At 40.2% G+C, this 261143-nt stretch overlaps 1 protein-coding gene across 1 annotated transcript; it reads right to left on the bottom strand.

Moving 5' to 3' along the window:
* Window positions 1–69463: 69463 nt before the first annotated feature.
* LOC126100191 (ataxin-2-like) lies at window positions 69464–193796 on the bottom strand. The gene is made up of 13 exons (XM_049910750.1): window positions 193562–193796; window positions 193181–193283; window positions 166939–167146; window positions 166346–166470; window positions 166110–166234; window positions 165319–165893; window positions 153615–153892; window positions 134823–134955; window positions 132543–132979; window positions 124939–125089; window positions 106432–106595; window positions 91185–91839; window positions 69464–72733 (listed from the first exon to the last, which is right to left on the bottom strand). Exons 1-13 carry the CDS (start codon window positions 193597–193599, stop codon window positions 72681–72683), a joined length of 3045 nt encoding a protein of 1014 aa, XP_049766707.1. The 5' UTR covers window positions 193600–193796; the 3' UTR covers window positions 69464–72680.
* Window positions 193797–261143: the final 67347 nt, after the last annotated feature.

Genomic DNA, 261143 nt, shown 5'->3' with positions numbered 1-261143 from the left:
CAGATGATATAGATTTCTCTACTACTTCAAGTTTGCTATTCCTCTCAAATTGAAACATATTAAATGAAAAGGATCTAAAAGAAAGCCATGGGTAACAACTGGCATAAAGATTTTCTCCAAAAGGAATAGAGGTCTTAAAAAAATAACAATCCTAGCCCCCCTCTCAAGTGAGACACATTAACAGTATGTCACAATCCTTAGAAAAGTTATAGCACAAGCCAAGTGAATGGCCATTGATGACTACATGGCAACAAGAGCTAAGACAGTGAAGCAAATCAGCTGCCTCATGAATATGGACACCCAACTCTGACTCTTAATCCACGAGAAGATGCAAATATATTCAGAGACTAATATGAAAGCATCAACAAACCCATACCCAGTAGACAAAATTAAATAAAAACTTCCATAGTCCTTATATTCTTCTGTGAAGCTGTTGCTGAGAAAATTATATTAAGCACAAAGAAACTTAAAAACAAACTATAATGTGGAATTGATGACAGGTACAGTTCCTGATTGTATGAAAGTAACAGAAGTTATCTGATCCTTAACAAATCTGAGAAAAATAATGTGGAAAAATACAAACCTATGCGATTATTAGCCATGTCTTGTGAATTTCAGAAGAGATTAATTTATCAAAAAATAATTTATTTTCTGGAAAGGAACAAACTCTGTTTTAATGCTCGGTGTGATTTCAGAAAGAATAAATCCATGACTGCTGTTGTATACAAGCACATACATTCCACCCTAGGTGCTCTACACGAAAAACAAGAAGCAGTTGGGATCTTCCAACGTTTATCAAAAGCAATTGATTTCATTGACCACAAAATTCTTGTAAGCAAACTGCAGTCCTATGACATTAGAGGTATCCCTCTGGACTGATTCAGCTCATACCTCTCAAACAGGAAGTAACAATAAAACGTAAGGACACATCGAAAATTACTACTCTGATTGAGGAACTATTGCACGATGTGCCCCAAGGTTCAATATTTGGACTAATTCTGTTCCTTCTTCACATAAGCCAACTTACCATTAAACATAATTCCACTACCAGTACACTCTTTGCAAATGGTACCAGTGCCCTGCTTAACAGTGGAAATGACCATGAGCTCCAGGAGGCCATAAGTGAAGATAGAGATGAGTTGGATGATTGGTTTGACAGAAATAACCTGATAATTAACACAAATACAACCACCTTCCCTGACTTTTATCTGAGAATCAAGAAATATGTACAATGTGAAAATACATGGCTCTGAAATATCTCCCACATCAGGAACAAGATTTGTATCTTGGACAACTGAAACCATCACACACACAGCAGGAAAACTAATAGAACGCTGAATAAAGTGTGCTAGTGCATACACTTATTTGCATATTGCACAAGCACAGAGACTGTTGACATTGTTTACCATGAAGAATTTCATTGTGTAATACAGTATTGTATCATATTGTTGGGAGAAGCTCCACATGCTTAGATATTTCTCTCACGCAGAAGAGCTGTGAGAGTAATTAACAGTCCAAAGCCAACTGACAGCTGCAGACGGTTCTTCCAAAAATCATTCATTTCATCCCTTGGCAGTTTCTGCATATTAGAAATGTGTAAATTTGTAAAAGGTAACACTATAAATAGTGGTACGAGGCAGCAAATGAAACTCCATGTTCAAAGAATGCACAATTTAATTCGCCATTTAACCAAGGCATTCAACTTAAGAAGTCTACCAACAGAAATGAAAAATACATGAAGTCTCTGTCTGTTGAATAGTTACCTGTTTGATCATCACTTTTATGCTGTGCCTGGATTTTTGCTCCATACATGTGCAATGAAATATGAAATCAATTTCAGGAATGATTTTTGTAAAGTAATACACTAATGTAAAATATGCATAAAATTGTGTTTGTACCCTCAGTAACTATGCAAATCATGTGCTTTATTTTAGGTGTGTGTGTGTGTGTGTGAGAGAGAGAGAGAGAGAGAGAGATGATCAACTCTAATAGCCTTGTAGTAAGTTGTAATTTGTAACTGAGTCAACAAAGTACTTATTTAGTACATGTATGAGTGAGATATGAAAGTATAATAACATCATAATAAATAGTAATTATGTAAAATCATGCATTGTAATTTCTCATAGCATCACCTCATGTCATCAACCACATCATACTGTGACTCGTCCAATATCATAATGTGTGTTTAGTGCATTGCCATGCGCATGTCTTGTACAAGAATTATTCAAAGGACAAATGAATAAATAAATGAACAGGTGCTTTTTAATCTCTGTTTGTAAGTATGTAATGTAAATGACATGCATGTAATAAAAATACATGTGACCAGGACCACATCCTTGTATTTATGCCATTAATGAACTTATGGAATAGGTTCGAAAATAAAATACCAAAAATAATGGTCATCTAGTACTAGGAACAGAAAGCTGGCTGAAACTAAAAGTGAATGGAAATGAAATTTACCTGATAAATAGAATACATACTGAAACTATAGGATAACACACATTGTGGCAAGCAGATACAGTTAATAAACAAGTATGTTGGCGCTCCAAATATCTCCAGTATTTCTGTAAAGTCAATGAGAAATCAGATCGGCCAGAACAAATGAAAGGGCATTCATGTGGCTGGAATATAGCTAGTTAATATATCCAGTTAACTGGCAAGTAAATCAGAGGTTCTGACTAATGTGCTACCTCAGGTATGTCTACAGTGCTACCATAGGAGGCAATGAGTATATGGATGAGGCGATCGTTTGGTGAAAGACTGTGAACACACATTGACACAGTATGTCCTATTAAACTTTACATACAAGCAAGATGGTGCAGTTGTTAGCACAATGGACTTGTATTTTGGAGGATGACAGCTCAAATCCACATATGACCATCCCGATCAAGGTTTTCCAGGAGTTCCCCAAACTGTTTCAAGCAAATGGCAGCATTTCTAAAGGGGCACAGCAAATTTTCTTACTCACCTTCCCTTAATTGGAACTTGTGATACATATCTAATGACCTCATTGTCAATGGGATGTCAAACTCTGTACTTACTTACTTCCTTATACTTTACATATCTAAATCTACAAACTTAGTCTGCAAGCCACCAAGTGGTGTATGGATGAGGGGACCTTGTACCACTACTAGTCATTTCCTTTCCTGTTCCACTCATAAATGAAACAAAGGAAAAATGACTGTCTATATGCCTTTGTATGAGCCCTAATTTCTCTCGTCTTGGCTTCACAGTGTTCATGTGAAATGCTCATAGGCGGTGGTAGAATCTTCCTGCAGTCAGCTGCAAATGCTTGTTCTCTAAATTTTCACAATTGTATTTTGCAAAAAGAACATGATCTTCCATCCAGGGTTTCCCATTTGAGATCATCAAGTATCTACATAGTACTCGTGTGTTGATCGAACATACCCATAACAAATCTACTAGTGCACCATTGAATCACTTCAATTTCTTCTTTTAATCTGACCTGGTGGGGATTGTAAGCTCACAAGCAGTATGCAAGAATAAGTCACATTAGTGTTTTATACACAGTCTCCTTCATAGGTGAGCTATGCTTTCCTAAAATTCTCCCAACAAACAAGTCGACCATTTGCCATCCCTACTACCATCCTTACTTGTCCATTCCATTTCATACTGCTTTGAAAAACTCCTAGATATTTAATCAGTATGACTGTGTCAAGCAACACATTAGTAATACTCTATTAGATCATTACAGGATTGTTTTTTCCACTCACCTGTGTTAACGTACATACAGAGACAGGAAGTTTGTTTAGATTCGCAGATTCTTCTTGAAAAAGTTCATTATTTGAGAATATTATATGTATTTATAACTGGAAAACTCCTCCTCTCCCCATGAATTATGTAACTTGTTGAGGTGGGGAGACTGGTGTGTCTCCATGATACAGGCAACTGTAGGTGCAATGACAACAGAGGCCAGACCAGTCTGTGGTTTCTGAAGAGGGGCAACAATGTGGATGATTAACTGATGTGGTCTTTTAACATTAACCAATGTGGCCTTCCTATGCTGCAAACCCTGGGCATACACCTCAGCTGTATGGCTTACTGGTGATAGCATCCTCTTGGGAAGATATTCTGGAGATAAAAAATTCAACAATTCAGATGTGTGGGTGGGGCTGCTCAGGAGCATTGTCATCAGGAAAGGAAAAAAACAAAAAAACACTGGCTGTCTTGCATGGGTTGGAATATTAGATCTTCTAATCATGTAGGTAGGTTAGACAATTTAAAAAGGGAAATGGATAGGTTGAAGTTACAATGGGAATTTGTGAAGTGTGGGATTTCTGGTCAATTCAGTAACGGGTTTTCAACACGAAGTCAAATAGGTATACAGCAGTAAGCCTAATAATAAATAAGCAAATAGGAATGTGGGAAAGCTACTATGAACAGTATAGTGAATGAATTGTAGCTAAGATACATACCTAGCCAACACCCACATTGGTAGTAGGAGTCTGCATGCCAATTAGTACCACTGAGTATGAAGAGACTGAAAGAATATATAACAGAAATTATTTGGATATTTAAGGGAGACAAAAGTTAAATTGTGATAGATGGAGCTGGAATTTGAGAGTAAGAAAACAGTAGGAGAAAATGGACTGGGGGAAAGGAATGAAAGTGGAAGCTGCGTCACAGACTTCTGAAAAGGACATAATTCTGTGGCTTGGTTCTAAAAGGGCCAATGTCAAGAATATTAGTTTTAAGTTATAAGCTTCTGAATATTTTCTGACATCTATTAACAATATATTTGGAGCTATTTGTTAATGTAATTATAGTAAATCAACTTAACTAAAGCTTATTTTTAAATAATAAATTTCTAGAATTTTCAACTTCCAAATTAAAGGACTTACGATGACATTGGCCATTTTTAACATAATTAACTCTCTTAAATTATTTGACATTGGATCTTTGGACGTCAGGGTCAGGTACACTGAATAACCAGAAAAACCAGAAACAGATAATTGTAAGATAAATATTTCCTTGTACTCATTAATTAAACACTTTATTCATTCCTCAAGAACTTAATAACTGATAGCAACTGTTACGTGTTCCAGATTCACTTTTTATCACCATAAATAATGAAAACATTGTTTGATCTCGCAATCGGGGGGGGGGGGGGGGGGGGGGGGGACTGTTCATTCACATTTCTTAATATCAGACAAATAATTTTAATTTGCATACACTATGGTTTATACTGTAAAAGGGGAGACAAAAAAATACATCACTCATTTCCCTCATCATCACCATCCTCATCCTCCCCTTCGTAAAATATCTGTTTATATCTTTCATCTGACTGTGTATTAGCTCTCAGGTGATTGATGAACTGCATGTAGAATGGATGACTGCTTACACTGATGTATGGAAGGAGATCCCTTAAGTCCTTTAATTTATTTTCTGAAATGGGTATGATGGCATCAGAAATAGATGCAAGTTTTGGCATAGACTAGTGCCAAGTTTTCTTTCTGTTCAGATCTATCATCTTGAATGGTTCTTCTGAGGAGTAACTGTGTTTATAGGAGATAATTCCTAGCATACCTGACTGATACTTAATCCATTTTATCTTGTTCCTAACAACAGGATTCCCTTCTGTGTTAATTTTCTTGTGCAGATAATGACTTCTCATCAAGTCTTTAAAAGTTGTAGAAGTCCTTTTGTTCCAGCTCTATTGTAGTTATTGGTGGTTTTCGGGGAACCATGCATATTAATTTTGCCCAGTCTCTTGGCTGTTCTATTTCAACAGTTGTTGTTTTCTTTGTCTTCTCAATGTCCAACTTCAAGAAACTTGTGGTTGATTTCCAAATGTCTTCCCTGAATAATAAATTCTTCCTCTACTCTCAGAGACACAATGGCAATAAAAATATTTCTGTTTTGTCCAGTGCACGAATAACTGTACAGGTGTACCTCAACAATTTCATCGGCCAGTTTCATCAAATAACCATACAGACAAGAAACTATTTCTGGGCCACCTCTTCCTGCCACTGTTTCAGTCCAAATGTAACGTACTGGAAAACATTTTTTATGTCTCTTTACATAGATGGTCATGTTGAAGGTCCAAAGTTGTCTTTTGTAAAATGCCACACTACAGCATAGAAAAGGAGTGGGTAGACATTTCTGCAAATCAAAGGCCAGGGTTATTACAATGGAATTCTGTCAGCTTTCTTTTTATCACTGTCTTTCTGATCGTAAGTAGCCTGGGCTAAATCCAAATGTTGCTGTCATTCCAAACCTTCCAATATTCAGCACCATCAGTACAATTCTTGAGTAACATTATGTATTTGTCACATTTTGCACAAGTGTCAGTCTTCAGTTTGTGGAAGCAGGTCACAAAAACTCTTCAATAACGTGCTTCACTTCTTGGCTTCATACCTTGGTTTGTCAAAATTCTTGATAGAGCCGGTATATTGCTGAAATACTCAAGTCTGGAGATAAATATTTTTTAGAAGAATGAGATCGAGAATAATGGCTGTCGTAGGAAGGAAACTTGTTATCGTGTTCCTTTATTAAACCAATGTCATCAGATGGAACTTTTGCATGATTAGAATGTTTACCACATCCATCTTCAGAACATACTCCTCCTTCAGAGCCCTTTCTTTTCTCCACAATTATTCTTACCTTCTTTTGTGTTAAAGAAAATGTACTAAGGAACATATTTTGACGTGCTTCTATCTTAGTCTCCAATATAAAGAAAGTACTTCCTGGAATATTTTTGCCTGCTTGCAGTTCCTTCATGGTTTGTTCCTTAAATGCTCCACATGTTTCTTTTCCTGAGACACATGATTCGCTATGAATTGATATTGAGCTTCTCGGGACAATTTGTAATATTCTATGATCATTTTCTCTCTCTCTCATCGTCATTTACTTTTCCTCTGCAATTTTTCCTGCACTTGCTTGATGATTTCAGAACTTTAGCAGGTATAACTTTCCCTTTCGACATCATTTACTTGTTTTCTTCAGTTTTCAATTCTTTCCTCCAATTTTTCTCCCATAATTTTTCGTTTCTTTTTTCTTTTCTGGATGAATCCTGTGGATAACATTTCTTCCTCCCCCTTCCACTGAACTTTGTTGTTTCATTGCCAGACTGCTTTTGAATTAGACCAATTTCTTCAATCCTTGAAGATCTTTTAACTGTCTTTTGTACAAGTATATTCCCTCCGTCATTGCTTTCATCACTACTTTCGCCACCACTTGGAACATATTCATCAGAATCATCAAATACATGTTCATCAGAACTCAAAATCACGTCTGCCACTAATGATGAACATGCATTTCCTTCTGGACTGGTACTGGAATGACCTTAAAAAAAATAAAAATGAAATAAATTTAATAGGGGGTTGATAATATTTTAGAATGGCATTAAGTAGAGATACCAGCCAATGTATGGTCCTGTGTTGGAAAAATTAGGGCTAAATGCTCCCGATGCCACTTTGATTTAATAAACTTACCTTCAAGGCAAAGTGACAACTTCAGCATTGATATTTCAGGCACATTTTGTTCCTCAGGCTCTTCCTTATCGCCTCTGTGAAACATGATGTTTGTACCTACCAAGACTGTCTAGACTCTTCACTAACAATGTGCTGAATGGTTAGGGGAATTGTTAAAGGAACAACTCTTATTATTGCGTATTGCTGCCAGATTTAAGTCCAATGTCATAGCACAGTTTCAGTTGTTGAAACTGTCAGCAAAAAAGGCCAATGTTGACATTGGCCCTTCTTACAACAAATGTGAAGTAAGAGGGAAGGCCAATGTCAAGATTGGCCCTTTTATGCTGGTTGGAGACTTGATAAAACACTTTGGGGCTTATATCTTAAAACCCCAGTATCTCCCATCGTACGTGGCTTAGACATTGGCCGTTTTTAACATTGTGAAGAGCAGCAATAAAACCAGTTTGACAAATATTGACATTGGCCCTTTTAGAGCCAAGCCACAGAATTATTGCTAACACTTGATTTAGGAATCAAGAAAGAAGGTTGCGTAAGTGAAAGATGCCTGAGGAGACTGAAATGTTTCAGATTAATTATATAGTAGTAAGACAATGATTTGAAAACCAGATTTTAAACTCATTTTCAGGTGCAGGTGTAGACTTTGACCATAATTTACTGGTTATGAATGGCAGACTAAAACAGAAGAAACTACAAAAAGATAGGAAAATAAGGAGTTGAGATGTGGATGAAATGACTAAACCAGAGGTTATTGGCAGTTTCATAGGGAGCATGAGGTAACATTAGATTGGAACAGGGGATGGAGAGAGGAGCATGGGGAAGGGGGGGGGGGGTGGAAGGAACATTAAAAAGTTCAAAATAAAATTATGTAACTCACTAACAGAAAAGTCATCTTTCAATATAACACAGTTCTGTCAAATGGACAATGTTGATTTTAATATCTAAGATTATAGCTGTATCATTTAATTTTCCCACACAGCTGTATCTGCATATGATGAAGCCTGTTTCATTTTAAAAAATCCATTGTGAATTAACAAATAAAGATTGAAGATAGAAAATGAATGAGTAGTGGTAACACCAGTTCCTGTCAGATCACCAAAGTTGAGCACTGTCTGGACTGGCTAGCCTTAGGATGGGTTACCATCTGGGTCTGCTGAGTGTTGTTGGCAAATTGAGTGCATTCAGCCCTTGTGAGGCCAGTTGAGGAGCTACTTGATTGAGAAGTAGCAGCTCCAATTATGAAAACTGACAAAGGCTATGGGAGTGGTGAGCTGACTACATGCACCTCCATATTCACATCCAGTGGCACCAGTGGGCTGAGGATGATCAGTGACTGGTCATTACCATTGGGCCTTCAAGGTCTGTTAGGGTGGAGCTTTGGGAAATGAAACAGGGAATGCAGCAGAGCATCACATGAGTAAAAAGACAAGGCCTATTATAAATTTTGGATAACTCAGGAGATATTTAATTTAACTGACCAAAGGAGAAAATATAAAAATGTAGCAAATGAAGAAGGGTATAGGAAAGAAAAATGTCTAAAGAATGAGATTAACAGAAAGTGCAAAATGGTTAAAAGGAATGGCTAGGGGACAAATGCAAGTTTATAAAAACAAGCATAACTATGGGAAAGGTAGATGCTGCCTACTGGAAAATAAAATAGACCTTTTGGAGAAAAGAGAAGCAACTGCGTGAATATCATGAGGTCACATAGCAAGCCAATACTAAGCAAAGAATGGAAAGGTAGAAGAAATGTATAGAGTGTCTATACAAGGGGAACAAACTTGAAGACAATATTACACAAAAAAGAAGTAAGTAAAAATGAGATGAAAGAAGTAAGTAAAGATGAGATGAGACATAAGGTACAGCGAAACGAATTTGACAGAGCACTGAGAGATCTAAACATATAGAGATCTGTAGATTTTATGCAGCACTGTAAAGATAATTTTATGTTTGTGTGAAAATTATGTTCATTAAAAAGTTTTTAGAGGATGAAGAATTGTCATGGGGAAACCAAAATTTTTGTACTGAGAAGTCATTTGAAGCTTTTGAAAAGAAATTTTTAGAGAAATTTTGGTCAGGAACAGAGCAGTTGCAAATCAAAAGTGAATTTTTGAATGGACCAAGGTACAGGGAAGGAAGAGACAGTATAGAGCAATTTAGAAGGAACTGATGTGCAAATTAGCACATATTGGTAAACCTTGTGATGAACTCACAATGACTGATGCTTTAAGACATAGATTACCAGCTGAAATTCAGTGGGATCTGCTTTATGAACCAGATGACCAGATGACACACTTGAACAGTTTTTAAAGTATGTTGACAAGTTGGATAGCACCTTGGAAAGAATAAGAAAACAGCACCATAGGTACCACAATTTTGCACACAAAAATGGGTATCAAAATTGGGAGAATAATAATTAAAGAACTACAGCAACTTTCCACCAAAGAATCACTGTAGTTATGGTGAAAACAATCAGTATCAGCAGAATGGTTATTTCAATTTCAATTTGTTCGTAACATGTAATTTTACACGCATGTGCGTTTTCAACTAAGTATAAAATTTTTACAATTACAATATTTTAGTTTACATTATTTCTTATTACATTGTAATGAATGATAAATTCGAGTTATAAGGGCATATTTGGACAAGCCACCACTTGACCCGCTTTATAAAAGTATCCCCCGTCAATATCTTAACTTCATTTGGTAACAAGTTATTAAAAATAGCCCCTTTGACATAGGGACTTTTCGCTGTTAAAATTAATCTTCCGTAAACCATATGAAAATCTTTTCTATGCCTTGTACCATAGTTGTGAATATCCATGTTTCTTTTTGTGATCTTAGAGTCTTCTTTCACTAGCATTATACACATATCAAAAAAAGTCTTCCATCACCCTGGTTCCCAGAACTCCTGAAGATAGACGATGACTCTGGATATTGTATCACAGACACAGTCCCTTTGACTGTTCAGAGATGACACTAAACTCACCCAAAGGTGTAAACAACCATGCACGAGCAGTGCCTATTAGATGGAGGGGGTCAGACAGGTGATCAGTTCCAGTCATTCCACCGGGAAGGAGGCACACAGCTCGTGTTGTCTGCAGTTCAACGACACCTAGACAGTCAATACCATGGTTCAATCATGTCCACATTGTTACTTTCTTTCAGGAAGGGCTCTCAATAAGGCAAGTGTCCAGGTGTCTTGGAGTGAACAAAAGTGATGTAGTTCAGACATTAAGGAGATACAGAGAGACAGGAACTATTGATGACATTCCTCTCTCAGGCCACCCAAGGGCTACTACTGCAGTGGATGACCACTACTTATGGATTATGGCTCGGAGGAACCCTGACAGCAATACCACCACATTGAATAATGCTTTTCGTGCAGCCACATGACATTGTGTTATGACTCAGACTGTGCACAATAGGCTGCATGATGCGCAACTTCACTCTGATGTCCATGGTGAGGTCCATCTATGCAACCACGATACCATGCAGCGCGGTACTGATGGGCCCAACAACAAGCTGAATGGACTGCTCAGGATTAGCATCACGTTTTCTTCACTGATGAGTGTCACATATGCCTTCAACCAGACAATCATCGGAGATGTGTTTGGAGGCAACCCAGTTAGGCTGAACACCTTAGACACACTGTCCAGCGAGTGCAGCAAGGTGAAGGTTCCCTGCTGTTTTGGGGTGACATTATGTGGGGCCAATGTATGCCACTGGTGGTCATGGAAAGCACCGTAACAACTGTACTATACGTGAATGCCATCCTCCAACAAATAGTGCAACCATATCGGCAGCATGTTGGCAAGGCATTCGTCTTCATGGATGACAATTCACGCCCCCAACATGCACATCTTGTGAATAACGTCCTTCAGGATAACGACATCGCTCGACTAGAGTTCTCCAGACATGAATCATACCAAACATGCCTGGGATAGATTAAAAAGGGCTGTATATGGATGATGTGACCCACCAACCACTCTGAGGGATCTACGTAGAATTGCCATTGAGGAGTGGGACAATCTGGACCAACAGTGGCTTGATGAACTTGTGGATACTATGCCACAACGAATACAGGCATGCATCAATGCAAGAGAACGTGCTACTGGGTATTATAGGAACCGGCGTGTACAGCAATCTGGACCACCACCACTGAAGGCCTCACTTTATGGTGGTACAACATGCAATGTGTGGTATTCATGAGCAATAAAAGGGGTGGAAATGATGTTTATGTTCATCTCTATTCCAATTTTCTGTACAGGTTCCGGACCTTTTGGAACCGAGGTGATGCAAAACTTTTTTTGATGTGTGTAGTTACTAGTATATACACGGCATACACTGTGGGAATATTGTGTATAATGAATAAGGGTTTGCAAGAAGTTCCTGGCCTTACTTTTGCTATGATCCTCAAGGCTCTCTTTTGCAGTATGAAGACTCTTTTCATATTAGTTTGGCATGTCTCACCCCACAGTATTAGTCCATAAGACAAGAAAGGATACACACATTCATAATATACAGTCTTTAGGGTTTCAGAATTAAGATATGGTGACAATCTTCTTAATACATGTAGACTGGGTGGTTTTTTTTCATCCATAGCCACCTTCCTAGAATTTCATCACTCACAGTATTTTGTTTGTTTGGACCACTTAGTTTAAAATGAATAATATTAGTTTTTTCTATGTTTATTTTAATATTGCTGACTAGAAGAGAATCAGAATCTTCATTATTCACAGTTAACTGAAAATTATTAATTTTAGTTTCTGTTTCATTGTACCATATCTGATTTTATTTACAATTGACCAGCAAGTCTTTGAAATGTTATCTGAATGTCACATCTTTCTTATTTTAATCTCCTGACTTCTTTGTGGTATTTGTGCTGTTTGTAGAGTTCTTTATGTAACTCTGAGTTAGTCAGTCTGTGTAAGCTATACATGTTTTCCGTTTTTTCTTTCAGATCTTTTGTTTTAAAATATAATGGCAGAGGTTTAAAGTTTAAAGGCTGGTTTTTCTGGATACTCACTTTTTTTCAATGGCATGGCTCTATTTAAGTGCTCAGTTTGGCAAAGGAATGAAAATAAAAATTTCAAATACAGTAACAGGAATACCTAGGTGCAACTGTACATTAAGTAAAAGAAGAAGAAGAAAAATTAAGTAGGGCTCCATTGTCAGTCCACAAGTTAGGAGCAGAGAAATGTAATAATAAATACACCAACCGACCAACCTAATTATCCGCAGCATACAAAGTTATCTGATACAATAAATAATTAGTTTAAGGAAGTGTATTATACACTATGCACCATTTCTGTAGAGAAGAATGAATGTCACACACCAAAACAAAAAGACACAATTGACACAACATATGATAACATTGAAAAAAAAACACTTTATCAGAACAGGTAACTGAAGTATGTAATGATTTTGGACTCAGTCAATTTGCGGAGGAACCAGTTAAGTCAAAAGCGCACACTGTGTTGCATGAAAGTGACTCTCATGAATCTGGATATGAAAATAATGCTGTGTTAAAGAGTAATTTGAAAGGTAATAATTTTTGTAATTATGTTTGTGTTAGTAACTGTAAAGATGATGATGAATTTGTGGGGAAAAGTGAGGAAGAGAAGTATTTTGTATGTTTTAAGAAAGAAGTTGAGGTGTGTTATGATAAGGAGGAGAATGATGTTCATGATAGTGTTGTAGAAATATCCAAAGATTTAGTTGAGAAAATGAGTAATTCTAATGATATTGTTAAATTACTGAGTTCCTGAGTTTAATTTCTAGTAAAATGTTATGTCCCAATGGTGAAGATACTTCACTTAACAGTTGTGAGAGTAATGATAAATTTTTGGCTGAGATGGCTAAAGATGAAATGTTGTTTTATAGCTTGTGGTTAAATTGTAAGGCAGTACAGAATGATGAAAATTTTTGAAAAATGTTAATCAATGTACGTTCAACTTTATGTCAAAACTGGTGGCACAAAGTTAAATATGATATCTGTAAACAATTAGAAGATAAATCCATGAGTGAAGATCAATGTCAACTGAGTGAGTGACATTCTAGATGTGGATAGTACAAGTAACAATTTTTCTGTTAGTGTGCTGAAACTTTGTAATCCAGATAAGACAAGTACAAGTAAGATACAAACCATAGGTGACAGTTTCAAAGAAACTGAAGATGATTTGTTATACAAAAATGTTAACCACAATGATTATGATGAAATCTGTAGTCCCTTCATTAAGTTAAGATAGGATCATGGAAAATCAGGTGCCTTATCAACACATGGAGCCAGATGTCAGGGGTTTCTGAAGATAATAAAGGAAGGAAGGGATTATGCTGAATTACCAGTGATTGGAGTTAAAATCAGAGGTTCTAAAGATAGACATAATAAAACAGTGAAGAATCACTTGTAGTATTGAAGGAGAACAATTTACTCAAGGATGTCTTATAACTGCAGAACTTTCAGAGGATTTTATACTGGGGATAAATTGGATAGGAAAAGTCAGTGTAGGTTTTGATTGGGGAGGACAGAAACTTTGTATTCCAAGACCAGATGGAAGCTGTGTTGTAACCAATTTTCTCAAGTCAGATTCCAACAATAATAACAAAGTTAATAGTATACAGTTTTTGAAAGAAAGAGGAGGTATAGACACAAATGAGACATAATTTGAAGAACTTGTTAACACTAAAGTAGGAGAAGCTGGTGGGCTCAGTGGAAATCAAAACAGGAATAAGATTTTTACTTTGGGAGTACAGTGATGTCTTTAGTAATGTGCCAGGAAGAGTAAAAGGTTACCAGAGTACTTTACTCTTGAAACCTCACAAACTGTTTTTTGCAAGACCTTGTAATGTACCAATTGCCAGAAGAACAGCAGTATAAAGAGAATTACACAAACTGGAAGTATGTAATGTTATTAAAAGAAGTACTAATCCTTACAAAACCAATTTGTTATGAAGAGAGATGGAAGTGTCAGATTGGTGCTGGATTCCATACAGATAAACAAATTTTTATACAGAGAAACAGGCAACCCTGAAAACATTGATGAGGTTTTACACAAATTTAAGAACATACAATTAATGTCAATCCTTGATTTGACCTCAGGATTTCACAAGGTACATTTAGCAAAAGATTCAAGGAAGTATACTGCCTTTTTATTTATGGTCATTGTTAACAATATTGTGTGCTACCACTTGGTTCAAATTCATCTGTTGCTGCATTTATCAGAGTTTTGGACCATATGCTTAGTACAGAACTTATAACACCACTAACAAACTGTGTATATGACATTTTGGTAACTGGACAAGATTGGAATGAACACTTTCAACTTTTGAAACAAGTATACAATAAACTTAGACAAGGGAAATGACACTTAAAGTGGAGAAATGTAAATTAGCTGTACCAGAACTTAAATTTTTAGAGTTTGTTATTACTAAAGATGGGATTCTTTGTGACACTGAAAAATTGAAGCATTTTCCAAATTTCCACCACCATGTAAAAGAAAGCAATTAAACTCATTTTCTTGGTTTATGTGGATTCTAACAAAAATTCATTAGTAATAAAAGTTTGAATGCACCCTGTTTGAGAAATTTACTTAAGAAGAATACTGTGTGGATTTGGAGTGATGAATGCCGGAAAGCTCTTGAATGTATTAAGAAAGAATTGAACAACCAACACTTATTACACAGACCTGATTTCAGTTTGCCTTTTTGCTTACACACTGACAGCAGTAATTATGGACAAGGTGCTGAGTTATTTCAGGAAAAAGAAATTGATGGTAAAATTACATACGGTCCATTTGCTTTTCATCACAGAACATTATTCAAACATGGAAAATCTTAAACTGTTACTGAAAACGAGTTACTGACTATTCACTGGGCACTTGACAAGTTTTGAAATTATTTTTTAGGTCCTAAAATCAAAGTATGTTCATATCACAAAGTGCTATGCTACCTTCAAGAGTGCAAATTACACCATGAAAGATTCACAAGATGGGTATTTTTTACAGCAATTGGATTATGAAGCAGTGTACTGATAGCATTGTTGCACATGCTTTTTCTGGGTTACTCTTAGGTGGAATTAATGAATTACATGATCGGGAGGAGGAAAATGAGTTTAAGATGAGATATATGAAGGGTGTTGTGATGAGAAAATCATTAGAGCCATGTGTAACAGAATCAGGGGAAATCAAAATCATGATTCAAGCTGGAGATTAGTCAAAAGCTGCTTAGGTAAGAAAGGGTATGAAGAAATGGATAAATTTTTCGAAGTGCACAAAAGTTCACTATTTAGGAGGACAGAATCTGACTGATAACTGGAGGTTATGTTGACCAGAGGAGGAAGCTGAAAAATTAAACATGTATACTTGTGAATCTTATGGACACCGTGGCATTCAGAATTGCATTCAAAAGTTGCATGAGATTGTTTGTTTTTAGTGTGGTTAAAAAGGTAAAGAAATAATTTTTGTCCTGTGGTAGATGTCAACAAGTAATGCTAAGTAATAGGACATGTCGAAGTGAAATGCAGAACACATTCCTGAAAAATTTATGGATTTGGTAGCCATCGACTTCTATGGATCTTTGTCAAATGGTAGAGGTGATCACAGTTACATTTTTGTTGTGACTGACATGCGTTCCAAATTTATAAAATTGTGCCCTGTCAGTAATGCCACAAGTGAACAGATTATTTCTAAGATTGAGAGGGATTACTTTAAAAATGTAGGAAAACCAGAAGCCATTCTGTCTGATAATGGATCACAGTTCATATCTAAAAATTGGAAAGCATTTGTTGAAAGAATAGCAATTAAACACATTTAGATTCCATTGTATAGCCCATCACCAGACGCTGCAAAAATATATGTGACAGAGAATGGTTGCTTTGTCACACATATTGTGGTCATAAGCATTCTACTTGGTTTGAATACGTTACAGACTTTGAAGACATTGTGAATAGCTTACAACGCAGTTCAGCTGGATTTACACATTTTGAGATTGTGTTTCATAAGAAATCTGCAAACATTCTGTCATAGTTTATTAAATACTGACTATACACAATTTTGTCTGCACAGTAAAGAGCGGAGTTGTAGTACAGTTTCCTGCCAGTTTTCTGTACTACAGCTTCTTCTGCTATCTTTGAGCTTATCAGTGTTACATATTTACCTGGAAAAGTTTCAGATATAAAATGCTGTGTATTGATTTAACACTACATAGTTTCCCTACTGTGATACAAACTTCTACTCTATACTGCTCCATAAAATTTTGGGCATGCAGCTGCATAAATTCAGCTTCTTCTTCTTCTAATATTTCAGCTGAATACCGTCCAGCCATCTTCAGAGTGAGCTGAAGTGACTAACGTTCCAGCACTTGCTCCACCCTTTTAAACTCGAAGACCAAATCACTACTGAATTTATGCGGCTGCATGCCCAAAATTTTATGGAACAGTCTTTACGCTGCAAGACGTGAAGATGCACTTACAATCTATATTTTGAAGTGTGACATGTGCCATACTTATAAATTATTCTTTTGCAAAATGAAATTTTGGACATTTCTCCACTAGGATGACAAAGTAGCTCTTTTCAGATTGAAATGCTGAGAAACTATCTTTAAATTGCCGAAGATGAGATTAATTTGTTAATGACAATTCTTATGAACTTATATTGGTTTTCTACGTGCAATATCACCTTAGAAGTCTCAGATATTGTTTGTCATAAGAGCAATCTTACTGGCTAGTGCCACCAACCAAAAAGTCTCAGAAGTGTCCTCTGGGCAAATTCTGTTTTTCAATCCTTACTGACTGATTTTGCTGGTCTGTACTAGAATTGGGGAGAAGAGGAATTTGTGGCACAACTTGACTAGAAGAGGGGATCAGTTAGTAGGATACATTCTGAGGCATCAAGAGATCACCAATTTAGTACTGGAGGGAAACGTGGAGGGTAAAAATCACAGAGGGAGACCAAGAGATTAATACACAGCAGATTCAGAAGGATGTAGGTTGTAGTAGTAATTCAGAGATAAACAGGCTTGCACAGGATAGAGTAGCACGAGGAGCTGCATCAAACCAGTCTCTGGACTGAAGACCACAACAACAACAACTAAAAGAAACCTTTAAAGCCACAAAATTATTCTGTGAGTACATGTTATTCTAATTTATGTCACTACTTCTAAGAAGCCTCAGAACTGAGTTCTCAGCAAGTCTTTTCCATTTATGCATCTGACCTTAAAACAGGTCACTGTACGCTATACACTGCAAACCATGTACTTGTATATATATTTACCCCTCTGAAGGGATTTGCACTATTTAGTATTACAATTACTCGTTAGTGAAAAAATTTATTTTTTGCTGTATCAATTTTTTTCTCATGTATATTAGAAAATAATGAAGAATGAACAGTTTGAATATCTGAAAAATTCTCAGAGCTATGTAGCTAGCTATGAAATTTGTCTTCACTACTGCTCTTTTGGTGGGTTATTAATGAAAAGCTATTTCTTTAATATTTATCTTACTACAGTGTTTTAATATTTTATTGCAATTTTTTCTCTTAGTTAACTAATGAACAATTAATTAGTGTAAAGCATGTCATTTGCAGCCGTATTAAACATGTTATGTTGTACATAATGAGACAAATAATGTACTTTTCATTACTTTTGAATAAAGTAAATGTGTTTTGTTGGAACATGTTTTACAAAAAATGGTTCAAATGGCTCTGAGCACTATGGGACTTAACATCTATGGTCATCAGTCCCCTAGAACTTAGAACTACTTAAACCTAACTAACCTAAGAGTGTTGTGTGCTGTCCTTAAGTTAGTTAGGTTTAAGTAGTTTTAAGTTCTAGGGGACTGATGACCATAGATGTTAAGTCCCATAGTGCTCAGAGCCATTTGAACCATTTTTTGTAAAACATGTTCCAACAAAACACATTTACTTTATTCATAAGTAATGAAAAGTACATTATTTGTCTCATTATGTACAACATAACATGTTTAATACTGCTGCAAATGACATGCATAAGTAATGAAAAGTACATTATGTGTCTCATTATGTACAACAACACATTTAATATTGCTGCAAATGACATACATTTATTTAAAGTACTCAAGTAAAGCAAATTAAATTTCTGTTCTCTAAGAGGATCCACAAGGAATAAAAGGTACTGATATATTATGTTTTAGTGAACATCATATGAGAGCTGTTGAAATATTGTAGGTGAGTGGTTACTGTATAGCAATACGTTACTCTATATCTCTAGATCGGAAAAAGGTGGTGTTGTAATTTAAATTAAAAAATAACATATCTTACAAAGCATTGGATTTAAAGAGTCACTGTATAGAGCAAGATATTGAAATATGTGGAACAGAGATGGGGGGCCTACTACACAGGACTTGCCAGTTGCAGTATTAGCACTTTACAGAGCTCCTGTAGGGAAGATTGACGTGTTCCTGTGGCAGCCAGAGTCTCTTTTATCCCAGCTGCATGAGTCCCAGAATTTAATAATTGTAGGAGATTTTAATATCAATTTTCTAAATCAGAGCAACAGCAAAGAAGATTTACAACATCTAGTAAAGCTTTTTAACCTGATGATAGTAGCAGATTTTCCAACTAGGATTATTAATAACTGTCAAACTCTGATTGACAATAAATTAGTAGATAAGTCAAGAATAAACAATACAAGTGTATGTCCAATTGTTTATGGCCTTTCTGACTATGATGGTCAGTTGCTTACATTCACTGACATCAATCTGTGCAACAGGTTTGACCATTCTTGGAAATCTTTTAGGATAATAAATGATGAACTTCTTAAATATTTCAAATGCAGCCTCCAGGAGATAGACTGGAGTCCAGTTTTCAGTGAAACAGATGTGAATAAAAAGTATAATATATTTTTTAATGAATTTATGTCTCACTTTAAGGCTAGCCTTCCCAAAACAATAATTAGAAAAAAACCATGTAGGCATTGATAAAAAACATGTAGCTCACTGTAGGAATAAAAACACCCTGCAGAACAAAAAGGATGCTATATAGTTATCTCAAAACTTGTAATAACCCAAGGAAATGGCAAGATGACAACTTAACTGTAGCATTCTAAAGAAGGTTATAAATAAATCTAAGAGTATGTAACTGAAATTGAGATATTAGAAAACAAAATAAAAACAATTTTGAATGAGATGAAGAGAGAAACTAGCAGAAAAAACAAGAAACAGGACACAGATCTAAATTAAGGAAGGTGACAATACAATGAAGAAACCCAAAATAGTTGCAGAAATATTAAACAAGCATTTTCTGTAAAAAGCAGAGAAGGCAGACTGTAAAGAATCTGTGGACAAAGCAACAGCTCTTCCGAGAAAGCTATCTACAACAGAACACCACAGATATACTTACCTCTGGTTACATTAAATGATACTGAAAGAATAATCAAGTCATTAAAAAAAGTCTTTTGGTGTGGACAATATTTCCAGTAAAATATTGAACTATTGTTATAAATATAAAGTCCAGTCTTGTACAACATATTCAATCCATCTTTGCAAGAAGGAATTGTCCCTGACAGACTAAAACTGGCTGTAGTTATACCCCTCTTTTAAAAAGGTGACAAAAAGCAGTGTCACAAACTATTGCCCAATTTCCATTTTAAATATCTTATCAAAAATGTTGGAAAAACTTGTGCACAGATTGATCATCAACCATCTCAGCTTCCACAATATCCTCAACAACACTCAGTATGGATTCCGTGCTAGTCTTTGTACTGAACAAGCGATATTCTCCTTTAATAATTATGTCTTGGAAACAATTAAAAAAATGCCTCCAGTAGGTATTTTTTGTGACCTTTCAAAAGCCTTCGATTGTGTAAACCACCAAATTCTTTTGAAAAAGACAGAATATTATGATCTAGGTGGTACTGTTGGTTAGTGGCTTCAGTCATACCCAAAGGACTGAAATCAGAACATAATGCTGAATGGCTCTTCCAGAAAATCTTCCTCATCGGAGTGGGGTACAGTAAGTTTTAGTATGCCCCAGCACTCAATAGTAAATCTGCTGCTGCTTCTTACTTTCACTATTGAGCTCCATCTTTATTCCAAAACAAAGAGTAAATTTATCCTTTTTGTAGATGATACATCAATTTCTATTGATGAACTGCCTGATGATAATCTTGAGCAAACTACAAAGTTTTCTCCAAAGTTTTACGTTGGTTTTCTGCAACAGGGCCTCTTACTCAACACAGTTAAAACTCATTCTATGAGGTTCCATGTGCCAGAAAGTAATCCTGAAGAAATTAACATAAAGTATAGAGATCAATCACTACAAAAAGTTGACGATACAAAATTCCTGGGTGCCTACATAGACAGTAAATGTAATTGTTCTACCCACATCCTTCAGCTTGTGACTAATAAATTTTTCTAATGATTTCACAGTCAATTTTGTGCTAGGATTGATGTAATTTACTTGTTTCACACTTCTCCTTCTCTTATACTTTTTGTTGCGAATTATGTTGTATTATGCAGTTGACTCATTGAGTGTGATAAACAGGCATCCATTTTATACTAGTAGCTACACTGCATTAAGATGACTTGATGTTTTAAGGACTCTACAATGTTTGATATTATGAAAGGAAATGAGCGGAACTCTTTTGTTCTCTTTAAGGTTACATGATACTTGATGTTCTTATAATTTTCAGGGCTTATATTGCACAAGCCCTCAGAGGGACTACACTCTTTCTATGTCATTTGCTTGGTGAACACAGGGTCTCGAACAATGTACAAGGGTGCCAATTCCATGGGTGCTCTGGTGCTCATGCACCTTCACCCCTCCCCAACCAATATGTAACATGTTTTGAGAGAAGAAAACTAAAACAGAATGAATCAAACAATGGAAACTCCAGGTAGGAGTACCAACAATGTAGGAAAAGATAGACTACTAATTACTGGAAAGAAAACACATCAAGTTGCAGACAGGCACAATAAAAAGACACTCATGTGTGGCTTTTGGCCACAGCCTTCATCAGTAAACACACACACACACACACACACACACACGCGCACACATACACACACACACACACACACACACACACACACACACACACACACACACAGGGGGGGGGGGGGGGGCACGCACACCTCATGCACACACAACAGCTAACTACAGCATCTCGGGCCGTAATGTGAAAATAATAGAATAAATAAATAAAAAAACACAAAAATTGGAGAAAAATTTAAAGCTGTCAATTATGCTAATTCTGACATTGTGCTCTCACATTGGCTCATGCAGCTGTGGCCAAGAATCTCTCTGCCCTCCCAAAACAACTGACAAGTACTCAGTGCACTCTTTTGCAGAAATACTAAGAAAGTTTCTGAATGTTCTGTCAAGCAAGCAACAGCATGCAGAGAGTTAAACCACCTGCTTTGCATTGATAAATATTCATTCACTCACTGCCATTCTTCATAGAGCAGTAAATTTTAGTTTACATTTTTTATTGTGTAACACAATATCATTTACAATTACAATTTACTTCATTTATTTTTTTGTTGTAGTTGGTTGTTGTAAAGGATAAAGTCACTATTCACTCATTAATCTTGAAAAGTGATTAGGCTGCAACATATATAGATACTGCTTCAGGTGGTTCCAATCCAATTTCTGTATCAAATGAAACAAAGAAAACTGGTCATGTTGGTGGTGGCCACACTTTACAAAAACAGAGGAAAGGCAAATGCCAGGTGAGTATAATTAAACTGATGTCGTTTAAAGTGTTGCAGAGCAGGCTTTATACATCACAGGATGTTGAAACATTGTAAATATGTTCATTAATTGGTGCACTCATAGCGCATTCTGAAAAAATAATAGTTCCACTTTCGGCCACCAGCTGAAAATGTGGCACTGTAAGCAGTCAGAATGTGGTGTCTTTGCAGGAACAGGAGAGGAACGATCAAACACATGATAATGGTGATACTGCCATTTTTATTAAGATATAGTACAAGTTACAACATGTTTTCAATATGGTCTTCCGACTCAGCAACATGCTGAATCTGTAACATGGCATGGCCAACAGTTGCCCACAGCATATCCAGTGTAGTCATAATGATATGTCATTGTATGCTATTCTTTAGATCAGGAAAAGTCTGGATACATCCCTGATAGACATGATCTTTCAGATCTCCCCACAACCAGAAGTCGCATAGATTTAGGTCAGAGCATCTGTAAGGCCAGACACCTTGAAATTGCCTAGAGATGATGCAGTCATTACATAAGGTTTCTCGAAGCAAATCTCTCACCTGGCAAGTGACATGTGGCGTCATCCCATCCTGCATACAAATTGTGGTACTGTCACAGTTATGTTCATGCAAAGCTGGAGTCATGTGTTGTACAAGGAGGTCCTTATAATGTGCAGATGTCAGTGAATGTCTAACACAGGCACAAGAGTAAAGTGTGCCTCATCCATCCAAAGAAAATTTTCCAGTCATATGTCATCCATTTCCATGTGTGCCAAAGAGTGAAGGGTGAAGTCACAATGTAGCCTATCTCTGGGACTTCATTTGGTACACATTCTGAATCTTGTAGTGATAGGTGTAAAATGCACCACAAAATCTTTTGAACAGTTGTCTAGGGGATAGCCAATTCCCATGACACAGCTCGAGCACTGGATGCAAAACCTGAGGCATGTGCTGCATAGTCAGCTATAGCTACAGCTACTTCATCAACTGCCTGGGAATGAGCTGCCTCCCTCTTCCTGCTGCAGTACCTAATTCACCTGTTTCTTCAGGTTTCTTATTCATATTCTTTAGCCAATTTATTGATATGGGCCCCCTTTGTAACTGTTTCTATTGGCAAAATTCCAACAATGCAGCACTGCTATAGCTGCCATTCGGGTAACACAGCTTTACCAGCAGTGCATGGTCTTTCTTCTTAATAGCCATTGTATTATGTATGGAAAACTTCAACCTTCTTAACCCTTTACACCAACAGTCACTTCACAGAAGAAATCAACATGCATCACCAGGCAACAAACAGCATACTGACACCAAAACAGGAAACATTTCACATTCTGACAGCTTACAGCACCTTATTTCACTTTAAAAAAACAAAAGTAGAACTATAATTTTTTTTCAACTTTCTCCAAGAGTGCAGTGGTTAATGAGCATACCTATGACGTGTATCACCCTACAATGTGTACAGCCCATACTGTACTACTCACAACAGAATCAGTTTAATTGCAACCACCTAGTATACGTGGATAACATAGGAAAAGATAGATTGCTACTTGAAACTTCCTGGCCGGTTACAACTGTGCGCTGGACCGAGACTCAAACTCAGGACTTTTCCTTTCACAGGCAAATGTTCTACCATCTAAGCTACCCAAGCACAACTCATGCCCCATCCTCACAGCTTTACATCTGCCAGTACCTTGTCTACTATCTTCCAAACTTCACAGAAGCTCTCCTGCGAATCTTGCAGAACTACACTCCTGCAAGAAAGAATATTGCAGAGACATGGCTTATCCACATCCTGGGGGGATGTTTCCAGAATGAGATTTTCAACTCTGCAGTGGAGTGTGCGCTGATACAAAACTTCCTGGCATGATAAAAAATCTATTAAATCCGAGTACAGGAGGGTAATAAGTAAGTAAAAAATTGAGAAATTCAGGAAATTGCTCAAAGATATGAACTGGATAGATGTTTACAATACTTCTGACTCAAATTAAAAACATGAAGCATTCATTAATAAAGTTACCTCCTCTTTTGAAGATTGTTTTCCCTTAAAGGTAACTCAAATCACACAGAAGTCAAAATGTAAACTGGATTACACAAGGAATAAAGATATCATGTGGGACAAAAAGGAGACTGTATCTAACATCCAGGAACAACTCTCATGGTAGAATTGCAATGTATTACAAAGAATACTGAAAAATATTGAAGCAAGTAATTCAGAAATTGAAGCAGCTTTATTACATCAGGTAACAAAATAAAAACTGTTCGGGATATAGTGAAAACAGAGATAGGAGGGGCCAAACAGAAAGAGGAACAGATAGCTCTAAAAATAAGTGAGACTTTGGTAACAAAAGCATGTAGTGTTGCAAAACTTTTAAACAGATACTTCATTTCCATTACCGACAGCTTGGGGTTATCAGGTTTGGTGAACAGTGCAATGGAGTATCTAAAACCAGTCTTTAAAAATAACTTCAGTAAAATGGAAATGACACTCACATCTCCCAAAGAAGTGGCATCCATCATAACATCCTTAAAATCTAAGAATTCCAGTGGGTATGACATCATATCAACAAAGTTAATCAAAGAGTGTTCATGCGAGTTGAGTTCTATCTTAAGTTATTTGTGTAATCAATCTCTTATCAGTGGAACATTTCCAGACTGGTTAAAATATGCTGAAGTTAAGCCTCTTCACAAGAAGGGGGATAAAGACATACCATCAAACAACTGACCAATTTCACTTTTGCCGGCTTTCTCAAAAGTATTTGGAAAGGTTCTGTTCAAGTGTCTCCTTAAGCATTTGACTGCAAATAATACATTGTCCAAGTCACAGTTTGGATTTCTTTAGGGTTCCGATATAGGGACAGCTATTTATACTTACAGTGAGAATGTACTTAATTCGTTATATAATAAATTAGAGGCTACTGGCATTTTATGTGACCTGTCAAAAGTCTTTGACTGTGTGAACCACAGTATTCTGTTAAGTGAATTAGAATATCTACATCTACATCAACATTTATACTCTGCAAGCCACCAAACGGTGTGTGGTGGAGGGCACTTTACATGCCACTGTCATTACCTCCCTTTTTTGTTCCAGTCGGTTCGCGGGAAGAACGACTGCCGGAAAGCCTCCATGCACGCTCGAATCTCTCTAATTTTATGTTCATGATCTCCTCAGAAGGTATAACTAGGGGGAAGCAATATATTCGATACCTCATCCAGAAACGCACCCTCTCGAAACCTGGACAGCAAGCTACACCGCGATGCAGAGCGCCTCTCTTCCAGAGTCTGCTATCACGGTTACCAAATAACCCTGTGACGAGACGCGCCTCTCTTCTTTGGATCTTCTCTATCTCCTCCGTCAACCCGATCTGGTACGGAACCCACACTGATGAGCAATACGCAAGTATAGGTCGAACGAGTGTTTTGTAAGCCACCTCCTTTGTTGATGGTCTACATTTTCTAAGAACTCTCCCAATGAATCTCAACCTGGTACCCACCTTGCCAACAATTAATTTTATATGATCGTTCCACTTTGAATCATTCCGCACGCATACTCCCAGATATTTTATAGAAGTAACTGTTACCAGTGTTTGTTCCGCTATCACATAATCATACAATAAAGGATCCTTCTTCCTATGTATTCGCAATATATTACATTTGTCTATGTTAAGGGTCAATTGCCACTCCCTGCACCAAGTGCCTATCTGCTGCAGATCTTCCTGCATTTCACTACAATTTTCTAATGCTGCAACTTCTCTGTATACTACAGCATCATCCGCGAAAAGCCGAATGGAACTTCTGACACTATCTACTATGTCATTTATATATACACTCCTGGAAATGGAAAAAAGAACACATTGACACCGGTGTGTCAGACCCACCATACTTGCTCCGGACACTGCGAGAGGGCTGTACAAGCAATGATCACACGCACGGCACAGCGGACACACCAGGAACCGCGGTGTTGGCCGTCGAATGGCGCTAGCTGCGCATTATTTTTGCACCGCCGCCGTCAGTGTCAGCCAGTTTGCCGTGGCATACGGAGCTCCATCGCAGTCTTTAACACTGGTAGCATGCCGCGACAGCATGGACGTGAACCGTATGTGCAGTTGACGGACTTTGAGCGAGGGCGTATAGTGGGCATGCGGGAGGCCGGGTGGACGTACCGCCGAATTGCTCAACACGTGGGGCGTGAGGTCTCTACAGTATATCGATGTTGTCGCCAGTGGTCAGCGGAAGGTGCACGTGCCCATCGACCTGGGACCGGACCGCAGCGACACACGGATGCACGCCAAGACCGTAGGATCCTACGCAGTGCCGTAGGGGACCGCACCGCCACTTCCCAGCAAATTAGGGACACTGTTGCTCCTGGGGTATCGGCGAGTACCATTCGCAACCGTCTCCATGAAGCTGGGCTACGGTCCCGCACACCGTTAGGCCGTCTTCCGCTCACGGCCCAACATCGTGCAGCCCGCCTCCAGTGGTGTCGCGACAGGCGTGAATGGAGGGACGAATGGAGACGTGTCGTCTTCAGCGATGAGAGTCGCTTCTGCCTTGGTGCCAATGATGGTCGTATGCGTGTTTGGCGCCGTGCAGGTGAGCGCCACAATCAGGACTGCATACGACCGAGGCACACAGGGCCAACACCTGGCATCATGGTGTGGGGAGCGATCTCCTCCACTGGCCGTACACCACTGGTGATCGTCGAGGGGACACTGAATAGTGCACGGTACATCCAAACCGTCATCGAAGCCATCGTTCTAACATTCCTAGACCGGCAAGGGAACTTGCTGTTCCAACAGGACAATGCATGTCCGCATGTATCCCGTGCCACCCAACGTGCTCTAGAAGGTGTAAGTCAACTACCCTGGCCAGCAAGATCTCCGGATCTGTCCCCCATTGAGCATGTTTGGGACTGGATGAAGCGTCGTCTCATGCGGTCTGCACGTCCAGCACGAACGCTGGTCCAACTGAGGCGCTAGGTGGAAATGGCATGGCAAGCCATTCCACAGGACTACATCCAGCATCTCTATGATCGTCTCCATGGGAGAATAGCAGCCTGCATTGCTGCGAAAGGTGGATATACACTGTACTAGTGCCGACATTGTGCATGCTCTGTTGCCTGTGTCTATGTGCCTGTGGTTCTGTCAGTGTGATCATGAGATGTGTCTGACCCCAGGAATGTGTCAATAAAGTTTCCCCTTCCTGGGACAATGAATTCACGGTGTTCTTATTTCAATTTCCAGGAGTGTATTGTGAAACGCAATGGTCCCATAACACTCCCCTGTGGCATGCCAGAGGTTACTTTAACGTCTGTAGACATCTCTCCATTGAGAACAACATGCTGTGTTCTGTTTGTTAAAAACTCTTCAATCCAGCCACACAGCTGGTCTGATATTCAATAGGCTCTTACTTTGTTTATCAGGCGACAGTGTGGAACTGTATCAAATGCCTTCCGGAAGTCAAGGAAAATAGCATCTACCTGGGAGCTCGTATCTAATATTTTCTGGGTCTCATGAACAAATAAATTGAGTTGGGTCTCACATGATTGCTGTTTCCAGAATCCATTTTGATTCCTACAGAGTAGATTCTGGGTTTCCAGAAACGACATGATACGCGAACAAAAAACATGTTCTAAAATTCGACAACAGATTGACATCAGAGATATAGGTTTATAGATTTGTGCATCTGCTTGATGACCCTTCTTGAACACTCGGACTACCTGTGCTCTTTTCCAGTCATTTGGAACCTTCTGTTCCTCTAGAGACTTGCGGTACACAGCTGTTAGAAGGGGGGCAAGTTCTTTCGTGTACTCTGTGTAGAATCGAATTGATATCCCGTCAGGTCCAGTGGACTTTCCTCTGTTGAGTGATTTCAGTTGCTTTTCTATTCCTTGGACACTTATTTCCATGTCAGCCATTTTTTCGTTTGTGTGAGGATTTAGAGAAGGAATTGCAGTGCAGTCTTCCTCTGTGAAACAGCTTTGGAAAAAGGTGTTTAGTATTTCAGCTTTACTTGTGTCATCCTCTGTTTCAATGTCATCATCATCCCGAAGTATCTGGATATGCTGTTTCAAGCCACTTACTGATTTAACATAAGACCAGAAATTCCTAGGATTTTCTGTCAAGTCGGTACATAGAATTTTACTTTTGAATTCACTGAACGCTTCACACATAGCCCTCCTTACACTAACTTTAACATCATTTAGCTTCTGTTTGTCTGAGAGGTTTTGGCTGCGTTTAAACTTGCAGTGAAACTCTCTTTGCTTTCGCAGTAGTTTCCTAACTTTGTTGTTGAACCACGATGGGTTTTTCCCATCCCACACAGTTTTACTCGGCACGTACCTGTCAAAAACGCATTTTACGAATGCCTTGAACTTTTTCCATAAACACTCAACATTGTCAGTGTTGGGACAGAAATTTTCATTTTGATCTGTTAGGTAGTCTGAAATCTGCCTTCTATTACTCTTGCTAAATAGATAAACCTTCCTCCCTTTCTTTATATCCCTTTTTACTTCCATATTAAGGGATGCTGCAACAGCCTTATGATCACTGATTCCCTGTTCTGCGCTTACAGAGTCAAAAAGTTTGGGTCTGTTTGTTATCAGTAGGTCCAAGATGTTATTTCCATGAGTCAGTTCTCTGTTTAATTGCCCGAGGTAATTTTCGGATAGTGCACTCACTATAATGTCACTCGATGCTCTGTCCCTATCACCCATCCTAAACATCTGGTAAATTGAAATCTCCACCTAAGACTATAACATGCTGAGAAGATTTATGTCAAATGTATTCCAGATTTTCTCTCAGTTGTTCTGCCACTAATGCCGCTGAGTCAGGAGGTCGGTAAAATGAGCCAATTATTAACCTAGCTCGGTTGTTGAGTGTAACCTCCACCCATAATAATTCACAGGAACTATCCACTTCTACTTCACTACAGGATAAACTACTACTAACAGCAACAAACATGCCACCACCGGTTGCATGCAATCTATCCTTTCTAAACACCGTCTGTGCCTTTGTAAAAATTTTGGCTGAATTTATCTCTGGCTTCAGCCAGTTTTCCGTACCTACAACGATTTCAGCTTCGGTGATTTATATCAGCGCTTGAAGTTCTGGTACTTTACCAATGCAGCTACAACAGTTTACAATTACAATACCGATTGCTGCTTGGTCCCCGCATGTCCTGACTTTGCCCTGCACCCTTTGAGGTTGTTGCCCTTTCTGTACTTGCCCAAGGCCATCTAACCTAAAAAACTGCCCAGTCCACGCCACACAACCTCTGCTACCCATGTAGCCGCCTGCTGCGTGTAGTGGACTCCTGACCTATCCAGCGGAACCTGAAACCCCACCACCCTATGGCGCAAGTCGAGAAATCTGCAGCCCACATGGTCGCAGAACCATCTCAGCCTCTGATTCAGACCCTCCACTCGGCTCTGTACCAAAAGTCCGCAGTCAGTCCTGTCAACAATGCTGCAGATGGTGAGCTCTTCTTTCATCCCACTAGCGAGACTAGCAGTCTTCACCAAATCAGATAGCCGCCGGAAGCCAGACAGGATTTCCTCCGATCCATAGCAACACACATCATTGGAGCCGACATGAGCGACCACCTGCAGACGGTTGCACCCTGTACCCTTCATGGCATCTGGAAGGACCCTTTCCACATCTGGAATGACTCCCCCCAGTATGCACACGGAGTGCACATTGGTTTTCTTCCCCTCTCTTGCTGCCATATCCCTAAGGGGCCCCATTACGTGCCTGACGTTGGAGCTCCCAACTACCAGTAAGCCCACCCTCTGTGACCGCCCGGATCTTGCAGACTGAGGGGCAACCTCTGGAACAGGGCAAGCAGCCATGTCCGGCCGGAGACAGAGCCTGAAACCGGTTCGTCAGACAACCTGGAGAGGCCTTCCGTTCAGCCCTCCGGAATGTCTTTTGCCCCCTGCCACACCTCGAGACAACCTCCCACTCCACCACAGGTGAGTGGTCAGCCTCAATGTGGGCAGTATCCCGGGCAGCCACAGCCGTAGTCCGATCGGGGGATGCATGGGACGAGCTGGCCGTCCCCGACAAACGCCCATCCGGACCCCCACAGTGATGCCCATTGGCAACAGCCTCAAGCTGTGTGACCGAAGCCAACACTGTCTGAAGCTGCAAGCGAAGGGATGCCAACTCAGCCCGCATCCGAACACAGCAGTTGCAGTCCCTATCCATGTTAAAAACTGTTGTGCAAAGAACGTCTGAACTAATCTACAGAGAGCACAACAATTCGACACAAAATTTGAACGGTTATTAAAATACAAGATTGCCTAGTAAATGCAGTACTGCTCCTACTTGCGCACTGCTGACACACTGCTTGGCGATGGAAGGAGACTACACGATTTTAAACTATTTAGGTACTAAAGCGCGATGCTACAACTCTCAAATACTATAATACGCCCGAAATTTATGAATTAAACAATGCAAGTACCCAAAAACACGCAAATAAATTAAGAATTAAACTATGTAACAAATAAGTGAGCTAAGAGTATACGACTTGCTGCTGGCAGATGCTTATCCAACAGCGGCAGGGAGCACACTGGCTGTGACCAACCGACACTGGCCGTTCAAAACATAAACAGAAGATAGATGACTACGCGAATTTAGACTATTCAGGTATTAAAGCGCGATGCTACAACTCACAAATACTATAATATGCCAAAATTTATGAATTAAACAATGCAAGAACCCAAAAACACGCAAAGAAATTAAGAAGTAAACTATGTAACAAATAAGTGAGCTAAGAGTATACGACTTGCTGCTGGCAGATGCTTATCCAACGGCAGCAGGGAGCACAATATCATGGTGTCAGCAGCAGTGCTGCAAAATGGTTTGAGTTTTATTTATCTAACAGGAAACAAAGGATGCTGTTGCAAAATACCTGTGCAGTAAGCAATCAGTTTTCATCTGATTGGGAATTGATTACATGTGGTGGTCCTTGAGGTTCCATCTTGGGTCCATTGCTTTTTCTTGTGTACATTAGTGACCTCTCGTGTGTTACATTGCTAAATGCTAAGATGGTTTTGTCTGCAGATGATACAAACATTGCAATAAGCAGCAAGTCAAGTACAGATTTAGAAATATCTGCTAATCAGAATTTCACTGACATTAATAAATTGTTTAAAGCTAATTCACTGTCATAAAAATTTTAGAAGATCCACTATATGCAGTTCAGAACCTGTAAGAGATTTCCTTCCAGCATGTGTATAACATAAGAAGACATGTAGATCAAAGGGGTTGACAGTGTTAAATTTCTGGGATTACAGCTCGATAATAAATTCAGTTGGGAAGGGCATACCACAGAATTGCTTAAGTGCCTAAACAAGTCTGTAGTTGCAGTGAGAATGATGTCAAATGTAGGAGATATAAAAAAAATTGTGTACTTTGCTTACTTTCATTCTGTTATGTCATATGAGATCATATTCTGGTGTAACTCATCAAACCAAGCAAAAGTTTTTAGGGTGCAAAAGCATGTGATAAGAATCATTTGTGGTGTAAATCCAAGAACATCATGTAGAAAACTGTTCAAGGAACTTTGTATTCTAACCACTATTTCTCAGTATATTTATTCCTTAATGAAATTTGTTGCAAGTAATATTTCTCTATTTTCAACCACTAGTTCAATACATAGTATCAATACTAGGAATAAGAGTAATCTACATAAAGACCTAAAGTCACTTACCTTGGTCCAAAATGGGGTCCAATATTGAGGAACACACATTTTCAATAAATTGCCAGCAACCATTAAAAGCTAGGTTTCAGATAAAGCACAGTTTAAACAGAGTTTAAAATACTTTTTGATAGGCAACTCCTTCTACCCTATAGATGAATATCTTAACAGAGACTGTTAAGCCAACTTAAGTAAAAATGTCTGTTAGATTTCAACTTAAGTAAAAATGTCTGTTAGATTTCAGTTTTGGCAGCACTTGACCACAACAGTCAAGATTAGGTATTTTGTGTATGATAAATTTATTAATAATGCATAACAATGTTTCATTCTGACAGTGTGTTAACTCTGTAACTATCAACTGTTCCAATTTACCACATTGTATTCAACTATTTCGACAATCTCCTGACAAATGATCAGGGTGGTAAGTGTTATATTAAATTGTTTTATGTTTTTATGTTATACTTACTGACATGTTCCATGCTCACAAGAATCATCTCATTTTTTGAGTCTATGGAACGAAAACTGTATCTAAGCTAAGCTAATCTTGAATTAAAACTGTGTGCCAGATCAAGACTCAAAATCGGGACCTTTGCCTTTCGCAGGCTGGTGCTCTACCACTTGCCCGCCAAAAGCAAAGGCCCCGAGTTTAGGTTTCAGTCTGGCACACAGTTTTAACCTGCTAGGAAGTTTCATATCAGCACACACTCCACTGCAGAGTGAAAATCTCATTCTGGATTGTTACTTACCGTAAAGAAGGCATGTCAAGTTGCAGGCAGGATGATTAAAACACACTCATATGTAGCTTTCATAGCCACACACTCATATGTAGCTTTCATTCATAGCCTTCACCAATAAAAACACACACACACACACACACACACACACACAAAGGCAAGCACACCTCACAGACTCACACCGCCAACTCCAGCTTCTCTGGCTTGAGATGCTGGAGTTGGCAGTTGTGTGTGTGGTTAGTTGGTTGGTTTGGGGAAGGCAGCGTGGTCATCGATCTCATCGGATTTGGGAAGGATTTGGAAGGAAGTCGGCAGTGCCCTTTCAGAGGAACCATCCCGGCAATTGCCTGGAGTGATTTAGGGAAATCACTTGTGTGTGTGTGTGTGTGTGTGTGTGTGTGTGTGTGTGTGTGTGTGTGTGTGCGCGCGCGTGCGTGGGTGTGTATGTGCGTGAGGTGTGCTTGCTTGCTTGTATGTGTGTGTGGGGGGGGGGGGGCGGGTTTATTGATGAAGGCTATGAATGACTGAAAGCTTGAGTGTCTTTTAATCATGCCTGTCTGCCACTTGATGTGTCTTCTTTACGGTAAGCAGCAATCTATCTTTTCCTACATTATTGATATTTCTACCTGGAATTTCCATTGTTTGAATCAGTATAAACGGATGTTATATGATGAGAAGTGTTGTAATATGTTTTGTTCTGGGTTCTGTAACTAAATGAGTTCCTCTAGTGAGCCTTTTGCAAAGAAAATTAAACAAGACGAAGATGTGATAAAAGCATGAATTGAAGTGGGTTTTCTTCTTGGAACAAAGCATTTCAAAGGTTTGCTTGTCATGGAAAATGAAATTATCATATGTCTTTCTATAGGAGGAAAAGGGCAATTGATAAAGATATTAACATGCAGTGTTTAATGTCTAAGAGTAAGTGCAGAGTCTTGAACCACAGGAAGCAAGGGAGAAGATGATGTTATGGGTGACTGGTATCATCTTTCTACAACACAATGCACATGTGCATTAACACAGTTCTTTATTTACATGAACTGTAAGTTTTTACTTAACTGAAATAGAGTCCACGTGTTATGATACAAGCTCATAAGTAATAGTCCTCTTGAAGACAATATTGGGAATCTTGCTATTACACTAATCTGATTGCTATGTACTGTCATAGCCTGAGTGAGTCAGCTCCCACTGCAACTAATTGACAGATGCCAAACTGGAGTGTGAGTCAGTGGGTCAGTGAGTGAGGCCCTCTGGTCAGTGGTGACAGTCTAAATACTTGCTGTTGAGGGGGCGTTGGCAGCATGTAGCTTGCAGTGCAACTCTGGCCTCTCTTGTGTTAGAAGTGCTTGATCCAGCTGTTACTACTGATCTTCACACTGCATCTTTGCCAACCAGTGTGCTGGTGACAACTTATGCCAGCCCATCCCCCCCCCCCCCCCCCCCCCCCCCCCCCCCCCGAAATGCTATGCTGCATTGTTGTTGTGTAGGGAAGATGTAAACATCAACGGAGAGGGAGGCAGGATGTTGTATGTAAAGATGAGCCAGGAACCATGACTGTGTAGGGCAGCGTACTCCCAACCATACACTGCCATCTGGCTTGAGAGGCAACAGGAACATCTTCCAGAAAATTGCTGCCATGACACACTTCCAGGCCTGAGGGCATGTCCTGGGGCAATGATGGTTGACAGCAATGATGACAGCGACACTGGGTCCACGTCCGTCGGGTCAGTGAGCAGGGAGGGCGGGTGCAGGAGCGCATTGTCCATGCGCTCCTCCTCGGGTGCCCCGGTGGCACCAGCAGGTGGCTGCGAAGGCCGCGTGGTCCCAAGAGGCCATGAATCTGGGGGAGAGCAGCAGAATCACGGGGCAAATGACATATGCTAATTTGATTCTGGTGGCGGCACTGCAAATATCAGGACCTGCAACCAAGTACATGAAAGAGCCTATGCATTCCTGGATCACACCTCTTTCCCTGCACCCACAGAGCCATAAACCCTGAAAATAACAAAATTGTGTGTCATAAAGCAATACTTGTGAACCATTGGTGGCACTGGATGCTTGATGGGTGTAGCAGCAAGTAGAGCAGCGTCGAATGGCAGCGGCCATGCAGAAGTTCCACCAGTGATGGTCCATCTTGTGGGTGGGAGTGATAGAAGGCGAGAAAGAGTTGCAGCACCTGTTCCCATGTGTGGGTGTTGCAAAGCATGTCCATCTGTTGTTTAAAAGTGCATACAAAGTGTTCTGCTTCTCCATTGGACTGGGCATGAAATGGAGTGCTTGTTAGATGACGAATGCCTTTCATTCACAAAACTGTTCAAAGTACTTCCGGCAAACCTTCTATGCAAAATATGAAGTACAATGCTTTAATGGTGTTATGTGATGTGGCAGAAGCCATAGGCACCACAAATGCAAACTTGCTAAAAGAGTCATCCACTATGAGCTGAGTGTTCCAAAATGGTCCTGCAAAGTCTATGTGCACTCATTGTCATGGCAATAGAGTGTTAGGTCAGGTGGAGAATGTCTGTGGCAGAGCAGATTGGTTTTCCATGCATGCACAACACTGTGATGTCATCTGTTCAACATGGGCATCCATGCCCTTCTGAGTACAGTGCCATCGCACTACGGTAACTGTTTAGTGCGAACAATTCACCAATGTCCTTGGTGGAGCAATTGCAACACATCATTTTGGAACACTTTGGGAATAAAGCACATGCGTTTGTCCATTGTCATTTTGAGTGAGAATCAAACCCTGTTGAACTGAAAGGTTATGTAAACATGCAAAATATCAGCGCAAAACTGAGTTCTGGATACTGTTTAATGAATGAGGCCAAGATGTGCAAATGGTAATGCAACAAAAACTTGAGATCTGGGTCTGCTTCTGTGGCCTGTGTAATTTTTCTGTAGTGCAAAGGAAAAGGTTCCAGCAATTCAGAGTTCTGCGCACTGATGCAACAGATGTATCAGAATCAGAGTCATGCAACAGATGCATCAGAATCGGAGTCTGGGCCAATCAGAAGACAAGGTAGGGTGTCTGAATTGCCATGCTTTGTTGTAGGACTGTACACAATATCATACTGATACTGCGAAAGCAACAAAGCCCAATGTCGCAATTTTTTAGCAGTGCATGTAGGAACCGGCTTTGACAAATGAAACAAGGATGCAAAGGCTTGTGATCTGTCACTAAGAAGAACTTGCAACCACACAAATAGTGATGGAATTTGGTCACACCATACACAATAATGAGAGTGTCTTTTTCTATTTGAGAATAATTGCACTGAGTTTGAGTTGACAACATCAAGGCAAAAGCAACAGATCTGTTTTGTGCACCAGTTCTGTGCAGGGTCAAAATGATCTAAAAGTCTGTCACTAAGCAAAGCAGTTTTGGGTTTCTAAAATGCATCTTGACAATCTTCAGTCCACACAAAAGGTACACTTTTGTGATTCAATGGAGCCATGATCTGAGTGGCGTTCAGTACGAACTGAATGTAGTATGTCGTCTTGCCTAGTACTGACTGCAGTTCAAGACACATTGCAAAGAACAGGCAGATCATGGATTGCAAGCAAATGAGATTGGAGGGGGTGTACACCCTGACTGTTTATCATATGACCTAAGTACTATAGTTCAGTTTGAAAAAAGCCACATTTTTCAAGATGGCACTTGAGTCCTGCTTCTGATAACACTCGAAAAAGAGTAGGCAAATTGGCAATGTGTTCCTCTGGTGTATGACCTGAGATGACAACATTGTCAAGATAGTTTGAACAAAATGGCACTTTTGCAGTCAGCTGTTCCAAGTAATGTTGAAATACGATGAGTGCGGAAGCACTGCCGAAGGACAAATGCAAATACTTGAACAGTCTTAAGTGTGTATTTACAATAAACACTTTCTGTGATTTCCAGAATGAAATTTTCACTCTGTAGTGGAGCGTGTGCTGATATGAAACTTCCTGGCAGATTAAAACTGTGTGCCGGACCGAGACTCAAACTCAGTCCCGAGTTCGAGTCTCGGTCCGGCACACAGTTTTAATCTGCTAGGAAGTTTCACTTTCTGTGATCCTTCATCCAATGGAATTTGCAAGTAAGCATCCTCCAAATCTATTTTAGAAAAGTAATGTTCTGCACCAAGCCTGTCGATGAGTTCCTCAGGGCAAGATAATGGCTAAGTGTCAACTACTATCTGCATGTTGATGGTAGACCAGACCAGAAGGCTTAGGCAACAAAATGAGAGGACTTGACTGTTGACTAGCTTGAATGGGAGCAATTACACCATTATCACTACAAAGTTGGTAGCTTTTCCCATTCCTTCTGAAAATAATTCAGAAAATTCTTTAAGCAAGCCAGCTACACTCTCTTTCAGATTAACAGCAGTCACTGAAGGTACATTGTCATGGATGCTAAGTCCAAACAAATCAAAGGCATCTAACCAAACATGTTCTCACTGTCTCTTGATTTCAACACAGTAAAATTCACTGTCCCAGTGTGAGATTTGTAAGTGGCAGGAAAACTACACTGTCCAAACCCTGGAATTTCCTGTCTGTTGTAAGCCATGAGGTGCTTGCTAGATTTAGAAAGGCGTGGTGAACCTAACTGTTTGTACATGCCATGATTAAGCAAAGTTACTGAGACACCTGTGTCTAACTGAAAGTTCACACAATGGCCAGCAATTCATAACAAGGCAAATAGTTTCTTAGAATTTCATTGCACAGCAGTAGAGTGAGAAGCAGGCACAACCTAAATCTTGGTTTTGTCAGAAACAATTGTTGGTTTTGAAAACACAGCATTCGCTGCATGTGCATGAGTCTGTTTTTTTCTGGGAGCAGTGGCATTTTTATGCCATTACAAACAAATTGCTTACACATGGCCTTTTTTTCCGCATGTGTAACAAGTTGGGTTATGTGATGAGCAATCCTGTCTTTTATGGCAAGTAAAATATCCAAGGCAAGACTTTTATAAATTCACAGGTCTGTTTACATATCTATGTTGCTTTGTATGTGCTCATTGTACTGACTACTTGGGGTGGTCATGAACAAGGGACGACTTGACCCGACAAATCAGGGCTGGTCAAATTCATTGGTCACTATGGCACCCAAATTGTATTGGTCTACGATTTGCAGTACTTGGGAAAGTGATGGATCAGAGTACTTTAAGATTGTCCCCATATTCTACTATTTGGGACATGGAGTGCTATTGTATCACAAATCATTAAATCGCTGTAAAAGTTGCCACAACTAATTCAGTATACCACTGGCAGTACATCCGTTCTGGCTTTTTCTGCAAGCAAAGGAACTGATACCTACACTGCAAGAGCCAAAGAAACTGGAACATTGTCCTGCTGGAATTGCCCAAATCCACCAGACTGCAGAATTGACATGAATGGATGCATGTGATTAGACAGGATGCTTGCGCATGTGTCACCTGTCAGACTCATATCTAGATGTATCAGGGGCCCCATGCGAAGTCCAAACAAATCAAAGGAATCCAACTGTACATGCCCCACACTATTACAGAGCCTCCACCAGCTTGAGCAGTCCCCTGCTGACATGCAGGGTCCATGCATTTATGAGGTTGTCTCCTTACCCATACTTATCCATCAACTCGAAACAATTTGAAATGAGATTCATCCGACCAGGCAACATTTTTCCAGTTATCAACAGTCCAATGTTGATGTTGACAGGCCCAGGTGAGGCCTAAAGTTTTGTGTCAGTCAGTCATCAGGGTACTAGAGTGGGCCTTCAGCTTCAAAAGTCCATATCAATGATGTTTCGTTGAATGGTTCACATGCTGACACTTGTTGATGGCCCAGCATTTAAATCTGCAGCAATTTGCAGAAGGGTTGTGCTTATATCACATTGAATGGTTCTCTCCAATCATCGTTGGTCCTGTTCTTGCAGGATCTTTTTCTGGCCACATCAATGTTGGAGATTTGGTGTTTTACTGGATTCCTGATATTCGTGGAACACTTGTGAAATGGTCGAACAGGGAAATCCCCACATCATAGCTACCTCAGATGTGTTGTGTCCCATCGCTTGTGTGCTAACTGTAACACCACATTCAGACTCACTTAAATCTTGATAACCTGCCACTGTAGCAAGAGCAACTGACCTAACAACTGTGCCAAACACTTATCTTATATAGGCGTTGCCAACCGCAGCGCCATGTTCTGCCTGTTTATATATCTCTGTATTTGAATAAGCATGCCTATACCAATTTCTTTGGTGCTTCACTGTAGCTGCAGTTACTTGGACTTGATGGTCATAGTACTGAGTTAATGCAGCTATTACTTGGTCATAGGTGAGTTCATCAGGAGAGACGGTTGGGAACAGTTTTTGTATTAACCTGAACACTGGGGACCCCACAATCGGAAGGAGGTATTGTAACTTTACAGTACCTTGAACACAATGAACTTGACAATGTGTTTGAAACTAAGTCAGATATTCGAGCTATTCCTCTTCTGTGTCCTGAAATTGCTGGAACTTTGATATACTGGTTGGTGGCACTTGCTGGGCTGTTTGTCTAGTCTGTTGTGCGGCTGATGCAGCTTGTGCAGTGAGTACTCGTTGTACCATCATCAGTAGGGTAGCAGTTCTTTGATTCTGAAACTGAAAAACTTGTGTTAGATCCATCACACTGATTGTCTGTAGCTGAGATGCAGTGGCAGGGGGGTGGGGAATTCATGGTTTACACAAATATCTTATAGCAAAAAGCAAGCAAAGCATCTGAAAAGAGAAATTTGATTAGTTTTGCAGCTCCCCTCCTGGAATACAAGCAAGAACACAACAACAAAGCATCAATTAGAAAAATGATCACTCCTGAAAGCTAAAACACAAGAGAAGCAAGCAAAATCTTTGGCCAAGTTGATTAATTTCAATCGCCACTGAATTATCCTCATTACTATGGCAGAGTCTTGTACCTTGGGAAGCAAAGGAAAGGATGTTATTATGGGTGTCCGGTATCCTCCTCCTAAAACTAAATGCACATGCTCACGTGAATTAATATGATTCTTTATTTACATGAACTGTAAGTTTTTACTGAATTGGAACAGAGTCTATGTGTAGTGGTAAACACTCATTAATAATAGTCCTCTTGAAGACAATATCAGGAATCTTGCCATTACAATAATGTGAACACTATGTACTGTCATGTCCTTAGTGAGTCAGTGACTGAGTCTGCACTGCAACTAACTCACAGAGGGGTCAAACTGGAGAGTGAGTCAGTGAGTGAGGCCCTCCAGTCAGCAGCGGCGGCCTAAATACTTGCTGTCGAGAGGGTGTTGGTAGCTTATTGCTTGCGGTGTGGCTCTGGCCTCTCTCGTGATAGGTGCACTTCATCCAGTGGCTACTGTCAGTCTTTGCACTACATCTTTGCTTACCTGTGTGCTGCCGACAGGTTACGCCAGCACAATACGGAGGAAGAAATTAAGTCTGCAAGAGAAGCTCTGCTGAGAATGTCATCTCTTCACTCCTGTATCTCATTGTGCAGAGTTATCAATCCATGGTCACACAGATGAAAATTCTAATTATAGTGGATTGTTAGAGTTAGTCATCAAAGATAACACTGATTTGTCCTCTTGACTTCGGCAGATAAATTACAGATGGATTTCACATGTCGTAACAAATGAAGTAGGTTCTATTGTGCCCAATGAAGTTTTACACAGTTTGATAATGTTTGTAAAATATTCTCAATACTATTCCATGTTAACGGATGAAACTAGCAACATACGTCAACATGAGCAAGTTTCAGTTTACTTTCAATGTGTCAGCCACGATAATTTTCAAATTAATTATTTTTAGATGTCTGTAATAATGAATCTACTACAGTTGTAGTACAAAACAATGGGTGTTCTCACTCATTTTTCTAGAGCTATCAGTTCCTGGAGAAGTATTGCTACTAGCAAGTGGTAAACATAACTGGTTGCTTTTTCTGGGTTGCAGGCAAAAATCGGAGAAATTAAGCCACGAATTCTGCAAAATGTGGCTATGGTGAGAGGCTACCTTTCAAATGTGAATCAAATGACCAATTTTGTATGCAGGTCTCACAAGCGGCTAGCAATATATGAGTCTCTGCAAGCTGCCCAAGGTGCTAGCTTTTTCTCATGCAGTAGCTCTTCAGCCCTTTGTCTTGTCATGTGGTGTTGGAGAATAAGTTTGTCGAAAATTATTTTCCAGAGTTGTGAACACAAGCTGAGCTCAAAAAAATATGATGCCAGTGCTGAAGCTAAAGGTTTCATAAATTTTCGGTTTCCTTTCAAATTTATTTTTGTCACTACACTTCTTACTAAAATTTTAGTGTTATCTGATTTTTGAATGCTTTTCTGCAAAATTCCTTTCTACTGCTCCAAAAAGCCATGAACAACATTAATAACATCTGAGATGTTGTGAAGTTATCTTGAACTGATGAAAGTTTCATGAAATATAGAGCTCTTCTTGGAACTGACCAAAAAATTTGATGCCGAAGATCCAATTCTCGAAAGCTTGATGATAGCACGGTATCCTATGCTTTTGCCAGCCCCTGTGATTACTACCAGAAAATTTATTTTGCAGTTTTAGTGGTTCAGTGTTTCAAGGATTGATTTTCTAAAGCTGCTATAACTCACTTCAAAGATACAGAAACATTATTTCTTTCCAAAATTAAAGGTTGCAGTTATGTAATAGAATTTTATAAGGATCACTTTGACCCAAAAAGATTAACTTTGCACAGAAATATGATATTAGATATGTGTAAATATAAAAATTATTTTTTTAGATATATGGAAGACGTAGTTGCTTCTTTTCCTCAAATATGCACATCGTCAAACTGATTCCAGAGATGATGAAACTGATAAAGATCACTTTGACATTAACAGTTTCTCCATGTACAGCAGAACATTCTTTCTCCACTCTTAGAAGATTAAAAACTTACCTGTGCAACACCAAGATTCAAGAGAAATTGAACGACAATGCTGTCATACATATTCATAAAAAAGAGGCAAAAATCTTGAACTTTGATTGTGGCAAACAGTATCAAAAGATCCTTGTTTGTAGGAGCACATTGTTTATGATTGGGAATTATGTTACACAAAGATCTGAAAAATAAGGTAATTCTATGTGGATTGTGAATTGCTTTTTGTATTAATTAATTAGTGTCGACAAAAACACAATAACCAATAGTCTGTTTACCTTTATCAGGCATTGCTCATTCAAAAATACCTGAAACTGGATTTTCTGGAGGGTTGGCCTTCAACCTCTGCGAACTGTGATTCAGAGCACCCACATCGGTCATCAAAAGCTGGCACCCCTAGCCAAGTAGCACTGTTTTTGTTTTCTGCATAGCATCTTCCTTCTTATGTCCTGTCAGTCTATCAAAACTATCTCTCACTGACATTTCCATCCACTCTGTTAGTTTGTAGTCACAAGTAAATTATGTTAAACTGATGCAATCAATTCTTTGTCATTATCCCATCCTGGATTTTCCATCGTTTGGAACCTATCCTTTTGAATATTAGATTAATTTCACAATTGTGTTTTCTTATTAGTTATATTTCTAACTGAAATGATACATAGTTTGCACTGTGACAGTGTTTTATATGGGTTGTTAGTGACTTTTGGTGGGTTATTTGGGTCACATTCAAATAATTATTACATTGTGGTTAAATAAGTTGTATTTATGGTAAAATTATTTAACAGGAAGACAAATGGGCTCATACTTGTTGTTTCTGCAATCATGTCATAATTGAATTTTATCCATAGTGGATGCAGTTGAACTCCATAACAGTTCTGTTACAGGGGCAGAATGATAACCACCACCAGTCACTATAGAAGGTGATCTCATATAACACACAACCAATTTAGGCTTGTGCTCATCATCAGGGGTTTACATTCATTTACAGGTTTTCACACTCAATGTTAGAGTTCACTGTTTAAATAAAAAGCAAGTAAAGTGATGATGACTAAGTAGACATGACTGAAGCAACTGGAATGTCTATTTAGTCATCATACATTATTTGCTTTTTATTTAAACAGTAAGCTCCAACAGTGGGTGTGGAAAAAGGTAAGAATGTAAACCACCTGAAATGGGCACAAGCCTGAAACTGGTCATGAGTTAAATAAAATCACCTTCTAAAGTGACTGATAGCAGTTATTATTTTACACTCTAGTAATGTCATGGATGTAAATCCTCTGGATAAATACGAGGGTTGGAACTTAAATAGTGGCAACTATTTATTCACAACCGATACAAAAGAGTTACATGTTTGCACCTGTTACTTTCCTTCAAAGCAGTCACCAGCATTGTGTAGAACCCATTGCTAGCGATGTGGAAGGTGTAGTATTCCATTAGCAGAGCCTCTTCTGTTGATGGTGCGAATGGAGCAGTGTAAAGTTATGGTGATTCTCACATATGACTGTGATGGTGTTATCCTAACGTTCCTCCACAGCAGACTGTCAATGCACAGTGTTACTGTTCATTTTTGGAGCATCACCTGCAACCAGCTTTGTGAAAGGAGCGGTGCGCAACCCACCCATCATTTTGCATGACAATGTGCGGGTACATACAGTGCAAGCTGTGGCTGCTCTGTTCAGTCAATGGGACTGGGAAGTACTGTACCATCCACCATAGTCCCCGGACTTAAGTCCTGGTGACTTTGATTTGATTCTGAAGATGAAGGAATCACTTTGTGGTATTCGCTTGAGATTTGACAGGCAGTAGACAGCTCCATTTGCACCATCATCAGAACAGGCTCTGCTAACGATATACTATGCCTTCCACATCCCTGGCAATGGGTTCTACACAATGCTGGTGACTACTGTGAAGGACAGTAACAGATGCAAACATGTAACTCTTTTTGTATCGGTTGTGAATAAATAGTTGCCACTATTTAAGTTCTAACCCTCGTATTTTGGTGCAGCAGATGCACTATTGAACTTTATATTGAAAATATAAATCCGTGTGGAATAATTTCATGTAGAACAGATTTTAAAAATTATTCCATTCATACTTTGAGATATTTGTTAACTACTAAAAGAGGAAAACATTATGTGTAAAGTTAAACCGTGTAAAGTAGTGGGAATTTAGATAGAAAGAAGTTAAGCACATTCTTATCACACTCAGGACACAGTAATTTCTTGCTGTACTCATGGGAGTGTATGTTTAGGTGTCTGTGTGTGTGTGAATGAGTATAGTTTTACAAGAAAAAAACAGCAATAGCTCAAAAGCTAGTGTGAACACCGTTTTCTGTTACATGTTTCTACACCCTACACAGCTATCCACCGAAGGTGAGTGGTTTCCTTTCCTTTATTTTACATAAAGTAATGTTGAATATGCATCATTAATAATTTGAGAATGTTTTGTCTATAGGGAAGTTTTGTTGAGACAGATAGTGATGCACTATTTCCATGATATATGTGACATGAAGTATTAGGATTTATTAAAAAATATTTAGAATTTATTATGATAGGATTATAATTCTTTGTAGATATCTCACGTTATGGTGCATTATGAAGTATTTATTGAAGTATTGGGTGGAATATGATGACGAGTTAGGATTACGGGTTAATTGTCATAAACTGTAGGAAATTTAGTTAACTAAGTCACGGGAGATGCATTTATGGTAAACTGCAAGTAATTTGTGAGAGTAATTAACAGTATGGTCAATGACAAGATGAAATGTAATATGATAACTGCAGATCTGTTGGTCTTGTGATGAGAAATAGTAATAACACTTGGTTTAAACTTAACTTTTTTGTGACCTGTAGGACGTGTGTCCCACATACAACATTGTTTACCTCAGTTAGCAGGGATATGAAAGTCTCACATCTGTGTGATGCTGTGGGCTAATTTGAATGTATCAACTGTCTGGAGGCAACAGGCTCATTGTATGGCAGCTAACGCATGAGACATTTCTTAATTATTTCAGTGGTAGATTCTGCGCCTTGTGTTTTTGCAGTTTTATGTAATTTTTTCCCATTCTGCAATAGATAAGCTCAGTAAAGGTATTTATTGTCTTTCTTACATTGTTTGCTAGAATTACAGATTTGTGTACATATTTATTGATAAAAAACTTTTAAATTGGTTTAGTGGCTTTGCCTCATGGCCAGCGTGTGTAGAGGACTTCTATTTGTGCCTTTTGTTCATATATGTGTCTTAATTTGTACGCTTATATTTTATTCAATGCTGTAATACTATTTTATTTCCCTTGGTTCGATACAAAATGGAAATCTCCACAAACTCCTCCTCATTTGTTATTTGCGATGGATGCTTGCCTTTCCCTTCTTTTTGTATTTCTCCCAGTTCAAAGTTGCCTTACAAAAGCAAGGTGAAAAGAAAGTTGATGACTTTCCTCCATTATTGCAATTTCACATGATGAAACTGTTTACTATAGCAACGTCCAAAAGAAAACAAGAAAGATGAATCCACCATTTGAGTGCCCTACTGCCAATAAATACCTTTCTCTCCACTAGTCGAACCTGTCAACAGCTCTCATTATAGCTAAGTACTCTGCTATGGAAGAAGGGCAGGTTGTACCATCTCTATTTTCTCTCATGGCAAATCTTATATTATGAGTGGTAATCAGTTGACAAAACTGTAACTGGCTTATCTTGGAATTTGCTTCGCATAATGATGGTACTATTTTTCTTCTTTTCACAGATCCTAATCCCTCATTAAAAAATTATTTTAAATCGGATTTACATGTCTCACTGGACTCAAGGAAGAATAAATTTAGGGAAGCATTTATTCCGCCCCAGTCCAGCGGGGCATAAACATAAGTATAGAACTATAAACAAAAGTTGAAATTTAGAAACAAGTCCTCACTCAGTGTCCATTCCAAAAGAAACCAACCAATTTTTTACTGTAATATGCAACATTTCAATTAATTCAGTCATGAAAGGGTTAATATTGATTGCCAAGTCTGTGGGATAAGGAATTAATAATAATTACTCACATATTTAATGATGATCAAATGAGATGCTTCTAGATGTACCTAGCTTAGCACCCGCTGCTTACCTTGCATAGACTGTATGGCCGGCAGAGATTGTTTTGATTTTTATTTAATCGAATTTTTATGTTGTTTACAAATTGAAACGCCTTTCCTGCTAATTAAGGACATACAAGCATGGTCTCTTCCAAATGTACTTTTAAGTAAAAAGCGATTCTGGTAACCTGAATCCGAAGTTTTTATTAATCATGCTTTTTGCATATTCTTCTGGAGATATTTCCATAGCAACTTTCATCCTCTAATAAATATTTCCTTATGTTTAACACAGAAGTGAAATATTAATTTTCATAAATTTAGCTTTAAATTTTTTAATGAAATGAAATATTTCCTTAAAAATTGTCATCCCTTATTGCATTACCTTAGAGGTTGAATTTCCAGAAACAGTAAAACACTTCTTTTTTTTATTTCTAACCAAAGAGTGAAGTACTAATTTTCATAGATGTAGCCTTAAAAATCCTTTAGTATTTCTTTAGTAATTATTTATTTTCAAAAAAATCTTTCACCCTTTATTTTACCTCCTTAGTGGTTGAATTTTCAACAACGCAGAAACACGTGTTTTTTATTTTCTGACTGAGAAACCAAATACCAATTTTTGCAGTCTAGCTTCAAAATTCCCTTAATAGCAACATACATTCAAAAAGCCTTTCATACCCTATTTCATACCCTTAGGAGTGGAGTTTCGGACAATCCCTTCTTAAATGATGCCTACAGTATAAGATCAACACCTTCTCAAAACTTCAAGTTTCTATCCTTAGCAGTTTGGGCTGGGCAATGGTGAGTCAGTGAATCAGTCTGATTCTATTTCACTCCCTTAAGGGTTGAATTTCCGAAAACAGTGAAATATGTATTTTTTCATCTCTAACTGAGAACCGAAACATCAATTATCAAAAACTTAGCTTTAAAAATATTATTGCAATCCCCTTAGGCATTGCATTTCCAAAAACAGTGACATGCAAATGTTTTATTTCTAACGCAAATTTTCATAAATTTAGCTTCAAAAATGCTTGCACAATGATTTCTATAAAAGCTTTCATCTCTCATTTCACCCCCATAGGGCCTGAATCCCCCCCTGTGCACAAAGAAAAAATTATAGAATAAAATACATATTTTTTTCATTTCTAACTGAGAAGCCAAATTTAAATTTTCATGGGTTTGTTTTAAAAATGCTGCAATAATAAAATATTTTCATAAAAAAATCTCATCCCCTATTTCACCCCCCTTAGGGGTTCAATTCCAAAAATACTGAAACACATTTTTTTTCTTATTTCTAATTCATAGATGTGAAATACCAATTTTTATAGATTTATCTTTTTCTCATAGATATATCTTTAAAAATACTTCAGTAGTTCTTTAATAATTGGTTTCTTGGTCAGAAATAAAGAACTCAGCATTTTTTGAAATTTGTCTCCTATGGGTATGAAATAGTAGGTGAAAGCTATTTTTGAAAATAAATCATTGTTAAATAAATGGTAAAGTATTTTTAAAGCTACATCTATCGAAATTGTCAGTTCCAAATAAAAAAAAGACATATTTCAGCCTTTTTTTTTTTTAAATTGACTCGTAAGGGGATGACATGTTTTACAAAAATATTTCATTATGAAAGCATTTTGAAAGCAGAATCTATTAAAATTTGACTTTGGCTTAGAGGTTAGAAATTAAAAAGTACTTGTTTCACTGTTTTTGGAAATCTAACCACTAAATTGTTGATTAAAATTTGTATGGAAATATTTTATTATGCAAGTATTTTTGAAACTAAATGTATGAACATTTGTATTTGGCTTCTCTGTTAGAAATAAAAAAAATACAAGTTTCACTGTTTTTGGAAATTCAATCCACAAGGGAGTGAAATAAGGGAAGAAAATTTTTACGAAAATATTTTTTGATGTTGAAAAAAAGATGAATCTATGAAAATTGGTATTTCACTTCTTGGTTAGATATGAAGAAATACGTGTTAGGGGATAAAAGTTTCTATGAAAATATTTTCACAAGAACGCGAAAGGCATAATTAAGGGAAACCTTGGACACCAGCCACCAAAATCACATTTTGCTCGGAAGCTCATTCGGAAAAGTCTGTGCTTCTACAGTCTTAATTAGCAAGAAAAGTTTAGAGCGTGTTGCAATTTGTGATCAACATAAAAATTTGATTTTAAAAAAAATATGCAGACAAAGCAGCAGGTGGTGAGTAGTATTTTATATATATCTAGGATTTACCTTGCATAAATTATCTTCAGTTAGTTCATACATACATTAAAAAGCAAACAAAATTTTGAGACTACATTTCAGTGTGTTATGTTCATCAAACTTGTTAAGAATTAACTTCTGTATGTGACAACAGATGAGGGAAAAATTCTCAATGAAAAATGTATAGAATATGAAGGGGTATCAACCAATTCAATGTCTAATGTGTAGAATAATTATCATTTCTCTTTCTATGTTATCAACAAACATGTTAATCAATTATTTTATTTCAGTATGTTGGTCTGTGTACATAGATGTTCAGTAATTTTTGTAGTACTTATGAACCTATTCCAACACCACAGTAAGAATGCTCGTATGTTACAGAGGTGCTGTCTAACTGAGTGATTCAGGTATCATCAAACTTTAAGATGTCTTGTAGATAGCATGCATATCATTCCTGAAAAATGTATTATTGCTCACATAAAAAGAATACAACAAAGGAAAAAGGACTTGAAAGACTGCTTATGTAAAATGTTGAGTTCATTTTTCCATCGCCATACTTACATTTGAGTCCATTCAATGACGCACGTATATAGATTTTTCTGCGAACACATATTCAATTACTAATTACCATATTACACAACTAGATGAAGTTTTATTTGAAATATCTGAATGTGTACATTGTCTTATATACCAACCCAATATTAACTGTATATTTTATGCCACGAGTTTGATGTCATACTAATTATGTCAAAGATTCATGTAAAGGAGCTGAAGATGGAAGACTGGTTTCACAAGACAAGAAACAAGAAGGAATATGAAACTATTGACAGGATAATCAATGTTGTTATATCACATACATTACTAACACATACACAGTTAGTTTCTTTTTTAATTTTTTTCTTCTAAATAAAACAAACAGATACTCTTTGCAGACAATAATTCAATTTGGCCAGTGTCAAAACAAATTCTGACATACATAAATCTTTTTGATTTGTTTTTTCCTCTTGTGTTACATTTATATACTGGCAGAATCTCATGAACAAATTTTATACATAAATTTCTTGGGGAGGGTTAATGTGACAGGCCATGACTCAAATTTGGTAGTATATGATATATCTGATTACAATACATTCCGGTACACTCTAAAATTTTTATGTGATTACATTTTCATGATCATGTCTTAACTTTCCACTTATATTAAATATTATGTAACAACATGTGAAACAATATACTACATTATATAATACTTTAACAGTATTTTTGTTCAAGCATAAAATGACATAATCAACTGTTCATAATGTAAACAGCTGTCAAACTACTAGCCTTCAGGGCAACACAGTACACTGTTTTATGCATTGCTTTGCCACTGGAGTTACCATGGTTGTGAGGAGTTGAAACAATTTATTTCTAATGGAAATTTACATAACTCAATATTACTTTTAAAGAGACTTATGCTACAAAACTTTGCATTCACAAAATAGTTGATTGAGAATATATTTCTATTTTCTGCTACACATATGAAAAGTTATGTACAAATTTTTCTCTGTGGTAAATCACGTGAAATATTACTTGTAATAATATGGAATATATTGTGCATTGTTAATACTCTAAGCCAATCTTAGGCCAAGGATTAGTAGTAGTTGTTTGCAAGAGTTGTTAAAGTGCAGTTGAAGTTTGTGGAGCAATGGTTGTTAAAAGTTACATAATGAAGATGCTGAAATGGAAATTCTAAAAATAAATCAAGAATGTTGTGAAATTTTGATGCAACAAGATTATTTAAAGACATCTGCTAAATAAAGGGTATGGGTACAGTGCAATATATGAGCTGAAACTCTCAATTAACATACATTACATATGTGATCAGGAATGTTTCAAGACCAATTATACACTTGATTGTTTCATGAGATCAGTAGCACCTAAAGCACCTTTACTGTGCCTTCGAGTTGCCCATGTGGCAGCACAAAGAATTTCTGTGAGTGATGCTCACAAATTTAAGAATTACTTTAGTCAAAATTCATTTATTCAAGGACAGCCACATTTTGTTCATCTCGGTTCACTGACTACAAATCTTCTATAAATTATTCTGCATGCCAGTGTCCACACTAACAAAGGATATTTGCACAAGTTGACACCTGGTTCCATTAATTTACTTCATGCAACACAAGTGATTCTCCACTGCACATCTTTTAATTAATTTTCATATAATAATAATATACCACATATTACTTATTCCCGACATACCTTCAGCTGAAACAATGACAAACACAGAAAAAAAGCATTTGTTTTGTCTATAGTTGGTTTTTTTTTTTTTTTTTTTTTTTTTTTTTTTTTTTTTTTTTTTTTTTTTTTTTTTTTTTGCCTACTGGCTACCGATTTTGATCACAGTAGCAACCTGACACCATCCCCTGGCATGCATTTCCTCACTCACTTCCCAAGTATGTGTGTCAAATACAAAAATATACCCTCTATACAGCAGCTTCCTGCATTTCTGGAACACCTTAACTCCCTCCATCCCAGCATTTGCTTCACTGTGGAAGTGGAGAAAAATTGAGACCTCCTGTTACTAGATGTCTTGGTCCAGAGAAAAAGAAGATGGTTCCTTGGGTCACAGTGTGTTTTGCAAACAGACGTGTGTAATGCATTTAAACCTGCATGCACTAAATCTCAAGAACACTCAGAAGAAACAGAGAAATCTGTGAGGATGGTTTTTCTACCATACGTTGGCAGCATTTCCTTTAATATTGGCAGGCTGTTCAAAAAACATCAAATAAAATGTATCTTCCACCCTACAGCACAAGTTCAAACTATGACGAGTCCTGTTAAAGAGAACCTAGGACTAAGGAGACCACAGGTATATCAAATCCCGTGCCAGTGTGGGAAATCGTACACTGGCCAGATGTGTCGCACTGTTAAGGACAGAAAAATTTGCTGTGGCCGAACACTATCTGGACTGGGACACAGCATGAACTACAGAAAGACAGAGATCCTTTCATCCGCTTCCACATACTGGGACTCCATTATTAAACAAGCAGTTGAAATTTGTATAAGTACTGACCTGATCAAAGACACACAGGCTTTCAACTCAGCAAGGCGTGGGAACCAGCATTGGTGGTGTAAGGCATCGTGTGTCACCGATGAACGGATCCGAGTCAACACAGACTGAGCATCAAAGTCCGCACACTTAAACTATTCACCAACACGCTGCCCACACATGTATTGGGCCACTATTTGCGGCGTGCTTTTCTTGCATCGCGAGTGCGAACACTATGTCCCGTTTCTCCAGCAGAGGGCACTGGATGTCACCGTGCTCTACGATTCATCTACAGAGATGTTACAGCCGCAGCTATCGGTGCCGGCACTTTTCTCGTAAGTCAGTATATACACTGGCAAGCAATTGCAGCAACATGTCAGTAAGTCCCTGAAGATGACAAGCAGTTGTCTCGTTGAAATATTGTACAGCTTCCACAACATTATCTGATGTGATGCCTGTGAACCAATAAAGCAGCTTAAATACTTCCCACCTCTTTCATGTGTCCATTTCCTGCCACACTATTCCCAGATGTTAATTTACCTCCTAACTCCCAAAACCATTGCTGACTGTGTATGCTAGGTACCGCAGCTGTTGTCAGCATCACACAATTCCCCATCTGCCAGAAAAAAAAGAAACAATAAAAAATACTAGAAGGAAATGGTCACAGGCTAGTACATGCTAAGTCAAAGGGTACAAGTGTATGAGATACTATGCTCTAACAATCTTCCCCACTCTGATGTGTATGTCATTATTATCCTTTAACACACTGAATGCAACAAGGCTGGTGACAGACACAGCAGTGCCTCATGCCTGATGCTGTGTGTCTGCCAGTGGCCACAAGCTCCACTATGTTTAGTACACTATATCTTCAGATGGTGTGTTAGTAATACAATCACAGTCACATGCGGCTTATTGTGAAACATTTACTGTGGATTAACATGACCTGTAAATGCAATCTTGGGTTGGGGAGGTATTGTCAGTTTAGGTTTGTTCGCAGTTGCAGCTTCTTATGGTTCTACTTGCTGTAGACTTCTTGCAGCCTCTTGTAATCAATATTACCAACACAATTATCAGTGTCATTGCTGTCACTATCAATTGTGGTTTTGTCATAAAATTTTGATAATGCTGGACCACCAACATCAAAATCTGATTCTTCCAACACCCTCAGCAATACTTTACCAGTAAACCAGTCATTTTTCAATATTTATAATGTTGTGCCACCCCACTGATTTGTGGTATGGAACACATTTCAGCTAAAGTCATTATTTATGCTTGTATCATACAATAAAGCAGTTCTCATTGTTTATAACAAAATAAATTAGCAGCAAATGTTATAATGAATGCAGAGTGGCGTTGAAATTTTGTAATGACTTAGTAATCAAAAATCAGTTGAAGTGGGGGGGGGGGATGGAGGGGGGCAGAAGAGCGTTGAACAAGGTATTGTACCTGATTACCTGTATACTGGTATCAACTCAATCAAAAGCACTCAGATTAATGCACAGAACTGCTCCATGTCCTGTAATAAATGGAGTGGAGCATGTAGCTGCTGGTGGACACAAGATGCCAGAAGTGGGGCTCTGCTGTGTCTGCCAGTGGCCTCAAGGCAGTCATCCTGTTAAAGTGCATTTTGTTTTTACCTGTACTAAGTTGGGTCTTCATTCTATGTAAATTTCATACAGAACTGCAGTCACTGCTGCAAACCTTACCCCTGGTATCTCTTCCCCTTGATTTCATCACTGTTCTGAATTTTTTGTTTCTTAAATGCTTCTTCAACATACAAGGGACATAAAAATGACAATAAGCTACAACCTTACTTACATGATTCTCATTTCTCAGAACAAAATTGTCTGATTAATTTTAAAAACAGCCACTTGCCTTTTAATAATTATGTGTCTTCTACTTTAATTAATCTTCAGATTATAACATTTTCTTCCTCTTTAAGTGTAAGACAATCATGTCCGAAAGAACAGATACCAATGGTGATCTTGCAGCTCTCGAAGAATGACAATACAGTGAATTCAGACCATTAGCTACTTACGGGAATCGGTAGATTGACTGCCACGAGTAATGAGTATAGTGGGTAGGGGCACTACCAACGTAGTGTGTGGATAGTAAGTTGGAAATGTGGGTCTCATGGGGAATATGCCAGAGGTAAGTCCCTGCAGTCGTACTATCCTCTATGTCAGGGGCGGGCAGGAATCCTGCACGTGTGCGGTGCACTTGCACGCGTGCAGTTAACAGTCGTTCTGCGTACACACAGGGGCAAGCTGGCCCCTCCCCACCATACATTCTGTCTGCTCCTTCCCCTGCAATGCGTTTTGTTTCCTAGCCTGCTTTATTGAATGAAGGAATAAGATTAGTAGGAGTGCTTGAAAGATATCGTGGTTTGAAAGAGTACCTATTACCTACGATGCGTTTTATTTAATTATCACAGGTGGAGTGGAACAAAATAAGGTTAGTAGGAGTGCTTGAAAGATGTCGTGTTTTGAAAGAGTACCTATTACCTACGATACGTTTTATTTAATTATCACAGGTGGAGTGGAACAAAATTTCTACATACAGACAAACGCAAACAGTTACTTAAATTTTCATCACTGATGTTTCCTCTTAACCGACACTTACTAATTCAGCAAATGGTTTTCCAGCTCTCGCTATATTAAGAGTAATCTTATAACTTGCACGTACCACTGGGCTATTATTGTTGTCGTCCTGAAAAATTGAAAGCAGTGCTCCATAAAATGTTAAATCAGTTAGATGAGAGACATGACGAAAGGAGGTCGCAGATCTCTCGTGACCACAGCAACTACGACAGATTCATCCAGTATCATCAGATCGCTCTTCTTAAGCCCAGTCAATTTCCCCATCTGCTCAGAATCCGACAATAAATTGTACTCGTCCTTGTGAAATTTGTTACAATGGCCTTCAATACTAAACTTCCGCTGACCAGCGAGAATACTGCCACATATTAAACATTTCGAATTTTCACGTTTTTGCACAAAGAAAAAATGATTCTCCCATTACTTTTTAAAAAGGTGGCAAATCTCCGCTTCTCCGTTTCCTTGTTTCACTCTGCATTTTCCGGTTCTTGAAATACGACATTCACTACGTAGTGGTCACTACGCATCGACGTCCGCAGCTTAGCCTGGTACTACACTGCCGCAACCTGCCGGCTGTCACCACTGCCCCATTCGACGATTGCACCCGAGCAGCACACGTGCAGCGCTGTGCGCTCATGAGCCGCGTGCAACGTTTGCCCGCCCCTGCTCTATGTCCTTGATGGCTCAGTCAGATAGAGCGTCTGCCATGTAAGCAGGAGATTCCAGGTGCGAGTCCCTGTCGGGACACACGTTTTCAACTGTTCCCATTGATATTTATCAATGCCTGTAAGCAGCTAATGGTACGAATTCATTTCAATCATGTAAGTGGTCAGCTGTTGGCATATTTTTCACCGAGAAAGTGTACTATAGTTGAAAACTGACTCATTCCACACCAAAGTGAGAACACGATCATGACCCATGGAGCAGATGAAAAATGTTACTTTGTTTAAGGCTCTCTACATGCAAGAATGCCACAACAGTATCCTAGTTGTTTCCCGTAACTTTCTATTATAAAAATGAGAGATAAAAATTGCTTTTCAGATACCCCCACTTCTCCTGAAGTTGACAGGATTTCAATAAGTAATGGACCACATTTTTTCCTCAGCCAATTCCAGAAGAAAAAGTTTGGAATTTGTTGTGGGATACCCTGGAAAATTCCTGCTTCAGCCCCTATAGTTTCAGGAAGTTCTGATAGGTCACAGCACTATATGGAGCCTCCAAAATGGTGCCTGTAGTGGAGGTGTGTTCCAAACAGAGAACTGTAATTGAGATTTTCAGATATTCATAGGAGCTTGCAGAATGTCTACAGAGACTTGGCAGTGAACAAAAGCACAGTGAACTGTTGGGAGAGGCATCTGTCATCAACACAACAAGGTTGTGCAAACTTGTCCAACCTCTTGCTTGCTGGCCAGCCATACACAGCTGTAACTCCTGCACTGTTGGGATTGTGTGGACATTCTCATTTGAGGTAATTTATGGATCACAATCAAACACCTAGCTGCACAACTGGACATCTGTGTTGGTAGTGCTGTCACACTAGTCCGCCAGTTGAGTGCTCATAGGTGTGCGCCCGGTGGGTTCCTTGCCACCTAACAGTACACCAGGAAAAGCAACAGAGGACTATCTGTGCAGAATTGCTTGCATGTTACAAGGCTGATAATGACAATTTTTGTCAAACATTGTCACAGGTGATGCAACATGGGTTAATCACTTCAAATGAAGTGGAGGGGGGGGGGGGGGGGGGTATGTTCACATCATTGTCAAAATGCTAATAAATTACTTCTCCTCCTTCATGATAACACAAGGCCTCAAACTAGTTTTCATTTCCAAGAGCAGCTTACAGAATTTCCTTGGACTGTTCTTAGTCATCCACCCTATAGCCCAGATCTTGAATCTTCCAACTTCCATTTATTCGGTCCAATGAAGGATGCACCCTGCAGGAAGCAGGGCGTGGTGAAGGGGAGGATGCTGGCACCACTGATTTCAACCAGTGGAGTGGTACCATGCAAGCATACAGGCCCTCCCAGTAAGGTGGCATAAGGCCATAGCATTGTAGAGAGATTTTGTTGGTAAAAATAGAGTTTTGCAGCCAATAGAGTTGGAAACAATATGGTGTATTGGATTCCTGAATAAAACCAACCTGCTTTTAGAAAAAAGGTGTTGTGATATTTACTTAACGTCCCTTGTACACATCTAAAGCTTTTTGTTTATCAAATAAAATACTACTTTCATCAGAGGTTTAGAAGTGTGGCACTTCCCACTCTGTTCTATCTTTAATCAAATGTAGTTTTTCTCTAATATGATGATTACGATGATAATGCTTCTCTGTAAATCTTATGGATGCACAATTACAGGCACTCTGAACCTCTATAAATTTTATTGATGCACGTTACAGACACTCTGGACACCAGAAGAAATAAGTTGTGAGTTCCTATATCTTCTAAGTTTAGTAGTACCGCATGTACCACAATTACTGCTGATCAGTTCCCTATCCCATTGTTCAGTGCCGAGAGAGTACAAAAGATATGACTGCAAGATGGCAGGGACACCTCATATTAGTTCCATGTCCATTCTTACTGTGACACACTGCATGCACAAGCAAAATTTTCTTGTTCGTCACCTTTCTTTTTGTTACTATTTTAATGGCTACACTGAAAATTCTGGAGAGAAAAATTGTTGCATGCTAGATGATTTTCTTTTCCAATTTCTTTGTAAATCTCTAGTTAATTTAAATATTTGTCTCTACACTTTCCCACTAAATTTCTCACCTACCTATATTATATATTTCTAACCTCATCTTCTGAAATATTTCCTTTTTGATCTGGTAAGAACCATTTCCAGAGTCTACCTCTGCTGCACCTATTGTCATCCTTTAAATTTACTCCTTTCCTACACTATTTTCATAACTCTTTTTACTAGTCTTACTTAAGTGTAGTCTATTAACCCAATTGTCACGACCTTAGAGAATTTAGAGTTTGCCTCTTCCCTAATGGGCTAGGTGAAAAGTTCATAGATTGGCATAAACATAATAATGTCAATTATTTTGTTATGTTGTGTTTCCATATTATTGTGCTACATATAGTATAATTTTCATCTATAAAACTTATTAATAGAGTTTTTTTTACACTCATACATGTCATTGGTGATTTTAGTAATTTTTGGACAGAATTTGTTTGATACAGTTAAAAGCAACTTCTGAACTAATTTCTTAACAATATCTGAATCATTTTTAAAAGAATTCAATGCTTTTTTCCTAATTCATGAATGTTGATATACCATGATGTGGGGGCAGGGGAAGATAGAAGTAAAGGGCATGGAGCTGATGGTACTGCACCTACAAATGGAAAGTTTATTTTGTGCACTAGAATGATGACAGCCACTACTTCCTGGGACACAAAAGGGATTTTCCTTGTTTTACACTTTGCTAAGATGAGAAGAGTTAATACTACACATTATTTCAGACCTAAGGATGGATAAAAAGTTCATAAGATGATGGGTTTGAAACCAAAATGTTTCAACACACAAAGATTCACACACAGACAACTCTCACACACATTATCAGTGCTCTGACTGCTGAGGCCAGACTATGTACAGCAACTGCACCTGATTTGAGAAGCAATCAGTGTGTGGTGGCAGTAAGGAGGAGGCTTGGTGGAGATGGGAAGCAGAGTACGGTAGGTGTGGGGTGAGAGAAAGTGTAGTGCCATCTGTGGGAGTGGGGAGAAGAGTGAGAGGAGTTGAAACGAGAAAACTAGAGGAGGGGTAAAAAAGACTAGTGAACGTATTGTTGGAATCTAAGAGTGGGTACTGTTGGACTGGGAGCAGGGAAGAGGGTAAGTAGATGAAGGATAGGGACTAGTGAAGATTGAGGGCAGGAGGGTTACGGGAACATCGTGTATATTGCAGCAAGATTTCCCACCTGCACAATTCAGTAAAGATGGTGTTGGTAGAAAGGATCCAAGTGGCACAGGCAGTAAAACAGTCATTGAAGTGAAGCGTGTTCAGCATCTGGGTGATTCCACTGTCCTGTGGCCAATGTTTGTTGGTGGGCATTCATGCGGGCAGACAGATTGTTGGGTGTCATGTCAATGTAGAAAACAGCTCAGCCCTGCCTTTGATGGGACAAGAGATGCCTGTGACCAAACAGATTAGGTGTAGGTGGTGGTGAGATGTATGGGACAAGTCTTGCAGCCAGGTCCACTGCAAGGATATGAACTATGAGGCAAACATTTGGGACCAGAGCTCGAGTATGGACGGATAACGATACTGCGTAGGTTCAATGGCCAGAGATATACCAATGTGGGAGGTATGGGAAGGATATTTCTCATTTCAAGGCACGATAGGAGATAGAAAAACCCTGACAGAGAATGTGATTCACTTTCTCCAGTCCTGGGTGGTACTGACTCATGAGGGGAGTGCTCCTTTATGGCCAGATGTTGGGTATGTGCGGTTGGTAGGTGACTGGAGACATGAGGCACGGGAGACCTGTTTCTGTACAAGGTTGGGAAGCTAATTTCAGTCTATGAAGGCTAAGTGAGGCCCCTGGTGCATTTGGAGAGGGGCTGTGTCACTACAAAAGCAATGGCCGTAGATGGCTGGGCTGTATGAAAGGGACTTCTAGGTATAGATGGATGGCAGATGTTAAAGCACAGATTTTGTTAATGGTTGGCAGGTTTGATATGTCACCTACATCTACATGCTTACTCCGTAAGCCACAGTAAAATACAGTAGGTGCAGAGTGTACCCTGTACCACTGTTAGTCATTTCATTTTCTGTCCCATTTGCAAACAGAGTGAGGGAAAAGCAACTGTGCCTCTGTATGAGTCTTAATTTCTCCTATCCTCATGACCCTTATGCAGCAGTAGACTCTTTCTGTAGTCACTTTCAAATGCTGTTTCTCTTAATTCCCTCAATAGTGTTCCTCGAAAAAAATGTCGCCTTCCCACCAGTGATTCCCATTTGATTTCCTGAAGCATCTCTCTAATACTTGCACATTGTTCGAACATATCTCTAACAAATCTAGCAGCCTGCCTTTGAATTGCATTGATCTCTTCCTTTAATCTGGCCTGGAGCAGTTCAAAAACATTCAAGCAGCATTCAATAATGGGTTGCACTAGAGACCTACATGTGGTCTCCTTCACAAATGGATAACACTTTTCTGATATTCACCCAATGAACTGAAGACGAGCATTTACCTTCCCTACAAACCTTACTTCCTTGTTCCCTTTCGTGTTGCTTTTCAATGTTATGCCCAGACATTTGATCAATGTGACTGTGTTAATCAGCCCACTGCTAATGCTGGATTCAGACATTACAGGTTTGTTTTTCCTACTCATCTGCATTAAATTACATTTTTCTACATTTAGACCTAACTGCCTTTCTACACACCAACTAAACATTTTTTCTAAGTCATCTTATAGTCACTCAACAATGACAGCTCCCCATACACCATAGCATCAGCACCAAACTGCTGCTCACCCTATCTGCCAAATCAATTATGTATATAGGAAATAACAGCAGTCCTATCTGCTCTCTGGAGCACTCCTTATGAACTCTCATCTCTGATGAGCAATCACTGTTGAAGATGGTGTATTGGGTTCTGTTACTAAAGAAGTCTTCGAGCCACTAATATCTGGAAACCTATTCCATCTTGCAGTGGAGCACCTTGTAAAATGCTTTTCAGAAATCTAGGAATATCAAATCTGCCTGTTGCGATTCAACCATAGTTCGCAGAATATCATGTGAAAAAAGGGCAAGCCAATTGTGCACAAGCATTGCTTTCTAAAACTATGCTGATTCATGGACAGAAAATTTTCTGTCTCACAGTAATTTATTGTATTTGAACTGACAATATGTTCAAGAATTTTGCAGCAAACCAGTGCTAAGGATACTGGCCTGAAACTTTGTGGGTCCATCTTTTTACCTTTCTTATATACAAGAATCAGCTGTGCTTTTTTCCAGTCACACACTTCACACTGGGTGAGAGATTCATGATAAATGCAAGCAAAGTAAGAGGCTAATGCCACAGAATACTTCTTGTAAAACCGAATTTAGATTCCATCCAGGCCTGGTGACTAATTTGTTTTAAACTTGCTCAGTTGTTTGTGCAATGGTCAAATGACAGTATGTTTGTACAATTCTCCTGCATGAACAATTTCTTAAGTATGAAATTTAAAACTTGGGCTTTCATTTTGCTATCTTCAACTGTCACATCACACTGTTCAATGAGTGAGTGGTCAGAAGCCTTTGACCCACTTAGAGATTTTATGTAGGACCAGAATTTTCTGTTTCTTGACAAAAATCTTCTGCTAAGGTATGACAGCTGTAGTTGTATGCTTTGTGCATTGATCTTTTTACAGACACTTCAATCTAAATTAATTTTCGTATGTTGTCACTTGTGTGTATCTTTTGAACTGAGAGTACAACAGCCTTTGCTTCCTGTTTTTAATTCTCCTATGGACGGAAGCACTGCTCTACCCATCCTTTAGGGGGGGGAGGGCGGGGGGGGGGGATCAACATCGACAAAGTTGAATTGAGAATATCTGGTGAAGTGAATGGGGAATGTTGAGGTTCTGGAGGTTTGTGAAAAGGTTGTCCTCAATCTCAGTCCATGTCGCCGAGATGCCTTCAATGAATCTGAACCACGTGAGGGGTTTGGGATTGTGGGTGATTAGCAAGGACGGGAGAGGTTATAGTTGGTCATGGTGACCAGGAAGGAGACTGTACATTTGAAATCAGTTGGGCTTTGGGAATGGTAGTATTCAATAGGGGCAAGGCCATGGGCATTAGGGATGTTAGTGTAGACAAACGTGGCATCAATAATAATGGGCACGATACTGCGTGGTAAAGGAAAAGGAACTGTGAAGAGTCTTTCCTTATTCCGGCATGCACATACTAACCTTACCTAATCCATTTACATCAGTTGTCCTCTCTTTTCACATAATATGTGAATATATATTATATCCACCCACTGTACTGCACCCCAGATTTTTGTCTTTTTATGAATTATTTAGGAATAAAGAGACAGCTCACCTAAAGGCGAAAGTGCTGCACCATCAACAGATTCACGAACAAAAGGTACAGAGTTTTGCTTTGCTAGCTTTCGGAATGAAATGCCTTTCTCAAGCTGTAGGAGAAAAATGCACGCACACGCCCTGTCTCCCTACATTGTGCTCATTCGAATGCCAGCTTGTTCCCACTCTTCCATCAGGCACTTCCCCCCAACCCCCTCACTGCCTATCTCTGTCCCTCACCCTGCACTCCTGGCACCTTGGGCCAGGAAAGAGCTAGCAGTCAAATGAGCACAATGTAGGAAGACAGACGTACGTGTGTGTGTGTGTGTGTGTGTGTGTGTGTGTGTACATGTTTCTCCTACAGTTTGAGAAAGGAATTTCATTCGAAAAGCTAGCAAAACAAAGCAATGCTGTGTACCTTTTGTTCATGTATCTGTCAATGGCACAGCACTTCTGCCTTTCGGTGAGTCGTCTATTACTAAATAATTCATTATTCTCAACCAAAACTTTCAGTGCATTATTATTGTCTTTTTACTAACTTTCTATTTGATTTTGCATTTTCAAATTTTAGTTAGTTTTCACCTCTCACTATTGACCCTATACCTTAAGGTTTCATCTTTATTTCACCCATATTCATCTATTCCATCCTTTTTGTGCCTTTTATGAGTCTTTTCTCACATATTTTAATGCTTTTATTATTCTCCATCATGGATTCTTGCTCCTTACAGGTGTGCCAAATCAGAAAAGTTTCCTGAGCCCTAGCCAGAACCAATTACCATATACTGTTCCTGTGTTGTTACCTAGCTTGTGGAACCCTGCCCCCCTTTCCAACACAAAGTTGCCTTGTCATCAAATTATCCATCTCTGGTTGCAATCCCTCCTTCCACAATGACCTGTTCAGTCAGTCCATAACCCTCACCAACCTAGTCTTGGAAAACCATGTAAATCAGTCCCAAAGCACCTTGAATGCCTCCTGTAAAATTATCCTGCTCTGCAGTCCCAAATTCCCGCATCGCATCTCTCACATGGAAACTCTTGCCCTCCAGGAACTAGATCAGCATGCACAACACAACCAAAAAGGAATTCTCCAACGTGTTCACCTCCTACTCCTGTCTCATCTGTCACTATCTACTATCTCTACAATAGCATTCAAACTGCCCCCACATCCCTTCATGGCTGGCAAACCCTGCCTTGCAGACCTAATATATTTGCTACACCCTCAGAAGCTCGCACCCTGGACTATACAGAATCCAGAACCTAGACAGATCCAAAACAAAGTCATGAACCTTGCCTCCAAAAGCCTTAGTCCCACAGAGGTATCAGTCCTTTCCAAAAGCCCTGCCTTTTCCTCCACTTCTAAACTCCATCATGCTGGACATGTTAATAATTCCAGACCTACGACACCCTTCCTACTCACCTCAATCAACATTATACTTACCAAAAACTACTTCACCTTTGAGAAGCAGACAAACCAACAGATCAGGGGTATGGCCATGGGAACCAGGATGTCTCCTTCCTGTGCCAACCTTTTCATGGGCCACTTGGAGGGGTCTTTCCTGGGATCCATAAGTCTTCAGTCCCCAGTTTGGTTCAGATACATCGATGACATTTTTACCATATGGACTCACGGTGAGGCAGGCCTGCTGAAATTCCTGGAATCTGAATACCTTCTCCCAATTAAATTTCACATAGTCCTTTTCTGAATCCCATGCCACTTCCCTTGTTGTTGATCTCGTCCTCACCGAAGGCCAGCTACACACTTCCATCCACATTAGACCTACCAACAAACAACAGTACTTACATTTTGACAGTTTCCATCCTTTCCATGTCACCGTTCCCTCCCATACAGCCTTGGAATCTGAGGCAAACATATTTGTTCACATGCAGACTCTTTACAGCAATACACCACTATTCTCACCTCAGCCTTCACTGCACATAATTACCCCACCAGCATGGGTAAAAAGCAGGTTTCCTGGACCATCATATCCAATCCTGGTACTGCCAATCCCTCCAGAAAAAAAAGAAAACTTCTAAGCACACCATTGATGACTCAGTATTATCCTGGACTGGAATGGGTTAATCAGCTACTTCACAGGGACAACAACTTTCTAAAATCATGCCCTGAAATGAGATCCATTGTGTCTGAAATTTTGCCCACCACACCTAGAATAGCATTCCATCACCCTCCCAATCTCTGCAGTATTCTTGTCAGACTCTATGCACCTTCTGCATCCATCTCTCTACCCTATGGCTCCTAACCCTGTCACCATCCCCACTGCAAGACTTGCCCTATGTACCCTCCTACCACCAACTATAACAGCCCTGTATGTGGCAAAGCATATACCATCAAAGGGATAGTCACCTGCGAAATGACATGTCATATAGCAGCTGTTACGTCAACAATGTTCGGCCTTCTACATCAGCAATGACTACCACTAAATTATCAATTAGGATGAATGGGCATAGGCAAAGGATATATACTGGCAACTCGCAATATCCTGATGCAGAGTATGCTCTACAACACGACATTCATGATCTCATCGCCTGTTTCACCATCTGGATTCTTCCCCCAGACATCAGTTTCTCAGAACTCCACAGATGGGAACTAGCACTACAACATGTCCTTGGTTCTTGCCACCCACCTGACATTAATTTCTTCCGTTGCAGTATTTCTTCACTGTCTCTACTCTCGGCTTCACTCTGTTTTAGTGTTCTACATCCTTCATTGTCTTTACCATCTATTTTTCATCGCCCCTCCTCCCACCTGTGTTACGTACAATGCACTTAGCTTTTCACTCTTATTAACTCATGCATTATCTTTAAGCAGTAATCTGTGTCTACAATTACCCTGTCTTCCACCTTTAGGCTCTCAAGTTTTCAAATCTCATCCAATGCAGTCCCCAACAGTCAGTCTTTCCTTCTCATCCTATATGGTAAATCTCCACAGACCCGCAGTTCTGGGCAACTTTCCTGAAATCCATCCTTTTTCCTAGACCTCTCCAGTTCTTTTCCTTCATCCCTCTTCCTTCCCGTTCAACCCTTCTGCCTGAAGGAGGAGTCACTGGCTCCAAAAGCTTGCCGATTGCAAGTCTTACGTGTGTGTTCTGCTCTCGCTTGACGAGTAGATTTTTTTTACCATCCAATTAAATATTTTTTTTCAATAACTGATTGTTTTCGTTGTTATAAAAACAATGTTGAGCAGCACCTGACACAGGTCACTCCTCCATCCAACCATGATCCACCCCTAAATCTCCTCAACAACATTTCAGAATTTCTCAGCCTCACACTTTGTCTCGTCATTCCCAAAATCCGTCAGCCTGGCAACTAGCATAACACCCACATGGCATCACCTAGAGGAATCCATCCTAACCTAACCACATACAATCTCAAACCTGACACCTGGTTTAGATTCAGTGATAAAATCTGCATGATATGGACATAGAGAGAGAGAGAGAGAGAGAGAGAGAGAGAGAGAGAGAGAGAGAGAGAGGACACCTTATCCTCATTCCTCCCAAAGCTAAATACTTTCTCCTCCATTCGCTTCACCTGGTCCTCCTTAACAGGCAAGCTTTCTTGGTGTTTACCACCTCAAGGATCGCTAAATCAGTACTTCTGTCCATATGAAATCTACCAACTATCAGCAATATTTCCACTTCAACAGCTGCCACCATTCCTTCCCCTCCATACAGCCGAGCCACCCATGGCTGTCGCATCTCTAATGACAAGTAGTCCTCTTCCAAATACACCAAGGGCCTTCATAGACCAAAATTAGCCTCCTAACCTTGTACAGAAACAACTCTTCCATCACCTACCACCCTCACATACCCACTACAAAGGGGCACTAAATCACATATGTATATTTATGCAGGCCTTCTAGAATCATCCTTCAGGGACAGAATCATCTCATTGAAAAATATTACATAAAGGACATAGACACATGTAACTGCAGTTGCCATTTGAAACAAAGCTTACTACAAGATTGCTGCCAACCACAGCAGAGACTTCCACAACACCATGCACCCACAGCAGAGCCTCACTCACACCTAGCACCATGTGCCCACTGGTGAAACGTCCATCACTATGCACATGGCATTCAGTGCCAGATGGTGTTTCATGTTATATTTATTTCAGTCTATGGTGCTCCTCTACCACCAATTTTTGATATGAACAGATATGTGCTCATGGGCTTTCTCTTCAGTCCAGTGTAGTGCTTAAATATTTTCTGCCCTGATGTTTTGTTATTGATTCATGTCATCCTGTATATCCCAATATTTTCTTCCATTATCCAATACATCAATTTAGACCTCAAGAATACCACAGCTGTTCTCTGATTTCCCCAATAACTGGGGTTCCTATCCTTAACGCTAAATCATCTCAAGAATATCTTTTTTCATCTTTAGAAAAATTTATTCTTCAACAACTTTACCATTCATTAACTCAGCTACATAATCAGTTTTGTGTAGCTGAAGATAATAAAATATGAAGAAATCTAGAAAGAAACCATCTACCAGTGTGTGTCACATGACTGATGATAATCATGATCATAATCATCCAAACTTCTACAATGGTAGCCCAAGCCGACCATTTCAATTCAACACTGTTCAAGTCTTACTATAATACAACTTTATATCCATGGTGTTTCCAACACATTTAACACCATTCTCTCATAATACAGTTGCATTACAGAAGCATTCCATTTAAATTCCCTGTACCGAGAGCTATATCAAACCATTCTCTCCCTCTACAGACCTCCATCTGCCCCCAAGCCCTCCCCCATTTTCCACTTACTGCACTACATTCAATCTCTTAACATACCACACACTGGTTCACAAAAAGTTTAACTTGTCATGTTCCTGATAGTCTTGAAAACTGTCATGAAAAGATCAGAATGAGTGACTAATTCACCTTCTGAATTTGGAGTAAAGGCCAATATCTTGAGGTTTTAGAAGATTATACAGACTGTGGATACACCATGGATCTTTAAAGCACCTGTACGTGTGTTTTTGCATCATATGCAGCTTATCACTGCATATTCTTCCACCAGTAAATTCTCTCCCCCAGAGACTAAAGGGTGCATTGAACCATAACGAATACACTTCTTGTAATTGCAGCTGGCAGAAGAAACAGAAGTCTCTGGACACAAACACACATTTTATTCAAAATCTTAGCAATGTCCACAGCTAAACCCAGGATGCTGAATAATATTCACAAAAACACTAACTACAGTGATGTGACAAAAATGCACTGAACTTTGGGAAAAAAACCTAATTTATTTAATAGTTTTTAATAATGAACAGATGACTGAATAGATGACCTTTGTCTACCCTTGCCCTCACTGCAAATTGGTCCCCCAAGTGATCTGCTCTTAGTTTTTAAACTCTCCTACCCGAGTTAGAAACTATTAGTTCTGGTAGATACGCCAGTATCACTTTTGTATGTGAATGGGGAGTATTAAACATGTCACCACTGGACAAAAATACTTAAACACTGGAGAAATGCATGCTTGAACATAAATGCAGATACTAGCCAAGCTTGCATGTGGCACTGTTGTCTGATCACAAATAACACCTATACAATGTTCTCAATATGATGCAAGTGTCACTCATAGCCAGAACAGTGTACTGTGTAGTTTCGGGTGCATTATGTTGCAGCTAAGTTAATTCAAATGCAGTCAAATTGTAGGTGATATTATGGTGGATGCTTCCATAACCAAGGTAGCCTAAGTGTTTGGTGTTTCAAGAGGCCCTGTGTTGTAGGTTTATACAACATACAGAGAAAGCAGATCATCATCATCATCATCATCATCATCATCATCATCATCATCATCATCATCCACTAAGTCACAATGCAGATGAAAGTGTGTATTCAGTGATCATGTTGGATCATTTCTGGACAGCTGCAAAAGTCACTGTAGAACTGCATGTTGCACTTGCGAATTCTGTCAACACCAAAAATACATGAAGGAAGCTCTTATAAGCTGGGAATTGCAGGGCAAGGTGGAATTCCAAAACCACACACCAGTCACGAACATTTCCTTAACAGCAAAAAGTTGTCCCGAGTCATAAAATCTGAACTACGGAGCAATGAAAGAATGCCATTTGGTCAGATGAGTCTTGTTTCACACTGTTTCCAACTTCTGACACAGATTACTTCTCACATATCATTCCTGGCCTACAATGCATACTGTGTACTGGCAAGAGGTGTAGGCTACGTGATTATTAGGCAGCCATGGACCCCAAGATTATCTGCAAAGTTGCATTACTGCCGAGGACAGAGGTGACCGTTCTGGTCCCATCCCATGGTACAATAGTAGTTTTCTATAGGTGATGCTGTGTTCCACGACGGCAAGCCCCAGTTCTCAAAGCTCACATCACCCAAGACTAGTTTTGTGAGCATGCCTATGAATTGTTGCATCTTCTCTGGCCACCAGTCATCAGATCTCAATATTACTGAGCCTTTGTGGTCTACTTCAGAGAATGCTATCCGTTTCCATCATTGTTACCTAACTTCTGACCATTTTCCAGGAAGAATGGTATTCCCTTGCAAACTATACAAGACCTATAATTATTCATTCTGAGATGACTGGAAGCTGTTTTGAATGCCAGCAGTTTCCTTACACCAAATTATGCATGGTAATGTTTACGTTTCTGGTGCTTCCATATATTTGGGCTTATGCTGCAAGCATTTCTATCTCATAATTTACTGTCATTTCTAAAACACTGTCATATGATTTCTATCCTTTTCATAAGGAAGATGCCAACAATAGTTTACAAAATACCATATGTTTATAAAGTCTTATTATTTTCACAATGTTGGAGCATGAACTGATTCTTGGGTGTCTGAAGCACTACATACAACAATATCATCATAGTACCAGGAAACAAACCAACATGCAAATGCATGGCATTGATAGAAAATAAAGGGGAACAATGTACAAATGGGTTAACATAAAACAAAACATTTGTGGAAGTTTGGGAATATAGGGAAATGCTTAAGCACAGAAACACTGGAAGGAGGCATTTAAAAATAAACAACAAGTAAAACAGGTGGGCATTGACACACCAGCGCACAATGCCATTTTATTTGCATCTTTAGCTGCTTTTCAAGTATAAATTTTATCTAAAGCACAGCACAGGCCAGTGGGCTCACATACGGCACAATCATGCCGACATCTTTTTACTGTAGCACAAACTCACCTTCCTGCAACATGTGAGCATGAGCAAGTGAAGTTCTTAGACTGGAATGGCAGTTCTTTGAGGGAATACTTAAAAAAGGTCAATAACATTAGAACAGTACTAAATATTTCTACTGGTTATTGCAAAAAGTGAAAATGTTGTAGAATGGTCTTATCTCCACATTATCACAGTCTATAGTTGTGAAACAAAAGACATCTTCGACTGAATGTCTGAAGGAGATGACTACAAAACACAATTACTGTGATCTCTACACGCTAAAACCTATGCTCTGCATATTCAAGGAAATATTCTGATACCCGTGTGCCAGCAACAGGGCCAAAATTTTCATGTTGTTTAAAAAACCAGATTGATCAATATCCAATCTTAGTGTTTAGTGGCTCAGAGTAGATTTGGTAACAGTCTTCCAATTAACAATGATGCTCACCTGGATGTACGCATGTTTTTGCAAGTAATTACACTTTGTATCCAGTACCAGTGTTGTTTCTAGAAAGATAACTAATTACTGCGAATTTAAGACAGAAAAAACATTTCAGGCATCTACAAGTCTTGGTTCATGATAAACTCTCTAACTCCACTAACAAAAGAATTAGTAAAGAAATATAGTGCAATTATTGTGCTACAAAAATCATGTGATTTTCAAGGTTATGACAATTCCTTTTATATTGTTAATATATTTCAGACATTTAACAGCAAATACAATTAAAATAAATTTAAATAACATATCAACCTCTGCAATTTGTTGAACTGAAATGTCAACACTTTCAAATTCATATTCTCTTCCTAGTAGGGCACAAAGCCTAAAAACCATCTTTCATACTCATTACAAATTACATTTTTTATTTCCACAATTTTGTAGAAACATGTCCATCTTCAAATCACCCCATAAAGTAATGTGGATTTTTCATACAGATATCACCTTTCAGCAGGAACAATAACAAATAGTTTTCTAAAAATATTTGCCACATTCAGCCAGTTCACTAAAGAAAATTAATAAACAGATTAACAGCTGCTTTTACAGATGCTAAAATAAAATCATTTAATGAAGAACATTTAATTTTGATACTAAAAAAGTGGCACATAACTGTGACAGATGACATACATGCAGCAGCAACATTATAACAGTAGAGCCAGTGATTTTGTTTACTTTCCCTATTAAGAAAACGAGAGATCACATACCTTCACTTTTTGATCAAATGTATGGGTACATCAAAATAGACACTAATTTATATACCATTGCAGGCATTATTTCATGTAACAACCTTATGGGATCCATTTTAAATGCTTGCATGCTGTAATACAATCACTGAAAATTAATGGCAAATTTGATCCACATGACCAAAATTATGAGGACCTCACAAACACATGGAGCAGTAAACTATTTCCATACATTTCTACACAGTGATAAAATATTCACTAGGTTACACATCTTACAAGTTCAAAGGTTTACTGGGATTTCCTTTAGTTCTTACTATCCTACACTGAATGTTGCTGACCAAGAGCAACCGACCTCTCTCATTATTATGTTTCAATTAATTGTATTTCTTGATTTTAGTTACCATCTGGTACTGAAATAAAATTATGCAAAGGTATTGCATTCAATTTGCCTGTTTCTGATAACTGATTCTCCACACTGATATGGGCAAATGATCCAGGAAGCGATGCTGCGAGGACAGAAATTTTTAAAGAGCTAGGTAGCTAGATGGGAGAGGTGCGTTGGACCTAAACTCAAATGAGATTGTAAGAAGAAGACAGATTACCATTAATTCAATTTCACTCACTTTTGGCCTGGCCAGAGGAGAATGGAAGTTCACAAACAGACCCTTCTCTCTCTCTCTCTCTCTCCCCCCCCCCCCTCCGTCAGTCACCCCCACCACCACCACCAGCCAGCCATCCCCCCCCTCCCCCCAGGAAAGAAAGTTCTGCCAAAAATAATAGGTGCTATTTAACTTGCATCTTTGAGTTAACATTTTTCAGTTAACTGTTCATTACGTAACACGACTCTGTTAATTCAAAATGTACACACACAAAATACAAGGTGAAGAGAAGTGTTTCATATGATGTCTTAAGAACCATTAAAGACAAGGCGCAAAAATACATGTACCCAGGAAACTGGAAATAACTGTACTGTAGAGGATAGTGCTCATGATTAGGTAAGAAGAAAGAATAGGCATTGAAGTATGAGTGCTATGAACAAACCACTGCAAAGAACATGAAGTAGCTACAATTTGAAGAATAAATTAATTATATACTGAGGGAAAGAAATGTTAAGACAACTGCTACATGCCTGTGAAGGAAAAGAACTTGGTTTTATCAGTACATTATATAAATAGAAACAATAACTCGGCAATGGTCGGAGTTTGACCACCACTAAAGAATTAAAATGTCAATTTCTTGCACTCCCACGCATATGGTGTCCCGCTCATTTATCTGCTGCTCAGTAGCACATTATTTACCAACAATTAATCAAAAACTTCACAAGCCCACAGAATAAGTCACTGTGCTCGCAGTTCATACAATTATTGCACAAACCACATTACTTGGGGAATTATCTAAACCCTTAAAGCATGTGTCTGTTGTGCATTGAAAGATGCCACTCATGAATTTTAAGTGCACTGAAAATAAAAACCTTTGTAACTGGAATTAAAAAAAAAAATACCTACTGGGACTGGGATGCATACATGTTAACAGCACTGTAACATACATGTTCAACACACTAAACACTTTCCAATCAATATGAAACATCGGGTGTCATTGCAGGGCGAATGGCTGCCACTAATTATTTAATTGTGGTCCAATAAAAGTACACTCAATCAATGATAAAAATAGCATATTTTTTAGTAATAATATTAACAACCTTAAACGAAAATTTTGATTATTTTTCACCAAAATTTATGATGGCATTACCAATACAATCCTAGGGAGAATGAATGAAATGCAATAAGACTGCATAGGTACAATTTTGTTTGAAACATCTAACATTCATCTCTGCAAGGAGAAGATATCAAATTGTTAATTAATTTCATTGTTTGAAGATTTCTAGAGTATTTTTTTCACAATGTCATTTTTTGCTGTAATGTTCTGCAGTGTTTAAACATTGGACTTAACATATTCACTTAATATTCATGTTAAAAAATACATGACAATGACAAGAAAACTGGCTATATGTGTAAATAATTTAAACAATTAGGAGGTGTATTCAGCAGACAAGGGAAGTACAAAGTAGTTAAGTATTACTTACAAATAACACACTTTACCCTCCATACTGTTCTTCCTAAGCGAGAGCTTTGTGTAGATTAAATGCTTAATGTTTTAAAAACTGATTTTTTAATCTTTACAGAATCTCAAATGTTTAGTACTTTAAATTTCGAAAAAATGTAATGCCCACCAACAAATGATAAATTTCCAAATTACAGCAAACACTTCTCTCAGGAAATTTGAGGTAAGAATAACTGTTGCACTGCTCACGAACTTTACCAACACAACAAGCAACGACAGAGGTTGCTATGAAAGCCTAGATATCAAAATTAATAATATATCTCAACTGAAAAGAGGCAGTTATGTGCTGATGGTCCCAGTATTTTATCACTTTTCATACACCAGGATTTTCAAAAGACAGCAACATGGGAACCCCCCCCCCCCCCCCCCCCACACACACACACAGAAAATGTATTTAAGAACACACATGACCACCATCTTCTCTAGAGATAGGTATTTACGTAGGAAAATACATGAGAAACCTATAGTAAAATATAAGTATGTATAAGAAAAGAAAGCAGCACAAAATTAAACACATTTCAAGGTTTGTTAAAAAACATGAAGTATGAGAAAGCCAAACATATCTCAACACATCAACTCCCATACTACTTTACGTACTGGTTGGGGGATTCATCACAAAGCATGTAAGGACACTGCTTTATGGAATATCCAATATCTGCTACTATTTTGCGAAATATGCAGAAAAATACTTTCAATTTTCTAAACTGTAACACTTTTCCCATAAAGACAAAGAATTAAATATAATCATGACTTATGTAACGCTTTCATAAGAATGCATGCCATCACATGAACATAGTGATAGACAAAATTTTCTAATACTTGTTTGAAAGACAACTTTCTGACTCTGCTTCATTGATCAGATACTAATTGCAAAATCCTGAAACTAATAAATGTTATTGTAAAATAGTATATCTCACTCCTAGTAACAGCTATTTGAGAAATTCAGACTGATGGAAGACACATCCTTCGCATGTCTCCTATATTTTCCGCCTACTGCTGGAGTGATAGCTACACCACTTAAAACACCACCTCAGATGAAGAAGTGAACTCTTGCTTACCAATGAAAATAATAATCATAATAATAAAAAAAACCTTAAAAGTCAACCACGATGATGAAAGTAGAGAAGAAAATAATACAAGTAAATGAGTTCATTTGGGTACATGAAAGTACACGATTAACTTGCCTTCTGTGAGAAACAACTGCTTCAATATATGACACAGCAAAAACTGCTACCATACTGTTTATTTTGAATTATGGCCTCAACAACTGCACTATCAAACACTGTAGATGCTTCATCACACCTTCAGTTAAAGTTACAAAAGTATGAGGTAAATAAAATACCTCATGTAAGTTTTGCATTAAAATCTACAAAATGTAAAATGAGCCACCTCAGCACTCTGCTGCTGCCTCATTATGAGGCGTCATCATCAGAAGCACCATCATGAAATTGTTGCATAAAATATATCACAGGCACCTTATTTGTTTGAGTATCCATTCTCTTTTCCTTGCTCCATCATCAATGTTCTTTGTAACCTCCTTGTGGAACACACACAAACCACAGTTATTGTTTCAGCAATGTATTGTGGGATGGAAATGAGAAAGATTAACTTAATCACAGATGCAAAAGGTGGGAGCTTTTTCCCTGTTTTTGTACATCAAAAGGAATCTTTATATATTTTGCTCATGTGTAATCTCTCGCATCATATGCATACGCTCAACTACTTCCCTCAAAGCTGCCATTCCATAACATTGCCACCAGTACTCATTTTTACTTTTAACTCCAACTGCACTTGCAATTTTACTTAATAATTAGATTATCTACTAATTTCTGACTCCTTGTCATTGATTGTGTGGCAGAATCACTTGTATAGGATGTGGTTGCCCACTGCCAACTGGAAAAAAAAAGAAAAAAATTATGTTAGTCTTTATATATAACAAAAAGAAATACAGAGTTTACACATGCATTTGACATTAAGTGAGAATATGCTAAAGAAGACTGTAAAATTACAAGTATATAGAACAGCTGACCCGTAGGTACTCCACGAGATGAAATTCCAATTGCTGTCAATTTTCTTTCTACTTCCCAATGTATTACTTGCCTTAAAGAACTGTTCCTTCCTCAGTGAGGATGAGGGGTTGGTCGATCAGACTGGAAGAAGTGGCAAGCAACTCAGACCCCAGACTGCAAGGGACCCCGTGTGTTCTAGACATAAGATGTGGCCAGCCACCCTGTCTCCTTGTAAATTTATGATAAAATAATTCATATGTGAAATTAATCGAGGACTCTGAGCTCAGAATTGATCTACCACAAAAATGATATTAAAACTGCAACTCCACTGAGCAAGGAATTTTACACAGTTTTAATTTGTACAAGATTACTTTAGACACAAATGAGATTCTCAATTTTTTGTAGGGAATGAAAACGTAAAATGCTGTTGCACAAATAAATGCTAGCAGTAGCCTGGAGTGATAGCAGTAGTAAAAAGAATAATATACACTAAAAACCATCAGGATTCTTTAAGGTCCTTCACTGCCTAGCAGTCTAGAGGTTCCCACTATCACGTACTCTGAAAAACCTTTTTTTTGTTAATTTTCACACACGTTCCCAATACGCATTGCTTAAGTTTCACTATCATCAGTTCAATAGTTGCAGAGGCACAGTAATTTATTTGATCCCATAATGTAGCACTGAACAACGTATCCTGAGTTTTCGGCAACTTTGAGACATAATTAATATCTCTGACAAAATTTTCTTCGAAGAAAGTAGCCCCTCTTCAAGAACTTTTTACACTCTCATATAGTAATGAAAAAAAAAAGAGCTATTTTCATACAAATAATTTGAAACTAAATCTGCAGAAAAAATAGCTGCTTGAAAAATGTGAAGTTTAGCTTTTTATATCCACAGAAGTAAATATGTGATGAATCTTAATCTTTGCATGTACTGACTTACCAACACAAAGTTTAAAAATATAAAATTTCATTCTTCTACTGCTTTCCAATAGTTTACAAATAGAGGCAAAAATTCACAATATTTGGAAAAAAATGCTAAAAATGAGTATTTTAGCACACTTTTACAAAAAAGTGTATTCTGCAAATGCTTTTAAATCACATTCATTAGAAAGACAATACAAACCACCTAAAAAAGAAGGTAGGTCTCTCTCTCTCTCTCTCTCTCTCTCTCTCTCATATGCAATGCCTGTGCGTATGATCCTAGTGATGATGTAGTGAAAACGTACCTGTATTCTATTGGTACTCAAATCTGATCTGTCTGATTATGTTTTACAGATTTTTACCACACACTGGGTAAGCTTGAGTCATAAGAACTAGAAAAACTACAGGAAAAGTAAGCCATTTGTCATGACTCCTCGTAACATATTTCTGATAGCTGTTCTGCTGTAATAGTTACAGAATCAAACTAGTTGTAAACTTCACAATTTAACTGTGTATTACCAAGGCACTGGAGATCATGGGCATAAAATTGTTGCATAAAACTGTAAAACATACTCTCTATGTTTTACTCAATTGTCACACTGTATGAACTTTGATAAAGTTCACTACAACTGATGTATGATGGAAAACACATGAAGGAATATTTTCCTTGCACCACTCAAACAACTGTCGTGATGTCAAAATATGATTTTCGTGAGATCACTTGAGGCTGGCAAGTCTTGCTAATCTTTACAGTTCCTGCTACCCGATCACAAGGTCCTTTACCATGCGCTGTAGCAAAAAAATGCCATTCTGCTGTAACATCAAAATCTTATTGATGGTAGGACAAATTCATAAAGTTCTTTCTGTTTTTGTATTGGGCAGCACATCCATCCAAAAAGTAATAAATGTGCTTTGGATTTGACACTGACATTTTAAGAAATTGATGGAATCTGTCTACAAAGAATAAACATACACTGTATTATGCTGAAGGCAGGCAGATACTTCCATGTATGATACATGTCATAGTTCATTAGTGCTTGAATCTCTGTAGTAAGCTATAAATGGGTGAATTTTAGCCTGTGAATCATTCCAGTGGAATCCTTGTACCTCATCCTGAATACTGAAGGAGTAATTTTCTGCAAAGTCACAAAGAACATGAAACTCATTTACTTTGAGACCTCCTTTAATGATTTTACAGAAATGTGACTACTGCTGGGAGATAAATGAGTGTGATAGGAGCTGTTGTAACCTCGATGCAAACACCTCAATGAAATCATCTGTTGACTTTGTTATAGCCTCTAGAGCTACCCTGCCTGTAGTTGACCAACACTTATATGCAATTTCGTCAATGCAGTTCTTACCAAACAGACCATACAGATAATCAGTCTTGTCACACCTGGACAATAGGGACATGAACCTAAGAAACATGCTGGACAGACACAAAGTCTCTTCTTCCTGGCATCATACGGCTCACTTCATGATCACAGTGAAAATCACGCACACACTGAACAGTTCGCTCACATATTACCTTACCTGGCTTTGGATTTGTTGTCACTAATAAACCATGTTCTGCTACTGTTTTGCTCTCCGTACCATGTAATCTGAAGTGGAAAATTCTTTCATAGTTTTTGTTATACTCCAACTCTTTGGAAGTACAGTTAGAATTTGTGTTTTGTCACACATACAGTCTGAACTGTGAAACTTATCTTTCAGCTGGGTGATAATTTCACTTTCTCCAATTTCACTGTCTTCTTTTTCCGGTTGTGCCACATACGTATGCTCCAACACAGGCTATTTTTTTTTTCAATTTTTGTTTTGCGTACTTTTTCTCACTCTGAAGCCTCTTTCTTCACAGGAGATTCACCTAAATACTTAAGGCTATTATTTAAAGCATCGAGTGCCAGAACATAAGAACATTCACCGGTATACTTGGGAAGGCAGGGGAACCAGATCTGTCATTGACTATATAATAACAGATCAGGAATTCAGGAAGGCTGTGAGGGACACACGTGTATTCAGGGGATTCTTTGATGACACTGATCATTATTTAATCTGCAGTGAAATTGGGATTGTGAGGCCGAAAGTGCAGGAGGTCAGGTCCATATGTAGGAGGATAAGAGTGGAGAAACTTCAGGATAAGGAAATTAGGCACAAGTACATAACAGCGATCTCAGAATGGTACCAGTTATTTGAATGTAGTCAATTACAGTCATTGGAAAAGGAATGGACAAGGTACAGGGACACAGTACTAGAAGTGGCTAAAGAATGTCTTGGAACAGTAGTGTGTAAAAGTAGGATGAGGCAAACAGCTTGGTGGAATGATACAGTCAAGGCAGCCTGTAAAAGGAAAAAGAAGGCGTATCAAAAATGGCTACATACCAGAACCCAGGTAGACAGAGAAAGTTATGTTGAAGAAAGAAACAAAGCCAAACAGATAATTGCAGCATCCAAGAAGAAATCGTGGGAAGACTTTGGAAACAGGTTGGAGACTATGGGTCAAGCTGCTGGAAAACCATTCTGGAGTGTAATTAGCAGTCTTCGAAAGGGAGGTAAGAAGGAAATGACAAGTATTTTGGACAGGTCAGGAAAACTGCTGGTGAATCCTGTGGATGCCTTGGGAAGATGGAGGGAATATTTTGAAGAGTTGCTCAATGTAGGTGAAACTGCGATCAGTAATGTTTCAGATTTCGAGGTAGAATGGGATAGGAATGATGATGGAAATAGGATCACATTTGAGGAAGTGGAAAAAATGGTCAATAGATTGCAGTGCAATAAAGCGGTTGGGGTGGATGAAATTAAGTCGGAACTCATCAAATACAGTGGAATGCCAGGTCTTAAATGACTACACAGGATAATTGAAATGGCCTGGGAGTTGGGACAGGTTCCATCAGACTGGACAAAAGCAGTAATCACACCAATCTTTAAACATGGAAACAGAAAAGATTGTAACAACTACAGAGGTATCTCTTTAATCAGCGTTGTGGGTAAAATCTTCTCAGGTATTGTTGAAAGGAAAGTGCGAGTATTAGTTGAGGACCAATTGGATGAAAAATCAGTGTGGGTTTAGGCCTCTTAGAGGTTGTCAGGACCAGATCTTTAGCTTACGGCAAATAATGGAGAAGTGTTATGAGTGGAACAGGGAATTGTATCTATGCTTTATAGATCTAGAAAAGGCATATGACCGGGTTCCTAGGAGGAAGTTATTGTCTGTTCTACAAGATTATGGAATAGGAGGCAAACTTTTGCAAGCAATTAAAGGTCTTTACATGGATAGTCAGGCAGCAGTTAGAGTTGACGGTAAATTGAGTTCATGGTTCAGAGTAGTTTCAGGGGTAAGACAAGGCTGCAACCTGTCTCCACTGTTGTTCATATTATTTATGGATCATATGTTGAAAACAATAGACTGGCTGGGTGAGATTAAGATATGTGAACACAAAATAAGCAGTCTTGCATATGCGGATGACTTAGTTGTGATGGCAGATTCGATTGAAAGTTTGCAAAGTAATATTTCAGAGCTAGATCAGAAATGTAAGGACTATGGTATGAAGATTAGCATCTCCAAAACGAAAGTAATGTCAGTGGGAAAGAAATATAAACGGATTGAGTGCCAAATAGGAGGAACAAAGTTAGAACAGGTGGACAGTTTCAAGTACTTAGGATGCATATTCTCACAGGATGGCAACATAGTGAAAGAACTGGAAGCGAGGTGTAGCAAAACTAATGCAGTGAGCGCTCAGCTACGATCTACTCTCTTCTGCAAGAAGGAAGTCAGTACCAAGACTAAGTTATCTGTGCACCGTTCAATCTTTCGACCAACTTTGTTGTATGGGAGCGAAAGCTGGGTGGATTCAGGTTACCTTATCAACTAGGTTGAGGTTACGGATATGAAAGTAGCTAGGATGATTGCAGGTACTAGTCGATGGGAACAATGGCAGGAGGGTGTCCACAATGAGGAAATCAAAGAAAAACTGGGAATGAACTCTATAGACGTAGCAGTCAGGGCAAACAGGCTTAGATGGTGGGGTCATGTTACACGCATGGGAGAAGCAAGGTTACCCAAGAGACTCATGGATTCAGCAGTAGAGGGTAGGAGGAGTCTGGGCAGACCGAGGAAAAGGTACCTGGATTCGGTTAAGAATGATTTTGAAGTAATAGGTTTAACATCAGAAGAGGCACCAATGTTAGCACTGAATAGGGGATCATGGAGGAACTTTATAAGGGGGGCTATGCTCCAGACTGAACGCTGAAAGGCATAATCAGTCTTAAATGATGATGATGATTGAGTGCCAGATCTGATGCTACTTCATATTCACTTAAATAATCTCTGGAAGTACATGGCACAACTGAGGCAACATCTGCAGTGATTGTTGGGTTTTGTGATATTTTTTTTTGACATTTACCGCAAATTTTTCCACCTAACAATACATTAGGATATTTGTTTATCATCCACTCCAGAACATCCCTTAAATTCTTTTGCACTCTTGAATGGCCTCCTTTCCTAAATGGATTACAACAATACAATTTTGACTTGAAATCCATTTTTTACTAAATATTACAACACATTTACACTGCACTTTGCTAAACAAGCCACAGCCATAAAACATACAAAACAAAATTTGCATAATATATAAGAGACCAGTGGACTAATGGTGACTAGTTGAAATAAGAGTCTCACTGATTGGTTGGTTTAAAAGAGGGGGAAAGGGACCAAACTACGAGGTCATCGGTCCCTTGTTCCTAATAAAACAATGCCACAAGTGTGAGAATAAAACAGACGAGACATATAACACAAAACGGAAAGATAGGAAAGACCACAAGAATGAAGGAAAGACAACAAACACTAAAAGGAACAAAAGAGGACAAGAAAACAACAGAGAGATGCAGGAAACAGAAGAGAGTAAAACAAGGAAGCAGCTTACAGTGGCTGGCCAACCACGAAAATAAAAATGAAAATCCAGCTACCATGCAACACATTAACACTTCCATCCTAAAAGAACTAGGGTGGAGGACACAGAGAGACAAAGGACATGCGCCAAAACTCTGGTCAAATTATGAAACTCACCCTCACGGATGAAATGTAAGACCAAATCAGCCGGTGAGGTGTTGTCTGCTAAAATCAATGATAATGAGTCTGGCAACTGGAGATTAGGTCGCAGAGCAGCCAGAGGAGGACAGAGCAGGAGAATATGGGCCACTGTCAACCGGGCGCCGCACCTACACTGGGGTGGGTCTTCACAGCATATGAGGTAGCCATGGGTCGCGTAGGCATGGCCAATGCAGAGCCAGCAGATAACCATGGAGTCCCTGCAAGAAGCCCTCATCGAGGACGACTTCCATACATTCGTGGTCCCCTTAATGGCTCGCAGTTTGTTGTGCGTACTGAGATGTTGCCATTCCGTCCCCCAAAGCTGAAAAACCTTGTGGCATAATAACGAATGAGGGTCAGTTGTGGGGATGCTCATCTCCAGAAGTGGTTTCCGTGTAGCCTGTTTGGCCAGCAAGTTCATTTCTTGGTATTCCGACATGACTAGGGGTCCAGAACAACACCACAAAATGACTGGACCGTTCCAGAGAATAGGTGGACTCCTGGATGGATGCTACCAAAGGATGACGAGGATAGCACTCGTCGATAGTTTTCAGGCTTCTCAAGGAGTCAGTACATAAAAGAAAAGACTCCCCGGAGCATGAACAGAGATACTGAAGTGCACGAGAAATGGCCACCAGCTCTGCAGTGAATACACTGCAGCCATCGGGTAAGGAATGCTGTTCAATATGGCCACCGTGAACATACACAATGCTAACGCGACCATCAGCCATCGAGCTGTCGGTGTAAACCACTTCGGAGCCCCGGAACACGTCAAGAATAGAGAGGAAGTGACAGCGGAGAGCCGCAGGGTTAACGGAGTCCTTAGGGCCATGTGAAACGTCCAGCCGAAGCGTACACCATGAAGGCGTACGTGAGCGAACCTCAAGTAGAGGTGGTAAAGGGAAGGACTCCAGTTTAGAGAGAAGGGACCGCACGCGAACCACAACTGTTAGCCCCGACCTGGGTCACCAATGCGCCGGGCGAGAAAAGGAGACGGTAATTCAGATGCTCAGGAATATTACGAATGTGTGCAATATAACTGGCGAGCAGTTGTGCACGTCTGATTTGCAATAGAAGGACCCCAGCCTCCACCAGTAGCCTGGTCACCGGACTTTCCCTAAAGGCTCCTGTTGCTGGCCGAACCCCGCAGTGGTGCACAGGGTCGAGTAAACACAATGCTGAGGGCACTGCGGAACCATAAACCACACTCCCATAGTCAGTCCAGTATTGGGCAAGGGTTCTGTAGAGCCGCAGTAGCATAGAGCGATCTGCACCCCAATTGGTGTTGCTCAGGATATGGAGGGCATCGAGGTGCTGCCAGCACTTGTGCTTAAGCTGACATAAATGAGGAAGCTAAGTCAATTGAGCGTCGAAAACCAGTACTAAGATTTGATATGTCTCCACTACAAAGAGTGGATCATTATGAAGGTAAAGTTCTGGGTCTAGATGAACGGTACGATGCCGACACAAGGGCACGATACATGACTTTGGGGATGAAAAGTGGAAGCCGTGGGCTAGAGCCTATCACTGCACCTTGTGGATGGCTCCCTGTAGGCGACGCTCAGCAACACCAGTACTGGAACAGCAGTACAAAATGCAGAAGTCTTTTGCATACAGAGAAGGTGAGACAGAGGGCCCGACAGCTGCTGCTAGACCTTTAATGGCCACTAAAAATAGAGAGACACTTAATACAGAACCCTGCAGGACTCCTTTCTCCTGGATATGGATGGAACTATGGAAGGCACCATCTTGGACACGGAAAGTACGGAGTGACGGGAAGCTTTGGATAAAAATCAGTAGTGGGCCCCGGAGGCCCCACTCATACAATATGGCAAGGATATGATGTCGCCAGGTCGTGTCATGTGCTATACGTAAGTCAAAACAGATGACAACCAGGTGTTGGCATATGGAAAAGTCTGTTTGGATGGCAGACTGAGGGACAAAATTATCTGTGGCAGAGCGACCCTGGCAGAAGCCACCCTGAAGTGGAGCCAGTAGGCCACGTGACTCCAGGACTCAACCCAACCGCCAACATACCATACGTTCAGCAGCTTACAAAGAATGTTGGTGAGGCTGATAGCTATCCACATAAAACGGGTTTTTACTGGGTTTGAGCAACGGAATGATGGTGCTCTCCCGCCACTGCGACGGAAAGGCACCATCGCACCAGATCCGTTTGAAGAGGATGAGGAGATGTCGCTTGTAGTCAGATGAGAGATGTTTCTTCATCTGGCTGTGGATCCAATCAGGCCCAGGGGCTGTGTCGGGGCAATGTGCAAGGGCATTGAGGAGCTCCCACTCTCTAAATGGGGCATTATAGGATTCACTGTGGTGTGTAGTGAATGAGAGGACATTCCCTTCCAGCCGCCGTTTGAGAGTGCGAAAGCCTGGGGGGTAATTCTCCAACGCAGAGGCTCGAACAAAGTGCTCGGTAATCGCATTTGCGTCGGTAGATAACAAACCATTTATGGTAACACCAGGAGCACCTGTTGGGGTCTGGTACCCAAAAACACGTTTGATCTTTGTCCAGACTTGGGAAGGTGACGTATGGCACCCAATGGTCGAGATGTATCTCTCCAAACACTCCTCCTTCCGTCCTTTGGTAAGTTGGCGAACACAGCCACGAAGCTGTTTAAAAGGCTATGAGGTGCTCCAGGGAAGGGTGCTGTTTATGCCACCGTAGACCTTGCCGACGCTCCTTAATTGCTTCAGCGACTTCCAGCGACCACCAAGGGACTACTGACACCTTGGGCACCCTAAAGAACGAGGGATCGAGTTTTCTGCTGCAGAAACAATTGTTGTAGTCACCTGCTCCACCATGAAATCAATGTTACCGTGCGAGGGAGATTGAACAGTGACAGCAGAGGTGAAAGTTTCCTAGTCCGCCTTGTTCAAAGCCCGTCTGGGTAGGCGACTGTGGGCCTGACATGAGGGCAGTGACAGGAAGATGGGGAAGTGGTCACTACCACACAGGTCATCATGTGCTCTCCAGTAGATAGATGGGAGAAGTCCTGGGCTGCAAATTGATAAATCAATAGTCGAGTAACTACCACAAGCCACACTGAAATGTGTGGCTGCCCCAGTATTTAAGAGGTCGAACTGAGACAGTGAAGTTTCTACATCTCTGCCTCTAACAGTAAGCACGGTGCTACCCCACAAGTGGTTATGAGCATTGAAATCTCCAAAAAGTAGGAAAGGTTTAGGGAGTTGATCAATCAGTGCAGCTAATACAATCAGGAGTAGTGCACTATCTGGAGGAAGATATACGTTGCAGACAGTTATTTCCTGCGCCTTTCTTATTCTGACAGCCACAGCTTCAAGAGGGGTTTGAAGAGGCACAGGTTCACCACAGACTCAATTTAGGACATAACGCCAACTCCACCCGACACACTATTATAGTCGCTACGGTTACTGTAATATCCCTATAGCCACGGAGGGCATGGATCCACATTGCCAGGAACCAGGATTCCTGGAGGGCAATGCAGATAGCAGGTGTAAAGCTTAACAGATGCCATAGCTCAAACAGGCAGTGGAAAAAACCGCCACAATTCCACTGGAGGATGACACTGTAAGACTGGGAAGAGATGGGACATTCAATGAGGCAGTTTACACCTCAGAGTCACCTGCTGCCACCAACTTATTGCCTGAGCAGTCTATATCCATTGTGTCTGGTGAGATCTAGGTCCTCATCGGATGCCAAAGTCTCCACCCCATCCTCAGACGCAGAGCTTGTAGATAGTGGTGGTGGTGGTGCTGGTGTGAGTGCCACTGCAATTTCCTTGGTCTTAGGGGTTTTATTTTTGGGTTTCCCTGGCTGGGAGGACTTCACCGGCTCAGTCTCTGGGACTGAGGATGAGCGTGAAGCCCTATGACCAGCTGCTTTTGGGGTCTTCAGCAACTGGCGGGTGTCATCTTTCCTGCTAGCAGAAACCTGGGAAGAGAGTGACCCAAGGGACCCCTTCCTAGCAAGAGAAGCTGAAGAAGACTTACACTTCTCCGGCTTAGAAGTGCAGACGGACGTCCCCGATGGTTGGGGGGATATTGCTCCCGAAGTAGGTGGTGCAGGAGCAACATGGAGGGAAATGCACCCCACCATCAAGGCAGCAGGTGTAGTCTTCCGGCTCTCAGAGGTGACTGGGGTCGGCAGAGCTGATGGTGCCAGAACTGTTGTAGCGGCGTAAGACGATGTCAAACACACAGGATGCAGGCGTTCAAATTTTCTCTCAGCCTTAGTGTAGGTCAGTCGGTCCAGGGTCTTGTACTCTATGATTTTCCTTTCTTTCTGGAGAATCCTGCAGTCTGGCAAGAAAGGCGAATGCTCTCCGCAGTTGACACAGATGGGAGGCAGGGCACATTGTGTATTGGGATGTGATGGGTGTCCGCAATCTTGACATGTGACGCTGGAAGTACAGCGGGAAGACATATGGCCGAACTTTCAGCACTTAAAGCACCGCATTGGGGAAGGGATATACGGCTTTACATCACAGCGGTAGACTATCACCTTAACCTTCTCGGCCAATGCATCACCCTTGAAGGCCAAGATGAAGGTACTGGTGGCAACCTCATTATTCCTGGACCCTGGTGGACACGCCGGACAAAATGTACACCTCGCTGCTCTAAATTGACACGCATCTCTAGTCAGACTACAAAAGAAGGTCCCTGTGAAATATGATATCCTGGACCACATTTAAGCTCTTACGGGGCATGATGGTTACAGAAACATTCCCCACCTTGTCACAAGTGAGTAATGCCCGTGACTGGGAAGAGGATGCTGTTCTGATCAAGACTGACACAGCTCTCATTTTGGACAAGCCCTCCACCTACTCAAACTTGTCCTCTAAATGCTCAACAAAAAACTGAGGCTTCGTTGTCATGAAAGATTCCCCATCAGCTCTTGAACATACAAGGTACCAGGGTGAATAAGATCCGCTGCCATCCTTAGCTTAACATTCCTCCCATGGTGTGGCCAGGGAGGGGAATGATTTTGGGTTGTACTTCTGTACGTTGAATTGAGCTCGTGAACATTTAGAGACTGCTGGTGTTTCATCACCACATCAGCAAGAGATGATGGACTACGCTTCGTGTGTCATCCGCCCTGACGCCACCCACTCCAACCAGGGGTCTTCCCCACAGGTGCCACCCAGCCGCAGCAAAGGCCACCTGGCAGGATGGTCATTGCCGGGAGTCCCAATGCCCCAGGGGGATGTGAATCTACCCCTTGGCATACTTGGGAGTCAACGGTGCAGGCACCAGCAGAGCGATCCCTGTGTGGTCAGGGAGCTACAGCCAACAGGTCACATGGCGGCCCCACCACAACGAACTGGCTACCGTGCTGGATATCAGGTGCAAAGAAGTCCATGTTTATAGTCTATGCAGAAATCTATAGTGCATGGTGGAAAATGCTCCCAGGAAGGTGTCCTCGCCCAAGAGATCGAGAACGAGCGGGACAGAAATGCGACGACGAGAAAGTGGACTAAAGATCTCAATGCACGATGGACACAACACACCATGTAAGGTGCCCTTCCCCAACTGGCTTGCTCTTCGGGAAAATTTTGAAGAATGGAGGTCAAACCCGATAGGTGAGAGTTTCCTTTTAGTCGCCTCTTACGACAGGCAAGAATACCTTGGGCCTATTCTAAACCCCAGACCCGCACGTGGGTCTCCGATTGGCTGTTCATTAAAACAGGCTAATGTTGAGTGGTTGAAATAAAAGTCTCTCTGAATGGCTGTTCACAGATAAAAATATTAAAGAACTGGTCTGAATAAAAGTAACTGCTATTGGCTGGTGTTATACAAAAAACTGGATACATAGCTGCTTACTGCATATTGATGGTGTATTTAAGTTGACAAAATAATTTTTTGTGCATGATGCCTTTAGTGTGCTATCTTGATATTTACCATATTTATAGTAACATACTGGACCAATTAAATATATTTTTTTCAAAGAAATTGAAGATGGGGTGCTTTAAGATTTCAAGGTCAAAGGTCAAGGTAAATGACCTTTAGTATGAAAATTCAGAAAACTGCCATCTGGCATATCAATGTAAAGGTTTATTCATTAGCTTTCCAATGGTGCCATTTTCATTGCTGTAACTGAATTAGGACCAGAATTACAGTCATTTATGTTGTGACATACACATGTAAATTTAGCACAAATTCCAAACTTTCCAGACCTCTAACTTTCTTAACAGTTGTAACACACATCTGCAAATTGGTACTTTTCCATCTCTTATCTGGGTCATTGAATGCACTAAATTTGAAAGAAATCAGAGGGCATCAGGTTGAGGTGCATTGAATTGATATGGAATGACTCAAAATGGTTCAAGAAAATCGCCAAGTCACCATCAGAGAGGTTGCTGATGATGTCAGTATATCCTTTGGCTCACACCAATAATTTTTTCAGACATTCTGGGCAGGAATGTGAAGCAGCAAAGTACAAGATGTGCACCACCAAAGTTTGTTCAAAAATTGTTGAATTTTAACAGAAAAAAGCGTCATACACACATCGCTCACAAATTGCTGAACGAAGTTTTCAATGATCCAGAACTTCTAAAGAACGTTTTAACAGTGATGGGGAAGAAAAAAAAAAAACACACACCCGAGAAGTTCAATCACGTATGAAGGTTATTCTCACTGTTTTCTTTGAATATAATGGGATAGTGCACCATGAGGTTCTGCATTATCGCTGTACGGTCAATAAAGAATACTACCTGGAAATTATGCGCTGTTTGCATGAAGCAATCCAAAGAAAGTGACTAGAACTATGCCAAAACCATTCGTGGAATCTGCATCATGATAATACTCCCACTCATACCCCAGTGCACATTCATGATTTTTTGGCAAAAAGCAAAACCGTGATCCGTGATGTTGCCTCAGCCACCATTTTCATCACACACGGACCCATGTGACTTGTTTCTATTCCCGAGGCTGAAGACAACCATGAGAGGACAGCATTTTGACACCACTGATGAGATAAAAACAGAATTGCTGAAAGAGCTGAACACCATAATGAACACTGAATTCCGCAAGTGTTCCCCAGATTGGGAAAAGTGATGGTACAAGTATAGTCAGTCTGAGGGAGATTACTCTGAAGGGGACACATTTGATGTCGATGAATAAATAAAGATTTGTTAAGAAAAACAGATATTCCCATTATTACTTTTTGATCGCACTTTGAATGTTCCTTTCTTAATAGTCTGTGGAGAACCTCTCTGTTCCTTATTAGTTCACCTAATATTCAACATTCCTCTGTAGCACCACATCTCTAACATTCTCTTCTGTTCTGGTTTTCCCACTATCATACAATGCTTTGGCCCAATCTAGGACAGTTGATATTTTTTGGAATGTGAAATATGGATGTTTAAAAAATACCATTATCAACCCTCATGGTATTGAGCAAAAATTTTGACGTACCAGTCTATAAAAATATCTGCTGCACATTATAAATATACTGCCAGTTTTTGAACTGTATACATAAGTACTGACTTCTTATTAGATATTCTGTACTTATCAACAAGCTAGCAGCCTTCTCGTCCCCCTTAAAGCAAAAACTGAAAGGAAGACAATGCATGTGCATGCTTTTCGATAACCACTTTGTAAACAATGGTAAATGCATGTAAGTGGCACAATAAAAGGTGTCCGAAGGGTCCGTTGTTCAGTTTCATCATGTATTGGATTTGTCCTGAACACTTCATGTCGACTTCCCTGTTTTTTATTTCTGCAGACACCAGCAACCTAGCAGTTGCAGTGTCAAAATTCCATGGAGAAGTTAAATATTGCTGTTTCTGTTGGTAGTGTTAAGAGTGAATGCATCAGCATTTCCCCTCACATGGCACCACTCAGGCAACGACCAATCTTTTCATTTAGATTTTTGTTCATTTTCAGAAACTGTTTTTAAAGAATGCCAATGTGGAGAAATAGCACTTTTTTTTTAAACACAACTGGTATGCTATTTCTTCACATCGGAAGCCTTGTTATTCCATTTTCATAGGTATTCGACATAGTGCCCTAGAAATGCACAGCATTTGTCAATGTGGTATTCAAAATGTTCCCACACTGCAGCGAGGACGTCTTGAGTTACAGCATCCACAGCTGCTGTTATGCAACGCCTCAGTTCATTCACTGTTGTTGGTAACAGAGGCACATAAACATAGTCTTTTACAAACCCCCATCTTTCCATTTAAATGGAATGTTTCCTAGTCACTAAATGCTAAGTGTAAAAGTAAACTGTCACCCTCCATCTTGCCAGGAACAAAATTACAGAACTCCACATGTTGTTGTGTGTCACCTTCACGAAGAGCTTGCAGTAGCTGAATTTTGTATGGTTTCATCAGGGGCATGTTGAGCTGTAGAGCTGCACGGCGAAGAGATTTCTGCAGAATCCTTGCGAAACCATGGGGGATGCGTTCAATGTCTGTGTTAGTCACTTGGGGACAGCCCGGTGATTTGCCTTTACACAAACAAACTGTTTCTTAGAACTGTTCATGCCATTGTCTAACGGTCTGTGCTGTAGGAGGATCCACGCCATACCTACGTGAAAGTCATGCTGAACAGTTATTACTGACCCACACTGCACAAAACATAAAACACAAAACACTTTCTGTTGTCCCATTTTTAGTAGAACTGAAGTGTGCACATACTGCTGCTACCTAGCAGGAACCATGTAAAACTCTAGAGTATTTGTCTACTTTGTGATAATCAATTATGGTAAGTTTCTAACTCTTCTCATTTCTCCTACTTCTCATTACTTTTGTCTTCATCCAGTTTACTCTCAGTCTATATTCTGTATTTATTATGCTGTTTATCCCATTCAACAGATCTTTTAGTTCTTCCTTACTTTCAGAGAGGGCAGCAATGTCATAAGTGATTCTTATTATTCATCCTGAATTTAAAGCACACTCTTTGATATTTCTTTTTTTCCCGTCACCACTGTTTCTTCAACATGTAGACTGTAAAACAGGGATGCAGTCTTTCACACTATTGTTCACCCTTTTTAATCTGAGCACTTCATTATAGTTCATTATTAACTCTGTTCTTGTAACTACTGTATCACCTGTCTTAACCTGTCTTTTCTCAGAATTTCAAATATTTAGCACCATTTTGCATTGTCAAACAGTTTTTCTAGTCCGACAAATCCTATGAGCATATCTCGATTATTCTTCAGTCTTGCTTCCATTATCAAATGCAACAGCAACACTGCCTCTGTCTCTTTGCTTTCCCTGAAGCCAAACTTATTATCACCTAATGTGTCCTAAATTTGTTCTGTATATTATTGTTATTCTGTATATTATTCTTATAAGCAGTCTGGATGCATCAGCTGTTTAAGCTGGTTGTGCGATAGTCCTTGCTATCTTCGGAATCGTATAGATGATATTTTTCCAAAAGTGTGGTACATCACCTGTCTCTTGGAATTTACACATCGACATGAATAGCCACCTACTTGCGACTTACCCAATAATTTTAGAAATTGCAATGTTATCTATCCATTCTGCCTTATTCAATCTCAAGCTTCCAGAGCTTTTCAAAATTATGACTGACATTGGATCCCCTCCAATTTCTTCTACCATGTCATCAGTTAAGTCTTTTCCCTCACACAGGCCTTCCATATATTCTTTCCATCTACCTGCTGTTTCCTCTGTGTTAAATGGTGGGACTCCCACTGCACATTGCAATATCTGCATCCTCAGTGAACTTCAAACATATCCCGTCGTTCCTTAGTACTTCAGTATTCCAATTTCTTCCTGATGATTCTCTTAAACTTCAGTTTACTTATCGTTACTAAATTGTGATCTGAGTTTATACTTGCACCTGAGTGCACCCTACTCCATTATCTGTTTTTGAAATCTCTCTCTGACAATGATGTACACCAACTGGAATTTTCCCATGTCTCCACCTCTTTTGCTAGAACACTGTCTTTTCATGGAATTCTTTAATAGAGTATTCACTATTACCATACAAAATTTACTGCAATACTCAATTAGTCTCTCTCCTCTTTCACTCCTACTGTGAAGCCTATTTTCTTCTCCTTTAACTCTTCTATTCCTTCCCCTAAACCTGCATTTCAGTCCCACTTGATAAGATTTTCATTTGTGTTCAGAGCATACAAGTTGGAAAACACATTTGCTACCTGTGTGTCACACATTTTTTGTGATTTTGAACTTATCTAAACACTATGGCACTCAGTTCAATAGATCTCAACAATAACTTAATTAAGTCTAATTATACCCAATATTGCTGTACTTTATAACGATTTGATGCCAAAATCATGATAGTAAGATAAAATAAAGAAATTTGTAGATACAAATAGCAGAAATATCATTCAAACACGGTTGGAATTGGTCAAACTCTTACTAATACCTGCATTCTTAAGTGTATGGGACCCGTACCAAATAGGACTAACAGGGGGGACAACATGAAGGGCAGCAAAAATGAACACATGTTTGGTTGACCCATGGGAGCGCATCACAGAGGTGCTGAAACAGCCAACTAAATGAACAATAGAAGAAAGAAATTATCCCATGAAAGTCTACTCATTATGTTTCAAGAGCCAACTTTAAGTGATGATCTAAGAGTGAACTACAACCCTCTATGTAATAGTGTCACAGAGCAAAACTGTGCAACGCAAAAGCTCTACCACCTTGGCTTTATGGATTCTAAATGATCCGTGAGAATAATGTTCCATTAAGAATGACTGTTAGCACTCTGGCTCACCAACAAAAACTGGCGGAACACTTGGACCCTCTGCTCCAGCCGAGCAGACTGACACATACATAAACAATTCAGGACATTTTGTTGAGAAGCTGAGGAAATGAACTTGGACAAAACCACATCCTGGTCAGCTTTGATGATGCCTGTTTGTTTACAAAAGTGCCTCTCAGTGACACTCAGGAGCACATCACTTCCATTTTACATAAGACATTACCAAGCTCTTTCATATATGTTTCACCATGAGCTATGTGGAATGGGAATGTCTTTGAACAGCTGGAAGGCATCACCTTGGGTAGTCCACTTGACCTCCTTCATGAAACATTCTGAAGCACATGCACTGGACTTAGCACCTCGTAAATCTAAGGTGTGGTACAGATACATCAATGACACCTTTGTTGTGTGGAGGCATGGTGAGGAACAGCTTGGTGACTAACTACACAGAGATACAAAAGGCCAGCTACCCTTTCTACTGTAGATGGGCTGGCCATGACAGATGGTGAAAATCTGGGACACATCATGTATCGAAAAATGACACAACAAGGACCAATACCTACAAGAACTGTCAAATCGCCACCCAAGTCAATTAATATGCTCTTGAAGTGAGCAAGACAAATATGTGAGCTGCACCACCTCAGACAACATGTAGCACCTGGTGACAGTTCTGAGGAGCAACAGGTACTGCACCAGTTGCATAAGAAGTGTCAAGAGTCATTCACTCTGCTAAGTTACATATCGGAAAAAGAAATGTTGAGTATGGCCTTTCTGCCACACATTCCCAGAGACGGACAGAATTGCCTGTATACAGTGCAAACATGGCATAAAGACTATTTATAAACGACAAAGATGATCAAAGAGCGTCTCAGATCGGCAAAGGAGAAAAGGGACCCACTTGCAATGTTGGGAATATACTGCACACCTGCACCTGCATTAAAGTCTATGTTGGAATGACTGCAAAATCAATCAACACAATGATCACCAAAGTGGCATTGCAGGTTAGGGCAGGTAGAGAATTCGGCTGTGGCAGCATGGGCTGTGTGAAATCGGCAATATAGTAAAATTTGCTGACACGGAAGTTCATAAGAGCTTGTTCAGAGAACCTACAGAAATACACAAACATGACAATATCTCCATCAAGAAAGAAGAAAGTCTCAAGATGAATGGATAATGGATTCCCAGGCTGCAGTGAATGACTGTTGTAGGTAGCAGGGGGAGAATTGCACAGGAGAAGACCACAGAAAAGAACCCTGGACGTTGGCACGCCAGGTACTTAAAATCAGCAGCTGTGAACTTGACTCCAACATACCAACAGCAATGTAGGGCGACAATTTTGCAATTGTCAGTCACTAATGCTGACAAACCATCAGGAAAATCATCGAACAAAGATCAGCTAAAGAACCCGACATGGAAGGCAACAGGCAGTTTGTCAGTCTTATAGTGATTGAAAAAACAATATTAGTCGCACTAAAATATGCACAGAGGCATTTAAGCAATCATCATTTACTTTGCTCCATACTTGAATAGAACACAAACGGGCCCTAGTAGCTGGTACAACAGGAAATACCATCTGCTATGCACTTGCTGAGTATGGATGAGGATGAGGCTATAGATGTGGAACTTACCTGCAGCTGCAGGGTGTTGGTGGTGGTAGGCACCCTGGTGTTGATGAATGTATTGAACAGCAGCAGCAGCCTGTTGTACAGCACCCGCCTGCTGCACGACATGGTGAGGTGCATGGGCATGTGGGGGTCCCAGCTGCTGTGTAGGAAGGATAGGGCACACCACAGGGAAAGCATGTGGTGGCGGGGGAGGTGGTGCCGGGCCAGGAGGGTGGGGCCCCTGAGGAGGTGGGGGCGGACCCTGCTGGTATCCCGCGGGGCCGCCAGGAGTTCCAGCCGCTGGTGACCCTCCAGGATGGTGGTGGTAAGTGGGCGCGCCCTGCGCAGCAGCGGCAGCGGCTGCTGCCGCGTGTGCATGTGGAGGCCCTCCTGGGTTGCCAGCTGCCTGTGCAGGCGACGGGGTGCCTGGGCCGCCGCCCGAAGGTGGCGGCGGGGGAGGTGGCGCATGGTGGTGAGCGTGGTGGTGGGCGTGGTGCGGGTGATGCGGATGATGTGGGTGAGGTGGTCCAACAGCTGCCGCGTGAGCGGCCGGCACATACTGCAACTGGGGACCAGGTGCCGGCTGAGGTCCCGGGGACTCGTGGTGGTAGCTGACTGATGTGGGAACAGCTCCTAGGGGCACAACACCACCTCCGTGTTGTGCCACCATTCGAACCATCTGCAAAATATTTCGTCTGTTTAGTACTGATACCTAAATTACGTCATTAGTTGTTTATTCAAACATCAGCAAATGACAAAATGATGGAAATTATACTACTGTTACAAGTCCCCTCCAAAAATCCACTTATCATAATCACCTGGTTCCTTACTTACCACTTTAAGCTGGACCAAATTGAGCATGTGTATTTCGTCTATTCCTTGTAAACATAATAGGTGCTTCAAAGGATGCCATGTGAGATAGGGCACCCACTGATGGAGCTCGAGTCGTGTCATAGGTGTGGTGTGCGTGTGATCAACGCCAATAAAAATGATTCGGTGTTAGTAACTTTGCAGTATGTCATCTTTAGAAGATGGTGATGTGGCTTTACTCAATGTTAACTGACATAAGTCTACTAAGGTGAACAAACAAGGCCGTATGAAGTGTTTAAAAAGTTGAATGTGTATACTGCTTTCCTTTTATTTTTTCGAGGAACACACTACCATTCAAAGCATTGTGGCTGAAATTTCATGTGCAATAAGGGAATACCAGCAGACTGAATATTTATGATTAACTCAATAAACCTGGGGAGGGGTGGGTTGAGAGGGGGGGAATCAGCTGATCATTATAGGAAATAATGGAATCTACTCAACTGTATTGATAACCTTGATGGAACGTGCATCAGCATAAAGATAATGATAATTTAGAACAACATTATTTTTAGGTGCTTCAGGTGCAGAGGGATTATTTTTAATGATAAAATTAATGTTGGAAGATGATGATTTTAGGTGAGGGGCACTCAACATCACGGTCATCAGCACCCTGACAAAAAGTCAGCACACCAATCTCATAGGTGGGAACAGAGGCTGTCTCCACATGTAGATTAGTTTATAATGCATTCAAGTCTGCCTCAGTTCCCCACCAAATGAGGGATGATGACAGTTCACAAAGTTTCACCACTCCTCTAACACTGGAATCAGTATTGGTGAGGATGGTGGGCCGATCTCCATCGAGACTGAGGGCTTCCCTAATGTCAGTACAAAAGACACATGTTGCGAAAAAAGGCTGAACTGAAAGTGGCACACCACAAACCTCACAGAGTGGTGGATGCTTCCAACAGAGGCTATGTTAAAGGGCTATGTCCCATGTGTAGCCTGGTAAGAAGAACCTCCTTCCAGTGGTGAAGCTGACGAAGTCAACCTTGTTTGTGTGGTTGATTTCTGTGACCACAGTTTGTGTTTTGTCACCTTTAACCACTGATGCATATGCATCTGTCAGAAAATGAATGGTGGTGTGCAATGGCATGGAACATTGATGGACAACACCATCCTGACATGCTTTCTTGGCTGCTTTGTCGGGTATGTCATTTCCCTGTATCCCGATGTGGCCAGGTACCCAGCAAAAGATCACCACCTGAGCCGCTGTACGGAGCCATGGATGACCTGAATCAGCTGGTTTACTGGCTATATTTGGTGAAGTGGAAGAAATGCCATTGATAGCAATGGCAAACAATGTGACACTGAGCACACTGTGCTGGGGACCCCATTCTCTTGAACATAGCAGTCAGACAAGGCATCAGCAATGCGATATTAAAAGTGGTGGTCCTCGAGGAAAGATTGGTTAAAAAGTGCCAGACATCCTTTTAGTTCCCATATATGAAGTTGGTGAAGGATGCTATGTACCTCAAAGTAGTGCTGTATGCTTTTTACAGGTCAAAAAACACACATGGCTCCAGTATTGCCATCTCTAGCAGAATTAAGTTGTCAAGGGTGAAGCGGCTTAGGTGATATTGGGATTTGCGCAGCCAGACGAGGCGTCAGTTGACCATACATTCAAGAGTTGTCCCCATACCACCGGTACTACAGTCCTTGCCTGGTTTCCATAATGGAATTAATATTGCGCCCTTCCAAGTTGTACAGTATTGTCCATCAAAGCAGATCTGATTGAAACGAGAGGAGCTGTCCTTTCACTTCACTTCACTTCAGGGCACTGATGACTACTGAGCATGGCATAATGAATCTCATCTGGCTGTGGACAGAGCTGATTTCAATTTTCACATGGAGAATGGAAGGTTGTGGACTTCCTCATTATGTGAGAAAAAAATGGAGCTTTCGTATCTTCACAATCCTACGGGACACCTGAAACGCAGAAGTTTGTCTGGATGACGCAGTGACTGTAAAAACTTATTCAGCTAAAACTTGAGCCACGTCTTTAGGCACTTCCACCAAGATGCCCTTGCCTGAAATCTGCCTTATTGATTCCCAAACTTGCACAGCAGAAGTAGACCAATTAATAGAAGTCGTGAATTCCTTCTAAAAATCCCTCTTTTGATCTTTTATCACTCACCTCACATGTGATCTTGCAGAGCTGAAGGCATGAAGGTTTTCTGTGATTGGATTGTATTTGAAGTTCCGCAGAGCTGTTTGTCTGACTAATTGCCAAGTGACAGTTGGCATGCCACCAAAGTACAGGCCATTGTCTGAAGTGGTTGCTAGACTGGGGAATGGACTCTGCGGCAACCTGTTGGATCCAACAAATGATATAGGCCACTGTCTCCTGTGCAAAATCCTTTTGCTCCAAAATATCCTGTCAACTGTACTGCAACCAATTTGCCCCCTGGATCATCCATTGTAGTGGTCTCCTGTCGACCACCATCTGAGTCATTGGAATGTAAATCTGTAACCACTTCCCACTGAACCAAGTCTGCAGTAGCTGGGAAGCAAAAACAAAACTCAATGGCTGAAAAAGATCCTGCCACTGTGGAAGAGTGTGTCATCTGACCTGAGTTCAAAAGGTAGGTATTCTCAGAATGGATTAGTGGCTCGATAATTCGACCCCTGGCTTAATTGGTAGCTGAGCCCCGCAGCACATGGTACACATTTAAGTATTCCACAAGGAGGAACGGGTGCAGGAGTGACTGGAAGAGTTCTGTCAGTGTGTCTGCATCCGAAGGATCATGAGTGAAAGATATAAAGAACACATTGTGATGTAAAATGGTGCTAGAATTTCCACGGCAACTGCTTGTGCGGCTGTAGTAAGAGGGAAAGGAGATGAGTGGCACCTGTTATCAATGGAAACAGCCACTCCACCTTTAAACCTGTCTCCAGTAACATCGTCCTTCCTGTAAGAGTTTTAACTCCTTAATGCAGGTGTATCACTGATTTTAAAATGAGTTTCTTGTATACAGATTCAGAATGGTTTCTCCTGAACCAGGAGCTGTAATTACTCCAAATGTGTTTGGTATCCATTTAAATTTCATTGCACCCCAGAAGTCCCTATGGGAGCCATTGATTAGGGATGGTTGGTGTTGTCTTTCTCCCACGGAGGTAGTGATTTACCCAGATGGTCAGGGGCAACATTAGCTGGCACCCGGGACTCCAGTTCCTCCAAGTGGAAATTCATACCCTCAAGAGTGAAGACCCCATCTGAGTGGAAGAGAGCTCGTCAATCCTAAAGTTTAACTGCCACTTTCTTCGACTTTGAACTACTTTTTCCTCACTTATGGAAGGAGTTGGTCATTTGGGTTGAGGGAATGGCTTAGTAGGCTTCTGATGGTGGGCAACGGTATGTGGCTTAAGTCGTAAGCCCATTACTGATGGCTTCCAAATGATTTCTGGTTCAAGTGTAGCTTTTCCGTCACAGGTGTATATGCCCGTACTTTAATCTGTGGTCCGAGTTTTTGTGGAGGCATCACGCTTGGCAACTGGCTTCTTAAGGGCCGAAGTAAAAAAAAAGTAGCAAACACTGGAGGCTGCATAACTCTGAAAGCTTTTTTAGCTTCACCACAGGATATGCATCTCGTGACTTTCAACTCATAATTTTCCTTTTTCATCGTGAACCTCAAACTTTCTGCTCCATACTGGGTGATCTGTGGAGAAATTTATACATTTTGGAGAAAGTACAAGACTTGCCTCTATCTCATGAGCTGAGCCTTCACAACTGCCACACATTGCCCTCCCATTACATCCCATAGTGCTACAGCCAAATCTTTGACATGTGAAGCATCGCATTGCGTTAGGAACAACCTGGCGAACCTTAAGATGGATATAGCCTGCAAGGACGTGTTCAGGTAATTCTGGAGTGCTAAACGTTAGAATAAATGTTGCAGATTTTTCCAACGTTGCACTGACTCTCCTCTCTCCTCATATAGTTCTGTACTTCCGTGATGCTAATATATTCCGACAATATTGTACAGCGTCATTGCAGCTGCAAGAATTGCAGTCACATGTAATAGAACAATACTGGCCCCTATAGCCTGGTAACGGTTGTGGCAATATGTTCCTGGTCCAGAAAGGTATACAAGAGCAGCAGAATTGCCACAAAATGGAGCAACAAGAGTTAGTGAAAGTGATTGCACCTTCCCTCCTTTTACATTACGTAAGGAATAATGTCTGAAATAAGAGAAATTGGACTTTGTGGATGTGTTCTTTTTTTAAAAGTAAGATAAATGCTTCAGAAATTTTAACTAGTGGAATAATGTTGGTTGCACACTTGTTCTAGAATTTCACCAGATTGTCAAAACACCATTTTTGGTCTAAGAACTGCAAAAACCAATAGAAATATGGGAGTATATATACCAGTTACGATTCAACTGGCAATCACCTTTCAGTTTTCAGATACTGGTGATACATACAAAAGTTTAATGTACCTATTTAAAGTTCAATATTCATTAGTAAGTCTCATAGTACTAAAAGTATGCAATACTGTGGAATGAGTGAAATGTTTCATTAGAGGAAGTTTGAAGTAAGAACTGTTTACAATATCCATTACTGCTTCAAGCATGTCTCGATGTAGTATGAGACTCATGGCATCAAATACAGACCATATGAGTCAAGAGCCACCTGAGCTTCCACTCTTCATATGCAAATCCTTTTGCCACACATTTGCCGTTGGTTCAAAGACCTCTTAGTTTTTTCTCTATGTTTCATCAAACATGATTTCGACTCAGACCCATGACTGTAGCACTCCTGATAAGAGAAGTAGGAAACAAGGTGAGAGTGAGAGCGGGGTATTTAAAGAGGTAGATATTGCCCTGTAATACTAAATACTTTTCATCCTTTATGGAAAACACTAGTATCTCATCAGCAATGTGACAGCAACTGCCTGCTGCAACATCAGTGATACTGTCCATCCATTCTGCAAAATTGCCGCTTACTGCAGCCTCATTGTGGAAATGCTGATGGCAATGCCATTGTGGCCAAATATTGCTGTAGAATATGGCCTACTTAAACGCACCTTAAGTCACTCAGCAGAATAATGTAGGGCACCTTATTCAGAATTCACTTCAAAAGCAAGAAAACCAATAGGAACCAACAAACATTGCTATGGAGTTGAGAAATCTGTTCTGTAATTTCTTTCACAGCCCAGGAGGAGCATTCTCTTTTCAGAACAAAGTATGTATGTACGAGTACATAGCTGCATGACAGACACCAAAATGATATGATATTACATTAGATCCAGCAAAACAATTTGTTCACGGGTTTTATGGAAAATCGTCTTCTTCTTCTTCTTCCGCAAATAATTTAAATAAATTTAGATTATTGTACCTGCCTATTGTACCTGTTGCTACATTCAGCACTAAAGTTCGCGTCATGTAGGAAGGCGGCCCTATTTTCAGCCTTTCAGCCATTTTGGAGACTCAAGAACGAACTGCAGGAGCACATGTCGGCAAGAGAACTGTACAAAGAATAGTAAACAAAAGTATCGGAGCTGTAGAAACCTGAGGAAAACTTGTTTTCGTGTGACCTGGAAAGTATCAAAATTGCAAGAAACCTGCAATACAAATGGATGGTTTTGATTACAATATTTTAAAGTGCTCAATGTTTGAAATGTAAATAAGCAGGGAATACCCAGTATCACAAAAACTTGTTACAATTATGCCTGAGCAGATTGGCTTTAAAGGTAGCACTTCGTCAATGCAACAAATTTTAAGAGACGTTGGTTTCAAATATGTTAAGAACAGAGCTTTTAATTGAAACAAGCGACATAGAAGCAGCACGAATCATCCCACTATAAAGGTGCAAGATACAAGAAGTGAAGGTAGTCCTACACTGATGTAGGTCAGTAGACTCAGAACATACAATTTAATGTCCTGTAAAAGTTTCATGTCAATGGCTACAGTGGTTCCTGAAATACGGGGAAGCCAAGTCACTAAATTTAACATTGTCGTGATAGGGCATTCCAACTCCCCTTAAGATCTGTGGGAAGGGTATGTCAAAAGGGAGATGACAATGTTGCCACAAGTTTCCCCAAGTGAAATTCCCTGATATTTAGCTGATTTCCAGACAAGTTTTTGAAATGCCAAAATGTACTACAATAAATAAAATGTCTATAAAATGGCACACTGTACAATGTACTTGGGGTGAGACAGTCGCAATTCCTGAAATTCATCACTCTGGCCTGCCGAGGAGTATCGAAGTCTTGGGTCCATCGATAAACCATCAAAATACCCTGCGTTACACCACATACAAACAGACCTGACCTGCGGACAGATCAGTGAGACTAGATCCGACATGTAGGGCCTGCACATTAGTGGGAAACGACAGGCTGCAGAGCGGCAGGCCTGATCTGTTAAATATACGCGCAGAAATGGCCTGCGGTTTTTGCCCATCGTGGAAATCCACTCATGTGGCCAGCTACTCATGTGTCACAGACTCAATGTTGATGAAATGAGGCTGCGGTGATCAATCCATGCAACAGATATAACTTGCGCAAATACTCCGAGAATCAATACTAATGAGGACAGGTAGCAACTCGCCATACAGATGACTGCTGAGCCAGTAATAGGCATGTAGAAAAGACAATCACACTCTCAGAACTAACTTTTGGGCCATACCCTTTGTCAGAAAACGAGAGCACACACTCATCCACACAATCACACAAACACAACTTGTGCACACGTGACTGCCATCTACGGCTGCTGCATCAACAGTCTCTCAGAATCAGATCCAAACAAACCACTCTGTATGCCTCCCTGCCACTCATTGCCAACTGGTAGGCTAGCAGCAAGAAGTGGTGGCAGCACTGACTGCAAGCTGAGAGGAGTGGAAGGAAGGGAAGAAGCAGTAGGAATGAGTGAGTAGGGAAGCAGTGCCTGTACGCAGCTGTGCCCAGCCAACGATGATGCACGACATCTCAGTAAACAAACCATTTCATCTACTGAGACAAAAACTAGATTTTTCCAGTTTTTTCTTCAAATTTCCCTGATTTCCCGGGCATGTTTGAAATTTCCCGACTTTCAGAACTTGTGGCAACCCTGGATGAGCACGAGAACAATATCTAACAAGTGAATTTGTAACATTCAGAATATGGAATTTCAGAAGTCAGTGAGTGGTAGGGAAGCTAGATAATCTGAAAAAGGAAATGCATAGACTCAATTTAGATATACGTATTCTTCTATAGCGTCACATTTCAAAAGCTATTCTCTTCTTGTCAAAACTGCTTATAGCCACATCAGACTTCCTACAAGGCTACACTACACACAAATACTCCCACAAGATACTTCCTAACACTGCCATTAGATGTTAACAAATCCCTCTTTCTCAAAATTTTTTCCTTGCTGTTGATATTCTGGATTTTATATCCTTTCCATTTTGACCATCATCAGTTATTCTGCTGCACAAAAACTAAAAGTAGCCTACTTTTAGTATCACTTCCTAATTTAATTCCTCAGCATCATCTGACTGACCACAATCTATTGTCCTCATTTTCCTTGTGTCAATATTCATCTTATAATATCTTTTCAAGATGCAACCCATTCTCCGTTCAACTGCTCTTGCAAGTCCTTTGCCACCTCTGAGTTTTCCCAATGATACTGCAATTCTGACAAAGTTCTTATTTCTCCACCCTGAACTTTACTTTCCTTTCCAAATTTCCACTGGTGTCCTTCACAGCTTTATCAATATACAGATTGAATAACATCAAGGGTAGGTTACAATCCCTTCTCAATTCTTAACTAAAGCTTCCCTTTCATGTCCTTCAACTCTTACAACTGCAGTATGGTTTCACTCCCTGAATTTTATCCCTGCTACCTTCAAAATTTCCAAGTGGATACCCACTCAACATTGTCAAAAACTTTATCAAAATCTGCACATTCTACAAACATAAGTTTGCTTTCTTCAACCTATCTCCTATGTTAAGTCCTCTCATCAGCAATGCCTCTTATTTCTACCTTCATAAGGTATCCAAACCTATTTTCCTTCCTCAGGTCAGCTTCTAGCAGTTTTTCCATACTTCTATAAATAATTCGACCAGTATTTTACAACTATAATTTATTAAACTCATAGTTCAGCAGTATTTACACCAGTAGGGGCTTGCCTTCTTTGGAATCTGAATTATTACATCCTTTCTAGGTCTGAGGGTATTTTACCTGTGTCGTACCTTCAGTGTGAGTTGGAATAATTCTGTAATGGCTGGATCTCCCAATGCTCTCAGTAATTCTGAGGGAATGTCATCTTCACCAGGGTGCCTTGTTTTCATCACTTAGGTCTTTCAGTGCTCTGTTACATTCTCACAATTTTATTTTCCTCTCATCTTCACCCATTTACTCTTCACTTCATTTTATTATTTACTTATTTATTCATTCATTCAAATAACACTTTTGCAGTGTTCGATACATCAATTTTGGTTTTGCTTTATGTTTAACTTTCATTGCTCCCAGATTCATCCTTTGAGAGTGGCACTCCTTTTCTTCCTAGATCCACTTGCTGCCAGTTGAAGATAGCTCTCTTTCCTAAATACCTACCTTCTTTGTTGCTTCTCTAAAAGTATTCTGTTATTTATTAGATCCATTTTCATTCCAGAGTTGTTCTTAGCTCTGTGGGTACAGTTTAGCAAGTTGAAGGTCTACTTGATTAGTCTGTTATCCATTTTGTATGTGTGTCCATAACACTAGCCACTAGCCTCTAGTCCCCCCCCCCCCCCAATTACATTAGTTAGCTTTCAATTTTCAAATAGAGCTCTTAATTTGTATTTGGTACTATTACTACTACTACTTTTAGAACTCTGTATTTTCCGTTGTATTCTTCTTTAAACTTTGTTCACAGTACTCAAATCTTGTTAGTTTGTGTGTTTTTGCTGTATAAAGTGTTTCAAGGCTTTACCACTGTTTGCCAGTGTCTTAGTTTTGCGTTCCAGGACAAAGATTTTTTGTAACACAGTATAAACTCGTTTGCACAAACTCGCTCAAGGCAAACTCACCATTAACATGAAAAAAAATAAAAATAAAAAATAAAATAAATAAATAAATAAATAAATAAATAAAATATATTGGCCCCGGCAGGAGTACATTAGTTCTTATGGAAAATTTTATTGGTCAACACAAATTTTGGTTGAGGCCAATTACGAACTATTTTTCAGTCCCTAGGGTAATTATATTTCATTGTAGTTCAAGCTTCTGATGTTACAGCATTTTCAAGTGTTCGTTTTTTCTGAGATGAATGCAAGAAATGTAACTACGTAGCTAACTATCCATTGCTGATTCATTTCTAACATTCTGTAGGTCAGTAGATCTGATTACCACCTCAATAATCAGCGTGTATGGTACATTTAAAAACATTCAATAATGTGTGCATTAACATTCAGAAATGTATTCAATGCTAGGAGTTCTTTTAGTTTTATCCAAACTGAGTTAGAACACTGATTAAAGATCTACAAACAGTAGCATGCAACACGTGGCAAACAAGCAGACAGCTCTAAACATAAAAGTAAAGCTTAAGAGTCTTGACAAAGTGGTTCATGATACCAAGAAACAGCAACTACAGAGCAGTTTGGAATTTCCAAATATACTTTATTTATGATAGTTATGAATCAAGAGAAAAAAATCATTCCTGCTGCAGCATCAGATTCTGGAAACAAATCTAAAGTATGAGGACACTGAGATGTTACTGGTAGGATGATTCAGTCATGTGTGAGCATCTAACACATCTGAAGTGGCCCTATGATTCAGTCAACAGCAAATAAGATTGCCAAAAATATAGGCATTGAAGACTTCAGTTGGGGCTGGGTGACTGTATCGGTTCCAAAAGGGACATTCAGTTTCATCTGTACAAATTTGTGGTAAAACACAAAGTTGAAGAAAGTGTGAACAGCTGGCTGCATGAATCTGACCAAGTGAGAGAAAAATATGCCTCTTGTGATATTGTTCAATATGGGCGGAAACTAGATTTTTTTAAAACTTTTCCCAAATCGCACCATGGGGATAAAAGGTGATACATATAGTGAAGCATGCAGCAAATGATGTATAACTGTTGCCTTTCTATGTAATGTGGATGGCAGTGAGAAGTTTCGTCCCTGGGTTATCGGTAAGCCCGAGAACCCATGCACTTACTCTCACTATAAGAAAGCTTGGATCGACGGCACATCATTTCGCAAGAGGCTTCTTCATTTCAATAGTGTAATGTTTGCTCAAAACAGACATGTTGTTCTTACATTGGACAGATGTACTGCCCACAATATATAGGATTTGAACATAACCAACATAAAGGTTCGGTTTTTTCCCACCAAATGCAACAAGCCACCTTCAGCTCTTGGATCAAGGCAACGTCTCTCTCATGAAGAGCGCTTTGACTTCATTAAGAGCTGCAATAATCTGAAGAGACAGCAACACTGGAGATGTCCATGAGTTAGACGATGCCACCTCATCTGATAAACATACAGTTCTGCAAGTTGTTGGGCACCCTGGGATTAGTTTTGAGGAATTCATTAGTGCAGACGGAGGTGTTGCTGCATGTGCTTATGTGGAATCTGCTGTCAAATGCTGTGATTGAGGTTCAAGAAGGGTCACCACAAGAAAGTGAGGAGGAAGAGAATACAGATACCATTCCACATACCCATCAGGAGAAGTTTACAGCCTTGCAGGGTTTAGAACAATTTGCTTCAGCATCCAACAACACAGATTGGTTTACAAACACTATAGTTACAAGTGGTTATGAAATTATACTGTGTTTTCATTCCCATGAATGTTAGTGTACCATGCTCAAATTTTTTCCAAGAAAATAGTGTAATTCATGAGTATGTGTACTTTTACAGTCACTTTATACTGTTATAAGCCTATAGTAATGTAAAGTGATTGATGCTGTACTTTATTCCACATTTCTGTACTACTGTACATGTATATGAGACTGCTAAACATGCGAGCTTTCAGCCAAAAGACCTTCTAAAGTACACACACACACACACACACACACACACACACACACACACACACACACACACAACCATTATCTCTAACCAGAGGCCAAACTGGGAGAAGCAATCTGCACGGTAGGGGTAAGGTGGAGGTTGGGGAGTGGGGAGGGGAAGGGATAGCAGTGTAGGAGTGAAGGACAGACAGTAAGGTGCTGCTTGTGTGAGAATGCTGGGACAGGTTAGGATAAAGCAGCTACGTACAGTCTGAAGGTTAGACTGTGTGTGTGTGTGTGTGTGTGGGGGGGGGGGGGGATGTGATGGGAAAGGAGAGAAGTAGAAGAGGGAGAGGGAAAAGAAAAGGAAGTAGTGGTGGGGAAAAAGGAGGGGGAAGGAGGGGTGGGATATACTAGTGGCTATGTTGGGGGAATAGAAGGCTGTGTCATGCTGGAGTGGTAGCAGGGAAGGGGATGGGTGAGCGAAAGACAGCAATTAATGGTGGTCGAGGTCAGAGGATTATGGGAAAGTAGGATATATTATGCAATTCAGAAAAAGCTCGTTTTGGCAATCAAGATTCAGATGGTGCAGATTGTGAAGCTGTTACTGCAATGAATACCATGTTGAGCAGCATGATCAGTAACTGGGTGGTACAGTTCTCTCTTGGCCACAGTCTGTCAATGGCCATTTATGTGGATAGATAGCTTGTCGGTTGGTTAGACCTAGATGTAAGACCTATCCCATACATCCTCCCACCACCACCACCACCACCACCACCACCACCACCACCACCACCAGTACTGTCACAAGCATTACCTATCCCCTCAAAGGCAGGACTAATTGTGAAATCAGTCATGTGCCTTTTGGCTGACAAAGCTCACATGCTTAGCAGTCTTTTTGGGGTGCCTGTTTATGGGTCAACATCTTTATATTGTGAGCTGCAATCAGTTATTTTCATAACACATGATTATTTCAGCCAATATTTTCCATTCCTTGTTATCAAAATTAAATTTTCCTTTTCGTGGCTTGCAGTTTTGTAGTTAGTTGAAGTAGTCCACTAGTATTCTGCAGTTCTCTGTTGTTACATAAAGTCTATAAACTGTAAAATTGATGGCTTCTTTATTTTTGAATGTTTTATAAAAGTCTCTTGTGTTCCGCTTGAAGCAAGATTCAACTGACAACTGATCTTTTATATGCAGTAACCTGATCTTTTTGAGACCTTTTGATGCATGTTTTCTGACCTTTATAAAATTTTTGTTGTTCTTATTTTTGGGTCCAGCAAGCTTGTTACCTATTTTCAATTAACTCATCACAATAATCATTCAACCAGGCAAGTTTCTGTTTCTTTTTAATGCCATCTTTATAAAATCTTTTTGAAGTTATTCCCTATCACATTAACACAAGTCTATGTGTGAACTAGTTCCACATGAAGAGAATGAGAGACTGTATGATGAGTTACGGAATATTATCCAGTTAAGGGTGTAATGGGTCACTGGAATTCAGTAGTAGGAAAAGGTATCAAAGGAAAAATAAATGTGGGCTTTGGTGGTGGTGGTGGTGGTGGTGGTGGTGGTGGGAGGAGGGAAACAAAAGAAGTACTAGTTCACACAGAGCATAACTTAACCATTGCTAACACTACAATTAATGCATTCACTATGTTTAACTTATCTGCGTTACTATTTTCTCATAAGCTACTAGGTGGACCAATCCTACTCCTGGTTCTCCTGTCACTGCACTTCACTAATTCCCAACCTATGCATTTCCCTTTTGTAAATTCTCTACCCTACCTACCTGATTAAAGGATCAAACATTCCACTCTTTGACCCACAGAATGCCGATAATAGCAAACACATTTTTCAAAAACAAGAGAAGAAGGTATCCTAGGGAGAGGCCTGGAGACATGGGAAGATACTAGATAGATTACATAATTGCAAGAGAGCAATTCCTAAATCATATACTCAGGTCACAATTTTGTGAAGAAGAGCAGGCCTCAGTATAAAGATAATATGTCAGGAAGAACCAAAGGAAACTGAGGTGGGATGCTACAGTACAGAGAATAATGATATTAATTTTAAGTTCTCCAAGGCTTTAGATACTGCAATAATTCATACCGAAGTAGGCAGTTCAGTTTAAATGGGACGGACATCACTAAAAAGTGCAATCACAGAAGTGAAAAGTACAAGGAAAGTAACCATGAAGAAACCTTGGGTGACAAGAGAAACTGTTTCAACTGATTTAGACAAGTCGAAGAGATAGAAATGTTCAGGAAAAGAAAGGAATACAGGAATGTAAGTCACACACAAAATGAAATTAATACTGCAAGGAAGCTAACACAAAATGCCTGCAGGAAAAACAGATAAGTTTTAAAGGAATGGTTGTTGGAAGCACAAATTCAGTTCCGAGGAAAGTCAGAATAACTTTCAGTGCTATTAAAAACAAGGTTGTCAACATTAGGAAAGCAAAATGAACCCTAATGTTACAAGAGGAGATGGCTTCCACCATGGGAGGAAAAGCCTGCTGACATGACAGAGGATCAGATGTCTACCTGGAAGACAGAGTGTCCAGAGTGACAGAGTTATGGAATACTTGCCATAAAAAAGAGTAGAACAGAAGATAACATACCTTTAGAATGTCTAATATCATTTGGGGGATGGCAACCAATTATTAAAGATAGTATCTAGATTTTATAAGATTCTTGGAAGAATATCCACATAATCCAAAGCAAGAGATGGTAAACACGAGAATTTTGTTGTGTCTTTTTGTTGTGCCTGTCTGCAACTCAGCATCTCCGCTATACAGTGAGTAGCAACTTTCCTTCTCATAATATTGTTAAATGTGAGAACTACTGCACAATCAGTTGGGTATTTCATGGCAGTTACTGTTTACAGTAATATGCAGACGAATGGAAAAGAAAACTGATGATCTGTGAAATGACTATCACTTTGAGTTTAGAAACAGTAAAAACCACAGATGCAGTTCTGAGGCTGTGCTTGATAAGGCAAGCAAGATTAGAAAAACCTTGAATTAAAAACACAATGGACAATTGAACGTGGTGATGCAAGATGTTTGAAATTCTCAGAAAAAATAGGGATGTGCTACTGGGAAATATGAGAAACACACAATATGTGCAAGAACAAAGAGGGGCCAATAAAAGTGGAAGACCAGGAGAGAAGTGTTCTGAAAGGGTGTGAGTAATTTAAACAAAAATCGGCCTCAAGTTAGCTGCCAAACAGTACTCTTCTTACAAACAATGAATTGTCTGGGAGGCATAAAACATACATTTTACACTGTACTACACATTCTGTAACTTAAGCTATTATTTAAAAATGATTCAACGTGTGATATGAGATTCACTTTAAGCACTACTTGAGGCTGAAAAAACTGCAGCATGGGACATGAATCTTCTAAATAATGTTGCAATTAAAGACTATTTTATTGGACCAACTATAATATTATGCACTACTCTACTTGATGTAATTAACATTTAAATACCTGCTGCTGATGGTATGGCTGAGGTGTCATATGACCTGGAGGAGCATACGGCACTGTAAACTGCGAATGCATCGGGGCAGGTGCTGGGGCAAGCAGCGGCTGCCCTGTAGCTGCTGCTACCGACATCTGGGATGCAATATCATTCCGGTGCGGCATCACCTGGACTGTTTGGACAATACTTATTTTACTTAATTCTGTACTCAAAAATCTGATTTTCTTTTTAGCACTTAACAGCTGCACACGGAACATTAACTCTTCAACATAATTTTTTTATCGAGATAAAGCTAAAACTATCTGGTTCAGGATTACAATGCAGCAAAAATCCTCTTTTACACTCTTCAAAAAATATAAAACATCAATAAACCATTTTATAAGTTGTACTGGCCCTTAATTTGAAACTTTTGGTTTTCAAGTTTGATCTTCCATGATCACATTATTTTTTACTTTAGGAAAACACACAATTCTCTATGTGTTTCAATTTCTTCTGGTGAGTTTTTCTATCATGTTTTCTAGATCATAAATATATTCAAAAGTATTGATGTGTACATAAGCAGCAAAAATATATTTCTTTATATCTCCACTGCCACATTTATTAAAACTTAAGAAGTAGTCCAAAAGTGACAAAGACATGGATATATAAATCATGAAACTTGCTACATTATACACTTTTTATTAGAAAAATATTTGAAATATAAAGTTGAGCAACAGGTAACGAGCAATTTAACTGATTATGTAAGATATTGGAACCAATCACAGAACTGTGTTCAATAAACATCATGACATTGGATATATGAAGGTACGTGGTGGAAAAATTATATATAATTCTGTAGGACATAACAGAGTGGAATGTGCTGTCAAGTTTTAGCTATGTCCTAACCTAACAAACACATATCAATTGGGACATATTTCTAAAGAAACAACAAAAAGAGTTTATCAATCACAATTGTAAATATCATTGCTGTCTGTTAACTTGGAACAATTTGAGGTGTACTTGTAGCTCCTACATTAACCAGAAGCTCTGAAATCAATACATGTTCTTGGAGGTGAAGGGAGGGAAGAAGCTGTATGCCAAACACAACTGGACAATATCTCCATGTAAATCAAAGATATTACATTTTTTTACAATATGAAAAGGATAGACTACTATTCCCATCAAAGAGGCAACGTACAGTTGCAGAAAAACACAATGGAACGACTGCTGTACTTCAGCATTCGTAAAAAAGCCTTCCTCCAGAAGCTGAACACGCATGCACACAAATGCACTACTGCCTATGGCTGCTTGGACCCAAGTGAAAGCAGGGGGGGGGGGGGAGGGGGAAGAGAGAGAGAGAGAGAGAGAGAGAGAGAGAGAGAGAGAGAGAGTGAGTGTGTGTGTGGGGGGGGGGGGTTGCACTGCCAAAGCCAAAGTTTAGCATTCGCTTCATTGTGTGTCCTACATTATACCTCCTCTATCACCTTTTTGTATAATTGTTATTCCATTGTTCATTACTGCATTTTTTCAACATAGCTTACCAACAAATCCCATGCACTTCATACATTTTATGGAAGATGTGGCACACCTGCAACAATTCAAAACTAGTTAATATTGTACCTGGAAGAGGTGTTACCACAGCTCCTGTTTATCATTTCCAACATACCTTCCGTTTTAGCTACGATTTCATACAAAAAATAATATTTGCCAATGTAATACAAAGAATTTGTTCCATTTTCTTCTGATGACATTTCACATCTTGTTTTCTAGTTCATAAAATATTCAAAAGCTATGGTGTGTACATCGGCATCAGAAACTTTTTTCTTTATATTTCTTCTTTTTGTTTTGCTTCAGAACACAAAAACAACTATGATCATATGCACCCATGTCAAAACTGTAGAACACAAAGACAAATAGAGGAGTTAAAAATGAATACACGTCAATCTCAATCAACGGAAGAAAAGACAGCTAAAAAAACAGGGACATGGAGAACGGTCTATAAAATATGCCATCGAGGAGCCAAGGTCCAAAACTAAAAATTAAATGGCCTTTGCCACATTGCTAGAACAATAAACGTAAAATGCCATCGACAGCCCATGTATCATTTGCTAAAACGGCCGATAACTCAGATGGCACATACTAATGGGAACTTAAGAGGTTAAAAAAAGAGCATTCTGTCAGGAAATGGTGGACAGTCAAAAGTTGCCGCAATGTGCACACAGAGGTGGGGGAGCACCATTTAAATAGTGATGGCTAAAAGGACAGTGTCCAATACACAACCTAATTAAAATGATCTCCTCGTGGCGGCAGGGTCGAGAGGAGGTCATCCAAGCTGCTGCGAGACACTTAATAACCCAGAGCTTGTTCCCATGAAGGAAGGACCATTGGTGATGCAAAGTGATACTTTTGTACCCCGCCTTGTAGGCGGCACGTGGGTCTGCTTCTGTAATTGGAAGAGTAGGCCGAATGTAGGAAGTGAGTATGAGCAGGAAAAGGTTAAATGCTTCGGTACAGTGTTTAACTTGATAGAACATTTAATAGAGAATAGTAGACAATGACATAAATAACTTTGCACTGATGAGTACATAGGTGTGAAGCTGGATACGCATCAATGCTAACTGCTACTAGTAGTTGGACAAATTATAATTGAAGTAACTGAAGTAACAAAGTCCGTAATGGCCCCCTATGAAGCAGAAATAATGTTGCTAAGTTGCCTCCTTGGAATCAAATGGGCTGAATCCAGAGCAGCGCTCGTAGAGCTGCACAGCACCGGCTACAGGGTGCTGTCATCGGTGTCTTAGTGCCAACCTAGCAGAGCACACCTACAATGGGGCATCGTAGCTATCGATACCACAGATACCACCTGCTGACATACAGCAACACTAAGATCATCGGAGAGAATGTAAGAATTAGTGGGCTGAGGCACAAGAATAGCAGCCGTGGCAGCAGCGTCAGCAGCCCCATTTCCTGTCAGACCGATGTGGCCAGGGATCCATATGAACATAACAGTGGCTTCATCAACAGTGAACAAGTGAAAGCTTTCCTGGACCCATACACTAAGGGATAGGCAGCGTACAGCACGCAGAGGCTCTGAAGGGCACAGAGAGTCTTATCACATGAAACAATTTAAAAGCCTGTGTCACCAGATGTACTACATGGCCTGATATGTAGCGAAAAGTTCCGCTGTAAGCAGTGTTCTGAGAGCCAATACTGAAAAGTGTCTGTGCCAATGAAGAAGACAAACCCAACACCCAGGTTGGTTTTAGAGCCATCAGTGTATACACAAAGGTACTATCGCGAAGTTCCATGCAAAGGTCAAGAAACTCATGGCAATAGAGCGAGTCTGGACTAGTGTCCTTAGGAAGTGAGTGAAGTCCTTGGTAAACACAGGCTGGTACACAAAGCCAAGATGGTGAAGGGCTCACACCCATTGGGAAAGTGGTAAGTAGCATGCAGTTTAGCTGCCGGAGCAATAACTGTAAGGAAACTCCAGGAGGTAACAGAGAACAGGTACAAGACGCAAACTAGCAATCAAAGGAGTCATCCAAGAAGGAGACATAGGATGGGCAGCCACGCATAGCAGACAAACGGCATCCATATCTGCTGAGAAGAAATTCACGGCGGTAAGACAGAGGTAGTCCGGCAGCTTCTGCATACAGACTAAACTGAGCTAGTGCAAACGGTGCCAGCAGTCAAATGGATGCCACGATGGTGTATAGTATTGACACAGTGTAAGAGGGAAGGACGTGCAGGTGCATAAACGAAATACTCATAGTTCAGTCTCGAACGGACAAGGTACCGGTACAAACGGAGGGATGGTGGTTCAATCTGCAACCCAGAACGTACCATTGAGGACACACAGGACACTGAGGAACCACACACAGCAGGCTGCCAGGTAACGGTCATGGAGGACCAAGGAAGTTTCCTGATGAGCATGAGTTCCAGGAATTTTTAAGTTTCAGCAAACAGAAGAGCAACAGGCTCAAGATGGAAAGACGGTGGAAGAATCCAATTGCACTGCCAGAAATTCATACAAATAGTTTTGCCAGTGGAAAAACGAGAGCCTCTGTCAGTGCTCCATGAGTAAAGATGATGAAGACATCACTGACGACGCTGCTCAATGAGACAAGTGCGTGGAGAACAGCAATAGATGGCAAAATCGTCAACGCAAAGGCAGATGAAGATGCCTGACTGGAGATAGGCCATTACAGTGTTAATGGCAATAGCAAAGAGGACGATGCTCAGGACGGGACCCTGAGGCACCCTGTTTTCCTGGATAAAGGTGTCTGTCAAGGTAGACTCCACACGTACCTTGAAAACTGTCTTTTAAAACTTGTAGAAATGCCTGAAGGAAATGGGTCACGTGGCCATGGAAGCCCCATGTGTACAGAGTATGAAGGATACCAGTCCTCTACCAGGTGTCGTAGACTTTCTCCAAATCGAAAAACACAGCCACAGTCTAGGATCTATGCAGAAAACCATTCATACGTGGTGTACAAAATGACGGGATGTCAGCTACAGAACAGTGCACTCAAAAGCCACACTGTGCAGTGGTGGACTCAAGCCTGCCATACCAGCCAGACATGAATCATATGTTCCATCATTTTGCAAACACAGCTGGTGAGAGAAATGGGCAATAACTAGAAGGAAGTTGGTTGTCCTTACCAGGCTTAGGTATGGGTAAGACAGTGACTTCACACCAGCGTCTGGGAGAAGTGCCCTCTGCCCAGATGCGGTTGTATGTATTAAGCGCAAAGTACTTGTCCACAAGAGAAAGGTGCTGCAACATTTGAATGTGAATAGCGTCTGGCCCTGAGCAGAGGATCGGGATGAAATGAGAGCATGATCTAGCTCCCACATAGTTAAGGGGCACTGTAGCACAGATGATTCTGAGAAGTATATTGCCCGAGTCTCCTCTGCTCGTTTCCGAAGGAGCAAGGCAGGGTGATAGTGAAAAGAGGTTGTAATTTCTGCAAAATGGTGGCCCAAAGTGTTTGAGACAGCAATTGGATCCACACGATGACATCGTGTCATGCCGGAAATTGGGAAATGGATCTTGGTCCCAGCGAGCCATTGGAGGTTGACCCACATGACAGAAGAGGGAGTGGAACTGTTAAAAGCACTAGTGAATGAATTCAGATAGCTTTTCTGCTATCTCAAATAATAATATGACACTGTGTACCTATCTGTTTATAATGAATGCAGTTTGCCATCTTAGGATGGCTGTTAAAAATGCGGAGAGCACGACTCCACACACGAACTGTGTTGCAGCATGCCTCAGTCCACCAAGAGACTGAGACACAGCATGGTAAAGAGGAAGTGCGGGTAATGGAAAGTTCTGCAGCATAAGGATAACGTTTGTGAGATAGTCCACCTGGTCATCATATCTCAGGAAATCATGTTTGTCGAAGGTCACGAGGAAGCGTAAAGCCGACAGTCGGCCTTAGTAAGCTGCCATTTGGGTGTGCACGCAGGTGGGGTAGGAGTCAGCCAACAGATAGCACATGGGAAATGATCGCCCGAGTAGGCGTCAGAAAGAACGGGCCACTCAAAATGATGGGCAAGCTGGACAGTGCAGAAGGATAGGTCCAGATAGGAACAGATGTACATGGAGTCTGAAAGGTATGTGGGTGCTGCTGTGTCAAGACGGAAGAGGTTAAGCAGATTAAGGTCTGCCAAGAGGGCACCTCTCTGACAAGTTCTGGTAGAACCCCAAAGGGAATGGTGCGCATTAAAGTCACCGAGCAGCAGGAGAGGAAGGAAAAGGCGAACTGCAACAGCTTGAAGACAGGTAGTCAGGGAAATAAGCTGCCTATGAATGTCATCCCTTATGAGCAGCACGACTCCTGCGCGAGATGGAATGCTCACCTCAGGTGAAAGGTCAAAATGGACTGGGAAGAACTGCAAAAGCTCAAAGTGGTCATGAGGATGCAATTTAGTTTTCTGAAAGCAGAGTACAAGGGGACGCTGCAATTATAAAAGCAGCCGTAAATCCTCTTTTATTGGATCAAAGGCCGCCAACGTTCCATTGGAGGAGAGTCATGACAAGTAAAAAGAGAGGAGGGAAAAAATGAACGGGTGTCACCTAGGAGGCTGCTGAGTGCCAGCCTGCATAGACTCACTGCTACAGGGCACAGAGGCAGGAGGATCCTGTTCCATTAGGTCCACAGAAGCATCTTGTGCTGTCAGTCTCCAGAGTCCAACACAGAAAAACGGTTGGCAGTGCGCACCTATGAAACGGGGGCCATCCGGGCAAAGGTATCAAGTGGCGACACCGTCGAAGAGGATCTTCAAGTCGGCGAAGGAGATGATGGTTCACCTTTGTTGGACTACTTTGAGCCTTTCTGGTTAGCAGAGGAAGACTCAGGTGCTGGTTAGATGGAGGGACATAGGAAGTCTTCACGGGAGTAATCCTCCTGTCCTTTCCAGCCCGCTGGTTGTGTAGCTGGGGACCTAGTCCCTTGAGGCGAAGGTTGCACAGCTGGACGAGGGGCCGGTGATGCTATTGTGACACTGGGACCATTTTACAACCTCAGAGCTGAATTTGAGGGTGCACATCTCCGTGGCCGTTTCCTTCAGGGAGCGAGACAGCAAGAACAGTACTGTAAGTGTCAGACGGTAGAACACAGGGTTTGTGACTAGCAAATACCTTGTGAGCGACTGGGTAAGGAACTTTTTCTTTTACCCGGGTCTCCTGGACAGCCTGCTCATAAAGATACATGGTACAATTGCAAGAGGATGCAGCACGGTCGCCACTGCAGTTGATCCACGGGGGAGGAGGAGTCAGACAATTGCCCTCGTGCACATTCCTACCACAGGTTATACATTTTGCCGGGTTTTTGGTTTTGTTTTGCTTTAGGGCACAATAACAACTGGGGTCATACGCGCCCAAGTCAAAACTATAGAACACGAAGCCAGCGGGGAGTTAAAAAACGGCTATACATCAGGCCCAATCGACATAACAGAAGACAGCTGAAACAGGCACGTGGAATAAGGGCTAAAAAAAGACACCATACAGAAAGGGAGGTCGAAAACTAAAAATTAAATGGCCTTCACCATATTACTTTGGCGGATAAAAATTAAGATGCAGTCGACAGCCTGCGTGACATTCGCTAAAATGGCCAATAATTCAGGCGGCAATCGGAAACAGGAACGTAAAAGGTTAGAAAATGGACAGTCCATCTGGAAGTGGCAGACAGTGCAATATATACAAAGTGGTGGGGTAGTGCCAGAAAGCAAATGATGATGGCTAAAAAGGCAGTGCCCAATACACAGTTGAGTTAAAATAACCTCCTCCCGGCGGGAGGGCCGAGGGGAAGTCGTCCAAGCTGTTGGGAGAGGCTTAATAAGCCAGAGCTTATTCCCAAGAAGGGAGGACCATTGGCGATGCCAAAAGGACACCACCTCCTGACAGAAGGCAACACAGAGATCATCGGAGGGAATATAGGTACTCACGGGCTGAGGTATGAGGACTGCAGCTTTGGCGGAAGCCTCATTTTCTGGCAGACCGACATGACCAGGAACCCACAGAACCATCACACTGGCTCCATCAAGAGTGAGCAAGTGACAGGTTTCCTGGACCCGCTGCACTAAAGGATGGGCAGTGTACAGTGCACATAGACTTTGAAGGGCACTAAGTGAGTCTGAGCAGAGGATACAATTGAAAATGCTGTGTCCCCAGGTATACTCCGTGGCCTGATACAAGGCAAAGAGATCGGCAGTAAATACTGAGGAGTGTGCCGAGAGCCGATATTGAAATACATGGGTGCCAACGACACAGGCACACCCAACCCCATGGTCAGTCCGAGAGCCATCAGTGTATACAAAGGTACTATTGCGAAGTTCCATGCAAAGGTCGTGAAACTGAAGACGATAGACCAAGACTGGAGTAGTGTCCTTAGAAAGCAAATGAAGACCAAGGTTAACATGGGCTGCTTCGCAAAGCCGTGAAGGGTTCACACCCACTGGGAAAGGTGCAGGTAGTGTGAAGTTAAGCTGCCGTAGCAAGTGCCAAAAGCACACACCATGAGGTAACACAAAAGAAGGATGAGCCCCATAACGACGATCAAAGGAATCATCAAAGGAGAAGGTACAGGATGGGTGGCCACACACAGCAGAAGTGACCTTGGCTTCGTGAAGCAGCCCATGTTAACCTAGGTCTTCATTCGCTTTCTAAGGACACTACTCCATCCTCAGTCTATCGCCTTCAGTTTCATGATCTTCACATGGAACTTCGCAATAGCACCTTTGTATACACTGAGGAGATAGTCACGGCAATAGGACAGGGGTAGTTAAGCGGCTTCAGCATACAGACTCAACTGGGCTAGTGTAAAAGGCACCTGTGGCCAAGCGGATGCCACGATGGTGGATACTGTTGGGATGGTGTAAGAGGGCTTGGCATGCAGACACATAAACAAAGCACTCATAGTTGAGTTTAAAAAAGGCAAGGGACTGGTACAAACAGAGGAGGGTGGTTTGATCGGCACCCTAAGAAGTATCATTGAGGACATGTAGGACATTTAGGACATTGAGGAACCGCGAACAGCGGGCTGCCAGGTAAGATACATGGGAGGACCGAGAGTGTTCCCTATAGAGCATGAGCCCCAGGAATTTCGTAGTTTCAATGAACAGAAGGCCAACAGCCCCAAGATGTAAAGATAGTGGCAGAAACCACTTGCGTCCCCAGAAATTCATACAGATGGTTTTGTCAGTGGAAAACCAAAAGCCATTGTCGATGCTCCAGGAGTGAAGACGATCAAGACAGCGGTGAAGACGCCCCTCAGCGAGACAGGTCCGTAGAAAACTGCAATAAACGGCAAAACCATCAACAAAAAGGAAGCCGGAGATGCCTGGTGGGAGACAGGCCATGATAGGGTTACTGGCGACAGAGAAGAGGATGACACTCAGGACAGAACCCTGAGGCACACCATTTTCCTGGATAAAGGTGTCCAACAAGACAGAACCCACACGCACCTTGAAAATTCAAACTTGTAAAAATGACTGAAGGAAACAGGGCAGGCAGCCACAGAAGACCCACGCATAAAGAGTACGGAGGATACCAGTTCTCCAGCAGATGTAGTAGGTCTTCTCCAAATCGAAAACATGGCCATAGTCTGGGATTTCTGCAGAAAACCATTCATGACATGGGTGGACAAAGTAACAAAATTGTCAACTGCAGAATGCTGTGCTCGAAATCCACATTGTGCATTCATCAGTACATTGCGGGACTCGAGCCACGATACCAGCCAGGCATGAATCTTACATTCCACCACCTTGCAAACGCAGCTGGTAAGAGACATGAGGCGGTAGCTAGAAGGAAGGTTTTTGCCCTTACCGTGCTTAGGTATGGGTAAGACGGTGGCTTCATGCCAGCACATATGGGAAATGTGCCCTCTGCCCAGATGCAGTTGAACGTGTTAAGCAAAAACTGCTTGTCTGCGAGAGAAAGTTGCTGCAACACCTGAATGTGGATGGCGTCCGGTCCTGGGGCAGAGGATCAGGATAAACTGAGAGCATTATCTAGCTCCCTCATAGTAATGGCGGCATTGTAGCACTCACAATTCAGGGAAGAGAAGTGTATCACCCAAGTCTCCTCTGCTAGTTTCCAATGGAGTGATAGTGGGAAGTGCTCAAAACTTCCGCAAAATAGTGGCCCAAGGTGTTGGAGATAGCAATAGGGTCCACGATAACATCGTCTGCTACTATGAGGTTGGAAATGGGGGAATGGATCTTTGTCCCAGAGAGCCATTGGAGGTTGGCCCACACGACAGAGGAAGCGGTGGAACTGTTAAAAGAACAGTGAATGAAATCCAGCTAGCTCATTTGCTATCCCGAAGAACGCGACACTTTGCATGCACCTGTTTATAATGAATGCAGTTTGCAATCGTAAGACGATGGTTACAAATGTGGAGCGCATGTCTCCGTGCACGAATTGCATTGCGGCATGACTCAGTCTACCAAGGGACTGGGACAAGACATGGTAAAGAGGACTGGAATGTTCTGCAGCAGTAATGATAACGTTGGTGAGATAGTCCACCTGGGCATCGCAACTGGGGAAATCTTGTTCTTTGAAGGTCACCAGGGAGGAATAAATCTGCCAGTCAGCCTTAGTAAGCTGCCATTTGGGCATATACGCGGGTGGGGTAGGAGTCAGCAAATGGAGAGCACACAGGAAATGCTCACTCAAGTAGGTGTCAGAAAGAACGGACCACTCAAGACTACGGGCAAGCTGGGCAGTGCACAAGGAGAGGTCCAAATGGGAATAGGTGTGCGAGGAGTCAGAAAGGAAAGTGGGTGCTCCAGTGTTAAGATAGAAGAGGTTAAGTTGGTTAAGAAGGTCAGCCATGAGGGCACGTCTGACAGGCCCTGGGAGAACCCCAAAGGGGATTATGTGCATTAACGTCATCGAGTAGTAAAAATGAGGGAGGTAGCTGCCCAATAAGCTGAAAGAAGTCTGCACTGGTGACAACAAACAATGGATGTACATAAATGGTACAGAGGGAAAAAGTCAGTAGGCAAACTGCAACACCTTGAAGACAGGTAGTCAGGGAGATGGGTTGACTATGAATGTCATCCCATACAAGCAGCACGACACCCCCATGAGACGGAATGCCGACCTCAGGGGGAAGGTCAAAATGGACGGCAAGTAATGTGAAAGCTCAAAGCGATCCTGAGAGTGCAATTTTGTTTGCTGAACGCACGAGTACAAGGGAATGCTGCGATGCTACAAACAGCTGAAAATCCTCTTTGTGGGACCAATGGCCGCGAATGTTCCATTGAAGGACAGCCATGAGGAGGAAGAGTGTAGGGGGTGTCAACTCGGCAGCCGCCGAGTGACAGCTGGTGTCGATTCACTACTACAGGGCACAGAAGCAGCAGGATCTTGCTCCGTGAAGTCCACAGAAGCATCAGCTTGCTTGTGCAGTCGGTCCATGGAGTCCAACACTGAAAAACGGTTGGTGGTGCGCACCGGCGAGACAGAGGCTGGCCCGACTAAGGTACCACACGCTAACAGCGTCAAACTGGATCTTCGAGTTGGCGAAGGGGAAGACCGTTTGCCTTTCGTGGACTACTTCATGCCTTTCCGGTTAGATAAAGACTTGGGTGTTGTTTGGCTGGAGGGACGGAGGAAGTCTTCATGGAAGTATCCCTTCTGTTCGGTTGTGTAGCTGATGACTTTGCCCTTGAGGCGAGAGGTTGATGGCTTGTTGCACACCTGGACGGGGAGGAAGGCAAAGCTACCTTGACACTGGGCAATTTCCGAACCTCAGAGCTGAATTTGAGGTCGCATGTCTGTGTGGCCATATCCTTCATGGAGCGAGGGGTAACAGGAAAAGAACTATAGGTGTCAGATGGGAGAACACAGGGTTTGCGACTAGCCAGCAATTTGCAAGCTACTGAGTAAGGCTTTTTTTCCTTTAACTGAATCACTTGGACAGCCCGCTCATCGAGATACATGAGACAATCCTGAGAGGAAGCAGTATGGCTGCCATTGCAGTTGATACAGTGGGGAGGAGGAGGCAGACAATCGCCCTCGTGTGCATCCCTACCACAGGTTACACATTTGGCCAGGTGCTGACAAGACATTCGATTGTGGTTGAAACAATGACACTTGTAGCAGAGCATTGGGGTCGGAATGTATGGTCGAACTGTGATAACATGATAGCCTGCTTTGATCTTTGACAAAAGCACCACTATCAAAGGTGAGAAAAAGAGTGCATGTGGGCAGAATTCAAAGTTCAATGGGCACATGAACAGGATAGCTGTGGAGAAGCAAAGTGGCAAGTTGTTGTTGCTTGAGACTGAGAAGTAGTCTCCAAAAGCAAAGTGCCATAATATAAACGAGGGCAGGGTTTCACAGGGCCGGCAACTGTATCAACACCTTTCTGAACAATAAACAGATTTACCGTTACGAAGGACTAACCTGCTTCAGTACTCGATACCACAAGGAACTGTGGTGCAGCTGGAAGGGTCTTTGAATCATTACCGTCATTCCGTTTACGTTTCGTAGACAGTGATTGTGAAGATGATTGGCTCATTGCGAGAAAATCCCCCCCCGACTGCCAGCGTCTCCGATGGCATGCTCCTTTCAACTGGGGGCCCTCTTCACAAGGGGGCGCAACTGCCTTAGGTGATTGTTCACACCTCAGGTCACGCCTCCCGAACACCTGATAGAGGGACCAATCGGCAATTTGGAAGGTAGCAGCTCAGACAATCAACCCTCCCTGGGCCTGGGCTGTACCAGGGGGTTCATGCAAATCCTACCTGTTGACCTGGGCCTGGGAATTATGCATTATCCAGTCACCTGTTATGTCAGACGTGTGGGCCTGCCTTCAGGAGCGCACAGGGAGGAAGGATAGGGAAAAGCAAACAAAGAAAGGAAAAGGGAACGAAAAACAGTGATGAGACTGTTCTTATGTCAGCGACAGAAAACGTGGAACATTCCCAATAACACCCCAGACAAGGGGAAAAGGAATGGCAAGAGGACAGATATGCAGAATGGAAGAGAAAGGATGCTGCTAAGGCTGGGAACCTGTGGTAGCCAAGTATGAACCTCCCCCCAAAGAGTCTCAAGCGCCTTGGGCAGGGAGGGGAGGGGGAGCCAGCAGCACAAAGTTAAGCTACCAGAGCAATAGCTGAAAGCAAATTCCAGTAGGTAAAAGAGAAAAGGGAAACAGACCATACTGGGATGAAGGGGTCATCGAAAAAAGGTGGCACAGGATGGGTGGCCGGCCATGGCAGACAAACGGGATGCATACCCACTGGGGAGAACATCACACCTTTATGACAGCTGTAGTTCGGCACCTTCTGCACATAGATTCTCAGCTGGGCTAGTGTAGAAGGAGCCGGTGGCCAAATGGATTCCATGATTGTGAATTGTATTTAGACGGTGTAAAATGGACAGCCAGCCCGATGCATAAATGAAACACCATAAGGTCTAGATTCAAATGGACAAGGGAGGTCTGCTTGGCTCCCAGGGAAGTACTGCTTAGGATATGTAGTACATTGAAGGACCGGGTATAGCAGGCAGTCATGTAAGACACATGGGAGGACCAAGAAACTTTTCTACCAAGCATGAGCCCCAGGAATTTTATAGTTTCAGCAAACGGAAGAGCACCAGGCCCAAGATGTAAAGATGGTGGAAGAAACCCAATGCACTGCCAGAAATTCATACAAATGGTTTTGTCAGTGGAAAAGCGAAAGCCATTGTTGATGTTCATAGAGTAAAGACGAATGAGACATCACTGAAGATGCCGATCAAGGAGACAAATCCATACAGATCTGCAATAGCTTGCAAAATCATCGATGAAAAGGGAGCTGGAGGAAGACAGGCGATAACAGACTTAATGGTTATAGCAAAGAGGACAATGCTCAGGACGGAGCCCTGAGCACCCATTTTTCCCGGATAAAGATGTCCAACAAGGCAGAATACACACATACCTTGAAAACTCGTCTTTTAAAAATTCAACAACACCAGAGGATCTCCGAGTCAGAGAAGACCGTTTGCCTTTCTTTGATTTCTTAGAGGCGTTACAACTGGTAGATGAAGACTCAGATGTGTATTTGCTGGAGAGATGTAAGAAGTCTTCGCAGGAGTATTCCTTTTGTCCTTTCTGGCCTGCCGGATGTGAAGAATGGGATTTTGTGGCCAGGGATGTAGATTTGGTGGCTTCTTGTACAGTCAGAATAGCAGGAGATGAGGATTCTACCGTGATACTGGGGGTTTTTACTGGGGATGACAAGTCTGCGTGGCCATGTCCTTTGTTAACGCGAGGCACAGCAAGAAGGGTACTAAAAGGATCAGATGGTAAAACACAGGGCTTTCAACTAGCCAACAACTTGCGAGCAACAGGGTAAGGTACTTTTTCCTTTAGCCTGATCTCCTGTATGGCCCACTCATCAAGACCCATGACACTCACGGGAAGAGACGACATGGTCCCCATTAGCAACACATCGGGTTTGGAATGTACGGTCAAACTGTGATGATTTTATAGCTTGCTTTGATCTTCAATGGAAGCACTAATCATTCAAAAGTTAGAAAAAGAGTGCACAAAGGAACTAAGGTGTCATCAACAGTTTTCATTACTCAATGGACAAACAGGACTGAAAGCCTATGCTATACCAGTGTCATTTTATGTCACCTACAATGGTTTTCCCCATGAGCATTGCTCCATTAAGTGTTAAAAGTTGGGAAATTTTATAATTATGTAAAGAAAGTTGGGTGCAAATTAATATTACCAACATAGGAAACCAGATGGAACAAATTCTGCAAAGAGTAAGAAAACTTCAATTCTGAGAATGTACTGTAATTCAAATACGAATCAGACACAGAATCTCAAATAAAACTTTACAACTGAGTGGTTTAAATAAGAGTCCTTCATGAGTCAAAACTAAAGTCAGATTATTCCTTGTGTGTTCATTAAGCAATGTCTCAAGCCCTTTAAACATTATCTTCGTCAAACATTTCTTTCCTTATGAATTTTAGTCTGTCTGATCACTGGCCGATATACATGCTGCATGCTCAACTTATGGAAGATAGCAACCGTGTCATCACTAAGAAGTAATAATGGAACAATTAGTACCACTGCGAACTGGTGGGTATTCTTGTCCGGGAAAAAAGCAGTTGTTGGCCATGGAGCAATGCACCACTTTCTTCTACCTCAATGGTTTGGAGGACATGAAAAAGCTTTAATATTTGGCATTATCACTTACAGGTTCTTGTTCATTACTCTCAACAGCTTTTTTTCCAACTGGCTCAACTTTCCTTCTTGCCGATGAGACAAAACATACAAGGGGATAGAATCACTTGTGCTATACCTTTGGTTCCCGCAAACATTACAGTGTGAATGCATGATCCGGTACCAACGAGAAAAATACATCTTTCCCTTGGGTTTGAATGTTCAGGAAAGTGTCTTGAATGTTTTGAATCATTCACTATGTTGGATACATTTTCACTTGACGGTACAGAGTGAGCAAATGTTGTATTTCCTGCTACAGTGACTTATCCTTTCAAGAGCCTGTTGGATAGTGTAAATTTCCAAGTCAAATTACATATATTGGGGACACTGCGCTTCAGGATCTTATATGAAAGAATAACCATTTGACATTTTCAAAAGCAGATTGGGCTTTTTAATTAGCCAGTGTGGCTACTTGAGTCACCCGATTCGGAGCTTAATATTTGTCACTTCTCAAGGCATTCTTGTTCCTGAATTCTGGATTGTTTTGTTGCATGCAGCCCTTTTCTGAACTACCAAGCAAAAGACGGATCAGCAGGCTTACTGTACATAAATGACTGCGGTGGTAACATGTCTCAGTCCTCAAAATGCAGTCACTCATCAGTCTTGGAACGTTGGATACAGGGCTAGTTTCATAGATACTATTTGCTAACCAAATACCCTTATTGTGGGCAACAATACCTTTAAATGTCTACTTTGGAGAGCTATATAAAGTAAAGCTGTGTTCAAGTCTGGACTTTAGGATGTTTCAAATTCTTGAGATCAGTAAGCCTAGACCAAAAATTAAACAGTTGCTGAAATTTTTAAAACGGTAACTATCATGCCAATGGCAAGAAGATAAAAAGATGTGGACAGTTAAAAATCAACGAAATGGGTTCTTTATGAGAATTTAAAATCAATTTTTGGATCCACTGTTTCGTCGCCTTAAGCTTATGTTGCTGTAAACAAGCTCAGACTGGAAGAAGAGCAGGAACTTGAGAAATATACAATTAGTAAGTAGAGTTCAACTGGACTGCTTACTTTGGATGTAATACTATTAATGGAAATGGCGAAAGTGATGCTAAGAACATTTCCTTGGGTACACTGCTCTCTAGCAGTATTGACATGATATAGCATGTGTCTGATTCAGTAACCTAAACTGCAATGACACATGAAGGCTCCCTGCTCTCTAGCAGTACTGACATGATATAGCATGTGTCTGATTCAGTAACCTAAACTGCAATGACACATGAAGGCTAGTGCAATACGGTGAAGACATTCTTATTTTCCCCATTTATGAAGTTGTTAAAACATTGATTCAAAATGGCATTTTTGAATAAGAATGTTTCGAATGTTCCACTCAAGAGTTTTGTAACTTTTGGACTCTTGTATAATCTTAGAAGCTCTGATGTTCCATATCACAATTGTTAGACAATTATTATTTGAATTTGCTTGAAAGTTCCTACAATGGTTAATCACTGCAATCCCGTGAGAATTCAACTCACTCATCCACTTTTCCTAATGTCAATTTTACTTTAAGTGTGCCATCTCTTAGGCCTCAAAACAACTATTTCTAGGTACAATTCATTCCTGCTGTCACCGCAAGCTGACACTTTCTCACTTGCTTTGAACATTTATGTTTCATTGGTTGAAGTTTGGTCCCTCAATTTCATCCTGTATTTACTGAAAAGAAACACCCTCCAACTAAGGCGTCTGACCAGGAATTTCTAAGACAGATTTTATTCTTGGCTTACATCAGCATGGTAATTACAGGTGCAGCTTGAACTAACAACTGTAAACCTGATGTCCATTCAAGCAGGCAGTGTTAAATAATGGATGTGTGGCCATAATGTGTTGACGTTGTTGCACAAATCATAATGGAGTAACATCTCAAAATCAAGTATGTGCAGAATCTATCCCATACAGCTTGATTCCCAAACAAGCAATGACTCGTACACACCTGCCATGACTCAACAAATGCCAAACACAGGAAGTCTTTTCTGGTGGAAATCATCCCAAGTGACAAGACTTGGCATTATCAATTTAAACCTACCAGAAAACAACAAAAGTGCAGAAATTCACACCAAGGATCAACACTGTGACGACATAACACTCGAGTCAATGTGAAGTGTGAGTTAAAACAACATCCCACAGGACTTTTCTGGCAGTTTCACTTTGTTTTATGAATATTCTGCGTGTTTTACTCAAACGGAGTAGGGGGAGCTAAAATCACTATCCCAACTTTTCTCTCCCTCTCTCTCTTTTTTTTAATTAATCCAGTCTAAACTTTTTGTATGCACTGATGGGATACTGCTGAAAAATTATTAAACACTTTGTATGTATCACTGGAAACTCCAGGTAGGAATATCAACAATGTACAAAAAGACAGATTGCTACTTACCATGAAGAATAAGGATTACACATTAAGTTGTAGACAGGAGCAATTAATAAGAAACTTACACATAAGCTTACAGTCCCAGTCTTTGTCAGAAAAAGACACAAACATGCCATTCATTCACATAAACAAGCACACCTCACGCACACATACCACTGACTTCTTCATCTCGGGTCAGAATTTCTGGTCCTCAGTTCACGCAGCATGCATACCGCCAACTCCGGCACGGCAGGCCCGAGCAGCTGGAGTTGGCAGTCATGTATGCGTTATGTGTACTTGCTTGTGTGAATAAATAATTTGTGTGTGTCTCTTTCTGACAATGGCTGTGGCCAAAAGCTTATGTATAAGTGTCTTAAATGTGCCTGTCTGCAACTTAACAAGTAATCTTTACAGTAAGTATTACTCTGTCTTTTCCTAAATTGTTTGCATATATGTTTATAAGTAGAACTAAACATTTTGCCTCCTGAAGGTAAGTTCTGACCAGCAATTCTGTATGTCAGTTTCTCTTTACTGAATTTTCCTTTGATGCAGAAACTTAACTGTTTCACCCAAGTGATGTTTAAATTGAGGATATACGTAAGGAACCTGCAGCTGATAAAGAAACAGATTTCACATTTTTTATTCATGTTACTACTATTGAAGGGGGGGAGAAGGGGGGGGGGGCGAGAGAGAGAGAGAGAGAGACAGAGAGAATTTTTTCGATAAATATGAATGAAGAAAAGAGCCAACTCCACTGTGTATTCATCAATGTTCACTATTCTTCAATATAATGAGAAAATGAATAATTACATCCAAATATAAAAAAGATCTAACATACTAAACAACACTGGATGCGTAAGAAGACTAAATGACACTACTTATGTTTCTTCCTACCTGACTGTCCTTTTAAGATCAATACAGTTTTTCCACATGTTACACTATTACCATTTCACTAGTGAACTGATAACTGAGGATTATGCTACACACTTAGTCTTATTTTCATCTGAAGTGTTTCTTTTCTCTAGTACTCCTTAAGCATTCAGTAGCCTACTTGCAGCCTACTTCCTTAGTTGCACTGCTTAAGCTCTTCTGTTTTAAGTCTGAAATCCTTGGAAATCTTTAACACTTTTCCTAAATTATTTCTAATTTTTGTGACTCAGAAGTTCGACTTCTCCAGATCTATCTTGACTTGCTTCATCCACAGGATTGTTGTTGTTGTCGTCTTTATTATTATTATTATTATTATTATTATTATTATTTATTACTGGCCAATACTATAATGCCACATTAAATCAATGCTAAGCCTTTCAAGTCAATATTAGGTGCAAGGACATTCCAAAACATAATACCAGCTGCAAATAATGTTTTATTTATTACTATACTTTTGTAGAATTCCAAAATCACCAACAAAACAAAAAAGTAATTTATGAACAGCACAAATAACTTACTTTTACGGAAGCGGTTTCCTTGGTTAGGATTTGTGAAAGCAGGTTGGCTTGTTGTCACTACATATGTTGGAACCACCATTGCCATACCAGCAGCATATTGTGGCGTTTGAGGGGTATGAGGTCTTGATGGTGTTGGTGTACTGGGTGACCTCTGCAATAAGAAAGAAAATCTTGCAGTTCTATAAAACTATGTTGAAACCTACTAGAACTGGAGTTACAGAATGGTATGATATTTTTAGACAATACCAACTCAAAATAACCATGCAATCATGGCACTCAGTGCAAACACTGGCAACAGACACAAGAAACTAGATTGCTACAGCTATATATTCATTTGTTAACATCCCTGTACTAGTCTACAATTTATACACTATTCACACTTGAAAGGCATTGTTTAGGGAGAGATTACAGCAACCTTGTTATATGGTAACAACTTGCTATCTTGTCCAACAGGGAGGAATTACATACGTGAGAAGTATTACTGGTCTTTAGCTACATAATATTTTATTTTCAATACACAAACAGGGTATTTAACACACTGCAACATTCTTCAAATTTCTGTTCTGGTATTAATTCTGGAGTTACCCCAAAAAGTACATTTAATGCCATGATACATAAAGTTTAATAAATGACTATGAATGTCACAAGAACTGAATAAAGAAATGTTAAGAGTTAAGTATCTATCAACAACATCATTAATATGAAAGGGATAGATTGCTGATCACCTCATGGAGATGGTGTTGAGTTGCAGACAGGCACAATGGTGAAGTCTGGTAACACACAAGCTCCTAGATCTATCTCTATACCCTTTGAATCACTGAACTGCATAATAAAGGGTACCTCCCACTGTACAGTTATTAGGGCTTTTTTCCCATTCCACACACATATCGAGAGCAATTCGGACAAAGTCGTTCCTCCAACTGCCAGTTGGGCTCCGGTGCCTGGAGATTGTGGTAAAATATGAGCGAGTTGTGCTTGTGTGTGTGCGCGCATTTATGTTTCTATTTCAGAAGCAGAATTTTGTAAGCTTAATATTTTAGCTGTCTTTTCATTGCCTCCTTTATGTGGTAGGCAGCAATCCATCCTTTTCATATTATTGTAACAATATTATGAAAAGGAAAGCTGCTACTCATCATATAGCAAAGATACTGAGTTGCAGATAGGCATAACAGAAAGACTGTCATAAATAAAGTGTTCGGCCAGTACGGTCTTCGTCAAAAATAGATGACAAGAGACACACATACACGCTCACGCAAATGCAACTCGCACACACGACTGCAGTCTCAGGCAACTGAAGCCACACTGCAAGCAGCAGCACCGATGCATGATGGGACTGGCAAATGAGTGGGGGAGGAGGCTGGGACAGGAAGAGGAGGGATAGTAGGGTAGAGGTGGCAGACAGTGAGGTGCTGCTGGGGAGCACACAAGAACGAGGTGGAGAGAGGGTAGGGCAGCTAAATGCAGTCGGCATGTTAGATGGAGGGCAGCATGGATGTGGGGTGGGGGCTAGCAGAAAAGGAGAGAAGTAAAAACACTGGCTGCAATGGTGGAATGAGGGCTGTGTAGTACTGGAATGGGAGCAGAGAAGGGGCTGGATGGAAGAGAACAATGACTAAAACATTTGGGCCAGGAGGGTTACAGGAATGTAGGATATATTGCAGGGAAAGTTCCCACCTGTGCAATTCAGAAAAGTTGGTGTTGGCCGGAAGGATCCATATGGCACAGGCTGTAAAGCAGACATCGAAATGAAGGATGTCATGTTTGGCAGCGTGCTCATCAACAGGTTGGTCCACTTGTTTCTTGGGCACAGTTTGTTGGTGGCCATTCAAGCACACAGACAGCTTGTTGGTTGTCATGCTCACACAGAATGTAGCATAGTGGTTGCAGCTCAGCTTGTAGATCACATGAATGATTTCACAAGTTGCCCTGCCTTTGATGGGATAGATGATGTTTGTGACAAGATTGGAGTACGTGGTGGTGGGAGGATGTATGGGACAGGTCTTGACTCTAGGTCTACTACAGGGGTATGAGCCATAAGGTAAGGGGTTGGGTGCAGAGGTTGTGTAGGGATGGAAGAGTATATTGTGTAGGCCTGATGGATGGCAGAATACCACTGTGGGAGGGGTAGGAAGGAGAGTTGGCCGGACGTTTCACATTTCAGGGTATGACGAGAGGCAGGCAAAACCCTGGTGGAGAATGCAACTCAGCTGCTCCAATCCTGGATGGTACTGAGTTACGTAGGGAATGTTCCTCTGTAGATGGATGGTGGGACATTGTAAGGTGGCGAGAGACTGGAAAGATAAGGCACAGGAAATTTGTTTCTGTACAAGGTTGGTGGAACAGGCTTCAGTGAGACCCTCGGTATATTACGAGGGGGATTGCTCGTCACTGCAGATGCGATTACCACGGGTGGCTAGGCCGCATGGAAGGACATCTTGGTATGGAACAGGGTGGAAGCTGTCGAAGTGGAGGTACTGCTGTTGGTTAGTAGGTTTGATACGGGCAGGACGGACGTACAGATATAGCATTCTTTGAGGTGGAGGTCAACATCTAGGAAGGTGGGGTGTTGGGTTGAGTAGGACCAGGTGAAGCAAATGGGGGAGAAGTAGTTGAGGTTTTGTAGGAACGTGAGTGTCCTCACCCTCGATCCAGATCACAAAGGTGTCATCAATGAATATGAATCAAGTGAGGAGTTTAGGATTCTGGGTGTTTAGGAAGGATTCCTGTAGATGGCCCATGAATAGGTTGGCATAAAATCGTGCCATGTGGGTGCCCACAGCCGTACCCTGGATTTGTTTGTAGGTAATGCCTTCAAATGACAAGTAATTCTGGGTGAAGATATAGTTGGCCATGGCGACTGGGAAGGAGATTGTTGTCCTGGAATTGATCAGGTGTTGGGAAAAGTAGAGTTCAATAGCAGTAAGGCCATGGGCATTAGGGATGTTAGTCTAATGGGAGATGACATCAATAGTGATGAGCAGGGCACTGTATGAGGAAATGGTTGTTATCTTTTCTAAGGGAGGGTAGGCTACGGGTAATAGGTTGAAGGAGTTGCGTCTATGAGAGCAGAGATTCTCTCAGTGAGGTCACAGTAACAATGGGACATTCTGGGTGGACTTTAGGAAGCATGCAGAAGTGTATTATTGTTATTCCATCCAGGACTTTCCACTGTATAACAGTACTCTTAATATAGCCCAGCCTAACAGGGATGAGGGTAGAATCCACTTAACTTTCATCAAGGCAATTCAACATTTCATTCAGTGATGGACATTACACATGACCACACATGCGTGACCGTATGAAGAACTTTACCCCACCCTGCAAGATAAGCACTCTTTCACTTTCCCAAATCTCTCAGTTGTGGACAAAAGCTGTTATTGAAACAAGTATACAATTTATAGATGGACTACACTACAATCTGATGGAAATTTTTCAATACAAATCATGAATGACACAGCAGGCTAATGTGTGATTAAAATAGCTTGTGATTTTTAACAGCCTAACATCGAGTGAGCAGGAGGTGGGGTGTAGCATTAACACAGAGACATACCAGGAATGTATGCCACACAGACGTAACCAATACTCTATAAAATATACAGCTGTTTACAGCGGGTGAACAATGGGGCCAACTATACCGATCCAACAGTTAGTGGCACAAGAGGGAGGATGACTCACTGTGGACATTACAAAAGAAATAGCATCATTTCCCCTCCTGCGAGTTGATACCTCAAAAGTAGCAAGTTACATTAGGCTAATCACATTCTACTACGACAGAATTACATCTGAATGCTTACAATATTACAGATATATGGATCTCAGTGAAAGTATTGAGCGTAGCTGGGGTTCTTATGCTACTGTCTCACCTCCATGAAACAAAAGTAATAATGGTATCCAATCTAATCTAATGCTACAGTTATAAAACTGTTGGAAGATATAAGGACATCTATTGTTATGAGAACACTAACTGCCATACACAAAGATTCAACATTTATATTTCTACTGATTCAGTTTTAAAGTTGTCCAGAATTAGTGCTTTGAGAAACTGGATTTGTTACTGGGAGCTACTCTCTTCCTATGGCCACAGTACTTCGTTGGTTCATTGAATACAGACTGTACAAATTCTCTTTCAAGTGGAAATCCAGCTCCCCACACAAGACTGTGTTCTCACTAACAAGTTGCACACAGCAGCAGAGTTAATACAACAGAACTGACATTTGCAGTCACTCTTCCCCAGTTCTAATTCAATGCTGTTTAGGTTGTAGATAAAAGTAACAATTACTTAAGTTTTCAACTGACTTCAGTTAAGAAAATTCAAAACATATTTCACATCATTGTTAGAGGCTAACCTAGCAGCAAGGTCAAGTGCAATGAAACACTGTAGTGAAATTTAGTTCAGTGGATTGGTTGGTTGGTTGGTTATGAGAAGGGACCAAACTAGATGGTCATCAGTCCCTCCGACATTGGAATAATTAAAACCGATAAAACCTCACACTATAAGAGGGAACTACAATGACCATAAAATTACAAACGATTGACGAGAAGGAAGGAAGAAGGTAGAAGAAGAGAGGGAAAGAAAGTGACAAATGACAAGAGCATAAAGGAAGAAGCACAGGTAGACAAGATAGACACTCAGGATAAAACAGACCCCATAAGGAAATGAGTGGGAAGGCAGAGGACAGGGGTGAACCACCAAGCCCAGTCGAAGCCAGTCCAATCGGGGCAAAGGGTGGAGCAAGATTGGGCCTGCCATCCCACCCTTAAAGTGATAAAAACCCTCACCACGAAGAAACTGTAAAGCAAAATCAGCTGCTGAGGAACTGTCAGCTAACGCCAGGGGTAGCAAGTCAAGAAAGCTAAGAGTCCGTTGTATGGTGGTTAAGTTGGGACAGTCCAGTAAGAGGTGAACCACAGTCAACATCGATCCACAACAACAGGGAGGTGTGTCCTCACGATGGAGGAGATAACCATGAGTCAGCCAATTATGGCCGATGAGGAATCGGCAAAAGACAACAGAGGCCTTACGAGAGGCCCAAAGACTGCCACATAGTTGTAGAATCCTTTATCGACCTGAGCTTGTTCGGCAAAGAAAGAGTGTGCCATTCTGCATTCCAAAGTCCCAAAACCAGACGACATAATGCTGAGAGAAGGTCTATTTCCAGAATGCCAATAGCAAGAGATGGCCTGTTAGTAGCCAATTTAGTCAGTCGATCAGCAAGTTCATTGCCAGGGATGCCAACATGGCCTGGGGTCCAAATGAAAACCACTGAGCATCCACGTTTATCAAGGAGAGAAAGGGAGTCCTGGATAGCTATGATCAACGGGTGGCAAGGGAAGCACTGGCCGATAGCTTGCAAACTGCTCAAGAAGTCACTACAGATAGTGAAGGACAGTCCTGAGCAGAAGCGGACACAGTCCAGTGCACGCAAGATGGCTACCAATTTGCAGTAAAAACACTAAAGCCATCTGGCAAGGAACGAAGTTCTGTGGGTCTCTCATAGGTGTAAGCATAACCAGTGTGACCAGTAACCATGGAGCCGTTAGTATAAATCACTTCCGAACCCTGGAATGAACTGAGGAGATAGTAGAATTGGTGGTGAAGGGCCTCAGAAGGGGCAGAACCCTCCGAATTGATGGAGAGATCAAGACAGAGCTGTGGCGGAGACACGCACCATGGAGGGGTACACGTGTGTGAGCCAAGAAAAGTGCTGGAGCTCAGAAAAGAGCGACTGAATGCGGGCAGTCATGGTAAGCCCACATCGTGGCCACCACTGTGGGAGGTTGATCTCAGAGTCTGGATAGAGGAAACCAGAATTAGGGTGCATTGGGGTGCAGCAAATGCGGAGAGAGTAAGATATCAGCTGTCGTTGGCGCAAAACTCACAGTGGTGGAATCCCCACCTATGCGAGAAGGCTAATCATGGGGCTAGTATGGAAGGCACCAGTTGCAAGTTGTACCCCACAATGGTGGATGGGGTCTAGTATCTAAATGTTGAAGGTGACGCAGACTCCCACAGTCTAAACGAGACTGGACCAGCGCTTTGTACAATCACAGGAAACAGAATGGTCTGCACCCCCTGGTGATATTGCATCTAAGAACGTTGAGATGTAACCAGCACGTCCTCTTCAGCTGGTGAAGATGAGGGAGCTGTGCCAACTAGGCACTGAAGACTAGGCCCAAGAAGCGATGGGTGTCCACCACCTCGAGGGACTGGCCATTGAGGAACAGGTCATGATGGGGATGGGCTGTATGGCGACGGCAGAAATGTATGACATGACTTGGCTACTGAAAACCATGGGAATAAGACGAAGACTGCGCCCAGTAGATCGCCCCCTGTAGACGGCATTCTGCAGCGACCATGATGGAGGAATTGACGTAGGTACAAAAATCGTCAGCATAAAAAGAGGGGGACACTGTCAGCCCAGCAGACACCACCAGTCCATTAATGGCTATGAGAAAGGGAGGGACACTCACCACGGAACCCTATTTTCTTGCCGATGCAAAATGCTGTAGGAGGAACCAACTTGGACCCAGAAAGAGCGACACAAAAATGTTACAGATAAAAACGGGCAGAGTGCCACGAAGGCCCCATTTGTGAAGGGCGGTGATGATGTGGCGGCGCCAGGTGGTGTCATAGGCTTTATACAGATCAAAGAAGACTGTAATGAGATGTTGCCGATGGGCGAAAGCTGACCGGATAGCAGACTCCAGGTGGACTCAGTTATCCACCGTAGAGCGGCCACAGCGAAAACCACCTGGAGTTGTTGACAAAAGGTTGCAGGATTTAAGGATCCAAAACAGCCGCAGACTCACCAGGCATTCAAGGAGCTTGCAGAGGGTGTTGGTAAGGCTAACTGGACGGTAGCTGTACAACTGAAGAGGTGGCTTCCCAGGCTTCAACACCGGAATAACAATGCTTTCCTCACTCCACAGACAGTTGAAAAGGGTCAGTATACGACAGTGGCCAGCCACCGACAAACGTTGGAGCATTTGGTTATGTATCCGATCTGGTCCAGGAGCTGTGTCTTTCCCCCATTCTTGTCAATTGTTCCCTAACACTCTACCTGAAACTCTCTACAACCTCTGGTTCTTTCAGTTTATCCAGGTCCCATCTCCTCAATTTCCCACTTTTTTGCAGTAGCAGATGAATTATTTATGAACAAACTTATTATTAAATATAATATTCACTGAATAGAACAACTTTTAGTTATTTTTATACACAAGATAAACAGAATAGTAGTTAAATATTGGACTGACAGTCTTCTCTCAGACTGTACATGAGAGTCTTTGTCCCAGACATATCTTCAATCTGTCAGTACCACAATTCTGAATCCTGAGATTTTACGGTAACGCTCACATGAATCTACCACCATTAAACAGAGCCATAAAATAAAACAGCTGCGAGTTTCATGATACTGCAATTCTGTTACACTAACTGTTGGCTGGAACCTAACTTTATTCTAAAGCGATAATATATCTCTGGCCCAGCCAAAACTATCAATAATCTCTGGATGCAATATATCTTTTCTGTGTAGCTTCCCATATAAATGGAGTATTTCTGGCAATGAAACAAACACATATAAATCATAAAATAAAACTTTACTTACAGGAGTAAATGGTTTGGCATTGGGATTATACACAAACTCCTTTGCGTTCGGGTTTAGTGTAGACTTCTTGAGGGCATTTGACACCTTGTCAGCACTTTCTCCCTGCTCCTTATGTTCTTCCGTCTGCTGTGGCGGCTGCTGTTGCTGCGGTTGCACTGCAGCTGGCTGCTGCTGCTGTGTGGGCAGTGCAGGTTGTTGTTGTTGTTGTTGTTGCTGCTGCTGCTGCTGCTGGGCAGAAGGTGCTGACTGTTGCTGCTGCTGGACGAGAGGCTGCTGCTGTGGCTGTGGTGTCTGAACCTGATGCTGCGGCAATGGTTGGGAAACAGATGATGGTGGAGCAGTAGAATTTTGGTGCTGTTTCCTGTCGGAGCTATCCACTTCAGCCAGTTTGAAGTCTTGTCCAAATTTCTTCAGCTCTGCCAGTTGTTCTTCCCGACCTTCGATAGAAAAAACTAGAAAAACAACTATTCTCTGACTAATTGACTGTTCCACATATTATGCAAAGTTCATAGAAATAAATGTTGCACTACAGCAATGGTCATTAACCTGGTCCCTACCACCCACTCGTGAGCATTCCAACTATCTTTGCGGATGGTTGGCGGTAGATGGTTGGGGGAGGGGACCAAACAGTGAGGTTATTGGTACCAAGATCTAAGGTGGCATAAACAAGGGAGAAACCACACAAACAGCATAATAAAGTCAACAGGAAGGGACAATGGGCGTACAAATAGGTGAAAATAAAAGGGCAAGGGTGGGGGGGATGAGGGAGGGGGGGTTTGGGCTTACAGTGAGAGCATGGGTGCCCCAGAAACAGTTAGGTGGTAGAGGTTTTAAAAAGATTTACATCTGTAAACTGAGTACAGCCTCTGGCTTTCCATTCCACGAAAATAAACTACAGCACAGAGAGATATTTAGCTGACAAATCTGCAATTCTAAAACGTATACAATGACGAACAACGATGCCTAGGAAGAGATGGTTCTCAATCTTTCCATATTTTTTATATTTAAAAATCAGTACTCTGCTTTCTACAAGTCATCATTTTAGTCTGTTGCTTGGTCTTAACACAGATTTTGTATCCATACTCTGTCCATAATGACTCAACATTTATATTTAGTTTTTCTTACTTTAAAGTAAAAAGCCAACATCAACCTCTGTCCACAAATCAGCACGAATTTAGAAAGCATCGCTCGTACACCCTCAGCTTGCCTCTTTCTCACACAATATCTTGCAAACCAGGAATGAATGGCAGACAGACTGACTCCACATACCTAGACTTCCGAAAAGCGTTTGACATGGTGGCCCACTGCAGACTGTTAAAAGTAGAAGCATATAGAATAGTTCCCATTTATTTGGATGGCTCAAAAACTACATAAGCAATAGAACTCAGTACGTTGTCCTTGACGGTAAGTGTTCAGAGACAAGGGTATCTTCAGCAATACCCAAAGGAAGTGTGAAGGGTCTGTTCTTTTTCTCTTTACATGTAATCAATATGAAAGACAGGGTGAGCAGCAGTCTGTTTTCTGCTGATGACGCTGTGGTATATGGAAAGTTATCGTTTAGTGAATAGGAGGACACACAAGATGACAAAATTTGTAGTTGGTATGATGAATGGCAGCTTGCTCTAAATGTAGAAAAAAGTAAGCTTAACAACAGAAAGTTACACAAAGAATGGCCAAAGCCTTCTTCAGAGAAGAAAAATACACACACATTCACATACGTAGGACAGCATTTTCATACGGCTGGAATGTTTTTTTATTCTCTTAAGAAGGCTCTGGCCGAAAGCTTATGTACACTAGGCTTTTCTTTGTGCCTGTCTGCAAGTCAATATGACACATTTACAGTGAGTAGCAACCCACCCTTCTCATGATATTGTTAAAATGTGTTAGACTAAAACGCTCATTTTTAACAGTTGTTGGGGCAGCACCACAACAACTGTTGGAAACAAGCCTTTTAATCTAACCCAACTGTCACAAATTATTACATTTTCCATGTCCAACTTGTCATATAAAAAACTGTAGCATGACTGCCATTCAACTTTAGGAATAATTAATTTTTAAAAAATTAAGTAACAGATGGCACAACTGATTTGGGAACAAATTTTCTGCGTCGATACGAGAAAAAAATTCTATACTTGTGTCAATATGTAAGCATGTAATAATATTTAACAAAGTTTCATTTAACCAAAATATGAGACTCCATAACTGCATTAGCTGCTAACTAAGGTAACTTGTATACAACAGGGAAATGAAATCTTTTATTCAGTAATCTTCAATATTTACCACGTCCAGCTGGAACCTTGCTTCGTGGCAGTGACCCTTGGGATTGATTAGGAGCTGTGGTTGGCAGAGCTGGTTGTGGCAGCTGCTGCTGTTGCTGCGATACAGAAGAGGGGGCTGTCTGCTGATCTGCAATCTGGAAAAATATTTCCTTTGCTGACATATTCAAAAGTAATTGTTTTAGACACCAGCCACAAAAAATAACACAAAAAGAAAGATCAACCTGAAGGCAACTTTTTATTTTTCACACACATTCTTGTGTACATTATCTTTCCAAATTGTGCTGTGTCAGATGATCAGCAATACCAGTACACAAAAATAGGTAACATATTCAATATTTATATGCAGCAAATAAAGCTATTTCTAATAAATTAGTTCATCTGGATATAATTTGCTCTGAAATAGCATTTATTAGGTAATTTCATTTTTTCATATTTTGATGCAGGATTTTTCAGGTCCCTAATCATCGCTGTAGCAAAAATGACAAACTCAATTAGAAGGGAAGAATTTTACAGTTTGATTCTCTAGGATTCGGAACATAGTTTCTATTTGTTAACTGTTTTTGTCCTTAAAAGTCTCTGCTCCTTTACTGACCAAAACTCTCATGTATTGACAGAAAACTAAAGATTACACTCAAGTAACATTTGTCAATCTCTGGATTCAAAAAACCGCACTCAGAAGCAGTAGCTGACAGAGCTATTGTTCTACACAGTAACTTTGAATGTTGTGCTATTTCCTTTATTTGTGATAAAACAGGTTCTGAGTCAGTTCCTAGTGCACTTCAAACCAGTCCATTGTTTTTCGACCCTTCATGTAAGACTTAAAATGTTTATTATGTGCTTTGGTATAACGGTGAAGGAAAAAAAGTGTCCAGTGTTTCTGCTTAAGAATCCTCTTCCAGGCACCTATAGAGTGAGTGTGTGAGTGTGTGTGTGTGTGTGTGTGTGTGTGTGTGTGTGTGTGAGAAAGAGAGAGAGAGAGAGAGAGAGAGAGAGAGAGAGAGAGAGAGAGAGTCATGGGAAGACCAAAGTGGAGATAATTGCTACTCACTATATAGTGGAGATGCCGAGCTGTGTATGCGCAATTCACATGTACATGACCACAGTCTCTGGCTGCTGAGCCCCCAGTCTTGTTGGCTGAAAGCTCACTTTCTGACAGTCTTTTTGTAGTTCCTATCAGTGACTCAGCATCTCCGCTGTATGGTAAGTAGCAATGGGGAAAGATGGCGGGGGCTGACATGCTTGCAGATGATGATATTTAACATCTTTCAGCATCATTATAAATTTCATTATTAGAAAAATGATAAAGCTGAAATGTAGAATATGGGAAAAAGACAAAGGTTATTGATGGTAGAAAGTCTGTTTAAATTGTAGAAGTTACAAGATGCAACAAAGTTTTACATAATAATAAAAATGGATGAAGAACTCAACTTGAAATCTCTGTGTGGTACTAATAATGTAATAAAATTGATCGTTTGAAGAAATCTGAGAGAAATCAGGAGTGCAGATGGAAATAAAAGGCAGTCAAAGTGAAAGAAATGCAAAATAAAAGGGAAAAGAAGTGATAAAATATTGAAATAAGTAAAAAATGTTGACTGACAACACTTGGAATGAAATAATGAATGAAGGAATAGTGTGCGAAAGGACTAACATAAATTAAGACAAAATTACTTGAAAGCTCTGTATGCATAGGGGAACTACTACTCATCTTCATAGTCACTGTAAATGAGTGGATTTCGGCGATTGTCTGGTTGTGTGTATTAGTGCTGCTTTAGAAAATAGATAGCTCAGAAGTTTGTGACATTTCTTGTTGTTTTTGTATATGGTGGAAGGAGTATATAGAGGGTGGAAGGAGTATATAGAGGGTCTATACAGGGGCAATGTTCTTGAGGACAATTTATGGATACGATACTGTGTGAAGAGTTTGACGGAGCACTGAAAGACCCGAGTCGAAACAAGGCCCCAGGAGTAGACAACATTCCATTAGAACTACTGACGCCCTTGGGAGAGCCAGTCCTGACAAAACTCTACCATCTGGTGAGCAAGATGTATGAGACAGGTGAAATACCCTCAGACTTCATGAAGAATATAATAATTCCAATCCCAAAGAAAGCATGTGTTGACAGATGTGAAAATTACCGAACTATCAGTTTAATAAGTCACAGCTGCAAAATACTAACGCGAATTTTTTACAGACAAATGGAAAAACTGGTAGAAGCCGACCTTGGGGCAGATCAGTTTGGATTCCGAAAAATGTTGGCACACAAGAGGCAATACTGACCCTACGACTATTTTACAAGAAAGATTAGGGAAAGGCAAATCTGCGTTTCTAGCATTCGTAGACTTAGAGAAAGCTTTTGACTATGTTGACTGGAATACTCTCTTCCAAATTCTGAAGGTGGCAGGGGTAAAATACAGGGAGCGAAAGGCTATTTACAATTTGTACAGAAACCAGATGGCAGTTATAAGAGTCGAGGGACATGAAAGGGAAGCAGTGGTTGGGAAGGGAGTGAGACAGGGTTCTAGCCTCTCCCCGATGCTATTCAATCTGTATATTGAGCAAGCAGTAAAGGAAACATAAGAAAAGTTCGGAGTAGGTATTAAAATCCATGGAGAAGAAATAAAAACTGTGAGGTTCGCTGATGACATTGTAATTCTGTCAGAGGCAGGAAAGGACTTTGAAGAGCAGTTGAACGGAATGGATGGTGTCTTGAAGGGAGGATATAAGATGAACATCAACAAAAGCAAAACGAGGATAATGGAATGTAGTCGAATGAAGTCAGATAATGCTGAGGGAATTAGATTAGGAAATGAGACACTTAAAGTAGTAAAGGAGTTTTACTATTAGGGGAGCAAAATAACTGATGATGGTCGAAGTAGAGATGATATAAAATGTTGACTGGCAATGGCAAGGAAAGCGTTTCTGAATAAGAGAAATTTGTTTAACACTGAGTATCGATTTAAGTGTCAGGAAGTCGTTTCTGAAAGTATTTGTATGGAGTGTAGCCATGTATGGAGTGAAACATGGACGATAAATAGTTTGGACAAGAAGAGAATAGAAGCTTTTGAAATGTGGTGCTACAGAAGAATGCTGAAGATTAGATGGGTAGATCACATAACTAATGATGAGGTATTGAATAGAATTGGGGAGAAGAGGAGTTTGTGGCACAACTTGACTAGAAGAAGGGATTGGTTGGTAGGACATGTTCTGAGGTATCAAGGGATCACCAATTTAGTACTGGAGGGCAGCATGGAGGGTAAAAATTGTAGAGGGAGACCAAGAGATGAGTACACTAAGCAGATTCAGAAGGATGTAAGCTGCAGTAGGTGCTGGGAGATGAAGAAGCTTGCACAGGATAGAGCAGCATGGAGAGCTGCATCAAACCTTTCTGCTTTCCCTTCTTTGCTTAGAACTGGGTTTCCATCTGAGCTCTTGATATTCATGCAAGTGGTTTTCTTTTCTCCAAAGGTTTCTTTAATTTTCCTGTAGGCAGTATCTATCTTACCCCTTGTGAGATAAGCCTCTACATCCTTACATTTGTCCTCTAGCCATCCCTGCTTAGCCATTTTGCACTTCCTGTCGATCTCATTTTTGTGACGTTTGTGTTCCTTTTTGCCTGCTTCACTTACTGCATTTTTGTATTTTCTCCTTTCATCAATTGAATTCAGTATCTCCTCTGTTACCCAAGGATTTCTACTAGCCCTCGTCTTTTTACCTACTTGATCCTCTGCTGCCTTCACTATGTCATTCCTCAAAGCTACCCATTCTTCTTCTACTGTATTTCTTTCCCCCATTCTTGTCAATTGTTCCCTAACACTCTACCTGAAACTCTCTACAACCTCTGGTTCTTTCAGTTTATCCAGGTCCCATCTCCTCAATTTCCCACTTTTTTGCAGTTTCTTCAGTTTTCATCTACAGTTCATAACCAATAGATTGTGGTCAGAGTCCACATCTGCCCCTGGAAACGTCCTACAATTTAAAATCTGGTTCCTAAATCTCTGTCTCACCATTATATAATCTATCTGAAACCTTTTAGTATCTCCAGGGTTCTTCCATGTATACAACCTTCTTTCATGGTTCTTGAACCAAGTGTTAGCTATGGTTAAGTTATGCTCTGTGCAAAATTCTACCAGGCGGCTTCCTCTTTCATTTCTTAGCCCCAATCCATATTCACCTACTACCTTCTCTACCTTTTCCTACTATCAAATTCCAGTCACCCATGACTATTAAATTTTCGTCTCCCTTCACTACCTGAATAATTTCTTTTATCTCATCATACATTTCATCAATATCTTCATCATCTGCAGAACTAGTTGGCATATAAACTTGTACTACTGTAGTAGGTGTGGGCTTCGTATCTATCTTGGCCACAATAATGCGTTTACTACGCTGTTTGTAGTAGCTTACCCGCATTCCTATTTTCCTATTCATTATTAAACCTACTCCTGCATTACCCCTATATGATTTTGTATTTATTACCCTGCATTCACCTGACCGAAAGTCTTGTTTCTCCTGCCACCGAACTTCACTAATTCCCACTATATCTAACCTATCCATTTCCCTTTTTAAATTTTCTAACCTACCTGCCGGATTAAGGGATCGGGCATTTTTCGCTCCGACCCGTAGAACGCCAGTTTTCTTTCTCCTGATAACGACATCCTCTTGAGTAGTCCCCGCCCAGAGATCCGAATGGGGGACTATTGTACCTCCGGAATATTTTACCCAAGAGGATACCATCATCATTTAACCATACAGTAAAGCTGCATGCCCTTGGGAAAAATTACGGCTGTAGATTCCCCTTGCTTTCAGCCATTTGCAGTACCAAAACAGCAAGGCCATTTTCGTTAGTGTTACAAGGCCAGATCAGTCAATCATCCAGACTGTTGCCCCTGCAACTACTGAAAAGGCTGCTGCCCCTCTTCAGGAACCACACGTTTGTCTGGTCTCTCAACAGATACCCCTCTGTCTTGGTTGCACCTACGGTACGGCTATCTGTATCGCTGACGCACACAAGCCTCCCCACCAACGGCAAGGTCCATGGTTCTTGGGGGGGGGTGATGTATGGTAACAACTCCTAAGCTGGCCACAGAAGGGAACCTGGTCACATGTTGTGGTTGATTGCCACGCACATCAACGAAAGGGGGCATACTAATCCCAAAAAACCACGATAATGTAGTTTAAAAGATTCAATAATCAACAAATTTAAAATATTTAAATATTCACCACTTTATGGACTTTACTGAAGTAGAGGATATTAAGCCAATTTTTATATTTATTTAGGAGGCAACACAGTATGCTAAAACAGTATAAAGAAAGCCTGAAAACATTTTAGTGTATGTTGTGTGTTCTGTGTATATTTTAGGTTAAGTACTGTATCCACAGTTGGTAGGGCCAAGACCGAGACTTATCAATGGCTTTACTAGGCAGTGTGCTATCAATTGCACTATCACCTTGCTATATTCTTTCTGTGAAATTGTACTGTGTATGTAGTTTTCATTGTTACTGATGCCTTTTTCTAGACCAAGCTTGCCAGGAGTTTTTGTTATGGAAGTAACCAAGCAAAATCTATTCAGCGATCAGCTTCACACACAGCTTGAGCCCATTTCTACTTGATCTTACTCGTTCCCTTTGTCTTTCTGTGTAATTCCAGTACCATACTGTTATGGTGTTGTACGATACAAGAGAGGGCTGAGTAAGGAACTTTTATGGGAATCATCAGATCCACCAAAGTTACAATTTTCAGCTTATTCACCTACTTTGTGGCACACTTCAGCAACATAGCCAGCAAAAAAGGCACTTGTTCATGGCAAACTCAATGGATATTATGTAATACCCAAGCAGATGGGCATAATATTCATGCAAATCATGACTTCGATGCCAGAAATAAAATACAAAGTATCAGATTTTGCTAAAGCATATGGTTTCAATATTTGGAATCCATTTTCCAAGAAACCTTTCTCCCTATCATACAAAAGTAGAAGCCATAAAAACCAGACTGATCACGTACTACTGTAGAAAGATGACTTTCAAATTGTTACTAGAAGGCCATGTCTCACATCACAAACTGCTAGTTGCCAACTTTAAAATCAGAGGTTACAAGAGAAAATAGGGCACAATGCATGCTTCGAAAACTTAAGCTTCATGAGAATAAAAAGTTCGGAGATGAAGTTGCATTCCTGTTAATCAGCCTCGCTGTCAGTCAGCACTGTACACATCAAATATTGTTGCAGTGGAGACTATGCTTTATGTTACAATATTTGGCTGCAAACAAACAAAAAAACACTACCGATAGGTGCTGTGGTGACACGAACATCAGGCACCAACAGACCAGAGCTTGCAGCAACTCAAACTCTTGAGCCACATCACCAGACCATCAGAGGGTGGCAACAGGGGCTGGATCTGCATACAGAAGTGTACGCAGCTACAACTTGTGTACACAGGCCAAACTATCTCCTACTGCCGCAGAAATCAACTGCAGCCAATCACACAATGGGAATCACTCTGCGAGGCAATTATTTAGGCTTGCGCACTGGCTCCAGAGGCCACTTCCAGTGCAATGATTTCACGATGACATCACGCAACATGAATGTCTCTCCAGTCTGCACATCACCAAGGAATTAGACTTTGTCAATGTAATGGTGTATTGCTGGGAGGCCTTGATATACTCTCGGCTTCTTCACTGCTTTGACAGTGTCGGACTTGGTGCTGGTAATATTTGTCCAAACAGTTTCTTTGGTTCTCTCATTGGGATTTTAGTGAAATACGACCCCACAAAATTCCAAATGTTGTGATTGCTTTACAACTTTTGGACTTTAATGTCTGCCTAGGACTCCACACTAACTTCTGGTTCCTATTTCAAAACTTAAGTTTGTTCAAGTAATGGAGAAACTATGTTATACTACAGATTCTGACCAAATTAAACTTATGAACTTTGACTTTGTGGAACTCTTTTTATTGTCAGTCACTCACTGCAAGAAGACTTGAGTTTGTTTCTTTGGAAGTTACTGATTGTGTTATATAGATTCATTGGCATTACCTGTGTGACATATACTTTGTTTGTAATAAAATTTTTAATGGTGTGTGTGATATATTTTAGTGTGATATTTCGTTGGGACAGGACACATCAATTGGAAAGATCAGAGACATGAAAATATTCATGCCAAACAAACAATAGAACCAATTTACAAAGTGCTTACGGCCATGAGAACTATAAAACAGCTCAAACAAAATAAGAAGACAGTACTGTTAAGACAAATGTACAACACTTTTAAAGAAACTTATGTTTAGTTAGAAACAAAGATTAGTGAAAGTCTGTACACCAACTTACACAAATGCCAGCACAAACACGTCCAATGACTATAAGACAATGATGATAAGGAGGAGGAGGAGGAGGAGGAGGAGGAGAAGGAGGAGGAGGAGGAAGGAGGAAGGAGGAAGGAAGGAGGAAGGAAGGAGGGAGGGAGGGAGGGCGGGGGGTGGGGGGAAGAAGATTCTGTGATCACAAGCCAACAACTGTCACACTCCCAGAACTGCAATTATGGCATAAAGAAGGAATGATCAGAATAATGTCAACATTTGTACCACACACACACACACACACACACACACACACACACACACACAACCACTACTACTACTAGAAAGTCTCAGCTCAATATAGCTACACCGCTAAAAAGATAGTGACATTACTCTAAACTGCAGTAATATCTTTTCCATAAGCTTTTCTTTTGGTCTTAATGTTCAGTCAGTGATCAAGCACACAGCCAAGTTATCATTAATCCTTTTTTCAAGAACTCAACTGAAAACTTTCCAGCTACTGCAATAGAACTTAATGACAAACTTCCAAATCAAATGTGTGTTTAAAGTTTTAATGGTAAAATCTTAAGTGATTGCTACCAACTCCACAGACTTCAGCACGTCAACTTCCAATAGACTGCAAGTTTCTAGCCAATACCAAGCCCAGCGTGTGCTGACAAAAGAAGAGCATTACAACTATGGCTTTGGAATCAACAATTTTGTAGGTAAATTAACTGCTGCTGGGTATGTTTGCCTTTTTTTTTGGTGGTTTTAGGGCGCAAAACTTCTATGGTCATTAGCGCCCAGCCCGTGACTTAAGACAGTAAAAAACCGAAAGTGAAAACCAGCAGCAATGGGAACAAAGTCATAAAATTGGAGAAACTAAAAGTAGAAGGAATGCTTAAAAATCCACTACAGAAAGGGGGTGATTGTCCCCAAAAAAAGCTTCAAATGACTGACGTCATTTCACTGGCACTAATAAACTGGAGAACGCGGTCGGCTGAGCGCGTGTCATCTGCTAAAATCGACGATAGATCAGGTGATAGCTGTAGACGGGAGCGTAACGGATTAAAATAGGGGCATTCAATTAAAAGGTGTCTTACCGTCCACAGCTGAGAGCAGTGGGGACAGAGTGGGGCGAGGATCACCGCTTAAAAGATGTTGATGGCTAAAAAGACAGTGCCCTATCCGGAGTCTAGCTAAAATTACCTATTCCCGATGACGCGTTCGGGAGGAAGAGGTCCAAGCGCAAGGAAGGGCTTTCACTACCCGCAATTTATTACGGGTAAGTGTTGACCAATGCACATGCCATAAATGAGCAACTCTGCGACATAAACCGCTCCGTAGATCGGTGAAGGGAAGCGACTGAATAGCTGGCCGAGGAAGAGAGACTGCAGCCTTGGCCGCTATATCGGCCGCCTCATTCCCACAGATACCAGCGTGTCCCGGGAGCCAGAGGAATGCCACCGAGACGCCCCCCAGGTGGAGCAAGCGCAGACAGTCCTGAATCCGGTGGACCAGAGGGTGCACAGGGTAAAGAGCTTGGAGACTGAGGAGAGAGCTGAGAGAATCGGAGCAGATAACGTACTATAGCCGCTGATGGCGGCGGATGTAATGGACAGCCTGGAGAACAGCGTAAAGCTCCGCAGTATAAACCGAACACTGGTCGGGAAGCCAAAAGCGATTTGGGGTGTCGCCAACAATATAGGCACTCCCTACACCTAACGATGTTTTGAAGCCGTCGGTGTAAATAAATGTGGCGTCCGTCATTTGTGCACATAGAGCAGCAAATGCCCGACGATAAACAAGTGTAGGGGTACCATCCTTGGGAAACTGACAAAGGTCACGGAGCAGGCAGATCCGGGGACGGAGCCAAGGCGGTGCTGTACCCCAAGTTGTCAAGAAGGTTTTAGGAAAGCGGAAGGAAAGAGAATGGAGCAGTTGACGGAAGCGGACTCCCGGGGGTAGTAGGGAGGAGGAGCGGCCTGCATACCCTACATCAAAGGAGGCGTCGAAAAAAAGGTCATGGGCTGGATTAGCAGGCATGGAAGACAGATGGCTAGCGTAACGACTCAGGAGGACTGCTCGCCGATTGGACAGCGGAGGTTCAGCAGTCTCAGCATAAAGGCTTTCCACAGGGCTAGTGTAAAAAGCTCCAGACACTAAACGTAATCCACGGTGGTGGATAGAGTCGAGACGCCGAAGAATAGACAGCCGAGCAGAGGAGTAGACTATGCTTCCATAATCCAATTTCGAGCGCACTAAGGCGCGATAGAGGCGGAGAAGGACCACTCGGTCCGCTCCCCAGGAGGTACCATTCATGACACGGAGGGTGTTAAGCGATCGCAGACAGCGAGCCGAAAGATAGGAAACGTGAGAGGACCAGCACAGTTTTCTGTCAAACATAAGACCAAAGAATTTAGCGACGGCTGAAAACAGAAGGTTGACACGTCCTAGATGTAAGGAGGGCGGAAGAAACTCCTTACGTCGCCAAAAATTGACACAAACGGTCTTACTGGGTGAGAAACGGAAGCCGGTTTCGATGCTCCACGAGTGGAGGCGATCGAGACATCCTTGAAGACGTCGTTCAAGAAGGCTGGTCCGTTGAGAGCTGTAGTAGATCGCAAAATCGTCCACAAAGAGGGAGCCCGAGACATCAGGAAGGAGACAATCCATAATTGGATTGATGGCAATGGCAAACAGTACAACACTCAGCACGGATCCCTGGGGTACCCCGTTTTCTTGGGAGAAAGTACGGGAGAGAGTAGTGTTCACCCGCACCCTAGAAGTGCGCTCTGCCATAAATTCGCGAAGAAAAAGGGGCAGCCGGCCTCGAAAGCCCCAAGAGAACAGTGTGCGGAGGATGCCTGTCCTCCAACAGGTATCGTATGCTCTCTCCAGATCAAAAAATATTGCTACCGTTTGGCGTTTCCGGAGAAAATTGTTCATGATATAAGTGGAGAGAGCAACAAGATGGTCAACTGCAGAACGATGCTTCCGAAATCCGCATTGGGCTGGTGTTAAAAGACTGCGGGATTCCAGCCACCAAGCTAAACGGTAATTCACCATACGCTCCAAAACCTTATAGACACTACTCGTGAGAGAAATGGGGCGATAGCTAGAGGGGAGATGTTTGTCCTTTCCAGGTTTCGGAACGAGAACGACAATAGCTTCCCGCCACCGTCTGGGAAAGGTACTGTCGGTCCAAATTCGATTATAAAGGCGAAGGAGGTAACGCAGACTATGGGTTGATAAATGCAGCAACATTTGGACATGGATACCATCCGGTCCTGGGGCGGAGGAGTGAGAAGAAGAGAGGGCATGTTGGAGTTCCCGCATGGAGAAAACAGTATTGTAGCTTTCGTGATTTTGAGAGGAGAAAGCAAGATGTCGCACTTCAGCTGCACGTTTCTTCGGGAGAAACGCTGGCAGGTAATTTGAAGAGCTCGAAATCTCAGCAAAGTGCTGACCCAACGAGTTAGAAATTGCGACGGGGTCCACTAAGGTATCATGCGCGACAGTGAGCCCAGAGACCGGGGAGAAACGAGGCGCGCCTGAGAACCGTCGAAGCCGACTCCAAACTTCCGAGGAGGGAGTGAAGGTGCTAAATGAGCTAATAAAGAATTTCCAGCCTGGCTTCTTGCTATCGCGGATGACGCGACGGCATTGCGCACGGAGCTGCTTATAGCGGATACAGTTGGCCAAAGTAGGATGGTGACGGAAAATGCGAAGAGCACGTCGCCGCTCACGTATTGCGTCACGGCATGCCTCGTTCCACCAAGGAACTGGGGGGCGCCGGGGCAATTCGGAGGTGCGTGGTATTGAACGTTCCGCAGCTGTAAGAATAACGTCGGTAATATGTGTGACCTCATCGTCGACGCTGGGAAAGCGACGGTCATCGAATGTCGCTAGAGACGAAAAAAGTGTCCAATCAGCTTTGGCAAATTTCCAGCGTCGCGAGCGCATATATGGCAGTGGAGGCTGCAGTCTAAGGACACATGGAAAGTGGTCACTCGAGTGTGTATCATCAAGGGCGAACCATTCGAAGCGCCGAGCTAGCGGAACAGTACCGACCGCAAGGTCCAAATGAGATAAATTTGTCGTGGAGGCAGACAAAAATGTGGGGACCCAGTGTTGAGGCAAACTAGATCCGCTTGGTGGAAGACGTCTAGCAATAGAGAGCCACATGGACAAGGATGTGGAGATCCCCAAAGCGGGTGGTCGGCATTGAAGTCCCCAACCAGCAAATAGGGGGGTGGAAGCTGACCAAGAAGATGAAGGAGATCAGCTCGTGCCATTGGTGTGGATGATGGAATGTATACAGTACAAAGAGAGAACGTGTATCTAGAAAGGGAAAGACGGACGGCGACAGCTTGGAAGGAACTGTTTAAGGGGATTGGGTGATAATGGAGAGTATCATGGAGAAGAATCATGAGTCCTCCATGGGCTGGAGTGCCTTCAACAGAGGGGAGGTCATATCGGACGGACTGAAAATGAGGGAGAACAAAGCGGTCATGGGGACGCAGCTTTGTTTCCTGAAGACAGAAGATGACCGGCGAGTAGGATCGTAAGAGGACCGACAATTCATCCCGATTGGCTCGAATGCCGCGGATATTCCAGTGGATAATGGACATAGGGTGAACAGAAAATAGAGGAATGTGACCAAGGGTGCTGTCAACTCAACGACTGCTCAGAGATTGCGACCGACAGCATGGAATGGCATTCAGCCGAAGGTAGAAGATCCTGATCCATAGGTTGGTCAGGAGCAGCCCCTGCCACCAGCGAACGGCCGGTTGACATGCCACCAGCAGTGCGCCTCGGCGACACAGAAGAAGGCCGAGGGCGATTTCCGCCAGGTGGTGCTGTAGATGGGACACGCCTTGGCGGTGAAGGAGAGGAACTGGGTTTCTTTGTAGCCTTCTTGGAAGTATGATGTTTAGATGAAGGAGGAACCGATGGTTGTGAAGTTGCGGTACGTAAAAACTCTTCACGAGTATGCTCTTTTTTCAAAGACTTGGCGTCTGACTTTTGGGCTCGAGATTTAGCAGAACCCGACGAAGGGTGAGCCATAGAGTGGGCAGGCGAAAGTGGTGAGGTTGAACGGGCGATCTTTGCGCTGGCCGATCTGACGACCGTGGTACTAAAGGTGAGGTCGCAAGTCTGCGTGGCCGCCTCCTTTGTTGGCTGAGGAGAAGCAAGGACAGTGCTGTATTTTCCTGTCTGAGGCACGGTGGGCTGTCGACTGGCGAATAATTTTCGAGCAGCAAAGGTCGACACCTTTTCCTTCACTCTTATTTCCTGGATGAGCTTTTCGTCCTTAAAAACAGGGCAATCTCGAGAGGAAGCAGGGTGGTCACCCATACAGTTGATGCAGCGTGGGGATTTAGGTGGACAAGCACCCTCATGGGCATCCTTGCCACACGTAACACATTTGGCCGGATTGGAACAGGACTGGCTGGTGTGATTGAACCGCTGACATCGATAGCAACGTGTAGGGTTTGGGACGTAAGGGCGAACGGAAATTATCTCATAGCCTGCTTTGATTTTCGATGGGAGTTGAACTTTGTCAAATGTCAAGAAGACAGTGCGGGTTGGAATGATGTTCGTGTCAACCCTTTTCATAACTCTATGAACAGCCGTTACGCCCTGGTCAGACAGGTAGTGCTGAATTTCTTCGTCAGACAATCCATCGAGGGAGCGTGTATAAACGACTCCACACGAGGAATTTAAGGTACGGTGCGGTTCCACCCGGACAGGGAAGGTGTGGAGCAGAGAAGTACGCAGCAATGTTTGTGCCTGGAGGGCACTGTGTGTTTCTAACAACAGGGTGCCATTCCGTAATCTGGAACAAGACTTTACAGGACCTGCAATTGCGTCGACACCTTTCTGAATAATGAAAGGGTTGACTGTGGAGAAGTCGTGACCTTCGTCAGACCGAGAAACAACAAGGAACTGTGGCAACGATGGAAGAACCGTCTGTGGCTGAGACTCAGTGAACTTACGTTTGTGAGCAGACATAGTGGAAGGTGAGGAAACCATTGCGGAAGAATCCCCCATGATTACCGGCGTCTCTGATGGCGCGCTCCTCCCTTGTGGGGCCCTCACTGAGGGCACACCCGCCTTAGGTGATTGTTCACACCTCAGGTCACACCTCCCGACAAATGGACGGAGGGACCAATCGGCACTTACGGAAGGTATCAGCTCGGGTAATCACCCCTCCCTGGGCCTGGCCGTTAGCAGGGGGTATGTACATGTCCTACCTGTCTACGGGAATTACGCGTTACCCCGTCACCGGCTACGCATGGAAGTGCGTGGGTCGGCCTTCAGACACGCACAGGGAGGAAAAAAGAGAAAGGGAAAGGAAAGAAGAGGGGGTCTCAAACGCCGCAGCGGAGAAAAGGGCAAAGAGAAGAGGGAAGGAAAAGAAAAGGACAGAGAAAGGACAGAGGAAGGACGAGGACTTGCGAGTGTAGAAAGCAAGGAATTTGGAACAGCTTCGAGCGTCCGTCTCTGGACGTAGGCACAAACCATACTCCCAGAGGGGGAGAAAGGGAAGGAAAGAGCCAGAGGTGAGAGGGGGGGGGGGGGGGGGGCGAAGATGGGGGACGGGGAAGGATGCGGAAAGGGAAGGGAAGGTATGCAGCCCGGAAAGGAAGGAGGGCCACATTAGCTCGGGGTCCCGTGCTCGCTACGCACGTGTCCACAAAAGAGTTGTGGACCCCCTGAGGGGTGCCATTTCTTTGTAGACACAAACTAGCCCACCATACATCATCCCAATCACTCATCTGTTGGCACTCCTAAGGGTGTGTAGCAATCCAGCTGTTGAGAGATTACATGAAGCACTAGCAATACATGATAAAATTCAGTTTACATTTATCAGATTCACAAGCAGTCTTTGGCATTCAGTGTCAATTTAACATGACTCACATCTGGATGTGTCTCAGGTATTTTAAGACTATCTGCATTGGCGCATTGCTTCAGATTCCATGTTAAGTAGGGGTTAATTACCAGTAACTGTGCCAAAGGCCTTGCTGCAGTGGTAATGCCGATTCTCATCAGATCACCAAAGTTAACTGATGTCAGCATTGGCTAGCACTGGGATGGGCCACTGTCCAGGTCTGCCGAATGTAGCTGGCAAGTGGGGTGCATTCAGGCACCATGTGGCCAATTAAGCGGCTACTTGATTCAGAAGTAGTATTTCCGGTCATGAAAACTGACAATGGCCAGGAGAGTGGTGTGCTGACCACATACCCTTCCATATCAGCATCTAATCTATTGACACCTGTCATCTGTGGATGACACAGCAGTCAGTCGGTGCTGTTGGGCCCTCTGAAGCCTGTTCACACGGAAAATTACTGTTGTGAGTTTTCTCAAATTAAACAAGGCCATGAAATCTTTACTGGGCCACATCTATTATGGTACACGACTCTTGGGCTGTGTTTCTTGAAGCTTTCCTGGCCTTGCCGCAGTGGTAACACCGGTTCCAGTCAGATCACTGAAGTTAAGCACCGTCAGGCTGGGCTAGCACTTGGATGGGTGACCATCCCCGTCTGCCGAGCACTGTTGGAAAGCGGGGTGCACTCAGCCCTTGTGAGGCAAGAAGTAGCGGCTCTTGTCTCATAAACTGACATATGACCAGGAGAGCAGTGTGCTTGACCACATGCCCCTCCAACTCTGCATCCAGTGATGCCTGCGGGCTGAGGATGACACAGAGGCAGGTCGGTACCGAGGCCTTCCAAGGCCTGTTCGGACGGAGTTATTTATTTCTTGGGAGTGCATCCAGGATATTATTAATTATTGTACCAATATTTCAGCTGTTTTACTCTCAGAGGTGTAAAGTCTTATCTATGACTAGCGTTCATTGCCAACAGTGTTATCTATGAGGCATGCTAGTTTGCTCCACAGTATAAAGTGCTTTATAAAAACTTGAAACTGCTCACCTTGAAAATCGTTGAAAGGTTGTCAAATGGAATATCGTTACAAGAGTTAATAATAATCTGGATGCTTGCCTGAAAAATAATGGTAGCTCTTGGGTTGGTTCTCATTTTACGTTTTTACTCTGCAAGTAACAGGAATAATACAGACGAGTTTCATGGAATTTTATCAATAGAGACTGAGTGCTTCCAACACCAACCACTATCCTGCACAAGTAGTATGACTCATTAAGTCTCTCCTGATAGTTTTTAAGTGCCAAACAAGTTACCAGCCTGGCAGCAAATACCATGAGAAACAAACAAAACACCTCATGACGTGAAAAAGTACAGAAGCTCTTACCTTCTCCAGTTCATACTAGCTTTTGAAAATATCTATAGTAGGAGAGTGACTTAGTTGAGATGGGTAACTCAGCATTACTTGACAGTTTAACTACAAGCGATTTATGTCTTCATTATAATGAAACTTTCTGACACAGCAGTGTAACTGAACAACATTCATTCTTCAAATAGATCATTGAGATTATACACAAACCACAACACAATAATAACTGGATATTATCAGCACGAGTAACCTATCAAAGATAATTCTGTCACCACTCATTTTGGCCACTGTATAGAACTCTCCTCATCTAAAGTTATAAATTATTTCTCCTTTCACTACCTGTTCTACTTCTGTTACCCACTTCTGCTCTCTTGGCTGGAAAAACAAAAACATCTGGACAAAATCCTGAACCCAAAGAATTAAGAAATAGTGATCAACATAGCAGCCAAGAAAGTAGTGTTCAAGTGTGTGTGTGTGTGTGTGTGTGTGTGTGTGTGTGTGTGTGTGTGAAACACACACTTATCAAACTAAGAGCAAAATCTTGAAACTAATATTTCTTGTCAGTTTAGTGCACATGCATGCTACCCCATCATCTAAGGTAAAAATTATCTTCCCAGATTTTTGATACGTAGTACTTTACAATAAGTAAAAGGCATATACATATGTTCAAGTAACACTACACTACAATTAATTTTGTAGAATCGAGAAATGGCACAAGAGGTGCTGAATCAACAATATTTTATTACACGGCTGTTCTCGGAACAAAGTTCAATCATCTGAAATAAAAATATCAAATCACTTATCCTCACCCCCACTGCTGTCATGGAACGAAAGTTCTGTATCAGCAGAGTAAAAAGGGGACAAATTCCACAAAAGCCATTCCCCCATGTGCCAAATCATGGCTAGTAAGTGTTAACTATTGCACAGTTTTCCTGTCAAGTGTTCCCAGTCAGGTGATACGAGGGGAATGGTTTTTATAGAATTTATGTCCCCTTTTTATTCCATTGACACAGAACTTCTGTTCCATGACAACAGTGGGGGGTGAGGATGAACTCATATGGGTAAGTGATATTTTTTAAACCACATGATGGAACTTTAAGTGTTCTGAAATTATGTATGCAATAAAATATTGTTGATTCAGCAACCGCTATGCAGTTTCTTCATTTTACAAAATGGACTTTTGTAGTTGCAGCTGCCCCATAAGATGGCCCCTTTGTACTAAAATTAATGATACACAATATATAATAGTGTCTGTAAAACACACACACACACACACACACACACACACACACACACAGGCAGTCTTCCTTCTCAGCCCCTCTCCCTCTGAATACTAGCTGATATCAAGAAAACATAAAATCCAAAACAGATTTGTGTTCCCTGTTAACTTGGCACAATTTCTACTATTTAATTTCCTTGAATCTATAGAATGCTTAATAGCTTTCACATTCTACTTTCATGAAACATTTAAATAATAAAGCAAAATAACAGTAATCTTAAAGTATATAATTAAAACACTGATCAACCAAAACCCTATGAGCATCATCTTAATAATGTACTAGCTCAACTTTGGAGTGCAATACAGCAGCATTATTGCATGGTATGAATTTACAAGTCCTTGATAGATTTCTGAAGCTATGTAGCATCAGATGTCTCCGCACAGATCACACTATTCCTATAAATTACAGGTTGCTGGTTTGTCGATGTGGAGCTGGCATCCAATAGCATCCCAAGTGTGCTCCATAAGTTTCACATCAGGTAAATTTGGTGACCAAGACATCAACACTAGTTCACTATCATGCTCTTCAAACCACTATAGCATGATTCTGGCCTTGTGACACAAACAGTTTTCCAGCAATCACCAACAGGGAAGACATCAAGCATTTAGGGATGCAGCTGGTTCACAATAATGTTTATGCAGTCCACAGCTGCCTCAAAGGAATCAACTACTACCACATAATGCAGCCCACATCGGCTTGCACCTGTGGCACAGTGTACACTTTGAGCAGTCTGTCACCTGGGTGATCGCATATCTGAATGAGACTGTCGACACTGTGTTATCAACAAAATTAAATGATTCAACCAGGTGACATTTCCATCGATTCACGGTCCAATCTCAATGATCCTGTGCCCATTCCAATTTTAACTGACAATGTTGTGTCAATACGGGAACAAATATGGATTATCTGCTACTGAGCTCCAAGGTCAACAATGTGTGCTGAACAATGTGCCCTGAAACACCTGTGGTTGCACCAGCATTATACTCTTGTTATCTGTCACAGACTGCTGCCTGTCTTACTTTACAGACTGGACAAGCCTCTGACCTCCATTTCTGTGATGAGGCATGGACACCCAACAAATCGTACTCATGGTTTCACTGTCATTACAACAGTTTCCCTCAACCTCACGATTAGCAAACTAACAAAAAATCTTCCTTGTGGGCCACAATGATTGTCCTTTGTCGAAGTCGCTTATGTCAGTGGATGCCCCATTTGTGGTCACTACACTTGCTAGAATGATTCCCATTTGCCTCTGCTCTGCATATATACTTTCCTTATCATGTCACATGTCTGCAGTGTCACCATAAGAAGTTCAACTGTTTCGGCTCATCAGTGTGTATCAAACATATTGCTCTTCCACATTTTTCAACTGTTTATTCATACCATATTCTTCAATGCTGCTTCGAATTCAATTTATTCTACAGACATGCTCAATGACATACTACCACCTGCTACACAGAACTACCATATCCCTTGATGGAAGATTTGATAGTATACTATTTCTAAATACATTGTAATTATACCAATTTCTTACAACACTGAAATTAAAAATGTAATGACTTTAACTATTGGAAATATGCATATTTTAGCACACACTCTTCACAGAACTACACTATTTTACCCAACGGAACAGCAATACAATTTATCCTCTAAAACAATAACAGTAATATAAAAACAGTGGAACCACGGAGCAACTTGCTCCATTGAGAACTGCTGAATCAGTGAAAAGAAAGACTAAAACATCTCCATCTACCCACAAACTAAAATTAGCATTTAGTGTCAAATTTGTCCTTATGTAACATCATGGAATCTATGTTGTCAAGTCAATAGTACATACAAATTCCTTTTACTGCACTAGAAATGTCATACTATTAAGACATCAAAAACTCAAGTAACTGACATTCAACTGCAAAAATATTCCATACAAATGGTGGGAAAAAATTACAATTGCCAAAGTCATTACCTTTGTGGTTGGAGCGGTCACAGATGGGACAATTCCAACCCCATCGTTTGCAGGAGACCGGACTGGGGATGGCGAGGCAGGTAAAGGGCTCTGTGCTTGGTGAACTGTGGCTAACGGAGCCTGTTGTGGAGGTTGACTCTGTGGAGGCACATTTGTCCCTGCTCCTGCACTCGGAAACGGTGCTGGCGGAACAGATGATGGCGTTATAGCTACTGGGTGTTGCTTTGTGGGTCCCTGATGATGTCCCTGAGATTCCACATTTGTGAAAGCTCGAGTGCCTGTAAAATATCATTTAGCTAAAACACAGGAGTTCTTCATATCATGTCAGTTTCACAAATGACTATGTCTGTCAAAGAGAAGTCACAGGGCAGCAGATGGAAAATGAGGATTCTCAAATAGTTATCATCAGGCTGGCCATGCTGATTGACAAATCCACAAGGAGTATGACTGATGTATTTCTGTGAATGTCATGCTGTCCAACAGGAACTGTGACAAAGTCTACTACACGAACCTCAAGTCAATGAAATACCAGCCAAAACAGTAGGCAAAGCCAAGGTTACGAATTTTCCTCTCGTAATGGTAACACAGTTTACTGCACAGTGAATCCACTTCAAAAATAAATACACCAAAATTTTAATTTTTCTACTATGATTTTTCACATTTATTCAATATTTCTTTTAATGAATAATTTCAAAGCATTTACAGGAATAGCTAATAGGACTTAAAAATGAATTGCAGTAAAAATGACTTTTCAGCTAAAATGAAACCGATAGCACATCCAAAATAAATTCTGCAGTTTTTTGTTTTCCATGTTACGCAGTTCCTAAGCTTACTTTCACTAATTACGGGCTACTTCTATTTTCACTGCAGTTTATATTGTACTTCCAAAACTATCAAAACAAAATTTTATTTTCAAAGAGCACTTTATCAGTATCTTTGCAATCACTAGAGTGTAATGAAATTCTGGAAGCTGGCTTTAAATTTCAGTTTTCTGAACAGCTTCGAGAATACAACTAAGATTTTATATTACAGCCTCACTGATAAGTATTTAACGAAGACAGCTCAGCAGCATTGTCTGACTACCTGTGACCAAAAGTAGCGAGCCAAAGATGGAGGTGCTCGATCAGACGGCACGAATCATGTTGCCAAGCTTAATATCATGTAAGGGTGTTAAATGAAGGGCACAATTACTAGAACAGGCACTGTCACTTGTTTTGTTTAAAAGTAGTTTACGGTAATCTGCTTTTTAGTGTGCGTTCAATTCTATTTGATATTAATGTATGTCAGGTGTGGTGAGCATAACACACTGAACATATTAAGTGAAATTCAGGTTAAGAAGAAAGAAGGTCCGCACTTAGAAATTAATATGCTTGGTGACAAGATACTTTCAGAAAGAACAGTGAACCCTTGTTAATTACTGGAAAGAGCACTGTGGCAGCTTTGGAAATAAGCATAATACTGTTACAATACTGGGGAAGAATGATATAATGTAGATTCTTATGACTAATACAATACTACAGAAGAAATGAATAAGCAATCAAGGTAAAGTGGCAGTGCCCAGCAATTTCCAGGAAATTGTCGTTTATACACCAGTTGATGGCCCTACATATGGTTCAATGACTACATCATCCTCCTGGCCACCAGTTTCTTCTCTCATAATCTGAATGATATTGTCACTGAGAATTTTGAATGTAGTGTCCGAAGATCACAAGTAAGCCTCTTGTCTATATCCTCTGCACCACAACTGGAATGTCCACATATTTTCAAAAGGATCTTTCTTAGGTCCTCAAGTGACACTTCATCCTCTGCTGCTTCTCTTTCTTCATCTCCCTTTTCATCACACTCTGCTTCTCTTTCTTTATCTCCCTTTTCAAACTTATTCTTTTCATTTTTGGCTTTCTTTACCTATCTTTGGTGGAGTGACTCAATTTATTCCAACCTTTTTTTACTGTGGCTGTCTTCAGCAAATTCCTTGCTTCTGCCACCATGTAAGAGCAGTCTTTTAAATTCAATTTTTGGTGATGAGCCTCAATGCCTTCGGTTTCATCTTCTGTTAAAGCATCCTCAACAGTTGTCTTCTGTTAAGTCAATTTAGATTTTTGATAACCAATTGGTCCACTGGCTGTGTGCTATCATGTTTCGATACCAACCCAGGGCATCTCAAAGTTGGCAACAGAATAGTAAGTTTCCTTCAGATGCCTGTAGCAGTCATGTGGGATGCAGCAGACCCAATGGTGCATGCCCACTGAGCCATGGCTTCAATGGGTCTGGACTACGAGTGCCCTCAACCACTGCAATACAGGAAAGTCAGCGACCGTCACAGATCCCACTCACTTGTATCCTTTTCGCTTCATGATGCTATGCCAACGTAGTCTAGTAATGGCTCTCACACTATCGTTCATGCTTTCATTCAGCGAGTCTCCTCATTGGAGCTACTGTACAAGCTGGACTATTTTTTGCTGCATAATTTGTAATGAATCTTTGCACACTTGGAGAAATACAATCTTCTGTTTTCTGTACTTGTTCGCCAATCATTTCTGCTCTTCTCCGACTTCTACGCATGCCTGCCTGGACGCCACAGCCATCGCCGCACCTGGCTCCTGCGGGGCCTGTCCTGTCGGCACCAGTCCCAGAGCTGATGGAAATCTGTGCCCTTTCACAGTTTAGTTTTGTTTTGTTTTAGGGCACAAAAACAACTAGGATCATACACGCCCATGTCATAACAGCAGAACACAAAGACGAGAAAAGAAGTTATAAACGACCATACATTAAGCCCAATCAAAGGAAGGAAAGAGAGCTAGAAACAAGGACTTGCAGAAAGGTTCATAAAATACTCCACAGAGACAACAGAGATCCTGAACTAAAGATTCAACGTCCTCCACCAAAAGTATAAAAAGTAAAATGCGGTTGACAGCCCACGTGTCATTTGCTATAAAGGCCAATAGCTCAGGCAGCAAACATAAACAAGAACATAAGTGATTAAAAATAGAGCATTCCGTCAGGAAATGGTGAACTGTCAACAGTACTCAATAACCACGAAGTAGTGGGGGAGCACCACTTAAATGGCGATGGCTAAAAAGGCAGTGCCCAATACACTGCCTAGCTAAAATGATTTCCTTGGGCAAGAGGTTGGCCAAGCCAATGGGAGAAATTTAATTCCCCAGAGTTTGTTCCCATGAAGGGAAGACCAGTGGTGATGCCTAAGTTACATCACCTGCCGACAGGGCAACGCAGAGATCATCGGAGGGAGTGGAACAACTATCGAGGCCAGCAGCCTTGGCAGCAGCGTCAACAGCCTCATTTCCTGTCAGACCAATGTGACCAGGAGCCCACATGAGAATCACAGTAGCTCCATTGACAGTGAACAAGTAAAAGCATTCCTGGACCCATGCATTAAGGGATGGGTAGCGTACAGCATGGAGAGGCCCTGAAGGGTACAGAGAGTCGGGAACAATTTAAAAACCTGTGTCGGCAGTTTTACTGCATGGCCTGATACAGAGCGAAGCGCTCCGCTGTAAATACTGACCAGTGTTCAGGGGGCCGATACCAAAAGGAGTCAGTGGAAACGACGAAGGCACACCCAACTCCACGGCTGGCCCGAGAGGCATCAGTGTACACAAATGTACTATCGCGAAGTTCTGTGCGAAGGTCGAGAGACTTATGGCAATAGAGTACGTCTGGACTAGTGTCCTTAGGAAGCGAGTGAAGTACACGGTAAAAACATGCTGGCACATGAAGCCAAGGTGATGAAGAGTTCACACACGTTGGGAAAGTGGTAGGTAGCATGAAATTTAGCCACTAGAGCAATAGACAAAAGCGATCTCCAGGAGGTAAGAGGGAAGAGGGACACACCTCATACTGGCAATCAAAGGAGTTATCGAAGGAGGCAGTATAGGATGGGTGGCCAGGCAGACAAACAGTATCTACTGAGGAGAAAATCACGGCAGTATGGCAGCAGTAGTTTGGCGCCCTTCTGCATACAGACTCTCAACTGACCTAGTGTAAATGGTGCCGGTGGCCAAACAGATGCCACGATGCAAGATTATATTGAGGCATAATATGGATGGACGTGCAGATGCATAATCAAAACACCCAAAGTCTAGTTTTAATCGGACAAGGGACCAGTAAAAACAGAGGAGGGTGGTCCGATCCGCTGCCCGGAAGTTCAGCTGAGGACATGTATGACACTGAAGGACCAGCTACAGTGGGCAACCAGGTAAGACATTTGGGAGGACTAAGAAAGTTTCCTATCAAGCACGAGTCATAGAAATTTCAAAGTTTCAATGAATGGAAGAGCAACAGGCCCAAGATGTAAAGATGGTGAAAGAAACCAACTGCAGTGCCTGAAATTCGTAGTAACTGTTTTGTCAGTGGAAAAGCACAAGCTACTGTCGATACTCCAGGAGTAAAGGTGCTGAAGAAGCCACTCAATGAGAGAAATCTGTGGAGAACTGCAATAATGGCCAAATAGTCAATGAAAAGTGAGCCCAAGATGCGCGGTTGAAGACAGACCATTATAGGGTTAATTGCGATAGCAAAGAGGACAACGCTCTGTAAAGAACCCTGTGGCACATTTTTTTTCCTGGCTAAAGGTGTGCTCCAAGACAGATCCCACATGTATCTTCAAAATGCTGTCTTTTAAAAATTCCTGAAGGAGCATGCAGCTTCAGAAGCACCACAAGTAGAGTGTACTGAGGATACCAGTCCTCCAGCAGGTATTATAGGCTTTCAACGAATCAAAAAAACATGGCCACAGTCTGGTATTGCTGCAAAAATGCATTAATGACACAGACTGACGAAGTGACAAGACAGTCAACTGCAGAACGGTGCATTTGAAATTCATATTGTGCAGTCTTTAGTAAATTGTGAACATCATCTGGCCCTGGGGTGGAGGATCAGGATGAAGTGAGAGCATGATCTCGTTTCCTCATAGTAAAGGCGCCATTGTATCACTCATGATTCTAAGAGAAGAGTATCACCTGAACTGCCTCCACTTGTTTCCTATGGAGGAAGGCAAGGTGATAGTGGGTGGAGCGGCCCAAGCAGTTGGATATAGCAATAGTATCCACTATGACCATCTGCTATGGTCATGCCGGAAATTGGAGAATGGACCTAGGCCCCAGAGTGTCTCGGAGGTTAGCCCACAGGGCAGAAGAGGAAGTGGAACTGGAACTGTTAAAACAACTAGTAAATTAGCTTTTCTGCTGAAGAATGTGATGACAACTGTTTATAACAAATGCAGTTTGTATCGTAAGATGAAAGTTAAAAAATTGGAAAGCACATCTCCACACACGAATTGCATTGTGGCATACCTCAAATCCACCAAGGGACACTATGAGGTAAAGATGAAGTGCGAGGAATATAATGTTCTAAGGTGGTAAGGATAACATTGGGAAGGTAGTTTAGCTGGTAATCACAACTAGGGAAATGTTAGTTGAAGCTTGCCAGGGAGGAGTAAAGCCTCCATTCGGCCTTAGAAAGCTGCCATTTAGGTGCACACCTAGATGGGGTAGGAGTCAGCAAACAGATAGCACACAGGAAATGGTTGTTAGAGTATACGTAGGAGAGAACAGATCGCTCGAGACAATGGGCAGGATGGCCAGTGTGCAGAAGGAGAGGTCCAAAGGGGAATAAGTGTGCATGGAGATCGCAAGGAATGTGGGTGCTCCCGTGTTAAGGTAGATAAGGTTAAGTCAATTGAGAAGGTCAGCCAAGATGGCACCTCTGACAGGTTCTGAAAGAACACCAAAGGGGACTGTGCACATTAAAGTCACCGAGCTGCAGAAAAGTCATGAAACTGAAGGCGATAGACCGAGGCTGGAGTAGTGTCCTTAGGAAGCGAATGAAGGCCAAAGTTAACATGGTTGCTTCATGAAGCCAAGGTGGTGAAGGGTTCACACCCACTGGGAAAGTTGAAGGTAATGTGAAGTTAAGCCGCTGTACCAAGTGGCGAAAGCGGACTCCAGGAGGTAAAAGAAGAGGGCCCATACTGACGATCTAAGGAATCATCAAAAAAGGAGGCATAGGAGGGGTGGCCACGCATGGCAGACAAACGACATGCATACCTGCTGAGGAGAAAGTCACGGTGATAGCACAGTGGTAGTTCAGCAGCTTTAGCATACAGACTCAACTGGGCTAGTGTAAAAGGCACCTGTGGCCAAATGGATGCCACGATGGTGGACAGGGTTAACATGGTGTAAGAGGGATGGGTGTGCAGACGCATAAACAAAGCACCCATACTCGAGTTTCGAACGGACAAGGGACCGTTACAAACAGAAGAAGGTGGTTCAATGGGCACCCCAGGAAAAACCATTGAGGACACGTAGGACATTGAGGAACTGCGTACAGCGGGCTGCCAAGTAAGACATGGGAGGACCAAGAGAGTTTCCTATCAAGCATGAGCCCCAGTAATTCCATAGTTTCAACAAATAGAAGGGCAACAGGGCCAAGATGGAAAGATGGTGGGAGAAACCATTTGCGCTGCCAGAAATTCATACAGACGGTTTTCTCAGTGGAAAAGCAAAAGCCATTGTCCATGCTCCAGGAGTAAAGATGATCAAGACAGTGGTGAAGACGCCACTCAGTGAAACATGTTGGTGGAGAACTGCAATAGATGGCAAAATCATCAACAAAAAGGGAGCCGGAGACACCTGGTGGGAGACCGGCCATTATAGGGTTAATGGCGATAGCAAACAGGGCAAAGCTCACAACGGAACCCTGAGGCACATCATTTTCCTGGATAAAGGTGTTCAACAAGGCAGAACCCACATGCACCTTGAAAACTCATTCTTGTAAAAATGCCCATAGTATACAGGGCAGGTGCCGTGGAAGCCCCACGTATAGAGTACGGAGGATACCAGTTCTCCAGCAGACGTCGTAGGCCTTCGTCAAATCAAAAAACACGCCCAGTCTAGGATTTCTGCAGAATACCTTTCATGACATGGATGGACAAAGTAACAAGATGGTCAACTGCAGAATGCCAGACTCTAAATCCACATTGTGCATTCGTCAGTAAATTGCGAGACTCAAGCCACAATACTAGCCAGGTATGAATCATATGTTCCATCATCTTGCAAACTAAGCTGGTAAGATACATGGGGCCGTAGCTAGAAGGAAGGTTTTTGTCCTTACCGTGCTTAGGTATGGATAAGACGGTGTCTTCACACCAGCGTACGGGAAATGTTCCCTCTGCCCAGATGTGGTTGTACACATTAAGCAGAAAGTGCTTGCCCGCAAGAGAAAGTTGCTGCAACATCTGAATGTTGATGGTTGTGGTATACACCACTTCTAACAAACACCGAACAACGCACTCCAGTACGCGGCCGCCAAATACATCGCTAGCCGCACTTCTCTGGGCGGCCCGCTGCTTCCATCGCTGGCCATTTTCACACGCACGCTCCCTTACGTGGCTGAGAAATACATTCTCCGGGCGGCTCGCGGCTGCCTTCACACACACGCACGTTGTCAGCACACAGCAATTGGCTACACCAGGAAACATTGAGATTGGTTTTCCCTGGAAAACAGCGACCCCAGCCGACGGCTCCATTAACTAGCAAGCCTTATATAAACACGACCGCCGCCGCAAACGACAGTTCTCATCGGGAAATGCAGTACGCCGTGTTCCAGCTGCTTGTGGATGACTCGCCGCACCACTCGAGGTTACCTGGCTGCTCGGCGGAAAATCTTGCGACTTCTCTTGGAGAGACTGAACTTCACTGGACTTGGGAATAATTATGGAATGTGCACCCCACCATGCACATTCGGACATTGGTATAACCAAACTTTAATTCAGCATTACATCTGAGTGTGAGCCTGGGTAGACACTTGGCTAACATAATTGTCAAAAAGTGATTTGTGATTTAATAAACCAGACTGAAGAGGTTATTGTGTTATTCCTGGTTATAACAATGGTGTACAGCCCTGGGGTGGAGGATTGGGATAAACTTAGCATTATCTAGCTCCCTCATAGTAACGGCGGCATTGTCACACTCATGATTCGGAGAAGACAAGTGCATCGCCCAAGCCTCCTTCACTCGTTCTCAACGGAGGGAGGCAGAGTGATAGCGGGAAGAGCTCGAAATTTCCAAAAAATGGCGGTCCAAGGTGTTGGAGATAGCAATAGTGTCCACGATGCCATCATCAGCTACTATGAGGCCAGAAATGGGGGAATGGATCTTTGTCACAGAGAGCCATCTGAGGAGGTCCCACATGACAGAGGAACTGTTAAAAGAACTAGTGAATGAAATCCAGCTAGCTCTTGTTATCCCAAAGAACGCGATGACACTTTGCACGCACCTGTTTATAATGAATACAGTTTGCCTGCGTAGGATGGCGGTTAAAAAGACGGAGAGCATGTCTCCATCATGCGCGAACTGCGTCCTGGCATGCCTCAGTCCTCCAAGGGACTGGACACAATGTGGTGAAGAGGAAATGTGGGGGGACACATTCTGCAGCATTAAGGATAACTTTTAATGGAAAATCTCATATAAAGATGTGAAACAAATACTAACAAAGAGATAGAGAGGCTGGCCTGTACTTACCTCAGCTCAGTAAAGCTGATAGATAACACAAAACAGAACAGAAAATTTACATTCCTAGCTTTCGGAACTTTGTTCCTTCATCAGGGAGGAGAGAGGGGGAAAAAAAGGAAGAAGGGAAAATGGATTTAGTTACTCACAACCCAGGTTATGAAGCAACAGGGAAAGGTAAACAGGGAGGGTAGCAAATGGATAGACATGCAGCATGGAAGGGAAAAGATTCTGCAAAGGCTGGGGCCCCTTGGTAGCCAAGCACGAACCCCTCAAAGAGTAGTGATGTAGGCCCACTGGGTGACAGACACCACACACAAGAAAACTTATACTGCACGTACAACAAAGCGTGTACTGTATTCATTGTTCCCTGGAAGATTTTTTCTTTTAATACATCCGCTGTGGATTGATTTTAGAAGTAATAACTATCGAACAAAACCAACAGCACAAATTTCTTTTTCCTCAAAGCAATCTTGGCAGTTGAAGTTTGGATAAATCGAGTTATCATATTATTCATCATGTATGGATGGTGCAGTTTTTCAGTTCAAAACTGATTGGAGAGATTTATCACTTCTCTCTCAAGACAACCAGTCATGGTTATAGACATAACCCTGTACCTTCACGTTCGTGATATAATCAACATTTGTGTCAGGAAACACTAAATTACTCTTGTTACTAACAGGACAAGGGCTATGGACCTCTAAAGATTTGAAAAATGCTGAATTGCTTTGAATTCTGGCACAGAAGCCAACATGCCCAATATACATGGTTCAACCACAATGAAACCCCTCATTCAAATTATCAAAGAAATAACAGTAATAATAATAATAATAATAATAATAATAACAAAATGGTGAACATTCTTGAAAATAATTTTCTAAGCACAAACTTCATGTAGGCTATTTTATTAATTTTGCTGATAATTAATTCAAAACCCTTGGTCTTACATAAATTTGCAGTTTCATGCACACGTTCTTAGCCCCTATATTTTCATAAAGAAAACCCAGATTTGCAGGTTGTTTAAATGTCCTCTGGTAATTATTTTCTAAGGGGTTTTTAAGTTCATACATATAAGCAGCAGTCAAATGAAAAAGACAGATAAAAGAAAATAAGGAAACTGTTCATTGTTTCAAAACAAATTGTCCTAATTGTTAATACATTTTTCCTACTGTGGACAAGACAGTCAATGCCTTCACGGAAGAATGTTTGCAGTTATCTACAGAACTACAATTGTATCCAGCTGCATATCTCAGCCCAAAGCAAACTGACAGTTGCAGATGTCTTTCTTCAGGGCTCCAGAAATATGTAAATCACACAGTGAAGAGACCACAACAGTATGGAGGATATACTGTGAAGACAGGAAATTTGGAGTTGTTTTTAATAAAATGTTGTAAACAGCAGGAAAACATTTTCTACAACTTAGTAACTGTTATGTCAAGTCGTCTGAATGAGCTACAGGTTTATGGATTTAAATAAAACAATGAAGTTTATGATTTCAAAAACTGAGAAATCCCATGTGGGTAATTTGCTTCAAATCACAAAACTAGGAGGCCAGGTGTCATCAGGGAGGTAGAGAAGAACACTCAGAACAATGAGTGAAAAATTATACATCTGAGAAGTAGCAGTAATAGTTCGCGCAGTGGAGAGGAAAGTGATTTACAATTAGATGCTGACAGCAATGGCGGTGAATTTCATATAATCATAAATGCAACACAGTCGTGATTTTAAAGGAAAAGTCACAACAAACAGGCTTGCAAAGTAAGATTCATTGTTGGTTCCATGGTATAAAAAAATTTCATACTTGACAATAATAAAATTAACTAGAATGTCATTAATATAATTGTGTAGGCTTCCGTGGCCATGGGCAGCTGGTACCACATCATCATACTGTAAGAAACCACCGTTATAGTGGTCTTCTTTTGGATCTTTTGTAGACCCAGATGAAGACCACTGTAATCATGGCCGAAATGTTGGTATCAGTAATAGATTTATACAGTATGACATCATAATATGCCCAGAAAATTATCATGTAAAACGTTCTATATTACACAAATATTTTCACATTTTCACATTTATGTCTAAATATAAATAATAAATTTCATATAAATAAGAAATTTCGGTATGTGAAGTACTAAACGGTTATTAGTTGTCTTTCGAATTTACTTGTTATGGCTTAAGATCACATGGAAGCAAGCTGTTGCAGCAAATTGTGTGTCTATGTGCTCTCATCATTACAGCCAGCTCCAGTTCATTTTAACAAGAGACTTTTATTTTTAGGCAATGCCATATTGAATAACAGGAAATCATGCTTATAAAATCTTACTTGCCAACAGCAATTAACAATGTTTTACTAGATCTTTTGTATTATGTTTTCTTCAATACTTGTTTATGAGACAGTTATGGGATTTAGTAAATGATGTGGTAGTTCTAACTCAAACTACGGAAAGTCCATAGTGGAATAACAAGAATCTGAAAAGGATAGATTGTGACTATTCACAACATAGAGGTGGTGTTGAGTTGCAGACATGCACAATAAAAAAGACTGCTAAAATATTAAACTTCTGGACAAAAAGGTCCTTTCCACACACACGCGCACACACACACACACACACACACACACACACACACACACACACAGAGACAGAGACAGAGACAGAGAGAGCGCACAATCCAAACACACACATGGCCATTGCCTCCAGGTGCTGGGATAGTTCAAATGGCTCTGAGCACTATGGGACTTAACGTGTGTGTGTGTGTGTGTGTGTGTGTGTGTGTGTGTGTGTGTGTGTGTGTTTTCTAATTGGAAGGATATTCTTGTCTGAAACTCCATGCCTCCTCTGAACAGCGAGTAGCAACCTATCCACTCATGTAGGTGGTAATTCTAAAAACTCATACACGACCTAACCTGTGTTTCACAACTATTATAAATTCCTTCATTTAAATTGAGAAAATGTCAAAATTAAGCATTATTATATATCTGAAAAGCTATTAAATAAAAAAAATCCAAGTTTTCATGAATAAACAAAACACAGACATTTGCAGCCAACCACACCATCATTCCATGAAATTGTCCATAATTAATCTAATTTTGATTGTCACCTATCAAATGGTTTCTGTTCAATATCTGAGGGGGCCTACTACAAATAGTGCCATACAAATTTTAAGATTTTTCTTACCTCCCCTTATCTGTGGTGTCCGCTGAGCCTTTGGTTCCATTCCATTGACTTTGGGCTCTCTGATGCCCACAGAAACAACAGGGGAGCCAGGTGAAGGATGCCTCGGCATTGGCAGCTGAGGTGTAGCCTGCGGCTGGGTGGCCTGTGCCTGCGGTTGTGGCTGCTGCTGAGAAGATTGCTGCTGCTGCTGTTGCTGCTGAGAAACTGAAAATATTACCGAATGGTGATAGCTATTTGTTTGTGGGAGAGGTGGGTATGCCTTTGTGGAAGACGGTAACTGTGGCAACTGCTGTTGTTGCTGCTGCTGTTGTGCTGCTGCTGGCTGTTGCGATGGTTGAGATATTTGGGGCTGTGGTGGAGGGGTCGAACGCACGCCCTTGCCTGCAGATGGTGGTGCAGGGCCCGTCTTGCGCTTCTGTGGAGGCAAATATTTGCCTGCTTCACCCTGGCCGTCTGGCCGGATAACTGCCGCAAAACGTTCCTCCTCATCACCGTTCTCCAATTCAGCACGTGCTTTGTAATTTGGGTTACTCTCTATTTCACTTGCAATCTTTGCTGCTTTTGCCTCCGCGTCTCTGCAAGAAACATAATATAGAGTTCTTCTACTGACAGATTATTCAAAATACAAAAATACATGTTAAAGTAAATCGAGGAATGATAAAGGAAGATGAAAATGGATAAAAGCAATAGAGGAAAAGAAGGCAGGGTGTCATTTTAGTCAAATATGCACCAGAACAAGGCAAGGAAGAGAGAAGCTTGTGCAGGTGCAGGAATTGGTATAAAATTCTTACTTGAATTCTTTTGTATCTTTCTTCTGTAATGGCACAGTATAAGATTCCATTGATGGCTGAAACGACGACTGAACGCCATAGTCTCTCTCATTCTTGCGGAACATTTCATTAGGATCCCAACCGAGCTGAAACCCGAAGCGTTTATGAGAATCGAAGTTCTACGATAGCTTAAGTTACAGTTAGCGCTACTTTCAAACATACACAAAACATGCTAAACAGCCAAACAAATATCTTACCGAACTATTCGAATCAAGATCAAATTCATCTCCATTACAACCTGGTTCATCCCAAGGTTCGAGCTCACGCTCTCCACTTATATTGCCATTGAATTTGCTTATGGCAGTATCAGTCTGAAACGTATCTGCAAGACAAAACGGTTGTTACCTTCAGCTGTCACTAATGACACACATACAAGTAGTGTATCCCTTCAAAATACACAGAATTTGAAAGAAAACCAGCGGCTGTTAAGAGGAAAAAAGGATTGAACAGCAGCAACAGAGAGAGATTTATATTGTGACAAAAACTACCCTTTTCCATTAGCACACGAAATGTAAGTAACAAAAGAGTACCCAAAGAGATCAACCATATTGTTTAGTAAAATAAATCTAAAAACTCTCAGCACCTTACAATTAAAACATAACTATCTTACTAAGACAAATTTTAATCTGCAACAAAACACTAAATTTTATTTTTCTTTACACGACTAAACAGCACAAAATCAGAGTTCCTTTAAGATAAAAAAGGAAAAAAGAACAAGTAGAATCTAGAATTACAAATGTGATTAAGCTAGTGCTCTTTCAATCAATAAGAGAAAATAATTATCTGTTACCTCTTGTAGCGTATTCCAAATCACAATCTCTCACTTCAATTGTAACAATATCTTCAGGCTTGAAAATTAACTTTTCAACAACAGTATCAATATCAATTTTGCTTGGATCATCCGTATTAACTTTGTGTGCCATCTCAAGAACAACATCAAATTGGCTTGAAAATGTTCGGAAAACTCCTTCAAATACCGATCCATTTAGAGTTGATATCTGAAACAATTTCACTCTTATTTCTGAACAGCATATATAACGGTTACAGTTCATGTGAATACTTAACAGGTATTATTTTTATTTTTATTATTACATAAAAATACGGCAAACTATGGAAGGCATTCCCTCAACTGCTAAAATAACACACATTCCAAATACAATACATTATATAAACAACTAAGTGGTCTCTCTCTCTCTCTCTCTCTCTCTCTCTCTCTCTCTCTCTCTCTCTGGTTAACAGACAGGAAGCCACAAGGCACCACATACAAATATATTATGGGTTCCAATTCTTACTCTTTGGGAAATAAAAGAAAATAACAGACAGTCATGGGGAAAATAAGAACAGCTTAAAACTGTGCCTGGTATTAGGATGCAAGCAAGATATCAGCCTATCCCAGGCAGTAGGGCTGTGGAATGTCATTGCTCCATAAATTTTCTTTCCTGTGAGCATAAACATCAGCACGAAAGACTCCATAGAGTTTAAATTGGAATTATAAGGTTGAAGTTTTGTCTCCACACATCCACTCTGCACAGTAAGACCACGAATGGCAGGGAACTGATTTGGATTTACTGTGTCTCACAGTTATTAGGCTGTTACTAAAGTCACTTTTTCAGCATTAGTTCAATTTAGAGCAAATATTTATTGCTGGAAAAATTTTCACTCCTTTTCAATTACACAGTTTAAGTACAGAAGTAGTTATTCTGCCTGCCTGAAAAACAAATTTGTTGTGCTTAATTTTCGAGGTTATTTTCTTTCAGTCTATTCACAAAGTAACAGTTTTATCTGGGTTCTTCTAAAAGCATTTTCCTTTCTATTATCTATAGTGGTTTAGTAACTATAGCTAATGGCTCTAAATTTACACTGAATTTATAGTCAAGGCAATGTAAGAAGATACCTGACAACTGCAGTGGGCTAAGTGCAACAGCTCTCCACCCACCTCAACCAAGCATGTAATGTGATTCTGTAAAAGTAACATGGCAAAACCTCAGTGTTATTGCAGCTCTATAGAAGGCTGTTGTCTCACCTGCAGACATTTACACTTCATAACTGAAAGCTGACAACAGCAATTGTAGCTCTGAAGAATCTTCTTACACTGTCTCAACTGTAACTATTAGGAATTAGGTTCCTCAAACTGCAAAATTGTTTCAATACATAGACTGCAATCTGCTATTTCTCACCACCACCATCACCTTCCATTAAGCAAATTAATGTTGCACTCAATAAAACTTGTAGACTGGTCACTGTTTAGCTGAAATTCAATCTTACAGATAAGCTCTAACACCTGGACAGAAACACTCCACTCACTAGTCGAGATGAGGTACCTTTTGTTGGCTCCTTTAGTGAGACTGACTTGGTTACACAGCTAAGCTCTATACCAGTCACACTTTAAGCACAGAATACGGGAAACCTGCTGTCTCAGCTGAGAGGAGAATAATTCGCTGGATAACAGTTTCTGGTGACAGAGAGGTCACTTGCTGCATGCTGTGGGTCAAGGGCCCTGGGAACAATGGACACAATAGATTCAACCCCCTCTCAGAAATGGGTGTCATAACACCTTGTGACCCCTGGAATTGTTATACAACCATAGCTCCCCTTGGAATGTCCAAGGCTATTTTGCAAACACAGAACAGATGTGTGTTGCCAGATGCCAAGTGTTACTTTCCCATGAAATTTAAAGTGGTGGTTTTCAGCCCAGAGTTATACCAGGAATTTCACCTGGGAGGAGCAAGAGGGGTGAGGGCATAGTAGGAAACCGAGTGAACAACAAGAACTTGTTGCAGTCATCTGTGAGACAGCCAGTCAAAAGAGGGCAGAGGCCAAGATACTTATATTGGGTTACATGAGCAAAAAACACAGCGAGGAGAGCCTGTTTTGGTCCAGAGTCAGGAATGCAGGCATAAGTGACAAGTGCTGTCTGCAGTTTGAGTAGATGGAAGCAGCAAGAAGAAAGTGGGAGGCAGTTTGGCTTGGACTGGTGGAGGGTGGAGAGATGCATCCCTCAGTGACAAAGGTAAAATGCCATAGGAACCTTTCTATAGTTTTATTTTTGTGCAGGAGCAAGTAATTCTAGTTGGTCAAAGACGGGAAGACATGTAGTTTTTCCATTTTACTATTTGTCAGGAAGGACTGGCAAGTGTCTTACGAGTCTTACAGATGCTAGATGAAACCTTACTTCTCAAAGTAGAAAAAAGATGGCACAATTTATTAAATAATATGAATAAAACTGTTACCACTTTTAATTTATATCGCCATGTCCAATTTAACCATTTACCTTTTCACCTGTAAATGCTTCTACATCTTATGTGCCATCTTTTCATTTTCAGTGTACTCCTTATTTGCTGTGTTTGATAGTCTGAGTTTATGTATAGTTGTATGTCTTCCTGCAAAGCCTTCCCTATGGTTCAACAATGCATATGAACTGATGCTGGGTCTTTGCAACTGTCAGATGGGCCTGTGATCCTGTTTAAAGAATTACCCTCAACTCATGGGGCAAATCTTTTATAGTAAGGTTGACGAGCCAATTATTTAGAGTTGTCCGTGTTTGCACGACTGCTATTAAAGGCTGCAGAGAGTGATTACTTTATTTAGCTAGCACACTTAAGGGTGGTACATTCCAAGCTGCTTACAAAGACAGACCTTTCAGCAACTCCAAATGTAATTGATAGCACTCACTTCAGGGCTTAACTACCCTAACTAATACACACCAATTTGTAAAATGTAATTTGTGTTGTGCATGCTAACAGTATAGAACAGTTATACTCCCATAACTTGTATTTTGAAGCTGGTGACATGAAAAAATTCATCAACATTATCATTAGCCATTTGGTACGCGCTGTTGGGTAAGGGCACCTCCACCCACTTTTTATAAATTTTACTCTTCAAAGGTACTTATTTATGTTGCCTGTTCACATTTTCAAATGTCATCTGCCCACCTTCTATTAAGTTATCACTTCTGACTTCTTTTATCTTTGAATTCATCAACAAACTTCCTTGGTCCATCTACAAGCCCCTCACCTAACTAAATGTTCCATCTCCATTTCATTATGGTCATTATTACGTCTTTCACTCCAGTCTACTGCCTGATTGATTCCATTTCCAATCCCTTCTTGCAATGCCCAACATGCACCTCTCCATCGTTCACTGCCCAACCCTCAGCTTTTTAATGCTCTTCTAATTAAAAAACCTGGTTTCACTGCCATACACCAAAATGATAATACACAATAAACATAAACTTACAGTTTCAGACACATCAAAAGCTTAGTTTTAAAAACCTCATTTAGTTTACAAAAAAGCAACTTATTGTTTTCAAAATCCCATTCATCGTTTCTATCACTGCTCTGTTAATTTGTACTATTGTCTACCAGATATGCCAATCATAGATCATTTAAATTGCTACGACCCAGCTGAAATCTTTCAAGTAAATATGGACATATTCATTTTAACCAACTTGATGTAATAAATTCTCCGACTATCAACGAGGTAGTAACCGCAATTAGAGAACTACAAAATTACAATGGATGTGATGAAGATGTAATCTGTAAACAAATCTAAAACACACATAAAACATGCAATCATAAAACAAAATGTGGCTTGCACACAAAATACTTGAGGACAGGATCACAGGAATAACCCATCCGTTATTCAACAAACTGTGATAAAAACAAACCCACATAACTACAGAAAAGAAACCTCTCTGGACTACAAATACTAAATATTTTCCCTCATAATTTACAAAATCAAAAACATTTTGGAACCACAACTTGGGGAATACCAAGAACTATTTCGCCCATACAGGAGAAGCTCCCCACAGAAATTTTCAGCCTGAAACTAATAATTAAATATCACAAGTACAGAAATAAATAGTTATACCTAAAAAGAAAGAAAGATGATGAGACTTACCAAACAAAAGCGCTGGCAGGTCGATAGACACACAAACACAAACATACACACAAAACTCAAGCATTCGCAACCAACGGTTGCCTCATCAGGCAAGAGGGAAGGAGAGGGAGAGACGAAAGGATGTGGGTTTTAAGGGAGAGGGTAAGGAGTCATTCCAATCCCGGGAGCAGAAAGACTTACCTTAGGGGGAAAAAAGGACAGGTATACAGCGCACGCGCGCGCGCACACACACACACACACACACACACACACACACACACACACACACACACACACATATCCATCCGCATATACACAGACAGACTGTTGGAATGACTCCTTACCCTCTCCCTTAAAACCCAAATCCTTTCGTCTTTCCCTCTCCTCCCCAACTGTTGGTTGCGAAAGCTTGAATTTTGTGTGTATGTTTGTGTGTCTATCAACCTGCCAGCACTTTTGTTTGGTAAGTCTCATCTTTCTTTTTAGATATAAGTTATTTAACAGTTACATTGCAGACCCATACAAATTCCCTGATACACTTACACATGGAATAACTTATCTGAAACCTAAAGACCAAGCAGACACAGCAAACCCAGCTAAATATCGCTCCATAACATGCCTACCAACAATACACAAAATATTAACTTCAGTCATTACACAGAAATTAATAACACATACAACACAGAACAAAATTATAAATGCAAGAACAAAAAGGCTGTTGCAAAGGAGCACGAGGATGTAAAGAGCAACTGATAATAGATGCAGAGGTGACATATCAAGCTAAAACTAAACAAAGGTCACTACACTACGCATACATTGATTACCAAAAAGCTTTTGATAGTGTACCCCACTCATGGTTACAACAAATATTGGAAATACACGAAGTAGATCCTAAATTGATACAGTTCCTAAACATAGTAATGAAAAATTGGAAAACCACACTTAATATACAAACAAATTCATATAATATCACATCACAGCCAATATAGATTAAGCATGGAATATACCAAGGAGACTCATTAAGTCCTTTCTGGTTCTGCCTTGCTCTGAACCCACTATCCAACATGCTAAATAATACAAACTATGGATACAATATTACTGGAACATACACACACAAAATCACACATTTGCTATACATGGATGATCTAAAACTACTGGCAGCAACAAATCACCAACTCAACCAATTACTAAAGATAACAGAAGTATTCAGCGATGATATAAATATGGCTTTTGGGACAGACAAATGTAAGAAAAATAGCATAATCAAGGGAAAACACACTAAACAAGAAGATTACATATTGGATAACCACAGCGACTGCATAGAAGCGATGGAAAAAACAGATGCCTATAAATATCTAGGATACAGACAAAAAATAGGAATAGATAATACAAATATTAAAGAAGAACTAAAAGAAAAACATAGACAAAGACTAACAAAATACTGAAAACAGAATTGACAGCAAGAAACAAGACAAAAGCTATAAATACTTATGCTATACCAATATTGACCTACTCATTTGGAGTAGTGAAATGGAGTAACACAGACCTAGAAGCACTCAATACACTTACACAATCACAATGCCACAAATATAGAATACATCACATACATTCAGCAACAGAAAGATTCACATTAAGCAGAAAGGAAGGAGGAAGGGGATTTATCGACAAAAAAAACCTACATTATGGACAGGTAGACAATTTAAGAAAATTCTTTCTAGAACGAGCAGAAACTAGCAAAATACACAAAGCAATCACTCATATAAATACATCGGCTACACCACTGCAATTTCATAACCACTTCTACAACCCTTTAGATCACATAACATCAACAGATACGAAGAAAGTAAATTGGAAAAAGAAAACACTACATGGCAAGCACCCGTATCATCTAACACAGCCACACATCGATCAAGACGCATCCAACACATTGCTAAGAAAAGGCAATATATACAGTGAGACTGAAGGATTCATGATTGCAATACAGGATCAAACAACAAACACCAGATCTTACAGCAAGCATATTATTAAAGATCCCAATACCACAACAGATAAATGCAGACTTTGCAAACAACAAATAGAAACAGTAGATCACATCACAAGCGGGTGTACAATACTAGCAAATACAGAATACCCCAGAAGACATGACAATGTAGCAAAAATAATACATCAACAGCTTGCCTTACAACATAAACTTATAAAACAACATGTTCCCACATACAAGTATGCACCACAAAATGTACTGGAGAATGACGAATACAAATTATACTGGAACAGAACCATTATAACAGATAAAACAACACCACATAACAAATCTGACATCATACTCACCAATAAAAAGAAGAAATTAACACAACTAATCGAAATATCCATACCCAATACAACAAATATACAAAAGAAAACAAGAGAAAAAATTGAAAAATACATCCAACTGGCTGAGGAAGTCAAGGATATGTGGCATCAGGATAAAGTTGACATTACACCAATTATACTATCAACTACAGGAGTCATACCACACAATACCCATGAGTACATCAACGCAATACAGCTACATCCAAACTTATATATACAACTACAGAAATCCATAATTATTGGTACATGTTCAATCACCCGAAAGTTCCTAAATGCAATATAACATATACCGTACGGTTAAAAGGAAGTCACGCTTGATCAAGGTCCGCGTCAATTTTCATTTTTGACCAGACATAACGTCTGAGAAAAGAAAGAAATAATAATAATAACAACAACAACAACAACTTATCTTATTCTACTTAATTTTCAAGGCCACTTGACACTCCTTGACAAAGTATGTGTTGAAGAGAAACTGTATATTGGCATTAGCAAAATTTAAGTGATTTAGTTATTTCCATTAATATTTATTCCTCCTCCATTTTCCCAAGTCAAAGACCTGAAAACTTCCTCTAGAATAGTGCAGAATAATTCCGGTGATGAAAGAATCTCTCTTTAAAGAAATTTCTCACAACCTTATGAAGTCTTAACGGAAACTACAGCATTGATGAACTGCTTAAAAAAATTCTGCAGCACTATAATTACCTGTATAGTTTGTTTTTGGAATGGCAAACCTTTCTCACCAATATTTTGGCCACAGATAATCAATGCATACTTGTGAGATTCCAATTATGAATGGGACAATGAGGCTTGACTACGCTGTTCAGTCTGTCAAGGTATCTGGAGTGGTGTTTTCAAGTTTAGACCATGAGTCCACTGTTGCTTTACGATAATAGGCGCATCAGCTCGAGAAGTTGTCCATCAAACTGCCATACACCACGCCACCATCATAAAATTGTATTATTGCCTTGAGATTAAAACTTTTAAGCTCAGCCTCACAGGTGTTACCTGCAGTCAACACCTGTCAATTGCTGCTAAATACAAATTGTAGTCTGTAGGTATCCTGTGGACAATGTGACAGAGCTCACACTACCTTTCTGGAGGTAATTGGAAGGGCTGTGTCAACACAGGCAGTACACATCTGTTTCCACACAATCCATTTCGCCTCCACTGAACTTAGACAAATGTCGTCTTGGTTCTCAGACTGAAATGTGCAGGTTTTGTCTTATGCTTAACTGTTTGTCCAATGCCAGACAATCTTAGAAGGTTGTGCAGATGGCAAGATACCAATGTATGCCTCGGGCATACAGTCCCACGAGATCAGCAGGGGTATTTTAGACCAGTATGCCATTCTCTTCAGTGACAACATTAATTTGAGAGTTGTGCAATATCTACATATTAGTCCAACATTACAATGAACACAGGCAATGGACCCATCTAGTGAATATCTTCCTTTACAAAACAGGAATCAAATAGAATGGCCTGAGGTATTTGCAGACAGAAACAACTGAGTGTGCTAGGAAGAAGACGAAACCTGCACTGTGTACTCGTAGGAACTGTCCTCACTGGATGACTTCAGGAGGTCCATAAACAAATACTGCTACAGGTTTGAATAACAACAAGTCTACCAACTTGTTAAGAGCATGCCAAGGAATATCCATGTACATTAAAATCCACTGCATGGAACACGAGACTGAATGTTGCTCTGCAGGATATTTTGTGATTTGACAAATGTGCAATTCTGAAAAGGCTGGCATTATGCTACTTATGGTTGTGTTTTTATTGTGCAATGATGTGATTTGTAGCACCATATGGCGTCTTTCACTTCCTGTTTCTGAAAAAAATCTTCACAGCAAACATAAACATAGCCAAAGCCTTGCAGACAAACAAAAATTACGCGAAGCGAAATGTAGTGTGAAGAGAGCTATGCGAGAGGCGTTCAATGAATTCGAAAGTAAAGTTCTATGTACTGACTTGGCAGAAAATCCTAAGAAATTTTGGTCTTATGTCAAAGCGATAGGTGGATCAAAACAAAATGTCCAGACACTCTGTGACCAAAATGGTACTGAAACAGAGGATGACAGACTAAAGGCCGAAATACTAAATGTCTTTTTCCAAAGTTGTTTCACAGAGGAAGATTGCACTGTAGTTCCTTCTCTAGATTGTCGCACAGATGACAAAATGGTAGATATCGAAATAGACGACAGAGGGATAGAGAAACAATTAAAATCGCTCAAAAGAGGAAAGGCCTCTGGACCTGATGGGATACCAGTTCAATTTTACACAGAGTACGCGAAGTAACTTGCCCCCCTTATTGCAGCGGTGTACCGTAGGTCTCTAGAAGAGCGTAGCGTTCCAAAGGATTGGAAAAGGGCACAGGTCATCCCCGTTTTCAAGAAGGGACGTCGAACAGATGTGCAGAACTATAGACCTATATCTCTAACGTCGATCAGTTGTAGAATTTTGGAACACGTATTGTGTTCGAGTATAATGACTTTTCTGGAGACTAGAAATCTACTCTGTAGGAATCAGCATGGGTTTCGAAAAAGACGGTCATGTGAAACCCAGCTCGCGCTATTCGTCCATGAGACTCAGAGGGCCATAGACACGGGTTCACAGGTAGATGCCGTGTTTCTTGACTTCCGCAAGGCGTTCGACACAGTTCCCCACAGTCGTTTATTGAACAAAGTAAGAGCATATGGACTATCAGACCAATTGTGTGATTGGATTGAGGAGTTCCTAGATAACAGGACGCAGCATGTTATTCTCAATGGAGAGAAGTCTTCCGAAGTAAGAGTAATTTCAGGTGTGCCGCAGGGGAGTGTCATAGGACCGTTGCTATTCACAATATACATAAATGACCTGGTGGATGACATCGGAAGTTCACTGAGGCTTTTTGCAGATGATGCTGTGGTGTATCGAGAGGTTGTAACAATGGAAAATTGTACTGAAATGCAGGAGGATCTGCAGCGAATTGACGCATGGTGCAGGGAATGGCAACTGAATCTCAATGTAGACAAGTGTAATGTGCTGCGAATACACAGAAAGATAGATCCTTTATCATTTAGCTACAAAATAGCAGGTCAGCAACTGGAAGCAGTTAATACCATACATTATCTGGGAGTACGCATTAGGAGTGATTTAAAATGGAATGATCATATAACGTTGATTGTCGGTAAAGCAGATGCCAGACTGAGATTCATTGGAAGAATCCTAAGGAAATGCAATCCGAAAACAAAGGAAGTAGGTTACAGTACGCTTGTTCGCCCACTGCTTGAATACTGCTCAGCAGTGTGGGATCCGTACCAGATAGGGTTGATACAAGACAGAGAGAAGATCCAACGGAGAGCAGCGCGCTTCGTTACAGGATCATTTAGTAACCGCGAAAGCGTTACGGAGATGATAGATAAACTCCAGTGGAAGACTCTGCAGGAGAGACGCTCAGTAGCTCGGTACGGGCTTTTGTCAAAGTTTCGAGAACATACCTTCACAGAAGAGTCAAGCAGTATATTGCTCCCTCCTACGTATATCTCGCGAAGAGACCATGAGGATAAAATCAGAGAGATTAGAGCCCACACAGAGGCATACCGACAATCCTTCTTTCCACGAACAATACGAGACTGGAATAGAAGGGAGAACCGATAGAGGTACTGAAGGTACCCTCCGCCACACACCGTCAGGTGGCTTGCGGAGTATGGATGTAGATGTAGATGCTGCAGCTAAGCCTTGTCTCTACATCTCTTCTTCACCAAAGATAAAAAGTCAGTCATCATCTGCACAAGAAAATCTTTATTTGGTTCACTTAACCAGTTTTGACAGTTTAAACTGCCATCTTCAGAAGTGAAACAGAATCATATCATTGGTAAGCCTACATGAAAATAAGAATCGGACAGTTGTGTCCTTTACTACAGAGCAAAATGGAGTGACACCTCTAAAAATATGTGATATATGCGATGAGTGGCAAACAGTTAACTGTAAATTTCACATCATACATATAACATGTGAAAAAAGTCAACCATCAAACAGTTTTGAAGACTACAATTTAAACTGTCTAAACAAGCTAAAGGTTTTCTTGTGCAGCTGTGAATGACTTTGCGTCTCTGGTGAAATATTCTGCAGCTGCTGAACTACTGCTATGAACAAAATCATAATATCCTTTCTTCCAGGAGTGCTAGTCCTGCAAGTTTCACAGCGGGACTTCTGTGAAATTTGGACAGTATGGGATGAGGTACAGATGGTAACAGAGCTGTGAGTACTGGGCACATTCGGGTACCTCAGTTGGTTGACAGACAGAGATCCTGGATTCACAACCAGCAGCAAATACTGGTTCTCTAGTTTTACAAAAGTGTTTCACAAAAAGAATGCAAGCTTTCCTACAGGGATTCTCATTTGAGTTCAAATAGCGTCTTCGTATCACTTGTTGATCGAACCTATTAGAAACAAGTCTGGCAGCATGCTTCTGGACTGCTTCAAATCTTCCTTTAATTCAATCTGGTGGCAATTTCAAACACGCTATCGGTACTCAAGAATGGATCACACTGGTGTTCTACATGCAGTCTCCCTTACAGATGTGCTACACTTTCCTAAAATTCTCCCAATAAATCTAAGTTAACCATTCACCTTTCTTACTACTGTCCTTACATGCTCATTCCATTTCATATCGCTTTGCAACATTATGCCCAGATACTTAATTGACATGGCCATGTCAAGTAGCATACTAATACTGTATTTGAACATTACAAGACTTTATTCTACTCATCTGCATTAACTTACATCTTTCTACAGTTAGAGCTAGCTGCCAATCATCATAACAAACAGAAATTCAATCTAAGACATCATGTATTTTTCTAGTCACTCAATGGCAATACTTTCCTGTGTACGAGGGAGTATCCAAAACAAACCTACCCCCCCCCCCCTTTAAACTAATTCATTCACATTTTAAGCAGAAACCTTCAATCCCCTTCAAAGTACTCTCGACTTGCATTAATAAACTTGCCTAATCTTTTATTCCATTTCTCAAAACATTGGTTAAATTCTCCTCTCGTTTGGCAGCGGCTCTGTCTTTTTCTTTCACCTTCGCAACATCAACATAATGCTTTCCTTTCAGATCTCTTTTCATTCTAGGAAAAAAAAAAAAAAAAAAAAAAAAAGAAAAAGTGCCACGGGGCAACATGGGACTAGTATGGGAGGGTGAAGATTTTGGTTGTAAATTGTCATACAAAGCATGGTAGTGTGAGCAGGGGCATTGTCATGATGGAAAAACCAGTCACCCAACTGCCCAAATCAGACCCCTTCCATGGCACACAGCTGCGCAATCTTTTCAAAACTTCCAAGTAGAAAGCCTGGTTAACTGGCTGACCCTGCGGAACAAACTCTGAATGGGTGACTCCTCTCACACCGTGAAAACAAACCAGCATTTTTTAAATGTTTGGTTTCACATGGTAAGCTTTCTTGGGGAGAGAAACTTCAAGTCTTTCACTGACTCGACAATTACTTTGATTCAGGATCATAAGCGTAGCACCTAGTTCCGTCACCTGTGATAGTTTCTGAAAAAGGTTTGGATAATTTCAGGACTCTTCTTTCAAAGCACACATGCTTCCACATGACCTTGTTATTGTTCAGTAATCAGCAGTCATGGTATGAATTTGACAGCCACCCTTTTCATTAGCAGATTTTCTGCTGCAATTTGCTCCACTGAGCTTCCAAGTAATCCATGACAACTCCACAATTTCTTCAATGGTCCATCGTCTATCTTCATTGATGATTGCACGAATGTTTTCAACATTTTTGAGTGTTCGGGCCATGGATGGAAAACCAAAACAAGGTTTGTCATCAATTGACATTGCCCCATTTTTTAAATGGGAAAACCACTCAAACACTTTAGTTTTCCCTGCAGCATTCTCCTTGTACACTGTTTTTAACATTTTATTTCAAGAGTTTCTGTTCCACTTTTTCCAAGCAAAATGCAGAATTTTACTGCAGCATGCTGTTTATGAAAACCTGCCACTGCAATAATGGCAACGGCACAAAACAGTTGTCACTATGAACTGCGCCAAAACTAGTCTACCTCCTCCAGTGACAGGATTCTGCCTACTAACTCTGCAATGTTCATACTATGCACTCCTAGAAGCAAAATGCAATACTACAAAAGCTCTGCCCACCAAAAAGTAGTCTGGTTTCTTTTGGACACCCCTTCTTACTATAGTGTCATCAGCAAAAAGCCGCAGATTGCTGTCAAGAACAATGTATTGGATTTTATGAACAAAGAAGCCTTCAACCTATTCTGTAAGTGCAGATCTTCCTTAACAGTCCACAGTGGAGCACTGCATCAAATCCTTTCTGGAAATCTAGGAACATGGAATCTGCGTGTTTACTTTCATCCATGGTTCGCAGTTTACCGTGTGAGTAAGAAGCAAGCTGAGTTCGCACAAGCAATGGTTTGTAATTCTTACAGATTTTGGGACTCAAGTTTTTCTGTCTCAAGGAATATAAATAGTTTGGGCTTCCATGACCATGAGAATTTAGCGACCCCTCACTGTCAGTTCCATACTACTTGCAATACTGGCACAGACATTCTTTTCGCAGATGATGCAGTTATTTTCTTATCTTCTGTGAGAAAAGGCTGTATGAATATTCAGTCAGCTCACAATAAGGTTTTAATTCAGTTTAAATATTGGCTACTCATTTTAAATGTTCATAAATGTGAAAGTGTACATTTCACAAAACAAAATAAATAGTATCCTATGACTACAATATCATTTAGTCACACTCTAAACTGGTCAACTCGTACAAATACCCGGCTGGAACAATCTGTAAGGATATGAAATGGAATTACCATGTAGACAAAGTCATACGTAAAATAAGTGACAGACTTGGGTTTACTGGTATATACTAGAAAAGCGCAATCAGTCCACAAAGACTGATTATAAAACACTTGGGTGACCCACCCTAGAACACTGCTCAAATGTGTAGGACCCATACCAAACAGTGCCAACAGGAGGTACTGGATGTAGACAGAGAAGGGCAGTATGAATGGTCAAGAGTTTCTTTCATCCATGGGAGATAGTCAAGGAGATGATGAAACTTAATTGGGAGGCACTTAAAGATGCAAACTATTCTGAGAATTCCTAGTTACACAAAGTTTCAATAACTAGATTGAATGATGACTATGAATATCTACACCTCCTACATACTGCTCCCTTAGGGATCGAAAGGACAGTATTTAACTGACTGCAGCTTGCAGAGCAGCGCCTAACCAGTCACGCTTCCCACACTGCATTTATGAATGGAACTTTGTCCAATGAGAAGAAAAGTGTCACAACTTCACAACAGTTTGCAGAGTATGGAAGTAGATGCAGATTCTACTTTTGGTAGGGCATAGAGGGGAAAAAACACACCAAGCTTGACTTCAAGCAATCTAGATACAAAGTGAAATGTTCCAGATGACACACACACACACACACACACACACACACACACACAGTGCATTTTTTATGAGAGGTTTTAGGGTGCAAGACCTCTGAGGCCATAAGTGCCCAGTATAGGACCATAGAATGCTGGGACTGCGAGGGGAAAAACCACTGCGAGGTCCAATACAAAAAGGAAGAAGAAATAAATCTAAAACATCAAGATGTTACAGGAGAGTATCTAAAAGAGGTCGACCATACACCACAGTCACCAGGTAGAAATTAAATCTCTTTCGCCATATTACTGCTTTTTGAAAAACTTTTTAAAATGCGAGCCACAGCTTGCATGTCGTGTGCGAATTTTGTATGTGAAAAACTCGCAGAGCTTTTTAAATAACAAAAATGTTATTAACATTCTACATCTTTATTCTTCAAGCTTACACATGTGCAGCAATCTGCCGCTAGAGGGATCCAAACTGTAGGGTGTGACAGGGCAGTGTATAACCTATCTATGTTGATGAGAAACAGCATGGTGCAATTGAGTTTCGAATCTGAAGAGTTCGTTTACACATGGAGCATCATTTCCTTTAGCATGACAATGCCAGACCACACTGCAACACCTGCAACAGTCCAACACCTTGGGTTCACTGTCATTGATTATTCCCTGCAGTCCCGACTTGACCCCATCCAATTTTCACACACCTCCAAAACTTAAATAACACCTTCTAGGTCTTCACTTTGTTAGTGGCAAAATAGTGCAAGCAGAGGTGGTGACAGAGCTACATCAACAAACTCAAACATTTTCCAGTGATTGTATCAACAAACTGGTGTCTCAGATAAGTGTGTTTGTCACCAGGCTGACCATTGAAAAATGAATATGCAGAGATGAAGAATAAAGCTGTAGAATGTTAATAACATTTGTTTTATTTAAAAAGCTTTAAGAGTTTTCATACAAACATATCTGAGGCACTACTATTCAACACATTCTCTTATGCTGTTTTGTCCAATTCTACAACTGCCCAGCCAGTATGTAACTACAAGTTCTAATGATACAGGCTTCCCTAAGAATCTTGTGAAATGTCTGATACCACCTTTTTTTATATGCATCCGGATAGTTATCGGACAAGTCAGTGCTTTCTAGGGACTTGTGCATGTGTCTTTATATCATACTGTCCAATTTACTAAAACACTTGATATTCATTGTGAAAGCATACAGAATGTTCTGGAAAGACGTATATTATCATGATTGTCAGGGGGATTGTTGTCATTAACAAAATTATGTACAGGTGCTAAGTTAGATGTTTAATCATGAAATTGAAGTGTTAAATATCTGGCAGCAAATAGTAAGAGGCTGTGGAAATGTTGGCATAAGTGGTTGGCACCTCTAATTACCTTAATTGCAGTTGATTGGTGGGTTGACACAGATAACATCATTAGCTTGAGAAACGGATTAAAAGTTATTACCAAGCAACGTATTTTCATTTGTTATCTATTTTTATGTCTTCCTCTCGTAATTCGTAATTAATATCCTTTGTAATTACATTTCTAATTAACTCTCCAATTGTTTACACCACACAACTTTCCGATTTTCAGAATTTAAGGCCTTATTTGTAAATTTTACGTTTGTAGATGGATAAAGCACAAGATTTGTACTGTCATTGAATGCTAGTAACCAAATCCAAACTGTAATTAATTACGTAACTAAAATAATACAAGAGACATCATTGTAATTAAAGTTCAGATAGATTTTTTTATATTTAAAACTACAGATAATACTAAAAAAATTTATGTAATACGATATTGTATTTTATACCTTATTCAGCAGTAACATCAGTTTCTTTACATTTTGAAAATTTTAATTGTAACATCAAAATTGTACAAAATTTAATAATGGGTTATTTTGAAATTTATTTTTAAATTCTATATAAAGCAAAGCAGTGATGCTGCGGGGTGATCAGTTGTTGAGTTGTTGTTTTGTCAGTCAGTCAAAGAGATCTGTGAAGTATGTCAGTCAGTGTTTTTGTTAACGTGACGAGTATGCAGTTCAGTTGTCAATAAATTTTGTGCAGTTGGAAACTGTTATATTCTTTCATCAAATGAACTCCAGGCAACATACGGTTATGTTAAATGTAACAATACGAGCGGAACGTTATAGAGTGTGTGTTTTGTTTTAGGGCACAAAAACCAACTGGGGTCATACGCGCCCAAGTCAAAACTATAGAACACAAACACAGACAAGGGAAATAACTATATGTCAGTCCCAATGGACAGAATAGGGGACAGATAAAAAAAGCACATGCAAAAAGGGCTAAAAGAACATCGTACAAAAATGGAGGTCCAAAACTAAAAATTAAATGGCCTTCACCATATGGCTTCGGCAGATAATAAGTAAAATGTGGTCGACATCCCGCATGTCATTTGCAAAAACGGCTGATAAATCACACGGCAAACCAAAGCTGGGGCATAAATTGGTAAAAAAAGAGCATTCTAGCAGGAAGTGGCGGACAGTTAAAATCTGGGCGCAATGCTTACATAGTGGTGGGGTTTCGCCACTGAGCAAATGATGATGGCTAAAAACGCAATGCCCAATACACAGCAAAGTTAGAATTATATCCTCCCAGCGGGAGGGAAGAGAGGAGTTCCTGCAAGGCACCAGGAGAGGCTTAATAAGCCGAAGCTTATTCCCGTGAAGGTAGGACCATTGGCAATGCCAAAGGGACGCCACCTCCTGACAGACGGCAATGCAGAGATCATCAGAGGGAATAGAGGTATTCGTGGGCTGAAATATGAGGACTGCAGCCTTGGCAGCAAAGTCAGCAGCCTCGTTTCCTGGCAGACCGACATGACCAGGGACTCACAGAAACATGACATTGGCCCCCCAAGAGTGAGCACGTGACAGTTTTCCTGGACCCGCAGCACTAAGGGATGAGCAGTGTACAGCACACAGAGACTTTGGAGAGCACTGAGCGAGTCTGAGCAGAGGACATAACTGGGAAGGCTGTGTCGCCGGATGTACTCCGTGGCCTGATACAAGGTGAAAAGCTTGGCTGTAAATACCGAACAGTGCGCCGGAAGCCGATATCGAAAGACATGGGTGCCAACGACAAAGGCACACCCAACCCCGTGGTCAGTCCGAGAGTCATCAGTGTATACAAAAGTACTATCCCAATGTTCCATGCGAAGGTCGCAAAACTGAAGGCGATAGACAGAGGCTGGAGTAGTGTTCTTAGGAAGTGAATGAAGGCCAAGGTTAACATGGGCCGCTTCATGAAGCCAAGGTGGTGAAGGGTTCACACCCACTGGGAAAGTTGAAGGTAGTGTGAAGTTGTTTACACCACACAACTTTCCAATTTTCAGAATTTATAGCCTTATTTGAAAGTGGCGAAAGTGGACTCCAGGAGGTAAGAGAAGAGGGACGAGCCCCATACTGACAATCTAAGGAATCATCAAAAAAGGAGGCATAGGAGGGGTGGCCACGCATGGCAGACATACGGCATGCATACCTGCTGAGGAGAAAGTCACGGTGGTAGGACAGTGGTAGTTCAGCAACTTCAACATACAGACTCTCAACCAGGCTAGTGTAAAAGGCGTCTGGCCAAACGGATGCCATGACGATAGTGTTGAGACAGCATAAAACGGATGGGCGTGCAGATGCATAAACAAAGCACCCATAGTCGAGTTTCAAACGGACAAGGGACCGGTACAAACAGAGGATGGTGGTTAGATCAGCACCCAAAGTAGTACCATTGAGAACACACAGGACAATGAGGAACTGCATACAGCGGGTTGCCAGGTAAGAGACATGGGAGGACCAAGAAAGTTTCCTATCAAGCATGAGCCCCATGAATTTCGTAGTGTCAACGAACGGAAGAGCAACAGGTCCAAGATGAAGAGATGGTGGGAGAAACCATTTGCGCTACCAGAAATTCATACAGACAGTTTTGTCAGTGGAAAAGCCCTAAATCAAGGTGCCCGACAAGGCAGAACCTGCATGCACCATGAAAATTTGGTCTTTTAAAAATGCCCAAAGAAAACGGGGCAGGCGCTCACAGAAAACCCACATGTAAAGAGTACAGAGGATACCAGTTCTCCAGCAGGTATCGTAGGCCTTCTCCAAATCAAAAAACCACAGCCATAGTCTGGGATTTCCACAGAAAACTATTCATGACACGGGTGGACAAAGTAACGATATGGTCAACTGCAGAACGCCGCACTCTAAATCCACATTGTGCATTTCGCAGTAAATTGTGACTTGAGCCACCATACCAGCTGGGCATTAATCATACGTTCCATCACCTTAAAAACACAGCTGGTAAGAGACATGGGGCAGTAGCTAGAAGGAAGGTTTTTGTCCTTACTGGACTTAGGTATGGGTATGATGGTGGCTTCACACCAGTGTCCAGGAAATGAGCCCTCAGCCCAGATGCGTTTGTATGTGTTAAGCATAAAGTTCTTGCCCGCAAGAGAGAGGTGCTGCAACATCTGAATGTGGATAGCTTCTCGTCTTGGGGTGGAGGACTGGGATGAACTGAGAGCATAATGTAGCTCCCTCATAGTGAAGGCGGCATTGTAGCACTCACGATTTGGAGAAGAGAAGGGTATCGCCCAAGCCACCTCCACTAGTTTCTGATGGATGAAGGCAGGATGATATTGGGAAGAGCTCAAAACTTCTGCAAAATGACAGCCCAAGGCGTTGGAGATAGCAACAGGATACACATAGACATTGGCACCTACTAAAATGAAATGATCGTATGGCATTTATTGGCTGGGATATCCCCTTTGGGATTCTGCCGCTATATTGAGGGTCTTTTTTTTAGTTGACGCCACTTCTGCGACTTGCGTGTCAATGATGATGAAGGAGACAACACCCAGTCCCCTACCGAAAATTGAACCCGGTCCCCCTTGCGCAGTAAGCAGTAATCCTACCGCTGCGCTACAGAGGCAGATATCGGCACCTACTGTCAGGCCATAAATGGGGGAATGTATCTTGGTTCCAGAGAGCTATTGGAGGTTGGCCCACAAGACAGAAGAAGGTGTTAACTGTTAAAAGAACTAGTGAATGAAATCCAACTAGCTCTTTTGCTATCCTGAAGAACTCTAAGACACTTTGCATGCATCTGTTTATAATTAATGCAGTTTTCCAGCGTAGGGTGGCGGTTAAAAACACAGAAAGGACGTCTCCGTGCGCGAATTGTGTCACAGCATGCCTCAGTCCACCAAGGGACTCTGACACGATGTGGTAAAGAGGAAGTGCAAGGAATGGAACGTTCTGCAGCAGTGAGGATAACGTTGGTGAGATAGCCCACCTGGTCATCACAACTGAGGAACTCTTGTTCTGCGAAGGTCGCCAGGGAGGAGTAAACCTGCCAGTCAGCCTTAGTAAGCTGCCATTTGGGCATGCATGTGGATGGGGTAGGAGTCAGCAGATGAAGAGCACACGGGAAATGGTTGATCGGGTAGGTGTCAGAAAGAATGGACCAATCAAGACCATGGGCAAACTGGGCAGTGCAAAAGGATAGGTCCAAAAGGGAATAGGTGTGCGAGGAGTCAGAAAGGAAAGTGGGTGCTCCAGTGTTAAGGCAGAAGAGGTTGAGTTGGTTAAGAAGGTCGGCCAAGAGGGTACCTCTCTGGCAGGTCCTGGAAGAACCCCAAAGGGGATTATGTGCATTTAAGTCACCGAGTAGCAAAAACAGGGTTTGTAGCTGCCCAATAAGCTGAAGAAAGTCTGCCCTGGTGACATCGAAGGACAGAGGTACATAAACGGTACAGAGGGAGAAAGTCAGGTGGGCACGGAAAAGGTGAACGGTAACAGCTTGAAGACTGGTAGTCAGGGAGATGGGTTGACTATGAAGATCATCCTGTATGAGCAACACGACGTGCCACGAGTTATGAGATGCCAAATCTCTTGTACAGCCCACTCATCTAGATACACGGGACAATCCCATGAGGAGGCAGTGTGGCCGCCACTGCAGTTGATTGGGGAGGAGGCAGCGGACATTCGCCCTCGTGTGCATCCCTGCCACAGGTTACTCATTTAGCTGGGCGTCGACAAGATGTTCTCGTGTGATTGACCGATGACACTGGTAGCAGCGCATTGGGTTCAGAATGTAAGGCCTGATGGTGGTAATTTCATAGCCTGCTTTGAGCTTGGATGGAAGCACCACTATCAAAGGTGAGAAAGAGAGTGCGGGTGGGCACTAAGGAGGAATCTGCCTTTTTCATTACATGATGGACAGCAATGACCCCCTGATCAGAGAGGTAAGATTGGATTTCAGCCTCAGTTAGACTGTTGAGCAGCCTGGTGTAAATTACACCATGGGAAGAATTCAAATTTCTATGGGCCTTGACACAAACAGGGTAACCGTGGAGAAGTGAGGCAGCAAGCAGTAGTTGTGCTTGAGTATCAGAAGTGATCTCCAAAAGAAAAGTGCCATTCCGTAAACAAGAGCAGGATTTCACAGGGCCAGCAATGGCATCAACACCTTTCTGAATAATAAATGGATTGACCATGGTGAAGGACTGACCATCTTCAGTACGTGAGACCATGAGGAACCGTGGTGCAGCAAGAAGGGTATTTGAATCATTAGCCTTATTACTTTTAGATTTTGTAGGTATTGAGTGGGAAGATGATTGACTCATCATGAGGAAATCCCCCATGACTGCCAGTGTCTCCGATGGTGCACTCCTTCCAAGTGGAGGCCCCCTGCACAAGGGGGCACACCTGCCTTAGGTGATTGTTCACACATCCCGAACACCTGATAGAGAGACCTATCGGCAATTTGGGAAGATTACAGCTCACGCAATCACCTCTCCCTGGGCCTGGCCTGTACCAGGGGGTACATGTGAACCCTACCTGTCGACCCGGGGTAGGAATTATGCGTCACCCAGTCACCTTTTACATGTCAGACGTGTGGGCCAGCCTTCAGGAGTGCACAGGGAGGAAGAAGAAAAAAAAAGAGAATCCTCAAATGCCGAAGTGAAGGAACGAGAGGAGAAGGGAAACAAAGAAACAAAAAGTTAGCCAAAAAGAAAGTTGAGACTGTTCACAAGTCAGCAACAGAGTGCAGGACCATTCCAATAATACCCCAGACATGTTACCCAAGGGAGGGGAAAAAGAATAGCAAAAGGATAGACAGACAGCGCGAAACGGAAAAAGTGCTACAAAGGCTGGGGCCCCGTGGTAGCCAAGCACGAACCCGCCAAAGTGTGGCAAGCCCCCTGCGCGCACTTGTGTGTGTGTGTGTGTGTGTGTGTGTGTGTGTGTGTGTGTGTGTGTGGTATACATCACAACTGCAGAACGATTCACAGATTTCAAAACCAACCAGTTAAGCTAGGTTTTGGACGCCCTGATTGAAGGATTAGAAGAACGAATCTTCACAAAACTGGAGACACTGCAGAACTAGCCTAGCAAATGTGAGTTAGGCATTACACATATGCTAAAACTTGGCTTTTTCTCACGTAGGATGCTGGAAAGTGAGGAACTGGTACAATCTCATACTTCCCTTTCCAGCTGATGACATGTCTATTTCCAAGTTAAAACTCATTTAAACTATACTTCCTATTTTATCTACATTGGCTGAAATCAATATTACCAATGTACTCCAACATGTTTCTAGTGTCTATTTGAGAGAAAAAGTTTTTACATGATGTACCTATCCATCAATCTGGCTTTGACGGCTGCATATGCAACAGAAAAAATTACTTACAAAACTTGTCCAAGTCATTCATTCTACCGACTGAAAACTGCACTCTATTCCCACAAATCTTTGGAAAAGTTTCGATGACTCTGGTACACTTCATCAACGAAGACATTTTGTTTATAATTTAGGATTCATTGTTACAAGTTTTGTTGACACTATAGTCAACTAACTAACCTGGATTAGAGAACTTTAGAACTATGAAAGTTTTTATTTTGATTCCCCATTGAGACATCTATTTACAAAATGTTTCAGTTTCCATTTGTGTACAGATGCCCTTTTCACAGAGTTGTTTTGTTTCGTTAGTCTTCAAGCAATGTACCATAGGAAATGATTGTATCACTGTACTATGTAAAGTCAGAGAAATAATTTTCCTGCTATACATGGCAGAGTGTAAACAGTATTCCAGTTGGATTCTACATCCTCATTGTTCTATTAACTAATGGCAAGCTGAAATAATGACTCTCATCCCTTTTGAAGTCTCTCATTCTAATTTTACCATTTTTAACATTATGTAATTTAGACAAGGAAGTAATATTTTTCTCGACATTTTGCAAAAGAAAGTGCTCCGAATTGTTCAATGCATCTTCATGTAACATGTTTGTAATGGAGCCTGCTCCATGTTAAGCGTTACTGTGACACTAATGTTTTAATTGCTGTTGGTTTTCACAGTTTTTATACCACTGATGAATAACGCTTTGCTTTGAAAATTTATTCCTGCCTACGGTTCTGGTTAATAACAATAATCTGGCAGCACTTTATATAGGGGCTAACAGAGAAAGGAGTGATTTATAGAGTCATACTAAAGTAGCAACTTTTAATGAATGCCAAAGATTTTCCTGTCTTTGATCTGTTTAGGCTTCTTCCATTAAACAACTTGGTAAGGACCTCAGATGACAAGAAATAATTAAACAAATGACCTCAACAGTGGCTGAATTACAGTTAGAATTATTCTTTAGATTAGCTTTGTGCCCTTCCGATACCTATTTATACGGTTATAGACCTTAAATTGTTTTGGCTGAATACTCCTAAATATGTGGTGTTTGGGACTGATTTAGGCACTTCCTAAGCAATGGTCTAAACAATCACTATTTCTCTCTCATCTGTTTACATGCACTACATAACATTTGATTTAGCTGCCATGTTCATATTTGGAATTATGAAGCATGTAACAAAGCCAGCCAGCCTCCATTGGAAGTCCCAAAAACTACACTTCAAATTTGAACAAGGTTCTGCGAAAGTTCTTTCCTCATTTGAGAGAACTGTCCAATCACATTGCAGCATTCTTTGTTTTACTCACTTCTCTACTTTCGGCAGGTGTGTCTATTCAAACACAATGGTCTACTTCCAGGCCATTCTCAGATATGCACAATGATGCAGACACTTGCACACTGGTAATTTTAATTATAAAATACCCTACAGCAATAAATTTAAGAGTTTTCATGCAGATACTCTGCAATGGAGTTGGAGATGTGCAACAAAGTTCTTTAATTCAGTCAAACTCTACCACATCATCCACCTGTCACATTAGTTTACTTTGAGAGGTTTTTGAATACCTTTGCACCCATGTTTCTGACTTTCTATACTAATGTCGTCCCTTTGAGTCTTTGTAGGGATTGCTTTTTGTGCTATAGCTACATTCATGTTTTTCAGTAATTCTGAATTGTGAAAGAGTTTTCAAAATATCAAGCTTTTACTTTAAGTGGTATCGGTAGGATTTCAAGAATTAACACCAGATAGACCTAATTCTTATAACCTGGCTCTGTATTTTGAAAATACTCTCCCTGTAAGTGGAGCTTACCAAAAAATTATGACACAATTCATTAGCAAAAGGAACTATGTAGAACAAGCCAGGTTCTTCACTTTGAATGATCTATATCAGTCATACAAAGATGAACAATTCCACGATTAAAACAAAGTGAGTGACTATGTCACATCTGTCTGCGACATCCAGAGCTGGGCATTTCATTTTGGATGTATTTACATGCTGCCTGTTAACAGTGCAGAATCAGGTTTGCTTAGCAGAGTGGTAATAGTCCAATCACTTTTCTATGCACTTCAACATCTAGTTTAAGACAAAGTCACATACAATTAACACACCAAATACGGAAACACTACAAACAATTAAAACATATCCTAACTTATAATACGAGCAGGAAGTGTCACCTTCAACTGACTATGGGAACTGGCCATTGTGGTAGGAGAGCAATATGACAATTGTGAACAGAATAGAAAGCATGAACAAGATTATTCTTTGATTTCTTGTTGTTATGGCAGCTGTCCTGTAAACAACTAGCTGTCAGTCACTTTGTTATTCTGATTGAGGTATAAGACACCTCATTAATTCTAAGTAGTGTGTTTTCCAAGTAAGGTTGTGGTCTGTAAAGAGGTACTACAGTTCAGGCATCCTGTTATAGTTTTATAAGGGAAATAATGTGGCCACAGAGAGGAAGTAATATTATTTACAAATCTGGCCTCACTGATTATAACCCAGCAAACACTTCTAGAAGAACAAAGAATCTACAATATTGTAGTAACAAAGAGTAAAATGTTTATCCTCATTCTGAACTAGAAGTGAAGAAATTGAGAAACTTTACCAACATATTAAGATCTGCATGTTTCCTCTACGATGAGACAGACAAAGCAACCCTAGCTGAAGATAGAAAACATCTTAGGTTGGGTGAAGAAACCTTAACTGAGTCCACCTAAGATCCACGAGTTGCAGTGGACTGTGTGTGGCAGCCATGCAATGCATGACCAGTTATGCAATGCATTCTTGTTTAACGTCTCTACAGCAACACCCCAATATTGTCACAGCTCTATAGGTGGCATTATTTCCACCTGTAGACATTTGCATTTCGCAGTTGAAATCTGGCAACAATGTTGTTAGTTGGTACTCAAACACAATTATAGCCACAATAAACAGCAACTTAGAACAAAACAAAAGCAGATTACTACTAAATCACAATTTGAAGCTAATAACTGACTACCACAGTGACCATGTCTTGCCACTAGATCACTCCAGAGCACTGTCGTAATCTGTCCAAGTCACCACTGCATGTTGCGAAGTGCTTGCAGATTACAATAACTTTCCTTACAGCCTACATTCCACTCAATGAGGAAAGTAACTATATCATCAGTAGGTACATGGATAATATGAAAGTTGTTGCACACTAATAGTTGATATTTTTTTAGAGTATGTGCCACATCTACACTACTGACCAACTAATACTGAGGACATAGCTGAAGAAAGAAATCATGTACTAAGCACACCCACTATTCAAAAGCTTCTTCCTAAATTTATTCCTTGAAGTCCTTGTTGACACTACCTTCCTCATACTGCATGCACTTTTCTGAAAATGTCCAACTTTTTCAATAGATTTGTATTTACGTGTAAGCCAGTTACCAGAAGGCAGCCGTTTGTTATCTGTTAGCCTTTGCTGCTGTTTTGATTTCCCCAATATGTATATTAATGCAATACCACAAGCAAGACAGAATACTGTCAGAGGTAAAATTAGCAAATCCCACAATCAAGCAATCAAATTCCGAAATCTGCAAGTTACATAGATTTATTAAGTCACATTCAACCAACTCAACGATATATTAAGCTCCCAAATTTCATCACTATGCAGATTTTACGTCGTGACAATAACTTAATTCAATAGATCCATGACAATTGGTTATAAACTAACACGCAATTGGAATGGTTGTTCCATTAGAACAGTTCACAAATTTTCTCACTGGGATATTCTAAGACAACACGAATAAATAAAGGTTAGTCAGAGGGTTGGACAGATTTGCAAAGAAACAAAGAGCACACAAGAAATGCTGCTAAGATGAAAGCAAATCTATTACAGTGTGGATCTAAGATAAGTGCCACATTCAAATTGAGTACGATGCCTGTTTGATTTTTAATTAAATTTGATCTGGTATGGTTATAGCAAGCCCATTATCAAAGCACCACTTTCAATTGCTAATTGTTGTGCAGAGTAATCTTATAGATCAACACTGTAAGAAGATGAGAATGGAGGGAATACCAAATCATCAACTTTAGAGTGTGTAACTTAAACACACACACACACACACACACACACACACACACACACACACACACACACACACAAAATGTTTAACAATCTATGATATCCAAAACCATGTATCTAACAGACAAGATCAACTAGTCCGAGGAGAGGATAAGCAAATACATGTTTACATGGATTCACTCAATATGAATGAAAAAGAATTAATTCCCATACAAGAACGAATTCCCATACAATCTTAATTCAAACAAACTATGAGCCTGTTGGTGCATAAACTCCTTTTTAAACTTTCCCCTGCGACTACATGTCAGTGTGTAAGGGAAATGTACACGCTGAAATAGTCTTCACAGATCTGACAACATTTATGAGCAGGATTTTACAAAACTGCTGTGTTCAGACGACCAGACCCAAGGCTTGGCCTAATGCTTCGTACTCTGCAGCCACTGCATACAAACACAGGAAGACAGTAATAGACAGCATGACCCCAAGCGCTGAATATTCACAAACCATAATTAAAAGCTTACAAATATTTTACGAATCCAGAACTCTGCAAAGCGTGCCTCCTATTTACCTACGAACTTCACAACTGAACATTACAAAAGGAAAAGGTATTTTATATAGGACATGGCATGGCATGTCATGTCAGACATAAATAACCTACTTACCAAAACGTTATTGCCAACGTGACTAGTAATTGCGTGCATGAAATGTGGATTCTGGTAAATGCCATCAGCTGTCACGCTTCTCTCCGGACGTGTACGTGGAGACCTAAAGGAAATACACTACCGTCAATAAATTACATAACAAAAAAAAGCACTTCCGTCCAATATATGCACTTTACACTCCGAAATGATCTTGCAACACTTCATTCATGTCGGGAGCTAATGACCTCCAAATGCAAGAAAAACGTTGTATACTGATTTTCACTTTCCCAATTCCTATCATCGATTTCATTTCATGTACACTAAAGCACTCAGTTGTTCTTTATTCATCGTCGAAACACGCTATCACTTTAATCAGAATGGAGCATGTAAACTAGAGCGTACCTTGATGCATTCGGTCTGGTTTTCCGTTTGTTGTTCATTCTGCCTTCCTCGCTCCTGCCGGGGTAGGCGCCTTCACGTATTTTTGTAGGGACCGGAATTTTGGCAAATTTTATTAGCACCCACAAGAAGAAAGATAAGATATTTAAGATTATAAAAATCTTGGGAAGGTGGTTTAACGGCGATTAGATGCGCTAGATGCGAATCAAAGTTTTGTTCCCCCTTCCACAAAATTAATCACCATTCACAAACCTCGTCTCAATATGGCAGCTAAGATTGTGTACACCTTGTAGACATGTGACTACTACACAAAAAGCAGCGAACAAACAGCTGTGTCGCTGGAGACGCGATTTGGCAAACGTGCAAGAAATGCAATTCTTTAATATCGCTGATACAGTTGAGAGAATGACGAACAAACTTATACTAAAGCTAATTGATCAGGACTAACACAAAATAATTGGTAGACATAACAATCACATTAATTTCCTGGAGTTACACATTTTCTTAGCGCGATGCAAAATATTTTCAACGTATATCTACGTACAGCTCAATCAATGTATTTTATCGATTGGTTTGAAATCGAAGAACCGGGTCTTATATCGCATAGTCGAATACGAATTCAAAAAGACTAACAATTGTTCGAGAAACCGCCAAAAATAAAAGTTATAACTAATTCTCAAGAGTTGAGAAAACCACTGCATCTTTGGTGAAGCTCAAACGTTACGTCTATAATGATAATCGAGAAAATTGGCCATGATTTAGAAACTGATATAAATATTTGAATATGCAAGACAGAGTTAATTCCCACAAACAATACTTTAGTTAACACATATGCTTTAACACATTCCTACAACCTGTTTTAGAATGGTGAAAAGTTCATAGGATCCATGGGGTTTCGGACAGCAAATTGCAAGCTTGAATCCCATGAAGTAGCTATCAATGATCAGAAAATATATGAAATTTCACATAAGAGATTTCTAGGAATACAAATGAATAATAAATGAAGAGAGAGTGAACATTACCCGCTCAGGAAACACAGATCAGCATGTTTGCACTAAGAGCTATTTTGCCCGTTGTTGACAGGCAAAAAATAATTCTGTCATATTCCGCATATTTCCACTCCATGATCTGGTACAATGTTCTGGCGAAATGTTGGAAAAGTGGAAAAACCGTTCAAAATACAAAAGCGATCTGTGGGATTGATCTCAGATGTTTCAAATCGTATATCCTGTAGGCACCCATTCAAAACATTTGAGACATTGACACTCGCAAATCAGTACAGCCAGTCATTGATAACATTTCTAATCAACAACAAAAATCTTTCCTGAACTAGCTGTAGTATTCACAATCATAACACAAGGCAGAAGCAAAGCCTTAACAAAGACTCAATAACTATCAATATTGTACAAAAAGGAGTTATACAGGCTGGAGTAAGAATTTACAGTAAGCTCCTATGGAATAAAAAAAAGAACATTGACAACCCTCATATATTTAAAAATACACTGAAACAATTCCTCATAAACCATATTGTACATAATTTAAATGAATTTCTAGAGTTATAAGATTTGTGTATTATATTATAAATTATGAAATCTGTATACTAAGGCACATAATATTGTATATATTTTAGGCATATTGTCTGCAGTGCAGTTGGTTTTTTTACCATGAATATTAAATCGTATATCTTGTATTTGTATTGTTTCCAGTATTGTTTGTTTTTCTCTTCTTTTTGCCCATATAATAATATATTTATTGATTTGTCTTGTACTGCAGAATAGTCTGTATAAAATGTAATTTTACAGGGGCAAATAATAATGGGATCAAATGAAACCATACAGTTAGAACCAACAAGAAGTAATGGATGCATACAAAGAAGGGAGCATGAGAATTGACAATTTGTTTGCTCTATGGGAGAGCGTCATGAAAATGTTGAAAAACCTGAACTGGCAGATGCTTGGAGATAGACGCCAAACACCTAATGAAAGCTTGTTTAGAAGGTTTTAACAATCATGATGAAGTGAGAACCTTGTGAATATACTAAGCCCTCTATGTATCGCTCCTGTAGGACCACAAAGACCAGATTAGAATAATTACAGCGTTCACAGAAGCATTTAAGAAGTCAGATTTCCCATCTTCTTTATGCAAATGGAACGGGCAAAAACATGAATACGTGCTACTATAGGTAATGTCCTATGTCATGCAATTTGCAGTGTTTGCAGCATATGGATATAGATGGAAAGGTTATAGAGTGAGAACTTAATATAAAAACTCAACACCCATAAAACTATTAACTTAGGTCCCACGAAGTGCAGATGGAAGTAGTTACAAATATAAATACTACAGTCTCAAGAGTTGAAATATACAGGAGATTCACTTCAAATCACATACAGGAAAGTGTAAAAGGTGACCACAGCATGATCACTAACAAATTAGATTGATTGATTCATTTTTATTTGGCCCCGTTTAGTTACATTATGTACAGAGTGTGTACTTGCGAGACAGGAAAGACAATTTAATCTAATGCCTTCAAATAGTTAGCCTACATATTACAGTATAAAACATCAAATTGACAACAACGATAGGCTAATAATGTTGCATACATTTTTTCTTGATTAATATTTAGGTCTTAAAGTTACTCACATACTCTTTAACTCAGGTGACTACAGAAAAGATATAAAAAACACATGGTGCTTGCAATAGAGTCAGGTGACTACAGTAGACACACACAGGTAAAAATAGCATTCCTTCTTACTTGCATGTACAGTGAGGTGGCAAATGTCATGGTACTACATCATGTATATCAAGACAGCGATATGCACAATTACAGATGGCAATGTGTACACAAGACATAAAACGGCAGTGTATTGGCGAAGATGTCATTTGCACTCAGGAGATCCATCTGAAAAGGTTACTGACGCGATTACAGCCGGATGACAGGAATTTGCATGGAGTTGTCAGTGATAATAGAGAAGCAACACTGCGAAAATAATCGCAGAAATCAATGTGGGACGTACGATGAATATGCTTGTGAGGCAAAATTTGGCGTTAATGGGCTACAACAGAAGGCAATAAACACGAGTGCCCTGGGCAACAACATATCGCCTACAGTGCCTCTCCTGTACTTGTCACCAAGTCGGTTTTACCCTTGACGACTGGAAAAACGTGGTCTGATCAGATGAGTTCTAATTTCAGTTGGTGAGAGCTGATGGTAGGGTCCGACTATAGTGTAGAACCCACGAAGACATGGCCCTAGGTTGTCAATAAGGCACTGTACAAGCTGGTGGTGGTGGCGTCATAATGGTGAAGGTTGTGTTTACAAAGAATGGACTGGGTGCTCTGGTCCTACTGAACCGATCATTGACTGGAAATGTTTATGTTCAGCTACATAGAGATCATTTGCAGCCTTTCATGGGCTTCATGTTCCCAAACAAGGATGCATCATGTCATCAGGCCAAATTGAGTGGTTTGAACAACATCCTAGACAGATCGAGCGAATTATTTGACCACCCAGATCATCCAACGTGAATCCCATCGAACATTTATGGGACATAATAGAGAGGTCAGTTCAAGCACAAAATCCTGCACTGGTGACACTTTGTGAATTGTGGTTTATTAGTCACATAACATACATAATCAAGATTATTTGATTTAGGTGCAGGAGACACGTGAAAAGTTTCGTAACATTTACCACATAGAAACCTGATGTTCACATACAGCATCATAATTATAATGCAATTTTGTTTTATATACACAAAAGGTAGAGATAATAATAATAATAATAATAGTATCTAAAGATCTAACACTAAATTACCCTAGCTCAAATTATCATATCATCCTCCATAAATTCTTCTATCGAATAGTAGCATTCCTACACCAGAAACTGATGTAGCCTTATTTTTAGGATCTCTGGATTAATATTAAATATATTTTTGGAAATTAATTTGTTATATATTGTCATCCCCATATACTGTGGAGGCCGTTCATATAATTTCAATTTGTGTGTGGGAAGCATAAAATTATTTTTATTTTTGTGTTGTATGTGTGGTTAAATTGATTTTCCTCAAATAATTTTTGCCTGCTGTGTAAGAAAATAATAATTTCATAAACGTATGTGGAGGGTACAATTAGGAATTGCAGTTGTCGAAATAATAGCTGAACAGATTCTGTCTTCTGCACAGTACACATGTATCTGTGAATTTTTTCTGAAGTTTCAGAATACTTGAACTTCCCCAGAAAATTATTCCATACCTAATGACACATTCAGAATAACTATGGTATGCTATTTTTCGTGTACTCATGTTGGTAGAATTTGCAAGTATCTGCAAATGCAAAACTGTTTAGTTTATTTTATAAGGAGTCAATATGTGTGTTCCAGTTCAAGTTGTCCACATTTAGTCCTAGGAGTTTGACAATGTCAACTTCTTCTGTAAGTTGATTGTTGTGCTGTATTTTAAGCTCTGCAAATTTTGAGTGTTTGGTTTGGTCCCATATGGTTTTTTGCAATGTTCAGTTTCAACCCATTTAACTGGAAACAGTTGTCTAAGGTATCCAGTGTGCTCACAATGAAGCCTGGAATTCTTCCTTCATCGCCATCTTCAATTAAAACAGAAATATTGTCTGCAAACAGAACTGATGAGGAATTGATATTTGTGGATAAGTCATTTACATAGAATAGGAACAAGATTGGCCGCAAAATGGAGCCTTGAGGTACACCTTGTGATACAGTAGTCCACTTGGAAAAATAATTCACCACATTTGAAGTGATGGTTACCCTTTGTTTTCTGTTCTGCAGATATTTCAGAGTATTGCCCTCAATCCCATATTTATCTGATTTGTTTTATCTGGTTTACACAGTCAAAAGCTTTAGTAAGATCACAGAAAATGCCAGCAACTTTACTCCTCTGGTCCAGTGCTTTGCATATCTTTTCAATAAAGTTATTTACTGCATCCAGGGTGTTTTTTCCTCGTTGGAATCGAAATTGATTATTTATAATAATATCATTTTTACAATAAAATTTTATATCTGGTTTGCAGCTACTTTCTCAAACACTTTCGACAAGTTTGGAAGAATAGAAATAGGACATTAGTTTCCCATGTCTTCGCTCGACCCTTTCTTGAACAGAGGCCTGACTTCGGCATAATTCAACACATCAGGAGAGCATCCCTGTTCAATAGATTGATTAATTATTATAGTTAGTGGACGTGCTATTATGTGATACACTGCTTTATTCACGTTAGTCGGTATCCCATCCCACCCAGCTAAGTTTTTATTTTTTAATGATAATATAACGTTTGCCACATGCTTTATTGAGACATTTTAAAATCTGTGAGTTACTCAGCCTAACATATCCAAGGAAATACATGTTTTTCTTATATTTCAGTTCATTACGTAGCGGCGTCTTCCTAGCACTAGAAATTTTTATACCCAGAGTTACCCATTTAACTTTACCAGTGATTTTGTTACATGTAGTTCTAAGTGGAAAAGTTTCATTAAACACTCCAAGAAAATTTGTCAAAGTTATTACTACTACTTGAAATACAGCTGTCATAAAGCTATTCAATCTCTGTTAACTTATTTCTTAATAGAGCTGAATTTTTTTCATTGAAGTTCCTTTTCATAGAGCTTCTGTTACATGGAATTTCTTTGTTAATTTTTGGTAGTTCAATGAATAATACAGAGTGGTCATAGATTCCTAGATCTAAGCAAAATTTATAGACATCTTCAAATACATAGTTGGTTATGATATTATCAATACAGGTGGCTGACTGTGGATTTACCCGTGTCACTTGATTAAAGTTTACTTTGAAGCCAAAACTTTTTACTATGTCACTGAATTTCGGCACCTCATTGCCTTCACCTAGGATATTAATGTTGAAGTCAGCAGCTATTACAACCTCTTTTCCTTTTTCTTTCTTTAGATCTTTTTCGCATGATGGGTGGCTGTAGAGGCGCAGTGTTTCTGCAGAGAACTTTCAACGACTTGTTGAATCTACACCATGTCGACTTGCTGCACCATTCGGGCACAAGCGTGTTAGTTGTTGAAATAAACATGGGTATTTCCAAATTTTCTACTCCATTTAATAATCTCATGTCATGAGTGTACAGTATTTTTTATTGTTCTCACTGATTTCAATATTGTTCATAAAAAGGTCGAGCAAAATTGGGCAAAGTCCAGATCCTTGAGGTTAACTCTACTCACTATCCCTGATTTCAGATCTATACCCAGGCTCTGTAGTCACATAATGCTTTCTGCCATATGATTTTATCCAATGCACAGCATGTCCAAATGTGCTACAGTTTCCAAGCCTTGCAGTTAGTGTTTTTGGGTTATTCTGTCAAAAGCTTTAGACAAATCCATGAATGTAGCAGGTATCGCTTTTCTTTTTTCTAAAGGCATCTATATCACATTCTGCTAGGCCTGAGATAGCGGTTTCTGTAGATTTCACTATTTCTGAATCATGTTGTGACAAAATCAGAATGCTGTGTTTCCCTAGGAACGTATTCAACCTGCTACACATATGCATATCCTGTATTTTCGAGAAACCAGGGATTAAAAATACTAGTCTGTAGTTATCTGGATCATCTTTGTCACCTTTCTTGTATAATTGTACTACTTTACTTAATGTGAATTTTTCTGGAAATACACCTTTTCTGAATGAGTAGTTTGCTATATTCGAAAGTGGTTCATTTATTTCTTCATTCACATGCTTGATTAGGTAATTTTATAGTTCATCATCTCCTGCAGACTTCTTAGATGTTAGTATCTCACAGGTTCCAGGAACATTGAGTGGGATGGTCACCCAAGTGTTTCAGTATGCTTTGAGCCCATTTGGTTTCTTCCACACATAAATTTTTTTACAGCATCTATGAAAGTGTTGTTCAGAATATTAAAATTTTTTGTTGGACCTGTAACTACAGTATTCTCAGTTTTCATTGATTAGTATGACTACACGTTTGAGTGTTGATTATGTCCCATGCTGCTTTACTTTTATGATTGGAATTTGTTATAGCTCTTTTTATTGAACTGGTTCTTGCTTCTGTTATTAATTGCCTGTACTTCTGATATCATTTATATGTCTTCATGTTCCACATTGGTTTGAGTAACTTTACTCTAGTCCTGTTCAATTAGGTTTTCTGGTAGTTCATTGCCTATACATTGACCCTGCTTTTCTGATGGGTTATTTGTATGAATACTACATGAAAATCGTGCATTAGTGTGTTAAGAAATGCATCATACTTCTCATTTGTTCCTTGTGCTTGCATTTTTCAGTCCATTTTTTTCCTCGATGGTATTTTAAAATGTTCATGATTTATAGATCGTTAATCCTGATTTCTTTCTTGCCTTGCTTGACTTCTCTTTTAGAATTCCTATTTTTGCAGATACAACAAATTAATCCAAGTTGTTAGAGATAACTGTCTGCAGAACATCTGCTGTTTTCAGTGTTAGTGGTAATGTTATCAGTGATGACCTGACTTTAATCAGTCTCCCTTGTAGGTTCATTTATTATTATTTTGATACTAAACTGTAATAACGTTTCTTTTAAATCTCGTTTTGGTTTTGTTTCTTTAGTCATGTCTATAATGTATTTCCCAGATATTATAACATCTTTAATTTTGAACTTCATTAATTAATTTGTTCATTGTTTTAGGAATGCTGCAATATTACCACTTGGTGACTTGTATACACAGAAACTTCTTAGTGCTTCATCCATTATGCTAACATAATAAAGTATTTTTCTATGTGTGCTAATATGTTTATACATATACAGCAGTCAGTGTTTTGTATATTACCAATTTTTCTTCTTACATCTAGCAACACTCCCACTTTTATATTTTGATCTGCAGAAATAATTTATCAGCTCATAGTCTCTTTTTAACAGATTGCAGAGTTCTGCTACATTTAGCACATGCTAACAATGGCTTAATACATTTGGGAGTGGTTCGCTTGGACAATTTCTATGGCCTACATGGTGAATGTGCAATACTTTAATGTTATTTTGCTTTTGATGATTCCTGAGTTGTTGGAAATCAATTGTATTTGGAGACTGACGTGCACTACATTTTATTCACTATTATTTGTCGTTTTTCTCATCTTTATCATTGGCTTGGAATAAAAAATCTTATGCTAAGTAGTGGTGAACTTGTCCTGCATTGGACGAAATCCATGTAGCTTTCCTTTCTGTTTGTTCAAATATTCTCAGTCGTGATAAAACGTTAAATTGAATATTTCATCATACAGGGAATGTTCAAAATATATCTTTTAATGGAGTGTAATTACTGGCTATACAAAAAGTGTATAAAATCAGTTTAAAACTTATAAAAGATTATTCTCCATGGTCATGTCTGTTTCGTTTATGTACTGAATGGTTGACCTCATAAGTACAACGAGCCTGAAAGAAGAAATCATAACCACCAAACACCAAAATAAGAAAACAATGCACTACAGGGGGATCCCATAAACCTGAACTATTTCTGTGGGTCACAATTTCCCTTCGAAAGCTTGTAGAAACAGGGGAGATGTTTTAATGATTTCAGTGGCATATGTGTGCAGTACACACTTCGAAAATGGGTTTTTATTGTGAAAATATATTGGAAGGCAGACTAACTGTTTACAACACAATGGGCATTCTGGAGAGAATTCAGTGTGAGCAACGTTCCAACAGAGGTAATAATTTGATCGATTGTAAGGACGTTGGAGACAATGGTGAACTAAAAAGTGACAGTAGAAAACATAGACTATCACTGAGTGCAGACGTTACTGATGGTGTTTGAATAGACTTACAGAGCTTTCCAAGGAAATCACTGCATCGCTTGAGCCACCAGACAGACATTTCATGTGACACATACCAGAGATCTGCGAAGAAATCGATTCTTTGACCATACAGAATGTACATGATGCAAGCATTGCAAGAAACAGACCAAGAGAAAAGAATGTGTTACTGTTGATGGTTTCAGGGCTTCATTCATTATTCAGACATTCTCTCTATAACCTGGTTTACAGATAAGGTATGGTTCCTTCTATCAGGTTACATCAACACATAAAACAGCAGATACAGGGCTTGTGTAAACTCCATATCACTCATGAACCACCACAGCTTGATGAAGGGTTTGGAGTATGGTGCATGGTGTCAGCTTCCGGGATTGTTGGCCCCATTTTCTTTGAAACAACTGCAGACATTACAGATTATATATGCATCTTCAATAACTATGGAACGCTCTTTGCAACAAAATAGAGCAACATTTCAAACATCTAACGATTCCATGGAACTTATAACCATTTTCTTTGTTGACCAAATACTCTCAAAAATATGTGGCGTCTTCAATCAGCTGAGCGAACCCCCTGAATTTTTCCTTATGGGGGTATCTTATAAGCAGAGTGTCCAAGAATAGGATACAGACAACTGGTAAACTCCGTGAAGCCGCTATACATGAAATAACTGTTACTGTTACCGACGACTGTGCCGCTAAAGCGGAGTTATTGAACGCAGTTTTCCGAAATTACTTTACCAGGGACGACGAATGGAATATTCCAGAATTTGAAACACGAACAGCTGCTAGCATGAGTTTCTTAGAAGTAGATACCTTAGGGGTTGCGAAGCAACTCAAATTGCTTGATACGGGTAAGTCTTCAGGTCCAGATTGTATACCGATTAGGTTCCTTTCAGATTATGCCGATACAATAGCTCCCTACTTAGCAATCATATACAACCACTCGCTCACTGATAGATCTGTACCTACAGATAGGAAAATTGCGCATGTCGCACCAGTGTTTAAGAAGGGTAGTAGGAGTAATCCATCGAACTACAGACCTATATCATTGACGTCGGTTTGCAGTAGGGTTTTGGAGCATATACTATATTCAAACATTATGAATCACCTTGAAGGGAACGATCTATTGATACGTAATCAGCATGGTTTCAGAAAACATCGTTCTTGTGCAACGCAGCTAGCTCTTTATTCGCACGAAGTAATGGCCGCTATCGACAGGGGATCTTAAGTTGATTCCGTATTTATAGATTTCAGGAAAGCTTTTGACACCGTTTTTCACAAGCGACTTTAATCAAGCTGCGGGCCTATGGGGTATCGTCTCAGTTGTGCGACTGGATTCGTGATTTCCTGTCAAGAAGGTCGCAGTTCATAGTAATAGATGGAAAATCATCGAGTAAAACTGAAGTGATATCAGGTGTTCCCCGGTGAAGCGTCCTGGGACCTCTGCTGTTCCTGATCTATATAAATGACCTGGATGACAATCTGAGCAGTTCTCTTAGGTTGTACGCAGATGATGCGGTAATTTACCGTCTAGTAAGGTCATCCAAAGACCAGTATCAGTTGCAAAGCGACTTAGAAAAGATTGCTGTATGGTGTGGCAGGTGGCAGTTGTCGCTAAATAACGAAAAGTGTGAGGTGATCCACATGAGTTCCAAAAGAAATCCGTTGGAATTCGATTACTCGATAAATAGTACAATTCTCAGGGCTGTCAATTCAACTAAGTACCTGGGTGTTAAAATTACGAACAACTTCAGTTGGAAAGACCACATAGATAATATTGTGGGGAAGGCGAGCCAAAGGTTGCGTTTCATTGGCAGGACACTTAAAAGATGCAACGAGTCCACTAAAGAGACAGCTTACACTACACTCGTTCGTCCTCTGTTAGAATATTGCTGCGCGGTGTGGGATCCTTACTAGGTGGGATTGACGGAGGACATCGAAAGGGTGCAAAAAAGAGCAGCTCGTTTTGTATTATCACGTAATAGGGGAGAGAGTGTGGCAGATATGATACGCGAGCTGGGACGGAAGTCATTATAGCAAAGACGTTTTTCGTCGCGGCGAGATCGATTTACGAAATTTCAGTCACCAACTTTCTCTTCCGAATGCGAAAATATTTTGTTGAGCCCAACCTACATAGGTAGGAATGATCATCAAAATAAAATAAGAGAAATCAGGGCTCGAACAGAAAGGTTTAGATGTTCGCTTTTCCCGCGCGCTGTTCGGGAGTGGAATGGTAGAGAGATAGTATGATTGTGGTTCGATGAACCCTCTGCCAAGCACTTAAATGTGAATTGCATAGTAGACATGTAGATGTAGATGTAGATGTAGAAATAAGCAACGCTGGCGAAGATTCACTTGACAAAAAGTCATGGGACATGGCGTCCCACTACTGATTCAATTTTTATGACTCAATAAAGCTGCTCAGTGCACTTAGAGAAAGAAAGTCCCATGTGTGTGAAAATCAACTGATTGCTAAAAGAGTGGAAAAAATTCGCAAACATCTAATACATTGAAAAATATTACAGAGAACTCTGGCAGTGGAATAGCAAGTGATGCACATAAATGGAAAACTGTTACCCATAACAGAAGATCAGAAGTGTAAGTCCTACAAAGAAAGGTGACAAAAATAATTTCTTGTTGATAACTTGTAAATAATTTCTTGAGATAACTCGGGATAGACTGTTTTGCTGAGGAATATTATCCCAAGGTAACTCGGACTCCTGATTTTCTCGCGTTCATGCGCCAGCATCGCGATTATACTCGTTATTGTTCCTTCCGCTGCCGCTAGATAGCGTGAGCGAACAGTTATAGTCGTTGGTCCTTCTGCTGTCGCTAGTTGGCGTTTTTCGTGTTTTACTACCGTGTATTGCTGCTTGGTAGTGATGGACTAAACTGCGATTTTCCGATATCAGTGATTTCTGTGAATGCTACTTTTCAGTATCTGTTATTCTTAACTGTGATTTGTCGCAGTTAAGAGTCGCAGTTAAGGAACATAGGTCGTGTATCCCTCCGCCACTACTATTTCTGCGATTTCTGCTACTTCCGCGATTCTGCTACTTCTGCGATTTCTGTTACTTCTGCTACTTCTGCGATTTCTGTGATTCCTGCGATTTCTGCGACTTACCACCGTATGAAAAAGTTACATCTGTCAACACAGAAAATTGCATCTCAACAAACCTGTCATTGGCAAGTATGTTTTACGTTTTTTCTTCCGTTGGCTTTAATTTTGTATCAAAGAAAGAACTGTGAAAATATTAATAGTGTAATTAATATGTAAGTAGCCGTACAGTACCGTAATAGTTCGTATTTAGAAAATGAATTCTAACATATTGTTATGTTCACAGGTACCTGAACTACATTTCAGTCACTCAGTAAAGTGATAACTCAAAATATCATTGTCAACAGATCTGAAGAAATTGCCACTGCGTCTTTAGACCGTTTTCGTCAGACGCGAGGTTAGTTTCTAAGCGTTTCGATAGACTTAATTACTTCAGTGAGATCATTCTTGCAAATGTGATATTCATTATAGCAAATATTAGCAATCTACTCTGTCAATTATATTGCTAGTAATTAATGACAGCAAAAATTATTTAATAATCCTTGTGTTTTTGCAGACACAGTTCTGACTCTGATTACTGGTTGCTGTACGTATCTATCCACATCAAGGCTGTTTTTGAGAGAGACTCGTGAAGATTCAAGACAGATCTTAGAGGATTTGCAGTTTAAAAGTGAAATAATTGTGAAATAAGTGTGTGAATGATTAAACTGTGTTTTATTGAAGCTGTTGTGCGATTTTAAAGGAATAATAAATGTCAAATACAGTGAGTGAATAATAAAAATCTCATTTTCCACATGTTTAAGCCGTCCTATACCCATAATTTTCCGCCACTTACTTATTGGTAAACACTTGTTGGAGAGTGACATGCCGTCCCCCACCCCCCTTTCTCCACAATCTTGGTGTGACACTGACCTGTAACATATCCCGAAGTCTACAATATGCATTTTGAGGCTGTTGATATGAAAGTGGGAAGTACAGATCTTCCAGTTAAATCAGGAATAGCTTAAGTGCATTACTTGAAAGTAATACAGGAAAAGCTTACTTATGTAGGTGGTAGTAGTGTCGGCAAAAAGTTCTTGTGTGTGAAGTTGTCATGTAGAACACCAGATGTAAAACTTTTCTCCCGAGTCTTGAACTGTGTCGGAACAAAAGTGAGGCATTCATATGACTGTTTTCATTTCTCTACACTTATACAGATGTCTGAGTTCTGCTGTGTTAACATTGCAAAGTCCTGTAGGCATGTGGAGTATTAACCAAAACTGTCATATTGGAAGCAGAATCAAACACATTTGTTACGTTACTTGATATTTTCAGGAGAAAAAGGCAATGTTGCTTCTTATTAATATAATACATTCAGAGTCACAGCAGTATTTGACCAACCATAACTGATGCTGAATGTGCATGTCGTCATATAATATGAAGGGCTTATTTCAATAGTGGTACAAGTCCATTACCTCCACTTTTCTGTCTATAATGCTTCTGAAATTAGTGATCCAAACAAACATAAATAAAGGTTCATCTCTAGCAAGAAGCCATATGCTTGAATATTTCTGGTATCTCAAATGCAGATTTGTCAGCGCTCATTTAACTTTACGACTCTGTATCTCAAAATGAACAAAAATGGACTTGTACCACTATTGAAATAAGCCCTTCATATGCACACACAGCACATCGATCTCATGAGGCACAAGGCTCTCATAACGAAGTACGTACGTCGGTCAACAGATGACACTAGGAAAAGTATGTTAACTGCGCTTTTTAGTTGCTACTTGCGACTCTTAGTTGCGATTTGTCACAGAAATCGCAGTTTGACTCGGTAGCGAATAGCGTAAACTTTGCTCAACAGATGGCAGTGCTAACTGCGCTTTTTAGTTGCTACTTGCGACTCTTAGTTGCGACTTGTCACGGAAATCGCAGTTTGACTCAATAGTGTATCGCAGAGATGGGCGTAGTACGAACTTTGCTCAACAGATGGCAGTGCTAACTGCGCTTTCTAGTTGCTACTTGCGACTCTGAGTTGCGATTTGTCACAGAAATCGCAGTTTGACTCGGTAGCGAATAGCGTAGTATGAACTTTGCTCAACAGATGGCAGTGCTAACTGCGCTTTTTAGTTGCTACTTGCGACTCTTAAGTTGCGACTTGTCACTGAAATCGCAGAAAGCAGTGCTAAATTCGACCAATAGATGGCTCACGTCTTTGAATATGAAATACTACTTGCGACTGCTAACTGTGACTGAAATCGCAGTTAGATTCTGTAAAGTTGCTACTGTGATATCTGTGACTTCTCAGTCACTGTGATTTCTAACAGATACGCGATTTCCTGCCCACCACTACTGCTGGGTGTTGCCCTTTAAGCCTTTAGGAGACTTGGGAGTTGAGGGGTATTTTCCAACCAGATTATACTCGCGTCAGTAGCGTTGCTATTGTCGTTGCAACAATTCTGCAACTTTTATTAGCATTTTGTCGCAGTTTTCGTAGTGTTACGCCTGTTTGGAGTCATGTAAAATGAAAAGTGATCATTCCAGTGAAGAAGAGCAGCGGGAAGGCAGCTATGTTTCGGAATCTAGCGATTTCTCTTTTGTAGTTTCGTCAAGTGAAGAAGAATGTGAGGAGGACAGAGATATAGATTGGTCTCAGATAAGAGTGTGGCATGCTGTCAATCCTAATTCTGACTGTGCTCCACCAAGATTTACGTTTTCTGCTGAAACTGGTTGTACGATTCCTTTTCCTCATGAGGAACTTCAAATATTTGAACACTTTTTTGATAGGGGTTTGCTGGGAATAATACAGGTGGAAACTGATAAATATATGAGCCAATGTGTTCCAACCACTGGCTGCAGCGTTCTGTCACCATCATGTGAAGAATCTCGAATTTTCTTTGCTCTAATTATTTTACAAAGAAACCTGAATTGCTGATGTACTGTTCACAGCAGGCAAGCATATCAACTCCATTTTACATAATGTCCTACAGGAGGTTTTGCCAAATAAAAAAGTATATTTATTTTTCTGACAATGTAACGTATGATGCCGCAAATCACCCAAATCCTAAGTTGAACCAAATTTTGCAAGTTTACCAGCACTTTGAAAATAAATTTAAAGGCTCTTGTGTTCCTGAGTGGGACATTATGGTGGATGTAAGATTACCTTTGTACAAGGGCAGATTCGGTTGGGTACAGTATATCCCGCTGAAAAGGGCGAGATTTGGAATAAAATTCTACATTGTGTGTGAATCGTCTAGCAAATATGTGTGGTCCCTGATTATTTACATCGGAAAAGGGACAAACCTGGATGCAGACTTCATGGACTTTCCAGTGTCGTCACAAATTGTCTTGGCACTTGCAAAAAAAACTCCTGTAACAAGCTTACTGTCTAACGACAGATAACTTTTACATGTCTCCACAGTTAGCAGATTACCTAATTTTGAAGTCCACTGAACGTTATGGAATAGTAAAAATGACACAGAAAGAAACGCCGCAATCTCTCCGAAATCTAAAATTACAGCTGAAAGACAAGGAAAACTACTGGCTTTGCGTTGGAAGGACAAGAAGGACATGGTACTTCTTTCAACTGTCCACACAGGACATGGTGGAGATTCAGAAAAGTTCGAAGAAAATAATAAAGCCAAAACTTGTGCGACTACAGCTGTACAATGGGAGGAGTGGATTGCGCCAGTCAAAGAATGGCATCATAGCCAATACCCAGAAAGCAAGGCAAGAAGTACTACAAGAAAATCTTTTTTCGTTTGCTGGAAATTTATGAGTGGAATTCGTTTGTTTTATATGAAAAATCTGGAGGGAAAAAAGACTCACTGGAATTTATGTTGACCTTCTCAGAAAAAAATAATTGAGAAGTACAAAAGCAGTGTCATTTCTCCTAAGCCAAGCCAACCAGGACGAATGCCTCACCCTCCTCAGTTGACGGAAAGACATTTCCCAGAAGTCATCAAGCCAACAGAGAAAAAGAGCAATCCAACACAAGTGTGGATAGTTTGTTCCAAAAAGCAGGATACACTTGGGAAGCGCATTCAGAGAGAAACATGGCACTATTGCCCCCAGTGCAAGGCCCCATTGTGCTTCACACCACGCTTCAGAATCTACCACACATCAAAGGATTTTTAATGTGGTTGTAGTGTGTGATTCTCATCTTGTATATCTTATCTAACTTCTTATTTGTATTTTTTAATCTGTGTGATAAATAACATATTTTAACGACGATTTGTGGAGATTTTTGCTGAGGCCCAATAATCTTGGGATAATGCTGTTTAGTTACTCCAAACTGCAGTATCTCCTTTGATTTTCAGGATAAACGTAAAAATGAATTGTTGATGCAAAGTATTTTCGAGAGAGTGTAAAAATATCTAGAAAAAATAGATAAGATTTTGAAAGTTTTGTGTCATAAATAGGTATGTTAAGAGATTAAAAATGTTAGTTTGCCAAATGGTAAGACCGATGTTGAATCTGAAATTCTATCCCATTAGCTACACAAGCATTTTAAAATTTATTGAGCGTGACAAGAAATGTGGCTGAAGGTGAAACCACTGATAGTTATAAAAAGAGTTTTCTCCATGTAGACACAAACTCTAATTGCAACAACAATGAAATACAAAATCTGATTGCATCAGCGAAATCTGTGTAAACAATATCCATGTTGCAATAAGTAGTATTATTCACAAAAGGTCAGTAAGTGATAATTACATGAACAGAATAAATAGGGTCATTAGGAAACCGTGTGGCAAGCTTGGGGCAATATTGTTTGATTCAAGTAAGTTTTGAACGATAAATATATGAGAAAAGATGGCCAACGCCTCAGTAGGCTCTATGAACCTGAATTAAATGTTTATAGATTTGAGGGAAATCCTATAAAGCAAGGGAAACTGATATATTCAGATGGGGTGACAAATCAAAGGTACAATTTGATAATGAAATTTGGTGATGGTGAAGTGTATAAATATCAAAGGAAGATTTCACATCAAATCATAGTCAACACCATACCAAGAGCTGCTGACAACAGGTTTCTAACCTTTACTTAAATGTCAGTCAGTCAGAAACAAATTAAATGAAATATATATCTTAAACACAAAACTCTGCCATATCTTCTGCATTTCTTCTGTGTAAATGAGCACTGACTCACACTAGCTGCAACTTACTTGTTCATTCCTGAAGTATATGTTCTATCACATACTTACTACAGGATTAAGATTAGTCCTGGAGGAGTAACTGTATTTGTAAATAAAATGTTTAAAATTAGACTTGACATACTGAATCTGAAATGTTTCCCCAAGAGCAAGTTTTTGAAATTATAGCTGCATTATTTTCTTGGATTAAGATAATACTTGCCTCTTTCTTAACCCACAGTCAGGTGTTATTGTATTTACTGAAGTTATCTAAAGTAAAGTGGGAACGTCTGATTAACTATGACTGCACCAACAATACCTTTGTTATGTTTATTGATACTCTCCATAATGTACTTGATAAAAGTTGCCTCAAAGTAACTACAAGGGTTAAAAGTGACTGTTCACCAAAGAAACACAATAAACTACACTGGTGTAGCCAGCACCTTGTCTAAAATGACTCAGAGATGAACTTTTTGCCCTGTACACCATGATAAAAGATGGCAATCCTGTTATGAAGCAGAGATTCAGAGCTGGAAAAAATCATGGTGGAAATACAAGTGGCAAAGAAGAGAGTCAATGATAACTTCATTTAAAATTGCCACAACAAATGCAAAGCACCCTTAACAGTTCTCCATAACATGGAAACACAGAATCAAGCAATTAAATGCAGTCTCACCTGAGGTGCTACACAAATTTTTCATACACTTTGCAAATCATGGAAAATCTGTTACCTCAGAAAGAGATGAAAATGATTCTGAAGATACTTTGGTCAGGATAGGCGTACCTGATTTGAGACACATTAATTACAAGTGGAATCAAGGTAGTTAGCAGATTGTATGTCAGAATGTACCTAAACTAGATAGCTCACTTTCTGAAGATATCTATAGCGTATTAAATTACATCCAAAAGCATGTCATTGATATTATAGTGTCTCCTCTGAACTTATCTTATAAACTGTATGCTTCAGTCTGCAAAAGTCCTTACTCCCTTAAATCCACAATTGCTGATCCATTCTATTAAAAAACAGATAAAAGCAGACCTGGCAGATACAAGACAGTATCCCTCATTTCTGTAATATGTAGGGTCATAGAACACTGAGTGAAAGAGCAACTATGCAGCTACTTTGAAAACAATAAACAAATCTCTTCTTAGCTATGTGGCTTTTATCCACCACTGAAATCTAAAAATCTCTGGTTATAGATGTTCTGAAATGCTTTGAAAGCAATTCTTTAACCTGAGTTATGACCCCTGATCTGAGTAGGGAATTTGACAGTGTTCCTTACGGTATCCTAATATAAAAAACTGACAAATATGGAATCAAGGATAATCGACCATCACTAATCAAATCATATCCTTTAGACAGGAAACAAGTTATCACTGTAAATTACTTGTTGCCTGTTACTACAGGACCTCACATGGTGCTGTACTGAGCAATTTTCTTTTTCTTATGCACATGACTGATCTCCCTATAAGATATATACTTATGTCTCCATAGTAGTTATAAAAAAATTCTAATATTAAATAAAGACAAAACAGAAACAATATACTCCACAAACTAAGTGAAAAGGTAAATGAGCCATACAGAAAGGTGGTGTCGAAGATAAAAGTTCGGATTGTGTCACTCCACAGAAATGCGAATTTTGATCCAAAAAGAAATGTGTGGGACTTGAAGAACGAAATTACGAAGATAAATGAACACATTAGTAGTTTGCTCTGAGAATGTATCTCACGAAACTTCAAGAATGATAAGTGAACTGAACATGCAAAGTTTTATGCATGAGGATAGTTCGACCACTTCGGAAATGTGGACAAAATTGAAGTTAATCAACCGCAAAATATGTGCAAAATCAAGTAAATTTTGCGAGAAACGTAAGTTTTGTACACAAAAAGTGTTACGTACAATAGTTTAAGAAAGTGAATTATGCAGTTATCATAATCCACGTAAAAAGAAAATGTTTAGAGTGAGAAAGGCTGGACAAGAAAATCTGCTGAAGCAGACAAATACAAAATCCAACATAAATATGCTAAATGAATAATTGCCGACCACAAGTTGTTCCAATGAATTATCGGCTTGTCTGATGAAAATAGGACGAAATAAACAGTGCAAAAAAGACACAAGGACAGCAAAGATTGGCCTACATTTTCCAGCTCCAAATCAGCTATTGAAATTGAAGTATATGCTGATAGCCAAAAGTGTAACATAACAAATTATTTTTGTAATAAATGCAAGATGAACCCGACTTTCATAGTGAGACTGGGTGCAAAGCTCTGTACAGCAATATCAATAAGTCACAAAAAAATTTTGCAGTAAATAACAAAGACTTTTTCCTTTTACCTGGAAGGAACAAACGATGTTGTGACAAATGAGGAACGACATTTAGAGCTCTCGCTCGAAAGAAGACAATATGAGCTAAGAAATACTGATGTCATCGTTTTTCAGTTCCACATCATTACGATGTTGCGAAATGGTCCTGTATTAACAGAGAAATGCAAAGTGCAAATAGTGAGATTAATAAAGATATGCAGCCCATTTTAATATGTGACTTCTGTACATATAAACAAAGTGGGAAAGCCATTTCATACTAAAAGTGGTTTCCATCTAAATAGATCAGTAAAAACCTTTCTAATGACAGTATTTTATAAGTAATAAACACAAAAACAAAAGCAAATTCCAGCATCTCAAAGGTCATTCCCCTCAAGGACACGAAGTATGTGTTTATTAGGATAATCTGATGTGCAATCTGCTGACAATAAAGCATTGACATTGCAAGACAAATATGATGTTCTGTTAACACAAGGAAACATCCCAAATGCTTGAAGTCCATAAGGAAATATAGCATTTGTGGTAGAACCAACACCTGCAGTAACTGAAACAGCACCACAATTAACAGCAACAGAAATGGCAGCATCAATAACGTTAGCAGCAGTAAGACACTCACCACAGTCGAATGACCGATGTGTGAGGTGAAGAAAATCAGTCCATCTTAATTATTTTAGGTACCTTGCCTGTACCTGGGATAGAGCATGACACCACAAAACGTAAATAAAACTGCAATCAGTTCTTATCCAACTCACGTGCAGATCTTAAGCCTAACATTCAGTGCCTCAGAAATAAATTATTATAACTTGAGGTAGCAATGAATGGTGCAAACACTGACTCCATGTTAATTATGGATCACTGGTGCAGACATCTTTAACGTAATATATATAAGTTGGCAAGGCAATGTTGTAGAAAAAAATGGAGGTGTATGTATCTTTACCAAATCAGGTATGGGTGTAAAATAAAGTGTGATGCCCAGTCATTGAGTGTGGAAAAGAATTTTGAAGCAGCAATTGTACAGTTGTGAATACAAGGAAAAGTCATCATTGTAGCAATATATGGATCAAATACTGGGAATACAGACATATTTGGGGAAAAGTGCGTTACATTTTGTCCACATACAATAATCACTCGGTTATTAATAAAGAACAATTATTTGTACTCACATAAGATAAAACAGAAACAAGAATAATCAACTGGAACCATGCCGATTGTGACAAAGATAATTCTATATAGTCAGTGATGGCTTTGTTCAGTGGGAAAGTGGATTTGGAATGTCGCCACATATTCGTTAATCAATTAGGAACAGGGCTTAATATTCTATTTACTGGAACAGCCTCTGTAACTGTGTGTGACAACTACAGTATAAATCTTGTGAGGGGAAGTAGGCTAAAAGATAAGTTCTTTCAACTATTATATAGTTTTAATCTTCTTCACATCTGAATGAATCATCAAGAATAATATATAGCACAAAAAGTTTTATAGACAATATGTTTTCAAATTTAGGATCCTCAGAAGCAGAAGTAATAAATAATGATTTGGGATTGTCAGACCACAATACCCTCATCCTTAAAGTCTTTGCATACAACATGTGTAGAAGAATTTTTTTCTGCGTAAACTGTGTAGACCTTACAAACATCCAAACTAAAGAGTTCTGGATGGTTCAAATGGCTCTGAGCACTGTGGGACTTAACATATGAGGTTATCAGTCCCCTAGAACCTTGAACTACTTAAACATAACTACCCTAAGGACGTCACACACATTCATGCCCGAAGAAGGATTCAAACCTGCGACCATAGTGGTCGTGCGGTTCCAGACTGAAGCACCTACGCCTAGAACCGCTTGGCCACACTGGCTGGCAGTTCTGGATGGAAGTACAGTCCCTAATAAATACAAATTATGCATATAAATCCTTTTCTTCAACTTTCATTCGATATTTTGAAATGTGCTTTCCAAAGAAGCTGTCAAGAATCAGATCCCACAGCAATATAGAACCAAATTCTTGGATCACAGCTGGCATCAAAACTTCTTGTGGGACTCTAAAGAGACTAATTTATAAAATGAAAATGTTCACAGATTTACAGTTCACAGAATACATTAGTAGTTGCAAGAAGATAATTGCTAACTCAAAATTTAGGAGCAATGACAGTTTAATAACTCAAAATAAATCAAAAGTTAATCAGTGTATCTGTGAAGACTGTAACAGAGAAGAGATGTGAAGGCAAGGCTATCATTCTCAAAAACGTACAAAATGTCAATATTAAACAACAATGTCAGCCAAATTATATCAAGATTTATTTTATGAATGCAACAGATTCGTGAAGCTCTAAATTTACAAATAAAGAAAAACCAGAATGTCCAAAAGTTGCTTGTAGCACGGGGTAGAGCCACCAAACGAACGTGAATTGTTAAAGGTGATAAAAAGATTGGAACCTAAAATGTCAGCAGGGGTAGAGGAGGTGCCAATGTCTATCATAACAGTGACAAGTTCACAGATTACAAGGCCTTTGGCATAAATAGCCTGCTTATTACCATTTAGTGAAGGCTGAAATACTCAAAAGCAAACCCCTTATCTAAAAACAGTGACAAGTATTAGGTAGAAACCTATCAGACAATATCATTCCATCCACCATTTTCCAGAGCATTGGAAAAATTGATGAGGCATCAAATCAGCAAATATGTAAATGACCCTAACTTACTGTACAGATACCAGTATAGTTTCCAGAACGGTAAAAACACAGAGTCAAAAGTAATGTGTCACACTGAAAAAATAATTTTTTTAAAAATCTAGAAAAAGACAATAGTGTAATGAGAGTAAATTTAGATCTCTCCACTGCATTTGATACTGTCAGTCATAACTTTGTTTCACAAAAATTGGAAGTATTAGGTATTTGTAAGATAGGAAAAATGTGGTTCGAATCATAACTACAAAGCAGAACACAGATTTCAGTTCCAATGCCAGCTTACTCGACCCATAAAATCAGTTTTGTGTCAGATGCAAAAAAAAGTACAAATAGGAGTACAACATGGCCATATTCAAGGTCTGACACTGTTTCTTGTCCATATAAGTGATATTCACACTCAAATAGCGGAGCCAATTCCATATCACTCAGAGATGACACTACTGCAATACAAGTGTGGCAAAGCAATTGCTGCAAATGACAATTAATCAAGTCCTAAAGTATGTCCGCTCATGGTTCAATGCCAAGAGGTTGACAACAAATATAAACAAATAAATTGCACTTTGGAAGTTAAAATGTAAGTTTTGATGTAAAGTTGGTTGACAATGTCACAGACAGACACCTATGAAGTTGCTGTGGATTCATGTTGCTGAAAACGTAACTTCAAAAGACCATGTGGTAAAACGTGCAGAGAAACTCAATGCAGCCTGCTTACTCTTTGAATTATTGCGTACCTCAGAGGTTGCCATGGTGGCATACTTTGACAGTATTCAGTATATTACAACATGTCTACATAGTTGGTCTGCATTGTGCAGGTCCCAGCAGTTTTTTCTTAGATTCTGTGAATGTCTCCTTCAGTTCCATGTGGATGCCTGTGACATAAAAGATGGCGCCGAATGAAACTTTGTTCTGTAACGATGTCTCAGTTTCCTTAAAAAGTGATAGTGACGTGTGTAAAATCTGCGTAAAAAAGGTAAAGAGAGGTATCCTATGCATCCAGTGCAGGTCGTGGTATCACGACAAATGTGTTAAAGTGAATCTAAAATATATAAAAGACGAACATGACTGGACATGCCGTCAGTGCGTTGTGAGTGTCACGAAAAACGAGGTAATGGACACGATAAAATCAAAAGAAAAAATAATAAGTGTGCTTACAGAGGATTTAATGACTATAAATACGAAATATGAAGAACTCCGGCAGAAATATCAAGAACTGGAAACGAAATACAAAGAGATAGAGCGAGATCATCGTCTAGCACAAGACAGTGTTGTTAACCGTCGTTCTGCGCAAAAAACGTGGCGTTTGCCGAAAAAAACAAACAAACAGACAGAGAGTACAGTTCCGGCGATACCGCTAGCAAATAAATTCACAACACTAGACGAAGACTGTGATAAGACAAAGAACAATGACGAACAAAAATCAGTGACGAAAATTCCAACCGAGTGCGCAGCCAAGAAAACATCTAATACGAAAAATAAACCAGTGAACATCAAACGACGAGTTGTTGTACTTGGTGATAGCCACGCCAAGAAAATTGCCGAAAAAATAAATGAGTACAGTACGTTATTCACGGCAACAGGTATGACGAAACCCAGTGCACCTTTGACTGAGATAATTAAGAGCAGCAACTCACTTAATGAGCTATCTAAGAATGATGCCGTCATAATCATGGGTGGAAGTAATGATGTATACAGAAATGAGAGTAAACATGCGACCCAGTGTTTAAAAACTACATTACTTGATCTGAAAGTTCCGAACATCATAGTTACTAGTTTGCGTCACAGATACGACCTGCAAGACAATTCCATCGTAAATCTGGAGCTTGCAAAAGTAAACAGACAATTCTACAATATATGCAAGTCCCAACAAAATGTAACATTTCTTGAGCTTCCAGATGCAAGAGATTTGTTTACGAAACATGGACTACATTATAATAACGCTGGCAAGTCATACGTTGGCAAAATGCTAGCGAAATTAATACAAAAAGACGACGACGTTGCAAGAAAACCAATTGCTGTGCAACCAGTTTCGACCAAGGAAATGGGTAAACGAGAAAACAATTTCAAAATCGGAGCCACAGCGCCAGCTCAAACAGGGACATCACGTCCAGAAGATGAGACGGTGCCAGAACCAGCCTCAGAACATACAGCAAAGACTGAAATTATCGTCAAGAAAACTGTACCTACTCATCATCCAGATGCTCACACACAGGGAAACTGATGAAGGGGGCCAGTTCTATCCGAATTTGGCCCAATACAACGAATCCAGAACAAGTAGTCAACACTCAGGTGGACGTTCCGTTACTTTATAGTCAAATTAGTTTTAAAGACCCTCTACCTAATAATATATGCAGTAGTAATTTCGTTATGCACTTGAACATAAGAGGTCTGTCTGAAGGAATGATCAGGAAGCTTTATGATATAGAAATTTTGCTAGAAAGTGTGAAACAATCTGTGAAAGTAATATGCCTTAATGAACATTGGCTAAAATCTGAAAATATCAGTCTCCTAAATAAACTTACAGGTTATAAACTGGCTACCAGCTTTTGTAGGACCAATGGGTATGGAGGCTCTTGCATATTAGTTCATTCCACGGTAGACTATGATATCAGACAGAATTTTAGCCATCTGAATGAAGAAGGCACATTTGAAAGTTGTTGTATAGAACTTAAAGAGTGTAACACACTAATTATCAGCATATATCGCACCCCTGGGTACCATATAAGCTCTGTATTTTTAGATAAGTTTGATACATTGCTACATAAATTAAAATGTGAGAAAATGTACAAGAAAGTGGTTATATGTGCTGACTTCAACATAGATGTAAGGACTGACAACAAATTTTCTTCACACTTAAAGAACCTGGTAACCACAAATGGGCTAAATCTCAATTTTGATCAGTATACAAGAATTACAGCAAGCTCTGCAACATGTATTGACAATATTGTAAGTAGTTATAATTATTATGTAAAAGAAAAGTTTCTTCTAGATTTAGGAGTATCAGACCATAAAGCACTATTTGTATCACTACCGAAGCAAAATTCAGTCTGCACAACAAAAAGATGTAGGAATTTCAGTCAAGAAAATGTGGAAGTATTTTGCAAAAAACTAAGCCAAACCAAGTGGACAGTCAGCAAACACACTTCCACAAGTGACAATTACAATAACTTTTTAACTGAATTCTTGGGTATATTCAATGAATGCTTCCCTTTTGTAACAGTGAGGACCAGGTCCCAAAAAAGTAGATCCTGGGTAACAAAAGGAATTAAAGTGTCTAGTGCTACTAAGAGGAAACTGCATATGGAGGCAAAAGTAAATCGAAGCCCTCAATTTCTTAAGTATGTAAGCACATACAAAAAAACATTTGGCCAAATAGTTAAACTAGCAAAACGTACTGCAAATAATGACTTCATTTCAAATGCAAAAAACAAATCAAAAGCTGTTTGGTCTGTTATAAGAAGTGAAGTTGGCAGTGAGGCAGAGATAAAATGCCCTTCTAAAATAGTGATAAATGGTAGAGCTGTTACAGAACCCAGTGCCATTTGTGAATCATTCAATGACTTTTTCATAAACTGTAACAAATTTTGTGACTGTTCACCACCAAATACAAAGCCCAATATGACAGATAGCAATTGCACATGTTTTAAGTTTTCTCATGTTTCCATCTCAGATGTCATCAAAATCATAATGTCCCTAAAAAATTCAAAATCTGCGGGGTGGGATGAGGTCCCCACTGAAATAATAAAAATAGTCCGTCACAGTATTGCATATCCACTCTCTTTCATAATCAACCAATCATTTGATGAGGGATGTTTCCCAGATCAATTAAAATATGCAGAAGTTCGGCCCATACACAAAAAAGGCAAACAAGATGAATTGGGCAACTATAGGCCAATCTCACTGTTACCAATTTTCTCAAAAATATTTGAAAGAGCTGCATGTGATCAGATTGAAAATCACAATTCATCTAACAGCATTATCTTAGGCAATCAATATGGTTTCAGAAAAGGCCACAGCACAATCCATGCAATAAATGAATTAGTCACAAAAGTCAGCAGATGTCTTGATGATAGAATGTGTGTGTCAGGCATCTTTTGTGACCTGTCCAAAGCCTTCGACACAGTAAATCATGACCTGCTTCTCCAAAAATTGGCACGCTATGGTTTTCAAGGCAAATCTCTTAGCTGGATGTCATCATACTTGGCAAACAGAAAACAAAGAGTACTTATTAACATCAATGGCAAGAAATTTCTCTCTGGCTGGAAAAACACTCAATTAGGTGTTCCACACGGCTCAATATTAGGGCCACTGCTTTTTCTATATTGTATTAATGATATGCCATGTCAGGTCCAGTCTGATACTATCCTCTATGCGGATGACTCAACAGCTGTAGTCTGTTGTAAAAATGAGGTAGACCTAATTCGTCATATTGAACAAACACTTGGGGAAGTGGAGGCATGGGTCAAAAACAATAACTTGACATTAAATATTACAAAAACAAAAATTGTTCATTTTACCACAAAACAATCTGCACAGTCTATAAGTGAAATAAGGTATATGGACAAAAAAATTAGAGACTGCAGACTGTGTCAAATTCCTTGGCGTGTTAGTCAATAAAAACCTGTTATGGAGTCGCCATGTGGACAACATACTGGGTCGACTGAATAGCCTTGTATATATTATGAATATCTTGTATAGTATTACTGATTTAGCTGTAAGAAAAACTGTATATAATGCATATTTTGTTTCAGTCATTAGGTATAGTATAATTTTCTGGGGGTCTGAAAAAACAAATTTACTTAGAGCTTTTAGACTACAAAAAAGAATCATCCGAGCAATGGTGGGAGCAAAACCAAAGCAACACTGCAAACCTTTATTTGTAAAACTGGATCTAATGAACATTCCAAGCATATACATCTATGAAACTCTCACTTTCACAAAAAGAAACCCACAACTTTTTGAGGGCAACTTCTTCTTGCATCAATATGATACAAGACATAGAACAAGCTACATGTTACCTACCCACCGTTTAAAAATCATATGAAAAAACCCCATACTATATGGGCATGAAATTTGTAAATAAAATATGGAAAGATATGGATGACCCAAATGTAAAAGGCACCAAAAGAGACCTGGAAAAATATCTGAAAGATAAATGTTACTATAGTGTAGAAGATTTCATGAATGGTAACAATGCATTATAATTGTAATTAAAATACCTCTTTGAAGATGTTACACCATGTATATTATTAGTTTATTGTCTATTTTTAGTATTGTTATATATAGTGTAAAAACTGACAAGTCACCTATGTCACAATCTTTGATTGTATAAGGCATGTTATGTGATAATAAAAATTGAATTGAATTGAATTGAACATATGGAATATTATTTTGCGGTTCTTCCACTTGCCACCAAAAGCAATTTTTTTCTTACAAAAGCGGCTATCCAAATAACAGCACACACACACACACACACACACACACACACACACACACACACACACACACACACACACACACACACACGAGAACAAAACTAACATACACACAAAGGCACATGAGTCATATTAAAGCAAAACTTTACAACATACTGCCAGTCAACATCCGAAAGTTAGGAGATAAAAATAAATTTAAAGTAGAATTTAAAAAAGTTTCTCCTGAAACAGTGTTCTTAGTCTGAAAGAAAAACGGTCTTGGTTGCAGGGGAAACAGTACTTTGACCGATATTTTTCAGTCTTCTGGGGCATCATCGCAAAATCTATAAGAAAAAGGAAATAATGTTCATTAGGGTATGGTCCTATCCTGCAGAGCATATTGTAAATATAAGAAGTTACTAGTGAACGTAGTTTAATATACCGTAAAATTAGCATTTGTCACACCTGTAGGGATCATAGCATAGTTCAGCTATTTAGAGCTACAGTGCAGGAAAACCACAAAAAAATTTTACACACATTGTAAATCTTAAAATCTTACACACATTGTAAATCTTGTCTTGAACACACCATGGTAATCTGGCACGTAATCCATATTGGTATACATGGCAGCTGCTGGACCAGAAAAGAAGAACAGCACTGCTTGCCCCAAATAGGAGATATTTACCTAAAGTGTTACACACACATCAATTTTATTATTTAAATCTAGATTTAGGTTTCCTCTGTACTTGTTAAGTTTTAAGAAAGTATAGTTAGTCATTTTAATTTTCTTACATTATATCTGAAGTAATGTTAACAATGCATGCGTCCTCACGACCTGGGGGAAGGTTACCTAGTAACCTGACAGTGGATACAGTTTGCATTTTGCATCCAGCCTCGAAATGTCTGTTTGGACTGACCTATTGCTTAGTGTACATATTATGCTATGTATTCTCAAAATCTGTAAGTGGTGTTCTATGCCATCACTGCTTTCTCAACTGACTTTGGTGTGTTAAAGGTAGGGTTTGCAGTGTGTGTATAATAGCTCTCAATAGTTGAATTGTACAGTTCTTTGCCCCGCAGATACACAGTTTGGTATCCACAGATGTGATGAATGCAAATTTTGCAATATATTGAAGTAAGTTCTCAAGTAATGTTTTTTTTAATTTCCAGCATAGCTCTGCGGGATAAGACCATACCCTGATCAATATTTATATTCTTTTTATTATAAATTTTCTAATGATACCCCTGAAGAGCATCAATAAAAATACTGTTTCCCCTCTAAACTGTGATAGCTTTAACAAACATGCCATGTAGTGGGAAGATTGTACATATTTTTAATTGCTAAGTGACTATTTAGGCAAATATCAGTTTCTGATAACATTTATATTAAGGAAAATCGGAAAATACTGTCTTTCATCCATAAATTTTACATCATTTTTGCAAATCTAGTGCAGAAATGTTGTGTGACATAAAATCTTTATTGAACATAAGCATACAAGTATATAAAGTTATATTGCTATATACTGTATGACATTGTATTGTCTCGTTTGTACACTTTTATGTACATATTTTTATGTTCAATTTCCTTCAGGTAGTTCTCCATAACTTTATATGCCTGTATGTATCTTAACTACTTCTATGTAATATTCAGATAACTACAACATATCAGGATTGCAATACACTTTATTACTAATCTAAGGCATGACTTCTCAAAATAAAATGCAAAATACATCAACCAAAGGACAATCGCAAAACCCAACAGAATAAAAACTAACTTTCAGTGTACACACTTCACTCTGGTGGTGGCAGCTCCCACACAATCCTCTCCCCCACCTTCATTGGGTAGAGTGGAGCTCAAGGGATGTACATATATTTGTGTGTTATGTGTTGTACAGCCCTAGAATGCCTTACATGTATACGAGGCTTCACCTCTAGAGTTGTGTGATGTATGACCAGTGGCATGGTTCTTTCCCACATCGTTTCTTCTTTGTGTTGTTTTTGCAAAGCAGGTGCTATTTCTTCCTGTCGTCCATTCTCTATTTCCCTGTCTGAATTAGCATGTGTGTAGGTTTCACCCAGTTATTGACATGGTTTGTCATTTACCATTGCACTCTGTCTGCATTGTAAGCTCACCTCTTGTCAACACCTCATAAGGTTCCGAGTACAGTGGTCACAGTAGTGGTCGTACTACTTTAATCCCTAGCTGCACAAAAGACCAGTAACTACGTTCTTTGTGTATGAATGGGCTGCCTTCACCATGACAGAATCCCATTGCTGCATGGAGTTTGACTATATGTTTTCACAACTGCTTTAGCATTTATGTAGCATGTTAGTAGTAGGGCAATAGTGGTTCTGAGACATTTTGTTTTGCGCAGGTTTCATGTATTCAGGTGCAACCCTCTCCTTCCCATGGATACAAGCAAACTTTTGATATCAAATTAATTGACTAATTAATTAAATCGATAAATTAATTAACCCTTCCCCCTCAGAGAAATCACCTGGCTTCCCTCCCTCCCCTCCCCTCCCAGAAGAAAAGAGCTGACGGGAAGATCGCACAGTATATACTGAGCTGTTCGTGTGGAAGGTACTGTTCTTTATTTTTGGAAATTATGGATGTTATCCTGCTGGAAAATTTTCTCGAAATTGGCAGGAAAAGGCTATGTGTTTGCTCACCTTAATGTGCGACGATCAACTTCGCTAGTGCACAATGCCACCACCAGAGGACATCACTCTCCCCATCCCTCATACCCCCACATCCTCCCTCCTCAATGCTCCCACAAAAAATTTGTGGGAAAAGTCGCTGAGATGATGGTGTGGAAGGATCCCATGACAGGAAATTCAGTTACACTGAAGAGGCATAATAATAATAATAATAATAATGTATTGTTTATTTATAAAATTTAATTTGCATACCAATCTTTTATTTGATGGGAAATGCTCATCATTCTCTGTTGTTTTAATTTTGGAAAATGCAGGTCTTGTTAAACACATTTAAAAAAAGTAATTATGTACTCAAATAGATCGATTTTTCCCTCATTGTACAAGGAATACCGTCACGAAATAGGCAAAAAAACACTCACCACATGTAGTTACAGTGGTCACTTTCTTCCATGAAAAATCATTTGCGCTGTGGCTGTGATGTAAGACCAGAAGCTACCTGTTTACTTTGTAGTAGGAACACCGCCAAATTTCGACGGGACTTTATGTTGTCACAGTTGTCGAATTCCCAATCACTACAAGTCTACTAAGCATTTCTTTCTTTCTTTCTTTCTTTTTTAGGCACTGTAGAATTCCTAACTAGTATAGGAGAATAAGAAGGAGGAGTAAGTGTCTGCTGTGTGTCAGGGTAGAAACAACAACAAATACTTCTGCAAGACAATATCCACCAGACTGTATTGAGAAGCAATGAACACGTATGCTTAAACTACAATCCATTCCACTGTAACTGCCACAATTAGATGTCAGAGAATGTGGAAACTTCCTTAGGCTATCGCCGCACACTGGCCACACCGATAGCTGCACACTTATGTCCTGGCATCCACACGTTGGCTGTTCTCGATGCTCAGATGTCGGAGAGAATGCCGCCATAACTGCCCAGCCATCAATCAATCTGTTAATACAGGAGAGAGAATTCTCAGGTGCAAACACTCACCATACTGTATCTTCTGAAATTTCGAGGTAAAAGTCGGAGAATACTCACAAAACACGCTATCACGGAGGCTGTCCAATGCATACTGCCTATTAGTTCTGTATTCATTCGCACAGAAGACGCCACGATCTCAGACACATGCTACATTTTTTGTGGCCACACATCCACCTAAACATTTTACAGCCACTGGGCGACACCAACCGCAGTCCGGAAATCTTGCTAATCCCTAAAGAAAGCCTCAGTCACAGGCTACCTCTGAATGCGCCTAGACACAGAAAGGAGTCGTCCAAGGAAACCAGTCACATATTTATCAGTGTAGTAATTCAAAGTATTACGATTATGGCAGTTTGACAACGAGCAAAGTGCTGGATGTACCTCCTCATGAAGACTGCAGTACCGTAAACATCAATTTCCCACATAATTTTATGATCTCCTTATGATTGCGGATAATTTTCGACGTAAAATCTATCATACTCTTTATGGCTATCGATCCATCGAAATTGCGATTTTCCACATCAGATCCATATCTCTCGTACGACCAGGCATACCTCATCCATGTAATTATTCTTTCGAGGCGACGACGATGATGACTATGTTTGTTTTGTGGGGTGCTCAACTGCACAGTCATCAGCGCCTGTATTCATTCCTATCTGAATGTCATGGCTGGCTCTCCTGAGGCTATCAATAGTTCTAATGGGATGTTGTCTACTCCCGGGGCATTTTTCGACTTAGGTCCATCAGTACTCCGTCAAATTCTTGATGCAATAGCGTATCTTTCATCTCATTTTTATCAATGCCCTCTTCCATTTCCATGATATTGCCCTCAAGTACATCTCCCTTGTATAAACCCTCTATATACTGTTTCCTCCTTTCTGACTTCCCTTCTTGGCTTAGGACTGGTTTTCCATATGAGCTGTTGATATTTATACAGGTGATTCTTTTTTCTCCAAAGGCTCTTTAATTTTCCTGTAGGTGGCATCTATCCTACCTCTACTGACATCTGCTTCTACAGCCATACATTTGATGTGTAGCAATTTCTGCTTAACAATTTTGCGCTTTGTGTCGATCTTGTTTTTCAGCCCTTTGTATTCCTTTTCGCCTACCTCATTTATTGAATTTTTATATTTTTTTCCTTTCATCAATTATATTCCATATCTCTTGTGTTACTCAAGCATTTCTACAAGCCCTTGTTTTTTATGTACTTCATCCTGTGCTGCCTTCACTATTTCATCTCTCAAAGCTATCCATTCTTCTTCTGCTGTATTCCTTTCCCCTGTTCTTGTCAGTCATTCCCTAATGCCCACCTGAAACTCTTATAGCCTGTGGTTTTTTCAATTTATCCAGCTCCCGTCGTCTTTAATTCCTAATTTTTGTGCAGTTTCTTCAGTTTTAATCTGCAGTTCATAACCAATAAATAGTATTCAGAGTCTCCATCTGCCCTGGAAATGTCTTGTAGTTTAAAACATGGTTCCGAAATCTCTGTCTTACCATTATATAATCAATCTGAAACCTTCCAGTGTTTCCAGATCTCTTCCACGTGTACAACCTTCTTTAATGATTTTTAAACCAAGTGTTGGGTATGATTAAATTATGCTCTGTGCAATATTCCTTCCTCTTTCATTCCTTTCCCGCAGTCCATATTCACCTATTACTTTTCCTTCTCTTCCTTTTCCAGTCCCCCATCACTATTAAATTTTCGTCTCCCTTAACTATCTTAATAATTTCTTTTACCTCTTGATACATTTCTTCAATCTCTTCCTCATTTGCGGAGCTAGTTGGCATACAAACTTGTACTACTATGGTGGGTGTGGGCTTCATTATCTATGTTGGCTACAGTAATGCATTCACTATGTTGTTCATAGTTGCTTATCTGTGTTTCTGTTTTTGTATTTATTATTAAACCTACCCCCTCATTACCCTTATTTGATTTTGTATTTATAACCCTGTATTCACCTTATCAGAAGTCCATTTCCTCCTACCAGAGGACATCACTAATACCCCTTTTATCTAAATTTAACTTATCCATGTCTATTTTTTATTTTTGTAACACTCCTACCCAATTAAGGCATCTGGTATCTCATGCCCTGATCTGTAGAATGCCAGTTATGTTTCTCCTGATAACGACATCTCCAGAGTGGGTGACCTCATAATTTAACCATCACAGTACAGGTGCATGCACTTAGAAAAAATTACGGCTGTCGTTTGCCCTTGCTTTCAGCCATTCATAGTACCAGCACAACAGGATCATATTGGTTAATATCACAAGCCCAGATCAGTCAGTCATCCAGACTGCTGCTCCTGCAACTACTGAAAAGGCTGCTACCTTCTTCAGCAACCATACGTTTGCCTGGGCTCTCAAGAGATACCCCTTTGTTGTGGTTGCACCTACGGTATGGCTATCTGTATTGCTGAGACACGCAAGTCTCCCCACTAGCGGCAAGGTCCATGGTTTCTCCTAGATACTTTAATTTGTCTACTTTCAAGATTTTACCGAAATTGATGATTAACACTCTCAGTACTGGCCCTATATTTTTCCATGTCCACAGAATCTAGGAAATTTTAGCTGAGTACAAGAAAAATATAAATACAAAATTAACGCTATTTTAAGCCCATTTTGTCTTCTTTAATATGCAGCTATGACTAAAATTCTGTCTGGTACAAGATGGACAAATTGGAGTATTTCACACAATGTTGTTTTCGTCAAATTAAAAATTTCATAACATTTATATAGGTAGAGTGAATGAGTTCATAAGTACACAATGATCAGTGTTGAATATCGTATTTAAATACAATAGCACTTTCTACATGGATTTATACTGCATTTTCATACGAAATATTTTAAAACAGGGTTCAATACACAGCACCACACAGCATTATTTGCGGTGATAATGTGATCCTTGCGAGATGCTTTCTCATTTTCTTTCCTTTATTTTGAAGAACAAACATAAAACACACAGGAGGTAGATTTTTTGCTTGTAGTTGGTACATATTGCAGGAAATGTCTCTGAGCCAGTCAGCGTACAGGTCCATTTTAGTTATTTGGAGCTGTTGGCAAGATTGGTAGTGAAATCAGTTACTGTAACGATATTGTTCTGAAATGAACTGTCTAACCAAAATGCATTCGACACTCCTAGCAAGAACAAATGAAACAAGAAAAAAAGTTTCTACCACCATTTCACAGTTGTGTGCTGAACATGTACTGCAGTCACCGTCAAAGACACTTATGTCATATAAATCATCTTCACCAACTTCAGCATCGAAAATGTCTCAAAAATTCACCAAATCGGCAGTTCCTTCACCCGATAAACCATGGCGCACCATTTATTTTACACAGAATAACAATAATTGCCTTATTGGCAAATTTAAACAATGACTCGTAACGAACAAAGTACCCTGAAAACAAGAAGCAGACTCAGGGCATCTATCCGCGAAACTAATAAATAACAGTATAAACATCGTATATAGATAGCCAGAGGTGTGAAAACAACACGCAGAGTTTTTTAATCAACAAAATACGCTGGCCTGTAGAACCTGTGTGTTTCTCGGTTTTGGAAGGGAGCATGGTCCATAGAATCTATGGGCCTCGCACTGAGAGATTTGAAGGTTAACTGCTGGGTCTTGAAATGATCTTTCCATATAATTTCTTTTCATATATAAAATTTGGAGACAATATCATGGAATTCTTTACAGAATGGATTGCTTCTGGTCTCTTATTGCTGAGGGATCTAGTATCATCACTTTCTCCAAAAGCAAATTGAACAGTAATGGCAATAATCCACCTTCTCATTTGAACACTATTTTGCTTTCAAACGGTTCAGAAATTTCTCTCAAAAATTGTCTATTTAAAGAATCATATGCCATTTTGAAATAATATATGATTATTGTTTGTTTAGTTTTGCAAATTTGGAGGAAGGATGTCAGTTCATGATTTTCGATATTTTGACTGATATTCTCCAATTAAGTGGTCTGTTTGTTATTCTAACCTTCTAAGTACAGCTACAGGATTTTATAGCTGACTGAAAGTAAGGAAATTCCTCTACAACTGCATCTGATTTGTCCCCTTCCTTGTGAAGTGTGTGATTTAATGCACATTTCCATTGGGGATTTTTTCATTTGCTTTCAATACTTTGGTAATTATTCTGTCTCTCCAGTGTCTTGCTGTTCTTCATGTTGCAGACTATTTCTTAGATTTCTTCCAATATTGGGTGAGCTGATTCTAGATTTGGGATGGATTTCTTAAAATTGAGTTGGGCCTTTCAGACTTCCACAATGTAGTAAATTTAGAAAATATTCTGCAAGACATTTACAGTTTTCTGTGCCACATAGTTTCAGCTTTCCATCCTGAGATTGCAGCTATTGTTATAGTCATAGTTATTACTATTATTATCATTATTATATTTATTCATGTTGCTAATTAGCATAACTGTTTTTCTTATACTTACATAAATTTAACTGAGACACAAAATATAGAAAATTAAATGTTAGGAAATTATAGTTTTGTATTATGTATTTGATTTAAGAGGGTGTCTAATCTAAACAAGTTAAACAAAGGATTAAGTAAACAAAATTTGTAATGAAAATAAAAAACTGTATGATATATATTGAGGACCTTTCTACAATTCATTTGTGTTTGAGAAAGTAATAAAACAGTGAATGATTCTACATATTTTTGCCATAAATATTTTCAGTCTTTCAACATAAATACATGTAATCATCAACATAATTGCCATATTTCACCTTTGTTTGGATATTTCCATAATTACAATTGGGAATTGACTTTTAAAATTCTAATTAATATCTAAAATATGTTTTACATACTTTGATATTCTATGCAAACGTTTTCTGGTGCATAAAATGCCTAAATTGTGACAAAGAAAAAATTTTGCTTTATAAATGAACTCAGTTTGTTTAATAGAGTTGTATAGTAAATCGGTATTAATGAATATAGAAATGAAATAAATGATGCTCAACTCCAAATCAGTAACAACGTAATGTACTACAATATACCACTGTTTGAAATTTACTTGCTCCCTTAATACATAAAAATGGATATTTTTAGGAAAAATCTTTTGGTGTGAACTGATTGGGTAAGTTTTTGATTGGCAATGAAAATACTATGTATGTCCACTTTGATGAAACCTAAAGTCATACAGTCAACTAGCACTGAATCTCAATAGTTTTCCATTTGGAAGTCTAATTATGTTAACTGAGAGACTCTGTATTCTGTAGAAGATGAGATATATCATTAATTTGTACAGGGTTTGGGTCAATTTGTAATTTTTATGAACAAACTAATCTATGTTAAATCTGCTGATGCATGTTTTTGCCTACTGTTGTAAAAATATAGAATAATGTGAGATATTAAAAGGTGGTTAATATTTTAAAAGTGTAAATAGATTTTGGAAAAGTATCCTATTATATGTTTGTCAAAAATTGATAGAAAATTTCACAGTACCAGGCTGAAAATATTTTTTATAGATTCCATCAGGTTCTATGTTAAAAGTTTTAGAAATGGATGAAATTTTTCTTGTATTCTTAGTATTTACATTTTCAGATATAATTGGGTGTTTTTCTTAATTTTCTTGTGCTTCAAGCTTTAATTGTTATAGTTGTTTCCAATATCTTTTGTAAATATTAATCACTCTAGCAATGTTCCTTTTCAGTTATTTATGCTTACACATTTTTCTTGGTTCTTATTTACACAGTTTTTATCATATTTTCTCTTTCTTCATATTCCAAAAGTTTATAATTCAAGACCAAAAGCTACAATAAGCAAACAGGAATGTACACTCCTGACAGAAACGAAATACATTACAATAATATCAGCATACTTTCAACTGAACAAAACAGCCATTGATGAAATGCACGAATTAGGCCAGTTGATCACTTAGAGTAAACATAATAAACGACCAATTATTGCCAGAGACTTAAACTGTACAATGGATGTAAAAAACTACAAAGCAAAAATAATAACGGAAAAGTTGCAGGAAGAAGGCTTTATCCATTAAACAAACCGAGCATACCTACATATACTACCCACAATGGGCAAAGCACAACAGACATAATCACTTGTCTGAACTGCAGACCACCACTTTGGAAACATGTACCTCTAGAAATAAATATTCAAGGAGAATGGTGGAATGCACAAGAAAAAGAGACAGAAGCACTTTCCAGAACAACAGATATTGAGAAAGTGGGAGCAAAGTCAGATGACACAAAACAAATTGAAATCCGCAACTAGAGGAAGCAATAGAAGCGATAGGAGAACTCCTAAGAGAAGCTACCAATCCTAGGCACAAAAGAAGACCGAAAAAATAGTTTGACAAAGAGTGTTACAGGCTACTCATAGTTGTGCTGGCAAGCCTAAATCAACTAAAACAGTCTGCAGAGAACCCTACCCTCCTCAAAACTTACGCCGAAAAACGATTCAATGGTACGAAAACTCTAAAAGGAAATAAGAGAACATTCTGGGCAAAAGGAGGAAAGAAACTAGTGGAGGAATCCACGATATATTGCGCTACGCCCCAGAAAACGAGCTGGCATACAGTATGTCAATATGAAGGAATGGGAGATGCATTCGACAACATACTGAATGAGGAATGACTAAAAGGCAGACCAGAGGACAGACAAATCACAATGCCATAAACAATTACAGAATGTTTTTGTATTTTGAACACTGCAGCATGGTCAGCAATCGTGATAATCAAATATATAAGAAACTATCAGCCTCGATTGCGGTAATGAAACCAACTTTACACCTCTGTTTCATTACCACAACCAAGGCTGATAATTTCTTACATATTAAATTACGGAATGGGTCCCATTGGCCACAGAAGAGGTCAAAGATGCCATTAACAGCACCAAAAACAAAAAAACAGCAGGCCCTGACAGACTTTTTAGCGAATATTTAAAAGACACATCCCAAATACTAGCGCCACTGTGGACAAAACTCTACAAGTGCACAGGAATAGCCTCCATTCCGGAACAGTGGAGTCAGTCAATAGTAAAAGTGCTATATAAAGGGAGAGAAGACCCCAACAACCCTATCAAATACAGAGGTATAGCCTAGAAAACTTACTTTTCAAAGTATTGACAAAAATAATAACAGAAAGAATAAAGCAGACTATCGACGACACCTGCCCGAAAACTGAAGGGGAATCAGGAAAGGATGATCAGCTCTGAATGCTATAGAGCTCCTGCTAAAGAGCGTATTGGAAGCCCTTGAAGACAGAGAAAAGTTTCATGTAGTATTTATAGACTTTACAAAAGCATTTGAGTTGATAAACAGAAAATTAACTACCAAAAAACTAGAGGAAACCCTAAATGAAAACAACATACGGACACAAATCATGTGCAGTACTGGGATAGAATGAAATAAGGATTTAGTAAACCCCTCCCTATCGGAGACGATACTCCAATCAAATGGAGTACTTCAGGGAGACCCACTGAGTTCTCTGTTATTTATCCTTGCAGTGGAAGAAATTGTAAGAATACCCCAAAGGGAGGATGTAATCTCATACATATATGCGACAATATTGTAATAGGCGGAAGGATCATTGTAAAGTTAGAAAAAACAATAAACGACGTGGAAGATTGGTGCATCAAACACAGCTCCGAAATAAATGTGTACCTAGGGTCACAATATAAACAATTGCAACATGTTTCACAAAACATGTAACAGAGAAATCAATGCAAGCAAATTGACAATCTATGAAATAGATTGCATTGTATCACACAGCCTAGAGACAGCAGTGGAACTATTCAGAGGCAAAACCTTCCCAATGATGAAATACAGCATAGAAATTATCAGACCACATCTCACATTGAAAAACCTAACTGCACTGAAAGAATAAAGGCGAAATATATAAAGAAAGCAATTGGAGTGTCCAAAACAACATGATCCAGACTTGTATACCCACTGGTGAGGGAATCCTTCCTCACTGAAGACCTATGGATAAACCTGATACTACCCAACACAAGTGCTTCAGAAAGTCTACTAAAACATGCAAGGAAAAAAGCGAAAACCTACCATCACCATTTTACAGCACAGGTGCCACGATTGACCGAACATGGACAAAGGAAAACTTCGAAATGAGACATGTGATCACCAGAATCGCAGTCCAAGGTTTCCACCATCTTATTTGCAACAACACGTCACATCATGAACCAAACACAATGTAGGGGTGTAAACTGTGCCATCAAATATGCAAAGATTACTATATAGATCCCTGTACCAAAAGGACACGGTCAATAAGTGATTATGCAAACCACAATAGGTAAAATTTCTAATTTCACATATTATTATCATTGTACTTTGAACTTGTATCACTATTTGGCAACAATAAACTTATTATTACAATTCAATTTCTTGTAAAGAAACAAGCTTCTTAAACCTCTATTTCATAAGAAACTGTGTGTGGCTGCAATAATTGTGTCATTTATTTTAGAGACCTATAGAAATTCATGGTCACTCCTTTCAAATTTCTTTTGGTTTCATACTAGGGGAATTTCTTACAATAAGAAAAGCTAAAATAAAGTGTAAGACACTCCTATTTTATATATTTTTTTTACGTTATTGACTTTATATTGAGAATCTGTGAGAGTTAAAGTAACATTTTCTGTTTACTCCAAGTTCAGAAGACCATGTTAGAAAAAAATTATAAATTCATCTCAGAAGTATGAATAACAATTGCATCATTAAAGATTGTAAAATATTATATTGTATGCGATATATTGTTGCTCATTCCCCATTGATCTCTTCAACTAGCATATAGGGAATGCTTGGTACGTCAGTGCTTTACTTACATGTTTCTGCAATCTATTCACCCCTTGTTACCTGAAACAAGTTACAGTTACGCTTACTATTCAAGATCTGAAGATGGTTATATGAACAGCCAAAACTAGTGTAATTTAATATGTTTTTATTTGCAATCTTGAATTTTAAAAGGCTTGGTGAAATTTTTTAAAAAAGCTTTTTGTAAACTAGTTGTCTGCTGTTGGTTTGTGCATGAGGTTCTGTGCCCGTTGTTGCTGATTTTGTGCAAGTGTTTCTGTGCATTTTTATTGAGTCTACTCACAAATGTCTGCCATTAAGAAAAAAAAGCATATCAAAGTATATCAGGTGTGTGAAAAACCATTTTCAGTTGCCATACTTGCCAAGAACCAAAGAAACTGGTACAGGCATTCGTATTCAAATACAGAGATATGTAAACAGGCAGAATAGGGAGCTGCGGTCGGCAATCCTTATGTAAGTCAACAAGTGTCTGGCGCAGTTGTTAGGTTGGTTACTGTTGCTACACTGGCAGCTTATCAAGATTTAAGTGAGTTTGAACGTAGTGTTAGAGTCGGTGCACGAGTGGTGGGACACAGCAAATCCGATGTTTCGATGAAGTAGGGATTTTCCCGTACGACCAATTCATGAGTGTACCGTGAATGTCAGGAATCCAGTGAAACATCAAATCTCCGACATTGCTGCAGCTGGAAATTGATCCTGCAAGAACGGGACCAACATGAACTGAAGAGAATTGTTCAGTGTGACAAAAGTGCAACTCTTCTTCACATAGCTGCAGATTTCGATGCTGGACCATCAACATGTATCAGCGTGTGAACCATTCAAAGAAACATTATCGATATGAGCTTTCGGAGTCGAAGACCCACTTGTGTACCCCTGATGACTGCACAACACGAAGCCTTATGCATCGCTTGGACCCATCAACAATGATATTGGACTGTTTACCTGGTTGGGCGAGTCTCGTTTCAAATTGTATCAAGCAGATAGTTAAGTACAGATATGGCACCACCTCATGAATCCACGGCCGCTGCATGTCAGGAGGGGCTGTTCAAGCTGGTGGAGGCTCTGTAATGGTGTGGTGTGTGTGCATTTGGAGTGATATGAGACCGCTGATAGGTCTAGATACGACTCTGACAGGTGACATGACGTACTCATGCTGTCTGATCACCTACATCCATTCATGTCCATTGTGTATTACGACGGACTTGGGCAACTCCAGCAGGACAGTGCTACACCTCAGACATCCAGAGTTGCTACAGCGGGGCTCCAGGCACACTCTTCTGAATTTAAACACTTATGCTGGCCACCAAGCTCCCCAGACATGAACATTATGGAGCATATCTGAGATGCCTTGCAACATGCTGTCAGAAGAGATCTCCATCCCTCATACTCTTAAAGAATTAAGGGCAACCCACGGGATTCCTGGTGTCATTTCCCTCCAGCACTACGTCAGACATTAGTCGAGTCCATGCCACATTGTGTCACATCACTTCTGCATACTCATGGGGGGCCCTACAAAATATTAGGCAGTTTCTTTGGCTCTTCAGTGTATATGTTAAATAAAAGTGTTGTTTCATTTGTGTGTGTCCCCTGCAATTTTTCCTAAGGAAGAGTCATAGATTATGGGCCCAGGATCGCCAATCCATAGCGACAGGAAGTGAGAGTACCATCAAATAGACTGCAGAAGAAAAATTAATACACCAGTAGTGGGGAAAAGACGATATGAGAAGAGTTTTAGTTTATTCAAGATGGCAAAACCTTGCCCCCCTTGCTGCTGACCTCTGATCAATTAATTAACCTGCCTCCCTCTGGGAATCTTCCAGCCCATCAGGGGGTCCTTCCCCCTTCCGCCTCTGGGAAATCCCTAACTCTACCCACCCCACCCCCTCCCCACCACTCCACTCCCAGAAAAAGTGGTGGGAAAATCGCTGGGTGTGCTAAGCTGTTGGACTGGAAGACTATCACAACATGAAATGCAAATCAGTATCAAGTAAATTGCAGAAGCTATAATAATATGTTGTTTATTTATAAAATTCAATACGTAGAGGTTGGATCTCTTTATTTGACAGGAAAAACTCATCATCCTCTGTTTATTTACTTTTGGAAGGTGCAAGTTTTGTCAAATACTTTGAAAAAAGTTATCGAATTCTCAAAAAGAAATTACACTGCTACAGTTCGCAGTCCTAGCACTAAATATAGTCAGCCCAGACATATATAGCAAAACAAAGGTCCTTTTTACGGTAAATCATACATACCATGAAACAGTGGGTAGTTAAAAACGTCATCATAAGTAGAAATAATCACGAAAAACTGTGGGAAACTGAACTTAAATGCACTTAGGAATCGGCGGGAAATCATACACATCACGAACAAAAGGCAGTTAAAAACTTCGTCAGAGGCAAAAATAATCACAAAAAACTGCAGTACACTGAACTGACACCACTTTACACCAATGAAATGCATAGAAATTGATGGTAAATCACACATATCACGATAAAACGGCAGTTAATAACATTGCAATACAGGGTGCTAAAGATCACTGAAGAAAACACGTAATTACAAGTATCATGGAACACGCGCATCTTCCACGTAAGTGGAGCGCTCCCTGTGTGTTGTACACATCACGAAACTCATAGGTGCTGTGGAAGCGCCGCACACTGCTCACTGCCACGCTATGTCTGCTTGTGTCAGAGTCAAGTGGACTAAAGATGTAGTTCTGTGAGCTGTCACCAAAGGACAGCACTGCATAGGTCGGATCGGGTGGCTGCCATGGATTTTTTTTTTTTTTTTTTGTTCCGGCCCCAAAAGCCCATAGTCTGGAAGCAGCAGCTTGTGGCCATTGATCTGTCTCCCTTTCATGCAGTTTGTCTGCTTGTAGCGATTGTGCCGGCTGGAGTGGCCGAGCGGTTCCAGGCATTTCAGTCTGGAGCCGCGCGACTGCTACGGTCGCAGTTTCGAATCCTGCCTCGGGCATGGATGTGTGTGTTGTCCTTAGGTTAGTTAGGTTTAAGTAGTTCTGATTTCTGGGGGACTGATGACCACAGTAGTTAAGTCCCATAGTGCTCAGAGCCATTTGAACCATTTTTGGAGCGATTGCATCAAAGAAATTTCCTGGAAGGAGTGCTCACTTAACAGCTCACTTCCTCTGAAGTACACTCTTCCCTTGTGAACCACCACATCTCACTGCATGTTTGAGCCAGCAGGCCTGTAGTGGCAACTTCAAAGACCGACAAAGAATAACGGATTTCCTGTCGTCACACACAAGCACTTGCTTCAAAAGGCATCTGAAAAGTAGTGTGACAAACTCCAGAACACAGACCTTGGTTTGATGTAGCTGACAACAGGTTTTCTCCAGGAGGATTCGTGAACTCTAATAAAGAGATCCCAGGAAGAAGAACTGGTTGTGTTTCACCTGCATTCTGTGGACAACAACACCTAACTTGTCTGAACCTGCTGACTAGTGTTTTCTCTTTGTCTAGTGGGAGGAGCTTGAATCAATATAAAGCCTATCCTCTCCACAGTCATCTTCATTCTGCTCCAGTCTGTGACTACTTTCAGTTGTCGTCATCGTTAGTGCATCAGTCCCCCTCTTTTGTCAAGCTGTCGATGGTGTGTCTAACACTATGAAGTAATCAGCATCTTCAAGCAGTATCAACAGTGACAGTGGCAGTGAGAAACGTCTGAGGTAGTACTTGGACGAACAGCCATGTGAGCGCCAATTGAGTAAACGTGAGCATAAAATGCATATTTACTTAAGTTGCCCCAATGCCTTTTCCACAGGCGGATGTTAGCAGAACATCATGTAAATTACTCTATTAGGAAACCGGTACGTGACGTAATGCTCACTGAGGAAAATAAAATCTTGAAGTTTAAGAATGCCCACTACCAGGAGCATTGTGTTTTGTAGTGCATAGTGACTTTGAGTGCCTCCTTGCTCCTGTGACATACTGTGAAGGTGTTCCTACAGCCTCATATACCACCATTGCAGAAAAGGATGACCCATATGCAGCAGTGAATAGCCATCACAAATCATATGTCTGATTTAATCCTGCAATTTGGCTGCTCACTGAGCTCAAAAAACTTTCATTGGAGGTTGATAAGCATTAAAACATAAACATTCGTATGACCGAGAACACTGCTTTGTGCAAGAAGACAGTTGACTGTCATATGTGTGGGCAGCTGTTGGACTGGAAAACAGGAACTCCTTATAAAGGCTATTGTCACTTAATAGGGAAATTCTCCAGTGCCGCCCATAATACATGCAACCTGATGCACCAGTTATCAGAAACGATACCTATTTTTTCCACAATTTGAGCTGGTATGATGCTCACTTTCTTGTTGAGCACTTATCTAATTTTGGTATGGAGTGCGATCAGGCCAGCGTCCTGGCTGAGAGTGTTGAGAAATATATTTCAGTTTGCAAACGACACCAAGAATTATGCTGCACTTCCCCTATTCATTACATTTTATGCAAGCACCACTCCAAAAACTTGAAACTCTGCCTCAGGAGGATATGCGCATTAGTCAAGGTGTGTATTCCAATGACATAAAGTTTCAGCTTGTGATGAGGACGGGTGTTTTCCCATACTAGTATCTGGAATGTATAAAAAAGTTAACAAAACTGAACTACCTGACACACCTACTTTCACCAGTAACATGCAGGCGACGCCATATCAAATGTAGAGTGTGAGCATGCTGTGAATGTTTGGCCGGAGTTTAACATCTCCACTCTAGGGGAGTTTGCAAAACTTGACATGGACATAGACATGTGTTCGCTTGTAGATATTTTTGAGAAACTCTGGAGTGTATGCTTGACCCCATATGCTCTGAATCCTCCATTTTATCACACAGCACTTGGGTTGCATGCCCAAGAAAACGAAAGTCAACATCGAACTATTGACTGATGTTGACATGTCTTCACAGGGGACTTAGCCCATGTGCCACAGGCTCACCAACGCAAATAACCAGCAGACCGGTGAGAGGTACAATGCATCTGATGATTGGAGCTACATCATGTAGTTGGGTGTGAATACCATGTATTGGCACACCACACAACAATCACTGTAGATTGGCGAGTTTTGATGGCTGTCCAAAGTCATATGTATCAGATTATTAGGAAATGTCGTTGGTATGGCGGTTGATGCTGGTGTGGGATGCGTCGTGGAGACAGGCCTCAAATATCCTAATAGTTACCATGATGTGCACAGTGATTTGCAGCTATGTTCTGAGCAGCTGGTTCTGCAAGGAGGCTGCAGCTCCAAACTAGTGACAACACCGGGGAACAAGCACAGGTATGTCCTGCATTACAGAAACCTCCAGCACTGTACAGCTTACGGATGGAGCAGGCTAGAATCACCCCCACTATATCCTTCAAGTAGTCACACTGGTTCAAGCAGTATATTGACTCAAATACCAAAAAGAGGGCTTCTGCAAAGAGTGATTTTAAAACAGATTTATTTAAATTAATGAATAAGGCAATATTGGGCAAGACAATGGAAAGTTTGAGAAAACACCACGAAATTCTTATTAGAACACAATGGGATGGGCATTATGGCGTAAGGAAACGTGTTGCCACACCAAATTTCAAATGCGTCACTATCTCCAACAAGAACTTTGCTGCTGTGGAGACAGCAAAGACTTCTGCAGAGTTCATGAAACATGTCTATGCGGGGATATGCAATTAGGCCAGTCCAGACTCCACATGTGTCAGTTCCATTATGAGTTTGCGAAAATACATTTCACTGATCCAAATTCACTTTATGTGGATACAGACAGCTTCATCTTTTGGGTGAAGGGCTGTAATCCATAGTGAAAGTTATTTGCTTTGATTCTATCATTCATTGTTCATGAGCATTAAAATATTTGTCTGCTTTTTATTGAAAACTGAATGTACTGTCCTCTGTTTAAGAAAGGTTGAACCGAAATTACTATTGCGTCCAGTGTGTCTCAGTGCACACATAATATAAAGACAAATCTAACTGGCATTCACTGTGCAGGAAATGAAATCAAAACTGTTACTCAAGTACTACTACCAAAATCAAACTGTGCACTGCCCAGAAAAATTCAAACACTGAAATTACGTAACACTATGACCCATTAAAAATATGAATGGTTAGATTTTGTACAATGGAAATGTAAGATGAGATACGAAAAAGCCAACAGTATATGAAAAGAATCGCACCTGAAAAATTATTGTATAATCAGCAGCACTAGCACAGCATTAAGAAACAGCGCTAGCTAAAATATGCTAAAGTAAAATTAAACAACTGGGAGAAAGATTTGGATGATTTTCTCATACTAAAAACAACTTCTTAAAAAATCTTCTTATTGAAATGAAAATACCAGTCCATTCATTATAATTATGATGCTATATTTTAAACTCTTATTTCACAAGAACACAAAACTCACAGAAAATCAGAATCTTTACTTTCTTTACAAAAGTCTTACAAGGCAATGCATATTTTGTTGACTTTTATGACTACGCAGATTGAAATGAATTAAACTGAAATGATTTAAACTGACATGGGGAGATGGACTGTTCTTTTGCAAGAATCGCTAATATTATTAGCACATGCCAGCAAAAGTTGTAACTTTAAAAACATATCCATAAAGCAAGTCCATTCTCTCTGTTCCATAAATGCTGTGTCTGTAGCTCATTCCATCAAATTAATAACTCCTGACTATTTTCTTCAACAAAATCATCTTCCAATATTGCTAAAAGTTTTGCCAGCTTGCTTCATACCAAACATTCAACTACTTTCTGCTCAACAACTGAGCCAAAGATACACAAGCACAGACAGACTACTGCTACTGCCGTAAGTTGACTATTCCACAGATGTCATAAGTGACTGCTTCACTCTCGTAACATGAAATTTCCACTCATTCTGAAACTAAGCACAAAGAAATGTCTTTACACCTTTAAATGTCCATCTTTCATAATCCCCCACCCCATTTGATAAAATTTTCGTACATTTTTACAATGTCTTACAATGTGAAAACCATGAAAATTTGACAAGATACATAAATATACTAAATTTTACAAAACATTAAAATTGAAAACATGTGCATAAAGAAATTGAACAGATGGTTTTTGTTATAAGTCTGTGCATGCGGTATTGTCAAATGAACCCTTAATCGTCACATGAAAATTTCTTTGCAGAACAGAAGTCATTGCAGTCCATATAGTTTTTCAAAGCATATCTTTTTCTATGTAAATTACATTAGGCCTACTGATTTCTTTTTTTTTTTCTTTTAGAATAATGCAGATCATAAGAAAGGCGAACAAGGTTGTGGCAGAAAAAGGAAGAGAGATATAAACCAACAACAGAAATGCCAAGAAGCTCGCAATAGAGGTTTAGCTTATATTCAGAAACGACAGAAAGGGAATGACAGTCACAACTGTGAACTTGGAGCTAACTGTAATGACAGGAAAAGGTGTTTTCAATTATTCAACAGAAGTTTGGGAATATGGGAAATAATGACTTGCAAAATGCCTACCTTCATGGTTGCATACAAGCTACTGAAACAAAGACAAAAACAAAGAACACTGACAGTCCATCAAGACCAAGTAAAAGTATAGGATATTCTGTGATGTCATCTAGTGGAAAGTGCATTGAAGTTTGTAAGACTGCTCTCTTGAATATTCATGGACTACAAAGAAGTACAAATTGTTTAGAACACTTAACATTCAAAACAAAGAAAGATTGTCAAACCCTCTCAGGAGATGGATTGGGAAAACACCAGCATCATCCTAAGAAGTATTCAAGTGCAGATATTGAATTTGTCAATACTTTCATAAATAGACAACCAACATACACCAGTCATTACATAACAGTTGATAGTCCAAATAAGAAATTCATGAGCATGGAGTTCACAATAGAAAGCTGGTCATAAAATATAAAGAAGGATGTGAACAACTACAGAAATTGCCTGTATCCAGTAATAAATTTCGCTGGATTTTTGTAGAAGAGCAGAAGATATCCTTTGAAACCCCTAAATCAGACACTTCCAGCACATGCAATTGCCTACTTATTAAAATAGAACATGCAAAAAAGAGAAAACTTAACAAAATCCCTATCTACTGAACTTGAGTTACATCAGTGCAAAGTGAAAGCAGGACAGGATGTTGTTACACTAGCTACAAAAGAGGCAGAGAAAGATAAAGATATTTATGTCATTACGTTTTATTTGCAGCAGGCCATACCAACTCTCAAACTTTCGGCTGGTTCTGCTTTCTACAAAAAGAAACTCATCTATTACAATCTCAGTCTCCATTCTGGTTCAGAAAAACAAGGATATTTCTATGTGTGGGATGAAGGAACTGTTGGTAGAGGAGCAGATAAGATTGACAGTTGAGATTTGGGGTGAGACGTTGATAGCCATACCTGAAAACTGTGAAGGCTATATAAAAACTGGACCACTTTTGCAGTCTGGTTGAAACTTACAGCACAAGGTAGATTCAAAACTGCCACACACACATTTCTCCAAGCACGGCATACAATGTTGCCTTCTGATCATGATTTTGGCGCTGTTGTGAAATATGTACGGAATCATTGACAGTATTTATTCTTGCCTAAGGAGTGGGTAGAGGTCTTCAAGAAGTGTCGGAAGAAGAAACCTACGATTTTATATTGTATGACCACAAGTGATTTTGTAAAGATTTAAAACTTGTGGGACAACTTCAATCAGGCTTGTAAAACAGGTTCTGGCGAAAAGTCTGGAATTAGAAATGTTGTGAAGATGGAGTTGTTAAGTTAGGAACCCGAAAAGTATGTAATTCATACTCTGGTGAAAGGGATACTGTATCACTAAGGCGAAGAAGTTGTCAACTATAGTTCCTTGAAGGCTTCAAATGTCCTCTACCAATCCTACACAGCGGTCCAAAACCCATTGATGCAAACAGATTGAATGATGTTCTGTCTTGTTTGCCATACATACCAAAAGTACATCATGCTTGTTACAAGACATTAAAAACAGTTGAGCAATCCAAGGCAAATGATGAGAGCAGTGACAGTGAAATTTGAAAACTACTATTAGTGTTTTCAGTTACTACAACCATTAAATTTAATTACAGTGTATTGTGTCATTAATACGTTGGCTTAAATTATTATTCACTAACTTCACAACGTCAAATCTTCCTGTGGGAAATGAACTTTTTAACACCATGAGTAACATGGTATCTACATTTTACATTCATAAATAACGTGGTATCTACCCTACAATTTGTGTCAATGTGTTATGTATTACTTCTTTTTTCCAATAAAAAAAATTATTTCAATTTTGTAACCTTATTAGTGCATTCCTTAATGTGCATTCCTTAATGTGCATTCCTTAATGTTCAAATATTAAGTTAAAACTATACTTTTATGAAACTTCATAGTCTACATCTCCAAACCACTAAAATGTCATTTACCGTCTTTTACGCCTGAGCCCCTCATTTATCACATGTAATGAATATTCATCACATGCCAACCACATGAAAACATAGAAAATGTCACACGTAACAATTACACAAAAAACAGCTATAAGGAAAGGAACATGGAATACATGAAACATGTACTGTGCTATGTGCTGCAGCAAAAGAAATATGCTTTTCAAAAATGCCAGTGGACAATCCGAAGCAGCAGTAGACAAGTTATTTGCTCTTATTCTATTGTTTGTTCATTCATGAGCATTAAAATGTTTGCCTGATTTTTACTCAAAACTGAATGTACTGTCCTCTGTTACAGAAAGGTTGAAATGAAATTACTATTTCAAAATCTTGTATCACAAGAACATAAAACTCACAACAAACCAAAAACTTTACTTCCTTTACAATGCTTTTATGATTATGCAAATTGAAATAAATTAAATTGTAATTACCAAAACTGTGGTGGGGAGGTGGATTGTTTTGTTGCAAGAATCACTAACATTATCAGTACATGCCTGCAAAAATTATTATCTCCAAATATATCCATAGCGCAAATCCATTCTCTCTGGCCCATACATATAATCCTCCTCCAGTCCGCACTACATTAAAAGTTCTGCCAGCTTAACTTCATGTCCCACATTCGGCTATAGTGCACAAGAAGTACCATCACCAGTAAATGCGCAGATGGCAGTCACGCGTGGGGAGAGCGGTAGTGGTGGAGGCTGCAGGCAGGTGGTCTATGGGAAATATGGTGTTGGAGGCAAAGTGCCGTTCTAAACTGGAACCTACACTCATATTTTCGTAAATATTAAGCAAGCACCTTCACGCCTACACTTCATGGTGACCACATAAAAAGATCTGTCACCTCTTCTTTGGTTAGTATCTAAAAAGAATGCAGCGATTTATTGTCACTGGTTTGTTATCCATTGCATAGAAGTGTCACAAGTGGGAAATTTTGAGGAAATTCTACATATTTCTCTTGTTGCCATGTTAAAATTTGCTTCTTTTGCCAAAACTCAGTGGAGTTTGCACAGTCTCACCTCATTAACATGTTGTGCAGATGCAATTGCAAGGGAATTCTGAAACAATGTTATTAAGTTTATTAAGGGATGAATTGAGCAAAAGCGAATAAAAGTGTAATGACTTCACTTATGTTGTACCAAAACCCATAGTATTTCTCGTTTCACTATCTACCGAAGGCTATTAAAAGTTTTATTCCTCCTTTGGAAAATCTGATTTTGTGGAATAACACAGTAGATAATGAATTTGATTTGATAAAATACTCTCTTCTTTGTGTGCTATCATTTGACAAGATCACATTTCGATATCTCAAATCGTTTATGCTTTGTCGCTGGCATGGTGCGATCGCAAATAAGTGTGCTACGTCAGATTAGTTTTCTCAAATTTGGTGACCAAAGTCTAAAGAAAACTTCAATATGTTAGCTAAATTTCATATGCAGCAACATATTATCTATTCGCACAACATCTTATGTCCGCGTAAATATCTCAATAACTGTGACCATTAACAAACTGATGGGCACGTCATAATGAACCTGACATACAAGTTACAAATAAAGCAAAAATGAATTTTTTTAACAAACAGTTTCTGTAAAATCGTTTGAGAAAGATTGCAGGGCGTGAGCATCGATTCTGTATCGCCGACCATCCGAAAGGTGGCAAACACTTGTCGGCCTCCCCTTCTGAACAAATGAAGGAACTCGCCCAGCACTTTGGACGAAAACTGGTCATTACACATTGGCCACGGTATCCTGTGGGACCTATACTTTCCACTCTACAACTGAGACACAGATGCAAAAGTTCGGAAGTACTACTGTTACTGCTGTAAGTCGACTATTCCACAGATGTCACATGCGACTGCTTCACTCTTGAACATGAAATTTCCACTCGTTCTATATGTCCACCGTCCAACATGAATTAATGAGGTGCTACGCCTGTGCCTTTGACACGTTTTCCTACACTGTCAATAATCATTATGGTATTCTTCCACAGAGCCTTATGAAAGACAAGGTATATGGGTTGCCGATTGTGGAGTTTGTGGGTCTTAGATACAAACTGTATGTGTATCACACATTGGGAGGTGGCACCCAGAGATGGGCCAAAGGTGTGTGTTATGTGGCATTAAGGGTACTCATAGTTAAGGATTACTTGTAGTGACTGTACAGAAGGTTTCGTGGTGCTTCACTACAGCCACGGCATATTGTACAACAAATTAGTATTCAATCATGAGGGCACATGGTGTGCGCTATGCTTCATACATTATGCTTCAGTCTTAAATCAGTCCTTTGCCTAATGACAATAAGCAGGTCATTTATGAGGGTGGAACTGAAGCTCGCCTGTACTCACACTGTTCACTTGATGAGAGTAGCGTGAATGAGAGAGAGTGACAATGCATGTGAATAATAGTTGTAGTGGAATGGTATAACCTGTTTGTCATAGTGTAATTATTTTTAGAGTAAATATAAATGGATGCCATGCCAGTAAATATAAATGGTGTGCTGACAGTTGTGCATTTGTAAATGTACACACACTCTGTGAGCTGACAGAACGCATGCTTTTAAATGGCTTGTAGATGAAATAGGCCCTGCACATCATGTAAATAGAATAGTTTTTAAGTTTCACCTGCCGCTGGTCATCCAAGTCTGATTAGTTTAGCATAGATATATTTAACCCCTAGGCCTTCTAAAAAAATGTATTTTCAACTGGTGCTACCCATCGAAAAACTTGTGAATGTTTTCAGCCAGTGCATGTGTGTCCCAAAAATTGTAAATGCACAACCAGAGATATTGTTCAGTGGACTGTGTGCTTTTATTCGAATCATAGGGTATTAGTATTGTTAACAGTGTGTAAATAAAAAAAGTATCTCTGTACTGCAAGAACAAAATATTATGTCAAAAAGATCCAAATTGTACCAGTGTTGTGAAAAAGAACTAAATTGTATCTGAAGAATCAATTGTATCTCAAGAACCAAATTATATTGTTGTTGTCAAAAAAGGGTTAAACAGTATTGGAAGAATCAAATTGTATCTGTATATCTGTGAGAATTGAATAAATAAATTTAATTACCATATATTTCTTGTTGTTATTTACAGAAAACCTATTCCTCATTGCACTGTATATATTTAGAGTGTGCAAGAAACACGTAAGACTCTAGTTCTCAACATGAATGCTATTAGGGAAGTGGAGTTTAAAATGGAGAATAACAAAATATATACATTGGTTGCATGGGATTTTGTCTCTCGTGCTGTTACAGGCGCAGGTGGCATGTAAGTATGTCTGCTTCCAGAGTAATACAGCAGATGTATTTACAATTACATCAGCTGTGCTTAAGGAGAATCACAGATGTGGTATCTGGACAAAATTGCATACTACTGTATATATAGTCATAAAAGTGTCAGCAGGATGAAATCAGTAAAAAAAAACACAGAGAAAATAAGGTAAAAATTCATTTATTTTTCATACAATTTAAAAGTAATTTTACATTCTCATAACTAGATTCAAATGGTTCAAATGGCTCTGAGCACTATGGGACTTAACATCTGTGGTCATCAGTCCCCTAGAACTTAGAAATACTTAAACCTAACTAACCTAAGGACATCACACACATCCATGCCCGAGGCAGGATTCGAACACCGCTAGACCACCGCGGCCGGCTCTCATAAGTAGACACAATGCTGTTTTGATACATCTTCTTCTTCTTAAGTGGATGGGGAAAGGGTACCTGTAGAATTCAAGGGCTTGAATAGCTGCATACTTGAAGATTCGACGCATCCAAGTGATCTTCTCCTTGCCTTTGACATAGATGATGGTCTCTGTGGAGTTGAATAATCGAAGCAATCCCACCATATCTTTATAGGGTATACCATGATCATTCCAGTGAATTCTATCACAGAAATGTATTAACTACTCTGCACTCCTCCATCTTTTAGACTCTCACTTAACATCCTTGAACGCTTTGGGGTGCGGTGCTATGCTTGCTGAGAATGCCTCAGTTACATCAGCATTTTCTCTGATTGCTATGAATGCAATGTCTTTAAATATGAACCGTCTGCACGCATCATCATAGAATCCTTGAAGATCTGCAATGATGTTCACACTTTGAGATGCCAATGTGGAATGCTCTGGGTATGGCACAACGCCTATTCATTTATCCAGCTCGCTGCACAACACCAACAGGCAGGTAATAGTTAATCATACAGACATGTAGATATAGAGCATAAGCTGCAGTGGATCCTGGAAAATTTCCTGACGATTCAAATTCAATTTGTACATCTATTGGTCTCAATTTAAATATATCATTCTGTTTTGGATAATCTGTTACAGTGATTGGTGCCACCTCCTTGAATTTCTGTGGGCTGAGTAGACATTCTTCCTCTTCATCACCTTCCTAGTAAGAAGCATGGAACTTCATATACTTGTCAAACACTAGACTGTACACATTTTTATCCCACTGTAGCAGTAAACTGTCATACAGATAGAATTCCGAATTCAAGAAGACTCTGGCATTAGTGAACTGAAAATTGGAAAATGCAGTGGAAACATTTGCTATATTCCTTTTCCTATTGGTCTGAAATGCAAGCATGATGAATCTAGTGTCTCCAGTTTAACAGAGGTTTTAACAGCCCATGTTTGTCTGGTTACCATCGGTAGCACTGGTATTCAAAAAGCTCCCATGAACAGAGACTTAATGGCAGATATACACCAACATTCAAAACTTTCAAAAGCTTCAAACACTCCTCTACTGCTACAGAATGTGAGGCATTTTCATATTATTTTATTGGTGACTATCTTGTTCTCCTCTTGAGTTTCTTGAATTATCAGCTGTCCATTGCACTCTCTACCAGAATGCGTTCCTATTTGATATTCATGATAATTCGCTGCATATTTTCAAAGTACCCCATAAGCAAATTTTAGAGGTATGCATGCAGTAAATCTCTTGTACTTGTCCGCTGTTCTAGCCAGTGGCTAGTCTATGAACCATCCTGCATTTTCTAAACTGTTCAGATCAGAGGGTGACGCAGAGACATGTTTTAAGTGTTGATGCTATGCCTACATTACATGTAATGCAATCTCAACACCGTTAAGTTCATATCATGTGCCGTGAAACGAGACCATCACTAGGGCATGGAGGGCCTGCAGCGAAGCCAAACGCGAGGCCACGGAGGGAGGGGGAGAAAGAGCAAAAACCGAAAACTTGCTTTAAAACAACTTGTTTTCTTTATTGGCAAAATTAAAGTCAACTTTAAATAAAGTCATCGATTACCTCATTTTAAACACGTAGAATCACGGACCATAGCAACAGGTAAGTAAAGTATTTGGCTAACAGTGAGTTAAACAAAACAGACTACCTTAATGTTGTAAAACACTTTGCTTGCGCTCATTTAGAACTAATATCAATATCAATAACTGCATCTTGAACCGCACTAAAATCCTGGGCAACACAAGAACAGCTACAGTACGTATAATATTTGACAGTAAGCAAATTAAACCTTAATAGGCGGAAAGTACGAAATTGCCCTTGTGTATGCTTACAAATACGGAACCTTGATTTCCTTGTGCAAAGCAAACTATTGAATTGTGTCTTTTTTATTCAGCTGAAGTGCCTCGTCGCTTTTAATCGAAAGAACAGCGAGCCCTTTAAGGTGGTCCGGCGTCATGGTGGATTTTGGATAGTTCTTAATAAGTCTTAATTTTCAAAACCTTCTTTCTCAAGACGGCGCGGTTTCAAGTATCATCAACAGAATGCGATAGGCTGTGGTGATATTGGCATACAATTGTTTGAGTGGGTCTAAGTACTTAAGTGTGTCCAGCGCTGCCTTCACTGTAGGAGAAATCGTAAATTCAGCAGTTTTACTTCTGAGACGAGGTCAAGTGTGTCTACATCAGCTACTTCCCCGTCTTGTAGATAACTCGCTAGTTTCTAGCAGCTGATTCCAATTTCCTCATTTTACATGTCACGGAGTTTGGAGGGGTGAAAGAGATATCCGAAGTATCCGGAATATTAATCAGCTCTTTGAACTTTGATGTCATGCCGCTCACAGCTTCATCGACAACCGCTAAGTATTTGATTCTAAATCTTTCTTTGGGTTCGTTCTGCTTTTGGGTCTCGTCGGCGACAATGTCTAGTTCGTCTTCAATCTCGTCAAAAAATCATTTGTGTTTCTGTTTACGATGAGTTGAAAACTTTGCGGCCAATCCTAGATCTGCCACCATTTCTTTTGCAGCTCACATAGTGGGTGTGAATCCTGTCTTCCTGTGGTTTTTGAGGAAGTCATTCAATTCACTTCTTTCGTGTAGGGCGATGTCTAACTGCAAATTTTGGAGAACTTAACTGACCCCATTGATGGCATGTAAGAGGTTGTGCCATATGATGAGCCAAAACGAATTCGAAGGAGCTTCATATTGGACAGACGAATCCTTTGTTGTTTCGACAACCTTTTCGAGAACTTCACAAACTTTCCCCGGCAGTTATCTGATTGGTTTGGAGTTCTCAGCAGGAGACTCCCGCTTAATATTTGTATGTGTTTTTAAAGTTAGTTCACAATAGATATCAGTGAGAATATTACACCTCTCTATAGATGCCGAAAATAGAGCGTACAATAGTTGTATTGTGCCGAAAATTTCATCGCCTCTGTACAACATCTGGCCATGTTTCCGATGACCAAGTTTTGGCTGTGAGTAACACAAGGTGTAAACATTGCCCAACTACAGTAAATTTTCCTTTGCCACTTGGCATTTCCTGACCTGACAACCTGAGAGACACTGAGCTCAGTTTCACTACCTGATAAAGTTGTCAACTACATCGGCTCCCTTTTGACTTCTATCTCACTGACTGGTTGCAATCCGGCATTCTCATTTAAATTCAAACCAGATTCTACTGATGACAAATTACCCTCTGATTTACTATTTATGGGCTTAGCGGAAACATCCTCATTAAATTCAGTTTCTGATCCTGAGGATTCATGGTCAGAGACCAGTTCCCTTTTGAAACTTACGTAAATCTCCATTTCTACTAATCTGTTAGCAGTAATTAACAAATAGTGTAAATATTTTTGACTAAACTTAAATGCTTGATTTCGACGAATTGTGTCTGCTCGATGTACCAACAACTGTGATGCGACTCGTCGTGGCGTATTGCAGGCAAAAGCAGCAGCTGTGGCAGTGAAGATGGCCGCAGGAATTGTCTACTGCAGTAGCTCCAGGGGGGGCTAGACACCGTTGAGCGCTCACAGCAGCTTGCAGCCGTCTCGCAGATCCGCGCAGCTCCGCGATGACGCACCGTCATCTTTTGATCTCAGCACCGTCGGCAGCCGCGATCCAGCATCGTCGCCTTTCTTCCTTCCTTCACCATTCAAGTTCCTGCGGTTCACTTTTATTGTTAATTCACCACACTCGCGATTAATTCTAACACTGTTCCCACACTAATTCCAGTCTATGCCAGTTCGGTATCCCGTTAGTGCCTACCGAGTTCACTGATTTCTACCAATCGCTTTCACTATTCAAACACTTTGATTTGCTTTCATTTCCTGGCCGATATGCACCACATGTGGGGCGGCGAGTACGTTAATTCACTGGTCTTAAGTTTTGATGCCGTCTTTAATCACGTGAGCCTGGCAACTAATTTCGTGGTCAGCCAGAAAGCGAAGGGAAACATACTGACCTTAGTTTCCAGTCTGCACGGCCACATTCCGGTCCAGCCCACTGAAAGAAAAGTGTCTATTTCCCATTTCTCTGCGGGATCAGGTCTATGACTTCAGTAAAAGTTTAAAGCTCCAATACAGATTTAATTTAATTAAAGTTTCTCACAGACAACACTTAAAATTGCGTTATGTTCAATTGAAAACAAGTCTTTCTAATCTAACAGCACCTTTAGCAGTTCAGAGGCGACCTCTACGGTAACTTCCTACCAGATTGTTTTTCCCCTGACTAACATCACTCAATTACAAGTTCGCAATAAATGTTCAAAAATTAATGCTCGCTATAAAAATGGAAATAAATTCACCACTTGCCACGCGGAATTGAATTTCACATGGACGGCACACTAACAGTTATTTTACCGAATTCTAAATGATTCAGGACGGTGTACAGTCCTCGCGAGTTCACTATCCATTTTCACTGCCAAATTCGCGCTTGTCACAGCTCGGCTCTGATGTCATCTGAGGCAGAATGCGACCAGACGTTTCGTGGACCTCACAGTGTCTGAGAGCGAAGTGAAACTTCCTACTGCTTCAGGGGCTGTATTTATAAGGTGCCGGTGCGGACTGCCGAGAAAATATCTGTTGTCTCTGTCTATCTGCATACAGCGGCAATCTCTATCTAGCACTGCTCTTGATAAGTTCTGTGCGAGACCACTGCAAATGAGAAGTTTCGAGTAGGGACGATGACAGCCAATACACCCTCGTGATGGCACTCTTTGAAACGGAGATATTAAAGCATCATGTGTAAGCTTCGTGCCACTGTAGGAGAACGATCCTTTTCCCTAAATACTCTATCCAAATATATGAAACTTTTGCATATGAGGGTTAAAGCATCTTGGTGCAGGATGACAGTGCTAATTTTTTCGTTCTTGTCGAACGTGTTTGATGCATGAAGTTTATGCAAGAAGTATTCCTGGCTTATAATTCTCTCACCATATTCTACTGAAACTGTTGCACTGAGTGACGTCATTGCAGGGTTTCAGGTATACTAATTTAGAAACTCATAGTTTGCATGTGTTAACACCTAGCAGCTCTGCTGCAAAGTGATTCCTGTGGATTGTGTTCACTAGTTTTATACCTTACACCCATCTTGTGTTACATGTAGTCGTACAATGATTTCCTCACCACAAAAGTCGGTAAGTTGATTATTCTGGTTCACAATAAGCAGCTACAGATAGTCGGGTGCCAGAACTTTCGTTGGAAGGTATATAGCATTGGTAAGGGTCTCAACAATCTTATACCCCAATCCAATTTATGGTAAGAATCGGTAAATTGTATGAATCAACCTATCATTGAGATAAGAGTTTATTGCAATGTTACACTCAAAATGGACTGTGCTGACAGGGTGTAAATCCACTGTCTGATCAGATCTGTAAAATTTATCAGAATCCTTCTTCAAAACCTGTGATTTTGTGAAACCCAGAAGTCGTCATATCGTGTGTTTCTCATTAAAGTCAATGCTTGCATTCACCATCCTTATTTGGGGCATAAATATATTGACGTTAGCATGTAACCCAATCCCTTTTCCACACTGTTTTAAAACTTCGTTTAAATCGTCAGTATTTTATGCAGCAGGTTCTATTTCCACAATTTCTCTTTTATCATTAATTTCCAGATGCATTTTATTGTTAACCTATGTGATATTTGGGATGCTGCTGTATGTCTGCAACCGAATCAGCGCAATACTCCAATCTCCAACACTTAAATCAATTGCTGGGAAGTCATTCACATGTAGTACTGACAGTCCCAACTGGTGTAACAAACGCCACCCAGTGGATTCACGTCCTCCAGCAACAACTAAATTCAGAATTCCACATTCTCTGGATTTCCGCATAGTCTTCAGTAATGTATTCCAGATAAACACTCCGTTTCCTTCTTCTCCTTCATTCTCATCACCTTCTGTGTGTGTGACATGTTGTGCTTATAACTTGCCCAATTTAATTTTAGAATGCATGATTTCATCGACTGCAAATGCCACAATCCACTGTCCTGTACCAGTATCCCTTCTTGTATGTATTGCCTTGGCTTTATCAACTAAAATTTCATCTGCAGCATGACGACCTAGGAGATCTTTATTTTCCGCATATGCAAGATCGTGTTCCATACACAAATCATTAATCCCAATATCACTGTGCACAAACCATTCTGGAAGTTTTGTTCCAGGGCCAAAGTAGTTATTTCCCAAAATGTGTAATTCAAGTGGCAGTCTGTCGAGAATAACACTACCTCTTCTAATGTGTCTCCAATCACACAAGTTACACTACTGTGATGGCTGTGCTCTGTGCACCCCATTATGGAGCAAATCGTTAGTGTCAATCCAACTGTTTTGTGTTGCAGGAAAACCAAACCATTTAACTAGAGCTCTATTCTCTTGACATCTTATAACACATTTTATGAGGAACACATGTGGTTCAGAGCTCTTCTGCATTTCTTCTGTGTAAAAGTATGCTACTACTTCAGTACCGCTGCAATCCTTTGAGATATAAATTCTAGGATTCGTTCTTTGCGCTTTGGAAACTGTATATATCCCTCTTGAGCAGTATCGTAGATATGACTTTCGAATGCTGTCTTGGGTTTTGAGATACATACTAAATCACTTAGATTAAATTTCTGTGGGATTCACCATTTTAATCTGTATTTAGCAATCCACTGCCATGAACATCGATTTATCTCGTTTTTACTGTGTTATGTTTGGTTCAGTTACAGTGTACAGTCATTTGTGGGGGGGATATCTGTCCATCAGTATGAGCTGCAAAGATTAAAGTGCATCCACATTTAAGCTTTTACTGTTCTGTTTAGACATTCCATGATACTTGCCTTCAGTTGGAGGAATGTTGAGTTGTGGTGTATTCCATATGGCTCCATCACAGTCTTGAAATATCTATTGTAAAACTCTCGACTGTGATCTGTTTGAAAGCTGTCCAGACATTGATTTGTCCCCATCTGCAGCAATCGCTGAAACATTTGTGCAACTTCTCCCCCCACTTTTGTTTTCACAGGTAACGCTGACGCAAATTAAAGTATATTTGAAACCGTTATTCATATATGAATGTTCCCTCATATCTACAAGATCTGCATGCCCCAAGTCATCCAAACCTTTAATCATAACATGTCTATGAAGGTATGTTTTGAGTGCTGGTGTGCGTAGTTGTCAAAGCTACTGTCTTATTAGATGATACTTCTCTCACTAAGCTTGGAGATTATTGAAACAACTTCATTTGAATGAGCTGTATTACAAGTAGTGGCTGATACTGAGCAGTCATAGCTGATTATTAACTCATAGTCCACCCTGATAGCTTAATGGTCAGCATGATGGACTGTCATGCCAAGAGGTCCGGGTTCGATTCCCAGCTGGGTTGGAGATTTTCTCCACTCAGGGACTGGGTGTCGTGTTGCCCTAATCATCATCATCTCATCCCCATTGAAACGCAAGTCGCCGATGTGGCATCAACTCAGAAGTCTTGCAACAGGCGACAGGTATACCAGATGGTAGGTCCTAGCCACATGACATTTCATTTCGTTTCATTAACTCATAAGATTTGTTATAGAATACACACTGTGGAGGGGTCTATTATTAACTTTTTTATGCTGAATATCATGCCTCTCACCATTGCTTGTTTCAGAATCTAATATACTTGTAGGTTTTATATATCACATTGCTTTGGCTCTTTGGTTATTTTCTTTCTTATGTATATTTGCCAACTGTAATATTTCATCATAATATTTTTAGATCTTTTGGTGAATAATTTATGGTTTTTGAGGGTTTTAGGGAAATAAGATCGAGCAGGCCTGTTAGTCTTTGAAATTCTCTGTCACTGATCTGTATTGTGACAGCTGTAAAACTTATAGGCTGTGTGCCCTGTATGTACGGTTTTACCAAGCTGATGCCATATATTCTGTCTATCCAAACATCATTGTGATGGTTAATGAATTCAGCAATGGTATCGTCAACATCATGTAATTTTGTCAAGATCTGCCCAAGCAATTCAGTAACAGGCTTAAACGCTTTTCTTAGTGTCTGCTCCTACTCCAAATGGCTCCAAGTGGCTGTCATTTATCTGAAACAGCCTCTGACGTTCTCTGGACGGCATCAAGAGAGTGTAGTGCTGGGGTGCAAGACTCGCATGCATCTCAATTCAGTTAACTTGCCCGCTGTGTGTAGCCAATCCTCTTCTCTGCTTAATCTGCTACATCAATCTACCAAAAGCTTCTTCTCCAAAGATATGGTGCTGGTTAAAGCAATTTACTAACTACTTTTCTATTCTTGAAATAATTTCTGTACTTGTAGAATACTTTTCAATTCAATCACAATATATTTTCAACGTTCATAAACAATAACTTTGTCAAGCTAACTCATTCTTTGAACATTAGAATCAGTTACATTTCTTCAAAATAGCTTACACGTGTCTCGCTTCGATCATAACCAAGACATACAGTAATTCCAGAATCTCTAGTCTCAAAACGAGTCTAATTCATGACTGTGCTTAGGAAACTACTTTCAACTGTCCACTAATTTTTGTACAATCATCACAGACATTAAAGAGCACAGAATCCTACGTAAACTTTTCTTGTTCTTCTATGCCAATACACGAAACTCTGTGGATCGTACAGCAAGTACTTGTCTGCAGCTGTTCACCTACCGTGTCCATCTTTTTCCTCATGGCTGTTCTTTTTGACCTCCACATACAAATAAACTATGTGCAGTCGGCTGATTCGTTTCTCCTACTCATATCTAAAATATCGGTTGTTCGAAACTTTGGAAGGCCGAGTAATTCTAGAATTTCCTCCGAAATTCTCGAAGCACTACAAGCCTTCCATGCCTCAATGACTTTATGCTTAGTCGACCTCTCATTGTATACTAAGCAGAGTTCTCCTGATATATAGCGACAAAGTTACCTCTAGTCATAACTGTATGTATGGAAGTTTTGTCTATAGTTACCATCATTCAGTTTTCTTAATTTATCAATAACAAGAAACCTGTACTATGTGTGATTCCAACACTCTCTACATGTCTTTAAAATTCATTGAATTACATATAAGTTTCTAGATGTGTTTAGTAAATGTCCTTTAAACTCAAATAGTCTTGTTTGAAGGTTGTAATGAGGTTTGCATTATCCCTCACTAACTGTTTTGGGATTCTGGAATATGTCTCACTCAAATAAAATATGTCAGCACCCATATGACGACAAAAATAGAAATATCTTCGAATTTGATCCTGGTTTTCCACAGCAACATGGTCAAATATGAACACAATGCTTGGCTTTACATTTTTTGGTGGTAGGATATCAGTGCTTTCAGTGAATGTTGTGTATGTCACACCATCGGCACACTACAGTATCTCCTGTAATAGGTAGTATTTGGGTTGAAACAGTGTTTCTGAGAACACATGTACATGCTCAAAGTGGATTCCATCCAGGTGTGTTAGCAGTGATATGAGAAAATTTGTCTTCCTGCAGCTCAATGGACAAGCTGTTATTGCTTGTATATTATTGGGAAGAAGTATCCTTTTCCTCTTCTTCTTCCAGTTTTCTGCACCATCACAGTACTAGCTGCTTACAACAAAGTCCCTGCTTCACATACCCTGCCATGATACTGACTACATCATATAATGGCGTACAGTGGGCTGTCAGAAAAATCGCTTATAATAGCAACAATAATAATAATAATGCAGGTCCTATAGCACAATTACCTTGCAGACTGAGCTCAGGTGGCCACATCACAATGAGAGTATTATGAAGTAAGAAATAACACACGATTTGCAATTTATATATATATATATATATATATGGTTATAATAGAAGGAAACATTCCACGAAGGAAAAGGAAAAATTCCACGAAGGATATATATATATATATATATATATATATAAATATAATAGAGGGAAACATTCCACGTGGGAAAAATATAATTAAAAAGAAAGATGATGAGACTTACCAAACAAAAGCGCTGGCAGGTCGATAGACACACAAACAAACACAAACATACACACAAAAATCTAGCTTTCGCAACCAACGGTTGCCTCGTCAGGAAAGAGGGAAGGAGAAGGGAAGACAAAAGGATATGGGTTTTAAGGGAGAGGGTAAGGAGTCATTCCAATCCCGGGAGCGGAAAGACTTACCTTAGGGGGAAAAAAGGACAGGTATACACTCGCACACACACACACATATCCATCCGCATATACACAGACACAAGCAGACATTTGTAAAGGCAATTGCTTTGCCTTTACAAATGTCTGCTTGTGTCTGTGTATATGCGGATGGATATGTGTGTGTGTGTGCGAGTGTATACCTGTCCTTTTTTCCCCCTAAGGTAAGTCTTTCCGCTCCCGGGATTGGAATGACTCCTTACCCTCTCCCTTAAAACCCATAGCCTTTTGTCTTCCCTTCTCCTTCCCTCATTCCTGACGAGGCAACCGTTGGTTGCGAAAGCTAGATTTTTGTGTGTATGTTTGTGTTTGTTTGTGTGTCTATCGACCTGCCAGCGCTTTTGTTTGGTAAGTCTCATCATCTTTCTTTTTAAATATATTTTTCCCACGTGGAATGTTTCCCTCTATTATATATATATATATATATATATATACACTCCTGGAAATGGAAAAAAGAACACATTGACACCGGTGTGTCAGACCCACCATACTTGCTCCGGACACTGCGAGAGGGCTGTACAAGCAATGATCACACGCACGGCACAGCGGACACACCACGAACCGCGGTGTTGGCCGTCGAATGGCGCTAGCTGCGCAGCATTTGTGCACCGCCGCCGTCAGTGTCAGCCAGTTTGCCGTGGCATACGGAGCTCCATCGCAGTCTTTAACACTGGTAGCATGCCGCGACAGTGTGGACGTGAACCGTATGTGCAGTTGACGGACTTTGAGCGAGGGCGTATAGTGGGCATGCGGGAGGCCGGGTGGACGTACCGCCGAATTGCTCAACACGTGGGGCGTGAGGTCTCCACAGTACATCGATGTTGTCGCCAGTGGTCGGCGGAAGGTGCACGTGCCCGTCGACCTGGGACCGGACCGCAGCGACGCACGGATGCACGCCAAGACCGTAGGATCCTACGCAGTGCCGTAGGGGACCGCACCGCCACTTCCCAGCAAATTAGGGACACTGTTGCTCCTGGGGTATCGGCGAGGACCATTCGCAACCGTCTCCATGAAGCTGGGCTACGGTCCCGCACCCCGTTAGGCCGTCTTCCGCTCACGCCCCAACATCGTGCAGCCCGCCTCCAGTGGTGTCGCGACAGGCGTGAATGGAGGGACGAATGGAGACGTGTCGTCTTCAGCGATGAGAGTCGCTTCTGCCTTGGTGCCAATGATGGTCGTATGCGTGTTTGGCGCCGTGCAGGTGAGCGCCACAATCAGGACTGCATACGACCGAGGCACACAGGGCCAACACCCGGCTTCATGGTGTGGGGAGCGATGTCCTACACTGGCCGTACACCACTGGTGATCGTCGAGGGGACACTGAATAGTGCACGGTACATCCAAACCGTCATCGAACCCATCGTTCTACCATTCCTAGACCGGCAAGGGAACTTGCTGTTCCAACAGGACAATGCACGTCCGCATGTATCCCGTGCCACCCAACGTGCTCTAGAAGGTGTAAGTCAACTACCCTGGCCAGCAAGATCTCCGGATCTGTCCCCCATTGGGCATGTTTGGGACTGGATGAAGCGTCGTCTCACGCGGTCTGCACGTCCAGCACGAACGCTGGTCCAACTGAGGCGCCAGGTGGAAATGGCATGGCAAGCCGTTCCACAGGACTACATCCAGCATCTCTACGATCGTCTCCATGGGAGAATAGCAGCCTGCATTGCTGCGAAAGGTGGATATACACTGTACTAGTGCCGACATTGTGCATGCTCTGTTGCCTGTGTCTATGTGCCTGTGGTTCTGTCAGTGTGATCATGTGATGTATCTGACCCCAGGAATGTGTCAATAAAGTTTCCCCTTCCTGGGACAATGAATTCACGGTGTTCTTATTTCAATTTCCAGGAGAGTGTATATATATATATATATATATATATATATATATATATAGACACACACACTTCAGCAAAAGTAAATATGATGTGTTGCATCAACAAAATGATCCACTGGTTTATTTTTCATAGTGTTTCCCAAATAACAGTTTCTTGTATGCAGTAAATTCTGCACATATTTTCCACAAACTGATGGGAGCATCACATTATGCTTAGGAATATTATTCTGTAATTTTGCAGGTCTGTTCTTTTACCTTTGTTACATACTAGAGTCACCCGTGCTTTTTTCCAGTCGCTAGGGACTTTGTGCTGGGCGAGAGATTCACGATAAATGCAGGCTAGGTAAGGGGCCAACGCTGTAGAGTACTCTTTGTAAAATCGAACTGGGATTCCATCCGGACCTGGTGATTTATTTGTTTTCAAATCTTTAAGCTGCTTTTCTCTACGCCAAATGGTCAAATGACAGTATGTTTGTACATTTCTCCTGTGTGAACGATTTCTTGAGCTGTCGTTTTGCTATCTTCAACTGCCACGCCAGACTGGTCAACAACGGATTGAATGGAAGCCTTAGATCGGCTTAGCGACTTTACATATAACCAGAATTTTCTCGGGTTGGAGATAAATCATGGAAATTGTGCTGGCCAGGGAAGTTGCTGCACGTCTTGTAGAGTGCGTTGAATTTGATTGGCTGTATGTGTGTGATCATTATTCTGTTGGTTGCAAGAATGGCAAAAGAATGGGTCTAATGACATTCTGCACGTATCAAACACTGGTTAGCAACCCCTCCAGAACCAATAATGGTGAATGAGAGTTGTAACTTATGCACCTCAGATCATATGGTCTGGGGTGTGGCACTGAGTCTTGGACGAGTGCACTCTATGAGATAGCACTCACTAGGTCTACATCGTAAGTGTAAATGACTTTCCCTGCATGCAAGCAGAATCTGCTTTCGTCACTGAAGATAATAGCACGCCATTCCCTCTTCCAAGTGATACTCTGACAGCACCAGTCGAGCAGTGCACGTCGATGCTGTGACGTATGTGAAAGACATGCTAGAGGAGTGCATGCCCATACTCCCACTGCTACTAACTGTTTCGCAATAGTTGGTATATACACGTCTGGGCTCACAAGCCCTGTTATATTGCTGTGGTAACTGTACGACGTGCCACTGCTGCCCTTACAGTACAACAATCCTGGTGGACTTGTGTGCTGCGTGGGCATACAGAACTTCGTCTACGGGTCTGACTATGTTCACATGACCTCTGATAACAGCATCGTTGCACAACTGATGCACCACGTCCAGCTTGACTGGCAATTCTCTTAAAATACCATCCCACCACTCGGAAGACCACAATTTGACCCCTTTCAAACTCACTCAGTTGGCTGTAGCAAGCACAAGTGCATCTCCATGGGATGGTTGTCTCCTTGCTTCACGCATTTGCACCACACTGAGCCTTTTCTGGCTGTGAGCATTCCCTGTTAAAGGAATAACACAAATGACTGTCTGGTAGCTTTGCCAATATGCTATCTTTTGGTGTATGACATTGCCACCATTAGCAATACATTAACCATCTGACAGGCGGCATGTGCAGTCATTGAATCAAAATAGGGTATTTGACTGTTTTCTGGAAACTATGTTAAGTGATTAATTATGTCATTTTATGCTCCTAACATGCTTTTTTCCCTCTTGAATTTCAGTATTATTTTATAAAAACAGAAATGCAATTAAAACAATTTGATAGCCCACTAAAACGCTCCATTCGAGTCGTGTAATGCTTGTGACGTCACTTCCTAACTCGCTGCTCCTACAGTCACAATAATCCTCTTTTGGAACTTACATTTTGGAAAATGGGTTACAAATGGTGTGCACTACCATACTTTACAAAAACATATATAAAAACTCGTGAAAAGATGTTTTTGAGTGTTCCAGAGAATGAGAAGATGCTTAAAATGTTGTTGCACTGTACCTGCAAATTGTCACCACGTTGAAGCACAAGTTCACTAACCTTATTAAAAATGTGTTGCACTGTGAAGTTAACATTAACTTACCTCCGACATACGCTCTCCCACTGTTACAACGAAGAATAGTGTTATTCAACGAAATTAAAGTCCTAGCGAATACCGTCGTTTTACGGGAGCCCACGTGAATTATTTGGTAGCTCAGACTGTCGAATTCTGTAAGCCGAGGCCCATAAATCGCTGGTTCGAATCTAACAAGTAAGCTGGTAGTACACTTTAACATATTTGTAAAATGGCTTGACAGTCCTCTCACATGGGAACCAAATCGCAATCACAAAACTACACTACACCGATGAGAAACAGAATATTATGGTGATTTCTTTGCTGCTTACATGCACTTACATTCGCAATCGCTGTTCACACACGTCACGTTCAAAAAGATATTTTCTAGTTAACGTGACTGCACTCATTTTACTTTATTAGAAGAAATGTTTTTTATCTTCATACTGTCCAACTAAGATCCTTATTGTTTAAACTTTTGCAGTTTCATCGTGCTTCAGACGCTAACGTTAGTTTGCGCTCAAAAGCATCACAGCCCTTATGTTTGTGTCACTTGCATGTCGTTTATATCTCTCTGTACAACGTCATCGTCCTACACCTCATAGTACTGTGGGCATATGGTGATATCTTAACTACTAGCAATGCTTTCCAAAAAAGTGA

Source organism: Schistocerca cancellata, chromosome 9, assembly GCF_023864275.1.
Source record: "Schistocerca cancellata isolate TAMUIC-IGC-003103 chromosome 9, iqSchCanc2.1, whole genome shotgun sequence".
In the NCBI taxonomy this organism is placed as follows: Eukaryota; Metazoa; Arthropoda; class Insecta; order Orthoptera; family Acrididae; genus Schistocerca; species Schistocerca cancellata.
This window is presented reverse-complemented; position numbering and strand designations above follow the sequence as displayed.

Excerpts from the sequence above, each read along its gene's own strand:
- LOC126100191 (XM_049910750.1), bottom strand. The coding sequence starts at position 193,599 with ATGAACAACAAACGGAAAACCAGACCGAATGCATCAAG. Across the intron at positions 166,235-166,345 it reads ATCTTGATTCGAATAGTTCG|CTCGGTTGGGATCCTAATGA; the intron begins GTAAGATATTTG and ends TTCGGGTTTCAG. Across the intron at positions 153,893-165,318 it reads GACACCACAGATAAGGGGAG|GCACTCGAGCTTTCACAAAT; the intron begins GTAAGAAAAATC and ends GATATTTTACAG.